Below are 288,358 nucleotides of genomic sequence, written 5' to 3' on the forward strand. Positions count from 1 at the left end.
ACAGTACAGTACAGTCTGTAAAATGCTTCAATTTTCCTTAGTTATTGTGCATTGCTGTAGTTCAATCAACAGGACCTAAATTAATACAGTGTTCGCGAGGAATTGTTTCAGTTTGTTACGTCACGTTTATTTATCAGTTTGCGTTGTTAGTCCAAATGCACTGTAATTAAACTGTGAGCTCTGGGAATTAAATACCTTACGTTGTACTGAATGTATTATCCTGTTTTGTTCATAACTCTGTAATAAGCCAAGTATGGAAAAAATTGTATAGAACATTTTTGTCTTATATTTCCCTCACAAATACACCCTTGAAATATTTACATGCATTTTTGAATCACCCTGTATATTATTTTCTTGTTTAGCTTTAGGTGGACTCTCATAGCGAGAAAATTAATTATGAAAAGGTTATATAGAAATGTGTATTCTATGTAATTAATTATTAATTTGCGTATTTTGATCCACCTGTTTTTATGACCATGTACTCTGATTAATTCTGTAAATAGTATTCCATTTCTTGATACTGTTAGGAATTTTGCTGATTTTAGAATAGCTAAACCATTTTCTATATTTTCTGTGAATTTAAATATATTGTCAACCGATTTTCTTTTGTGTAAGATGACAGAGTGGAATAAGGTTAGGGGTGTCTCCACTCAATTATTATGGTCTAAAAATTGTTTTATGGTTAATTAGCCCAATGCTAAATTTTCTTGATATTTTGAGCATATGCATTTCCGCTGTTTTTTTTTTCCTTTTTGGAACATTTTCTGAGTCTGTTTAGGTTACACGAACATCCTCAGACAATGTGGGACACGTGTAACGCCAGAAATGCATATCCCCCTATTTCCATATATTGTACTATAAATATTTTTCCTTATTTTGTTACCTGAAGATATGACATTTCTGTGTCTTTATATATGTCGATGTATAATTGGTTTGCTTTGCAAATACTATTTGTATTTTTACGCTGGGTCTTGCCTAGGGAAAACTATGCTATCGAACGATTACATCGATAGGTCGTGTGGAGAACCAAAGTGTTTAGGATCTTCGGTAGTGTTAACTCTGCCGCTTGGAGCGCAGGCAGAGCGGAGTCTGGCTGGAGTAGGGCGGTGGAGCAGGTGTGTTGTGTAACGCTCCCGCGAGTTGCCGCGCTTTCGGGGTTTGGCAACACCTAGTTGCGCTCGACTTGCTATGATAGTTTCTGACACGGTGTCGCGGACGGGAAGCATTAGCAGGCACACATCAAGAGCCCGTTTCGCCTGGTGACCGTGTCGAGAAGAAGGCACGCCAACATCCTGCTTCTGCAACAGCTACAGCCGACAATGAGTGATTGTCGCCACCTCCTCGATCGACGACTATAAACCTTCAATCAACCAACAAGGAAGACTGAAAGTACGTAAAGTTTTAGAACTGTATGGCAGACCTCAGCTTTTCAAACTGTTTCATCACATAAATACTGCAATTTAGCATGAACCTTTGTTGCTCATTGTCCCAATTGCATTACCAAGCAGGGTCCTTTCCTTTTCTGGAATGAACCCGAGTGCCGTTGAAATTCATACGCCAGCATTAAAGTAATATCATTCCATTTCACTGATTTAATTTCAAAGTTCAGTTAAAGTATTCATAACTGGCTACAGTATTTAGATTACACAAGCAGAAATTAAGAGTGCGAGTTTTGTTACCATATTTTAGCTTACCTGTGACTGCAGCTCAGCTTGGTACGTACTAAATTTTACTACTGTTAATTGTTCACAATCATTTAATTCAAATTCAAAGTTAAATCTCCTATTTCTAAATTGCATTGATTCAAGTAGCTTTAGAAATGATTGTTGAGGTAGCCCAAGACTAACCTTATTTTATAGGATTTCGTAGTGCTTCAGAAACAAAGTTTACTATTAATTTCAGTCACTAAATTAACTTTCAATTTTCCGGTTTTATAAATTCTTTTGCTAAATTAAGTCAGAGTGTAGCGAAATTTATTACTTCTGATAAACATTCAGTTTCCACACAGCACGTGTCAACCTTCATTCAGTTGCCACGCTTTTAGTGCTAATTATGTGTGCATCAATCTTTAATTTTCAGTTATTATAGTAGTTGTCCAGAGGACTTGCGACCGTAATTTTCCCCAAATCTCAAATATCTAATTAACGCCAATTAATTGTTAACGTAACGACCGTACATTTACTTTCTTTATTAATTTTACGCTTTTCTCAAAATTAATTTTCACCAATTTCATTTGCATTTTTCCTTTCATTTAGATGTAACCCTTTTCTCCCTCTTTACCGACAAATTAACTTCGGTGACGATTGATTTTCCCAAATTTCCATTATTTGTACGCAGTTTAATTTTTGGCTGTCATTAAGGTCGATAAGTGATGGGGAAGTTACAAAGTGCCAGCTGAACATATAATCACTTCCACCTACTTCAATACATCTCTCAATATAAAAAATGAAACAAGAGAACAGTGAAAGAACGTGCTTCGAAACAGTTCTGGAAATATAGTCCCGTTTCCTGACGAGTCTAAAGGAGATGAAGGCACTGTAGCTGGAGTACACGGGTGCAGGCTAGGCTAAAGGGTGCAATCTCTCCAAGGGAGCTGGTCACAGCATTTCAGGATAAAATATCCGCTATCAAAGTGCGCGCGGGAGAAAACTTTCGTAGGTGCTACAAGGGTCATAGTATCTCTGTCAGACCCTGCAGCGACATCAAAGATCGTTGCAGACGCCATGGGGCCCTTGTGAGACTAGAGAAAAGCAACAAGATAACCTGCAGCACGTACCTGCTCTCTGAGGAGTTAGTGGCAATGAACAAATTGGTAGATTGGCCAGGACAGACGTGTCGGCTTCATTTATTGTTCCTAAACCTGTCCTAACCACCACTAACGCGTTGGTAAAGCAACAACTGTGTAGCTGTAGCAGGATTCAGCAGTACAATATTAGACTTTTTCTTCTTTTTTTGAGTCAGCAAGCGTCTGACAGTTTTGATGCGGCCCACCACGAATTTCTCTCCTCTACCAACCTCTTCATGTCAGAGTAGCACTTACAACCTACGTCCTCAGTTACTTTCTGGCTGTATTCCAATCTCTCACTTCCTCTACAATTTTTGCCCTCAACAGATCCCTTTAGTGCCATGGAGGTCATTCCATTATGTCTTAAAGATATGCAATCATCCTGTCCCTCCTTTTTTGTCAGTGTTTTCCACATATTCCTTTCCTCTCCTCAATTATTTCCTTATCACTCCACATAATTTTCAACATTCTTCTGTAGCATCACATCTTAAATGCTTTGATTCTCTTCTGTATCGGTTTTCTCGCAGTCCATGTTTCACATCCATAAATGCTGTGCTCCAAACGTAAGTTTTCATTGGTTATTTTGCTATCTGGGTAGCAGAATTCCTTAACTTGATCTACTTCTTGACCATCAGTCGTGCTGTTAAGTTTTTCGCTGTTCTCATTTCTGCTACTTCTCGTTACTTTCGTCTTCCTTTGATTTACTCTCAATCCATTCTCTGTACTCGTTATGCTGTTCATTCTATTCAGCAGATCATGTAATTTTTTTTCACTTTTACTCAGGATAGCAATGTAATCAGCGAATCATATCATTGATGTCCTTTCACCTTGAATTTTAATTCCACTTCTGAACCTTGTTTTTATTTCCATCATTGCTTCTTCGATGTACAGACTGAATACTAGGAACGAAATGCTAAATCCCTGTCTTACACTCTTTTTAATCCGTACACTACTTTCTTTGTTGTCCACTCTTATTATTCCCCCATGGCTCTTATACATATTGTTTATTACCTGTCTCTCTCTATAGCTTACCCCTATTTTTCTCAGAATTTCGAACATATTGCACAATTCTACATTGTTAAACGCATTTTCCAGTCGACAAATGCTATGAACGTTCTTGATTTTTCCTTAATCTTGATTCCATTACCAACCGCAACGTCAGAACTGCGTCTCTGGACCCTTCACCTCTCCTATAGCCAAATCTACCTACATGTAAAGCGTCATCGAATTTTATTTCCCTTTCAAACAAATGGTTCAAATGGCTCTGAGCACTATGGGACTTAACTTCTAAGGTCGTCAGCCCCCTAGAACTTAGAACTACTTAAACCTAACTAACCTAAGGACATCACACACATCCATGCCCGAGGCAGGATTCGAACCCGCGACCGTAGCGGTCGCGCGGCTCCACACTGTAGCGCCTAGAAACGCTCGGCCACCCCGGCCGGCATTTACCTTTCTTCTGTATATATTTCTTGTCAGAATCTTGGATGCGTATGTTAAGCTGATTGTGCGACAATGTCGCAGTTGCCGGCTCTTGCAGTCTTCGGTATTGCGTGGATGATGTTTCTCCGAAAATCAGATGGTATGTCGCCAGACTCATATATTCTACTCACCAACGTGAATAGTCGTTTCGTTGGCACTTCCCTCAATGATTTTAGAAATTCTTATGGAATGTTATGTATCCCTTCTGCCTTATTTGATCTTAAGTCCTCCATAGCTCTCTTACATTCTGATTCTCTTCTAAATCGACTCTTTTCTTCTTCCATTACATCAGACCAATCTTACCTCACATAGAGGCTTTCAGTGTACTCTTTGCATCTACCCGCTCTTTCCTCTGTATTTAACAGTGGAATTCACGTTGCGCTTTCAATGTTACCACCCTTGCTTTTAATTTCACATAAGGCTGTTTTGACTTTCCTACGCGCTGAGTCAGTTCTTCCGACAATCATTTCTCTTTCGATTTCCTCACATTTTTCATGCGACCATTTTGTCTTAGCTTTCCTGTGCTTGCTATTTATTTCATTCCTCAGCGAGTTGTATTTCTGTACTTCTGTATTCCTGAATTTCCCCGAACATTTTTGTTCTTCCTTCTTTCATCGATCAAGTGAAGTGTTTCTGTTACCCACGGTTTCTTCTCAGTTACCTTCTTTGTACCTATGTTTCCCTGTCCAAATTCTGCGATTGCCTGTTTTAGAGATCTCCATTCCTCTTCAACTGTACTGCCTTCTGAGCTATTTCTCAAGTCATGTCTATAACCTTAGAGAACTTCAAGCGTATCTCGTCATTCCATAGTACTTCCATATCCCACTTCTTGGCGTATTGATTCTTCCTGACTAATTTCTTAAACTTCAGCCTACTCTTCATCACTACTAGAGTATGATCTGAAACTATATCTGCTCCTGGCTGTGCATTATAGTCCAGTACCTGATTTCGGAATCTCTGCCTGACCATGACGTAATCTCACTGAAATCTTCCCGTATCATCCGACCTTTTCCAAGTATACCCCCCCTCTTGTGATTCTTAGAATAAGACCCAACAACGAAAATATGGGAGGCTAATGAAGCCGAAGGCATGTTTCAAGAGAACTTCTGTAATCCTGAACTTGAACAATAGACGTATGAAACAAATGAAAAGACTCATGACTGACCATGGGAAACTTAAGTAACACCTACAAACGACGGGTGTAGAGAAAAAGGCCCATCTCTTAAGATTATATCGTGAGGAGTTTGAAATCGCACCACACTGGGTTTCCCAATGCGAAGCTCTGAAAGACAAAAGACATGAAGTTTTAGGGTCATTCAAGCCTGAAGATAAAGGAGCTTGTAAAGGGTCACCTGGTACTTTTTACAGATACCAGTTGGCTTTATTAGAATCACAGGGGACGAAATGATACAATAAACCTATCTTCTGTGCGGGCAACAGTGGGCTAAGACCACTATTCTATTTTATTCTTGCATTAATCAGGTTTTTCTTCTTCTTTTTTTTTATTGAGCAGGATTCCAACTGGTTTGAGGTGGCCCCCGTTCATCTCAGAGTAGTACTTAAGTTACTTGATGGATGTATTCCAGTCCCTCTCTTCTTCTACAGTTTTTGCCCTCTACAGCTCCCTGAAGCACCATGGAAATCAGTTCTTCATGTCTTAACAGATGTCCTATCGTTCTGTCCGTTCTCCTTATCAGTGTTTTCCACATGTTCATTTCCTCCCCGATTCTGTGCAGAACCTTCTCCTTTCTTACCTTATCAGTCTACCTGATTTTCAACATACACCTGTAGCACCACATCTTAAATGCTTCGTTTCTCTTCTGTTCTGATTTTCTCGCTTACCATGACTCACATCCATACAATGCTGTGCTCCAAACGCAAATTCTCAGAAGTTACTTCGTCAAATCAAGGCCTATGTTTGAAACTAGTAGACTTGTCTTGGCCAGAAATGCCAGGAAGGAGCAGAAGAAAGCTTACAGGAGAATATGGGCGTGGGACAATGAACGAGGAGAAGGACTGATTGTGTTCTGTAATAAATTCCAGCTAGTAAAAGTAAATATACTGTTCAAGAATCACAAGAGGAGGCGGTATACATGGAAAAGGCCGGATTTCAGTTACATCATGTCCAGGCAGATATTCCGAAATCAGATACTGAGTTTGAAGGGCACCCAGGAGCAGATATAGACTCAGATCACAATGTAATAGTAATGATTAGTATGCTTCAGGTCAAGAGATTAGTCAGGAAGAAACAATACGCAAACCAGTGGGATATGGAGGTAATAAGGATTGACCAGATATAAGGTCTCTAAGGTTATAGGTGCAGATATAAGGAATAGCTCAGTAGGCAGCACAATTGAAGAGGAAGGGACAACTCTGGAAAGAGCAATCACAGAAGTTGGAAAGAAAAACATGGCTACAAAGAAGGTAACTGCGAAGAAAAAATGGGTAACAGAAGAAACACTTCTGTTGATCGATGAAAGAAGAAGTACTTAATATTCAGGGAAATTGAGGACTACAGAACTACAAGTCACTGAGGTATGAAATAAGCAGAAAGCGCAGGGAAGCTAATACGAAATGGCTGAATGAAAAATGTGAAGGAACTGAAAAAGAAATGATGGTCGGAAAGACTGACTCAGCATATAGGAAACTCAAAACAACCTTCAGTTAAATTGAAAGCAAGAGTGATAGCATTAAGAGTGCAACGGGAATTCCACTATTAAATGAAGAGGAGAAAGCGGATAGGTGGATGAAATAGACTGAAGGCCTCTTTCTGGGGAATATTTGCCTGATGTGATAGAAGGAACAGGAGTCGATTTAGAAGAGATAGTGGATCCAGTATTAGAATCAGAATTTAAGAGAGCTTTGGAGGTCAAATAAGTCAGTAGGGATAGATAACATTCCATCAGAATTTTTAAAATCAACTGGCGACATACCATCTGACTTTCAAAAAAATATCATCCACACAATTCCGAAGACTACAAGAGCTAACAAGGGTGAGAACTATCCCACAATCAGCTTAACAGCTCAAGCATCCAAGTTGCTGAAAGAAATCATATACAGAATAATGGAAAAGAAAATTGAGGATGCATTAGATTGGGATCAGTTTGTCTTTAGGAAACGAGAAAACACCAGAGATAAGTTCTGACGTTGCGGTTGATAATGGAACCAAGACTAAAGAAAAATCACGACACATTCATAGGGTCTGTCTACCTGGAAAAAACATTGGTCAACGTAAGATGGTGCAAGATGTTTGAAATTCTGAGAAAAATAGGGTAAGCAATAGGGAGAGACGAGCAATGTACAATATGTACAAGATACAAGTGGGAATAATAAGAGTGGACGACCAAGAACGAAGATCTCGGATAACAAGCGTGTATGTACGGATGTAGTCTTTCGCCGCTACTGTTCAATCCGTACATCGAAGAAGCAATGATGGAAATAAAAGAAAGTCTCAGGGGTGGAATTAAAATTCAAGGTGAAAGAATATCAGTGTTACGATTCGCTGATGACAATTCAATTCTGAGTGAAAGTGAAAAAGAGGTACAGGATCTGCTGAATGAAATGTACAGTCTGAGGAGTACTGAATATGGATTGAGAGTAAATCGAAAGAACACGTAAGTAACGTGAAGTAGCAGAAATGAGAACAGCGAGAAACTTAACATCAGGACTGACGGTCACGAAGTAGATTATGTTAAGCAATTTCCTATCTAGGCAGCAATATAATCACCGACGAATGGAGAAAGAAGGACATCAAAAGCAGACTACCACTGGGAAAAAGGCATTCCTGGCCAAGAGAAATCTATTAGTATCAGACGTAGGCCTCAGTATGAGGAAGAAACTCCTGAGAATGTACGTTTGGAGCCATGCATTGCATGTTAGTGAAACATGGACTGTGAGAAAATCGGAACAGAAGAGAATCGAAGCATCTGAGATGTGATGCTACAAATAAGTGTTGAAAATTATGTGACTGATAAGGTAAGGAAGGAGGATTTTCTGCGCATAATCTGACACGAAAGAAATATGTGGAAAACACTTACAAACAGGAGGGGGAAGATAATAGGCCATCTGTTAAGACGCCAGGGAATGACTTCCACGGCTCTAGCGGAGGGCAAAAATTGTAGAGAAAGAGTAAATAATTGAGGTAGTAGGTTGCAAGTGCTACTGTGAGACGATGAGGTTGGCACAAGAGAAAAATTCGTGTTGGGCCGCATCAAGTCAGTCAGAAGACTGACGCCTGAAAAAAAAATGCAGGGGCTACAATATTAAGTAACCGTTGTTCTGTGACACCTTACTGTAGCATAGACAGAATTTCAACTTTCAGTTACTCTCTGTAGTAAGCAGGAATAATAAATGGCTTAATGTTAAATATGTAGTTATCTTGGACATGAAGTCTCTACTGAAAACCAGTTATAGTTCCTGTAAAAGCAATTAAGTGTGAATGTAAAATGTCCAAAATATTCCTCCTATCTGTATCAGTGCAATGCACTATTTTCTCTTGGATCAAACTGTGTACATCCATTTCCTGATCAATGGAGTCGCAAGAAGTAGGCAAAGAACGTCTGTCATCATAAAACAGTTCAGGTGTAAAACGTGTCTCATGGTCTGGCAGAAAGCATAAGCAATTAAGTTTCTCATCTTGTCTCGAGTTTCAGTCTTCAGTTTCAGAGCAAGTGTATGACCTTAAGCTTTTATGATTATCTCAGCATTATCAAAGGTTAAAATTGCTTTTGCTCATTTAAAAAGGCTACTCTCAATACGATTTTTGCCGACATAGCGGTACCGTTAAGAAATTCTAAACAAATTTATGACCTGAAATGAGGAATGCAAACAAGTTTGATGTCTTACATCAACATTTTGCCTGAAATAATTCACAGAAGTTGGATTTTGCATAAAGGTAATGCAGGACAGTGTGTCGTCTTTGTTCAAAAATGTTCAAATGTGTGTGAATTCTTAAGGGACCAAACTCCTGAGGTCTTCGGTTCCTAGACTTACACACTACCTAAACTAACGTAAACTAACTTATACGAAGAAGAACACACATACACCCATGCCCGAGGGAGGACTCGAACCTACGGCGGGAGGGACCGCGCTGTCAGTGACTTGGCGCCTCAATCCGCACGGCCACTCCGCTCGGCTTGTCATCTCCGTACATCTGTTGAATGGAATGTCACAGATATCTAGCTGCCTGAGTCAAAAATGGCAGGCAAAATGATGTTACCTAAAGAAACATGCATCACAGTATGTGGAATAGCATTCTGTGTATAACTGACTTCTGTGATAAAATATCTCTTACGTCTTGAAGACGTAGGAAATTTACTGTTTTGGCAGTGATGTTTTCAGTCCTGTCTATAATACCGTCAGCTAGCCGTGTTTCTAGCTGATTGTTGGCCAAATTAGGCAGTCTCACTTCAACAGACTCAACATCTCGCATCGGGCTGGATCAACTTGTTTTGCCAAAGTTGACTGTGTTGTCGTCTGTTATTATTTTGATTGTTCCCGATTGTGATGACTGACTCTGTAATTTCTGTTTTGCCATGAGTTCTGTTGGGTTAATCTATTAGTGTTGTATCCATTACAATATGAGTTTCGCCTGTAATTGTTCTGATTACTGTGGTAGTGTCTGTGCTCGTTTTCACGGCGTCTGTTCCGTCGATTTCCGTGCTCATGATCATCACTACGGAAATGGTCTCTGTCATAATAATTGTCCACCCATTGTGAATCATAGAAATGATGCCTGTTCTGTTGTCAATAATTGTGTCTGTGATAATGAGTTTTGCGGCAGCGTTGGTCATTTCTATGATCGTACAGTCGAAATGAATGAATCACCATGCGTATTGTCATATTTTCTAGTGATATGATTGTCGGACTCTAGTTCCAGTTATTGCAGCATACCTTGGAAAGCATCTAGGTCGTCCTTGCATCTTAACGCCAATATTACGTGACGCAAATGCGAAGGTAAATTTCGTTAAGTAAATTCGTATAAACCGAGACCGACTGCAGGGATTTATGAGATATTAGTTCCTACATAACACCTCCTCGAAATTACTGATTGTCAAGAAAATTTGCATTGATAAAAATTTTTCATCATTATTGTAATATGCTTTACTCCATCATAAGTAACTTGCGACCGACAGACAAACAACAACAAAGCGTGGTAAAAAAAACAGCTTCCCTCTGACACTCTCTGATTACAGACCGTATTCTCAAGCTGGCACTCTTTCCAGATATCCAAATAAGAATTCCAGTTTGTGGTCTAAATGCCAATTTGCTGGTAGAGAAAAAAAAAAATTGATCCAACCAGGCTTGGGAATGATTGTTGTTGACAAAGTTTCGGAAAATTTTGAATTTGCGAACAGTTAAAAAGTGCTTGTTAACGAAACTGTCTTTCCTACGAGAGTCTGAATGTTTTTTTTTTATTGCTCCTGAAGGGCGGCTCGATATCATGTGCTGGTGAAAGGTATTGTTCTTTTGGAAACCCACAAAGACGCCACCAAATTTCAGATAGTGTGGAAGCGTAAAGTCATTGGTGTCGTCGTTGTTATTTAGTTTGTGTTCGATGCGTGTCAACTGGTCTCCAATGTGTTTTATGTGATTTTTGTTCTGGTTTTGAGTGACTTTAATCCCACTTTCCTTCAAATCCGTAAGTGTCTGATTTTCTGTTGTGTCTGAAAATGGTGTGGGATGTGTGACATCAGAACCATTGTCTGTATTAATACACAAGCTTGCCATTTTAATCGCCATATCTTCGACATTGTTTGTTAAGGTACTATGTTGTTCTTTCAGTTCGTCAGAATCCTGTCTTAATGAGTTTACATGTTCACTAATTGTTTCAACAGTGATATTAAGATGGTCGTGACGTTCTACGAGTCGCGAGACTACTGCGCTAAGTATAGTATCTATTTTTGCGAATAGCTATTCTTTGTCGTTCTTTTGTGTAGCTTTTAAATTACTACGTTCAGTTTCAGTTCTGGGAGGCCTAGCATCTAACCCCTTAATAGTTGGCTGTAGGTCACTACTAATCTTTTGTTGAAATTACACAGAAAATTTTTGCTGCTTGTTTCTCAAGTTTCCTGACGTCTTAACTAATTTCTTCTTGTGATTTGGTGTTTGTTCTAGAGTTTTACTTGTATCTTTGAAGGTTTTATTCACGTTTCGGAGCAGCTATAACAAAGTTGGATTACTGATTTCCGAAGCCATGTTTACTGGATCTGCGGTGACTGAGCGCGAAGTCGGTTCGTGCACAGCTTGATAAAAGAAACAAGTAGAATCAGAATACACTGTCTCACTAACTGGCTGTTGCGAAATTTCACATAGCTGAGGTGACTTTTCGCATACCGATTCGTGCTTTGAAATTTCTTATTCGCTGTTGGGTATCTGTTCTGTTGTATTTCCTTGCAAAGAACGCAACTATGTTGGAAAGTTATTTTCTTTTTCTGAAATAGCAAGTAAATTATTTACATTTCAACTGCTTCATTAATAATTCAGTCATTAGTCTGTGGCATGGTTTACGATATACTAGCATTTCGAAATACTGTTTTGCTAGCTATAATGTTGAAATATAAAAACAATAAACAAAATTTCCATTTGCAGTTAAATAGCGGAATGTATAAATTCTTTTACCCAACAGAAATGTCTGCGAAAAATCTAGTAACATGGAAATATTTTGCACAGTTTGTACTATTGTCTGCCTATGCACCAAAGATCCTCAAAACCTTTTGCAAAAGGAGAAAAAAAAATCTTATAAAATCATACACAAAAATGACAGCGAAATTACAAAAGCTGAAAGAGAAAATACAACTTTTAGTTCGTGTACTAAAAGTTCGTGTAGGCATAGCTCTGATTTTCTTTCGAGAAACTCTGTTGCAATCTAACTACATAATCACAGAAAAACCAGAGGACTATCCTGGGCGCAAAGGATAGAAATATGTAAGCTTTCTATAAAAAAAAATCTCTGTATGGGAGAAAACAGAAAATAATGATTTCAAAAACTTTCTCGTCACGTAAAGTGTACTTTAGATACCATATTCAGTTGCTGAGCAAAACTGACGGTGTCGTGAAATATCTTCATAAAATACCAAATTTGAAATAAAGAAAATGAATGTAATTAAATGCCAAAGAAACTAATTGTGTGCTCAGTGAAAGCTATACTAAATTGTATAACTAAAACTCGGCACCGAAGCACATTATGAAAGTTACTTGATATGAAGTACAATGTCTGACCCGGTCGATGTGGCCGAGCGGTTCTAGGTGCTTCAGTCTGGATCCGTGCGACCGCTACGGTAGCAGGTTCGAATCCTGCCTCGGGCATGGATGTGTGTGATACCCTTAGGTTAGTTTTAAGTAGTTCTAAGTTCTAGGGGACTGATGACCTCAGATGTTAAATCCCATAGCGCTCAGAGTTATTTTGCATTGTCTGACTTAGGATATCCACAAATATAAAATACTGTTCTACTCCGCAGAGAATAACTGTCTGAAATTACCAGTACCGCTCGCTGTAAATTCGTGCACTTGGTAGCACGACAACTGACAATCCCGATTACACACTGTTTGCTGACGAATGCAAGATTAGGTCTGCCCTTAAATAAAAGTGACTTACCTCTTGCCCAGCATGCTATTTTTGTCTGATGTACTCGGAAGCAAATGCAAATCAGCAAATGCAACGGGTAAGGGAAAATAAACTAGTCACTACTAATGTCTTCCTTTTTGTTTGTCAGAAACAATCTATGACTTCGTGTTGCACAAAGTCCAATGCGCACATGACAAAATATTCAAAACTTTGCTATGAATTACGGAGGCGGTCTTTACTTTAAAGGCTTTCTTGAGAAATCAAACCCTGATTATTGACAAAGATTGCACAGCATAAGAAGACTAACAGTTAAAAAATTTAGAAACATTTCGATCAATTGCATTCTTTGAAACATGATGAAAAACGAAGGGGTCAAATTAACACTATCGATGAAGTGTTATTAGTTGTCTGAGGGGCAACGATTTCAATCAATTAATAGTTCCGACAAGCGCATTTCACTCTTGTGCATCACTTTGTTGCCTCTGACATTCCTCCAAAATTTTCTCCATTAGTATAAAGAACGAGGAAGTATAAAAAACGAGTTTTCATCTTCGTAATGAAGTATTCGAGATAGCTTCTCCCAGATTCATAAAAACAGATCTCATTTTCTGAAAAACTCAACTGCTCACTACTATGCCTCAAATCAGAATGCCCCAGAGTTGCACAACTGGCTGACAAACAAGTCAACCACAGATAAACTAAATACAGAGTCAAGGATCTTATTCACTATTTACTCAGTGCCCTCATTCATCTTTGTCCCAGTAGAGTGAAAGAGAGTTATTTAAAATAGCAGAAAACATATGAGAATCTTAAAGTATAAGTTTTACTTCAAAATATTGTCAATTTTAACAGCATTAATTGACAGTTACAACGCTTTTTGTGTCTTACACTCTACCTACGAGACTTCTCTTCGTGAAGGTTAAGTTTAGATGATATTATAAATGTAATTACTTTTAGCATTACGTTTGCAACAGTGTTTTTAGGGCTACGTACCTCAATCCGTAAAAACGAAACCCTTAGAGAACCACTTCGCTGTCCGTCTGTTTGCCCGATTTTTCAAAACCTTTTTTCTCAGGGGCTGGTAGGCGTATAAAGTTGAAATTTTTGTATCACATACTGAGTTGGATAGTGGCTTGGCGGCGTAATAAACGTAAGTTTCTATGTCAGTGAAAGGAAAAGATACGGTCATTTATGTCACATATTTTCATACTCGCAAACTCATTTATTAAAAACTTTTGAGTACTTCCCTTTTACGTAGAATCATGAAATTTGGGACGGTTTCACAGAACAAATAAATGAAAATAACTACAAACTGAAGAAAGTTTTTCTTTCTTCTTTTGTTACCCTAATTCGAACTTAATATTAACTCATTCGTAGAAGGTTTGAAATCCGTGAGACAGATATTTTGCCAGTATCAACATCGATAACAGGCAAAAATCCTCGAGATTCTCGATTCCCAGAATAGATGAACTGTCTGTACACATAATTTAGTTCGTACGGAGCCCTCAGTGCGTGAGTCATACTCGCTCCTGGTCAATTTTTAGTTATTATTATTATTGTTATTGTTATTATTATTATTACGGTTAATGGATAGGGACGTAATCCGGGACGTAAGATACCGAAAGGATATTGAAAATTTAGCACGGCGCTTTTGTTCTGTAGCTTAAGCAGCTTTGGTAGGCATTGTGAGGGTACTTCCCTGCTTGACAGACCTTCCTATATTCGATTGTTTGTGTAGACTTCTATACCAGTTTGGTACGGTGTAACAGTTACTCGTGCGGTTCTAGGCGCTTCAGTCCGGAACCGCGAGACTGCTACGGTCGCAGGTTCGAATCCTGCCTTGGGCATGGATGTGTGTGATGTCCTTAGGTTGGTTAGGTTTAAGTAGTTCTGAGTTCTAGGGGACGGTTGACCTCAGATGTTAAGTCCCATAGTGCTCAGAGCCATTTGAACCATTTAACAGTTACTGTTTACGACCTGTACTTAACTTGACATATAATTCTAGATGCCATCTTTGCTCCCTTCAGAGTTTGCGAAGTGTGATGGTTTATGCGCTGTAATACTACAGGAAAAAGACCTCGTGACAACTTGAGACAGTGCTACAAGCTACCCAAGAGTCGTAACATGACACGCACACGTCATCCTCATACATACACTCCTGGAAATTGAAATAAGAACACCGTGAATTCATTGTCCCAGGAAGGGGATATTTTATTGACACATTCCTGGGGTCAGATACATCACATGATCACACTGACAGAACCATAGGCACATAGACACAGGCAACAGAGCATGCACAATGTCGGCACTAGTACAGTGTATATCCACCTTTCGCAGCAATGCAGGCTGCTATTCTCCCATGGAGACGATCGTAGAGATGCTGGATGTAATCCTGTGGAACGGCTTGCCATGCCATTTCCACCTGGCGCCTCAGCTGGACCAGCGTTCGTGTTGGACGTGCAGACCGCGTGAGACGACGCTTCATCCAGTCCCAAACATGCTCAATGGGGGACAGATCCGGAGATCTTGCTGGCCAGGGTAGTTGACTCACACCTTCTAGAGCACGTTGGGTGGCACGGGATACATGCGGACGTGCATGGTCCTGTTGGAACAGCAAGTTCCCTTGCCGGTCTAGGAATGGTAGAACGATGGGTTCGATGACGGTTTGGATGTACTGTGCACTATTCAGTGTCCCCTCGACGATCACCAGTGGTGTACGGCCAGTGTAGGAGATCGCTCCCCACACCATGATGCCGGGTGTTGGCCCTGTGTGCCTCGGTCGTATGCAGTCCTGATTGTGGGGCTCACCTGCACGGCGCCAAACACGCATACGACCATCATTGGCACCAAGGCAGAAGCGACTCTCATCGCTGAAGACGACACGTCTCCATTCGTCCCTCCATTCACTCCTGTCGCGACACCACTGGAGGCGGGCTGCACGATGTTGGGGCGTGAGCGGAAGACGGCCTAACGGTGTGCGGGACCGTAGCCCAGCTTCATGGAGACCGTTGCGAATGGTCCTCGCCGATACCCCAGGAGCCACAGTGTCCCTAATTTGCTGGGAAGTGGCGGTGCGGTCCCCTACGGCACTGCGTAGGATCCTACGGTCTTGGCGTGCATCCGTGCGTCGCTGCGGTCCGGTCCCAGGTCGACGGGCACGTGCACCTTCCGCCGACCACTGGCGACGACATCGATGTACTGTGGAGACCTCACGCCCCACGTGTTGAGCAATTCGGCGGTACGTTCACCCGGCCTCCCGCATGCCCACTATATGCCCTCGCTCAAAGTCCGTCAACTGCACATACGGTTCACGTCCACGCTGTCGCGGCATGCTACCAGTGTTAAAGGCTGCGATGGAGCTCCGTATGCCACGGCAAACTGGCTGACACTGACGGCGGCGGTGCACAAATGCTGCGCAGCTAGCGCCATTCGACGGCCAACACCGCGGTTCCTGGTGTGTCCGCTGTGCCGTGGGTGTGATCATTGCTTGTACAGCCCTCTCGCAGTGTCCGGTGCGAGTATGGTGGGTCTGACACACCGGTGTCAATGTGTTCTTTTTTCCATTTCCAGGAGTGTATTAATCCACCTGATAACGGAGCTTTGAACATCCGAAACCCCTCATGAAAATAAATCGACTGTGGGTGGTACTACATTTTGTTTCATTTATAAACTGTATCTCAGTAATGGTGTGGCAAATGCTCGTAATCTTTCTGCAGGATGCTTACAAAGTACAACAGACTGCACTTTAAATATTTCTGAGGCATTACATGTTCTACCACCAACTGCGGGAACAGTGTCGCAAGACAGAATGCGAAGATCGTAGCCCATCTAAAGGAAGAAATTATTCTGTTAATGTGGGCGTCTTCTAATTAAGTATTATGCTGATCCGAAGTGCCCTGTTTCAACCTGATAAGGTGAATGGTAGGAGCATTACAATCAAGAACTGTTATCCTTAATCACACTGAGTCCTATCGAAACATTTTGCCAGGAATCTAAAACTGGATGCACGGGTAGCTTAGAGATCACTGTCCACGTGAAACAACTGCATCGTACTTTTTAAATCTTTAGTCCGACCAGTTGAATGTTGAATGTTGACCAGTTACTTAGAAAAACTAACATACACATTCAAAGAGCTGTATATTTTTAAATGTAATATTTCTATTTGATATTTACTTTGTACTTTTAATTACTTATTACTCATATGCAGTCTGCATGCCTGTCGGTGGTTGGTACACGTTAACAGGGCAAAAAATATCCGAGTGTTGAAAGAATAAGAAAAGGATGTCTCTAACAGCCAACAACGGGCTATAGGGCACGCAGCTTACCACATGTCGACGGGCTTAATTTATCCTGAATGCTGAGGTCTGAGTTCACCAACAGCCCGTATGAACTTGGATCCACATTATTAGAGTCATCGAACCAAGTGGACGCTACGCATAGGGGCTTAAAAATATACATCCCACATTAATTTGTCAACTATCTCAATTAAACAACCGAGATACTCTTGACCAATATCTGACTTCGTATTTAGTGTCGCGAGAAATCAGAACTATAGAGACTGCTAAAAACTGCTGCTTCTAAGGAACCTACAACTCTTTCAAAGAATAAATATCTGCCACTTTGACATAATTATTTTCACACACAATAAAGAACGTTATGTCTCAACGCAAAAGTTCAACCAAGCAAGCAAGCCAATAAGTTGATTTCAATAAAGGCAACTACCAGTTACCAGTCAAGAATACTGTCAATCAGAGGTGAGATATAATTCCCATTCTCATACAGATATCACTTATTAATTCCCTGGCTAACAATAATCAGTATCATTTCGATTCAGATTCCATTCAAGCAAAGTTTTCCTGGTGCGTACACGCAATAGATGATACCTTTCATTACAAGACTGTCTTACAACAATATCATTAAATATGGTCTGTCAACAGAGGTCGCAGTGGGGCGTCCTTCGATCACCGCAGCATTCCCGCCTCGCTGCCGTGTATCTCGCTGCCAGGGATCAGACAGATACTGTTGCTCCGGCGCTCGCACCAGTGGCAGCATAGCTCGAGCCATTACAATTATCTGGAACAGTTTTAATCCATTTAATACACAGAAAATCCCCAACGCCAGCAGTTCGTTGGCCTCTCAGCACTAGTGTCATTAAAAACCAGAGAACTAGATGCATTTTCAGATGTTAAAAATATGTCATGACGGTCGATGTAAGGAATAGGTCATAAGCAGCAGTTTTATAACTTTTAGCCCTCGTCGTACTTCCATAAATTATTTTTTAACGTGCAGATAAGAAAAAGTTCTGTCGTTTCACTACTGAATAAATAAAATAAATAAAACATTCAGTTGAAAAAGAAAGAATTCTTTTTATCTCAACGGTAAAGCATAACTGAAGTAATAAGTGATAAAAATGGTTGCGAACATGAACAATACTGTTTCGATGATGTCCAAGGTGCTCAGCCATCAAGGGACACTAATGGAACGCTGAGGAAAATCCTAGCAGAGATGGAAACATCGAGTAGTTACGAAGTTTGAAGAGCAATATAACGCCGCCTAATACCCCACAAGACTTAAATCATCAGCGACATCGGCAACGCAGATTTACGTGAATATTAAAACTGGCACGATATAATGGGGTCAACTCCGATTTATTTAGCAAATATTTTTGCCTTACTACTTCACGATTTATCATAAATGTTGCACGGAATCTAGTAATTTTGGATAAAATAATTTTGGATATTGGGCCACGTCATGGTAAACTACTAAAACAGTTAAATTTCCAACGTTTCGACTGACTTGCTGCAGTCGTCAGCAGGGTGGAACGCAACAAGTTGGTGTAAACGTCAGCAATTTAGTTATTTTAGTAGTTTACTATGACGATGCCCAATACCTAAATTACTTTATCCAAAATGACACCGGCCGTGGAAGCCTACGAACTCATATTTCATAATTGCTAACAAAAGCCGGACGTCTTTCCAATCGGTCATATCTACAGAGAAATTTCCACATAATTATTAAAATCTCGAGAAAGGCACCCTGGCTATGAACAAATATCTCAAAATGAGATGTTAGTTTCTTGATACCTTCACTGTAGAGCTTTGGTGACGGAGCCACAATTTCACCTGCGCTTGTGTCTTTTAAACACCGTCCAAGTGAGGTGCTCCACGGTGTTTTTTAAGTTTTGGAAACAGGTGAAAATTGGATGGGGCCAACTGGGAACTGTATGCTGGATGGTCGATGACAAAGAACCCAAGGCGTGGGATTGTAGTGGATGTCGCTGCGCTAGCATGTTTGGCATTGTAATACTGAGCGAGAGAGTGCTTCGTCTGTGGACGAACTCTTCGAATTCGGAACTTGATTACAGCACGCCGTTTCTCACGCACCGACATAGTTATGTTACACCCCGCCATGTTACACGCGACAATTAGCATCCCTCCTGTGACAGACAGCTCTAAATACGTAGTCATGAAGAATAAAAATGTAGAATGTTAATAATGTTTGCTTTATTTAAAAAGCATTAAGAGTTTTCACACAAAAAGTTCCAAGACATTACTTTTTAACACGCCCTAGTATTACTGCATGATTTCAGAACATAGACTGATCTGAAACCTCATTACATGGGCCCAACATGAGATTGAATTCGGCGGTGACGTTGTGGGCACATGATGCAGTAAGTAGATTGATCAGCCAGAACATTATGACCAACGATCTATCAATGTAAACCTGTGCAGGGGATACCAGAGTCATCTGACGAAAAATGACTGAGCGTGAGGCACACATATGGTTCACATTGTAACAGTGAGCGTGCTGTCTGCCTAGAATGGGGAAGGTGCACCATCTTTTGAGTCCGACCGGAGGCAGATGGTGATGGCTTGGGGGTTTGGCATGAATATTTCGGAAACTGCACGACTCGTCGGATGTTCGACGAGTGCTGTGGTGAGTCTTCAACAGGTGGCGAAAACAAGGTGAAACCACGTCCTGGCGTCGTGCGGTTGGCTGACCACCCTTCATTACAGATGTCGGACGTGGTCGAATGGACAGACTGGTTAAACAGGACAGGCGGCGAACTGTGACGGAATTAACATCAGACTTTAAAGCTGGGATGAGTACAAGTGCGTCTGAATACACAGTGCACCGAACACACTTAATGATAAGTCTCCGCAGCCAAAGACGCACGCAATTGCCAATGTTTGCACCACAACATCGGCAGCTACGACTGAATGGGCACGTGACCATCGGCACTGGGCGCTGGCACAGTGTCAGAGCGGAGGGGAGGTCGCGAATCCGTAGTCTTCTAGGGGAACACATCCTTAGCACCTGTACTGCGGAACGGAAACAAGTTGGCGGCGGCTCCATTATGTTCGGGAAACATTCACGTGGGCATCCACGTTTCCAATGGAGCTCGTACAAGGCATCATGTTGGCAAAGGAGTACAATACATTACTTCTTTTCCGACAGCAGTGGCATTTTGCAACAAGATAATATGCTATGTCACAAGGTCAGGAGTGTGATGGAGTGGTCTGAGGAACACAGTGGCGAGTCCTAATTGATGTGCTGGCCCCCAGAACTCGCCAGATCTGATCCAAGGGGAACATACCTGGGTTGTGGTTGAACGTGGCGTCAGAGTTCATTGCCCCCTCCCCGAAATTTTTAGATGACGTATGTACAGATGTGGTGCCAAAACCCTCCGGCGACCTACCAAGGCCTCATTGCTTCCATGCCACGATGCGTTGCCGCTGTTATCTGTGCCAAAGGTGGACATATCAGCTATTAAGTAGATGTCAGTATTCTGGGTGATCAGTGTAAAATACGAGGGCAGTTCAATAAGTAATGCAACACATTTTTTTTCTTGGCCAATGTTGGTTGAAAAAACCGGAAATTTCTTGTGGAATATTTTCAAACATTCCCGCTTCGTCTCGTATAGTTTCATTGACTTCCGACAGGTGGCAGCGCTGTACGGAGCTGTTAAAATGGCGTCTGTAACGGATGTGCGTTGCAAACAACGGGCAGTGATCGAGTTTCTTTTGGCGGAAAACCAGGGCATATCAGATATTCATAGGCGCTTGCAGAATGTCTACGGTGATCTGGCAGTGGACAAAAGCACGGTGAGTCGTTGGGCAAAGCGTGGGTCATCATCGCCGCAAGGTCAAGCAAGACTGTCTGATTTCGCGCGTGCGGGGCGGCCGTGCACAGCTGTGACTCCTGCAATGGCGGAGCGTGCGAACACACTCGTTCGAGATGATCGACGGATCACCATCAAACAACTCAGTGCTCAACTTGACATCTCTGTTGGTAGTGCTGTCACAATTGTTCACCAGTTGGGATATTCAAAGGTTTGTTCCCGCTGGGTCCCTCGTTGTCTAACCGAACACCATAAAGAGCAAAGGAGAACCATCTGTGCGGAATTGCTTGCTCGTCATGTGGCTGAGGGTGACAATTTCTTGTCAAAGATTGTTACACGCGATGAAACATGGGTTCATCACTTCGAACCTGAAACAAAACGGCAATCAATGGAGTGGCGCCACACCCACTCCCCTACCAAGAAAAAGTTTAAAGCCATACCCTCAGCCGGTAAAGTCATGGTTACAGTCTTCTGGGACGCTGAAGGGGTTATTCTGTTCGATGTCCTTCCCCATGGTCAAACGATCAACTCTGAAGTGTATTGTGCTACTCTTCAGAAATTGAAGAAACGACTTCAGCGTGTTCGTAGGCACAAAAATCTGAACGAACTTCTCCTTCTTCATGACAACGCAAGACCTCACACAAGTCTTCGCACCCGAGAGGAGCTCACAAAACTTCAGTGGACTGTTCTTCCTCATGCACCCTACAGCCCCGATCTCGCACCGTCGGATTTCCATATGTTTGGCCCAATGAAGGATGCAATCCGTGGGAGGCACTACGCGGATGATGAAGAAGTTATTGATGCAGTACGACGTTGGCTCCGACATCGACCAGTGGAATGGTACCGTGCAGGCATACAGGCCCTCATTTCAAGGTGGCGTAAGGCCGTAGCATTGAATGGAGATTACGTTGAAAAATAGTGTTGTGTAGCTAAAAGATTGGGGAATAACCTGGTGTATTTCAATGCTGAATAAAACAACCCCTGTTTCAGAAAAAAAATGTGTTGCATTACTTATTGAACTGCCCTCGTACATACAGCGTATCTCAATGTCGTTAGGACTGAGACTATGAAAAATATAAGTCATTAATTATGTTCATAGAACCACTGTATTTATTCAAAACAGTCTCCATCGGAATCAATCCACACCTGACATCGCATTAAAAGCGTTTTTCCGAACAGTCACCTTAGTCTTGTTTTCGACTTGCATTTAGTGCCGCAGTACAGTTTTCTTGAACATTCTTAACTGCATCGTAACGGCGTCCTTTCATTGTCAACTTTTAGTTGGGGACGAACCAGAAGTTACCTGGGGCCAAATACGGCGAATGCGGTGGGTGATCCAGGAGTGTGATCCGCCTAATGTCGAAAAACTCGCTCACGATCTTCACTCTGTGGGCTGGGGTGTGTCGTCGGGGACGACCAGGAATCTGCCTCTAGGTATTTGGGTTAAATTCGACAAATTCTCTCCCACAAACACAGTGCTTAGCACAAGACTTGATGCTGCATCTCTGCTCCGCCGACATTTTCCGACAAGTGTCAGAGACATACTGTTATATTAGTGACCAGGATACCTACTGATCTACACGACTGTTGTTGAAACTTCGAAGATCGTGACGCCACAACTCGCCACAAGATAGAATGCCAGTTTCCAATTTTACACAAGCAGTCTAACTGACCTGGCACACACTGTGTAGAAGCTGAGGAAGGATGTATGGGAAATGAATGGGGCGGCGAACGGGGAAATCGTCTGACGCATACGACTTTGACAAAAGACTGATTGTTATAGTCCAGTGCCCTGAAATTGGCTGTTCGCGCCCTACTGTCGTGAGCATCTATGGAATATGACTGAAATATGGTGAAGCCACAACTATGCAACAAGGTGTCTTGCCAGAAGAACCTGGATGTTGGAGGATTGACCGCTCTGTGAAGCAGGATAGGAGGCGATATGTGGTGGATCCAGCAGTGTCGTACACTGCCGGTGGAGGTGCAAGTGTTGCTTTCAATGCACACTGTTGAACATGGGGCACCATAGAAGAGCACCGCTACCTATTGCCACACTGAGCCAACAACATCGTCAATAACGGCTGAAGTGGGGACGGGATCAATGACATTTGACCTTGATTCAATGTAAATGTGTCACCTGATCGGACAAAACACGATTCTTGTTACACCAGGTCGATGGTCGTCTCGGAATACGCCGCCATTAAGGCGAACGGCCACTTGAAACATCCGCGCAAGTTGGGTATCGCTACTCTATTGGAGATACTCACCTGAGGTTCCGTGGGACCTCTGTGGTGTTTTAGGCTCTCAAATTACTTTAACATATGAATACATAAATGACGTTATATATTCGCTAAAGTCCTTAAATATTACACTTATCAGTATTTGCAGCAAAACGTTATATCGGTATTTAAATTTGTAAAATAAGATGTGTAGTTCCTTAACAATACTAGGCCATTTTCACTGTGCTAATGTAGTAACAAAATTACTGAAGTCTACAGTGTTAAAAGTAAATGTTGAATATTTCATGTCTCTCTTGTCGTTTGCCAGAGTTCAATTAATTTACCCGTCGGTCGAGAGACAGTAGAATACGTATCAGTTTAACGAGTCATGGTTGCAAAATACTGACACGAATTCCTTACAGAAGAATGGGGAAACTGGTAGAAGCCGACCTGTGAGAAGATCAGTTTGGATTCCGGAAAATGTGGGCACATGTGATGCAATGCTGACCCGACTCTACGACTTACGTCAGAAGATACATTAAGGAATGGGAAACCTACATTTATAGCATTTGAAGACCTAGAGAAAGCTTTTGACAATATTGACTGGAATACCCTCTTTTCTAATTCTGAAGGTTTCAGGGGTAAAACACAGAGAGCGAAAGGATATTTACAACATCTATAGAAACCAGCCCACAGTTGTACGAATCGAGGGGCATGAAACCGAAGCACTGGTTGAGAAGGAAGAGAAACAGGATTGTAGCTTATCCCCCATGTTATGCAATATATACATTGAACAAGCAGTGAACGAAACAAAAGAAAAATTGGGAGTAGGTACTAATATTCAGGAAGAAGAAATAAAAACTTTAAGGTCTGCCGATGATATTATAATTCTGTCAGAGACAGCAAATGAGTTGTAAGAGCAGTTGAATGAATTGACAGCGTCTTAAAAGACAGGTACAATATGAGCATCAATAAAAGCAATACAAGGATAAGGGAATCCAGTCAATTTAAATCAGGTGATGCTGAGGGAATCAGATTAAGAAACGAGACACTTAAAGTAGTAAATGAGTGTTGATATTTGGGCAGCAGACTAGCTGATGATGAGCGAAGCAGAGAGGATATAAATATAGGTTGGAAACTGCAAGAAAATCGATTCTGAATAAAAGAAATTTGTTAACTTATAATACAGACATAAGTTTTAGGAAGTCTTTCCTGAAAGTATTTGTACAAAGTGTAGGTATGTACGGATGTGAAACATGAACGATTAAGAATTTATACAAAAAAGGAACAGAAGCTTTTGAAATGTGGTGCTCCAGAAGAATACTGGGTATTAGATAGGTAGATCCCATAACTAATGAGGAGGTACTGAATAATACTGAGGAGAGGTGAAATTCTTGCCACAGCATGACTTGAAAAAGGTATCGGTTGATAAAACACGTTCTGAGACATCAAGGGATCACCAGTTTAGTATTGTAGGGAAGTGTGGGGGTTAAAAATAGTAGAGGAAGACCAAGAAATGAATACAGGAAGCTGATTCAGCAGGATATAAGTTGCAGTAGTTATTCGGAGGTGAGGCTTGCATGGATAGAGTAGCATGGAGAGCTGCATTAAACCATTCTTCCGACTAAAGACTTCAACAACAACAGCATTAAACGCCGTTAAAATTCACAATATTTCAGAGTAAAATTTATATAAACTTCAGTTTTACATTTTCTTAGTGCAGTAACAAAATTCCTTTCTTTTTTTTTTTGTCTTTATCAATTTTTTACACCACTGTGATACGTTGTATGGTTTAATCGTTTACACTATACATGTAGATTCCTTCAGAGCTGTGCACTCAGTGTCCATCTCCCATGCGTGGGACCTAGGTTAAATCCCCAGTCAGACAATAAATATTTAGCATTGCTTCCTCTATAGCCGCCCATAGATGCGGAAGTGTTGCCAGTGCAAGATTTTGTGTGCGAACTGACCTCTCAGTTACGCCTTGTAAATGATCGACGGGATTCTTGTCAAGGGATCTGGGTGGCCACATCATTCACTCTGATTCCCAGAATTTTCTTCAAACCGATCGTGAAAAATTGTTTACCAGTGATACGGCACATCATGAAGTCCATGATGGCTGCAAATGGTCTCCAAGTAGCCGAACATAACCATTACAATTAGACCACAGGACATGGCCCATTCCGAGTAAACACAGCCCACACTTTTACGGAGCCATCACCAACATGAACAGTGCCTTTTTGACTACTTGGGTCCATGCCTTCGTGGGGAATGTGTCACACTAGGACCCTACCAATAGCTCTTACATCTGAAATGGGGAAAATTGGTATTCATCTGACCAGGTCACGGTTTTCCAGTCGTCTAGATTCTCCAGGAGGACAGGAGCTGCAGGCGATGTCGTAGTGTTAGCAAAGGCACTCGCGTAGGCCGTCTGCTGCCATAGCAGCAACACTGTCCTAACGGATACGTTCGTCATACGTCCCACATTGATTTCTGCGGTTATTTGACGCAGTGTTGCTTGTCTTTTAGAAATGACCACGCAAACACCGCTGCTCTCGGTCGTTACGTGCAGGCAGTCAGCCACTGTGTTGTCTGTAGTGTGATGTAATACTTGAAATTTGGTATTTTCGGCATAATCTCGACACTTTGAATCTCGGAATATCGAATTCCCTAGCGATTTCCAAAATGGAATACACCACGCGTCTGGCTGTAACTACCATCCAGCGTTCAAAGTCTGGTAGCTCCCGTTGTGCGGCCATCATTTCAGAAACATTTTCACGTGAATCATCTGAGTACAAATGACAACTCCGCCAATGCACTATCCTTTTATGCCTTGTGTACACGATATTACCGTCATTTGTGTGTGTCACTAACTCATGATTTTTGCCAGTGTATGGCACAGGATGACACGACGGGTGGTGGCCACCTTGCAGTCCTGTAACTCTGATGGAGAGTTAATTTAGTTAATTCTTTATATACCTATGAATAAGTGGTGCTTTCGTATTTCCAATTTTTTCTCTTCAAAATCTTTCATTCTCATTAAGTAAATTAGTCAAGTCCTTAGCATAGTTTCATTAACATATTTAACTCTCCGCAATGGATCTACCCCAAGTTTGTTATTAGACCGCATGTCAGTACATAGTCTTGAATAATTTCCCTGGAATACCAGTTGTTCCTTTACAAGCTATTCTTACCTTTCTGCCTGACATTGGTATTTCTTCACATCTTTCAAACCGTTTTTTAAATTCTTAAATTTTTTTACAGTGATACATTCATCAGAATTCAATCCTACCGTCTTCTTCTGTGGCACAGCTTGTCCAAATTTTAATTCTATTTAGTATTTTTTCTCTCTCCACATTTGGTAACTCTAGTGTATTCCATTTTACCTTATTTAATCCTTCTCCATACTATGATAACATATCTGTCGGTTCTAGAATGGTGTGTGCCTCGTGGCCTGTAACCATTCTCCGTAGACCTAGGTCGGCTGCTTCGTGTACTCGGTCTGGAGTATCAAGGTCCGAACAAATTTCAAGTGTCAGAAAACGCTCTCGTAACTTTACGATGGTACATCAGTTTGCAAAAGAGGAAAGAGCTAGCTGCGATGATACATCAGTTTGCCAAAAACCAAAGAGTTGTTTACTGGAACTGCTTCATATTGGTAGAGTAAAGCTTGAAGCATTCTAAGGCCAGTTTTTACTACCAGCAAGTTGAACGTGTTGCTTCAAATCTTCGAGTCTCCACGCTGATTAAATGGTCTGCACGCCGATTAAGAGCCTATAGATTCTAATAAATCTGATTATACAGGGTATGGTTCATCAGGTTTCAAAGCACTGTTTATTTACAAGTTACAACGTAGAAAAACGGGTGATACAAGAAAAGACTGATACACTCACCAAATCTCTGGCACATTCTACAAATGTTCAATGTGTGGACCACTGGTCACCCGGCACACTTCCGAACGGTAATCCAGTTCTGTCCACACTTTCCATACTTTCATTAACATGTGTCTCTCAATGTCCGTCAGAGCAACAGTGACGCGTTGAGTGATACGTTGCTGGAGTTCTTGCAGCGTTGTTGTCATTGTGGGTGAATGTATTTGTCTTGTCATCTATCACCCGTCATTTTTTTTCATCGTTTACTTATCAATAAGAAGCATATTGAAACCTAGTTTAGGTTTACCCTGTGTATATGATATTCGAAAGTCAGTATGGCTCAAAATGCAGATATCTTTGGTTGAATTAATGATGGCGTACTTTGGATCAATCAGAACCTAAGTAGAACAGGTAGTAGGCAGCTGTTTCCGAAAATTATATTCTTTTCTTGCATACTAAATTTAGTGTTGTGAATTAATTTATAGCATTTGAAGACCTAGAGAAAGTTTTTGACAATGTTGCTGAAATACTCTCTTTTAAATTCTGAAGGTAGCAAGGGTAAAATACAGAGAGCAGTTGTGAATATGTAGCACTTTCGGCTGTGTAATGGAATGACGGCAACGAGAGTTTATGACGGTGCTGGAATTAGAACTCGGATTTCCGGCTTCATGTGCCTTAATGGCTTCGGTCATCCGAGCACGAATCACGGCTACACCCAAACTACTGTACGCAGTCGCCCATGTGCCACAACCTGCACTCATACGTTACTCGCATTCCTGTGTAGGAAGGTCATACTTATTGAGAGTCGAGAGCTCAGTACAGACGAATAAATACGAAATTGTAGTGCCCGTGATATTAAGAAGTCCTTCGCACGGCATAGTGACTTTCAGGAAGTACGGAGCAATGTTCCTTAGGGCATGCATGTCCGAACTTCTTAATAACGAAGGCACTACTATTTCGTAATTGATTTAACAGCTGCAAGAGTCTATGTGTATTTAGCATGTGGCGACTGGAACTGAAATTCGAAGAACGAACTAATCAATGTTTTTGTAACCAAAATAATTATTTCCTACCGCTTATTGCTCTATAAATGTTAATGGATGCGTCCTTCATTTTGCAGTTAATTATTATTGTGTTTATATTATTTTTCCCCGTAGCAATACTAAACGAACTTTTGCAACGAAATTCTAAATTACTGTTCATAGTTTGCTGCAGATTGCTAAATGCGTTGAATGCAGTCAGGATCTGATGGATTCGTTTACTGATCGCTGTATTGTACGCCTACTGTTTTGCTTGTACAATTATTCTGTTATTCACAGAGTCACTACTGATCAACTACATTCTTATTAAGTCAATTATATTTTCTAATAATACAGTTAATACAGTTAGCGGAACAAACACTGGTAGCAGTTACTTCTGTAAAATATCTGGGAGTATGCGTACGGAACGATTTGAAGAAGAATGATCATATAAAATTAATTGTTGGTAAGGCGGGTGCCAGGTTCAGATTCATTGGGAGAGTCCTTAGAAGATGTAGTCCATCCACAAAGGAGGCGGCTTACAAAACACTCGTTCGGCCTATACTTGAGTATTGCTCATCAGTGTGGGATCCGCACCAGGTCGGGTTGAAAGAGGAGATAGAGAAGATCCAAAGAAGAGCGGCGCGTTTCGTCACATGGTTATTTGGTAAGCGTGATAGCGTTACGAAGATGTTTAGCAAACTCAAGTGGCAGACTCTGCAAGAGAGGCACTCTGCATCGCGGTGTAGCTTGCTGTCCAGGTTTCGAGAGGGTGCCTTTCTGGATGAGGTATCGAATATATTGCTTCCCCTTACTTATACCTCCCGAGGATATCACGAATGTAAAATCAGAGAGATTCGAGCGCGCACGGAGGCTTTCCGGCAGTCGTTCTTCCCGCGAACCATACGCGACTGGAACAGGAAAGGGAGGTAATGACAGTGGCACGTAAAGTGCCCTCCGCCACACACCGTTGGGTGGCTTGCGGAATATAAATGTAGATGTAGATGTAGACTTTGAAAATGCTGAGCCGTGCGAAGTGGCCGCATGGTTTGAGCCGCCATATCACGGATTCCGCGGCCCCTCCCACCGGAGGTTCGAGTCCTCCCTCGGGCATGGGTGTGTGTGTGTTGTTCTCAGCATAAGTTAGTTTAAGTAGTGTGTAAGTCTAGAGACCGATGTCCTCAGCAATTTGCTGCCTTACGAATTCATATTTTTTTTTTTTTAGTTTGTTTTGGTAATCCTGCCTGTATTCAAGTAACAACATGGAGCCCACGTACGAACCATCGCTTATAAAATACATACCGTAAAGAATCTGGCGGAAAACAGATTGTGTACATAATCAGTAAACATAGTTCTTGAAATTTTATATCTAAGTAGAGCAGAGTTCAGTAAACTAATTACTGGCCGTTATCACCGGTATTACGACGCACATTGACGTTCACCCCACCTCTTTCTTTATAATGTCATTCTGTTGACTATATAAGGCCGAATGCATTTAACACCGGGCATCAGTCCAGTTTGTTTTTAACCGACTCGACGATTGCCACAGTCACCATGAAAGGTGAGTATCATTGATGATACTGTAAACTGCCCGCTGATGCAGTTAGGAACTGAAAAGATATTTTGGAACCAGAATTTTCAGTGTGCTAGTTGTTCAATAGTTGCTTATGAACGCAGAATGTCATACATAACTGAGCTACGTTCCTGTTATCCTTTATAAAGTAAGTTACGGTCTACGTGAACTGAAGAAGAAGGAATTACAATGTGAGGGGTAAATATATAGCGTCATGTCTTTGTCGCAGTCATTAGAGAGAGAGCACGAACCCAAATAGAGCAAAGACCTACTCTTCACAAATATTATCTGTGAGGTCTATCACCTTTCTTTCTGTTATATATAAGCTTATTTGTCCAGGATGTTCCTAGGCGTGTCTGGGAAATTGGTTGAAACCCACATTCTGGCTAACGAGCAGTTCATTTACACATTGATCGATCCAGTTTCGATAAATTCATTGTGAAAAATGTAGACAATTCTGGATCACTTTCCTGTATTTCGATAAATCACAATAACGTAATATAGAGCCAGATATGATTAGTCAGTGTGGCTAACAACCAGTTGTCAGATTTCAAATCTAATGCCACTTTCAAGATTTGCGACTCTCTGGTTCTGCTTACTAATTCCGTCATTTGGTTCTTCGTTCTTACAATATGAAGATAGATAGTCCTAGACAATTAAATCCACAAACGTATAAAGGAATCAATTTCATTCGAACCCAGAATATCCAAGAAAGAAGACAGCGATGTAGCACACAAGACAACTAAGATGATATATGACACATCCTCTCAATGAGTTCATGAAAATCGATGAAATGCAGTGGCCCGTAAATACCAGAAGCCGTTTACCAAATATTATGAATAAACTATCACACGCAGGAACATTAAGGTTACACAACTAAGAGTAATCTAATTTTCGAATCACTATTTAATTAGAAAATTTCATTGTTGCTTTATATTTCTCCGCCGTAAATATATTCAGTATCTTTCCTCATGTTGCCTTTTCTGTTCAATTATTCAAATGGCTCTGAGCACTATGGGACTTAACTTCTAAGGTCATCAGTCCCATAGAACACAGAAGTAATTAAACCTAACTAACCTAAGGACATCACACACAACCATGCCCAAGGCAGGATTCGAACCTGCGACCATAGCGATCGCGCGGTTCCAGACTGTAGCGCCTAGAGCCGCTCGGCCGGCGCCTTTTCTGCATGTGACTTCAAAAACAGATGGGGAAATCAGGAATCAATTAAAGAACAGAGGTGGCCCCATTATGTATCTTGCTCGAGGTATGTGACTCACCATGCGATTTGTTTTCCTGCAGTGTTGGCAGGCCTTCTGGTGGTGAGTCTGTTGGCAGCAGTGGCCACAGCGACTACGCCCACGTGTCCCGAGGATGACGGCGCCACGCCCGTCTATTTTCCTGACGACACGGACACCCACGGCTACTGGGAGTGCAGCAACGGCAAATACGGCAAAGCCGTCCACATGGTGTGCCCCGACGGACTCGTCTGGAACTCCAATATCAACGCCTGCGACTGGTCGGACTCCAGGAAATAGAAGATGCGCGTTGCCGCATCCAAAGACAATAGACCTGACCCATGCACCATCGCGCTCCAACAAGACTTTTTCTCTAAGATTAATTTTGTGATTGACGTTTCGTCCTAGATCTTCTGTTAATGTTAAATGTCCCTGTAAAATTATATGTTACATTAATTCAACTAAAATAAACTTACGTAAGTAAATAACTGTTGTTCCATGCTCCAAAATCTCATAACTGCTTTCTGTACTCGATAAAGTAATTAAGTCCTAATGCCAAATTGGATCAGAGAAACTCTCTTCAGGGTTTTACGAAATTCCTTAAAGACATATCACATTGATACATGTTCACTCACATTTTGACTCTTACATATATATCGAACACATCAGACTAAACAATCTTTTGATTATTTCGCTCCGCTGTCACCAGTCAATATTGCACCTCATTACACTTTTCTCTGGTCCAGAATCAGTCACAAAATTTCGTAATAGTGATCACTACAATGCTTAGTGAAGAGTTATTTTTTATGACACTGTTTACTCAAGAGATTATGGGCGTAAAAGGACAGATGTTAATGCAGATAATTCTTCAGAACCTCCAACAAACGTATGATTTTCAACTTAAAAAGGAAACAGACAAATAGAACATTACAAGTCCAAGACATATTTCCCTCGTCTCTGTAACGTTTCAGATATTCACTACCCACTTAGAAAAGTAACTGTATTAAAATCAAGCAACGGAAAAAGCTCGCTCCAGAAGTGGATATTGTAAAATGGAATATATAGTAGAATAAAATATTTTCAGACGTGAACAAAGATTCTGAATGTACCAACATCTATGAATTAATTTGCCTAAGATTTATAGAGTTTCTACAAATGTCCTTGAGAATCGAGACAGTGATTCCTCCAGTGTTAGTATATTGAAGATGACGATCGAGAATACGCAAGTGAAAGAGGAGTCATAAAGGAAGATTTCCTACATGACCAAGACTGTTCTCAACAGCTGTGCAGGAAACCTACAGAAACCTTCATCTGGGAACAAGAAATGGAATGTGTGTTAATGAAATATACTACAACCATGTTTTCTTTGATCATGACCTTGTGTTGTTTTCGTCTAGCGTTCAAATGTTTCAAAAACTAATCGAGAAAGAAACAGATCGGATTTGAACTATTGTGAGAACGTTACAGTGACATACAGCCAGCGCAGTGAAAGTATTCTTAGACAAATTATCAAAGAAGCCATTCAGACCATTAGCTTTTCCTTTTAGAAAGGATAGCTACTATGGTCGGATAACAAGTAAAAGGGTTTCTATCTCTGTACTCACTGCTCTGATGTCACCACCGGCAACTTTGTACCCCCAAAACTTCTTGTTTTCTACATTAACTTTCGGGCATTTCCACAGTGGAAGAAATTTTATTTGCGCGGCTGCATGCCCAAAATTTAATGGACTATTCATTATGCAGCGAGAAATTGAAAGAGCACTTCTTACTCTGGTCCTACGTAAAATCTCTAAGCGGGTCTATGGCTTCAGTCCAGTCACTCGTTGTTCAGTCTGATGTTGCAGTAGAAGACAGCAAAAGGAAACTCTAAGTTTTAAACTTCGCCTTTAAGAAATCGTTCGTGGGCGTAAATCGTGCAAACGAACAGTCGATTCAACGTCGCACAGATTCCCGTGTGGAAGTCATGGTGATAAACGTACCTGGCGTAGAGAGACAGCTGAAAAAATTGAACCATATAAGTTACCATGTCCGGATGGAATCCCAGTTTGGTTTTTACAAAGAGTGCTCTAGAGCATTGACCCCTTACGTATCTTGTATTTATAGCGAAGCTCTCGTCCAGCGCAAAGTCCGTAAAGACTGGGGAAATAAAAACGCAGGCGACTCCTTTACATAAGAAGGGTGAAAGGACGGACCCGAAAAATTACAGATCAATATCCTTAACGCCGGTTTGCTGCAGAGTTCTTGAAATGTTCTCAGTTCGAATACAATAAACTTTCCTTGACGTGGAAAAGCTTCTGTCGACGAAACAGCACGGTTTTAGACAGCGTCACTCGTGCAAAACTCAGCTAGCGCTTTTCTCACATGATACATTGCGAAATATAAATGGAGGGCAACAGGCAGATTCCGCTTCCCGGATTTCCGAAAAGCATTTGACACGGTGCCTCACTGCAGACTGTTAACGGGGGTATGTGCATACCGAATATGTCGCTAGATATGTGAGCGGCTCGAAGACTCATTGAGTAACAGTACGTGGTACTCGACGACGAGTGTTCATCAGAGACAAGGGTATCGACAGGGGTGCTCCAGTGAAGTGTGATAGGACCGCAGCTATTTTCTATATAGACAAATGAAATGGCGGGCAGGGTGTGCATAAATCTACTATTGTTTTTTGATGCTGTGGTGTACGGTATGGTGTTGTTTCTGAGTGTAGCAGGATGAAACATGACCTAGAGAAGACTTATAATTGGTGTGATGAATAGGAAAAATAAACCCGTGAAATTCGAATTCAGCATTAATAGTGTGCTGTTTGACACAATCACGGCCAGTGTAGATCTAGGCGTAACGCTGTAAAGGAACAAGAAATAGACCGAACATGTGATGGCTGTAGTAGGGAAGATGAATGGTCGACTTCTGTTAATCTGGAGAATTTTAGGAAAGTGTGGATCATCTGTAAAGGAGACTGCACATAGGACACAAGAAGACTTAGATCATTTCAGAGGCAGACTGCTACACTTGTTAACGATAGACTCAAACAACATGCAAGTATTACGGAGATGCTTCGGGAACTCAAAGTGGAATCCCCGGAGGGAAGGCGACGTTCTTTTCGAGAAACACTATTGAGAAAATTTATACAAAAAGCGTGTTAAGCTGACCATAGAATGATTTCCCACCAGTCAAAGCACAGTAAAAGTGTAGGCTAGAGCCGGTGGCGTACATACGTGTTTCGTGAAGGAATGTTGCCAGCGCTTACCGTGATTTATCGTGAGAGCAAAAGAAGGTGTGTCAGCTGTTAATGTTACGAAGCCAATGAGAGAGCAGCAGGAAGACGACGTGTTTCGACGTGACTCATTTGGAAGAAAGGCTGAAACATTGCTATAAACGAGAATTTAATTTCTCCTTGTCTGACTCGCAGCTATATAAACTGTGCAAGTACCTGCAAACCAATAACAACGTCACAACTCACGATATATTCGGAAAAGCTACACAATCGACCTGCGCGAGCACTCTCAATAAGTGGATCAATGTTTTTTAATCATGGGAGAAGTTAGATGGATCAGTCTTTATTAACGTATCGAACGTGAGAGCCATTTGACTAAACATTGATGCACCTACCTTCTCCCATGATTTAATTAAAGAACATTGACCCACTTAGCGTGCTTGCACGGAACAAACCACCACATTTGATACATTTCCGTGAGTCTTCAGTTAATCCGTAAGACATGCACCAATGGACGTTGTCGCTGTGGAGAACTAAATCAAAGAAACCTGTCCTCTTTACAGTACTCGCTGCCAAAAATTACAAAATATTTTTCTCGAAACACACTAACACACCAACAAACAGTAGACAAGACAGTGGTTTCAATTACGCCGCTAAAAACACATTGTCTCAGTTCTCGCCTCTCCCTGATTTTGACAAAGAATCGTGCCGTTGGTTGAGCGAATGAGTAGTTGATAAGTACCGCTATGACTGCGTCTGGCCCTGATGTAAACTTTAGCCTCAAGTACATTTCGTAAGGACGATGAAGATAAGAAAAATTAGGACTCTTATGGAGGCATATAGATAATCATTTTCCCCTCGCTCTGTATGCGAGTGTAACACGAAAGGAAATGACTAATTGTGTGGAACAGGGTGCTCACCGCCACGCAATGTACAATGGCTTGCGGAATATGTATGTAGATATATAAGGGATATATAGCCGTAGATATATATCTTAGAGCAGCACTTGAACCCAACTTCTTCAGGTATTTGTTGGACACATTCCAATCCTTGTCTTCCCCTTCTGATTTTCCTCTTTACAGCTCCCTCTAGTACGATGGAAGATACATTCTGATGTCTTGAAACATGTCCTACCATTCTGTTCCTTCTTATCAGAGTTCTCCATGTGTTCCTTCCATCGCCGATTCAGGGGAGAACCTCCTCATTTCTTATCATATCGATCCAATTAATTTTCAACATCCTTCTATAGCACCGTATACTTCGATTCCATACTTTTCTGCTTTTACTACAGTCTATGATGAAATTTACTGCTATGCCGTGCAACAAACGTACATCCTATGAAACTTTTTCTCTCAAATTATGGCCAATGTCTGATGCTATTAAACTTTTTCTGTCTGTGCTACCCTTCTCTCAATGTGCTCCTTGCTTCGTCCGCCACGTGTTCCTTTGCAACTACTTCATCTACTTTGTACAGTCCAATTTTGTTGTTATATTTTCCTCTGACATCACTGCCGCTACTCCTCATACTCTCGTCTTTCGTCAGTTTACCCGCATGCATACTCTGTACTTGTTGGCCCGTTGATTCCATTCAACAGGTCTTGTAATTCTTCTCTCTATTATTCCCAGTCACAATTTTCCTTCATTGTATTCTCCTTTACTTAATCTACACCTTAACTATAATATATTCATATCTTAAGCTAAAAGGAAACAAAATAAAAATTAATATTTAGTCCACTCCTGGAGCTTTCTTTTATTTCTGTCATTGCTTCTTCAATAGACAAATTGATCAGTAGGGGCGAAAGACTGTATTCCCCTCGTACACCCATTTTAATAAGAATACACCCTTCTTTGTTTCCCATTGTTATTGTTCCCTCTTAGTTTTTATACATATTGTATATTGCTGGTCTTTCCATATAGCTCACAGCTATTTCTCTGAGTATTTCAGACATTTTGCACCATTTTACGTTGATAAGCACTTTTCTAGGTCAATGAATGTCATGAACGCGTTTTCATTTTTCTTATATTTCCTACCATTATCAATTACGTTGAACGCCCTCCCTAGTTCGTTTACCTTCCCTAATGAGCAGCTGATCGTCATCTAACAGCATATCGATTTTCTTTCATTCTTCTGTTTATTATTATTGTCAGTAGCGTTGTTACATAAATTTTTGTATTGATTGTAGAATATTGAGACGCCCTGCTAAACCCGGAGGACAGGACAGGTAGTTCAAGTTGTGGAAAGGGGCCAAAATAAGCGGCTGTCAGTTACACTCGAACATACAAACTTTTATTTGATCAAACATCAGAAAAGCCAAGAAAATTAAAAAAAAACAGAGCTTTAGTCTTGGAATTTAATTAGCGGCTGAATGCGGCGTCGAATCTCATGCCTTAAGGGAAAGACCACTTTAACTTAAAAACGGCTCATAGCCAATAACTTAAAGCTGAACTAAAATCAGAAATTTAAAAGTCGATGCCTTATCTTGAAACAGTTCCTTAATTAGGCTGAAGGCCCAAAGAATCTCACACTTTAAGAGCGAAACAAATTCAAAATCGGCTGAAGGCCCAACACTTAAGACTCAACAACATTAATTTTAAAAATGCCAAAGACTTTACGTAAAACAGTTCTTAAATTATGGTGAAGGTCCAAACCATCTGAAGCCTTATGGGCAAAACAACCTTAATCTAAACATTACAAACAAGAAAGGCAGTACACCCAAGGGCACTCAGAAGTTTCGAGGGTCGGCCTGGAATTCAAACACTAACGCTCGCTTAGGTGAGACAGGCGTCAGCCCAGCCATTGTCGATCCGACTACAACCCAACCGCTGACAGTCAACGGACCCACCGACAAGATAACCTCCACTTCACCCGACCAACCCGCAACAGGGAGTTCAATGGAACAGCGTAGAAGGTATTGGCACCCAGAACCAATTATACAATGAGCTGTCAAACTACACACTGTGGTGGATAGCGACAACACAATGAGGAAAATACAGTGCCTGAATTTACGTCAACGGCCAGGGCAAGTAACCGGAACGTTAACAGCCACAAGGCAGAAGATTCCGCTGGTGCACTTCAATTCAAATAACCAAGTACAGTTAAACTTCACCGGAGGGTAGCTGAAATTTGCCAGCTTGAAAACACACGTCGTTGCTCACGGCAATATCCCAACATCCGACAACGAACTCCAAATGACACAATGTGAACAGTCGTGACTTGCTGGTAGATTAAGTCAAAAGTCAAAGTTCATGTCCTTGATCGGTGAGCCACGAACCTCGTAGCAATGGGAGCAGCACCACACACTCCGACACCACATAGAGGCCGCCAGTGGTCCCAGCCAAACCACGTGCTGAGGAGATTTCCTTGCTGCTCCACTCCAATCGACCAACTGCCCGCACACAGCCCAGCCAAAACCTATAAGCGCCAGGCCAAATATAGTCCAAAGTGCGAATATCCATACACACCGCTGCTGCCACCCGTGGAAAGAGAGGATAACAGCATAATCGCGATACCATGGGAGACTAAACAGAATAGCAACCAAGGTTTAACCCAACGCATGAGCCATCCACGGCTCAAATATTTTATACAGTTATCCGGATTGTGAAGATATTTTTCCGAAAATCTACTCTTGATGCATTTGAACTGACAAGCTCACAGTCAGTGAGTTCAATCAGTTCTGACCCATGGCTACGAGACATGTCTGTTTAAGACGAAAATCATTTAAACTGACAGCAAGTCAATGAAATATGAAGAGATGACTGCTTAAAATTACTAGGACAATAGTGACTGAATATGTATTATAGATGTTGCCGTAATTACGAGTGTAATGAAGAGTCTTGTACAGCAAGGAAGCAAGGGAGAGGATATTGTTGTGGGTAGCTGGTATCCTCTTTCCACAATACGAAATCACATGTGGATTGATATGGTTCTTTATTTACATGAACATTAACTTAACTGGAAGAGAGCTCATGTTCTGTGGTACAAGCTCATCAGTAAGAGAACTCTTGCAGACAATATCGGTAATATTGCTATTACAAAATTTAGTCTCACTGCCAGTGCTGCCACAGTCGCTGATCTGGTTGCTGTGTAGTGTCGTAGCCTGTGACCCGCTCTGCAAGTATAGAGACAGGCGCCAACCGGATGAGTGAGACGGTGAGGCTCTGCGGTCAGCGGCGGCGGCCTAAATACCTACTGCTGAGAGGGCTTTGGAGGCTTGTTGCTAGCGAGTGTGTCTCTCTGGCCTGTCTCGTGATACGGATGCTTGATCTTGCTCCCACTTACCGATCTTCGTGCTTCATCTTTACCGACCGGTGTACTGGCTACAGCTTTCGTCAGCACATGTAATGAAAACGAATTATAGGTGGGCATGGTATGCAGCCCGGCGTCTTGATGGTAGACAGAAGTTTCTTGCTGAATTCAAAGTTATGTGAGACGACGACCGAATGGAAGAACGGAATGTGACATCAACATCTGCAGGACCGACATGTATGTGTCTTCTCGAAGTCTTTACTTCCTGGGAAAGACTTTGTCAAGATGTGAATATCAAATGTAAGAAGATGTTGCGCGAAATGTCACCAGATGAGTAGAATGCTTTGATTCAACACCCACTTCGATGGACTACATTTGTTTCAAGTCTATGAAAGATCTCAATTCCTCCGGTGGAAAAGACGCACGATAAGTCCAGTGTGACATGGAGATAAAATATGAAATCTAATGAGACGTTCACTCTATAAAATTGCCATTTGATGGTTATTCTAACTGATTGAAACCCTTTGTATATAAGTGATACACTTTCAATTAGTACTGTAACGAGTAGCTTCATATACGAACAACCATTTCATCACAATGAAAGAAATAGTACAAAAAAAAACGTATCCTGTGATCGGTTCTCGTCAGAAAAGAAATGAAAGCATTCAACACGAGGAATGTCTATTTCTGACAGAGGACAATACTTCGTGCAAGAGAAAATGTATTTCTCTTGTTTTGCAGTTGATTTATTTGGCTGTATGTATTGTTATATTAAATTATCAGCCGCTTTCTTTGGCTCTCTTCTTGCTAATTTGTAAGTTTAAGGCTACTTTGTAACGCAATTTTTCAGAGACCAAACAACAAGCTTTGGTTTGCATTACTTAAAAAAATTAAAAAAAAATCTTGTACAGCGGTAAACAAAAACAAAATGGAACGCTGTACTCTTCTTAACAGCATTCGAACGTTCTTGTCAACACGGTTACAATTATACATCGCTTTCTTAAATTTTGTTGAAACACTACCCAAAAATATCCAATAAATGTGCTAAAAATGCAAGAGAAAATGGCTAGAATCGGCTTTTGTGGTAATCTCTGCTGCGTGGGACTCTCATGCAAGGCTTCGTCGTTATATGTAGCAAGGAAATAGACCTAAACTACCAAGATAAAATGTATGCACTCTTGGATATGGCCGGCCGTTGTGGCCGAGCGGTTCTAGGCACTTCAGTCCGGAACCGCGCTGCTGCTACGATCGAAGGTTCGAATCCTGCCTCGGGCATGGATGTATGTGCTGTCCTTAGGTTAGTTAGTTTATAGTAGTCCTAAGTTTAGGGGAGTGATGACCACAGATGTTAGGTCCCATAGTGCTCAGAGCCATTTGAGCCATTTGAACCTCTTGAATAATAAAAACTGATGCCAACAGCAGTACCGTAATTCAAAGGTTGTTCATTCAAATTTGCTACCAGTTTCGACGGGAAACAGCGTCATCTTCAGTAGACTGTATATGGAAACATATGTAGCATGAGAGTACTCACAATAAAAATCACAGTTTTTGACTACTACTGGGATAAATGACATCATAAAATTACGTCTAAATATACTATCGATACTCACACACTACTATGTTCAGCATCTAATTTATATTTCGTAACTGCTTTCTTTTAATACAATAATTACATGCTTCAATGGCGTAATGTAGCCGAGGAGAACCCACGTGTACAACGCAGTACACGAGCAAAGCAACCGAAGTCACGTATGTCCCAAATCTACCACTACCACCGTCATACCTTAGCAAAAGATCTTGCTGAAAACCCAAGGAAATTCCGGTCTTACGTAAAATCGGTAAGCCAGTCGAAGGCTTCCATCCATTCACTCAGTGATCAGTCTGGCCTGGCAACGGAAGACAGCAAAACGAAAGCTGAAATTTTAAATTTAGCATTTGAGAAATCTTTCACGCAAGAGGATCGTACAAACATACCGCCATTCGAGTCACGTATAGATTCCCGTATGGAGGGCATAGTGATAGACAATCCTGGGGTTGTGAAGCAGCTGAATGGGTTGAAAATAAATAAATCGCCAGGTCCTGATGGGATTCCAATTCGGTTTTACGGAGAGTACTCTACTGCATTGGCTCCTTACTTACAAGGGAACCTCCTCATCGCACCCCCATCAGATTTAGTTATAAGTTGGCACGGTGGATAGGCCTTGAAAAACTAAACACAGATCAATCGAGAAAACAGGAAGAAGTTGTGTGGAACTATGAAAAAATAAACAAAATATACAAACTGAGTAGTCCATGTGCAAGATATGCAACATCAAGGAAGCTGTGAGCTCAGGAGGGCCGTGGTCCCGTGGTTAGCGTGAGCAGCTGCGGAATGAGAGGTCCATGGTTCAAGACTTCCCTCGGGTGAAAATTTCACTTTCTCTATTTTTGCAAAGTTATGATCTGTCCGTTCGTTCATTGACGTCTCTGTTCACTGTAATAAGTTTAGTGTCTGTGTTTTGCGACCGCACCGCAAAACTGTGCGATTAGTAGACGAAAGGACGTGCCTCTCCAATGGGAACCGAAAACATTTGATCGCAAGGTCATAGGTCAACCGATTCCTCCACAGGAAAACACGTCTGATATATTCTGTACAACACTGGTGACGGCATGTGCGTCACATGACTGGAATATGTTGTCGACCCACCTAACTTGTACACTTGGCGAATGGGTAAAAAGATTCTTCTACCTTGCCCGATTTAGGTTTTCTTGTTGATGTGATAATCACTCCCAAAAAAGTGATGAAAACATAAGCGTTTGTCACATAAACCGAAAAAAAAGTTAAAACTTTTCACCCGGGGGAAGGTTTGAACCACGGATCTCTCGGTCCGCAGCTGCTCACGCTAACCAAAAGACCACGGCACTCCTGACCTTCCTCTTTCCTTTTGTTGCCTATCTTGCGCATGGACTACTCAGTTTGTATATTTTGCTTATTTTTTCATAGTTCCACATAACTTCTTCCTGTTTTCTCGATTGATCTGTGTTCAGTTTTACAAGGCCTATCCACTGTGCCAACTTATAACTAAATCTGAGGGGGGGTGCGATGGGGAGGTTCCCTTGTTAGCTTGCATTTATCATGAATCTCTTGCCCAACGTAAAGTCCCGCGCGACTGGAAAAAAGCGCAGGTGACGCCTGTATATAAAATGGGTAGAAGGACGGATCCTCAAAATTACAGGCCAATATCCTTAACATCGGTTTGTTGCAGGATTCTCGAACATATTCTCAGTTCGAATATAATGAATTTCCTTGAGACAGAGAGGTTGGTGCCCTTGCATCAGCACGACTTTAGAAAGCATCGCTCCTGCGAAACGCAACTCGCCCTTTTTTCTCATGGTATCTTGCGAACCATGGATGAAGGGTATCAGACGGATGCCATATTCCTTGACTTTGGAAAGCGTTTGACTCGGTCTCCCACTGCAGACTCCTAAGGTACGAGCATATGGGATTGGTTCCCAAGTATGTGAGTGGCTCGAAGACTTCTTATGTAATAGAACTCAGTACGTTGTCCTCGATGGTGAGTGTTCATCGGAGGTGAGGGTATCATCTGGGGTGCCCCAGGATTGTTTTCTAGCTACATAAATGATCTTTTGGATAGGGTTGATAGCAATGTGCGGCTGTTTGCTGATGATGCTGTGGTGTACGGGAAGGTGTCGTCGTTGAGTGACTGTAGGAGGATACAAGATGACTTGGACAGGATTTGTGATTGGTGTAAAGAATGGCAGCTAACTCTAAATATAGATAAATCTAAATTAATGCAGATGAATAGGAAAAAGAATCCTGTAATGTTTGAATACTCCATTAGTAGTGTAGCGCTTGACACAGTCACGTCGATTAAATATTTGGGCGTAACATTGCAGAGCGATATGAAGTGGGACAAGCACGTAATGACAGTTGTGGGGAAGGCGGATAGTCGTCTTCGGTTCATTGGTAGAATTTTGGGAAGATGTGGTTCATCTGTAAAGGAGACCGCTTATAAAACACTAATACGACCTATTCTTGAGTACTGCTCGAGCGTTTGGGATCCTTATCAGGTCGGATTGAGGGAGGACATAGAAGAAATTCAGAGGCGGGCTGCTAGATTTGTTACTGGTAGGTTTGATCATCATGCGAGTGTTACGAAAATGCTTCAGGAACTCGGGTGGGAGTCTCTAGAGGACAGGAGGCGTTCTTTACGTGAATCGCTACTGAGGAAATTTAGAGAACCAGCATTTGAGACTGACTGCAGTACAATTTTACTGCCACTAAAATGTAAACTTTCACGGCAGGAAATATCATGTCCATTATAATTATCCGGGCTGTTATGCCGTGGTCAGTTGATGGGAATCACCACAGAATTCATCAACCGACCATGGCATAACAGCCCGGATAATTATAATGGACATGAATTTTACTGCCGCCAACTTAGATTTCGCGGATAGACCACAAAGATAAGATAAGACAGATTAGGTCTCGTACAGAGGCATATAGGCAGTCATTTTTCCCTCGTTCTGTTTCGGAGTGGAACAGGGAGAGAAGATGCTAGTTGTGGTACGAGGTACCCTCCGCCATGCGCCGTATGGTGGATTGCGGAGTAGGTATGCAGATGTGGATGTAGATGTACTAGATGTAGCAATAATAAAGTGAAACAGTCTAACAATACATCTACATCTACATCTATACTCCGCGAGCCACCTTACGGTGTGTGGCGGAGGGTACTTATTGTACCACTATCTGATCCCCCCTTCCCTGTTCCATTCACGAATTGTGCGTGGGAAGAACGACTGCTTGTAAGTCTCCGTATTTGCTCTAATTTCTCGGATCTTTTCGTTGTGATCATTACGCGAGATATATGTGGGCGGTAGTAATATGTTGCCCATCTCTTCCCGGAATGTGCTCTCTCGTAATTTCGATAATAAACCTCTCCGTATTGCGTAACGCCTTTCTTGAAGTGTCCGCCACTGGAGCTTGTTCAGCATCTCCGTAACGCTCTCGCGCTGACTAAATGTCCCCATGACGAATCGCGCTGCTTTTCGCTGGATCATGTCTATCTCTTCTATTAATCCAACCTGGTAAGGGTCCCATACTGATGAGCAATACTCAAGAATCGGACGAACAAGCGTTTTGCAAGCTACTTCTTTCGTCGATGAGTCACATTTTCTTAGAATTCTTCCTATGAATCTCAACCTGGCGCCTGCTTTTCCCACTATTTGTTTTATGTGATCATTCCACTTCAGATCGCTCCGGATAGTAACTCCTAAGTATTTTACGGTCGTTACCGCTTCCAATGATTTACCACCTATGGCATAATCGTACTGGAATGGATTTCTGCCCCTATGTATGCTCATTATATTACATTTATCTACGTTTAGGGAAAGCTGCCAGCTGTCGCACCATGCATTAATCCTCTGCAGGTCCTCCTGGAGTACGTACGAGTCTTCTGATGTTGCTACTTTCTTGTAGACAACCGTGTCATCTGCAAATAGCCTCACGGAGCTACCGATGTTGTCAACTAAGTCATTTATGTATATTGTAAACAATAAAGGTCCTATCACGCTTCCCTGCGGTACTCCCGAAATTACCTCTACATCTGCAGATTTTGAACCGTTAAGAATGACATGTTGTGTTCTTTCTTCTAGGAAATCCTGAATCCAATCACAAACCTGGTCCGATATTCCGTAAGCTCGTATTTTTTTTTTTCACTAAACGTAAGTGCGGAACCGTATCAAATGCCTTCCTGAAGTCCAGGAATACGGCATCAATCTGCTCGCCAGTGTCTACGGCACTGTGAATTTCTTGGGCAAATAGGGCGAGCTGAGTTTCACATGATCTCTGTTTGCGGAATCCATGTTGGTTATGATGAAGGAGATTTGTATTATCTAAGAACGTCATAATACGAGAACACAAAACATGTTCCATTATTCTACAACAGATTGACGTAAGCGAAATAGGCCTATAATTATTCGCATCTGATTTATGACCCTTCTTGAAAATGGGAACGACCTGCGCTTTCTTCCAGTCGCTATGTACTTTACGTTCTTCCAGCGATCTACGATAAATTGCTGATAGAAAGGGGGCACGTTCTTTAGCATAATCACTGTAGAATCTTAAGGGTATCTCGTCTGGTCCGGATGCTTTTCCGCTACTAAGTGATAGCAGTTGTTTTTCAATTCCGATATCGTTTATTTCAATATTTTCCATTTTGGCGTCCGTGCGACGGCTGAAGTCAGGGACCGTGTTACGATTTTCCGCAGTGAAACAGTTTCGGAACACTGAATTCAGTATTTCTGCCTTTCTTCGGTCGTCCTCTGTTTCGGTGCCATCGTGGTCAACGAGTGACTGAATAGGGGATTTAGATCCGCTTACCGATTTTACATATGACCAAAACTTTTTAGGGTTCTTGTTTAGATTGTTTGCCAATGTTTTATGTTCGAATTCGTTGAATGCTTCTCTCATTGCTCTCTTTACGCTCTTTTTCGCTTCGTTCAGCTTTTCCTTATCAGCTATGATTCGACTACTCTTAAACCTATGATGAAGCTTTCTTTGTTTCCGTAGTACCTTTCGTACATGATTGTTATACCACGGTGGATCTTTCCCCTCGCTTTGGACCTTAGTCGGTACGAACTTATCTAAGGCGTACTGGACGATGTTTCTGAATTTTTTCCATTTTTGTTCCACATCCTCTTCCTCAGAAATGAACGTTTGATGGTGGTCACTCAGATATTCTGCGATTTGTGCCCTATCACTCTTGTTAAGCAAATATATTTTCCTTCCTTTCTTGGCATTTCTTATTACACTTGTAGTCATTGATGCAACCACTGACTTATGATCACTGATACCCTCTTCTACATTCACGGAGTCGAAAAGTTCCGGTCTATTTGTTGCTATGAGGTCTAAAACGTTAGCTTCACGAGTTGGTTCTCTAACTATCTGCTCGAAGTAATTCTCGGACAAGGCAGTCAGGATAATGTCACAAGAGTCTCTGTCCCTGGCTCCAGTTCTAATTGTGTGACTATCCCATTCTATACCTGGTAGATTGAAGTCTCCCCCTATTACAATAGTATGATCACGAAACTTCTTCACGACGTTCTGCAGGTTCTCTCTGAGGCGCTCAACTACTACGGTTGCTGATGCAGGTGGTCTATAGAAGCATCCGACTATCATATCTGACCCACCTTTGATACTTAACTTAACCCAGATTATTTCACATTCGCATTCGCTAATAACTTCACTGGATATTATTGAATTCTTTACTGCTATAAATACTCCTCCACCATTGGCGTTTATCCTATCCTTGCGGTATATATTCCATTCTGTGTCTAGGATTTCGTTACTGTTCACTTCCGGTTTTAACCAACTTTCCGTTCCTAATACTATATGCGCACTATTTCCTTCAATAAGAGATACTAATTCAGGAACCTTGCCCTGGATACTCCTGCAGTTTACCAATATTACGTTAACTTTTCCTGTTTTTGGTCTCTGAGGACGGACGTTCTTTATCAACGATGATAATGTCCTCTCTGGTAAGCCGTCAGGTATTTTATCGTTTCGCCCAAGGGGGGGTCCCTCTAACCTAAGAAAACCCCCGTGTGCACGCCACACGTACTCTGCTACCCTAGTAGCTGCTTCCGGTGTGTAGTGCACGCCTGACCTGTCTAGGGGGGCCCTACAGTTCTCCACCCAATAACGGAGGTCGATGAATTTCCAACCATTAACAATAAAAAACCAAATGACTATAGTAAACGAATGCAACAAAAACCTAATGAATAAAAACGTTCATTGGATAATGCGGACCAACTGACATAAAATTACATATACTGTAATGCCCTCAACTACATAAATAATGTCAATCACGGTCTAAAACTTACTATACAAACAGCGCTGAAGTTCATTGATATTATTGTGTAGCAACCCAGTCACATCCCTGGGCCCCATGTCTACACAATCACAGCAACTGTGTAACTCTTTTAAGCAAAAGGCAATAAACATGTGACATCTCCGAAGTAATATCGAAATAAATCATTATTGTTTATACTAATCCCGGGAAATCTAATGGACTTAAAACAATATTGCCAACATAAGTAACATCCACCATCAACATGTACCCACAGGGTTAAAAGTAACATACTTGACATATATCGACGAACGAATACTGAAGAACGTCTTGTTGGGCAAATCGGCTATTCATTTATAACAATAACTATAAAGTAACGTACAAGACAATCAGTAAAACCAATCGCCGCACATGTATTAACAGACATAGGACCATGAACTTAGAAACGCCCATATGGAAATCCAACGGAATGAAATTAAGAAACGCTTATATATTAACGTGCAAGACGAATGAATTCCCAAGAGTCCATGACAAAGGGAACCCAGGCAATAACTTCCACAAGCGTGACAAACGACGGGAACTTCCTTTCATGTCCTCACTAACATAGCTATCCCATACCCAATCGCACTGTAAGTGAAGTAATGTCAGACGAACTGCATAATTCACATATGAAAACACCGTCCTCCATAACTACGTTGTGATAGTGGAAAACCATTGTAAAACAAAATTGTGGACCCAAAAGGCGCTTCGTACGTAGAAACTCAATACTGAATCCACTCACAGGTACTGATGAACTAGACTCAAAACGATACATTCAAAACAATAACGAGAGTGGCATTTGAAATCGTGCATTACATTGCATGACATCGACCAGGACAAAGACAAAACCGAACACTATAAAGGCACACACAAAGTATTACACACCGCGAAATAATATACACATTCACAAATCTTAAAAACGGGAAATTGTCGTTAAATATCCAGACCAAATGGTCCAAACAGTCTTTCCAGTATCACACTCTGGAAAACTTTTAAGTAACACATCCAGTAATCACAAACCACAAAGGAATTCAGCAGTCACTTGGAAATTACCACAAACATTGTATACATGTTAAACACCAAAATAAACATTTTTAGAAAGCCTCTAAAAACCCAAAAAGTTTAGTAAACTCTAAAAATTAAATCCACATCCACACCTGGAACCGCAAGTTACAAGAAACATATGTACGCGTTCAAGGACACTGAACGATGAAACATTTGAATATCTGCAAAACAACGAGTGGCATACACGTACTCAAGCGATGCAATAGCACAAAAGAACACGTGAAAGGTAACGTGACACCTCACGGTAAGAGGAACTACTCACAACACGAAACTTGGTGACAGACAAACAGTACGACCACCAACCCAGAAACGTCCGAAAGTAATAGGTCAGCACCACAGGCCATGACTTCGTCTAGTACAACAAGCCGGGAGGTCATATGTGACACACACAACACCTACAACACAGAAACACCTTGCTGTCACAAGCAAAAAATGTTGAAATCACTGTTATTGGGAGAACTAAAGAATACGGTAGGAGTGACAGAAAATGACGTAAGCCTAAATAATACAAAGAAGTACTGTTTTAACGGTAATCCCCAGAACAACCGCTGTCACATCAGCATAACTCCTAAAACAAAGAATCCTACGTGATAGTTACTAATGCAGCACTACTGCACGAAAAATATACGCGGCCACCTCTCGAATGAGACAGTGAAATCAAGGGAAGTAACTGTTCATACTAGCAAGAAGTATATGCAACATAACAACGATCGTCACTAAGCAGTAGTAATCCCTGCAGCTTTGTTATCCATTATAAAGAAAGAATAGCAGTGGCATCAAAATCAGCCCCACACTATAGTAACTATAGTGGAACTGAGAACCTCCTATACAAACCACAGGTAAGAAGTCTTGGGCGTGAAACACTCTTCATGAACGTTAGATGAATAAAACCCGTAACTCACTGTAAAGCGATCCTGGTATATTATTGTCACCTAAATGCTGTCTGCGCTGAGGACACATAATCATGAAGAAAATATTGAAACCCTACAGCAGAAAATTAGTCACGGATAATACATAATTACGGCATATGTACTCAACAAGTGTGATCTACCAATAGCATACAAACCACAAAGATCAACGGATTCTTCCAATGACAACAACAAAACTTATTAAGTATGTAATGCCAGCAAGCGCAATGAACAAAGTCGAGTGCAGCGGAGTCAAAATCAGTTAGATTCTGTAACTACCTGGCGGTAAACCACATAGTCCAGCAACAACGACGAAAATATTATAAACAAATCACACAAACAGCGGCTCATATTTCAGCTGTAAATCTCTCAGTGGAGCACAACCCCTCTCTTGTGAAGTCTGCCAATGGAGTTTGTTGACCCTCTCCGTAACGCTCTGGTGCCGACGAAACAATACCGTGACGAAACGTGCCGTTCTTAGTTGGACCTTCTCTATCTCTTCTATCAGTCCTATCTGGTAGTGATCCCAGACAGATGAAAAATATTCAAGAATCGGCCGAACAAGTGCCTTGTAAGTCACTCGCTTCGTGAATGAGCAACATTTCGTTAAGAGTCTTCCTATGAATCTACATTTCCCACTATTTGGTTTATGTGGTCATTGCACTTACGGCCACTCTGGACAGTTACTCCTAGACGCTGTATTTTACGCAGAGACTGTTTCCAGCTGGTTTTCATCAATAGTTTAGCTATACAGTACTGGATTCCTTTTTCTATGTATGTGCAATATGTTACACTTATTTACTTTCGGGATCAGCTGCCAGAGCCAGCACTATTTATCAATTCTCTAGAGGTCATTCTGCAAATCTTTACTATTTTCTGGAGTTGCTACTTTGTTATAGACAACCGCATTATCTGCGGACAGCGTTAGAGGGCATCCGAAGCTTTGTACTAGATCATGTGTATATATTGTAAACAGTAACAGTTCTATTACACTTCCTTGGGGTACACAAGAAATTATCTTTTCATCTGTCGATTTTGTTCCTTTAAGAGCGACATGTTGAGTTCTGTCTGTAAGGAAGTCTTGAATCGAATCGCAAATCTGCTCCGATGCTCGATAAGCTCGTATTTTTTCACTGAACGGCAGGGCGGGACGGTGTCAAATGCCTTCGTGAAGTCAACGATCACGGCATCAACCTGAACGTCATTGTCTACGGCATTCTGGATTTCCTGGAGGGACAGAGCGAGCTGAGTTACGCACAAGCTCTGTCTGCGGAATCCATGTTGATATTTAAAGAGGAGATTTTTCTTCACCAAGACTGTCATAATTCCTGAGCATAAAATATGTTCCGTAATTCCACAACAGACCGACGCCATCTGTCCTACGGCCCTTCTTGAGAACGGAAATGAACTGCACTTTCTTCCAGATGCTGTGCAGCCTTTGTTGCTCAATCGATCTACAATAAATTACCACTAGATGTTGAACAAGTTCTTTCGCATAAACACTGTATAATCTTACATGTATGTCAACTGGTCCTGACGCGTTGCTACTGTTAAGCAATTGTAGTTGTTTTTCTATTCAGGGATGGGTTATCTCAATATCTGCCATTTTGACGTTCGTACGACGATTGAAAGGAGGAACCGTATTACGATCTTCCGTGGTGGAAGACTTAATTCAGTATTTCCGCCTTCTCTCTGTCATCCTCCGTTTCGGTACCAGAACGGTCACTGAGTGAATGAGTAAATGATTTTGACCCATTTACTAATTTTACATAAGACCAAAACATCTTAGGGTTTTTACTCAGCTCGATTGACAAAGTTTTACTTTCAAAGTCATTGAACGCTTCTCTCATTGCTCTCCTTACTCTCATTTTCGCTAAGTTCAGCTTTCGTTTGTCAGCCAGGTTTTTGCTTCTGTTGAACCTGAGGTAAATTTTTATTTAGATAGCAGTTTTCTAACACAGGTGTTATACCACGGTAGGTCTTTCGCATCTCTTAAGACCTTACTCGGAACGTATTTGTCTATGGCACATTGCACGATTTCTTTGAATTTTTTCCATTTGCTTTCCACATCTTCGTTCTTATCACCGAATACTTTATGCTGACTGCTCAGATACTCTGAAATTGAATTCGGTCAATCTTGCTAAGCCGAAATATCTTTCTACATTTCTTAACACCCTTTGTCAGAGCCGTTGTCATAGATACTATCACAGCCTTACGATCATTGATGCCTTCTCTGCGTTAACTGATTCGGTATTTTCAGGTCTGTTTGTTGCCAGGAGGTCGAAGACGTTACCCTCACAAATTGGTTCTCTAACTGCCTGCTCAAAGTAATTTTCGAACAAACATCAAGAGTAACGTCACAGGAATCCCTGTCTCTGGTATCGGTTGTGATATCATGACGTTCCCAATCTATACCGGGCAAGTTGAAGTCATCTGTTATTACAACGGCATGATCAGGAAAACTACTAACGATTTTCTGAAAGCTCTGCCTGAAGCGCTCTACCCATAGAGCTCCTTACCCAGGCGGTCTATAAAAGTATCCGACTACCTTTTTTGACGGATCTTTGGTACTTAACCTCACCCAGATTAATTCACAATCGGAATCAGTGATAACCTCGCTAGATTTTATCGAATTCTTTACTGCAATAAACATCCCGCCGCCATTAGCTACTAACCTATTCTTACGAAAAATATCAAATCTGAACTTAGGATTTCGCCGTCATTAACGTCCTGTTTCAACCTACTTTCTATTCCTAATACACACACCAAAAAAAGTTTTCCATTACCTCGATTCCGAAAGTTCTGGAACCTGTACAGAAAATTGGAATAGAGACCAACATAAACCTCATTTACGCCCTTTTTATTGCTCATGAAAACCACACATTGCATGTTGTACCACCCTACAGCCAGACCTTCAGAGGTGGTGGTCCAGATTGCTATACACACCGTACACCTAATACCCAGTGGCACGTCCTCTTGCATTGATGCATGCCTGTATTCGTCCTGGCATACTATCCACAAGTTCATCAACACACTGTTGGTCCTGATTGTCCCACTCCTCAATGGCGATTCGGCGTAGCTCCCTCGGAGTGGTTCGTGGGTCACGTCGTCCATAAACAGCTTTTCAATCTGTCCCACGCATGTTTGATAGGGTTCTTGTCTGGAGAACATGCTGACCACTCTTGTCGAGCGATGTCGTTATTCTGAAGGAACTCATTCACACGATGTGCACGATGGCAGCGCGAATTGTCGTCCATTAATGCCTCGTCAGTATGCTGCAGATATGGTTCCATTATCGGTCGGAGGATGGCATTCACGTATCGTACAGCCGTTGCGGCGTACATTGAAAAATCTGTACCTGCTCTTAAAATCAACAGTCACCTTAAATTTACGAATGGGACTGCGTGATCTTACCAGAGATGGGACCTTGTAAGAGGTATGCGCTACCTGCGATATGTAAGCTGTAAGAGAATCTGAGACCAAAGAGCAGTGTTGACTGCAGCAGGAACTGTGTAGCAGTAGCAGTAAGTTGTTGCTAGCGAGCAGTCTGGTGTATCATGTTGGCTGGGCCGGTCGCGGTGCAGCGATGCCGGAGCCTGAGTATTATTGTATAAGGTAAAAATCAGCCTCGCGCATATCTAGTAATGTTAAGTGAGCTCCCATGTAAATCTTTTAAAAATGTCCTAATAATAATCTTTGTCATATAAAGTAATTTCTAGCAAACATTCATTTCAATTTAAAGAATTTAATAATTTCTCCAATCCATGATCATTCCAATTGTTACAAAAGAAAAATCAGTTGCTTCCTATCATAAATAACAAATGTATAGGCCAGCATTGCACAGAGCTGTGCCGGAAAAAGCTATTGTAAGAGCAGATAGTTGCCGACTTTATCGAGGTCAGAATTTTTGCTTTTTATTCAGAATGATCTTACAGGGACATGCCGCAGCACTGCTGTCGTCCAAATTTTACCAGGTTACTGAATTTATTTTTTATTACGAGGTTTAGGAATTTTTCTGTTTCGAGGTTACCTTAAACGAGAAAAGAATTTTGTGGGTACATTAAATGTGATTCTAATTTAGTGTAACCTCTCTACAGAAATTCATTCACATTTAACGTCCACACAAAATTTGTTCGAAACAGAAAAATTCCTAAACCTCGTAATAATATATAAATTCAGTAACCTGGTAAAATTTGGACGACAGCAGTGCTGCGTCAAGGCCCTGTAAGATCATTCTGAATAAAAAGCAAAAATTCTCACCTCGATAAAGTCGGCAACTATCTGCTCTTACAATAGCTTTTTCCGGCACAGCTCTGTGCAGTGCTGGCCTATACATTTGTTATTTATGAAAGGAAGCAACTGATTTTTCTTTTGCAACAATTGGAATGATCATGGATTGGAGAAATTATTAAATTCTTTAAATTGAAATGAATGCTTGTTAGAAATTACTTTATATGACAAAGATTATTATTAGGACATTTTTAAAAGATTTACATGGGAGCTCACTTAACATTACTAGATATGCGCGAGGCTGAATTTTACCTTATACAATAATACTCAGGCTCCGGCATCGCTACACCGCGACCGCCCCAGCCAACATGATACACCAGACTGCTCGCTAGCAACAACTTACTGCTACTGCAACACAGTTCCTACTGCAGTCAACACTGCTCTTTGGTCTCAGATTCTCTTATAGCTTACATACCGCAGGCAGCGCATACCTCTTACATAACCCTCCACTGGGTGGGCAAAAATTTGGCAGCGATGGTGAGTCAATTGCACTTGCCATGAGCAACAAATTTTTCTAAAATCTACTTAATTAACTAAGTTGACAGTCACAGAGTATATACATATATATAAGTACAGAACATAAAATGAAATAGAGTGCACATGCACTGGGTACAAAACATATCAAGGAATCACAAAATGTATACGCAATTTTTCTTAATTAACTAAGTTTACAGTCACAGAGTATGTACATACATATATATAAGTGCAGAACATGAAATGAAATAGAGTGCACATGCACTGAGTACAGAACATATAAATCAATGACAAAATGTATATGCAATGAGTACAAAACATATTAACAAATGACATAAAGTGCCTACGCACTGTAGTATTTTTTTACCATTTTACAATAATACTCAGGCTCAGGCAACGCTGCACCGCGACCGGCCCAGCCAACATGATACACCAGACTGCTCGCTAGCAACAACTTACTGCTACTGCTACACAGTTCCTGCTGCAGTCAACACTGCTCTTTGGTCTCAGATTCTCTTATAGCTTACATATCGCAGGTAGCGCATACCTCTTACATAACCCTCCACTGGGTGGGCAAAAATTTGGCAGCGATGGTGAGTCAATTGCACTTGCCATGAGCAACAAATTTTTCTAAAATCTACTTAATTAACTAAGTTGACAGTCACAGAGTATATACATATATATAAGTACAGAACATAAAATGAAATAGAGTGCACATGCACTGGGTACAAAACATATCAAGGAATCACAAAATGTATACGCAATTTTTCTTAATTAACTAAGTTTACAGTCACAGAGTATGTACATACATATATATAAGTGCAGAACATGAAATGAAATAGAGTGCACATGCACTGAGTACAGAACATATAAATCAATGACAAAATGTATATGCAATGAGTACAAAACATATTAACAAATGACATAAAGTGCCTACGCACTGTAGTATTTTTTTACCATTTTACAATAATACTCAGGCTCAGGCATCGCTGCACCGCGACCGGCCCAGCCAACATGATACACCAGACTGCTCGCTAGCAACAACTTACTGCTACTGCTACACAGTTCCTGCTGCAGTCAACACTGCTCTTTGGTCTCAGATTCTCTTATAGCTTACATATCGCAGGTAGCGCATACCTCTTACATAACCCTCCACTGGGTGGGCAAAAATTTGGCAGCGATGGTGAGTCAATTGCACTTGCCATGAGCAACAAATTTTTCTAAAATCTACTTAATTAACTAAGTTGACAGTCACAGAGTATATACATATATATAAGTACAGAACATAAAATGAAATAGAGTGCACATGCACTGGGTACAAAACATATCAAGGAATCACAAAATGTATACGCAATTTTTCTTAATTAACTAAGTTTACAGTCACAGAGTATGTACATACATATATATAAGTGCAGAACATGAAATGAAATAGAGTGCACATGCACTGAGTACAGAACATATAAATCAATGACAAAATGTATATGCAATGAGTACAAAACATATTAACAAATGACATAAAGTGCCTACGCACTGTAGTATTTTTTTACCATTTTACAATAATACTCAGGCTCAGGCATCGCTGCACCGCGACCGGCCCAGCCAACATGATACACCAGACTGCTCGCTAGCAACAACTTACTGCTACTGCTACACAGTTCCTGCTGCAGTCAACACTGCTCTTTGGTCTCAGATTCTCTTATAGCTTACATATCTCAGGTAGCGCATACCTCTTACATAACCCTCCACTGGGTGGGCAAAAATTTGGCAGCGATGGTGAGTCAATTGCACTTGCCATGAGCAACAAATTTTTCTAAAATCTACTTAATTAACTAAGTTGACAGTCACAGAGTATATACATATATATAAGTACAGAACATAAAATGAAATAGAGTGCACATGCACTGGGTACAAAACATATCAAGGAATCACAAAATGTATACGCAATTTTTCTTAATTAACTAAGTTTACAGTCACAGAGTATGTACATACATATATATAAGTGCAGAACATGAAATGAAATAGAGTGCACATGCACTGAGTACAGAACATATAAATCAATGACAAAATGTATATGCAATGAGTACAAAACATATTAACAAATGACATAAAGTGCCTACGCACTGTAGTATTTTTTTACCATTTTACAATAATACTCAGGCTCAGGCATCGCTGCACCGCGACCGGCCCAGCCAACATGATACACCAGACTGCTCACTAGCAACAACTTACTGCTACTGCTACACAGTTCCTGCTGCAGTCAACACTGCTCTTTGGTCTCAGATTCTCTTATAGCTTACATATCGCAGGTAGCGCATACCTCTTAAATAACCCTCCACTGGGTGGGCAAAAATTTGGCAGCGATGGTGAGTCAATTGCACTTGCCATGAGCAACAAATTTTTCTAAAATCTACTTAATTAACTAAGTTGACAGTCACAGAGTATATACATATATATAAGTACAGAACATAAAATGAAATAGAGTGCACATGCACTGGGTACAAAACATATCAAGGAATCACAAAATGTATACGCAATTTTTCTTAATTAACTAAGTTTACAGTCACAGAGTATGTACATACATATATATAAGTGCAGAACATGAAATGAAATAGAGTGCACATGCACTGAGTACAGAACATATAAATCAATGACAAAATGTATATGCAAAGAGTACAAAACATATTAACAAATGACATAAAGTGCCTACGCACTGTAGTATTTTTTTACCATTTTACAATAATACTCAGGCTCAGGCATCGCTGCACCGCGACCGGCCCAGCCAACATGATACACCAGACTGCTCGCTAGCAACAACTTACTGCTACTGCTACACAGTTCCTGCTGCAGTCAACACTGCTCTTTGGTCTCAGATTCTCTTATAGCTTACATATCGCAGGTAGCGCATACCTCTTACATAACCCTCCACTGGGTGGGCAAAAATTTGGCAGCGATGGTGAGTCAATTGCACTTGCCATGAGCAACAAATTTTTCTAAAATCTACTTAATTAACTAAGTTGACAGTCACAGAGTATATACATATATATAAGTACAGAACATAAAATGAAATAGAGTGCACATGCACTGGGTACAAAACATATCAAGGAATCACAAAATGTATACGCAATTTTTCTTAATTAACTAAGTTTACAGTCACAGAGTATGTACATACATATATATAAGTGCAGAACATGAAATGAAATAGAGTGCACATGCACTGAGTACAGAACATATAAATCAATGACAAAATGTATATGCAATGAGTACAAAACATATTAACAAATGACATAAAGTGCCTACGCACTGTAGTATTTTTTTACCATTTTACAATAATACTCAGGCTCAGGCATCGCTGCACCGCGACCGGCCCAGCCAACATGATACACCAGACTGCTCGCTAGCAACAACTTACTGCTACTGCTACACTGTTCCTGCTGCAGTCAACACTGCTCTTTGGTCTCAGATTCTCTTATAGCTTACATATCGCAGGTAGCGCATACCTCTTAAATAACCCTCCACTGGGTGGGCAAAAATTTGGCAGCGATGGTGAGTCAATTGCACTTGCCATGAGCAACAAATTTTTCTAAAATCTACTTAATTAACTAAGTTGACAGTCACAGAGTATATACATATATATAAGTACAGAACATAAAATGAAATAGAGTGCACATGCACTGGGTACAAAACATATCAAGGAATCACAAAATGTATACGCAATTTTTCTTAATTAACTAAGTTTACAGTCACAGAGTATGTACATACATATATATAAGTGCAGAACATGAAATGAAATTGAGTGCACATGCACTGAGTACAGAACATATAAATCAATGACAAAATGTATATGCAAAGAGTACAGAACATATTAACAAATGACATAAAGTGCCTACGCACTGTAGTATTTTTTTACCATTTTACAATAATACTCTGGCTCAGGCATCGCTGCACCGCGACCGGCCCAGCCAACATGATACACCAGACTGCTCGCTAGCAACAACTTACTGCTACTGCTACACAGTTCCTGCTGCAGTCAACACTGCTCTTTGGTCTCAGATTCTCTTATAGCTTACATATCGCAGGTAGCGCATACCTCTTACATAACCCTCCACTGGGTGGGCAAAAATTTGGCAGCGATGGTGAGTCAATTGCACTTGCCATGAGCAACAAATTTTTCTAAAATCTACTTAATTAACTAAGTTGACAGTCACAGAGTATATACATATATATAAGTACAGAACATAAAATGAAATAGAGTGCACATGCACTGGGTACAAAACATATCAAGGAATCACAAAATGTATACGCAATTTTTCTTAATTAACTAAGTTTACAGTCACAGAGTATGTACATACATATATATAAGTGCAGAACATGAAATGAAATAGAGTGCACATGCACTGAGTACAGAACATATAAATCAATGACAAAATGTATATGCAATGAGTACAAAACATATTAACAAATGACATAAAGTGCCTACGCACTGTAGTATTTTTTTACCATTTTACAATAATACTCAGGCTCAGGCATCGCTGCACCGCGACCGGCCCAGCCAACATGATACACCAGACTGCTCGCTAGCAACAACTTACTGCTACTGCTACACAGTTCCTGCTGCAGTCAACACTGCTCTTTGGTCTCAGATTCTCTTATAGCTTACATATCGCAGGTAGCGCATACCTCTTAAATAACCCTCCACTGGGTGGGCAAAAATTTGGCAGCGATGGTGAGTCAATTGCACTTGCCATGAGCAACAAATTTTTCTAAAATCTACTTAATTAACTAAGTTGACAGTCACAGAGTATATACATATATATAAGTACAGAACATAAAATGAAATAGAGTGCACATGCACTGGGTACAAAACATATCAAGGAATCACAAAATGTATACGCAATTTTTCTTAATTAACTAAGTTTACAGTCACAGAGTATGTACATACATATATATAAGTGCAGAACATGAAATGAAATAGAGTGCACATGCACTGAGTACAGAACATATAAATCAATGACAAAATGTATATGCAATGAGTACAAAACATATTAACAAATGACATAAAGTGCCTACGCACTGTAGTATTTTTTTACCATTTTACAATAATACTCAGGCTCAGGCATCGCTGCACCGCGACCGGCCCAGCCAACGTGATACACCAGACTGCTCGCTAGCAACAACTTACTGCTACTGCTACACAGTTCCTGCTGCAGTCAACACTGCTCTTTGGTCTCAGATTCTCTTATAGCTTACATATCGCAGGTAGTGCATACCTCTTACATAACCCTCCACTGGGTGGGCAAAAATTTGGCAGCGATGGTGAGTCAATTGCACTTGCCATGAGCAACAAATTTTTCTAAAATCTACTTAATTAACTAAGTTGACAGTCACAGAGTATATACATATATATAAGTACAGAACATAAAATGAAATAGAGTGCACATGCACTGGGTACAAAACATATCAAGGAATCACAAAATGTATACGCAATTTTTCTTAATTAACTAAGTTTACAGTCACAGAGTATGTACATACATATATATAAGTGCAGAACATGAAATGAAATAGAGTGCACATGCACTGAGTACAGAACATATAAATCAATGACAAAATGTATATGCAATGAGTACAAAACATATTAACAAATGACATAAAGTGCCTACGCACTGTAGTATTTTTTTACCATTTTACAATAATACTCAGGCTCAGGCATCGCTGCACCGCGACCGGCCCAGCCAACATGATACACCAGACTGCTCGCTAGCAACAACTTACTGCTACTGCTACACAGTTCCTGCTGCAGTCAACACTGCTCTTTGGTCTCAGATTCTCTTATAGCTTACATATCGCAGGTAGCGCATACCTCTTACATAACCCTCCACTGGGTGGGCAAAAATTTGGCAGCGATGGTGAGTCAATTGCACTTGCCATGAGCAACAAATTTTTTTAAAATCTACTTAATTAACTAAGTTGACAGTCACAGAGTATATACATATATATAAGTACAGAACATAAAATGAAATAGAGTGCACATGCACTGGGTACAAAACATATCAAGGAATCACAAAATGTATACGCAATTTTTCTTAATTAACTAAGTTTACAGTCACAGAGTATGTACATACATATATATAAGTGCAGAACATGAAATGAAATAGAGTGCACATGCACTGAGTACAGAACATATAAATCAATGACAAAATGTATATGCAATGAGTACAAAACATATTAACAAATGACATAAAGTGCCTACGCACTGTAGTATTTTTTTACCATTTTACAATAATACTCAGGCTCAGGCATCGCTGCACCGCGACCGGCCCAGCCAACATGATACACCAGACTGCTCGCTAGCAACAACTTACTGCTACTGCTACACAGTTCCTGCTGCAGTCAACACTGCTCTTTGGTCTCAGATTCTCTTATAGCTTACATATCGCAGGTAGCGCATACCTCTTACATAACCCTCCACTGGGTGGGCAAAAATTTGGCAGCGATGGTGAGTCAATTGCACTTGCCATGAGCAACAAATTTTTCTAAAATCTACTTAATTAACTAAGTTGACAGTCACAGAGTATATACATATATATAAGTACAGAACATAAAATGAAATAGAGTGCACATGCACTGGGTACAAAACATATCAAGGAATCACAAAATGTATACGCAATTTTTCTTAATTAACTAAGTTTACAGTCACAGAGTATGTACATACATATATATAAGTGCAGAACATGAAATGAAATAGAGTGCACATGCACTGAGTACAGAACATATAAATCAATGACAAAATGTATATGCAATGAGTACAAAACATATTAACAAATGACATAAAGTGCCTACGCACTGTAGTATTTTTTTACCATTTTACAATAATACTCAGGCTCAGGCATCGCTGCACCGCGACCGGCCCAGCCAACATGATACACCAGACTGCTCGCTAGCAACAACTTACTGCTACTGCTACACAGTTCCTGCTGCAGTCAACACTGCTCTTTGGTCTCAGATTCTCTTATAGCTTACATATCGCAGGTAGCGCATACCTCTTACATAACCCTCCACTGGGTGGGCAAAAATTTGGCAGCGATGGTGAGTCAATTGCACTTGCCATGAGCAACAAATTTTTCTAAAATCTACTTAATTAACTAAGTTGACAGTCACAGAGTATATACATATATATAAGTACAGAACATAAAATGAAATTGAGTGCACATGCACTGGGTACAAAACATATCAAGGAATCACAAAATGTATACGCAATTTTTCTTAATTAACTAAGTTTACAGTCACAGAGTATGTACATACATATATATAAGTGCAGAACATGAAATGAAATAGAGTGCACATGCACTGAGTACAGAACATATAAATCAATGACAAAATGTATATGCAATGAGTACAAAACATATTAACAAATGACATAAAGTGCCTACGCACTGTAGTATTTTTTTACCATTTTACAATAATACTCAGGCTCAGGCATCGCTGCACCGCGACCGGCCCAGCCAACGTGATACACCAGACTGCTCGCTAGCAACAACTTACTGCTACTGCTACACAGTTCCTGCTGCAGTCAACACTGCTCTTTGGTCTCAGATTCTCTTATAGCTTACATATCGCAGGTAGTGCATACCTCTTACATAACCCTCCACTGGGTGGGCAAAAATTTGGCAGCGATGGTGAGTCAATTGCACTTGCCATGAGCAACAAATTTTTCTAAAATCTACTTAATTAACTAAGTTGACAGTCACAGAGTATATACATATATATAAGGACAGAACATAAAATGAAATAGAGTGCACATGCACTGGGTACAAAACATATCAAGGAATCACAAAATGTATACGCAATTTTTCTTAATTAACTAAGTTTACAGTCACAGAGTATGTACATACATATATATAAGTGCAGAACATGAAATGAAATAGAGTGCACATGCACTGAGTACAGAACATATAAATCAATGACAAAATGTATATGCAATGAGTACAAAACATATTAACAAATGACATAAAGTGCCTACGCACTGTAGTATTTTTTTACCATTTTACAATAATACTCAGGCTCAGGCATCGCTGCACCGCGACCGGCCCAGCCAACATGATACACCAGACTGCTCGCTAGCAACAACTTACTGCTACTGCTACACAGTTCCTGCTGCAGTCAACACTGCTCTTTGGTCTCAGATTCTCTTATAGCTTACATATCGCAGGTAGCGCATACCTCTTACATAACCCTCCACTGGGTGGGCAAAAATTTGGCAGCGATGGTGAGTCAATTGCACTTGCCATGAGCAACAAATTTTTCTAAAATCTACTTAATTAACTAAGTTGACAGTTACAGAGTATATACATATATATAAGTACAGAACATAAAATGAAATAGAGTGCACATGCACTGGGTACAAAACATATCAAGGAATCACAAAATGTATACGCAATTTTTCTTAATTAACTAAGTTTACAGTCACAGAGTATGTACATACATATATATAAGTGCAGAACATGAAATGAAATAGAGTGCACATGCACTGAGTACAGAACATATAAATCAATGACAAAATGTATATGCAATGAGTACAAAACATATTAACAAATGACATAAAGTGCCTACGCACTGTAGTATTTTTTTACCATTTTACAATAATACTCAGGCTCAGGCATCGCTGCACCGCGACCGGCCCAGCCAACATGATACACCAGACTGCTCGCTAGCAACAACTTACTGCTACTGCTACACAGTTCCTGCTGCAGTCAACACTGCTCTTTGGTCTCAGATTCTCTTATAGCTTACATATCGCAGGTAGCGCATACCTCTTACATAACCCTCCACTGGGTGGGCAAAAATTTGGCAGCAATGGTGAGTCAATTGCACTTGCCATGAGCAACAAATTTTTCTAAAATCTACTTAATTAACTAAGTTGACAGTCACAGAGTATATACATATATATAAGTACAGAACATAAAATGAAATAGAGTGCACATGCACTGGGTACAAAACATATCAAGGAATCACAAAATGTATACGCAATTTTTCTTAATTAACTAAGTTTACAGTCACAGAGTATGTACATACATATATATAAGTGCAGAACATGAAATGAAATAGAGTGCACATGCACTGAGTACAGAACATATAAATCAATGAAAAAATGTATATGCAATGAGTACAAAACATATTAACAAATGACATAAAGTGCCTACGCACTGTAGTATTTTTTTACCATTTTACAATAATACTCAGGCTCAGGCATCGCTGCACCGCGACCGGCCCAGCCAACATGATACACCAGACTGCTCGCTAGCAACAACTTACTGCTACTGCTACACAGTTCCTGCTGCAGTCAACACTGCTCTTTGGTCTCAGATTCTCTTATAGCTTACATATCGCAGGTAGCGCATACCTCTTACATAACCCTCCACTGGGTGGGCAAAAATTTGGCAGCGATGGTGAGTCAATTGCACTTGCCATGAGCAACAAATTTTTCTAAAATCTACTTAATTAACTAAGTTGACAGTCACAGAGTATATACATATATATAAGTACAGAACATAAAATGAAATAGAGTGCACATGCACTGGGTACAAAACATATCAAGGAATCACAAAATGTATACGCAATTTTTCTTAATTAACTAAGTTTACAGTCACAGAGTATGTACATACATATATATAAGTGCAGAACATGAAATGAAATAGAGTGCACATGCACTGAGTACAGAACATATAAATCAATGACAAAATGTATATGCAATGAGTACAAAACATATTAACAAATGACATAAAGTGCCTACGCACTGTAGTATTTTTTTACCATTTTACAATAATACTCAGGCTCAGGCATCGCTGCACCGCGACCGGCCCAGCCAACGTGATACACCAGACTGCTCGCTAGCAACAACTTACTGCTACTGCTACACAGTTCCTGCTGCAGTCAACACTGCTCTTTGGTCTCAGATTCTCTTATAGCTTACATATCGCAGGTAGCGCATACCTCTTACATAACCCTCCACTGGGTGGGCAAAAATTTGGCAGCGATGGTGAGTCAATTGCACTTGCCATGAGCAACAAATTTTTCTAAAATCTACTTAATTAACTAAGTTGACAGTCACAGAGTATATACATATATATAAGTACAGAACATAAAATGAAATAGAGTGCACATGCACTGGGTACAAAACATATCAAGGAATCACAAAATGTATACGCAATTTTTCTTAATTAACTAAGTTTACAGTCACAGAGTATGTACATACATATATATAAGTGCAGAACATGAAATGAAATAGAGTGCACATGCACTGAGTACAGAACATATAAATCAATGACAAAATGTATATGCAATGAGTACAAAACATATTAACAAATGACATAAAGTGCCTACGCACTGTAGTATTTTTTTACCATTTTACAATAATACTCAGGCTCAGGCATCGCTGCACCGCGACCGGCCCAGCCAACGTGATACACCAGACTGCTCGCTAGCAACAACTTACTGCTACTGCTACACAGTTCCTGCTGCAGTCAACACTGCTCTTTGGTCTCAGATTCTCTTATAGCTTACATATCGCAGGTAGCGCATACCTCTTACATAACCCTCCACTGGGTGGGCAAAAATTTGGCAGCGATGGTGAGTCAATTGCACTTGCCATGAGCAACAAATTTTTCTAAAATCTACTTAATTAACTAAGTTGACAGTCACAGAGTATATACATATATATAAGTACAGAACATAAAATGAAATAGAGTGCACATGCACTGGGTACAAAACATATCAAGGAATCACAAAATGTATACGCAATTTTTCTTAATTAACTAAGTTTACAGTCACAGAGTATGTACATACATATATATAAGTGCAGAACATGAAATGAAATAGAGTGCACATGCACTGAGTACAGAACATATAAATCAATGACAAAATGTATATGCAATGAGTACAAAACATATTAACAAATGACATAAAGTGCCTACGCACTGTAGTATTTTTTTACCATTTTACAATAATACTCAGGCTCAGGCATCGCTGCACCGCGACCGGCCCAGCCAACGTGATACACCAGACTGCTCGCTAGCAACAACTTACTGCTACTGCTACACAGTTCCTGCTGCAGTCAACACTGCTCTTTGGTCTCAGATTCTCTTATAGCTTACATATCGCAGATAGCGCATACCTCTTACATAACCCTCCACTGGGTGGGCAAAAATTTGGCAGCGATGGTGAGTCAATTGCACTTGCCATGAGCAACAAATTTTTCTAAAATCTACTTAATTAACTAAGTTGACAGTCACTGAGTATATACATATATATAAGTACAGAACATAAAATGAAATAGAGTGCACATGCACTGGGTACAAAACATATCAAGGAATCACAAAATGTATACGCAATTTTTCTTAATTAACTAAGTTTACAGTCACAGAGTATGTACATACATATATATAAGTGCAGAACATGAAATGAAATAGAGTGCACATGCACTGAGTACAGAACATATAAATCAATGACAAAATGTATATGCAATGAGTACAAAACATCTTAACAAATGACATAAAGTGCCTACGCACTGTAGTATTTTTTTACCATTTTACAATAATACTCAGGCTCAGGCATCGCTGCACCGCGACCGGCCCAGCCAACGTGATACACCAGACTGCTCGCTAGCAACAACTTACTGCTACTGCTACACAGTTCCTGCTGCAGTCAACACTGCTCTTTGGTCTCAGATTCTCTTATAGCTTACATATCGCAGGTAGCGCATACCTCTTACATAACCCTCCACTGGGTGGGCAAAAATTTGGCAGCGATGGTGAGTCAATTGCACTTGCCATGAGCAACAAATTTTTCTAAAATCTACTTAATTAACTAAGTTGACAGTCACAGAGTATATACATATATATAAGTACAGAACATAAAATGAAATAGAGTGCACATGCACTGGGTACAAAACATATCAAGGAATCACAAAATGTATACGCAATTTTTCTTAATTAACTAAGTTTACAGTCACAGAGTATGTACATACATATATATAAGTGCAGAACATGAAATGAAATAGAGTGCACATGCACTGAGTACAGAACATATAAATCAATGACAAAATGTATATGCAATGAGTACAAAACATATTAACAAATGACATAAAGTGCCTACGCACTGTAGTATTTTTTTACCATTTTACAATAATACTCAGGCTCAGGCATCGCTGCACCGCGACCGGCCCAGCCAACGTGATACACCAGACTGCTCGCTAGCAACAACTTACTGCTACTGCTACACAGTTCCTGCTGCAGTCAACACTGCTCTTTGGTCTCAGATTCTCTTATAGCTTACATATCGCAGGTAGCGCATACCTCTTACATAACCCTCCACTGGGTGGGCAAAAATTTGGCAGCGATGGTGAGTCAATTGCACTTGCCATGAGCAACAAATTTTTCTAAAATCTACTTAATTAACTAAGTTGACAGTCACAGAGTATATAAATATATATAAGTACAGAACATAAAATGAAATAGAGTGCACATGCACTGGGTACAAAACATATCAAGGAATCACAAAATGTATACGCAATTTTTCTTAATTAACTAAGTTTACAGTCACAGAGTATGTACATACATATATATAAGTGCAGAACATGAAATGAAATAGAGTGCACATGCACTGAGTACAGAACATATAAATCAATGACAAAATGTATATGCAATGAGTACAAAACATATTAACAAATGACATAAAGTGCCTACGCACTGTAGTATTTTTTTACCATTTTACAATAATACTCAGGCTCAGGCATCGCTGCACCGCGACCGGCCCAGCCAACGTGATACACCAGACTGCTCGCTAGCAACAACTTACTGCTACTGCTACACAGTTCCTGCTGCAGTCAACACTGCTCTTTGGTCTCAGATTCTCTTATAGCTTACATATCGCAGGTAGCGCATACCTCTTACATAACCCTCCACTGGGTGGGCAAAAATTTGGCAGCGATGGTGAGTCAATTGCACTTGCCATGAGCAACAAATTTTTCTAAAATCTACTTAATTAACTAAGTTGACAGTCACAGAGTATATACATATATATAAGTACAGAACATAAAATGAAATAGAGTGCACATGCACTGGGTACAAAACATATCAAGGAATCACAAAATGTATACGCAATTTTTCTTAATTAACTAAGTTTACAGTCACAGAGTATGTACATACATATATATAAGTGCAGAACATGAAATGAAATAGAGTGCACATGCACTGAGTACAGAACATATAAATCAATGACAAAATGTATATGCAATGAGTACAAAACATATTAACAAATGACATAAAGTGCCTACGCACTGTAGTATTTTTTTACCATTTTACAATAATACTCAGGCTCAGGCATCGCTGCACCGCGACCGGCCCAGCCAACATGATACACCAGACTGCTCGCTAGCAACAACTTACTGCTACTGCTACACAGTTCCTGCTGCAGTCAACACTGCTCTTTGGTCTCAGATTCTCTTATAGCTTACATATCGCAGGTAGCGCATACCTCTTACATAACCCTCCACTGGGTGGGCAAAAATTTGGCAGCGATGGTGAGTCAATTGCACTTGCCATGAGCAACAAATTTTTCTAAAATCTACTTAATTAACTAAGTTGACAGTCACAGAGTATATACATATATATAAGTACAGAACATAAAATGAAATAGAGTGCACATGCACTGGGTACAAAACATATCAAGGAATCACAAAATGTATACGCAATTTTTCTTAATTAACTAAGTTTACAGTCACAGAGTATGTACATACATATATATAAGTGCAGAACATGAAATGAAATAGAGTGCACATGCACTGAGTACAGAACATATAAATCAATGACAAAATGTATATGCAATGAGTACAAAACATATTAACAAATGACATAAAGTGCCTACGCACTGTAGTATTTTTTTACCATTTTACAATAATACTCAGGCTCAGGCATCGCTGCACCGCGACCGGCCCAGCCAACATGATACACCAGACTGCTCGCTAGCAACAACTTACTGCTACTGCTACACAGTTCCTGCTGCAGTCAACACTGCTCTTTGGTCTCAGATTCTCTTATAGCTTACATATCGCAGGTAGCGCATACCTCTTACATAACCCTCCACTGGGTGGGCAAAAATTTGGCAGCGATGGTGAGTCAATTGCACTTGCCATGAGCAACAAATTTTTCTAAAATCTACTTAATTAACTAAGTTGACAGTCACAGAGTATATACATATATATAAGTACAGAACATAAAATGAAATAGAGTGCACATGCACTGGGTACAAAACATATCAAGGAATCACAAAATGTATACGCAATTTTTCTTAATTAACTAAGTTTACAGTCACAGAGTATGTACATACATATATATAAGTGCAGAACATGAAATGAAATAGAGTGCACATGCACTGAGTACAGAACATATAAATCAATGACAAAATGTATATGCAATGAGTACAAAACATATTAACAAATGACATAAAGTGCCTACGCACTGTAGTATTTTTTTACCATTTTACAATAATACTCAGGCTCAGGCATCGCTGCACCGCGACCGGCCCAGCCAACATGATACACCAGACTGCTCGCTAGCAACAACTTACTGCTACTGCTACACAGTTCCTGCTGCAGTCAACACTGCTCTTTGGTCTCAGATTCTCTTATAGCTTACATATCGCAGGTAGCGCATACCTCTTACATAACCCTCCACTGGGTGGGCAAAAATTTGGCAGCGATGGTGAGTCAATTGCACTTGCCATGAGCAACAAATTTTTCTAAAATCTACTTAATTAACTAAGTTGACAGTCACAGAGTATATACATATATATAAGTACAGAACATAAAATGAAATAGAGTGCACATGCACTGGGTACAAAACATATCAAGGAATCACAAAATGTATACGCAATTTTTCTTAATTAACTAAGTTTACAGTCACAGAGTATGTACATACATATATATAAGTGCAGAACATGAAATGAAATAGAGTGCACATGCACTGAGTACAGAACATATAAATCAATGACAAAATGTATATGCAATGAGTACAAAACATATTAACAAATGACATAAAGTGCCTACGCACTGTAGTATTTTTTTACCATTTTACAATAATACTCAGGCTCAGGCATCGCTGCACCGCGACCGGCCCAGCCAACATGATACACCAGACTGCTCGCTAGCAACAACTTACTGCTACTGCTACACAGTTCCTGCTGCAGTCAACACTGCTCTTTGGTCTCAGATTCTCTTATAGCTTACATATCGCAGGTAGCGCATACCTCTTACATAACCCTCCACTGGGTGGGCAAAAATTTGGCAGCGATGGTGAGTCAATTGCACTTGCCATGAGCAACAAATTTTTCTAAAATCTACTTAATTAACTAAGTTGACAGTCACAGAGTATATACATATATATAAGTACAGAACATAAAATGAAATAGAGTGCACATGCACTGGGTACAAAACATATCAAGGAATCACAAAATGTATACGCAATTTTTCTTAATTAACTAAGTTTACAGTCACAGAGTATGTACATACATATATATAAGTGCAGAACATGAAATGAAATAGAGTGCACATGCACTGAGTACAGAACATATAAATCAATGACAAAATGTATATGCAATGAGTACAAAACATATTAACAAATGACATAAAGTGCCTACGCACTGTAGTATTTTTTTACCATTTTACAATAATACTCAGGCTCAGGCATCGCTGCACCGCGACCGGCCCAGCCAACATGATACACCAGACTGCTCGCTAGCAACAACTTACTGCTACTGCTACACAGTTCCTGCTGCAGTCAACACTGCTCTTTGGTCTCAGATTCTCTTATAGCTTACATATCGCAGGTAGCGCATACCTCTTACATAACCCTCCACTGGGTGGGCAAAAATTTGGCAGCGATGGTGAGTCAATTGCACTTGCCATGAGCAACAAATTTTTCTAAAATCTACTTAATTAACTAAGTTGACAGTCACAGAGTATATACATATATATAAGTACAGAACATAAAATGAAATAGAGTGCACATGCACTGGGTACAAAACATATCAAGGAATCACAAAATGTATACGCAATTTTTCTTAATTAACTAAGTTTACAGTCACAGAGTATGTACATACATATATATAAGTGCAGAACATGAAATGAAATAGAGTGCACATGCACTGAGTACAGAACATATAAATCAATGACAAAATGTATATGCAATGAGTACAAAACATATTAACAAATGACATAAAGTGCCTACGCACTGTAGTATTTTTTTACCATTTTACAATAATACTCAGGCTCAGGCATCGCTGCACCGCGACCGGCCCAGCCAACATGATACACCAGACTGCTCGCTAGCAACAACTTACTGCTACTGCTACACAGTTCCTGCTGCAGTCAACACTGCTCTTTGGTCTCAGATTCTCTTATAGCTTACATATCGCAGGTAGCGCATACCTCTTACATAACCCTCCACTGGGTGGGCAAAAATTTGGCAGCGATGGTGAGTCAATTGCACTTGCCATGAGCAACAAATTTTTCTAAAATCTACTTAATTAACTAAGTTGACAGTCACAGAGTATATACATATATATAAGTACAGAACATAAAATGAAATAGAGTGCACATGCACTGGGTACAAAACATATCAAGGAATCACAAAATGTATACGCAATTTTTCTTAATTAACTAAGTTTACAGTCACAGAGTATGTACATACATATATATAAGTGCAGAACATGAAATGAAATAGAGTGCACATGCACTGAGTACAGAACATATAAATCAATGACAAAATGTATATGCAATGAGTACAAAACATATTAACAAATGACATAAAGTGCCTACGCACTGTAGTATTTTTTTACCATTTTACAATAATACTCAGGCTCAGGCATCGCTGCACCGCGACCGGCCCAGCCAACATGATACACCAGACTGCTCGCTAGCAACAACTTACTGCTACTGCTACACAGTTCCTGCTGCAGTCAACACTGCTCTTTGGTCTCAGATTCTCTTATAGCTTACATATCGCAGGTAGCGCATACCTCTTACATAACCCTCCACTGGGTGGGCAAAAATTTGGCAGCGATGGTGAGTCAATTGCACTTGCCATGAGCAACAAATTTTTCTAAAATCTACTTAATTAACTAAGTTGACAGTCACAGAGTATATACATATATATAAGTACAGAACATAAAATGAAATAGAGTGCACATGCACTGGGTACAAAACATATCAAGGAATCACAAAATGTATACGCAATTTTTCTTAATTAACTAAGTTTACAGTCACAGAGTATGTACATACATATATATAAGTGCAGAACATGAAATGAAATAGAGTGCACATGCACTGAGTACAGAACATATAAATCAATGACAAAATGTATATGCAATGAGTACAAAACATATTAACAAATGACATAAAGTGCCTACGCACTGTAGTATTTTTTTACCATTTTACAATAATACTCAGGCTCAGGCATCGCTGCACCGCGACCGGCCCAGCCAACATGATACACCAGACTGCTCGCTAGCAACAACTTACTGCTACTGCTACACACTTCCTGCTGCAGTCAACACTGCTCTTTGGTCTCAGATTCTCTTATAGCTTACATATCGCAGGTAGCGCATACCTCTTACATAACCCTCCACTGGGTGGGCAAAAATTTGGCAGCGATGGTGAGTCAATTGCACTTGCCATGAGCAACAAATTTTTCTAAAATCTACTTAATTAACTAAGTTGACAGTCACAGAGTATATACATATATATAAGTACAGAACATAAAATGAAATAGAGTGCACATGCACTGGGTACAAAACATATCAAGGAATCACAAAATGTATACGCAATTTTTCTTAATTAACTAAGTTTACAGTCACAGAGTATGTACATACATATATATAAGTGCAGAACATGAAATGAAATAGAGTGCACATGCACTGAGTACAGAACATATAAATCAATGACAAAATGTATATGCAATGAGTACAAAACATATTAACAAATGACATAAAGTGCCTACGCACTGTAGTATTTTTTTACCATTTTACAATAATACTCAGGCTCAGGCATCGCTGCACCGCGACCGGCCCAGCCAACATGATACACCAGACTGCTCGCTAGCAACAACTTACTGCTACTGCTACACAGTTCCTGCTGCAGTCAACACTGCTCTTTGGTCTCAGATTCTCTTATAGCTTACATATCGCAGGTAGCGCATACCTCTTACATAACCCTCCACTGGGTGGGCAAAAATTTGGCAGCGATGGTGAGTCAATTGCACTTGCCATGAGCAACAAATTTTTCTAAAATCTACTTAATTAACTAAGTTGACAGTCACAGAGTATATACATATATATAAGTACAGAACATAAAATGAAATAGAGTGCACATGCACTGGGTACAAAACATATCAAGGAATCACAAAATGTATACGCAATTTTTCTTAATTAACTAAGTTTACAGTCACAGAGTATGTACATACATATATATAAGTGCAGAACATGAAATGAAATAGAGTGCACATGCACTGAGTACAGAACATATAAATCAATGACAAAATGTATATGCAATGAGTACAAAACATATTAACAAATGACATAAAGTGCCTACGCACTGTAGTATTTTTTTACCATTTTACAATAATACTCAGGCTCAGGCATCGCTGCACCGCGACCGGCCCAGCCAACATGATACACCAGACTGCTCGCTAGCAACAACTTACTGCTACTGCTACACAGTTCCTGCTGCAGTCAACACTGCTCTTTGGTCTCAGATTCTCTTATAGCTTACATATCGCAGGTAGCGCATACCTCTTACATAACCCTCCACTGGGTGGGCAAAAATTTGGCAGCGATGGTGAGTCAATTGCACTTGCCATGAGCAACAAATTTTTCTAAAATCTACTTAATTAACTAAGTTGACAGTCACAGAGTATATACATATATATAAGTACAGAACATAAAATGAAATAGAGTGCACATGCACTGGGTACAAAACATATCAAGGAATCACAAAATGTATACGCAATTTTTCTTAATTAACTAAGTTTACAGTCACAGAGTATGTACATACATATATATAAGTACAGAACATGAAATGAAATAGAGTGCACATGCACTGAGTACAGAACATATAAATCAATGACAAAATGTATATGCAATGAGTACAAAACATATTAACAAATGACATAAAGTGCCTACGCACTGAAGTATTTTTTTACCATTTTACAATAATACTCAGGCTCAGGCATCGCTGCACCGCGACCGGCCCAGCCAACATGATACACCAGACTGCTCGCTAGCAACAACTTACTGCTACTGCTACACAGTTCCTGCTGCAGTCAACACTGCTCTTTGGTCTCAGATTCTCTTATAGCTTACATATCGCAGGTAGCGCATACCTCTTACATAACCCTCCACTGGGTGGGCAAAAATTTGGCAGCGATGGTGAGTCAATTGCACTTGCCATGAGCAACAAATTTTTCTAAAATCTACTTAATTAACTAAGTTGACAGTCACAGAGTATATACATATATATAAGTACAGAACATAAAATGAAATAGAGTGCACATGCACTGGGTACAAAACATATCAAGGAATCACAAAATGTATACGCAATTTTTCTTAATTAACTAAGTTTACAGTCACAGAGTATGTACATACATATATATAAGTGCAGAACATGAAATGAAATAGAGTGCACATGCACTGAGTACAGAACATATAAATCAATGACAAAATGTATATGCAATGAGTACAAAACATATTAACAAATGACATAAAGTGCCTACGCACTGTAGTATTTTTTTACCATTTTACAATAATACTCAGGCTCAGGCATCGCTGCACCGCGACCGGCCCAGCCAACATGATACACCAGACTGCTCGCTAGCAACAACTTACTGCTACTGCTACACAGTTCCTGCTGCAGTCAACACTGCTCTTTGGTCTCAGATTCTCTTATAGCTTACATATCGCAGGTAGCGCATACCTCTTACATAACCCTCCACTGGGTGGGCAAAAATTTGGCAGCGATGGTGAGTCAATTGCACTTGCCATGAGCAACAAATTTTTCTAAAATCTACTTAATTAACTAAGTTGACAGTCACAGAGTATATACATATATATAAGTACAGAACATAAAATGAAATAGAGTGCACATGCACTGGGTACAAAACATATCAAGGAATCACAAAATGTATACGCAATTTTTCTTAATTAACTAAGTTTACAGTCACAGAGTATGTACATACATATATATAAGTGCAGAACATGAAATGAAATAGAGTGCACATGCACTGAGTACAGAACATATAAATCAATGACAAAATGTATATGCAATGAGTACAAAACATATTAACAAATGACATAAAGTGCCTACGCACTGTAGTATTTTTTTACCATTTTACAATAATACTCAGGCTCAGGCATCGCTGCACCGCGACCGGCCCAGCCAACATGATACACCAGACTGCTCGCTAGCAACAACTTACTGCTACTGCTACACAGTTCCTGCTGCAGTCAACACTGCTCTTTGGTCTCAGATTCTCTTATAGCTTACATATCGCAGGTAGCGCATACCTCTTACATAACCCTCCACTGGGTGGGCAAAAATTTGGCAGCGATGGTGAGTCAATTGCACTTGCCATGAGCAACAAATTTTTCTAAAATCTACTTAATTAACTAAGTTGACAGTCACAGAGTATATACATATATATAAGTACAGAACATAAAATGAAATAGAGTGCACATGCACTGGGTACAAAACATATCAAGGAATCACAAAATGTATACGCAATTTTTCTTAATTAACTAAGTTTACAGTCACAGAGTATGTACATACATATATATAAGTGCAGAACATGAAATGAAATAGAGTGCACATGCACTGAGTACAGAACATATAAATCAATGACAAAATGTATATGCAATGAGTACAAAACATATTAACAAATGACATAAAGTGCCTACGCACTGTAGTATTTTTTTACCATTTTACAATAATACTCAGGCTCAGGCATCGCTGCACCGCGACCGGCCCAGCCAACATGATACACCAGACTGCTCGCTAGCAACAACTTACTGCTACTGCTACGCAGTTCGTACGGCAGTCAACACTGCTCTTTGGTCTCAGATTCTATTATAGCTTACATATCGCAGGCAGTGCAAACAACGTCATATACTGGCTTCATTACATTATCACAGTTTAGCTTGCCAACAACTGGAGAATAGAGAAATACATCCATCCATCTCTGGCAAGATCCATTTGTGGCCTTTTCCATAACCTTTCAGGTTTGATGCAGCCCATAAGCCACTAAGCTGAAGACATTTGGGCATCCTACCTTATATTTTTATTATGTAATATTATGATGTGATTTATCCCCGTTTTAGTCACAAGTGGTGACTTTTGTTCACAGTACTGTACTTTGCCAAATCTAGTAGCCTGTTATGAATAAACGACTTTTTAATTACAATACAGCTGTTCGTTTCAGTTTTTATTATTCAAGTAGTTCAGTGTTTCCGGCTGCTGTCACCCTGTTCTCGATGGTTTACCAGAGAGGTATTTCCTCTCGGCCCTACTTTATACGACACAGATACAGGACCACCTATAACTGTTGTAAATTGAATCCTGTATTGACTTCTAGCGTGTCAAAAAGAGCTTAGGAAAATTATTTCAGATGTGACTACAGTCGTTTAAGACAACAGAGTTTGTGGAAGAAAGTAAACAATTGGAAGTCTGATACGACGGCGGATACTGCATGGCGGGTCCAGTAGGCACTGTTACACAGCAATAGTCGATTGCGGCCGCTTTGCCTTCCCATTGAGCACATTTCTCGCACATTTATGTGAAAAGTTTCAACGCCAACATAAACTAGTGTTATTTTTCAATATTCGTCTATTAAGGGATTCTGATATGCTGTCAAAACAGTACGTCGTTCCAATAAAAACAATCATTCTTACTACCACGTCGCGATCAATAGAAGAGTTAAGAGTATTAACCATACCAAGAAGTCATACGGACACTTCACCAATGTAGCGGCTGTTGTCAAAAGTAGTAGCATTGTAGACAAAATGTGTTCGTGTAATGTATCCAATGGTCCTGTGTACGGTGTATATGACGATGAAGTACTCTGGCAATGTAAGCGTAGGCTTCCTCGGCCGTTGTCTTCTTCAATAAAATTCTTCAGGGGATCAGACCGCATCGTCATAATTTTAAAATGCGCCAACGTTTAGGCCAGCGTTGCAGCTAGCCTTCATCAGGGCCTTACGTTAACTGCTAAATGAACACACTTGGTTCCTTAAATAGCTGCACGAGAAAACCATGTCGTTACTTGATTGGCTGTAAAAGGAGGAGGAGGAGGGGTGAAAGGTATGCTTTATTGGTGTTTCCTTTATTATCTGTCATTGGCTGAAATAGCTGTTTTCTATTGGTCTTTATATTAATCCACCCCATTGGAGGAGACGGACGAATAGCGAACAGGTGATGGCTGTGACGTCACACTGTTTCCATGCTGTCCAGAAGCCGGCTGCGGCGTGCCATTGCTTTGAGTGCTCGCGACCACTACTGCGGCTCTCCGCGTGTCTGCATGGGCCGCCACGGCTCTGCCGCCGCTCCGTAGCCCTGATATTGCAGGCAGCCAAGACCTCGGAAGCTTGTACCCGTCCTCTCTATTCATGTTGGCGGGTCTTTTGGCTATTTCTATCGCCTCTCTAATCTTTCTTTTGAAAGTGAGAGGCTGTTTCGCCAGGACGCGGGCTTCTTGAAAAAATATTGGTTTCCCGCACTCGTCTCGGTGTTCCGCCACTGCTGACTTAGTGTGTTGTTTCAGGCGGATATATCTTTCATGTTCCGAGAGCCTTGTGCTAATCGCACGTCCCGTCTCATCTATGTAGACTAATCCACACGCACAACCAATTTCATACACGCCAGCTGTGTGTAGTTTGTCAACTGCATCCTTGGTAGAACCGAGCCTGTCTGATATTTTGTTTCTGCTTCGGAAAATTGGTTTGATGTCGGCTTTTCGTAGAATTTTGCCAATACGTTCGGTGACCCCTCGTACATATGGTAACACAGCAATGCTCTGTGCCTCCTTCTCCTCTTCCCTATTAGTCTTCTCCCTTGTCGACATGGTGCTGTCTATCATTTGCTTCCCATAGCCATTAGTTCCGAAGATGGACCTGAGGCGTTCAAGTTCTGTCTTCAGATGTTCTTCGTCGCTTATCCTGTACGCTCTCTTCGTTAGCGTGTACAGGGCGGACTTCTTCTGCGTGGGGTGATGGTGGGAGGAGGCGTGAAGGTACCTGTCCGTATTGTTTGGTTTCCTGTACACTTTGTGGCCAAGTTTACCATCAGGTTTTCGATAAACTTCCACGTCGAGAAAAGGCAGCACCCCATTCTTCTCTGTCTCCATTGTAAACTGAATTTTCCTATGCTGTTGGTTAAGGTGCTTGTGGAAGTTCTGTAACTCCTCTTCTCCGTGGGGCCAGATGACGAAAGTATCATCGACATAGCGAAGCCAACAATTTGGACGTAATGGTGCGGACTGGAGGGCTGTTTCCTCAAATGCCTCCATGAAAATTTCTGCTGCGATAGGCGATAGGGGTGAGCCCATAGCTACACTGTCAGTTTGTTCATAAAATTGACCTCTCCACTTGAAATAGGTGGTCGTCAGACAGTGGCGCACAAGCTCACATATATCAGGTGCCACGCGTTCTTCTAGGATGTTCACAGTATCTGACACTGGGACATTCGTGAATAGGGATTTGACGTCGAAACTAACCATCAGATCTTGGTACGTAACACGCATTTCCTTTAGGAGAGACACGAAGTGAGTGGAATCCTTAACGTAGGGCTCGGTTTGATGCACTAGGTGTCGGAGCCTAGGTGCCAGTTCTTTCGCTAGGTAGTAGGTCGGCGAATTTATACTGTTTACTATGGGCTTTAAGGGGAAGTCGGTTTTGTGTACCTCCGGTACACCTTATATCCTTGGTGCCTGTGTCACTTGCGGGATGAATCTTCTGGCCTTGTCGAAGTTGATTCTAGAGTGCTTGAGCAGTGCCTGCGTCGTTTTGATTACCTTGGCCGTCGGATCTCCCTGAAGTTTCTTGTAGATAGGTTCTGCGAGAATATCTTCCATTCGTTTGTTGTAATCAGTTGTGTCCAAGACTACAGTGGCGTTACCCTTATCTGCCTGTACCACTACTAAGTGGGGGTTGTCCCTGAGTTCCTTGATGGCATGGTATTCCTCAGCGTTGATGTTTTGCTTCGGTGGCTTTGCTTTATTCAGAACTCTCCGCCTCGGCCTGTGGCAGATGTACCGAAGCTTCTACGGATTCTATGATATCTTCTTTTGGAACTCGCTTAGGTGCGACTGCGAAATTCATCCCCTTGGCCAGAATTGCTGTGGTTGCTTCGCTCAAGGTGTGGCTGGAGAGGTTGGCCACTGTCCGTCGCCTGTCCAGCGTCAATGTTTCGTCCGTGGCTTTCTGTTGTAGTTTGTCGTACTTTCTCATCTGGCGGTTAGTAATACTATTGCTGGTCCTTGATGCTTGCTGAAAGGTTAACCTGTCGACTTTATCCCAGTCTTCCATCTGAAGTTTTCCGGCCAGAAATAGGTGCAGATCACACAAATTCCTGTTGTGACCATCGAGACTTATGCGGATGTGGCGGATCCTTTCCCGTAGCAATGCTTTACTGGCTTTAACACAGATATTCCTCGCCTTTTTCGTTTTTATGTGAGACGTCAACCGCAAAGAATACGGCACAACACTCGTGTCTCTGCATCTCTTCAAAAAAGCAAGGTCATTCAGCAGTTTACATCTTTTTAAACGCAGTGCTTCTAACTTCTTGATGTTTCCGTGGATTTCCTGCCCATACAGGTTGGTTAAATGTAAGCGTAGGCTTCCGCGGCCGTTGTCTTCTTCAATAAAATTCTTCAGGGTATCAGACCGCATCGTCATAATTTTAAAATGCGCCAACGTTTCGGCCAGCGTTGCAGCTAGCCTTCATCAGGGCCTTACGTAAGGTGACGATGCGGTCTGATACTCTGGCAACTTTTGATCTCCTCGAAGCCTACCCATCGTAAATATTGTTCGCAGGAAAAACAGTTGCCTGCAAGCCTTCGTTTGGGCTCGAATCTCTCAAATCTTATCGTCACAGTCTTTTCGCGAGATATATGTATGAGGAAGTAGTATATCGGTTGACTCTTCTAGCACCATACGCTCTCGAACTTTAACAGTAAACCACACCGTTATACAGGATGTACCTCTCACAGCGCCTGCCATTGGGGTTGGTAGGGCATTTCTGTGATGCTTTCGTGCTTACTAAACGTACCTGTAACGAAATGCAGTGCTATTATTTGGATCTTCTCTACTGCGTCCATCGACCCTATCAGGTATGGATTCTACATTCTTTTTCATCAGTTTTCTGACTGGTTTGATGCGGCACGCCAAAAATTCCTCTCCTGTGCTAACCTCTTCATCTCAGAGTAGCACTTGAAACTTACGTCCTCAATTATTTGCTGGATGTATTCCAATCTCTGTCTTGCTCTACAGTTTTTGCCCTCCACAGCTCCCTGTAGTACCATGGAAGTCATTCCCTCGTATCTAAATAGATGTCCTATCATCCTGTCCCTTTTCCTTATCAGTGTTTACCAAATGTTCCTTTCCTCTCCGCTTCTGCGCAGAACCTCCTCATTCCTTACCTTATCAATGCACCTAATTTCCTACATTCGTTTGTAGCACCACATCTCAAATGCTTCGATTCTCTTTTGTTCCGTTTTTCCCACAGTCCATGTTTTACTACCATACAATACTGTACTCCGGATGTACATTCTCAGAAATTTCTTCCTCAAATTAAGGCCGACATTTGCTATTAATAGACTTGTCTTGGCTAGGAATGCCCTTTTTGTCATTGCTAGTCTGCTTTTGATGTCCTCCTTCCTCCGTCCGTCAATAGTTATTTTACTGCCTAGGTAGCAGAATTCCTTAAATTCATCTACTTCGTGACCATCAATCCTGATGTTACGTTTCTCGCTGTTCTCATTTCCACTACTTCTCATTACCTTCGTCTTTATTCGATTTACTTTCAGTCAGTGCTCTGTACTCATTGGACTATTCAGTCTATTCAGCAGATCATGTCATTCTTCTTCACTTTCACTCAGGACAACAATGTTATCAGTGAATCGTATCATTGATATCCTTTCACCTTGAATTTTAATTCCACTCCTAAACCTTTCTTTTATTTCCATCATTGCTTTCTCGATGTACAGATTGAACAGCAGGGGTAAAAGGCTACATCCTTGCCTTATAGCCTTTTTAATACGAGCACTTCGTTCTTGGTCATCCGCTCTTATTATTCCCACTTGGCTGTTGTACATGTTGTATATGACCCGTCTCTCTCTACAGCTTTCCGAATTCCATAATGACGAGAAACATGCAGTTATTGGTCGAAAATTGATTTTGGAAGCTACCTCCTTTTTTGACGGACTATATTTCCCGATGATCCTTCCAATGAATCTCAGTCTGGCATTTGCATCTCCTGCGACTAGTTTTATGTGGCCATTACACATTAAATCGCTCCGTACGCATACTCCTAAACGTTTTGTGGAAGTAACTGCTTCCAGCGAGTGTTCTACTGACGTGTAATTATACAATAGTGGTTCTTTTTGACTACGTATTCGCAATAAGTTTGTTCTGTTTGTCAGAAATTATTCTCACGAAAAACACACTTTGCCTGATATTCTCTACATCCTTACTTTCTTCACTAGGCGGCACGGCGGGACCGTTTCGAAAGCCTTACGAAGGTCAACGAAAAGGCATCTATGAGAGCGTTCTGAAAAGTACGATATCCGAACTTTTTATCTCAGAACCCTTAAAGCTTTTTACTAAAACAATCAATTAGCAGTCTAAATCCTTATTCTTCTTGTCTATATATTTATTTCTCAACATAATCATCTTGGTGACGAAGACATTTACCTCAACGAGATACCAGTTTGTTGATAAGGTCACTGTAGATGGTTTGACACTGACGACGGAGAGACAACTTCATCGCTGCTTGCACTGCTTCATCAGTATCAAACTGAAGTATTCGAAGGTTTTCTCCCAGTTCTGGGAACAGACAAATCCGATGAGTGTAAGTCGGGACTGTACTGAGGATGATCGATGGCAGTGAACCCAAAGCGCCGGATTGTTGCCGACGTCGCAGCGCTCGCCTGTGGTCTCACAGTGTCACACAAAAGGAAGGGATACTCCATGTGTGGACCAACTCTTCAGATTTGCATCTCGATTACAGGACTCTATTTCTCACTCAACGACATAGTTATGTTACAGAGAATCACCTTACACGCTACAGCTGGGAGCTCTCTAGCGGCAGAAGGCTGCTAATACGTATAAATTAAGAACAAAGACGTAGAATGTTAATAACGTTTGTTTTATTTAAAAGGATTTAAGACTTTTCACATACAAATTTGGAGACATTACTTTTCTTCACGCTTCCGTAGAATAGTGATCATGAATCCATCGATTCCATATTCACATGAAAGTGGAGGGATCCCAACAACAGTGAATAGCAGTACTGCAGAATGATAAACCAGGCTCAATAAACCTGAGTCCTGACGCTGTCGATTTCCAGCATGTGCTCACTGATACATTTCGTTCTTAAGCGCGGAATAACACTATCTTTCTCCAAGCAACCACCATCCAAACGCGATTTCTGAGTCATAAACACGCTTCGTAATCTTCCTTCGTATACAGACTGTGAACAGTGTCAGCACTACCTACTTTGCACAGTTGTACTGATATAGCAACCATATACACGTCCAGACATATAGTACACTTCATGCCATTTTTGAGATTCGTTACATTCCTCACTTTTGGTACTGTAATTATACTGACCAGTACAAGTGTTCTGTAAGCCGAATCAAAAACTAAGGGGCAGTTGCCACCGCCACAGTGACGTCAGACGGTACAAAGAATACGGAAAGCGTTCAGCGTTACTACTTTCCATCCCAATTTAAGCGGCGGACTCGTTATTTTCCCCGCTTTTTTTTTATTTTCTTGAGTATCGGTCTTCGGAAAAGTTTGATGAGTCTAGCCACGAATTCATCTCTTGTACCAGCCTCTTTATCTCAGAGTAGCAACTGCATCCCAAGTCATCAGTCAGTTGTGCATACATTCCACTCTCGGTCTCCTTCTCCATTTTCACCCTCTGTTGCTCACTCTTATATCATGGGAGTTACTGCGTGATGTATTAAACCACTTTCTGTCATCCGATTCCTTTTTCTTGTCAGTGTTTCCCACATGTTCCTTTCTTCGCTGATTCTACGGAGAAATTCATCATTCATTATTTTACCAGTACACCGAATTTTCAACTTCCTTTAGTATCACCACAAATTAACGCTTCGATTTTCTTCTTTTCCTGCTTTGTCACTCTCCATGATTCACCACCATACGGTACTGTGTTCTAAACATGCATTCTCAGAAATGCATTCGTCAGATTGACGCCGATGTTTGATACTGGCAAGCCACTATTCGCCAGCGGTGCCCTATTTGACTGTGCTAATCTGCTTTGCTTCATCCGTCACATGTTATTTTGCTTCCAAGGTAGAAAAATTCCGTAACTTTGTTTACAGCATGGTCTCCAAAATGATGTAATTGCATCGCTAATTTCTGCTACTCATTGTTACTATCTTCTTTTTTCTGTTTCCCCTCAATCTACAGGGTCATAAAGTTAAACATTCAAAACGCTGTAGAAATAACACCACTGGTCGGAATGACGTCAAATTGCAACGGAATATTATCGGAGAAGGGGGAACACGTATAGCAGAAAAACATAGTTCGAAAATTGATAGATACATGACGCTGTACGTTTCAGAATACGTAAATGAAAACACCTTTCATGCTGATGATCCATTGAAATTGGTATACACACGCCGTGTACACGGCTTTTTCTCCTTTTCGCGTCTGCGATGTTCTCCATGACTGTCTCACGCAAGCTCGTGCTCTGCTTATAAAGCTGTATTACAAGATTGGTGACTGTGCACACGTCGCTCCGCAGAAGTTCCGGATACTGAATGGTTTAAAAAAGGCGTTGATCCGATGACTGCCGTGGGTCTCGAGGAAATGATTCGGAAATTCGAAAAGGCGGATTCTTTTGGTGTGGAGCCTGGTAGAGGGAGGAAACGAATTGATTCGATGTCAGTGAAAGCAGTGGCCACAGCAACGCCGGAGGAGACGAGTGGTGCTGTGCACACGTGTAGTGCGGGAAGAATTGCCCGAACATTGAACATACCTGCGAGCATGGTGCGTAAAATCCTTCGAAAAATCCTTCTTTGCTATCCATTCAGAATTACCATGTGCACGAGTTGCTTCCTGTTGACCAGCCAGCAAGAGAGACGTTTGCATTAGAATTTACTGTCCGCATGGAAGTGGACAGTGATTGGCCGTGGGAGATTTTGTGGACAAACGAAGCCACTTCCACCTGACAGGATATGTCAATACACAAAATTGTCGAATATGGACAACGGAAAATCCTTACGCAAATCAACCAGTACCACTTCATCCTGAAAAGGCCACTGTGTGGTGTGGTTTTACGGCATCATTTATCATAGCGCCATATTTTTTCGAAGAGACAGGTGCTTCTAGTCGCGTAACCTGTTGTTGTTATTGTTGTTGTTGTGGTCTACAGTCCTGAGACTAGTTTGATGCAGCTCTCCATGCTACAATATCCTGTGCAAGCTTCTTCACCTCCCAGTACTTATTGCAACCTACATCCTTCTGAATCTGCTTAGTGTATCCATCTCTTGGTCTCCCTCTACGACTTTTACCCTCCACGCTGCCCTCCAACGCTAAATTTGTGATCCCTTGATGCCTCAGAACATGTCCTACCAACCGGTCCCTTCCTTTTGTCAAGTTGGGCCACAAACCCCTCTTCTCCCCAATTCTATTCAATACTTCATCATTAGTTATGTGATTTACCCACCTAATCTTCAGCATTCTTCTGCAGTACCACATTTCAAAAGCTTCTACTCTCTTCTTGTCCAAACTATTTATCGTCCATGTTTCACTTCCATACAAGGCTACACTCCATACAAATACTTTCAGAAACGAATTCCTGATACTTAAAACAATACTCGATGTTAACAAATTTCTCTTCTTCAGAAACGCTTTCCTGGCCATTGCCAGTCTACATTTTATATCCTCTCTACTTCGACCATCATCAGTTATTTTGCTCCCCAAATAGCAAAACTCCTTTACTACTTTAAGTGTCTCATTTCCTAATCTAATATCCTCAGCATCACCCGACTTAATTAGATTACATCCCATTACCCTCGTTTTGCTTTTGTTGAAGTTCATCTTATACCCTCCTTTCAAGACATTGTCCATTCCGTTCAACTGCTCTTCCAACTCCTTTGCTGTCTCTGACAGAATTACAATGTCATCGGCGAACCTTAAAGTTTTTATTTCTTCTCCATGGATTTTAATACCTACTCCGAGTTTTTCTTTTGTTTCCTTTACTGCTTGCTCAATGTACAGATTGAATAACATCGGCGAGAGGTTACAAACCTGTCTCACTCCCTTCCCAACCACTGCTTCCCTTTCATGCCCCTCGACTGTTATAACTGCCATCTGGTTTCTGTACAAATTGTAAATGACCTTTCGCTCCTTGTATTTTATCCCTGCCACCTTTAGAATTTGAAAGAGAGTATTCCAGTCAACATTGTCAAAAGCTTTCTCTAAGTCTACAAATCCTAGAAACGTAGGTTTGCCTTTCCTTAATCTATTTTCTAAGATAAGTCGTAGGGTCAGTTTTGCCTCACGTGTTCCAAAATTTGTACGGAATTCAAACTGATCTTCCCCTAGGTCGTCTTCTACCAGTTTTTCCATTCGTCTGTAAAGAATTCCTGTTAGTATTTTGCAGCAGTGGCTTATTAAACTGATAGTTCGGTACTTTTCACATCTGTCAACACCTGCTTTCTTTGGGATTGGAATTATTGTATTCTTCTTGAAGTCTGAGGGTATTTCGCCTGTCTCATACATCTTGTTCACCAGATGGTAGATTTTTGTCAGGACTGGCTGTCCCAAGGCCGTCAGTAGCTTTAATGGAATATTGTCTACTTCCGGGGCCTTGTTTCGACTCACGCCTTTCAGTGCTCTGTCAAACTCTTCACGCAGTATCGTATCTCCCATTTCATCTTCATCTACATCCTCTGCCATTTCCATAATATTGTCCTCAAGTACATCGTCCTTGTATAGACCTTCTATATACTCCTTCCATCTTTCTGCTTTCCCTTCTTTGCTTAGAACTGGGTTTCCATCTGAGCTCTTGATATTCATACAAGTGGTTCTCTTTTCTCCAAAGGTCTCTTTATTTTTCCTGTAGGCAGTATCTATCTTACCCCTAGTGAGATAAGCCTCTAATCCTTACATTTGTTCTCTAGCCATGCCTGCTTAGCCATTTTGCACTTCCTGTCGATCTGATGTCTGAGAAGTTTGTATTCCTTTTTGCCTGCTTCATTTACTGCGCTTTTATATTTTCTCCTTTCATCAATTAAATTCAATATTTCTTCTGTTACCCAAGGATTTCTACTTGCCCTCGTCTTTTTACCTACTTGATCCTCTGCTGCCTTCACTACTTCATCCCTCAGAGCTACCCATTCTTCTTCTACTGTATTTCTTTCCCCCATTCCTGTCAATTGTTCCCTTATGCTCTCCCTGAAACTCTGTACAACCTCGGGTTTAGTCAGTTTATCCAAATCCCATCTCCTTAAATTCCCACCTTTTTTGCAGTTTCTTCAGTTTTATTCTACAGTTCATAACCAATAGATTGTGGTCAGTGTCCACATCTACCCCTGGAAATGCCTTACAATTTAGAACCTGGTTCCTGAATCTCTCTCTTTCTATTATATAATCTATCTGATACCTTCTAGTATCTCCAGGATTCTTCCAGGTATACAACCTTCTTTCATGATTCTTGAACGAAGTGTTAGCTATGATTAAGTTATGCTCTGTGCAAAACCCTACCAGGCGGCTGCCTCTTTCATTTCTTAGCCCCAATCCATATTCACCTACTATGTTTCCTTCTCCCTCAATTTCTTCATCATCTGCAGAGCTAGTTGGCATATAAACTTGTACTACTGTAGTAGGCGTGGGCTTCGTGTCAATCTTGGCCACAATAATGCGTTCACTGTGCTGTCTGTAGTAGCTTAACCGCACTTCTATTTTTTTATTCAGTATTCAACCTGCTCCTGCATTACACCTGTACCGTCACTGGTAAGCGTTGTGAGTGTCTTTTGCGCAACCACGTCATTCCGTCTCTCCTGCACTCGCATTCGGGAGGACGACGGTTCAATCCCGCGTCCGGCCATCCTGATTTAGGTTTTCCGTGATTTCCCTAAATCATTCCAGGCAAATGCCGGGATGGTTCCTCTGAAAGAACACGGCCGACTTCCTTCCCAATCCTTCCCCAATCCGATGAGACCGATGACCACGCTGTCTGGTCTCCTTCCCCAAACCAACCAACCAACCGTCTCTCCGACAGCGTGGATGTGTGGATGGAATCACTTTTATGCAAGATGACGCACCTCCGCACATTGCAAATCCAGTTTAACAGCTGTTGAAGCGCCATTACAGAAATGCTAGAGTTATCAGCCGCCATTTCCCTGCAGCCTGGCCGTCCAGATCACCTGATCTTAATCCGTGTGACTTCTGACTGTGGGGCTACCTGAAACATGTTATGTTCAGTGTTCCGATCGCAAACTTAGCTGCACTGAATTCACGCATTGCGCAACACATTCTGAACGTGAACCCGAAAACACTTCCATAAGTTGTGGAACATGCTGTTTCTCGATTTCAACTTGTTGCACAAAACGGTGTACACCATATTGAACATTTTTGGCGCCAATCACACGGAACTTAATAATACAATTTGATTTTGATTGATGCTTTTTATGCTGTTTTTAGCCTCAGAGCAATTAAAAATCGATGTGCGTGATGCTTTTTAACAGGTTTCTGGCCTCGGGACAGTTAAAAACCGATTTTTCCCATCCGAAGGGCTGTGACCTTCCCATGGTTGATGGGCTCACTTAACAGTGTCGCGCCTGTACACCCATGCACATGGAGTAGTACAGTTTATTTAACGTCAAACCTATACCTTAGGCATTGTTGTATGATTCATTTGTCATTTATAGTCGATCACTATTAAATTATGATGCTAACAGCGCCATCTGTTGTTACATTTTGTAACTATTTTTTTTTTTTCTGCCATACGTTTTCACCCGCCTCCGATCATATTCCGTTGCAATTTGACATCATTCTGACCAGTTATTTCTACAGCGGTTTGAAAGTTCAACTTAAATGATAATCACCATGTATATTCTGTACTTATAAAACTGCTCACCCCATCCACCAGGTCCCGTCTGCTCTTTCACTCTAAATGACGTAATCAGAATCCTTCCACGATGAATTTTAATCCCAGTTATGAACCTTTCTTTTATTTCCCTCATTTCCTTTTCTAAGTACAGATTCGTAACACGGTAAGATGTTAGCTGCTTGGGACGGTGGATTGGGAAAGGGGGGGGGGATTACTTGTTGAAGAAGGATGTGGTGTGCAGCCGAGAAAGGTAATAGTGAGGTGAGGATACAATTACTTATTTATTATTTCTTTATTACTTTACTCAATTTGACTCCACCATGAAACTGATGAGACGTGTCTGAAAAGATGTTCGTGTTGAATGCAAACAAGCCTTTAATTAATCCATCCAATTCATACATACGTTAGAGTCCGTTGTCTGTTTCTCGTAATACCCTGGCGCTGTAGCAGCAGCCGTAGCAACCACCAGAGCTGCAGAGACGTTAGCTGCTTACACAGGGGAATGCTGACTTCGTGCTCGGTGCCCTAACACGGACAGCGCCTGTGGCCGAGCTGCGACCGCGGCCCGGCGGAAGTCACTGAGAGTCTTGTACTTTGCTGTAGGATGCGACGTGCCAGATGCGCGGCGATGGCGGCGCCCGGACTCGAAATCTGGACCGACACTGAAAAGCAGTAGCAAGCGCCTTGTGTAGATTTGCTGGTGGGCAGACAGGCAGAGTTTCGTGAGTCACCGCATAGCGGCGGCAGAATTACGGCGACGTCTCTAAGGCTGCGCCAGTAGACTCGTGCTGGCAACTGACACACAACAGGCGCCTTTTCGTGTGGTCCTGCTGCACCTGTGATGGCGTACTCAGCTACACCGAGCTTTAAAATCACCTTTTCGGCATTGACTTCCTGGAAGGGCAGCGTCTGTGTGTCACTGTGGAGAAGTGTAGAATACGGTCTGCAACGGCATAGTTACTTGTGTTTCGTTCTACAGAAAACAGTTCCACTCACCGTTCGGTGATTTCTTCTTTTACAGTCCTGTCCACACGCCTTTCCTGTTAGAAGAATACGTGATGTTCGTCGGCTGTAAAACGCTGTAGCGGAAACTAGCCACACTACACAATCTCTGTAGGTTGCAACAAAATATCGGTGTCAGGTTAGCTGAGCGATTAATTGAAAGGTAGTTTGCTAGTAAAAACTTCAGTATATTGTGACTTGTTTGATACGAAACACCACCAATCCCGTGTTAATCTTAAGTTACAGTTTCGTCATTCGTACCCAATCACACTCACTCATAATAGGCAGCTTATGGTAATCAAGCAAACCTGTTACCAAAAGCATTAACAAACGGATTGTCTGTGACAGAATGCTCTATCAGGTGTTACACAGTTTGACCAGTACGAATGTAAAGTTTGGCTCACGCCTTGTATAACAGGCCGCGTGGATTTTGGTTAATCGGAAGTCACGGTTTACATAAAATCGTTCGTCTTTTTCACCCGTTCGCGTTGCTGCACATAACTGTCAAGTTTGAACCATTATTCCGTAAGATTTTCACATCTATTCAGAGCTCCTTATGTCCACTTCCAGAAAATGATCACAGGTGAGATCCAAACTGCACTTGAGCTTCACAAAGCAATTCTCTTATCCCACAAAATACTCGCCAACATACCGTCTTCTGACTGTCTAAGCCGGCCGAAGTGGGCGTGCGGTTAAAGGCGCTGCAGTCTGGAACCGCAAGACCGCTACGGTCGCAGGTTCGAATCCTGCCTCGGGCATGGATGTTTGTGATGTCCTTAGGTTAGTTAGGTTTAACTAGTTCTAAGTTCTAGGGGACTAATGACCTCAGCAGTTGAGTCCCGTAGTGCTCAGAGCCATTTGAACCATTTGACTGTCTAATATATCTCGTAACCAAACCGGTATTAATATTAAACCGCGAAATCCCTCCTCTGTTACACTTCTGGCCATTAAAATCGCTACACCACGAAGATGATGTGCTACAGACGCGAAATTTAACCGACGGGAAGAAGATGCTGTGATATGCAAATGATTAGCTTTTCACAGCATTCACACAAGGTTGGCGCCGGTGGCGACACCTACAACGTGCTGACATGAGGAAAGTTTCCAAACAGCAGTTGACCGGCGTTGCCTGGTGAAACTTTGTTGTGATACCTTGTGTAAGGAGCAGAAATGCGTACCATCACGTTTCCGACTTGCGGTTTATCGTATCGCGACATTTCTGCTCGCGTTGGTCGAGATCCAATGACTGTTAGCAGAATATGGAATCGGTGGGTTCAGGAGGGTAATACGGAACGTCGTGCTGGACCCCAACGGCCTCGTATAACTAGCAGTTTAGATGACAGCATCTTATCCGCATGGCTGTAACGGATCGTGCAGCCGAGTCTCGATCCCTGAGTCAACAGACGGGGACGTTTCCATCTGCTACCCTGCTACCCTGGCCAGCACATTTCCCAGATCGCTCACCAATTGAAAACGTCTGGCCAAGTGTGGCCGAGCAACTGGCTCTTCACCATACGCCAGTCACTACTCATGATGAACTGTGATGTCGTGTTGAAGCTGCATGGGCAGCTGTACCTGTACACGCCTTCCAAGCTCTGTTTGACTCAATGCCCAGGCGTACCAATGCCGTTATTACGACCAGAGGTGATTGTTCTGGGTACTGATATCTCAGGGTCTATGCGCCCAAGTTGCGTGAAAATGTAATCACATGTCAGTTCTAGTATAGTATATTTGTCCAATGAATACCCGTTTATCATCTGCATTTCTTCTTGGTGTAGCAATTTTAATGGCCAGTAGTGTACATTTGGACCAGTCACAGATTAATAGTTGTTATGAACAATAAGTCAAAAGAATACATTTATAAAAGCCACAAATATCAAAGTAAGTCCTTCTTTAAATAACAAAATTATCGTAAAATGTATCTTCTTTCCTCAGTCCCATAAACTGGCTACTTACACTTTACCATTTCCCTTAAGTATGATTCATTCTCTCAGTACACACTTCTCACACTAACGTATATTCAGTTGATATACATAATAATATTCATTTATTTCAAACTTCGCACTCGCACCATCATTCGCACGCGATAATCGCAATAAATACGGCTTTGTTTTCCCAATATACAGTTGTAGCTACTTGATAATTTCATAGCCCATAAGATGCTGACACCTTTGGCTACAGCCGAAACTACTTGCGGCTACTTACTGGGTCGGATCACAGCGCATCTTTCATGCGCGACATGACTCACGTCTGTCTCTGTCTGTCTGCTACCGTTTCTTACTTGCAGGGGTGCGATGCAAGGCGCTAAGCGTCAGGCCGGTGTCAGGTGACAACGTGTCAAACTGTCCTAGAGGTCCAGGTCATCGGCACACAGAAGTGTGACAACGCAGAAACCACTCACTGCAAGCAGTTGTTTAGGTCAGCGGAACGTTTACTGCGGCTGCCGGCGTTCCACATGCGACACTTGGACTGGCTGTGGTTTAAACCATTACCGCATGTTCCTTTTCAGGACGTAATGCGCCTTCGCATTTTGCTGAAACACGGACACTGATCTGTTTACACTTATTTACAGTTTCTTACCTCCATTGATGGTGTAGCTTTGTATCTTTAGTATATTCACTTTCTGTCCCACTTCTAAGAGGTGTTTGTTCATGGTTCAGCTTCTCAAATTATTTCCTATCGGCATCTTGGCTGCAGTACTTGAAAGGGAACAGGTGTCAGAGTTTACCTGCCCTTCCTCGTACATTAGTCTACAAGTTTAGGCTATTAAGGACTAACAAGGACAATATACAGGGTGGCTCGCTTAAACGTTTCACCCCAAATATCTCTGGAACAAAAATAGATACTGACAGAAGACTATCACTGGCATTAATGTAAGACAGAGGCTCATGGAATAATTACTATGATACATTCTGAAACGGAAGCAAGTTTTAGTTTTTTAAATGGAAAGCCTGCGTTATTTCTTACACAGTCATTAAGGGGCTCCGGAACGCCCTATACTTGCAATGTTAAAATAACGCTTATAAATTACATCTTTCCTCACAAAGTATTTGAGGTAGGAAGTTGAACCTTTTACAGATTATTTATTGGAATATGGGTTACAACTGAACACAGGGATTTTACAAAATTTTAGTTCAGTTATTAAAGATGATTTTTTTTCAATTGTAATGAAAATTCACAACATTTTTTGCACTTTTTTATTTATATATTCAAAAATATACAGTTTTTTGGAAAAAGGCTGTGTTAAATTATGCAGAAGGTACTGTGTAACATTTACTGAAAGTTTGAAACAAATATGTTTGGAAGATCCTTAGAAAACATGTAATTAGTATGAGAAAATAAAAGTTTTGGGAATCGAGCGACAAAGATTGGATTAACTTTTTAGTGCATTCCAGGTCCATAGGATGGATTATCTTCATCCTCTGCAAACTCCTCCTCCAGCTTCCTCTTGTTCCTCCTCCTGTTTACTCTTGCTTGTATTACTAGACTCTTTACTGCCCTGTCTTCCTCCTCCTGTTTACTCTTGCTTGTATTTCTAGACTCTTTACAGCCCTGTCTGCAGCCCGAAGGCGTTCCTTGTCTAAAGCAAGCATCGCTCGTTGTTGTGTTCGTAGATTTTGCTACCATTTTCTTCAGTGGCAGTTACTGCAACACTGTTCCAAAAGGTGGTCATGCATGAACACTTATCACATTTCAGTTGTATTTCACTAGCAAGTCCTACGTGCTTTATTATGGAGAGCTCCAGACCAACTTCCCTATAATGAATACATCTTACACAGTTTGAAAAAATTCCTTTGAGAACCGACATATCAAATATTTCATTCACATCCGATTCGCCCACGAAACATTCATAGTTTTCACTCGTTGAACCAAGCTTCTTCTGTGAAGTATTTTCTTTTCCACTTTGACTGCTATGGGCAGGTGTACTTGAGATGTTACGTTCACTGCAGATTCAGAAAACGCAAAAAAGTAAAAATTGAACTTTTCATGATTTTGAGCCTTTCCGGAGCCCCTTAACATGAAAAATCACAAAAAGAATGGCATTGATCACGTCGAAATACGTAAATTACATCCCGAGAAATTGCAAAGCGAGTTTGACACTCGAAATAAACGAAACGTGGGTCTACTGCACACCGCGAGATGCAAGAATGAACTCCACGTTGGTCAAAATCGCGATGTCACTGACGAACTTAATCTTACTTTCTATGTTGTTAGGAGGGCCGAAAGTATTAATAGGGCTTCCTGCCACAAACATTGGTAGGACGGGTTCGCGCTTGCATCTCGGGATGTGCAGTAGCGGCACGTTTCCCTTATTTCAAGCGTCAATTTCGCTTTGTAATTTCTCAGGATATACTGGATATATTGTGATGCAATCAACTCCATTCTTTTTGTGATTTTTCGTGTTACTGATTGCGTAATAAATAATATGGGGCCCATTTAAAACGTAAGTTTGTGCTGAAACTGCTTGTGTTTTAGAACGTCTCTTACAATATACTTTCATGAGCCCGGCTTTACATTCTTCCCTTATATCCTCACTCAAAGGTCGTTTTCCAAAATCTATTTTTGTTCCAGAGATTTTTGCGCTGAAACATTTAAGTCGCTCATCCTATATATAGTCTGAACTAAACAATAACTTACCCTATAGGGAACCAAACTGACCTGCTTGAACAGGATGGTTCATGCGTTTCCCTATCGTTTGACGATGCTGGTCTACGAGAACTCTGCAATTCGTGCACTGTAGTTGTGCTACACTTTCTTATATCTTAGCAATTCGGAGAACTTTACTTACAGCAGTAGAAAGTCCATGATAACGTTGCTTTTGTCATGGCTTTAAGACATTGTGACTGCAGGATCTATCCAAACTCCTATAACCTATTACTCTTCTTTGTTTGCTCTCGCTATGAGAGATTTATGCAGTGTCCCTGCTTCAAGTGCTCACCGATACCAGTGAGCCGCCTGCAGGCACTATACTAGCCCTACCTGTTCGTTACAAAAGCCTATAACTCTCCACAATTATTCCGCAACTCCAGGAGGAATATTAGTCCAACCTGGATCATACATCAAAAAGTTCCTGTAATTCTTTTAACGCTACAAACGTTCCAACAACTGATAAACTTTCCCATTATTTCACTTCTTTGCGTGATCGCCTATAGTTGGTGGATATACCACTACCAAAAGTATAGCTTCTCGAGGGATCTATGCGCTTTAAATGATAACATTACGTCTAATGGCCATCTCGCATTCGTATGATACATCAGCCTTTTTGGCTGTTTTGAGACCATGCCACATGAAGACTGTAAAACCTAACCAAGCATACTATTGCAGCTCTTCATTGTTCTTCTGATTTATCAGTATCTTATACTGGCGTATACCTATCTTACGTAGTACATGTGTACTACTGTCATTGGACGTCACAGTTTTCAGATTATATATCTCGTAATGATCCTGACTTAGTCGTGATCTTAAATCCTACATGATGCCTACTGTCGAATAGTAATCTCCAAGTAGCTCCTATCATCCCTTCTCATCCTAAAACATTTGCTTTATACATTCCCTATTTATGATAAAAACCTTATCCCGTTCTGGCTTATCACTAAGAGCTTACCGTAGCAAGCCAGAGCCAGGCAAACTCTCGACACTGGATGGCGTAGTGCCCAACAGACTAATGGACTTTACTTAGTATGGTGTGTCAAGGTAAAATGTATTGAGAGGATAGTATTGGGCTTCAGTCACTTACCAACACTAAAGTGGTATGTTATTCCGATATTATAGAGAAATGCAGGGAAAGTTCAAACCAAAGAGTGTAGTGAATCCCAAGAGTGAAAATTTGAAAATTAAAATTTCGGTTGCTAATTGCGTACCTCATTATCCAAGATTATTCATCATCACTCACTATCCAGTTTGCTTCCTCCTTCGCAAAGGTGCTGTTACAGAACCATAGCACTGGCTGCTGTCTTCCGGTTTCCATCTTCGTCTCATACCAGCAGCATTCAAGATGATAATTGGAAGTGGCTTGTGATGTTGGCTGGATGTTAGTGTGGTTCTCTGCTGAGGAAGCATGTGATGTGCGGAAGAAGAAGGTCCTAGTGAGGATACAAAAACTTCCTTATTACTTCATTATTAATTTGTTCAACATGTCTCCGCCATGCAACTGGTCAGAAGTAACTGTGGAAATAAACATGGATAAGCGCTAAAAGGACCTTTAATTAAGTCATCCACCACATACTGATCTCAGAGCATCTCCGTTTTCTCATAATTTCCTAACGTTGTAGCGGCAGGTGTATCAAAGGCCAAGTGGTGCAAGGGTGTGACCTGCTTATACAGGGAAATGATATCTTGGTGCGTTGACTCGACGGCGATGGCGCTGATAGCACAAGTGGCTTATCTCTTTCAGCGGTGCGGGGCAAGGCAGACACGTGTTGTTATTTTGTTGTAGGTCATACGTCCTACTATTTGTCTCGGAATTTCCAACATCTTGCAGTATTTTATATTGTCGAACGACTTTTTTTAGGTTTATAAATGGTGTGTAGATGTCTTTTATCCTTAAGCTTGCATTATCAAGCGCAACGTCAGAACTGAGCCTCTGGTTCCTTTATCTTTCCGAAAACAAACTGATCATCATCTAACAATTCCTCGGTTTTCTTTTCCATTCTTCCGTGTATAACTCTTGTCAGCAACTTGGATGCCTAATCCGCTAAGCAGGTTGTATAACAGTTACTTCCCTTTGCCATCTTCTAGATTGTGTGGATGATGTTTCCCTAAAGCCTGACAGTATGTGCCCACACACCAATTCCAACAGCCTCCAGTGATTAAAGAAACTTTTAAGGAATGGTATTAACCCCTTTTGCCTTATATGATGCCATTTGTTCCAAATTGAAATGAACTACGACTCTAATGCTGCATCCCCTTCCATATCTACTCTTGTATCTCCCTCAAGCACGTCATCAGACAAGTCGCACTCCTCGCAGAGGCCTTCAGTGTACTCTCTCTACCTATCCACACTCTCTCCTGCCCTTAACAGAGGAAATCCCGTTGTACTCTTAATGTTGATGCCCGTCCTTTCATCGAAGGTTGTTTTGCTCTTTCTACATATGAATCAGTCCTTCGCACGTCCATTTGTTTTTCGATTTCTTCACATTTTTCTCGTACCATTTCCCTTTCCTTCCCTGCGCTTCCATCTTATTGCAAACTAGATGACTTATACTTCTGTATTCCTCAATTTCCCTGAACATTACTTCCTTCTTAAGTCGATAGACTGAAATATGTTTTGGATACCCAAAGTTTCTTCGCAGTTATCTTCCTTCCGTCTATGATTGTCAGTCCAGCTTGTGATCTCCCTGTATATATACTTCCACTCCTTTCCAACTGAACCGTCTATGGTGATATTCATCATCGCAATGGTAATGGTCTTTGAGAACGTCAAATGAGTCTCTTGCATCCTGAGTACATCATAACCCACTTACTACAAAAAGGTTCCCTCGGCCCCACACTCTTAGATTTCACCCTGCTCTTCATTGTTACTAAATTGTGGTCCGAGTCTATGCCTGCTCCTCGGTAGGCCTTACCTGATTTCAGAATCTCTGCCTCGCCATGAAGTTAACAGCTGGAATCTTCCCGTATACCCAGCCCTTTTCCAAGTATATCTACTCCTCTGTGACTTTTGAGCAGTGTATTAGTTATTAGTAGCTTAAATTTATTCCAAAACTCAGTCTTTCTCCTGTATCGTTACTCTTACTAAGCCATTATTCTTCTGCAACCATTTCTTTTACAACTTCCAATTGCCAATGATTTTAAACTTGCATCTTCTTTTACGTAATGAAATAATCGTTCAACGTCCGCATACATTTTCTCTGTTTCTTGATCTCTTATTGTATCATCATTACCATTTAATGCTTGTCCCCTTCCTCGAAGTTCTACTCACACATTTGCCAGAGTCAAGTGGCCTGGAAGAGAGAAATACTTTTGGAATGATTATCACTGTAGCAATGTCTTAGGAGATAGATGTGTGTATGTTCGTAAAATCTGAATAGAGAGAAGATTATTTTCTCTGCATGTAATAAGTGTAGCAATAATATTATTAAAATTCTGTTTTTTGTAATACCTAGTGTGAAAAACCACAAAGACCAATATATCTTCTCCTCTGATGTCTCAAGTGCGTAGATGTTCCGTTTGACGTCATGGGCGTCCTGCGCGGTCTTCGTGTGCTGATACTGATCTCGATTATCACGTGTTGGAAACTTGAGCACATCCTGTAAACAAGATATCAAGCGAAGCAGATATTCTCTTAGAAAAGACGCCTAGATTACAGTCTTGCAAAATCAGAGGAAAAAATCACAGCTCAAGTACTAGAGATAAAAAGCAGTAGACTGAGACTAAAATAGCTTTCCTTCATGTTTCACTCATTACCGATTACATCACTAGTTCTAAGAGCAAAAGAACTAAGTAAATAGATTAAATACATAGGAAACAAAGTTATCTGAGTTTAAGATAATTTTCCTACATGTTCCAGTCATTACCGAAACATCCCAAGTACCAACTCTAAAAGTGTCTTAATAATCCCATAGTGTGTGGGTGAAATCATCGCGTAAAGTGATTACATTAACAAATGTTACGCGTAATTAGATTAAATTATTTGTAAACAACCTGTAGGTAAGAAATACAAGACAGTAGTTACCAAGAAAGTACGACGCTAGTCTCGTCAATCGACTAGAGCGTGTAGCACTAGGCAGACAAGAGTATTGGATCCTAATTCTGTATAATTCTTACAAGGGATCTGAAAAAAGAATTGATCCAACTTCAGTTACGTTATATGGGGTACGCCTGTGACGACATGATTGTAAGCATCACTGTGGATTACGCAAGGGTCGTTTGTTTACCGAGGCTTGCTCTATTCGTTCACAGAACTGAGAATGGTGCAGTATAGGGCAGCCCAAGTTGAATCCGTACTTCTCGACTTCGAGAAGTCACACTACCACCTCGAACAGTAAATACAAAATCACACAATAAAACTGACGTAAAAAGTGTTATCAGCATTTAGCGGTACCGCAATCTAAAAGAAAAACATATGAGCAGAAAACTGTCCGAAATATCTCTAAATATTAGGAAACCATGGTCAAGTGAAATCCATATTGCAGAGGAATTTGACGAGGCACAACACATCTTACCTCTGCAAGACCAAATTAAATTATCGTGGCGTTAGAACACTTCGGAGAGGACTGCGACTTTTAGCTTACACGTTATCTGATGCGCTTAAGTTTATACTTCCAGATTAAAAATCCTCTTACATGCCTCGAACAGACCTTGTATAAAATTGAGTGTGGTGCTTGATGCGCAGTTCTAGTGCAGTTTTCATTCTGTTACCCTGTGATTCACGCGGAACGTCATTTTAGATATTGTACGGTCCAGACACATTAATGTACCACCTTCTGTGTTCGACGTCAACGTGCAATAACGGAGGATGGCGAATATGGGAGAGGGGACGGGGGGGGGGGGGCGGACACGCAACGCAGTGCAGTTCTTTGTCGTAAGGGGGAAGCGGAGCGATTTATGACATCCAGAAGGGGATGAACATTGGCTTTCAGACCAACAGTGGAATCATTTCCTAGACGGCTAAGTTTGTAAACTGTGCACGTGCCGTGGTTAAGAATTACCGTGCGTGGAAAAACAGCGCTATCAAATACCGATGCTGAGACAATTGTGGTACATCATGCGCCATAGATGACAGGGGTGACGTATTACTGCGGATATGTGTATGAGCGAACAGACGTGCAGCTGTTGAGCAACTGACCGTCCAGATGAACCAAGGGGATACTGCCAGTTGTAATGCTCTCATGTGTTTTCTGCTATTGTAAATAATTCACCTTTGTTGTACTGGAACAAAGATGAATCAGTGCACTGCGTGAGCAGTGAATAAGAACCTTAACTCTGTGTTTAGTTTTGTCTGTGACTGAGTTGTTAATAAGTCATTTGTGCAGCGCAGGGGCGTTCTTATTTGAGGCATACTAGGGAGCAGAAGAAAGGATCTGTTATTTGTGGGAGAAACTATCTGGACTATTTTATTATGGAGATGAAAATTCTTTTATGATATTTTCTTGTTCTTATTATCGATAGAGAAGATTTTGAAGGGATCTTGAAGGTATGCTTGTAGTTTCCTTGTAATGAAAGAATTTTGTAATTGTTAGAGCCTTCTTATGTTGCTCAGTCTTTTTGCCAATAATCAGAGTTTGATGTTTCAAAAACGATTTTCTTTGAAGCAAAACCCACCTACAGGATTCATAGAAAAGTTTTAAATATTCTGTCGTGTGTACATTGCACCTTACGCCGCACGCAGTAACAGATTGTTTCTGACAAGTAGAAAAATTTAGAGTAGATTATTTATTTCTAGCTGCTGTATCACGTGATTCGTATTTGCTTTCGACAAATTCAGCACTCCAGACACAAGAATAGCATGCTGAGGAAAAGGCGAGTCACTTTTATTTCAGGGCAGATCTCACCTACCACTCTTGAGCATTCACAGTGTAGTCGGGATTATCAGGTGTCGTGCCATCAAATCGGTTAATTTTCTGTGAAAAGGGTTGCCAATTTCAAACAGTTACTTTCTACCGAATAGAGCAGTAATTTATTTTTTTGGATATTCCAAGTCTAATACTGCACTTCATATCAGGCACTTCGGTACTGAGTTGTAGTTACATAGTTTTCATTGAGCACGAAATTATTTTCTTTTGGCATTTAGTTAGATTCACTTCCTTTTGTATTTCATGAAGTTTAAAGCTTTATTTCACTATGCCGTTCACATACGTAACACAGGCCCAACCAACAACCTGTTTTGCTCAGCAGTTGAATACGATACCTAAACTATACGTTATATGAGAGAAAGTTTCTGACGTCAATGTATTTAGCTTTCTCACGTACAGACAATTTTCTAGAGACAGCTTATGCAGTTTCTCCTCAACGATTGTTCAGAGAAGGTTGCTGAGTGTCGACCTCCGCAGCGGGAGCCTAGTTCACGCATCCATGGGTACAATCGATCGAATTTGCACTTCAGGGCCGCAGCTGGACGTCCATTGGCTGGCGACATGGGGCCTTTTCAGACGAATCACGTTTTATGCTCCAACGGAAAGACGACCGTTGGTATGTACGGAATGAAACCTCTGAAAGAAAACACCTTGCAACAATCGTCGGAGGAGGCCGACCCTACATGCAATTGGTTTTTCCTCGGCACGATGGTATCTACCTGCAGAACAAAGCAACATGTCAACAGCTCTTAGTATATGTCCTTGGTTCGAAGAGCATCAGGATGAGTTTTCCTTGCTCCTCCGGGCAACAAACTCTCCGGTCACATACGAAATCGAGAAACTGTGGGACCAGCTGAATCTGGCTGTACACGCCATGGATACTCAACCGAGAAACATAGCGACACTGGTCACAGAATTGGAGTCGGCATGTTCCACATCTCCGACAGAACCTTCCAGAATCTGTCTCTCCCCTGCACGTCCTGCTGCAGGCTTTGGACCGGTAGTGGGAGGAGGGAGGCGGAGATTAGTGTTTAACGTCCCATCGACAACGAGGTCATTAGAGACGGAGAACAAGCTCGGGTTAGGGAAGGATGGGGAAGGAAATCGGCCGTGCCCTTTCAAAGGAACCATCCCGGCATTTGCCTGAAGTGATCTAGGGAAATCACGGAAAACCTAAATCAGGATGGCAGGACGCGGGATTGAACCGTCGTCCTCCCGAATGCGAGTCCAGTGTGCTAACCACTGCGCCACCTCGCTCGGTGGACCGGTAGTCACAATAATGTAACTGGATAGTGTGTAATGTCAATTGTCGGACATATGGCCTGTTATTGAAAAATGATCATGATAATTACGTAGTATAATACACAGAGGTCAGTCGTTGCTGTTGTGGTCTTGAGTCCAGAGATTGGTTTCATGCAGCTCGCCATGCTACTCTGTCCTGTGAAAGCTTCTTCATTTCTGAGTAACTACTGCAACCAATATCCTTCTGAATCCGTTTAGTGTATTCATGCCTTGGTCTCCCTCTAAGATTTTTACACTCTTCACTTCCTCCAATATTAAACTGATGATCCCTTGATGCCTCAGAACGTGTCCTACCAACCGATCCTTTCTTCTTGTCAAGTAGTGCCACAAATTCCTCTTCTCCCCTATTCTATTCAGTACCTCCTCCTTAGTTACGTGATCTATCCATCTAATCTTCAGCATTCTTCGAAGCATTACATTTCGAAAACTTCTAGTCTTTTCTTGTCTAAACTAGTTATCGTCCATGTTTCACTTCCATACATGGCTACACTACATACAAATACTTTCAGAAAAGACTTGCTGAGATAAAAATCTATACTCGATGTTAACAAATTTCTCTTCTTCATAAACGCTTTCCTGGCCATTGCCAGTCTACATTTTATATCGTCTCTACTTCGACCATCATCAGTTATTTTGATCCCCAAATATCAAAACTCTTGTACTACTTTAAGTGTCTCATTTCCTAATCTAATTGCCTCAGCATCATCCGACTTAATTCGACAACATTCCATTACCCTCGTTTTGCTTTTGTTAATGTTCATCCTATATCCTCTTTTCAAGACACTGTTCATTTCGTTCAACTGCTTTTCCAGGTTATTTGCTGTCTCTGGCAGAATTGCAAAGTTTTTATTTCTTCTCCATGGATTTTAATACCCACTCCGACATTTTCTTTTGTTTCCTTCACTGCTTGCTCAATATACAGATTGAATAACACTGGAGAGAGGCTACAACCCTGTCTCACTCCCTTCAGAACCACTGCTTCCCTTTCGTGCCCCTCGACTCTTACAACTGCCATCTGATTTCTGTACAAATTGTAAATATCCTTTCGCTCCCTGTATTTGACCCCAGCCAAATTCAGAATTTTAAAGAGAATATTCCAATCAACATTTTCAAAAGCGTGGGGTTGTTAGTACCCCCAGCGGACGCCTCCCCAGGTGGCGGATAGGGGAATGCCTCCTAGGTATAGGTGGTACTGGGGAAATCAAATACCCAGGGCGGACCAAAAACTAACGAAATATAGCGTCTGAACTCCTAGAGGAGCGGCTACAAACAGCGTCTGTTCTCCATGTTAGGAGCGGCTGAACACACATTCTGAAACTTACAATCCCAGTTTTAACCTCTGAATGGCCCAAAAAGCCATCTCCCCCCTGAATTTCAAACAACTATGAATGATGTCAATTTCTCTAGATAGAACTACTCCAGGAGGTAACCAATCCTCCGACGCTAACAGCAGCGCAATCAGGCCTAAGGATTCTGGAGAGCCTGAAGCACTATGTCGTTCAAGAAATTCAAAATCCTCTAAACTGAAGAAAAACAACGTACATTTCTTTGGAACCCTAAATATTAATTCGCTCTTGAAGCCGGGAAAACTGAAGCAGCTCACCAAAGTCTTGAAGGTATCTAAAATCCAAATATGTGCGCTGCAGGAAACCAGATTTACAGATGAAGATTTAATGGATTATGAAGGATACAGGATATTTAAAGGAAAGAAAGGCTGGAACCCATGTGGAAGAGGCCTTCCCCACCTTGGAACAGGCTTTATCGTGAAATCTAACTGGGTAAACTCAATTACCGACTTCCAGTCACCTAATGAACGCTTGTCTTTTCTCACATTCCGCGCCCTAAATAACACCTATACACTTATTAATTGCCACGCACCCATCAACAATGACAATAAGAAAAACCCTCAGAAAGTAGATACATATTGGGAATCTCTAGACCACGAACTTTCTAAAATCCCAACATCAAATGTGAAAATACTGTTTGGGGACTTCAATGCACAAATAGCCCAAGAAAAAAAATACAAAAAAACAGTAGGAAACTACCCGGCTCACAAAAGGACAAACAGAAATGGAGAAAGATTAATAAAACTATGCAAGGGTCATAACTTAAAATTAGTGTCTACAAATTTCAAAAAACCTCCTAAGAAACAGAAAACATGGAAATCACCAAACACAAGTATTGGAGAGTTCCAGATAGATCACATAGCCATCACACACTATAATCAAAAAGAAATTATGAATGTGAGAGTTCGGAAAGGGGAAAACATTGTAACTGACCACTACTTATCGACAATCAAATTAAATTTCATACCACAAAGAAAGAAACAAATACAAAACAGGAAAACTCAAAAAATAGACGCAAACATCTTGAAAGAGAAAAGAGAAGAATTCTGTCAAAACATAGTTATGTTCGGATAAATGGGAAGATATAAAAGAAGGAATGATAAGATCTGCTCAAGAAGTCGCAAAAATGAAAAAGAGAAAGAAACACGAATGGTGGGATGAGATATGTGAGGAAGCAGTAGAACAAAGGATGAAGGCATGGAAGAAATGGCACTCAACCAAAAGTGATAAGGACTACCTGGAGTTCAAACAGCAAAGATCTTCTACAGCAAAACTCATTAGATCAGTAAAAAGACTATTTGAAAAGAACCAACTTACACAAATGGATAAAGATTTTAAGAGAAACAATAACAGATCCTTTTACAGCACATTCAGACAGAAACTACAAAAATACGTAGCACCAAATCTGTGTTTTAAAGATACCAGTGGAAAACTGGCAATGAATAATGAATAAAATTGTGAAATATTAGCAAAATATTTTGAACAACTCTTCAGCTGTCAGGAACCTATTGAAAAATTACCAGCCAACACCCCAAACACAGTAAACAATAATTCTGAACCCCCATGCCTCATAGAAATCAGAGAAATCATTAAAAACCTTAAGAACAATAAAGCACCAGGGGAAGACATCATAATTGCAGAAATGTGGAAAAGTGTGGATAATACAACTCAAGAAAAACTACTGGGAATAATCAATGAGATTTGGAGAACGGAACGTATACCGGAAGAATGGAAAACTTCATTAATCCACCCCATCTTCAAGAAAGGGGATAAAACCGATGCAAATATCTACAGAGGGATATCTTTACTTCCGGTAACGTATAAAATTCTATCTAAGGCCCTATAAAACAGATTGGAGAAACAACTTGATCAAGAAATTGGTGATTACCAAGCAGGCTTCAGGAAGGGGAGATCTTGTGTGGAGCAAATTTTAAACTTGAAGTTAATTATTAATATAGACGATTAAGAGGAAAAGACATCTTTATCACGTTTGTTGACTTCAAGAAGGCGTACGACTCCGTTGACAGAACAACCTTGGTTAACATCCTTAGTGAGTTTGGAGCAGACAAGAAAACAGTCGCAATCGTCAAAGAAACACTTACGGATACCTATGCAAAAGTAAAGTTCCGTGGTGAGGTATCCAGACCATTCAAAATCAGAACAGGATTAAGACAAGGAGATGGGTTGTCACCAACCCTATTCAACTGTGTGTTAGAAAAAGTTATTAGAGAGTGGAGGAAGAAAACGACTGAAGAAGGAATACAAAAAATCAGATTAGGAAGAATAAAGGATGGATTAGAAGTAGATTGCCTCGCTTTTGCTGATGACTTAGCGATTCTGCCAGGAAGTTTGGAAAAAGCAGTCAAACAGATCAATATTCTGAATGAAACAGCAGAAAAAGCAGGACTGAAAATCTCCTTTGAAAAGAGTACCTAACCAATGTAAAAGAGGCACCGAACAATATGATTACAAAGTATGGCCAGATGAAGAAGGTTTCTAATTTCAAATATTTAGGGGAAATCATCCAGCCCAATGCTTCAGATAAAGAAGGAAATAAAACAAGAACAAGAAAAATGGAAATGGCATTCCAGCTAACAAAGAATGTGTACAACAAGAAGTCAGTATCAATTAACGCAAAAATAAGGCACTACAACACTGTGATTAAGCCAGAGTGTCTGTATGCATCTGAATGTTTAGCAATGAACACTAACAAGGAAATGGAAGCTATAGCAAAAAAGGAGCGAAAAATCATTAGAAGAGTACTTGGGCCGAGGTTTGAGAATGGGACTTGGAAGCTTAGAAGTAATAGAGAAGTGTATGACAAAATTGAGAAAGTGGGAGATACTATGCGGAAGAGAAGAGTAAGCTTTTACGCCCATTTGAAAAGAATGAATGATGAAAGGCTGACAAAGAAAATATTCATGTTTTTTGACAAGAACCCCAGAACCCAAATTACCTGGTTCAAAGAAGTCAAAGCAGACTTAGAGGAGATGGGTATAGGAGAAGATGATATAACCAACAGAGACTTAATGAGAGACAAAATTCAACATTTTGAAGGATTTGAAGTGAAGAAGAGAGGAACTGGAGGAACAGTGTGGACAGAAGACTGAAGGGAGCAGCACAGAGAGAGGATGAAGACATATTGGCAGAAGAGAAAAGAGGAGGAGCGCAATAGGAGAAATGTACATTGAAAAATAGTTGTTTAACGCGGTCCCTAGACGGCCAAAATCGGAAAAAAAAATTGTCAAAAGCTTTCTGTAAGTCTACAAATGCTAGAAACGTAGGTTTGTCTTTCCTTAATCTATCTTCTAAGATAACTCGTAGGGCCAGTATTGCCTCACGTGTTCCAGCACTTCTACTATGGAATACGAACTGATCTTACCCAAGGTCGAATTCTGCCAGTTTTTCCATTCGTCTGTAAAGAATTCCTGTAAGTAGTTTGCAGCTGTGACTTATTAAAATGATAGTTCGATAATTTTCACATCTGTCAACTCGAGCTTTCTTTGGCATTGGAATTATTATATTCGTCTTGAAGGCTGAGGGTATACCGCTTGTCTCATGCATCATGCTCACCAGATGGGAGAGCTTTGTCAGAGCTCGCTCTCCCAAGGCTATCAGTAGTTCTAATGGAATGTTGTCTGCTCCTGGGGCTTTGTTTCGACTTAGGCCTTTCAGTGCTCTGTCAAACTTTTCACGCAGTAGCATATCTCCCATTTCATCCTCATCTACGTTCTCTTCCATTTTAATGACATTGCAGTCAACTACATTGCCCTTGTATAGACCCTACGTATACTCCTTCCACCTTTTTGACTTCCCTTCTTTGCTTAGAACTGGTTTTCCATCTGAGCTCTTAATATTCATACAAGTGGTTCTATTCTCTCAAAAGGTCTCTTTAATTTTTCTATAGGCAGTATCTATCTTATCCCTAGTGAGATAAGCCTCTACATCTCTACATTTGTCCTGTAGCCATCCCTCCATAGCCAATTTGCACTTCCTGTCGATCTCATTTTTGAGACGTTTGATTCCCTTTTGCCTGCTTCATTTAGTACATTTTTTATATTTTCTCCTTTCATCAATTAAATTCAATATCTCTACTGTTACCGAAGGATGTCTACTAGCCCTCGTCTTTTTACCTACTTGATCTTCTGCTGCCTACACTATTTCATCTTTCAAAGCCACCCATTATTCTCCTACTGCATTTCTTTCACCCGTTCTTGTCAATTGTTCCCTAATGCCCTGTCTGAAGCACTCTACAACCTCTGGTTATTTCAGTTTATCCAGGTCCCATCTCCATAAATTCTCTCCTTTTTGCAGTTTCTTCCGTTTTAACGTACAGTTCATAACCAATAGATTGTGGTCAGTGTCAACATCTGCCCCTGGAAATGTCTTACAATTTAAAACCTGGTTCCTATATCTCTGTCTTACAATTATATAATCTATTTGAAACTTTCGTGCCTAGGCCTCTTCCACGTATACAACCTTCGTTCATGATTCTTAAACCAAGTGTTAACTATGGTTAAGTTATGCTCTGTGCAAAATTCTACCAGGCGGCTTTCTCTTTCATTCCTTACCCCCATTCCATATTCAACTACTTCTTTTCCTTTTCCTATTATCGAATTTTTATGTATATGTAAAAGACAACACACGTCCAGAGATACGCAACTGCCGGCCTCTGTGGCCGAGAGCCGGCCGAAGTGGCCGTGCGGTTAAAGGCGCTGCAGTCTGGAACCGCAAGACCGCTACGGTTGCAGGTTCGAATCCTGCCTCGGGCATGGATGTTTGTGATGTCCTTAGGTTAGTTAGGTTTAACTAGTTCTAAGTTCTAGGGGACTACTGCCTCAACAGTTGAGTCCCATAGTGCTCAGAGCCATTTGAACCATTTGTGGCCGAGAAGTTCTAGGCGCTTCAGTCAGGAACCGCGCTGCTGCTACGGTTGCAGGTTCGAATCCTGTCTCGGCCATGAGTGTGTGTGATGTCCTTAGGTTAGTTAGGTGTAAGTCGTTCTAAGTCTAAGAGTCTGATGACCTCAGATGTTAAGTCCCATAGTGCTTAGAGCCATTTGAACCATTTGGTACCCAACTTTTTTACTTGAAAGAACGTAGATGGGGAAATAGCACAATGACCCTTAGCGGCAAACCTCGTCATTATCAACAGTGAGTGACACAGACGTGGAGTTGTACATACCGCTACAGTACTATCGTGAAGGCGCGTATCAGAAGTTGCGCGTTGAATGAAACAGTCGAGTATAATAATGAGGAAACGTTTAATGCTGCGGCCTCGTTGTTAGCATCGCTGCCATGAACGAACCCGCTTGATTGTAAGACCAAATTGTTTTGCGTTCCACGCGAAAGACAATCGAATGACGAAACAAAACGTGGCGGAATGGGAATCATGTAACGTACCTACGACGAAGATGGCATGTAAAGTAAAATTGCGCTTTAGCTGCCTTAATTTAATATCATCTTCATTACTACAAACCAGTACCACACTTGATAATAGCTTGTTTATAAATGTGTTTTCACGAAAGCTTGTAGCTTTGGTGAGACATTTTGACTGCGGGAGATGACTGTTAGGGAAGGGTGTGTTGACAGTAGTGGACAACATGTCAAAAACTGCTCTCCCGTTTCCACCACTCCGAAAACATCATCCGTCATTTCAATCAGACTCGGCTGCTTCACATGGTGCGATTTGTGTTTTCGGCTCGTCCATCCCGAGGCCATGAATCGCACTTAGAACGTTCATTTAATGAATTTTGCTAATGCTGTTACGCTTTGAAAAGATCCGTTTTATGTAACGTAGTATTGAAAATATGGATTTACGCAATTTTGATATAAAAACAAGGACTAAACTTTGAAATATGGAAAAACATGTAAAATGAAAGTTATATTTTCAGACTCCAAATGTCATGATTTACGCAGAAAACGACAAAAAGAATGAAAACTACAGAAACGAAAATATGTATTTACATATTAAACTTGGACTTGCCGAGAATGCGTAAGTTCAATAGGCAAATACCGATTAATCCTGAGTTCTGCACTTCTTCAGTGTCTTGTCTCTTCCGATGCACATATTGGTCAAATGACTTTTCGGATGGTACTAAACTCTTCGTTATAACCTCCCCTGCTTCGCTCTGCCTCCCGCCATACTGCACTTCTACAAAGTCCACCTTTCCTCCACCCTCCTTTCTTCTTTCTTCCATTCTTGTCCCACGTCTTCTTTGATATATACTTTTGTTTGCCTTTTGATCTCGTGTTTTGCTCCATGCTGTGTTATAATGATGACTCCTTCTAACCCAGTTTTATCAGTATCAACTATGGTTTCTCATTTACCCTGTACTGTATTCATTGTCTACGCTCTTTTATCGTAACTACGGCTTCTGCGTCTACTAGGTTACTGCGTTTTATTCCTGTTTCGTTTACTAGTAGCCAGAAACTTGATCGACTCTTAATATTGTTATTATTTCTTGAGTAATTATGTTAACATTGTTTTGGTACTCATTTTTTGTCTTGTTCTTCCTTCTTTACTGCTATCTTCTTCTAGTTTAAGACCATCTTCTTCTATTCCCCATCCTTAATTCTCTCGATTACATACATTCTCGTCCTCTAGCACATGTGTGTCTATTGGGGCCTCTTCGCTGTTCATGCCGGTATTTCCGCGTCATGACGACTGACGACTGTTTCAAACGACAGTTTCAACATTTCTCTCTTCCCTCCTTCCACGTTCTGTGGAAATATCTTCCTCTTCTTTCAGAACATATTCTATAAGATGGCTTAGACTCAGGTTATTGTGAACGTGAACCGCCTTGTTTATTTTACTGATCTAGGTTATCTAGAGATGCAATTTCTACCACATCTTCATGATAAGTATGCTGTGGAAAATCCTATCCTGAAAGGTGACAACAGCCGTGTTTAATCATGCGTTCATGGTTTGACGAACACTGAAGCAACCCCGTCACAACCGGCCTAGTAAATCACCCGACCTTAATGACTGAGGCTGTTTTGAATAACAGATGAAATTTGGCAATGAATATCCCTGCAAGTTACTAGCTCTACGGAATATAATCAGAAATGAGCTGCCTCTGGCATAAATGAAGAACCTTGTGGACTCTCTTCCTCGTTAAATTGAATCCATTACAAATACTAGAGGCAGGATTGCATGTCATGAGTGTGATGACTTCTGGATATGAGTAAGGCTTATTATCAGTAATTAAATTAACTCTCTAGCGGGTGCGACGTTTTTCATAACACAAGCGGGCGCGCGGTGTACGTTATGCACATGTAAGGATAGCTGTTCTATCTTAGCAAGGTAAACATGTATGAACAAAATCATAATTTAATCTTAGTTTAAATAAACAACTATAAAATGAACTTATGATATATGAGCTAAATCACTGTCTAATCAAACAGTAATAAAATAAACTTTCATCGTATCACTGTTGCCGTGTACAAATTGTCCCGCACAATAATGACTACTCAGAGCATTAAACAGCGCAGTTGCATCGCATCCCCCTCTCCCCCTCCCCCCCAAACACTTTTTCGATTACTAATTATCTAGTAGCAAACTGCCTGATTAGGGGGTTGTGCTGTAGCTCGGAGTCTGAATCATTTTCTTGCAAGGATCGAAAACTTTTTCTGACTTGTCTCGCTATTTATTTTATGTTACGACTGCACACTTGGAAGTATAGCAATAATGCAGGAACAGAAGCGGGCTTGCAATTTAAAACAACAATGGAACAGTACAAAACAATGATATATGTGGATGAGGCACTTCATACATGCGCGCCCCTGCACGAGGTTTAAAACGGGTGTGGGAAAGTAGCGGCCCATCGGCCACGTGTGGCCCGCTGAAGGTTCTTGCGCAGCCCCTCCAAATTACTTGGTATTACTTTATACCTAATTGGAAATGCAAAGAAAAGTAATGCGTGCTCTGCTTCCACAAAATAGCCCCGAGCCAAAACTACTGCCTACCCCTGAATTAGAAGCATACAAAATACTGTTCACACAGCGAAAGAAATTCCGTGCACTTATATAAACAACAGATTATAGAGACGCCTCGGTAATGAATCAATAGACGCGTTGTATCTGAGTGAGAAGGGATAACGAAATAACAAGTGATACAAACGAAATGTAATAAACTGAGCTCTGCAAAATGCATTTCGAGCAGTGTCTTCACCGTCAGAAAATGTATGCTTATTTTGCGGGAGATTAGTGATCATGTCTCGAGTCCATTCTACCCTGTGGTTGGTACGTAGTTCATTGTAGGTATCCGAATGGAATGGAAATTGGTTTGCAATGAACACAGATACAAACCAAGAAACACGTGGGACAGCAGGTATGCGGAACATAATCAGTGTGTTAATCAGCTGGGTAGTTACAGGCTGTTTAGAATTACTTTAGGGCCGGCCGGAGTGGCCGATAGGTTCTGGGCGCCACAGTCTGGAACCGCGCGACCGCTACGGTCGCAGGTTCGAATCCTGCCTCGATCATGAATGTCTGTGATGTCCTTAGGTTAGTTACGTTTAAGCAGTTCTAAGTTCTAGGGGACTCATGACCGCAGCAGTTAAGTCCCATAGTGCTCAGAGCCATTTGAACCAATTACTATAGGATTGACACTTCGGCAGGATCCAGTGAAGGCGTGTAGAAGAGGAGCCACGCCCCGCACAGTACACAGGAGTGATGTTACCTTTCATTCAGCTCGCTCTAACTCGCAAACCTATTATGTGTCTCTAGGAAGACCTGCACTACGTTTTCACTTCAGTTTTACTTGCGGCAGTATATTTTTGAGACGACGTACGGAATGTTTACGAACATAATTTTTCTGACGACGTTGTGGAGCTTACGAAATGCGGGAACCTCCTTTGTTATTGAATTTAATTGAACTTATCATGGAAATAAAAACTAAAGGATAGATTATATTTCCGTCTGCTCCAAATCGGAATTCAGTCGCAGATTATGTGAGTTATATGTGTCACAAGATGCTAGCCCGCTCGTCAAAACCTCAACGGTCCCTCGTTTGGTTTCATTGAGACAAACAGAGCGCTATGTTTGTAATTAACCTACTGTTACGTTTCCTGATCTAACTTATTTGTAAAATAACGGCAAAACTGTGACGTGAGTACCGTATCAGTTTGGGAGAATAAAATGGAACATTGATAAAAAAAGACACTAATTCAGTGCTTCAGTGCTACAACAATTATAATGCAAACAGTGACAGACGGTTTTGATCAGTTGTTTGAAGACAGAGATTTGAGATGAACTTCATTTGGACTCAGTTGCCGATAACTGCTTTTTTATTAATACTAGGGCTATTTTTTTTTCAACTTCCCGTCTCCGCGAAAGTAAAAACACATTGAAATTCCGGTGAAGCGAAGTGTTTCTGTTCTGCCCGTCTATCGTGGAACGTCGCACTTTTCAGTTCAGAGTGCACAGTGAGCAAGTAAAGAGAGGTTTCCCTCTGTTTCATGCAGCCTTCATAACTGTCACGCGTTTCTGCTTCATAACAATTCTCGGCGGCAGATGCAGGTGCAACGTAGACGCTCCTGCGTTTGATTACCCACCACGCAGCCCAGACAAGCCTTCCTTTGACTTTCATGTCTTCGCCCACGTGAAACACTGGCTATGAGGAGTGCATTTTCGTGAAGAGACCAGTAAAGGAAATTGGCAGATATCACAGGCGGGTGCCTTCTACGACGAGGCTGTCGTTAGTATTGCCAGACGTCCCGTATTCGAATTTGCCGAGATGTCCCGCATTTCCGGCACAATTTTAAATGTCCCAGAGGGACAGGCTCTTTCCCTTATTTCAGCCTTGTTCGATTATTATTGCGAAATCTTTCGTGCTACAGCTGGCAAGTACCTATTCTCTACGCATGCACCGCATGGCAATTTACCGAGTTCCATCCTCTCGCTCGGAGCTTCGCATGTCTGTTTGCCCCTCTCTGTTTGTTCTACATTCTTCTATTTGTTTGTAATCCTCCTCACTTTTTTTCTACAATTTAGTATTTAACATTGCCGTTCGTTTGTTAACTCGTTTAAATGCTATGCCGACACGTCTTATGCAGTTTATAATTCCAATCTCGATTGTCATTCTAGTTTAAAACTTCGTTCATTCTTTTGCGAGAACTGTTGAGTGTTGATTGTGTTATTCTTGTGAAATGTTTCTAAAACTACACGCCAAATGAGTGACTTAAGTAATAGTAATAACGATAACTCATCTAGAAGTGGTGGAATCCTTCTAAGAAGGCCAAAAGGCTTACAAAGTATAAGAACTGGGAAAATAACTATTCCTGGTTAAGATAAGTAAAAGGAAACTCGTACAAGCCGTCCTATCGCCTGCACAATAAAGATCTCTCAAGTTTTCATGGAAGAGTTGGTTATGTAAAAAAACATGTATCTACTACATCTCACGTGACATGATAGCAACAGAGCATCAAGCACCTTATCCTAATATTTCTCGAAGCCTGAACCATCTGCCTCGGAGACCGACAAGATTACTGCTGGAGAACTTGTAGCTGCTTATTAATCGGTAAATCATTGCCTTAGTTGCAGTAGTATGAACTCTTCACACAAATTACTACAATGTATCTCCAGTGATTCATAAATCGCTCACGTTTTAGCTGAGGAAGAACAAAAGCGGAAGCTACTGTATTGACCAAATAATTAGTTAAAAATAGTTTAAAGAATATTCATGAAAAACTCTATACTTTTCTATAGCGACAGATACAATTAAGAAAAAATGAAAACTGTTTCCAATTTGTTTACGATTCTTTGATTATGATGCTGAGTTTTTTTAACCGTCTACTGGAATTTGTAGAATGTAACGATGAACGTGGATATGAAGTTTCGAAGTTATTATTACACACCCAGGAGACGAATGAATTGCCTCTAAATAAAGTTCGACATTCACCCCTGACAACACTAATGTAAACTTCGACAGAAACCTTTATATTTACAAACTTCTTTTAGCTGAAAATGATAAAATTGTCAACGCTGGTTGCCCCGTCCATATTCTCCACAATACTGCAAAAAACAGTACCGATAAACATGAGGTGGATGTAGAAAGTTTGATACTGAAAATACATAGTCATTTCAGTATATCTGCGGAAGATAGAGAGGACTTGAAGCTCCAATTTGAAGCGAATTAGACGCATTGGGAAGAAATAATAAAACATGTTGCCACGAGATTTTTATCTCTGGTCCTGCTGTCGAAACAGTGATAAAAATATTGCGTGCACTAAAATCTCACTTTCTTGGATTCCGCAATGAATGTCGTCGTTTATTAGGAAGATAACCACCTGTGAAGAAGAAGAGAGAAAAAATTGCATAAGTGTCGTTTCTGCATAACGTAATGTCTGGGGTACAAACAACAGTCAAGGAGAGTGAATCAGATTCTCTGTCAGTTGTTGCATGCTGAAATGTACGGGATTCATGAAAAGAGTGGGCAAGGAATAAGACAGCTCCTCGGAAATAAGACAAGGTAAATAATTGGTGCATTAAACACCAAAGCAAAAGAATTTATTCAGTATGACTTTCTACAGTGCTACACCAATTGTGTAGGATATTTATTACGGCGTCATGGTTTCTCAGAAACACCATTCTCTCCAAGACGTTGTTTCCAAATTTAGAATCATCTATAAATTACGACCATTTTCAAAACGCTGCGGAACTTGTATGGATCGATCAACTGAACGTGGACTCCTTACACGAAGAATTTCAAATAATTAAGAGAATGCTGGTCATGGCAGTCTTTTGATGGCAAAGATAAGGGCATGATTGAGGAATGGAAGAAAATCATGGAAGAGTTTTCCGAGAACGAAATCACTAATATTTTTCAGGTCTCATCATCTTTAGTATCTCTTGTTCCAACTGCCTCGTAGAAAGGGTTTTCTTCCAAAGATGGCATTAAATTAGATTGATGTACGAAATAAATTTGCACCGAATTTGGCAAAATCTGAATTAATGATCATTTTCAACTATGATTATAACTGCATTGATTTCTTTAAATACACTCCTGGAAATGGAAAAAAGAACACATTGACACCGGTGTGTCAGACCCACCATACTTGCTCCGGACACTGCGAGAGGGCTGTACAAGCAATGATCATACGCACGGCACAGTGGACACACCAGGAACCGCGGTGTTGGCCGTCGAATGGCGCTAGCTGCGCAGCATTTGTGCACCGCCGCCGTCAGTGTCAGCCAGTTTGCCGTGGCATACGGAGCTCCATCGCAGTCTTTAACACTGGTAGCATGCCGCGACAGCGTGGACGTGAACCGTATGTGCAGTTGACGGACTTTGAGCGAGGGCGTATAGTGGGCATGCGGGAGGCCGGGTGGACGTACCGCCGAATTGCTCAACACATGGGGCATGAGGTCTCCACAGTACATCGATGTTGTCGCCAGTGGTCGGCGGAAGGTGCACGTGCCCGTCGACCTGGGACCGGACCGCAGCGACGCACGGATGCACGCCAAGACCGTAGGATCCTACGCAGTGCCGAAGGGGACCGCACCGCCACCTTCCAGCAAATTAGGGACACTGTTGCTCCTGGGGTATCGGCGAGGACCATTCGCAACCGTCTCCATGAAGCTGGGCTACGGTCCCGCACACCGTTAGGCCGTCTTCCGGTCACGCCCCAACATCGAGCAGCCCGCCTCCAGTGGTGTCGCGACAGGCGTGAATGGAGGGACGAATGGAGACGTGTCGTCTTCAGAGATGAGAGTCGCTTCTGCCTTGGTGCCAATGATGGTCGTATGCGTGTTTGGCGCCGTGCAGGTGAGCGCCACAATCAGGACTGCATACGACCGAGGCACACAGGGCCAACACCCGGCATCATGGTGTGGGGAGCGATCTCTTACACTGGCCGTACACCACTGGTGATCGTCGAGGGGACACTGAATAGTGCACGGTACAACCAAACCGTCATCGAACCCATCGTTCTACCATTCCTAGACCGGCAAGGGAACTTGCTGTTCCAACAGGACAATGCACGTCCGCATGTATCCCGTGCCACCCAACGTGCTCTAGAAGGTGTAAGTCAACTACCCTGGCCAGCAAGATCTCCGGATCTGTCCCCCATTGAGCATGTTTGGGACTGGATGAAGCGTCGTCTCACGCGGTCTGCACGTCCAGCACGAACGCTGGTCCAACTGAGGCGCCAGGTGGAAATGGCATGGCAAGCCGTTCCACAGGACTACATCCAGCATCTCTACGATCGTCTCCATGGGAGAATAGCAGCCTGCATTGCTGCGAAAGGTGGATATACACTGTACTAGTGCCGACATTGTGCATGCTCTGTTGCCTGTGTCTATGTGCCTGTGGTTCTGTCAGTGTGATCATGTGATGTATCTGACCCCAGGAATGTGTCAATAAAGTTTCCCCTTCCTGGGACAATGAATTCACGGTGTTCTTATTTCAATTTCCAGGAGTGTATGTAGGATAAAAAAAAGGCATTATATGTAAATTGAGGATGCATGGGAGAAGAAAGAAAAGGAACCACTAATGTCAACTACTTCAGGAGTTTGCGGGATATTAGAGGCAACGAGAGAAGAATGTGTGCCGGACGGGATTCAAACCTGGGATCTCCTGCTTACGAGGCAGGTGCATTAACCTAATGCTCCACGCGCGCACTTTTCATCGCAAGTGCGTGGACTATTTTGGCACGCCTCTCGGCCGGCCCATACTCCTCCCGTCGCCATCTATCCGCATTCGTATATAAACAAAAGCATGGTGAAACTTACACATTCTTCATTAAAATATAATAAACAAAAAATAATTTTGTTTTTCATTTTTCCCGAGTAAAAATATGAAATCCCATTTTTCTGGCCAACTGACTGTCCCTTACAAGGTAGTAATGGTCTGGCAACACTAGCTGATACCGATACGACAAACGTCTAAGTCTGAGCGACGACTATGAAGAGAAGGAGCTAGAAGGTTTAGCTACATGTTGCAAATGAAACATTTTTACTGTTACTGTGGTTACCATTTCGCGACTAATCAGAGGTTGGTAAAAATAGGCGTCACACTCAAAAGTTCCATATATATAATTTTCTTATGCAGCTACTTACACTGCACTCAACATTCTACTGGATCAGGTTGTGAATCTGTCTTGTGATGCCAGTGTGAAAAACTCCGCTGACCTTACTCTCATTGCTGTCAAAAATTCCCAAAGTACCACTGTCACTGTTGTTATTTAATGATGCGTCATTTCCTGTATCGACAATTTGTAAAATAGCTTCATTGTGCCATGCTTCTCATTACGCGCTGTGTGTGATTCACGCCTTTCGTACAATGTCGAAAGGTGACTTCTCTAATAGTTTTGTTTCTAAGTGCCTTGACTTCAAGCAGCGCAATTTATATTTTATCATTGCTGGCAACGTAACTGCCATATCAACTGGCTTGAAGTGGCAGAGGTAACGTCACAGCCAATGCCTGGATGCCCGTATGTTTTTCTCCAGTTCGTCGATCTTTTATATGGTGAACTCTAGTTTATGGGCAGATATAAACTCTACAAGCTCCACCTTTTTAAAATTATCATTTATTTCCACGTTTCAATTCTGAAGCCAATCATCTCATCCTTTCGGTCTGCTGCAAAACGTGAAACTACTCAAAACTGGTACTAATAGCATAGGCACATAGGGAACACACGCGACACAGATCTGTAAGTCCACGGTATTGGTGATAAGTTGAAAAAAACCGTCCCGAAACACATGTGCCACAAAACGCCACTGTTTCCTGTGCATGTACCCCGACATCAGTATGGGATATGATCACCATGCACACGTACAAAGGCCACACAACGGGTTGGCATACTGTGGACCAGGTGGTCGAGCAGCTGCTGGAGTATAGCCTGTCATTCTTGCACCAGTGCCTGTCGGAGCACCTGAAGTGTCGCAGGGGCTTGAAGACGTGCAGCGATACGTCGACCGAGAACATCTCAGACGTGCTCGATGGGTTTTAGGTCCGGAGAACAGGCAGGCCACTCCATTTGCCTGATATCTTTTGTTTCAAGGTACTCCTCCACGATGACAGCTCGGTGGGGCCGTGCGTTTTCATCCATCAGGAGGAAAGTGGGAGCCACTGCACCCCTGAAAAGGCGCTTTCTTTTTTTTTTTCTACTGACTGGTTTGATGCGGCCCGCCACGAATTCATTTCCTGTGCTAACCTCTCTTCATCTCAGAGTAGCACTTGCAACCTACGTCCTCAATTATTTGCTTGACGTATTCCAATCTCTATCTTCCTCTACAGTTTTTGCCCTCTACAGCACCCTCTAGTACCATGGAAGTCATTCCCTCATGTCTTAGCAGATGTCCTATCATCCTGTCCCTTCTCCTTATCAGTGTTTTCCACATATTCTTTCCTCTCCGATTCTGCGTATAACCTCCTCATTCCTTACCTTATCAGTCCACCTAATTTTCAACATTCGCCTATAGCACCACATCTCAAATGCTTCGATTCTCTTCTGTTCCAGTTTTCCCACAGTCCATGTTTCACTACCATACAATGCTGTACTCCAGACATACATCCTCAGAAATTTTTTCCTCAAATTAAGGCCGGTATTTGATATTAGTAGACTTCTCTTGGACAGAAATGCCTTTTTTGCCATAGCGAGTCTGCTTTTGATGTCCTCCTTGCTCTGTCCGTCATTGGTTATTTTACTGCCTAGGTAGCAGAATTCCTTAACTTCATTGACTTTATGACCATCAATCCTGATGTTAAGTTTCTCGCTGTTCTCATTTCTACTACCTCTCATTACCTTCGTCTTTCTCCGATTTACTCTCAAACCATACTGTGTACTCATTAGACTGTTCATTCCGTTCAGCAGATCATTTAATTCTTCCTCACTTTCACTCAGGATAGCAATGTCATCAGCGAATCGTATCATTGATATCCTTTCACCTTGTATTTTAATTCCACTCCTGATCCTTTCTTTTATTTCCATCACTGCTTCCTCGATGTACAGATTGAAGAGTAGGGGCCAAAGGCTACAGCCTTGTCTTACACCTTTCTTAATAAGAGTACTTCGTTCTTGATCGTCCACTCTTATTATTCCCTCTTGGTTGTTGTACGAGTACATATTGTATATGACCCGTCTCTCCCTATAGCTTACCCCTACTTTTTTCAGAATCTAGAACAGCTTGCACCATTTTATATTGTCGAACGCTTTTTCCAGGTCGACAAATCCTATGAAAGTGTCTTGATTTTTCTTTAGCCTTGCTTCCAATATTAGCCGTAACGTCAGAATTGCCTCTCTCGTCCCTTTACTTTTCCTAAAGCCAAACTGATCGTCACCTAGCGCATTCTCAATTTTCTTTTCCATTCTTCTGTATATTATTCTTGTAAGCAGCTTCGATGCATGAGCTGTTAAGCTGATTGTGCGACAGTTCTCGCACTTGTCAGCTCTTGCCGTCTTCGGAATTGTGTGGATGATGCTTTTCCGACAGTCAGATAGTATATCGCCAGACTCATATATTCTACACACCAACGTGAATAGTCGTTTTGTTGTCACTTCCCCCAATGATTTTAGAAATTCTGATGGAATGTTATCTATCCCTTCTGCCTTATTTGACCGTAAGTCCTCCAAAACTCTTTTAAGTTCCGATTCTAATACTGGATCGCCTATCTCTTCTAAATCGACTCCTGTTTCTTCTTCTATCACATCAGACAAATCTTCACCCTCATAGAGGCTTTCAATATATTCTTTCCACCTATCTGCTCTCTCCTCTGCATTTAACAGTGGAATTCCCGTTGCACTCTTAATGTTACCACCGTTGCTTTTAATGTCACCAAAGGTTGTTTTGACTTTCCTGTATGCTGAGCCTGTCCTTCCAACAATCATATCTTTTTCGATGTCTTCACATTTTTCCTGCAGCCATTTCGTCATAGCTTCCCTGCACTTCCTATTTATTTCATTCCTCAGCGACTTGTATTTCTGTATTGCTGATTTTCCCGGAACATGTTTGTACTTCCTCCTTTCATCAATCAACTGAAGTATTTCTTCTGTCACCCATGGTTTCTTCGCAGCTACCTTCTTTGTACCTATGTTTTCCTTCCCAACTTCTGTGATGGCCCTTTTTAGAGATGTCCATTCCTCTTCAACGGTACTGCCTACTGCGCTATTCCTTATTGCTGTATCTATAGCGTTACAGAACTTCAAATGTATCTCGTCATTCCTTAGTACTTCCGTATCCCACTTCTTTGCGTATTGATTCTTCCTGACTAATGTCTTGAACTTCAGCCTACTCTTCATCACTACTATGTTGTGATCTGAGTCTATATCTGCTCCTGGGTACGCCTTACAGTCCAGTATCTGATTTCGGAATCTCTGTCTGACCATGATGTAATCTGATTGAAATCTTCCCGTATCTCCCGGCCTTTTCCAAGTATACCTCCTCCTCTTGTGATTCTTGAACAGGGTATTCGCTATTACTACCTGAAACTTGTTACAGAACTCAATTAGTCTTTCTCCTCTTTCATTCCTTGTCCCAAGCCCATATTCTCCTGTAACCTTTTCTTCTACTCCTTCCCCTGCAACTGCATTCAAGTCGCCCATGACTATTAGATTTTCGTCTCCCTTTACATACTGCATTACCCTTTCAATGTTCTCATACACTTTCTCTATCTGTTCATCTTCAGCTTGCGACGTCGGCATGTATACCTGAACTATCGTTGTTGGTGTTGGTTCGCTATCGATTCTGATTAGAACAACCCGGTCACTGAACTGTTCACAGTAACACACCCTCTGCCCTGACTTCCTATTCATAACGAATCCTACACCTGTTATACCATTTTCTGCTGCTGTTGATATTACCCGATACTCATCTGACCAGAAATCCTAGTCTTCCTACCACTTCACTTCACTGACCCCTACTACATCTAGATTGAGCCTTTGCATTTCCCTTTTCAGATTTTCTAGTTTCCCTACCACGTCCAAGCTTCTGACATTCCACGCCCCGACTCGTAGAACGTTATCCTTTCGTTGATTATTCAATATTTTTCTCATGGTAACCTCCCCCTTGGCAGTCCCCTCCCGGAGATCCGAATGGGGGACTATTCCGGAATCTTTTGCCAATGGAGAGATTGGTTGGTTGGTTGCTTTGGGGAAGGAGACCAGACAGCGTGGCCATCGGTCTCATCGGATTAGGGAAGGATGGGGAGGGAAGTCGGCTGTGCCCTTTCAGAGGAACCATCCCGGCATTTGCCTGGAGGGATTTAGGGAAATCACGGAAAACGTAAATCAGGATGGCCGGACGCGGGATTGAACCGTCGTCCTCCCGAATGCGAGTCCAGTGTCTAACCACTGCGCCACCTTGCTCGGTGGAATGGAGAGATCATCATGACACTTCTTCAAATACAGGCCACATGTCCTGTGGATACACGTTACGTGTCTTTAGTGCGGTGGTTTCCATTGCCTTCTGCATCCTCATGTTGTTGATCATTGCTGATTCTTCCGCCTTTAGGGGCAATTTCCCACCCCTAGGACAAGAGAGTGCCCTGAACCTCTATCCGCTCCTCCGCCCTCTTTGACAAGGCCGTTGGCAGAATAAGGCTGACTTCTTATGCCGGAAGTCTTCGGCCGCCAATGCTGATTATTTATCAAAATTTAGGCAGTGGCGGGGATCGAACCCGGGACCGAAGACCTTTTTTTTTTCTTTTATTATGAATCAAAGACGCTACCCCTAGACCACAGGCGGACATGCTTGTGCAAAATGACGTTCCGATACACCTGACCTGTTGCAGCTCCTCTGTCAAAGACATGCAGGGATGTACGTGCACCAATCATGATCCCACCCCACAACATAAAGCCACGACCTCCATACAGGTCCCTTTCAAGGACATTAAGGGGTTGGTATCTGTTTCCTGGTTCAGGCCAGATAAAAACCCGGCGATAATCACTGTTCAGACTATACCTGGACTCGTCCGTGAACATAACCTGGGACCACTGTTCCAATGACCATGTACTGTGTTCTTGACACCAGCCTTTATGGGCTCTCCTGTGACCAGGGGTCAGTGGAATGCAGCTTGGAGGGCTCCGGGCGAATAAACCATGTCTGTTCAGTCGTCTGTAGACTGTGTGTCTGGAGACAAGTATTCCAGTGGTTGCGGTAACATCCTGAGCAAGACTACCTGCAGTACTCCGTGGCTGTCTGCGGACACTGACGGTGAGATATAGGTCTTCATGTGGTGTTGCACACTGTGGACGTCCTGTACTGTAGCGCCTGGACACGTTTCCTGTATGCTGGAATCTTGAGACCACACTTTGTTGCACACGGAGCGTCTATGCTACGACCTGCTGTGTTTGACCAGCCTACAGTCGCCCTAGGATTCTACCCCACATAACACGTCTGAAAACGCCTGCGGACTTACTCGCTGCACCGTACTCTGACACGCACCATCACACCTCTGCGTATGTGTATTGCTGCCACCGCCACCGTGCGACGTCCGCAGTTCAAACCACGAGGTAATTTAAAACCACAAACCGCCCACCAGAGCGTTGCTTCACCATGTATCAGCATTATCCTTAATTTATAATCATGAGTGTACATCACTACTCTGCCATTCGCAACTCAGTGCTTGGCAAAGGGTTCGTCGAACCACCTTCAGACTATTTCTGTATCATTCCACTCTCGAATGACAACTGGGAAAAATGAACACCAATAATAATTTTAAAAAAAACTTAAGGCATAATTTAAAATCAATTCGTTCCCCTTTAGAAAGTTCTGGCCTCTATAAGATTGTCTGCGATACCTGCTCTTCTTACTACACAGGACAAACAGCACGTGCCTTTACAACCAGATATAAAGGACACCTTTTAAGAAAAAATGTCACTAGCCCCCAAAATTCGTCTTTTGCCGACCATCTTCTGATTACAGGTCACGCGCCTAAAGCTATTCGCGATACCAACATTTTGCACACCGAGAAGAAAGGACGTAAATTAGATTCTGGAAGAAGAAGAGGTTTTTAAACATCTTTGTCGAAATCATAGTCTCATCCTCAATGAACAGCTGCAGTTGCGCCAAAAAACTTTCTTCAACGGTATAAAGCGGTTACTCGACTTCTAATTTCGGGTCACCTTGTGCAGTTTACTGAAATTTTTTTTTCCATTTAAGTTCACTCAAAATGTTTGGTTTATTAAAATGTTTATTGGCTGTATTTCATGTTATATCACTTTCTACAAGCTGTGTCATTCAGCCCTTCCTGTATTTCCTGTAATGACGTTTTTACGCCTCAAACTGTACTTCTAAGCTCTGGTGCAGACAAAATGTTACTTTATCTGTCGCTGTTAAACAAAATATTGCTTTTTACATTATGCACTGAACAATATTCATTATAATTTTCGTCTGTCTCCACGTGAATGTTAAGTAGTCAAGTTGTACCTGCGGCTACTAGATGGCATTCACGATGCAATGCCATGTTCACCCGCCCGCACTTGTTAACGCGGGCGCCTGAGTCCCTTGAAACATGTAACTGTACAGGTACGAGCAACCCACAGTGGCTCGCTTTCACACATTCCTTTCTATATATGTGACTAAAGACCTTCTGGCCTGTTAATTATCTTATATATGTGACATGTAAATATTGCCTCTGTCTTTTATTGTTAGTCAGTAATTACACTCTTTTTATTAAAAAAATGTCTTTTTCTATAAATTTGTAACTATGTTTTAATTCTGATGAAGGCACTCATAGAAGTGTTGATACCTGGTCAATAAGACTAAAAATAATAGTGACCGAGGGCTAATTTGTTTCAGTTTTAATTTAGAAACGGTCACTGAACTAAGCAGCCACGTTTAAAACCTTGACTCCCTAAGTAGTTTAGTATCACACAGCACTCAACAAATAATTGTAATAACAGGTAGTGTATTAGCCACAAACTGTAAGAAATCAAAACAAAACTTTAGCATGCAACGGACGACTGTAGGATAGGGCAAACGGGAAGCGTTTTAGTGGTGACGGTGAAGATTTGTCAGCTGCGGAGGTTTCCTGTAGCTGTGCGTCTCGTGGGGTTGGCTGAGGGTATTCTGTGCCGTCCTTGTAATCTTCATACCACTACTTCTTTCGTAGCATTCACTCCTAAAATAAAGACCCCAGTACCGATCAATAGTTGTCAACCGTTACTGGCGTTGTCAAATATCTTATCACATACGGTACGGTTTGACGTGTTTTTCAAACACCGATCGGAGAAATTTTGATTGACAGCATATACGACAAGACAACGGACACTGTTTGTGTTAATGTTCCGCTACACATGTTTAGCGAGTTTTATTACAATTTAGCTCATTGTATTGTGAGTTTCCACAAGTATGGAAACTACGAACAAGGTTAAAAACCTAACTGCACTGGCAGTTACCAATATGTCAAAGTTATTGACCTTTCCCATCCACATACGCCAAAGTAACCTTTGCCACTGTCAAGCAACACAGCTAGATGAAACTTGGACCACACATAGAGAGAACTGCTGCAATTTACTATAGAAGGTAACAAAAAAAAAGAAAAAAAACGTGCAATAAAACCAACAAAAATGACACTTTTATTCAAAGACAATACACCAAAGTCACGGCAATTTATCTTCGTCCCCTGTACATAGCAAAAAGGGGGACATGGTTCTTAATAATGTGTGTGATCACCACGGACAGCAATTCACTCTTGAGAGATACCCCCATGCTGGCCACAGGGTTGATAAGGAATTCATGTGACAGGGCATTCCATTCCTCCAGGAGCGCGGTTGATGATTGGTGGACGATCGTGGTGAACATGGTCTCTGCAGTAAGTCTACACAACGCATCCCACTTTGGCTCGATGGGATACAACCCGGGGAAACAAGCAGGCCAGACCATTCGTCGAACATTCTCACGTTTCAAGACCTCCTCCACAAGCGCTGTTCGAAGCGGGCGCCTGTTGTCTTCCATGAAAATGAAGTCAAACGCGTATGCTTCCCTGAAAAGACGAACTTAGGAAAGGAAGATCATTGAGTAAATCATCCTAAAAAATTTGGAGATCAGTACGCTCATATTACATTATGCCGTTCTGCACTATAACATTTGGAACACCAAAACGATCATATCCGACAACGTTCCTAGGTGAATTAGGTCTTCCCTCTTCCCGCCGTATGAGGATACGTCCAGATTCACTACTCAGAAACTGCTCTCATCTGAGAAGAACTCGCGACCCTACTCCTCGTTGGTCCAGTTCCTTTGTTTTTGGTACCACTGCAAACGGTGCCAGCGATGTAAGGGTGTCAGTGGAAGACAACGTCCTCCACCGTACAGCGTACTGAGTACTCGCAACGTAGTTCAACGTACTTCTTACTCGTTGGACAAAGACAGCACCTCCATGCAGTGGCCGTGCCACTGTGAAGCGTGAGACTGCGTGCCTGGAGTCCTGTGAAATCTGATTGTAATTGCTTCCAGTGTTTGACGTGGGTCCGTTCTTGGTTGTTGCACAGTGTGGGCGTCTTCTGCAGCTCATGTTGACCGTGATCGACCAGAACCTCTCTTTCTGGTGGCAATGCCTTGGCTTTCACTGCTCCTCATGCACTTGAAAGAAGGTTGTGAGCAATACCATATTCCTGGACTACACTCGTTACCCTTCTTACTTCTCCCAGTTTTCCGACGATTCTTCCACGTCTGAGTCATAAAAGTGATGTGTACAGGTAATTTTGTAATGAAGAACACCAACACAGTGCATCGTTACTGCTCGCTAATTGACACACACGCACTGTCTTTTCCCGTTCCTTCAACTCCCTTCTGTTGCAGGGCAGTCCCATTTTGTACTATAGTCACATCTTTTGACGACCAGCTTTCAGTGCACTACTGGTAGTCCTCTGGCAATACACTCCCACACTTACATTCATTTCCGCCGAGTAGCTAACATGTTACGGTATAAGTTTGCAGAGCAGATTTTACGCAGGAAGAGTACAAAGAGAAAATCTATTCCAACACACAAGCAGAAGAGCAATAAAATAATGTACTTCGAAGACATCCGGTTCTTCCGCGAAATGTGTATGTAAATATTCCCACCCTGTGTTATTTTAAAATATGTCATTAGAAGGCCAAGTACAAGTGAACTAATTTTCGCGTACTTGCATATTATTTTTCAAATTGAAGGCGAAGTAATCCATTCGGCGGCAGCCACAGAAACTGCCAGCAGTGTGAGCCCCATAATCTCAGGGGGTGAAAATGACACACATAATACTGGTGCAGTGAGACGACGTAATTCTGCTAATACGGCAACACCGGTTCACATTTAGATGCGTCAAATGTAGACATGTACGCTGTAGTTGACGACTTATTGGCTGAATTTGTAAGTGAATTAAGACACAAGAGGGCATTCACTGCAAATTCAGCCAATGTAGCAAACAAAATATGGCCACTTGCTATTATCGAACATAGACTAGAAGCCCAAAACGAAGAACTTCGTAGAGAGAGTCACAGACTTCCGAAAGAACTGGCTTTTGCTAATCCCGCAGATACACGGGATAGAATTAGGCTCCTGAAGGCAGGAATAAAAGACCTTAAATAAAAGATCCGAATACTTATAACTAGAATTATCAAGCAAGCCCCACTATCCTCTGTGGCAGTGATTCTTCAAATCACCAGATAATCAAGATGCAAAGGCTGTGTCTTAACAAATACTATCTACTACAGACACGCTAAGATCAAAATTAATGCCATCAAATCTACGGTAAAAACAGTGATTCTGGAAGCGGAGAAAAAGGAGGATAAAAGAAAAATCATTGATAAAATTTGCACAGCTAAACGATATCAATTACGAGGTACCACGAAAACTTTGACCACTTCTGGCTGTCTATCAGTTACATACTAAACTAAGAGATAAGGATACCCTAGAAGAAGTTTACGAGATAAACTTGAGTGAACATATTTCGAAGGAAGAATTTAACGAAGAAGTATAAAAAATTTACGACAGCACCAAAGGGGAAGCGTACAGTTAATAACATACTTGAGGTCTCCTTTCCCCCTCTCCCTCCCCCAATTCCCCCCCCCCCCCCCCCCCCCAGAGTTCGTCTACTAGTACTCCAAAGAGACAGGGTCTACATTCAGTTTGAAGTGCTGCCCATTGAAGAATATGTAGCTCAACTGCTGGGGCTTGGAACATCAACCTAAACGTTGCAACAAGGAGTAAGTGTGTGCCGAATGTGCAAAGCAGGGACACAAAGAGACAGACTGTCGAGAAGTCATGACTGCATCCCATGTAAATAGCGGAACAGAGCCTGCGATCAGTGTTCAGAATACCATGTCAGCCGGCCGTTGTGGCCGAGCGGTTCTAGGCGCTTCAGTCTGGAGCCGCGCGACCGCTACGGTCGCAGATTCGAATCCTGCCTCGGGCATGGATGTGTGTGTTGTCCTTAGATTAGTTAGCTTTAAGTAGTTTTAAGTTCTAAGGGACTGATGACCTCAGATGTTAAGTCCCATAGTGCTCAGAGCCATTTGAACTAACCAATATCACGTCAACAACGTTTACTGATTTGGGGCACACCTACAAGGAGGACACATTACCATCTTATCACAACAGCAGGCCTAAACACAAATCACCATGCAACAGAACAAGAGTTTGGCGGAGTGTGGTTGCCTGGAAACAGAAAACAGGGCTACTACAATGCACTGTCCCAGATATCGATATAGTGCCATCAATACCATTATGTGCAATAGTGCAGAAGAAATACCTACGTATTATAGACTACGCTGGTGACGCATGTATACAAGCTGCCACTGATTGCTACTTAGATAGGCGGGATAGTAATGACATGTCTCAGTGACCGTCCTTCCAGAAAGCGATTCTACAAAAAGACTTCTGAAAGACATTCATACACACTGACAGGGTGACTACGAATAGCACCAGTCACCAGAACAACAAGTAACACAAGAAGATTCAACAAAAATACACAACAACCAAGACAAGCACACAAAACAACACAATTCATCAACAACCAAACTCCAAAATGACACTCCAAAGTGCTAATTATGCATAAAACCAGAACACTTTGTTCGTAGGGGAAGGACCCATGCCTAAAACTGAAAAGAATCTGAGACAAAAACAACAGAAACAGACAAATAGGAATGTGACGTCACAAAGACACAAACTACAAAAGACGGACAACACGTGGAAATCATACACGTATCAATATAAACCAAGAACTCATGCACAGCTTAACCATCAACAAGCAACGAAGATAAACAAAACTACTAAAAATACACCAATATCGAACACAGACAGAAAACACGACCAATTACAAGACACAAATAACAGAGAACAAATAACAAAGGTAAATATGACTACCACAGAAGCACTAACGACAAACACAAATGAGCAAACCAGCACAAGATATGTACAATAAACAGGAACTTGATAAAGGAACATAAATTGACTACAGGGACCTTGAGGAGACTGTACGCTTAAGCAGGTTCGAAAATAGAGATGTATTTCAAATAGAAAACCTCCCAACTGACAAACGACTCCTGGGGTTGGTAAGCACACAGTGATAGAGGAAGGGGGGAGCTGGAGAGGGTTTGGACCTAAACATGGTCTACAAGGAATTGGTGAGAGCCCACGGACGCGTTTACTACCAATTTAAAGAAACTGGGCTCAAGAACTATGCATACACAACATACTCCTCGTCGTGAAGATCGTAAAACTGAGTTGTATGAGGAGTAGAATGGTTATTACTGAACTAAACTAGCAGATGGACGAAGTACATTCGAGTCCGCAGCTCGTGGTCGTGCGGTAGCGTTCTCGCTTCCCGCGTCCGGGATCACGGATTCGATTCCCGGCGGGGTCAGGGATTTTCTCTGCCTCGTGATGACTGGGTGTTGTGTGCTGGCGTTAGGTTAGTTAGGTTTAAGTAGTTCTAAGTTCTAGGGGACTGAAGACCGTAGACGTTAAGTTCCATAGTGCTCAGAGCCATTTGAACCATTTGAAGTACATTCGGATGTCCTTCGTTTACAAGAACCCTACATGCGCGACGGTAAAATACATGGTCTCCCACCACAATTACAGTGGTAAAGGATGCCAAAGCAGCAATCGTGGTAACAAACACACAAATTACGTTGATAAAAATCGTTGATAAAAATAGCATGGCTGTTTACTGAACACCTTTTAACAGTAAAAATTACGTTGGGAAAGGAATCGCTGTTCTCATATGACATTGAAACTTTTCCAAACTTAGTTAGGGAAACAGCTGGGTTCTCCAGTGGCAAAAGACTATTCTTGATCTAGGACATTAAAGCGCGCTCAGCACTACGGCATGCAAACAGGAAAAATGCCGAAGGACAAGTAATGACGGACTTCATTAAGCAGTGCAGCCTTTTTGTGCTCAAATAGGCAGAATAAGTCCCGACGTATCATGACAATGTCTAAGATATCATTAACATAGACATTTCATTAGCAAACGGAACATCTGTAGCACATGTAACTGACTGACAAGTACGTGACAGAGCAACACACAGCGATCACAGTACAATAATTCTCCACAATGCTACATACATAAAGACAAATACGCCCACTTAACAACAGTCGCGCTTGCTGCTGAACAGGGCAAACTGGTAGACATTAAAAGATACTATATAAGAATTCTTTATGCACACCACCCAACTAAGTATTCGTTGCGAAGCACACACATTAACTGAACTACGACAGAGAGCTCAAATCGCTGCAGTCCACAGATGAATGAGATATGTAAACAAAGTATACCATGGTAAACATTATTAACAACACTAAGGAATGATACTACCAACGAGCAAAAAGAATACAAAAAGGAAGTCGGGCTGCAACAATACCTTGAAGTCAAATGACGATACAAAGGCGAATTGCAAAAAAATAAGGCAGTACCATTGGGACAATTTCGTCAGAACCAACTTACAGAATAACATTTGGGAAGAGACATTGAAATACAAACTGAGAGAATAAAAACACCAACGCTATTATCAGCATTAAAGCGACAAAACTGTACAATGACTCAGGGCTAGAGATTCTCGGAAGAATACCTACTAAACGAGATACTATCACACGATGAATCTCCACACGACATACACCACTACATAAGCCTACGCAGACAAATGGACATTAAGTGGATGAGTGGAGGAATCACTAGTTCTTGCTCCTGAGGAGATCGCGCTAGCTATAAGGAGACTTCCAGATGGAAAAGCTCTGGGCCCAAGTGAAGTCAACTCAAAAATCATTAGAACTGCTGTTCCACAGATTGTCCCCTACCTGACGGACTTACTTAATAACTCTTTGCAGCAAAGACAATACCCGCTTGTTGGAAGACGGCCAATGCAGTTCACATAAAAAAATCAGAGGACAGAGACTCAACAGCCCAAAATCGTATAGACCGATCTGTCTGCTGAATGTAGCCTACTTGGCCAGGTCGAGGAGACAGAGTAAGGTCACACAAACAGATGCTGGCCCCTCAGTCCACATCAGTATGGGTTCCGGCTGCACGAGTCTTTAGACGATGTAGTAAATAGGGTTTTACCCATAACTCATAGCCACAGGACAAATGTGTAGTGGCAATATTAATTGATATGTCTGACGCTTTTGACAATCTTTGGTGGCCTATTTTATTCGCAGACAAATCCAAATCCCAGAGACAGAGACAGAGACAGAGGTGTAGAATGGCTAGCAGGCAATCGAAGAGTTCTGAAGTAAATCACCAAAGGCTGGCAACAGGGGTCCACATGCGGACCCATATTTTGTAATATTGCTTTTGAGCCGATATAGACAACCAAGACAGAGATAATATAGTAAAGGGGCGTAGTAGTGTACGCTGATGATATGCTCTTATGGTATAGGGAAACCCAAGGAGACATTTACAATAAAAGACTATGCAGCTTGACTTAGACGTCAATGAATTGTGTAATAACAGCAAACTTATATATCCAGTTAACGAAAAGATGTACTTACTACTGAAACGCGAACTTAACAGTAACCCCAGCATCAAGCTAAATAACACAACCTTGCAAAGCAGAAGACTGATAAGACATCTAGATGTACACATCGACGACAAACTGGAGTTCATTAAACGTCTCAGGCTTACAAGCGGCAAAGCAATGATAATAACGCATAATTCATAAAGACTAAATATTACAAAATATAGACTACTCATAAAGACAAAACGTACTTATAACATCGTACTATTCGATTCTACAGTATGGTTTGCAGCGAGCACCTGGGGGTATCGACTGAAGCTTGCACCACATAAAATTATTGTGAGAAATGGCCAAAGAAGTGTTTTGCTCAGGATGTCGGAGGCCTTCAGTACAACATGGGCGGGGGCACTATGCTTGTGGATGGGAGTGTGCTCCATCGACATCACCGTCCGTCAGAGGGCAGCAGCTTACTCTTTCAAGAAAGGTAGATGCGACAAGGTATTCGAAATTATAGGAGAGGACGTCACGGAAAGGCGCCAACTGAACCGTTAGCGAAATAATACCTGGCGCTGAGAACGGGATTCGACAGTAAAGGTGCATCGCCTCTACACTTTTTTCCCAAAGAACAAGGCACGAATGAGGCTAAAACACATATATCCCGCCCTTGGCATGGTCCATTTCCTCACGGATTCCTCCATCGGCTGCGGAAAACTAGGAACTCCTGAACAGACTCACGCGTATGCGACCCCGAACTGAATATAACAGCACAGGCAAAGACTACGACAGCTGGACGACTGGCATCATCGTGAAAGACATAACCGATGATGTGTCACGTACGTTACACGAATTATACAAACAAAAGCAAGCACATACAGGAATAAGAACAAACACACAAACACGAGGGCAGACACAAACACAGAAACAGATTCAGATACTGAAACAGATGCAGTGAGACTAATATACAAACCTACTTGTAAGACAAGTCTAAATTAAGGAACAAAGAAATGGATCAGCTGTATTTTCAATATATATGTAGAAAAGTCTTGAGTAATAAATGTAATTTAAATGATACAGTAGTTTGCTAAATTTAGATAAAATACTACCTGTAATGAAAACGATGTAATTATGTAATGTAATAGTAATACAACACATGAAACTTTCTGGCATATTAAAACTTTGTGCCGGACCGAGACTCGAACTCAGGACCTTTGCCTTTCGCGGGCAGGTGCTCTACAAGGTGAGCTACCCAAGCACGACTCACGCCCCGTCCTCACAGCTTTACTTCTGCCAGTATCTCGTCTCCTACCTTCATTCTGAATACAACACATGTCTGCACACATAAATTATCAAATAAATATTAAAGATGTATTTTGTACCCTACCTCTAATGTGACGGGCTCGTCATATGCCGAGCGCTCACACCCGAGATAGTTAGGTCGTGGCAACTCTAATACAGATCTATGTAGTTATTTTATTTCTTTTTCTTAAATGCAAGATTATTGTTACATTAGAATTTTTTTCCGAATTAATAATATGTCATAAAATGACAGTACGTCATATCCTCTTTCCATCGTCCTAAATTTGTATCTTCTATTTATAAATCGTGAATTTTAAGGTTTTTATTTCTTAATTACTTTGAAGTCTATAAGTGTTTAAAGCTGCAATATTATTAACGTCTATTACAAATAAGAAATAGCAAATAAACTTCACATTCTGTATATGTACAGTTTCATATTTTGAAAATGTGACCTGTGTTAATAACTATGTGACATGTCATTTGTAAATGGTAGCAGCAAATAAATAAATTCGTGTCCACTTGCACGAAAGAGAGGTAATCAGCAGATTCCGAGTGTAATATTTCAACAGCATATTTCTCCCTGTTTCAAACATTCCGCGGACCAGCGTCTCGCCTTCGTTTTCTTCTTTATACATAGTTCTGAGCCACTCCCACTAGTGTCAAAATACTTTGCAAGAGGAACAGCACCTGCTTCAAAGGTGAGGTTAAACTGACAGCCTTTGATGCTATGTGTACAGGTGTATAAAACAAGGACAGAAAAGAGCGAATTTGAGGAATAAGTCTGATCGTGTATGGGAGACTCATTTTGAAGAGACTACAGTGTGGCACTCCCTCCTCACTCATCCCCTCCTACATTCCTACCAACTCCTTGGTCTGACCTACAGGTGGCATAACCCGCCCCTCCCCTCCCCTCCCCTCCGCTCCCGTCCACCGTTCATCATCTCTCTAGACGCTTACGATCTGATGCATCTTACTTGTCTCAACTAGAAACAGTTACTCTAATAACAAAACTGATTATTATGTGTTACGCTGCTGCAAGAGATTTTATACTATTGGCTTTGTCTTGTTATTAATATTTAATTTTATATTAGGGCTTCTACCTAGCAGCCTACTCTTCTCGTAAAATTTTAGTTCCACTGATTGTAATTAATTGGATATGTTGCTCGGAGGCACTAGTTGTGACAGCTAGACTGGTATCAGTGTTAGTCCACTTGTAAGAGATGCTCCAAATCGCCCTAGTCTCTTACCAGCGTTTGAGATTCAGTAATTTCCACACGCCTTACCAAAGGCGTCATCTCAAAATAACAATGCCTAAAATTAAGCATCTTGAATAAATACCTGAATTTTATCTTGTATGACTCTACTATGATTCTTAAAGACATAAATGGGCTATGATTGCAAATAAAACTTGTGATCATCGATTATCTTAAACCACAACAGAACAGTTGTTTGCAGAAGAAATTAAGAAAATTGGACCCCCACTTAACATAAACGAGATGAGAGTGTAAAGAAGCTTCGCTTCATAAAATTACCATATATGAAGAAACCCAACTTTATTCATCCAGTGAAAGTTATTTTACAACGTAGCGATACTCAACGACCAGAAACCTTCGACGTTGACTGGCTCTATATGAGGAAATAAACGAACTTATATGTTCACCATCTGTTTATGCAAACCTCTAACTTTCTTATACTGCCTTCTCTTTGTAAACATGTTTCGGTTTCTTTGTATCATCGTCAATGACGTCACATTTAATGAGTTCTGAAAATACAACATGGTATACGACAAATTCACAAGTTAAAACTTAACCCTAAAAATAAGTTATTTTTCTTTGAACTTTAAGGTTAGAGTTTGATTGATTAGGCTTCAAGATCCTTTAATTAATTAGCCGCACGGGATTCATACGACACTATATATATGTAGAATCAGAGAGTCGACAAAATCACTTTCTCCTACTCTGTGAAATTTCGTTGCGCGAATTAGTGTCTAAAAATATGCATTTTTTTCACACGAACGCTAACCACGCAGTTGTAACCAACGGATCAGCTGAACACAACACATACTTTCGGTAAACAAAAAGTGTATTTGACCTTGTCGTTGCTATATCTGTCATCATAAATATACGAACGCTTATCGCAGAAGAATTAGAAAACATACTTACTTACTTATCCTTGCCACACAACCCGCAACCGGTCCTTGGCCTCACTCAGTCCCTCCTTCCACACTTTCCTGTAATCTGCAACTTCAACTAAAAAAGTGGTTCAAATGGCTCTGAGCACTATGGGAATTAACATCTATGCTCATCAGTCCCCTAGAACTTAGAACTACTTAATCCTAAATAACCTAAGGACAGCACACAACACCCAGTCATCACGAAGCAGAGAAAATCCCTGACCCCGCCGGGTATCGAACCCGGGAACGCGGGCGCGGGAAGCGAGAACGCTACCGCACGACCACGAGCTGTGGACTGCAACTTCATCTCCAAGGCCCAGTATCTGCATGTCTCCCATGGTATTATCCTTCGATCTCGTTCTCGGCCGTCCCAGTGGTCTCTTTCCTTCAGCTTCTCCATTCATTACAGCCTTTATTACCGTGTCTCCTCTTTCCTCCTCGCATGACCGTACCATCTTGGTCTTATAATTTTCGCAGTCGCTACGACGTCAGGCAGTGTATATAATTGTCGGAGTTCTCTGTTTTTCCTTATTTTCCTCATTTTCTTTCACTGGTCAATATACACTCCTGGAAATGGAAAAAAGAACACATTGACACCGGTGTGTCAGACCCACCATACTTGCTCCGGACACTGCGAGAGGGCTGTACAAGCAATGATCACACGCACGGCACAGCGGACACACCAGGAACCGCGGTGTTGGCCGTCGAATGGGGCTAGCTGCGCAGCATTTGTGCACCGCCGCCGTCAGTGTCAGCCAGTTTGCCGTGGCATACGGAGCTCCATCGCAGTCTTTAACACTGGTAGCATGCCGCGACAGCGTGGACGTGAACCGTATGTGCAGTTGACGGACTTTGAGCGAGGGCGTATAGTGGGCATGCGGGAGGCCGGATGGACGTACCGCCGAATTGCTCAACACGTGGGGGGTGAGGTCTACACAGTACATCGATGTTGTCGCCAGTGGTCGGCGGAAGGTGCACGTGCCCGTCGACCTGGGGCCGGACCGCAGCGACGCACGGATGCACGCCAAGACCGTAGGATCCTACGCAGTGCCGTAGGGGACCGCACCGCCACTTCGCAGCAAATTAGGGACACTGTTGCTCCTGGGGTATCGGCGAGGACCATTCGCAACCGTCTCCATGAAGCTGGGCTACGGTCCCGCACACCGTTAGGCCGTCTTCCGCTCACGCCCCAACATCGTGCAGCCCACCTCCAGTGGTGTCGCGACAGGCGTGAATGGAGGGACGAATGGAGACGTGTCGTCTTCAGCGATGAGAGTCGCTTCTGCCTTGGTGCCAATGATGGTCGTATGCGTGTTTGGCGCCGTGCAGGTGAGCGCCACAATCAGGACTGCATACGACCGAGGCACACAGGGCCAACACCCGGTATCATGGTGTGGGGAGCGATCTCCTACACTGGCCGTACACCACTGGTGATCGTCGAGGGGACAATGAATAGTGCACGGTACATCCAAACCGTCATCGAACCCATCGTTCTACCATTCCTAGACCGGCAAGGGAACTTGCTGTTCCAACAGGACAATGCACGTCCGCATGTATCCCGTGCCACCCAACGTGCTCTAGAAGGTGTAAGTCAACTACCCTGGCCAGCAAGATCTCCGGATCTGTCCCCCATTGAGCATGTTTGGGACTGGATGAAGCGTCGTCTCACGCGGTCTGCACGTCCAGCACGAACGCTGGTCCAACTGAGGCGCCAGGTGGAAATGGCATAGCAAGCCGTTCCATAGGACTACATCCAGCATCTCTACGATCGTCTCCATGGGAGAATAGCAGCCTGCATTGCTGCGAAAGGTGGATATACACTGTACTAGTGCCGACATTGTGCATGCTCTGTTGCCTGTGTCTATGTGCCTGTGGTTCTGTCAGTGTGATCATGTGATGTATCTGACCTCAGGAATGTGTCAATAAAGTTTCCCCTTCCTGGGACAATGAATTCACGGTGTTCTTATTTCAATTTCCAGGAGTGTATTTTTCTCAGTACTTTATTTTCAAAAGTGATGAGTTTTTTCTCTGTTTTATTCGTCATGGTCCATGTATCACTTGCATAGCACACTATTGGCTTGGTGATGGTCGAAATATTCTTATTTTTGCCTGCCCAGATAGTAATTTCGATCTTATGATGTTCTGCATAGCTCCCAGACATTTTCCCCCACTTTGATTTCTTGTTATTACCTCTTGATCTATAAGGTTTTGTTGATTAATGTTGACATCGAGGTACGTGAAAGAGTCCGTCTTGTGTACAGTTAGATTTCCGATTTTTAGATGGTATGGTACTAAATGAGCTTTTCTTCCTACTACCATTCCAATTCAACCATGAAGCACTTCCTGTTCCAATCCAATCACAGACATATCCTACCCCATTAGAGTCTGAGCCACCTGTAAAGCAGCCAAGGTAGATGTAGACCACCCTGTGGCACAACATGGAAATGAACACAATGTACTTCATTCCAATGGCAACTTCTCACCTTGGTGATCTGGGTCTTCCTCTCCATCACCAGCCTATGTGAACTGCACAGATGAGAGTTATCCTTACAAGACGTTCTTCACACTAAACGTTTTCTCAGTCTCAACCTATAGTAACTTACCAGCCACACAGCCTTTGCACAACAATTTCCGCCCTCTCTGTTGTGTCAAGTCCTCCTTACTCACAGTGTGCTATCCTCTGGCATTGCATCCACCCATGTTTCCTCTCCCGCTGGCCAGTGTGGCCGAGCGGTTCTAGGCGCTTCAGTCTGGAACAGCGCGACCGCTACGGTCGCAGGTTCGAATCCAGCCTCGGGCATGGATGTTGTGTGATGTCCTTAGGTTAGTTAGGTTTAAGTAGTTCTAAGTTGTAGGGGACTGATGACTTCAGATGTTAAGTCCCATAGTGCTCAGAGCCAATTGAACCATTTTTTTCCTCTTCCCTCCTCCTCTCAATTTCCGTTCCCTGTTTTCACCTGTCGCTTACTACTTACCCCACAGCCTTCTGACCATGTGCTTCGTGGCATCCTTGTCATGCCTCCAACTAGTCTCTGTACTGTCCACCATACACTGCTCTTCTCTCCCCCATCTGTAGCCTGCAATCCCTTCCTTTTCCCCACTCTCTCCAGATTGCTGCTTTTGTTCACTGTGACAGTTGCATTCTTGTGTGAGCTGCCAAAGATGACTGTCATGTATGCTTAATGTGTGCTTGCGTGTGTCAATGAATGCATGTGTGTTTCCTTTTCTAAAGAAAGTTTTGGCCAAAAGCCAAACGTGTAGTGATTTTTATTCTACCTGTCTGCAGTTCAATGTGTCATCTTCCTGGTGACCAGCAATTTATCACTTTCCTTACTTCGTGGATTTTCCAACCAGGAGTTTCCATTATTTGATTTTGTCTAATGACTTTTCTTTTGTCCCACAAACTTCTGATGTTTTTCTTCGTTACCATTCTGTAAAGGATTAGTCTTCTCATTGTACGTTATCTCTCTTCTTTCCTGAGTTTATTCATCCATCATCTTTCACACTACATATGCCATGACTAAAGAGCCACACTGCGTCAAAGATCTCGCCCTCGCACAAAACACAGTTATGTGCCCACTTGGATGGGTGCAGCATCTGATAATTATAGTTATTCCCACTGATTACATTTCTTACCCTATCCTCGCATATTTTCGTGTTTACCTGAATGGGGTTAGAATTGTCTTCGTAACATTAACTGATACAAAATCTCGAGCATGCCATAAGTTCTAACAAAGAACAATAAACGTGATAACTCTGGGGTCTGCAAAATACGATGCCATGACTATGAGAAAACTATATCCACCAGACGGACCGATACATTTACTACAAGTTTCCGGAAAACGTCCCCTTTTTGTGTTTTTTGTTTTTTACGCTGTTTATTTTTATATATTTGGCATAGAAAACTTACCCATGGAGTCATTATTACAGTTGTTGATATTGCGATTGAAGTCCTATAAAAAACCTTATGCAAAAGAACATTCGTAATACTGGTTACACTGAAGAACAATTTGGATTGTAATGTGAAGTTGTAAAAAGTAAACAGATGTTTTAAGAGGACTGGAGAATTATATTACCAAACTTCAGTGAATGGAAGAAAGTTTTAAAAATCAACTCAATCGTAATTCTTAATACATTTCGCTTAAGTTATAGCTGTTTCCAAAGAACCACAGTGAAATCCAAACGAACAAACTCGCGTAGGACGCTTGTGGTCTACCAAGCCGACAGACCACAAATTATTCGTCTTGACTGCCAAACCACTGCTGCACGTTGTAACAGTTATCGTTCACAGGATTTGCACAAGGTGTTTCTTACTAACGTAAAAAAAAAAGCATCGCAGATGAGGCTGAGACGAGTAATTTGATGTAAGATAGATTGGGTCGCAAATGTCGGGGAATACATGAAGAACCTCGCCGCAAGTACAGCAAGTGCCACACATAGTTCGGCTAGAGTACTGTGTATTCGTTCCTGCCTTATCCGATGTGATGCGATAGTGCTCACGGTAGTGGTAATACAAGGGTACTATCAATAGGTTTAGATTCACAGATACAGAGTAGCCTAGCTAAACGATGTGTAGCACCGTCCCATACGAGCGAGAGTACGATCAACAAGCCCAAACGCTGCACGTGCAGTGAAGTACTTAATCTGGTGACATCACATCTTCAACATGTGTCACCCACTATTGGGGACATTTGCTACCAAATGTGTCTTTTATATGAAATTACTCGCCTTAATGTCATGTACGAAGCTTCCAGGCTTTTTAAACATTGATAAGAATCACCATGTATAGCGTGATAAGTAACTGTAACTACCATCTCTACTCCCTTCAGTGTTTACAATGTGTGATGGTGTATGTGATGTGGTCCTTGACCACCTGAGACAGTGCTGGAAGCTTACCCAAAAGCCGTAACTCAACAAATACGTGTCGTACTGATCCAAGTAAATCCACCTAATAATGGAGGTCCAAAACTGCGGAACGCGTCGTGGAAATTATGAACTGTGACTGCTAACGGTAATCTTTTTCTTCACAAAAGAAATTTCAGGAATAGTGTTGCTAATGCTTGCAAACTTTCTGCTGCATATACGATGTAAGACAGATAGGACATGGAGTATATCTGGAGCATTAAATATTCCGTAACCACTTGCAAGGGAAAAAAAAAGACAAGCTGCAAACATGGTGGCCCATGTGAAGGATGCAATTATTCTGTTCATGTGGGTGTCTTCTAACGAAGTATTACAACTTTGTGCTGATCGGATACGTTCCTTTTTCAACCTATTACTGTCAATGGCAGGAGATATAAAGTCAAGAACAGTTATCCTTATTACACTGAGAACTATCCAAACTCATTACAAAATGGAGGACTATGCAGACTACAGGAATCTACCCACAGAAACTGCGTGTACGAGTAGGTAATTGGCTACATGAAATAGTTGCGAAGTGTTCGAAGAGATTTCGGGATTGCAGCCGGTCATCGTAAACTCACTCCACCATATTTCGACTGGACATCTGCCATCGTAGAGTGAAGTTTACGACGACCGGCTGCAATCACGAAATCACATCGAACATTTAATTCGACAGGAAAATTTTAAATTTCACAATTGCGACGTGTTATTTTAATGTGTGATTTCATTAGAACGTTGGAAATTCGTGGTAACGACTATGGGACCAAACTGCTGAGAACTGCTTACGCACTACTTAACCTAAAACTAACTAACGCTAAGAACAACGCACACGCCCATGCCCAAGGAAGGATTCGAACCGCAGATGGGACGATCCGTGCGATCTGTGACAAAACGCCTTAGACCGCACGGCCAACCCGCGCGGCCAACGTTGTTGAATGTTGACTGCTCATATGGAATGAATTACTGATGGTAAACAGTGGCTTCCCATTTTTATACGTAGTATTTCCTGTTGATATTATTTATTTTGTACTTTTAATTACTTATTATTTCATACAGAATCTGGCTGCCTATCTGTGGTAGATACCAATTAACAGGGAAAATAATAATCAAACTCAAAAAAACTACCGCCTGCACGGAACCTCCAGTTCATTCTAGGAGAAGACACTTTGTCACTCTGAAATAAATATTTTCACACATAATGAAGAACGCATCTTCTCAATCTTCAATCAAGCAAGCTTCCTAATAAATTATTATTCTTATTCTCATACAGATATCGCTCTGTAATTTCCTGCCAATCGGCAGTCAGCATTACTTCAACTGAAATTACTATCGAGCGAACCTGGTCTGGCGCGTACATGCAATTTAAGACACGTGTCATGATAAGAGAACACAAGACTGGCTTGTAACAAAATTATTTAATAAGTTCAGTCAACAGCGGGCCCAGTCGGGCGTACTTCGATCATTGCAGCATTACTGCCTCGCTGTCAAACAGCTCGCTGCTAAGAATTAGTTAGTGTGGCAACGTAGCTCGAGCAATTACAATTTTCTGAAACAGTTTTAATCCATTTAATGCAAAGAACGTTCCCCGCGCCGGTGGTTCGCCGACCTCTTAGCACCTGTGTTATTAAGATCTTGGGAACTAGACTGCGTACTCCAGTATTAAAAGTACGACTTGACGATCGATATTAGCGATCCGTCACGAACAGCAGTGTTAGAACTTTTAGCGTTCATGGTTCTTCGACAGATTTTGTTCTATCATACAGATAAGAAAAAGTTCTAATTTTTGTAGGTGGAGTATATAAACGAAATAAAGTATCCAATCACAAAAGAGAGAATTTCATACCGACATAATACAGTGTAATTGAGTAGAAACTGAGCTAAGTGTTGCGAACATAAACAATTTTGCTTCGATAAAATTCTAAGCACTCAGCCATCAAGGGACATCAGTGGCATCCTTAGGAAGATTACAGGAAGAATGGAATCATTGAGAAAGAAGAAGTTTAGAGACGAATATGACGTATCCTGATACCTTAAAAATATTTATCATGAGTGACAACGGCCATACGAATTTATAAGCACACTAAACGTTGCCATGGCATAATGGAGTCGACTTCGAAAGATTTCTTTAACACACATTTCTACCTCCGTACTTCACGATTATTCATAAATGTTGTACAGAATCTGATAGTTGTTGACATAAACCGCCGACGTCTTTCCCATCAGACAGAGAAATTAATTCAGTTTCTTACATCAACTTCAAATGTTTTCGATCAAATTCAGAGTTAACTATTGAAACCAGTGTATGAGGATGTGCTGAAAGTAGTGCTTTCGACTTTTATGCGAAAACTCTTAGTGCTTTTTAAATAAAACAATATTTGCTGACTTCATACATCATTATTCTTGATTTATACCTAAGCATTTATTTCTCGACATGGGCACCCTGGCTACGGACATATTTCTCCCCCGAGAGACTAGTTTATTATACCGTCACTGTAGAATGAATTTGTCATCGGAGCCACACCTCTGCAGCGATTCATCACTGTGAAAATGAAGTCCCCAAAGGTGTTCTTTATGTTATAGAAACAGATAAAAATCGGGTGAGGCCAACTCGTATCTGTATAGAGAATGATCAATGACAGTGACGCCAAGGCATCTGATTGCTGCAGATGCCGTAGTGCTCGTGTGTGGTTTGATGCTGTTCTGCTGAAGGAGAGGGCGCTGCATGTGTGGACGAACTCTTCGAATTTGAAACTCGATTACAGCACGCTGTTTCTCACGCGCCGACATAGTTACGTTACACACCGCCATGTTACAGCTGTGTCTGGCGACACAGGGCTGCAAATACACTCCTGGAAATTGAAATAAGAACACCGTGAATTCATTGTCCCAGGAAGGGGTAACTTTATTGACACATTCCTGGGGTCAGAAACATCACATGATCACACTGACAGAACCACAGGCACATAGACACAGGCAACAGAGCATGCACAATGTCGGCACTAGTACAGTGTATATCCACCTTTCGCAGCAATGCAGGCTGCTATTCTCCCATGGAGACGATCGTAGAGATGTTGGATGTAGTCCTGTGGAACGGCTTGCCATGCCATTTCCACCTGGCGCCTCAGTTGGACCAGCGTTCGTGCTGGACGTGCAGACAGTGTGAGACGACGCTTCATCCAGTCCCAAACATGCTCAATGGGGGACAGATCCGGAGATCTTGCTGGCCAGGGTAGTTGACTTACACCTTCTAGAGCACGTTGGGTGGCACGGGATACATGCGGACGTGCATTGTCCTGTTGGAACAGCAAGTTCCCTTGCCGGTCTAGGAATGGTAGAACGATGGGTTCGATGACGGTTTGGATGTACCGTGCACTATTCAGTGTCCCCTCGACGATCACCAGTGGTGTACGGCCAGTGTAGGAGATCGCTCCCCACACCACGATGCCGGGTGTTGGCCCTGTGTGCCTCGGTCGTATGCAGTCCTGATTGTGGCGCTCACCTGCACGGCGCCAAACACGCATACGACCATCATTGGCACCAAGGCAGAAGCGACTCTCATCGCTGAAGACGACACGTCTCCATTCGTCCCTCCATTCACGCCTGTCGCGACACCACTGGAGGCGGGCTGCACGATGTTGGGGCGTGAGCGGAAGACGGCCTAACGGTGTACGGGACCGTAGCCCAGCTTCATGGAGACGGTTGCGAATGGTCCTCGCCGATACCCCAGGGGCAACAGTGTCCCTAATTTGCTGCGAAGTGGCGGTGCGGTCCCCTACGGCACTGCGTAGGATCCTACGGTCTTGGCGTGCATCCGTGCGTCGCTGCGGTCCGGTCCCAGGTCGACGGGCACGTGCACCTTCCGCCGACCACTGGCAACAACATCGATGTACTGTGGAGACCTCAGTCCCCACGTGTTGAGTAATTCGGCGGTACGTCCACCCGGCCTCCCGCATGCCCACTATACGCCCTCGCTCAAAGTCCGTCAACTGCACATACGGTTCACGTCCACGCTGTCGCGGCATGCTACCAGTGTTAAAGACTGCGCTGGAGCTCCGTATGCCACGGCAAACTGGCTGACACTGACGGCGGCGGTGCACAAATGCTGCGCAGCTAGCGCCATTCGACGGCCAACACCGCGGTTTCTGGTGTGTCCGCTGTGCCGTGCGTGTGATCATTGCTTGTACAGCCCTCTCGCAGTGTCCGGAGCAAGTATGGTGGGTCTGACACACCGGTGTCAATGTGTTCTTTTTTCCATTTCCAGGAGTGTATGTACACATGAAGAATAGAGACGTCGCCTGTTAACGATGTTTACTTTATTTAAAAAGCTTTAAGAGTTTTCACCTAAAAAATTCCGAGGCATTGCTTTTCAGTACGCCCTCGTAATACTGCGTAGTTTCAGAATATATAATAAAGATCCGAAACATTATTGCAACTGCCCAACTCGAGATTCAATACGTCCTGATGACGCTGCAGGCACATGACGCGCTATGTAAAGTATACACAATGTGTCCCAGTTCTGTCAGAACGGTGACTATGAAAATTATAAGCCAATAATAATATTCACAGTATCGTTTTACTTATTCAAAATAGTCTCCCCCTCAATCAATACACAGCTGCAGTCGTTTTAAAACTGTTTTGGAAAGTGACTGCTGTCCTGTTTACGACTTTCATTTAGTGCTGCAGTGAAAGTTTCTTGGCTGTTCTTAATTTCGTCGTAATGGAGTTCATTCGTTGGCAGCTTTAGTTTGGGGATCAAGCAGAAGTCGGACGGGCAAAATCCGACGAATACTGTCGGGGATCCAGGAGTGTGATGTGTCTGCCGGCCAAAAATTCGAGCACAATCTTCACTCTGTGGGCTGGGGTGTTGCCGTGGAGGGAGACCTGGAGCCTGCCTCTCTGTACTTGTGTCAAATGAGACGAATTCTTTCCCACAAACAGAAAAGTGAACAAAACACTTGATATTATCTTGCTGCTCCACCACCATTTTCCGACGAGCGTCAGAGACACACTGTTACATTCACAGCGACGCTAGAGCTTTGACCTTCTCCACAGCTGTTCTTGAAACTTCAAACACTGTAATACCACTCACCACGAGATAGCATTCCAGTTTGGTACTTAACAGAAGCAGTCCTAATCTAACTGGGACACGTTGAGTATAAGCGGAGCCGAGACATATGGGGAATAATTCTAGCGATGATACAGGCCGGGAAGGGGAACATCGACTGACGCATGCGTCTCTGATAAAAGTTTATTACACGCTGATACCTAGGAACTTGGCCGGCTGCTCGTGTGCTGCTGTGGTGAACATCTACGAAATGTGGTTGATGGATGCTGAAATCACGAGTACGCCACAAGGTGTTGGACACTCAAGTCACGTCAGAGAACTGATTGTTGGAGGCTTGCACGCTGTGTAAGGCCGCACGAGAGGTAATCTGTAGCAGATCTGCAACAGAGTACAATGATGATGCATGAAAACGTTCCATGTTCTGTGCACGTTATTGAAAACTGGGCTCCATAGACCATCCCTCGTCGGACCAAGGACATCGTAAAAATGGCTGATGTGGGTACGGGATCTAAGAGATTCGATAGTTAACCAGTGCGTATGTGTCAGCTGATGGGATCAAGCACTTTTCGTATTACACCAGGTCTCCAGATAAGCCATTATCCAGTCCAAAGGCTGCTTGACACATCCATGGCTCCACGCACACAGGCCTGTTGTGTCGTCACTATCATGGGAACATTCGCCTAAGGTTTCCTGGAAGCTCTGTGATGTTTTAGGCTCTCAAATTATATTACACTAACCAAACATGAATGACGTGATACATTCACGAAAGTCTATAATACGCCCGGAGCTCAGTCCGAAACAGAACTCATCACCAGGAGCAATTTTATTGCAGTCAGTGAGATTCCAGGTCCTGATGACCAGGCCAGTCGTGTGTGGAAAAGCCCAAGACAGCTCTGAGACACCAACATGACTGTCACTCGTCACTCGTTCCGACAACGAAGAATGATGGCTTGGGGTGCCGTTTCATTTCATATCAGGACCTCTTTGGTTTTCTGCTGCAGTCTTATGGCACAGCAGTTATGTTCTTCATGACAAGCCATCCTGGGTTATATTTCAGCACACTGTGGGAATGTCTATTGCTTGTCTTCGTGCTTGTCGCCCGAGGAAGGATTCGAACCTGCCACCGTAGCAGCCGCATGGTTCCTGACTGAAGCGCCCAGAACCGCTCGGCCACAGTGGCCGGCTAATAACTCTATCAAGCAACGCTAAGCCGAATAAGTGAGCGCATGAGGGCCATTGGTAGACCAACACGTTACTGACTTCATCAATTTGTGAAGCTGTCTCTCTTCAATAAATCATCTAGTTATTCTGAGATTGTAATGATATGTTTGTCTGTACATGTAAATCGCATCTACCGCTCTCCGTCCCATTCCGGTAATTTTTTCGTGGTGTGTGTTTTCTTTCTGTTTTTCTTATAGTGTAATTTAGCTTACCCATATTTGCAACTATGCATTAGATGTTGTATTTCAGATTACATTAATAAAATAAAGTGTGTAATTCCTTAACAAATTCTAATCCGTTGTCACACTGCTAATTTTGTAACAAAATTAATAAAATCCTAAATTTTAAGTGATGTAAATATTTGCGTTTCGTTTGTCTCTTGTCATTTTTCAGACCTAAAAAAAATTACTCAGTAGTCGAGAGACAATAGAATATATTACTTTGAAAACAAACTGATGTAGTATAGAAATGTAAACTTCCAGCTACGACTTCCGGTTTAACACGATAATTATTATAATTATCCGTAACATTAGCTGTTAGTTTATGAGTTGTCTCATACGTTGTAAGGAAAGGAGAAAGAGATCAAATATATTCTTGAATTGCAGTTATAAAAAGAATAAACTTCGTTCTTTACATTTTAAGAAATGTTCATTTAGGATTTGGAAATAAGTAAACACAGAATGCTCTGGTAGACATACCTGCTAAAAAATAATATATGTGATAGCACAAGTTAATGTGTGAATTGCACTGTCGGGAATTCCGAATAAGGTCTTACTCCTTATCTAAATTGTGCGTTGGACGCAAATTGTTAACATATATATAATACGTCATGTAGCATTATTTGATGTAAACTGAACCGCTTTATTTCAATTACTTTGTGGTCACTCTGCAATCATACTTTTCCATTCCAGGATAGGTACACATCTGTACTTCACTTATTGTTTAGGATGTCAAGTGTCTTACTTTTGCAAACACAACTGAATTCACGCAAGTTATCTTACCAAGATATTTATGGAGATGGGTTTATAGTTCCACAATACTTTAAAATGAACTCGTATTCACTGGCAGCTGAGCAGTCGTACTGGTAGTAGATTAGGGAAAAGTGTTGTCAAGACGTGAACACTACACGGAGAAAACATGTCCGGATGTCAGATAAAGACCAGATGTTACTCGTATTTCGACATAATCAGCTCTTACTTGACAGCTAATGGCGCAGTATAAAATTTACAAAGTGATCTTGTTGGGTGTCAACACAGCATTTGGACGGTCGTTCCTTGTTAAAATCAATGTTTATTAGACATAGAAAGAACGATACTGGAGCTCAGATAGGCATGTTGTCTTTGCTGTTAAATAACGTGGGGAGAACGTTACATTCGACCCGAATTGTTGTTAGCAATGACAGCGGGGAAAAATATTTGGAGATTTTTCGTGTGGTTCATGTTATGCTGCGTTTATACCGTTTGAAAATCGTTCTGGCGTTCCTGTGGGCTGCAGTATTCTTTACCGTAAGACAGAGATTTTCGATCACATACAGGCGTTATTTTCCTGCCACGACATCAACTACTTCCATATTGCTAGGCACCACTTTTCACGTCATATATATCGGGAAAATGATATTTCCACAATAAGCACAGTGTCTCCATGTCATTTCCTTGACCAAATAATATCGAACAACGGTTATCTCACTCACTTCATTCGCTTTTCCAGTTTATGGTATACAGCGAACAGCCAGTGCTTATATTTAAATCTTCTCACAGTTCAAAACGAGGGTGCGTACGTGGACTTTCGCCATACGCCAACGCTCTTACCAAATGAGCTGTCCGAGCATCACCCACAGCAAGACCAAGAACTTCCATTGACATTATCACACTTCTGCTTTTCCAGTCACCAGAGATGCTATTCTAAACACCGTGCTGAGAATAAGGTTTTCCTGCGTTGGGCTGATGATCCTTCTCGGTATGAAGTAGGAAAGAAAACTTACTCGACGTAGTAACTCTCTCTGTCGAACTGAAACAGTGAGGCAACTCATTATGACTAACGGTGTAGCCAGAAAGTTACCCATTGACATCCATTCGATACAGGTTTTCTCTACATTGCATGTATTACAGTCTTCAGATATTCGCATCCTTTTTGATATTATGGTGTATCAATCTCGTATTGTTCTTAAATTTCAGCAATGAACTGCCTTAGTCCATTTATCTCGCCATATGACCCATAAACCTGCAATTAACCTTAATTACACTTGTAATTACGTATTCCATTCCAGTTTCATGATGCATTAGTTTGTCTGTCTTTCTCTTTACCCCTTCAGTAATTCACAACCGTCAGCTCGCCAAAGTAAATGCAGTAGGTTAGGAAAGCTATCTATGGAGCAATCGTATCAGAAGAAGGTACAAGTTGTTGGCACATCTTTTATCATATTCAAGAATATTGAACTGGCGCTGAAAGGAACTGCAGAGCAGAAAAGTGATGCAGCCATTACAGAATATGTTGAACGTATTAGCTATTTAAATATTAAACTATTGAAACGAGGTAGTAAAAGATGAACAGTATTCGATGGTTCAGAAAATTAATACCCAGGGTGTAAACGATAGCTGTGTACAACGTACCACATTAATGTAGGGGAAGTCGAAACAAAAAACTTAATGTAGAGCACTTGCGGAATGTCGAGTAGGGAAATAACAATAAATTGGTCTATAGAACCACCTAATCTATAGCGCATACTCGCCGCGCAAGATTTTGAATATCATCTCGATTTCTTACGTTACGGGCCTCGTCGGTAATTTCCACCAACATTACTAACTTAAACTTACCTTCAGGATAATGGATGAGAAAAGACTTCTGTATATGTTATGTAAACAATTATGACGATAACCCTTACAAGCATAACAGTTTCGCAGTAAGAATGCCACCCATATAAAACGATTTAACTGTTAATAAACTAAATGCTGTTGAAATTTAAAATATTCTGAGGTACAATTTATACGAACTTCAGCACTCCATTTTGTAAGTGCGATAATAAGGGGTCTTCTTGCATTTAAGAACGATTTTAGGTAAAATCTCACGCGGCGTGCATGCCGTGTAGCTTAGATGCATTGTCAGTTTGAGTGTGTTTTCTGGCTTGATAGTCTACAAGCGATTTCACCTATACCACTGTGGTATGCTGCATCTTTTACACTATACGTATAGATGGCTTCGTGGTTGTAGAGTCAATGCGTCAATTTCTCATGGGCAGAACCTAGGTTCAGCTCCCAGTCAGACAGGGATTTTTCCTTGGCGGACTGGAATAGCGTCCGACGAGTCTTGTGATGAGCACTTACTTGAACGAAGAGTTCCAAATCTAAGATCTACAAAGCCGACGACGGCCAGGATACCGTTGTACTGAATTATATCGTTCCATACGGCACCTGAAAGCCACCATATGGCACAAGATTACACGGCTGCCGGTCAGCACTTTGTGGTACTCTACGTCTGCTGTAGTTTTTTCGTATGACTACGAAAGAATGGTTCTTTCGCGCTTCACACTTTTCACTTTAAAATTTTTCATTATCATCTACTAGTTGAATCATTCGTTACCATCCTTCATTCTCCACAAAGGACACCCTCTCAAGTTTTCATTAGACTGTATGTCAGCACATAGTCTTGAATAATTTCTGTGGATTACATGTTGTTTATTTTTCCAACAAGTCTAGCTTTACTGTCTGACAATGAGATTCCTTGATATCTGGCAAACTCTTTTCAACTTTTTTCAATCATCTGCAGTGATACCTTAACCAGAATTCTCTTCCTTTGTGGAAAAGCATTGTGTCCAGAATTCTATTTAGTAATTTTTTTTCTACACACTTGATAGGTCTAGTCAGTGTATTCTACATTACCTTATTTATTTCTTCTTCCTCAAAAAAATGGTTCAAATGGCTCTGAGCACTATGGGACTTAACATCTATGGTCATCAGTCCCCTAGAACATAGAACTACTTAAACCTAACTAACCTAAGGACAGCACACAACACCCAGCCATCACGAGGCAGAGAAAATCCCTGACCCCGCCGGGAATCGAACCCGGGACCCCGAGCGTGAGAAGCGAGAACGCTACCGCACGACCACGAGATGAGGGCTTTCTTCTTCCTCCTACACTATCATATCTGTCGTGTCTACTGTAGTATGGTATGTGCCAATTGGCCTAAAACCATTGTCTGGATCCCTAGATCGGATGCTTCTTTTACTCGGCTTTCAGAACCAAGGTCTGAAGAAATTGTACATGTCAGACAAGCCCCTCGTAACCCTTACGATGGTACAACAGCTTACCAGAAACCAAAGAGTGTTTCGTAAACTGTACCGTATAGGCAGAGCTACGCTCGTAAGATTCTAACACTATTTTGTAGTGCCCTAAATTTCAATGCCTTCACTCAAAAACCTCCAGTTTGCATGCCGATTAAGTGGCTGTAGATTCGAATAAATGTGACAGTATAGGGTAATGATTAGTTGGGTTTGAAAGCACTGTTTATTTAAAAAATACGACGCAAAAGGACAAGTGATACATAAAAAGATTGATACATTCACCAAGTTTATGGTACATTCTACAAATGTTCAATGCATGCGCCCTTGTCACATGGCACACATCAAAATTTCCGTCCATACGTTCACTAGCGTGTTTTCGTCAATGTCTGCCCCAGGACCACTGATGCGTTGCTGCAGTTCTTGCAGCGTTGTTGGAATTGGGGGTTTATGAACTTGGTGAGAGTATCCCTCTTGTCAACTACCACCCGACTTTCTGTACTTAATATACTTGTCACTAAACAGTGATTTGAAACCAGATTTAGGCTAACCTCGAATACGCGGTATTCGAAAACAACCATGGCCCAAAATGCAATGTCTTTTGTTGAATTAGTGATGGCATATTTTGGACAGATCAGGAGCTAAACAGAACATGTAGTAGGCAGCTGTTTTCGAAAATTTGCTTCTTTATTTGCATACCAAATTTAGTCTTGTGAATTAATTTAACAGGAAATGTATTCGGAATTGCGAATATGAACCAGCTTCGGCTGCATGTTGCAATGCCTACAGTGAAAATTTTTTCCGGTCAGTGACTCGAACCCGGACTTCCTGCTGCTCGCGAGTGGTCACCGTAATTGCTTCGGTTATCCGAGCACGAATGACCGCCAGAGGTACAGTTCCATATGTCGTCATCCATGTGCCACAACCTGCACTCGTATGTTAAGTTTATTCCTGTCCATGAAGGACATATTTATTAAGAGCCGAGGTCATGGTGTTGGTGAATAAATACGAAGTGTCACTTCTTATGTTATTAAGAAGTACGATGCAATGTCCCCTCGGACATGCATGAAGATTTTTAAGAAGTATGTGGGGGTGTTCCTTCAGACGTGCATGTCTGAGGGAACGTTGTATCATCGTAATACTAATTGTTAACGTACGCGTTCTCTATTTTGCAGCTACTAATCAGTCCATCAATGTTAAGCAAACTTTAGTATCAAAATTATTGACCATAGTGTTCTGCACATTGCTAAGTGTGTCGAATGCAGTCAGAATTTGGTAGCTATTGCTGTATTATACTCTGTTTTGTTTGTAAAATTATTCTTTTACTCACACAGTAACAATTAATGGACTATACTCCTGTTAGGCAAATTACTTTTCTAATAATTCAATTAATTAAATAATTTTAAAAATGCTGCGTGTACTCAAGTAACAACTGGGGCCCACGTCTGAACCGCTGCTTGCAAAATACATGTGCTTGACAGACCGTTAACGGTCCGGCTGAAAACAGACTGTGTGCATAATCAGTACAAACAGTTATGGAAATTTTATATCTATATAGATCAGAGTTCAGAAAGGTAATTACCGACTGTTATCACGGATATTACGACGCAGAGTGACGTTCGCCCCACTTTCTTTATAACGCCATTTAGTTTGTCTATATAAGGCTGACTCGGCTTAACACAAGGCATCAATCCAGTTTCTTTTCAACTGACTCGACGAGCACATCTGTCATAATGAAGAGCGAGTATCGTATAAAATACTATTACACTACTGGCCATTAAAACTGCTACACCAAGAAGAAATACAGATGCTAAACGGGTATTCATTGGACAAATATATTATACTAGAACTGACATGTGCTTACATTTTCACGCAATTTAGGTGCATAGATCCTGAGAAATCAGTACCCAGAAGAACCACCTCTGGCCGTAATAACTGTTGTGTCTAGACAAGACAGCCTAGACACAATAAGAGGAAGCCGAAAGGCACGCGCTAAGCTAAAGCAGGATGGCGTGAGGTCTGAAACAGGATACGTAATGAATGCTATAAAGAAAAGTACGTAGCTTCTGGAATACTTAACTTTAATCCATACTTGTGGTACATCGCTCTTGACGATACAAGTGAGGCTCTGTAGATACATGCAATGTTACTAATGGCGCCTTGCTAGGTCGTAGCCATTGACTTAGCTGAAGGCTATTCTAACTATCTGCTCTGCAAATGAGCGAGGCTTCGACAGTGTGCATCGCTAGCTACGTCGTCCGTACAACTGGGGCGAGTGCTAGTCAGTCTCTCGAGACCTGCCTTGTCGTGGCGCTCGGTCTGCGATCACACAGTGGCGACACGCGGGTCCGACATGTACTAATGGATTGCGGCCGATTTAAAACTACCACCTAGCAAGTGTGGTGTCTGGCGGTGACACCACAACAACGGCCTTGATACGTCTGGGCATTGAGTCAAACAGAGCTTGGATGGAGAGTACAGGTTCAGCTGCCCATGCAGCTTCAACACGATACCACAGTTCATCAAGAGTAGTGACTGGCGTATTGTGACAAGCCAGTTGCTCGGCCACCATTGACCAGACGTTTTCAATTGGTGAGAGATCTGTAGAATGTGCTGTCCAGGGCAGCAATGGGACATTTTCTGTATCCAGAAAGGCCCGTACAGGAGCTGCAACATGCGGTCGTGCATTATCCTGCTGAAATGTAAGGTTTCGCAGGGATCGAATGAAGGGTAGAGCCACGGGTCGTAACACATCTGAAATGTAACGTCCACTGCTCAAAGTGTCGTCAATACGAACAAGAGGTTACCCACCAATGGCACCCCATACCATCACGCCGGGTGATACGTCAGTACGGCGATGACGAATTCACGCTTCCAATGTGCGTTCACCGCGATGTCGCCAAACACGGATGCGACCATCATGATGCTGTAAACAAACCTGGATTCATCCGAAAAAAATGACGTTTGGCCATTCGTGCACCCAGGTTCGTCGGTGAGTACACCATCGCAGGGGCTCCCGTCTGTGATGCAGCATCAAGGGTAACCGCAGCCATGGTCTCCGAGCTGATAGTCCATGCTGCTGCAAACGTCGTCGAACTGTTCGTGCAGATGGTTGTTGTCTTGCAAAAGTCCCCTTCTGTTGACTCAGGGATCGAGACGTGTCTGCGCGATCCGTTACAGCCATGCGGATAAGACGCCCGTCATCTCGACTGCTAGTGGTACGAGGCCGTTGGGGTCCCGCACGGCGTTCCGTATTATCCTCCTGAACCCACTGATTCCATATTCTGCGAAGAGTCATTGAATCTCGACCAACGCGGGCAGCAATGTCCCGATACGATAAACCGCAAACGCGAATGGCTACAATCCGACCTTTATCAAAGTCGGAAACGTGATGGTACGCATTTCTCCTCCTTACACGAGGCATTACAACAACGTTTCACCAGGCAACGCCGGTCAACTGCTGTTTGTGTATGAGAAATCGGTTGAAAGCTTTCCTCATGTCAGCACGTTGTAGGTGTCGCCACCGGCGCCAACCTTGTGTGAATGCTCTGAAAAGCTAATCATTTGCATATCACAGCATCTTCTTCCTGTCGGCTAAATTTCACGTCTGTAGCACGTCATCTTCGTGGTGTAATAACGTTAATGGCCGGTAGTGTAAATGGACTCTGCGACGGTTAGAAACTAAAAGGTGTTTGAGAAACAGAAGTTGGTTGATTGGTTTGTGAGACTTAAGGGACCAGACTGCTACGGTCATCGGTCCCAGAAACAGAAGTCCTTTTTTTTTAGTTTGCTAGTAGTTCAATAGTTACTTAATAACGCAAAACGCCACAAACAACTATTATACAGTATAAACTCCCGAAGATTACGCTCTACCTGAGCTGAAGAAGAAGTAAGTGAAATGTGATGCGTAAGTGTTTAGCATCATGTCTTAGTCGCAGTCATTAGAGATGGAGTACAAGCTCAAATAGGAGAAAGACCTACTATTCACGAATATTATAACTATTATGATTCTTTCTGTCACAAAAAAATACACACACACACACACACACACCCATATTTCCCACGTCTGTCTACGAACATCCCGGATTTATATACGTAAGTCACAAGAATGTATTATCAGTTAGTGTGGCTCACAATTAGCCAGCAAACTTCAGATTTAATGCCAATCCGGAGTTTGCAATTCATTGGATTTGCCCACTAATTCAGCTATTTTGTCCATACAATGTGAAGATAGCTAGTCCTTGGCAATCAGATCCTCAAAAATCTAAAGGGGTCACTTTGTTTCGAACAAACAATCTCCAGAAAGGAAGACAGCAAAGTAATAAACAGGACCACTACGACGATATATCACACATTGGTACAATTTCATGAAAATCGATGTAATGGAGAGGCCTGTAAACAGCACAAGCCTTTTATCAAGCATACCCTAGAGCACAATTGTTTCACAATTAAGAGTAGCTGAATTTTCTAATTACTAGTTAAACAGGAAATTTCATCGTTGCTTTATCTTACTTCTCCACCATAAATATATTCAATATCTTTCCTCGTGTTGCCTTTTCTGTACTGAATGTGACTTCAAAAAGAGATGGGGAAATCAGGAACAGATATGGCCACATTATATATCTTGCTCGAGACATGTGACTCAACATGCGATTTGTTTTCCTGCAGTGTTGGCAGGCCTTCTGGTGGTGAATGTGTTGGCAGCAGTGGCCACGGCGACCACGCCCACGTGTCCCGAGGATGACGGCGCCACGCCCGTCTTCTTTCCTGACGACACGGACACCCACGGCTACTGGGATTGCAGCAACGGCAAAGCCGTCCACATGGTATGCCCCGACGGACTCGTCTGGAACTCCAATATCAACGTCTGCGACTGGCCAGACTCCAGAAAATAGAAGATGCGCGCTTGCTGCATCCAAAGAAAAGATCTCTTACCCACTCATCTTCGCCCTCCAACTCAACTTTGTCGTCAGAATCACACTCTCTCGCTGATATTTTCTGCTAGATCTTTTGTTAATGTTCAGCGTTCTTGTTCCATCTGATGTTCCATTAATCCATCAAAAAAAACCTGCAGCAATAAATAACTGTTATTCTGCACTCCAACGTCTCATAATTTCTTTCTATGCTCGATGAATTAAATTAATCATGATGTGTGCAACTGATCAAACTTTAATGTTTTCTGTAATCTACCAGAAATTTTCATAATAGTGGTCAATCAACTGGTGAGTGAAAAATCATTTTTCATGACATGTTTACTCCAGAGACTGTTGGTGAATCAGGACAGATGTTAATGTTTCTCAGGTGATGTCCTGAGAAGGAGACAATACTATGACACAGCGTGCAAATTTTTAATTGTTCAAACGTAAAAATAAAAACGCACAAATGAAACATTACAGGTCCGAGAAACATCTGCTTCGTCTCTGTAATGTTTCAGATATTCACCATCCCCTTCGAAAAGTAACTGTTTTAAATTCAAACAACATCAAAATCAAACAACGGAAAGAGCTCGCTGTACAAATAGATATAGTACAATTGAAGATTTGCAGACGCGAACAGCCTGTATGAAATAATTTTTCTAAGATTTGTAGAACTTCACAACGACTTGGAATCAATTCCTACAAATGCTGTTCTATAAGCTCTTAAGAAACGAGGCGATGATTCCTTCAGTGTTAGTATACTGACCAGGACAACTGAAAGAGGAGTCGTAAAGGAAGATCTCCTACATGACCAAGACTGTCCTCAACAGCTGTATAGGATACCTGCAGAAACTTTCAACTGGACACAGAAAAAGAGGTGCATGACATTGGAATATACTACTACCACCTTTGCTTTGACCATGATCTCGTATTGTCTCCGTCTAGCGCAGAAACGTTTCAAGAACTAATCGAGAAAGACACAGATCTTGTTTGAAAGGTTGCCTTGAAAACTATTGTCAACATGCTACAATGACGTACATTCATCACATTGAAAGAAATGTTACACAAATTATCAATGAAGTCGTCCAAACCATTAGATTTCCTTTTCGGAACGATAAAGCCTTCGGCCTGTTGACAAGGAATGGTGTTTTTATCCGTGTACTCAGTGTTCTGACTGGTTTGCTGCAGCCGGCGGCGAACAAACTTCTTATTCTGGTCCTACGTAAAATCACTAAGCGGTTCTAAGGGCTCAGACGAGTCACTCGTTGACCAGTCTGGTGCTCCTGTTGAAGACAGCAAAAGGAAAGATTAAGTTTCAAATTTCGCGTTTAAGAAATTGTTCGCGCAGGAGAAACGTACAAACAATCCATCGGTTCAACATTTCAACTCCCGTATGGAGGGAATAGTATTAAACATGGCAAGTAAACAAGTTACGAGGTCCAGATGGAATCCCAGTTTGTTTTCACAAAGAGTGCTCTACAGCAGTGGCCTTTCACTTTTTTTTTTTTTTTTTTTTTTTTGTCATCAGTCTACTGACTGGTTTGATGCGGCCCGCCACGAATTACTTTCCTGTGCTAGCCTCTTCATCTCAGAGTAGCACTTGCAACCTACGTCCTCAATTATTTGCTTGACGTATTCCAATCTCTGTCTTCCTCTACAGTTTTTGCCCTCTACAGCTCCCTCTAGTACCATGGAAGGCATTCCCCCATGTTTTAGCGGATGTCCTATCATCCAGTCCCTTCTCCTTATCAATGTTTTCCACATATTCCTTTCCCCTCCGATTCTGCGTAGAACCTCCTCATTCCTTACCTTATCAGTCCACCTAATTTTCAACATTCGTCTATAGCACCACATCTCAAATGCTTCGATTCTCTTCTGTTCCGCTTTTCCCACAGTCCATGTTTCACTACCATACAATGCTGTACTCCAGACGTACATCCTCAGAAATTTCTTCCTCAAATTAAGGCCGGTATTTGATATTAGTTGAATTCTCTTGGCCAGAAATGACTTTTTTGCCATAGCGAGTCTGCTTTTGATGTCCTCCTTGCTCCGTCCGTCATTGGTTATTTTACTGCCTAGGTAGCAGAATTCCTTAACTTCACTGACTTCGTGACCATCAATCCTGATGTTAAGTTTCTCGCTGTTCTCATTTCTACTACTTCTCATTACCTTCGTATTTCTCCGATTAACTGGCTCTGAGCACTATGGGACTTAACGGCTGTGGTCATCAGTCCTCTAGAACATAGAACTACTAAAACCTAACGAACCTAAGGACATCACACCCATCCATGCCCGAGGCAGGATTCGAACCTGCGACCGTAGCAGTCGCGCGGTTCCGGACTGCGCGCCTAGAACCGCGAGACCACCGCGGCCGGCTCCGATTTACTCTCAAACCATACTGTGTACTCATTAGACTATTCATTCCGTTCAGCAGATCATTTTATTATTCTTCACTTTCACTCAGGATAGCAATGTCATCAGCGAATCGTATCATTGATAACCTTTCACCTTGTATTTTAATTCCACTCCTGAACCTTTCTTTTATTTCCATCATTGCTTCCTCGATGTACAGATTGAAGAGTAGGGGCGAAAGGCTACAGCCTTGTTTTACACCCTTCTTAATACGAGCACTTCGTTCTTGATTGTCCACTCTTATTATTCCCTCTTGGTTGTTGTACATATTGTATACGACCCGTCTCTCCCTATAGCTTACCCCTACTTTTTTCATAATCTCCAAGAGCTTGCACCATTTTATATTGTCTAACGCTTTTTCCAGGTCAACAAATCCTATGAAAGTGTCTTGATTTTTCTTTAGCCTTGCTTCCATTATTAGCCGTAACGTTAGAATTGCCTCTCTCGTCCCTTTACTTTTCCTAAAGCCAAACTGATCGTCACCTAGCGCATTCTCAATTTGCTTTTCCATTCTTCTGTATATTATTCTTGTAAGCAGCTTCGATGCTTGAGCTGTTAAGCTGATTGTGCGATAATTCTCGCACTTGTCAGCTCTTGCCGTCTTCGGAATTGTGTGGATGATGATTTTCCGAAAGTCAGATGGTATGTCGCCAGACTCATATATTCTACACACCAACGTGAATAGTCGTTTTGTTGCCACTTCCCCCAATGATTTTAGAAATTCTGATGGAATGTTATTTATCCCTTCTGCCTTATTTGACCGTAATTCCTCCAAAGCTCTTTTAAATTCCGATTCTAATACTGGATCCCCTATCTCTTCTAAATCGACTCCGGTTCCTTCTTCTATCACATCAGACAAATCTTCACCCTCATAGAGGCTTTCAATGTATTCTTTCCACCTATCTGCTCTCTCCTCTGCATTTAAGGGTGGAATCCCGTTGCACTCTTAATGTTACCACCGTTGCTTTTAATGTCACCAAAGGTTGTTTTGACTTTCCTGTATGCTGTGTCTGTCCTTCCGACAATCATGTCTTTTTCGATGTCTTTACATTTTTTCTGCAGCCATTTCGTCTTAGCTTCCCTGCACTTCCTATTTATTTCATTCCTCAGCGACTTGTATTTGTGTATTCCTGTTTTTCCCGGAACATGTTTGTACTTCCTCCTTTTATCAATCAAATATTTCTTCTGTTACCCATGGTTTCTTCAAAAATGGTTCAAATGGCTCTGAACACTATGGGACGCAACTGCTGTGGTCATAAGTCCCCTATAACTTAGAACTACTTAAACCTAACTAATCTAAGGACATCACACACATCCATGCCTGAGGCAGAATTCGAACCTGCGACCGTAGCGGTCGTGCGGTTCCAGACTGTAGCGCCTTTAACCGCTCGGCCACTCCGGCCGGCTATTGTTTCTTCGCAGCTAACTTCTTTGTACCTATGTTTTCCTTCCCAACTTCTGTGATGGCCCTTTTTAGAGATGTCCATTCCTTTTCAACTGTACTGCCTACTGCGCTATTCCTTATTGCTGTATCTATAGCGTTAGAGAACTTCAAACGTATCTCGTCATTCCTTAGTACTTCCGTATCCCACTTCTTTGCGTATTGATTCTTCCTGACTAATGTCTTGAACTTCAGCCTACTCTTCATCACTACTATATTGTGATCTGAGTCTATATCTGCTCCTGGGTACGCCTTACAATCCAGTATCTGACTTCTGAATCTCTGTCGGACCATGATGTAATCTAATTGAAATCTTCCCGTATCTCCCGGCCTTTTCCAAGTATACCTCCTCCTCTTGTGATTCTTGAACACGGTATTCGCTATTACTAGCTGAAACTTGTTACAGAACTCAATTAGTCTTTCTCCTCTTTCATTCCTTGTCCCAAGCCCATATTCTCCTGTAACCTTTTCTTCTACTCCTTCCCCTACAACTGCATTCCAGTCGCCCATGACTATTTGATTTTCGTCCCCCTTTACATACTGCATTACCCTTTCAATATTCTCATACACTTCCACTATCTGTTCATCTTAAGCTTGCGACGTCGGCATGTATACCTGAACTATCGTTGTCGGTGTTGGTCTGCTGTCGATTCTGATTAGAACAACCCGGTCACTGAAATGTTCACAGCAACACACCCTCTGCCCTACCTCCCTATTCATAACGAATCCTACACCTGTTATACCATTTTCTGCTGCTGTTGATATTACCCGATTCTAATCAGACCAGAAATCCTTGTCTTCCTTCCACTTCACTTCACTGACCCCTACTATATCTAGATTGAGCCTTTGCGTTTCCCTTTTCAGATTTTCTAGTTCCCCTACCACGTTCAAGCTTCTGACATTCCACGCCCCGACTCGTAGAACGTTATCCTTTCGAAGATTATTCAATCTTTTTCTCATGGTAACCTCCCCCTTGGCAGTCCCCTCCCGGAGATCCGAATGGGGGACTATTCCGGAATCTTTTGCCAATGGAGAGATCATCATGACACTTCTTCAATTACAGGCCACATGTCCTGTGGATACACGTTACGTGTCTTCAATGCAGTGGCTTCCATTGCCTTCTGCATCCTCATGTCGTTGATCATTGCTGATTCTTCCGCCTTTAGGGGCAATTTCCCACCCCTAGGACAAGAGAGTGCCCTGAACCTCTATCCGCTCCTCCGCACTCTTTGACAAGGCCGTTGGCAGAATGAGGCTGACTTCTTATACCGGAAGTCTTCGGCCGCCAATGCTGATTATTAATCAAAATTTAGGCAGTGGCGGAGATCGAACCCGGGACCGATGACGTTTTGATTATGAATCAAAAACGCTACGCCTAGACCATGGGTATCCACCCACTGACTTTTCATTTACAGCGAATCTCTCGTTCAGAGCAAAGTCCCTAGCAGTTGGAAAAAAAACGCAGGTGACTGCTGTATATCAGAGGAGTAGAAGAACGGACCATAAAAATTACCACTAATATCCAGAATGAGATTTTCACTCTGCAGCGGAGTGTGCGCTGATATGAAACTTCCTGGCAGATTAAAACTGCGTGCCCGACCGAGACTCGAACTCGGGACCTTTGCCTTTCGCGGGCAAGTGCTCTACCATCTGAACTACCGAAGCACGACTCACGCCCGGTACTCACAGCTTTACTTCTGCCAGTACCTCGTCTCCTACCTTCCAAACTTTACAGGTTCTGCAAGGTTAGCAGGAGAGCTTCTGTAAAGTTTGGAAGGTAGGAGACGAGGTACTGGCAGAAGTAAAGCTGTGAGTACCGGGCGTGAGTCGTGCTTCGGTAGTTCAGATGGTAGAGCACTTGCCCGCGAAAGGCAAAGGTCCCGAGTTCGAGTCTCGGTCGGGCACACAGTTTTAATCTGCCAGGAAGTTTCACCACTAATATCCTTAGCACCGGTTTGCTGCAGACTTCTTGAACATGTCGTTGGTTCGAAGATAATAAATCTTCCTTGAGATGGAAAAGCTTCTGTCCACGAATCAACACGGTTTTAGAAAGCGTCATCTCTTTTCTCATACGATATACTGCGAACTATGGGTGGAGAATAACAGGCAGACATAATATCCGCGGATTTCCGATAAGCATTTGACACGGTGCCTCACTGCAGACTGTTAACGGAGGTATGTGCATACCGAATATATCTCTTAGCGAAGATATGAGCGTAAGGAATATGGTCCTAGATATGTAACTATCTCGAAGACTTCTTAAGAAACAGAACCCAGTACATCGTCCTCGAGGGCGAGTGTTCATCAGGGACAAGGGTACCGTCTGGAGTGCCCCAGAGAAGTGTTATACAACCGCTGTTGTCTTCTTTATAGATAAATGATTTGGCAGACAGGGTGAGAAGTAATTTGCTGCTGTATGTTGATAATGCTCCGGTGTTATTGAGTGACTGTAGGAAGATACGTCTTGGAGAACATTTCTAGTTGATGTGGTGAATGGCAGCTAGCTCTAAATGTAGAAAACTCTTACTTACTGACGATGAGTAGGAAAAACAAATATTCGAATACACCTTTAGTAACGTGCTGTTTGGCACAGTCATTCTGTTGAATATCTGGGCGTAATATTGCAAAGCGACATGAAACGGAACAGAAACGCAAGGGCTACAGTAAGGAAGGTGAATGGTCGATTTCGGTTAATCTAGAGAATTTTAGAAAAGTTTGGTTCATCTGTAACGGAGACTGCATAAAGGACACAACTGCGACCAATTTTTGAGTACTGATCGAGTGTTTGTGTTACGCAGCAGGGCGTATTAGAGGAAGACATCAGCCCATTTCAGACGCAGGCTCTTAGATTTGATAACGATAGGCTCAAACAACATGCAACTATTACGGAGATGCTTCGGGAACTAAAATTGGAATTCCTGTAGGGGAAACGACGTTCTTTTCGTGGAACAATATTGAGAAAAATTATAGAGCGGACATTCGCAGCTGACTGTAAAACGATTCTGCTATCGTCAATGTACATTTCGTAAGGACCATGACGATAAGAAAAACTAGGGCTCCTATGGAAGCACACAGACGGTCGTTGCGCCCTCCCCCCTCCCCCCTTGCCCCCTCCCACAATTCTATTTGCGAGTGGAACGGGAACGGAAATGATTAGTAGTTGTACAGAGTACTCCCCGCCAAGCACCGTAAAGTGGCTTGCGGAATATATACACATATATATATATATATATATATATATATATATATATATATATATATGTAGATGTAGCTGTATAAATATAGATCTATATCTCAGAGCAGCACTTGAACCCAACTTCTTTAGTTATTTGTTAGATACATTCCAATCCTTATCTTCCATTTCCGTTTTTGCTCTCTATAGCTTCCTCTTGTACAATGGAAGCTATTCCCTGATGTCTTAACACATGTCCTCTCATCTTATTCCTTCTTTTCAGTACTCTCAATAACTTCCGTTCCTCGTCGATTCTACGGAGAACTTAGCTTATCGATTCAATTAATTTGCAAGATCTATAGCTTTGATCTCAAACGCTTCGATTCATTTGTTAGACTACTATGGACTTCGCTACAAAACAATGCTGCAAATGCGTGTTCTATGATTCTATGATACTTTTTCCTCAAATTAAGGCCAACATTTGATGCTATTGTGCGGCTGGTCCCGGCGAAGGTTCGAGTCCTCCCTTGGGCATGGATGTGTGTGTTTGTCCTTAGGATAATTTAGGTTAAATAGTGTGTAAGCTTAGGGACTGATGACCTTAGCAGTTAAGTCCCATAAGATTTCACAACATCTGATGCTATTAAACTTCTTTAGACCATAAATGCTCTCCTTGTTCGTGTTACTCTTCTCTCAATGTCTTCCTTGCTTCGTCCGCCATGTGTTGGTTTGCTTCTACTTCATGTACTTTGTCCTCTCCAATCTTCATCTTAAATTTATCACTGGCATCACTTCCCCTACTCTTCATTATTCTCGTCTTTAGTCGGTTTACCCTCATGCATACTTTTATTAGTTGAACTGCTGATTCCATTTATGAGGTCCTGTAACTCTTTTTCGAATTATTCACAATTACCATTTTCATTCCATTTATTCTCCTTTATGTACTCTACAATTTAACTATAACATATTCATATATTAAGTCAAAAACAAAGAAATTGAAGTCAATTTTAATTCCACTGCTGACCCTTCTTTTATTTGCGTCACGGCTTATTCGATAGACAGATTGATCAGTAGGGGCGAAAGACTATATTCCCCTCTTACACCATTTTAGCGGGAGCACATCGTCCATTGCTTTCCATTGTCATTGTTCCCTCTTGGTTTTTGTACAAATGGTACATTGACCGTCATTCCGGATAGCTCACGGCTATATTTCTGTGAATTTCGAACTTATTGCACCATTTTATATTGCTGAACGCCTTTTCAAGGTAAATGAATCCCACGAATGGGTCTTGATCTTTCTTACGTCTTCCTACCATTATCATTCAAGTTGGAATTCTCTCCCTAGTTCCATTATCTTCCCTAATGCCAAACTGATCGTCATCTAACAGCATATCGATTTTCTTTCATTCTTCTGTTTATTATTATTGTCAGCAACTTTGTTACCTGAGTTTTGATATTGCTTGTACGTTTTTTTCACAGTTATCTAGACTGTGAAGATGATATTTTTCCGAAAATCTGCTCCTGATGGGTTTGAATCGATAAGGTCACATTCAGTGAGTTCTATCAGTTTTGCCTCGTGGCAACGAGATATGCTTGTTCAAGGCGAATATCATTTAAATTTACAGCGAATCATCTAAACATGAAGAGATACCTGTTTAAAATTACTAGGACTATAGTAACGGTATATGTATTAGAGAAATTGATATTGGGTATAATATAAATGATTTAGAGGTGGGCGCGATATGCATCCAGGCATCATGATGATAGAATTAATTTTGTTGCTGAATTCAAAGTTATGTGAGACAACGACCGAATGGAGGAAGAGAATATGACATCGCAATCAGCAGGTCCGACGTATAAGTACAATCTGGAAATTTGTACTTCATGGAGAACCACGGGGAAAGAATTTATCAGGACGTGGATATCAAATGCAAGATGATGTTGCGTGAAACAGCACCACATAAATAGAATTCATTTCTTCGATACCGCTTCCGATCGACTGTGTTCGGCCGACCTGAGTGGCCGAGCGCTTCTAGGCGCTACAGTCTGGAACCGCGCGACCGCTACGGTCGCAGGTTCGAATCCTGCCTCGGGCATGAATGTGTGTGATGTTCTTAGGTTAGTTACGTTTAAGTAGTTCTAAGTTCTAGGGGACTGATGACCTCAGAAGTTAAGTGCCATAGTGCTGACTGTGTTCGTTATAGGTTCTTGAAATGATCTCAATTTCTCCGCTGGAAGAGATGCACTGTAAATACAGCGTGATACGGAGACTGAACATGACATCTAATGAGACGTTTACTCTGTAAAACTTTCATTTGATGGTTATTGTAACTGATCGAAACACCTGGTGAATATGTGACACACAGCCAGTTAGTACTGTTTCGAGTAGCTTCATCTACGAACACTCGTTATATCACGTTTGAAGAAACAGAGCTAAAGTGAATTCACATGTGTTCTGCAATCGGTTCACGTCAAAAAAGAAATCAGAGCATTCAACACAAGTAAAATTTTTTTCACGTTACTTTGTGAATCAGGACAAATAATTTTCATGTTTGGTAGCTGATTGATTTGGGTGTATGTATTGTTATTATAACCTGTCTACCCCTCTCTCCGGCTCTCTTCTTGGTGATTTGTAAGTTTGGTGTAAATTTGTAAAGTGATTTTGCGGGAACCAAATTACAAATTTTGGGTTATAGTGTTTTTGAAAAGAAGTAAGAATAGACCTATGCTAGTAGGATGACATACTGTTGAATTATGAAACCTGAAACCAACAGTTGTATTATAATTCAATCGTCGTTTATTCATTTTTGCTAACAGTTTCTATATGGAACAGCGCCATCTTCAGGCCCCCGTATATGGAAATATACGTAGAATGAAAATAAGGTACACTGAAAATACTAACAAGAGAAATCACAGTTCGGGCCAAAAAGTGGGATAAATCACATCATAAAATTACAAAAAAATATACTATCCGATCCTACGAAACAAAGTTCATCATCTAATAAACATTGTTTAAATATTTTTAATACAATGATTACATACACCAACGAGAATATAGCCAAGGGTAACTCACAGTTCCAAATAATTACAACAAAGAATTACAGTACCAATGAATACAGGATATACCAATAATAAAACGTAACTATCTAATAACACGAAACTAAAAGGCTGATGTAAATAAATGCCGTAAGAACGTAATAAACAAACGTTCACTGGGTAATGCTTATCCACAGAAATAATATCACGTATATTCCTACAACGTCCAATACATAAACAATGTAAATCGCGGTCTAAAACCTAGTACACAAATAACGTTGATGTCACAAAAACTCTAAACAGATGCTGCTCGGATATTACTGTGCAGTTATATCCGAAAAGTCCACGACCACACTAGCAAAGCAGCTAAGTAACTTCTGTAAATAAAAGGCTATAAGTAGGCAATATCTCCAAAGTAACAACAAAACAGGTCACCAATGTTTCTACAAGTTGTGGACTTAAAAATTGTTGCCAACAATATTAACTAACACTGTCAATTTGTATCCACAAGATGATGAGTAGCACACATGATGCATATCGACGAACAATCACCGGAGAAACATATCGTTCGGCAAATCCTCTATTTATATGTAACAATAGCTTAGAAAGTAACCTAATAGAATTCAGTCATTAAAAGTAATAGCCACGTATGTGTAAACACGCACTAAGAGGACCACGAACTTAGAAACGTCCATATGAAAATCCAGTGGAATGAAACCAAGGGAGACGTACTTATTAACATGTGCGACGAATACAATGAACTCCGAAGAGCCCATAGGCAGGGAAACCCAGGCAATAACTTACACAAATGTGACAAACGCCAAGCACATCCTTTCATTCGCTCGCTAGTCTAGATAAAGGTCGTGCTGTCCGTCCCATAGCATACCACACTCTAACTGTAAAAGAAGTAATATTAGACGAAGTTAATAACTTACATTTTTAAACATAGCCCACCCAAACTACACTGTGATAGTCGAAAACATTTTTAAAACCAAATTTTGCGACGAAAAGGCACTTCGTAGAGAGAAATTCAACACTGAACCCGCTCCCAGTTACCAATGAACTAGACTCAAAATCATATACCTGCAACAAAAAAAGCGGCATTTGAAGTCATTCATTGCACTGCATAACACCAAGCGTAACGAAGTCACTTACCAGCAGGTCAAAAGCACACACAAACTAATGAAAATGGCGAAATAGTGTACGAGACAAACGGCACTCTCACACACATTAAAAACAGGAAGTAGTCGTCAATTATCCAGACCAAATGGTGCAAACGACCTGTCCAACACCATACACTGGGAAACTTATAAGTAACACACCCTGTAACTCTAAACTACAAATGACCTCAATAGTTACTTGGAAATAACTAAAAATTATGTACACACCAAAATAAATATTTTTACACAAGCATCAGAGAAACTCATAAAAAAACTTTAGAACTTGGTACCACTAAAATCGCATATGGTGGTGGTTTGGGGTCTGCGGAATGTACGATACAGGGCGTATAGCTCGGAGCTGTAATTGAAAAAACCGAATTGCAAAAGTTATCTGTGTCACTATGGTGCCAACTACCGCTCAAATTGCTGCTGCAGATCCAGTATGATGCACTAGAACCATGCACCGAATACGATGGTCTTCCTTCTCAGTAATGCTACGTGGCCGTCCGGAGCCCGGTCTCTTGCGACCGTACGTTCTGTGACCACCGCTAAAGGCAGTCATCTACGGCGGCTACATTCGTGCCAAGCGTTTCTGCAGTTTCACAGGAGGACCATTCAGCTTTCCGTAGTCCTATTACATGACGTTGTTAAAATTCAGTGAGGTGTTGATAATTGCTTCTTTGTCACCTGAACGACATTCTTGTCTAACATCACGTACCTCGTCCAATCTCAGACTTACTAGCCCTCACGACCGTTACAGCGTGTATATAAAGTAAACGTGATTTACTTTCTCTGTGTGGTCTTATTACTAGCACCACTCTTATTCGACAGTCGAGAAATCTCACTAAACAGCAGATGTAGAAATAGGCTACCAACGTTCGTTTATGTCGCAGAGCTCCTTCTTGCTGTTGCTATATTTATTCCGTCAGTGTATTTCAAAATCCTGCACGATATCCACAGTTCCCCCTTCGTCTATGAAGTGTAGTATTGTTGAACTGTTCTCCATGCTAACCACACCATGTTTGGCCTTCTTTAAGTGTTCTTTAAACGTGGAGGTGACCATGAGAAACAGATGGAAAAACCAACGAAAGGATAACGTTCCACGAGCCGGAGTCTGGAATGTCAGAAGCTTGAACGTGGTATGGAATTTAGAAAATCTGAAAAAGGAAATGCAAAGGCTCAATCTAGATAAAGTAGCGGTCAGTAAAGTGAAATGGAAAGAATACAAGGATTTCTGGTCAGATGAGTATAGGGTAATATCAGCAGCAGCAGAAAATGGTATAACTGGAGCAGGAGTCGTCATGAATAGGAAGGTTAGGGCAGAGAGTGTGTTACTGTGAACACTTCTGTGATAGGGTTATTCTTAACAGAATCGACAGCAAACCAACACCGACAATGATAGATCAGGTATACATGCCGACGTCGAAAGCTGAAGATGAAGAGGCAGAGAAAGTTTACGAGGATATTGAAATGTAATACAGTACGTAAAGGGAGATGAAAATCCCAGCGGATTGTAACGGAGTTTTGGGGAAGGAGTAGGAGAAAAGGTAACAGGAGAACATGGGCTTGAGACAAGGAATGAGAGAGGTGGAAGACTAATTGATTTCTGTAATAAATTTCAGCTAGTAATAGCGAATACTCTGTTCAACAATCACAAGAGCAATAGGTATACTTTGAGAAGGCAGGTTGATACGGAAATATTTCAGTTAGATTACATCATGGTCAGGCGGAGACTCGAAATGAGATACTGGATTATAAGGCGTACCCAGGCGTAGATATACACTCAGAGTACAATGTAGTAGTGGTGAAGAGCAGGCTGAAGTCTAAGAGATTAGTCAGGAAGAATCAATACGCAAAGAAGTGGGATGCGGGAGTGCTAAGCAATGACGAGATATGATTCTAATTCTCTACGGCTATAGTTACAACAACAAGGAGTAGCTCAGAAGGCAGTACAGTTGAAAATGGATGTGTCTAAAACTGGCAGTCACAGAAGCTGGAAATACAAAAAAATGGGTACAAAGAAGGGAACTACGGCGAAAGCATGAGTAGAGAAGAAATGCTTCAGCTGATCGACGAAAGAAGAAAGTACAAAACTCTTAAGGGAAATTGAGGAATACAGAAATACGAGTCGCTGAGGAATGAAATAAATAGGAAATGTAAGGAAGCAAAGACCAAATGACTGAATGACTGCATGAAAAATGTGAAGAAATCGAAAAAGAAATGAATATCGGAAGGACAGACTCGAAATATAAGACAGTGAAAACAACCTTTTTTTTTTTAAGTGAAACGGGAATTCCACTGTTAAATGCAGAGGAGAGCGCGGATAGGTGGAAAGAGTATATTGAAGGCCTCTATAAGAGGGAAGATTTGTCTGATGTGATAGAAGAAGGACCAAGAGTCGATTTAGAAGAGATAGTTGATCCAGTATAAGAATTAGAATTTAAGAGACCTTTGGAGGACTTATGATCAAATAAATCAAAATGGATGGATAACATTCCATCAGAATTTCTAAAATCATTGCGGAAGTGGCAACAAAACGATTATTCATGTTGGTGTGTAGAATGTATGAGTCTTGCGACATACCATCTGACTTTCGGAAAAAAATCATCCACGCAACTCCAATCAAAATGGATGGATAACATTCCATCAGAATTTCTAAAATCATTGCGGAAGTGGCAACAAAACGATTATTGATGTTGGTGTGTAGAATGTATGAGTCTTGCGACATACCATCTGACTTTCGGAAAAAAATCATCCACGCAACTCCGAAGATGGTAGAGCTGACAAGTTCGATAATTACCGCACAATCAGCTTAACAACTTATTCATCCAATCTGTTGACAAGAATAATATACAGAAGAATGGAAAAGAAAGTTGAGGACGTGCCAGTTGGGGATCAGTTTGGATTCAGAAAAGATAAGGGCACCAGAGAGGCAATTCTGATGTTGCGGTTGATAATGGAAGCAAGACTGAAGAAAAATCAAGACACTTTCATAGGATTTGTCGACATGGAAAAAGCGTTCGACAATGTAAAATGCTACAATATGTACTAAATTCTGAGAAAAATAAGGGTAAGCTATAGATTGAGACGGGAAATATACAATATGTACAAGAGCCAAGAGGAAGCAATAAGAATCGACGACTGAGAATGAAGCGCTAGTTTTAGAAAGGGTGTAAGACAGGAATGTAGTCTCCCCCCCCCCCCCCCCCCTTGTGTTTAATCTGTACACCAAAGAAGCAACGAAGGACATAAAAGAAAGGTTCAGGAATGGAATTAAAATTGAAGGTGAAAGGACATCAGCGATACGATTCACTGATGACATTGCTAGCCTGAGAGAAAGTGAAGAAGAATTACATGATCTCCTGAAAGAGATGCACAGTCTAGTAAGTACAGAATATGGACTGAAAGTAAATAAAAGGAAGAAGAAAGTAATGAGAAGTAAAGGAAATGAGAATAGCGAGTAACTTAACATAAAAAAAATTGCCACGAAGTAGAAGAAGTTAACGAAATCTGCTACATAGGCAGTAAAATAACCAATGACAGTCGGAGCAGGCAGGACATGAAAAGCAAATTAGCACCGGCAAAAAGAGCATTCCTGGCCAAGACAAGTCCACTAGCATCAAACATAGGCCTTAATTTGCGGAATAACTTTCTGGGAATGTGCTTTTGTTGCAATCATTATATGGTAGTGAAACATGGGCTGTGGGAAAACCAGAATAGAAGAGAATCGAAGCATTTGAGATGTGTTGCTACAGACAAATGTTGAAATTTGGTGGACTGATAAGCTAAGGAAGAGGAGATTCTGGCCAGAATCGGAGAGGAACATGTGGGAAACACTGACAAGGAGAAGAGACAGGATGATAGGATATCAGTGAAGACATCAGTTAATGACTAGCACGGTACTAGAGGGAGCTGTAGCTTGCAAAAACTGTAGAGGAAGACAGAGACTGGAATACATCCAACAAATAATTGAGGAAGTAGCTTGCAAGTGCTACTCTGAGGTGGAGAGGTTGGCACAGGAGAAGAATTCGCGGTAGGCCATATCAAACCAATCAGAAGACTGATGAATCAAAAAGAAAGAAAGAAAAGGTGGAGTGTTTAATGAAATGAACAACTGTGTGTTCGCCGGGTGCTCTAGAAAGTCCTCGTTGTCTCACCAACGTATATAGATACCATCCCAGACACTGTGTTTTATGTTTATGTTTCCGACCTTGACATGAAGTCAGATGTTCAATAGTACAGACCAGTATCCTGGAAAGTGTGTACCTACCTGCAAAATCAACATTCACCTTCATTTTAAGGAAGCCTGCGTGACCTTATTAAAGAATGTACCTCTGTACTCCATGCCTCATACTACTTCCTCTCTGAGAGAAGGTAATGTCACGTAGTGAATTACAGTTATATCTGAGAACCTTTCTGTGGATTCCGTCTACAACATAACGGTGCATGCCACTGTTTGAAGCTGTATCCTTCACTTTTTTTTTTTTTTTTTTTTTTTTTTTTTGTCTGAACTTCTACCGCATCAAGGAGTAGCTTGTGTAATCTACTGACGAGGCCACGAAACGCAGCCGTTTTGTGCCTACGAAATGCACGGAGTTAGCGTGGCAGTGAAATCAGAAGCCGTAGACTTTCTAAATATGGCGAAACTGTGTTCGCTATTCTTATTAATCAAAGTAATGTCCTAGAAACTGGTTCTGTCATCTAACTGTTGTTCGCATGTGAACACAATCGTTGAACACGTGCATGATTCTCTCACGTCCACTGCCTACACAGTAATACAATAAAATATCGTCATCCACAAATCAATAGTAGTACTTAATTATATAATTCAATTCTGGATGCTGTGCAAGTACCAATCTTTCCAAATGGTTAAGGAGAATGTTTGCCGAAGTACCGGACAAGCACCATCCCATCGCAAGCGCATCCCGTTGATGGTAAAACTGATCGTTAAAACAAAATTAAATTTACGCTAGAACTAAATTCAGTAACTGTAAGAACTCATCTATTTCTGCCAGGGATAGCTTTTTGAACTTTAAAAGGTTACTTTTCATAATGTTAATTGTTTCTGGCACCGGTTCAGAGGTATACAGATTAGTTACATTTAACGAATCCATTCACAGCCTACCGAAATCGTTATATCTTCCACCCTGTCTGCTAGATCATGCGTGTTTTTCACCGAAACGTTAACTACATAAACAAAATTATTCACCGGTATTCCATTAAACCGTAGTTTATGCGCGCTGAGTTTTAATGTATAAATTACGACTTTCGTCTGATATTACTTCACGTAGAGAGCGTTTGCTTATAGGACGGATGTTATCACCTTTGTCCAGCTTTGCGAGGACATGAAAGAATGTGCTCAGTCTGTCGCATTTGTGTGAGTTATTGTCTGGATTTCCCTTCTTATAGACTCTTCAGAGTTCAGTGTTTTGCTCTTCTATGTTAACACGTATGTATATCTTAATTTGATCCCACTGGATTTTCATATGACCGTTTATAAGTTCATGGTTCTCTATGTGTATGTTTACTCATGTGTGTCTATTGGTTTTACTGGTTGTCTTCTATTAGGTTATTTTCCAAGCTGTTGTTACATGTTAATAGAGGATTTGCCGCACGATGCGTTCTTCGGTACTTTTTGGTCGATATCTACCGTAAATGTTACTTTTAACCCTTTGGGTACATATTGACGGTGAACGTTATTAACGTGCAACATTGTGCTATGCCCATTACATTTCCTGGAATTAAAAGAAACATTGGTGATTTCTTTCGTTGTTACTTTGGAGATATTGCATATTTACGTTCTTTTACTTCTACACGTTCCACAGTTGCTACGCTAGTGTGGTTGTGGATATTAGGGATATGACTGGGTTGTTTTATAGCAATAATGATACGTAGAAGAAGGTAATTAGATGAATGACGAACACTAACTTCACATAACGAAAGTTTATTCAGCACTTGTACACAAGAGCTCGGAGCGAACTGCCTCCGACAGCTCGGAGCGAACTGCCTCCGACCAGAACACATACAATATATATACGGCTACAGAACATTCCAGTACAATGATTCTTGACATTTGTGGATTCTTCTATAATGTACTCGAACATAATATAGGAATTAAAGTTTTACAGTCCAGGTGAGTTTTGAAGTCACGACCCTCCAGGCAGTAGTTTAGTATCATAACCACTACACCACGGTGCTACTAAGCTTCTTCTGCGACCGTTGCCTAACGCTTGAGCTTCGAATTTATCCTGGGTTCCAGGATCCTTATAGGGCTTCATTCGAAGGACGTGGGCCGTATATCTGATCTTTCGTCGTCTTGCGTTGGAGTCGAAATCTTCATAAGTAACATCAGACAAATGTCTTACAACCTTATAAGGTCCAAAGTTGCACCTGAGGAGCTTCTCAGAGAGACCAACCTTCCGAACAGGAGTGAAGATGCAGACGAGGTCACCAAGCTGGTAGACAACAGGGCGGTGGCTCGTGTCATAACTTCGGCGATCGTTTTCTCGAGCATGCAGCGTGCAGAGTCGAGCTAACTGCCGAGCTTCCTCAGGTCTGGTTAACACCTGGACGATGTAGTCGTCGTCCACGTCATCAGGATGTAACGGAAACACAGTGTCCATCATCGTAGTATCCTCACGCCCATGCACCACGAAAAATTGAGTAAATCCTGTGGTGTCTTTTGCTCCTCTTCTGCTATGATATCTGCACCTGTCGTTTTGCTTCTTTATACTATTTTTGTACAAACAAGAGTATATACAGTCTCAAGTTCGGTCTTTGTTGCTGTAGCGGGCGTTGTGATAAATCTGGGAATGTTCATTATTTCGTCCCTTCCCAAGTTCCAATTTTCGGCCCGGAGACAAAGTTTACAAATGTTATTAAAAATTGATTTTATTTTTTGTTATAATGATAATTTTAAATTTTTCGTACAGAAAAACGCAAGCGGACAGAAATGTATTCGTTGTACGAAACGCTTAGATTTTAATCGCGGAACAAGCCCTTCTTCTACACAGACATACAAATTCATCTCTGACAGATGTTCAGAATGCTGAAAATAACTTGAAAACATTGTTGATTCCTGGCCCTCATATGAGTAATAATAGCGAAAGTGTTTGGCATAGTTAGATGGAAAAAATACATTTAAAATAATAGTACATTGGAGAATTTTTATGGGGGAAGATATTATGAACACTGTTTTTGTATTTCAGTTTCTGTAGTGTTAACGTTTATGTCAAATATTTTCTTTATTAAATTAGCACAATTTAACTGTAACTTGACGTTAAGTTGAAAATAAATAGAGAAACACATATATAATTTGTGGCCTTTCCTGTAACCTTTCAGGACAGATAAAGTCCCAAACCTACTAAAGTGGTGACATTTGGGTCTCCCACCTCATATTTTTATGATGTAATTTTATGGTGTGCGTTTGTTGACGAACTACATTTCATGTGTATTCTTCCACAGAATCTCAGTCTTGCGTCTGCCTCTCGTGCGATAAATTTTATGTCGCCGTTACACATTAAATCGTTCCGTACACATACTCCTTAATATTTTATGGAAGTAATTGCTCCCAGTGATAGTTCTGCGGATTTGTCATTACGGGTCTCTCCGTCTACCTATTGGCAATAGGTCACTGTTTTTTATAAATTCTTCTAAACGATAACGCACTTGGCCTGTTATTCAATACGTCCGTACTTTCTTGCCTAAGCGGCAGGGTGGGAATATTTTTAACCCGTTACGGAAGTCAACGAACATGGCATCTAAGAGGGCGTACTGAAAAGTAAGACTTCTGAGCTTTTCAAGTGAAAAGTCGTGAAGCTATTTTAGCAAAGCTAGTATTATTAGTAGTCTAAATCTTTATTATTCTTGTCTGCAGACTTTTTTCTCAATATAGTCACCCTGGTGACGAACGCCTTTCTCCCAACGAGATACTTATCGGTTGATATGGTCACTGTAGAAAGTTCAACGCAGCGATATCTTAACCTTTGCTTTCACCACTTCATCTCTACCAAACTGAAATCCCTCGAAGGCGTTCTTTAAATTTTGGAAACAGATGAAAACTGGATAATCCAGCTTTTTTTTTTATGCGCTTAGCCACGTATTCCTATCCTTTGCCATCCTCTTCATTTCAGAGTAGCACTTGCAACCTTCGTCCTCGGTTATCTGCTGGACATATTCGAATCCCTGTCTTCCTCTACAGTTTTTATCCATTACACCTCCATCAAGTACTATGGAAGTCATTCCCAGACGTCTTAACAGATGTCCTACCATCCTGTCCCTTCTTCTTGTCTGCGTATTCCACATATTCCTCCCCTCTCCGATTCTGTTCAGAGCCTCCTCAAACCTTACCTTATCCGTCCAACTAATTTTCAATATTCGTCTGTAGCACCATATGCCAAGGGCTTCGATTCTCTTCTGTTTTGGTTTTTCCACAGTCCGCGTTTCACTACCATACAATGCTGTGCTCCAAACGTACATTCTCAGAAATTTCTTCCTCAAATTAAGGCCTATGTTTGATACAAGTAGACTTCCTTTGGCCAGGAGTGCCCTTTTTGTCAGTGCTGATTTTGATGTCCTTGCTCCGCACGTCTTTGGTTATTTTGCCGCCTAGGTAGTAGAATTCCTTAACTTTATCTACCTCGTGACCATCAATCCTAATGTTAAGTTTCTCGCTGTCCTCATTTCTGCTATTTCTCATTACTTCCAACTTTCTTCGATTTATTCTCAATCCATAATCTGTTCTCATCCGACTATTTATTCGATTCTGTAGATAACATAATTCTTCTTCACTTTCTCTCAGGATAACAATGTCATCAGCGAATCATATCACTGATATCCTTTCACCTTCATTTTTAATTCCACTGATGAAACTTTATTTTATTTCCGTCATTGCTTTTTCGACCTACAGAATGAACAGTAGGGGGAGGGAGAGAACTACATCCCTGTCTTAAATCCTCTTTCATCCAAACACTTCCTTCTTAGACGTCCACTCTTACTATTCACTCTTGGCTCCAGTACATATTGTCTATTACTCGTGTCTCCTTATAGCTTTCCCCTGTTTTTCTCAGAATTTCGAAGATATTCCACCATTTTACCTTATAGAACGCTTTCTCCACGTCGACAAAGCCTGTGAAAAAGTCTTGATTTTTCTTTAGTCTTGCTCTCATTACCAGCCACAACGTCAGAATTGCATCTCTGGTTCCCTCACCTTTCCTAAAGCCAAACTGATCCAATTTTCTTTTCCACTCTTCTGTAAATTATTCATGTCAGCATCTCGGATGCATCAACTGTTAAGCTGATTGTTCGATATTTCTCACACTTGTCACCTCTTGCAATATTCGGAATTTTGTGGATGACGTTTCTCCGAAAGTCAGACTGTATGTCGCCACACTCATCCATTCTACACACCAACGTAAATGGCTATTTTGTTGCCACTTCCCCAAATGATTTTAGAAAATCTTATGGAATATGATCTATCCCTTCCGCCTTATTTGAATTTAAGTTTTGCAAAATTCTCTTAAATTCTGATTCTAATACTGGTTCCCTTATCTCTTCTAAATCGGCTCCTGTTTCTTCTTCTGTCACAGCAGACAAATCTTGCCCCTCACAAAGGCCTTCATTCCACTCTTTCCACTTATCCGTTCCTTCCTCTGCATTTAACAGTGGAATTCCCGTTACACTCTTAATGTTATCGTCCTTGCTTTTAATTTCACCAAAGGTTATTTTGACTTTCCTGTATGCTGAATCAGTCTTTCCGGCACTCATGTTTTTTTCGATTTCTTCACATTTTTTTCAAGCAGCCAGTTCGTCTTAGCTTCCCTGTGCTTCCTATTTATTTCATTCCTCAGCGACTTGTATTTCTGCATCCCTTAATTTCCCTAAACATTTTTGTACTTCCTTCTTTTATCGATCAACTGATTTCTTCTGTTACCCATGGCTTCTTCGCAGTTACCTTCTTTGTACCTTTGTTATCCTCCCCAACTTCTGTGATGGGCCTTTTTAGAGATGTCCATTCCTCTTCAACTGTACTGCCTACTGCGCTATTCCTTATTGCGGTATCTATAGCCTTACGGAAATTCAAGCGTATCTCGTCATTCCTGAGTACTTCCGTATCCCACTTCTTTGCCTCTTGACTCTTCCCGACTAATCTCTTGAACTTCAGATTACTTTTCATCACTACTGCGTTGTGATCTGAGTCTATATGTGCCCCTGGATACGCCTTACAATCCAGTATCTAATTTCGGAATTCTGACCATGATGAAATTTGACTGAAATCTTCCCGTATCACCCGGCCTTTTCCAAGTACACCTCTTCCTCTTGTGATTCTTGAAAAGAGTATTCGCTGTTACTGGCTGAAATTTGGTACAGAACGCGGTTATTGTTTCTCCTCTCCCATCCCTAGCAACAAGCCCATATATTTCTGTAACCTTTTCTTCTACTCGTTCCTCTACAACTGCGTTCCAGTGCGCCATAACTATTAGATTTTCATCTCCCCTGACATACTATATCACCCTTTCAATACCCTGATATAGTTTCTCAATCTCTTTATCCTCAGTTTTGCGACATTGTCAACTACACTGAGCTGTCGTTGTCGGTGTCGGTTTGCTTTAGATTCTGATAAGAACAACGCTATCACTCAAATGTTTACAGTAATACTCTGTCCTACCTTCTTGTTCATAATGAGTACTACTCCCGTTACACCATTTTCTGCTACTGTTGATATTACCCTATAATCACCTGTCCAGAAAACCTTGTATTCTTCCCATTTCACTTCACTGACCCCTAATATATATAAATTGAGCCTTTGCAATCCATGCCTCGACTCGTAGAAAGTTAGCCTCTCGTTGGCTATGCCATCGTTCTCTCATGGTCACCTCCCATTTGGCAGTCCCCTCCCGGAGATCCGAATGGGTGACATCAACGGAATCGTTTGCCAATGAAGAGATCATGATGACAATTTTTCAATTACAGGCCAGATGTCCTGTGGATACATGTTATGTGTCTTTAATGCAGTGATTTCCACTGCCTTCTGCAGGCTCTCGATGTTGATCATTGCTGATTCTTCCGCAGTTTCCCACTCAAAGGGACAAGAGCGTTCACTGAACCTCTGTCCGCTCCTCCGGTCTCTTTGTCAAGGCCGCAGTGTGGCGAAACTTCTTATGCAGGAAGTCTACGGCCGCCAGTGTTGATTATTAATCAAAGTTTAGGCGGTGGCGGGTTCCGCATCCGGGACCGATTACATTTTCGTTATTAATCAAGGACGATACCCCTAGACCACGGAACTATGGATGTTGACAGATGACAGTGAACTCAAGGCGTCGTATTTTTGCAGATGTCGTAGAGCTCATGTGTAGTCTTGTGTTATCATGCTGAAGGAGAGGGTGCTCCATATGTGGAAGAACTCTTCGAATTCGAAACTCTATTACAACTTGCAGATTTTTGCACATCGACATAATTACATCACACATCGCCATGTTACACGCTGCAATTCGGACCTGTCTAGTGGCAGGGGGCTGCAAATATGTAGACATGAAGAATAAAGATGTAGAATATTAATAACGTTGGTTTTATTTATAAGGATATTCATACAAAAACTTCGGAAACGTCCCCGTAAAATGTCGTTCATGAATCCATCGATTGCAGATTCACGTAAAAGCGGAGGGATCACAACAAACGTCAACACCAGTGCTGGAGAGTGATAAACCAGGCTCAATAATCCAAAATCCTACCACTGTCAGATTCTAACAAGTGCTGATATATATTTTACAACTCCTTCTTAAGCGCCGAAAAACACTACCTTCTCCAAAGTAACCAATATTCAAACGCAATTGCCCGCATCTCGTGGTCGTGCGGTAGCGTTCTCGCTTCCCACGCCCGGGTTCCCGGGTTCGATTCCCGGCGGGGTCAGGGATTTTCTCTGCCTCGTGATGGCTGGGTGTTGTGTGCTGTCCTTAGGTTAGTTAGGTTTAAGTAGTTCTAAGTTCTAGGGGACTTATGACCACAGCAGTTGAGTCCCATAGTGCTCAGAGCCATTTGAACCATTTCAAACGCAATTTCTGAGTCACAAACCAGCTTCGTTATCTTCCTTTGTATGCAGGTTATGAATAGTGTCAACACTACTTACTTGGCACAGTTGTACTGAAACACCAACCATATACACATCCAGATATGTAGAACACTTTATGCTATTTTGACATTTGTTGAATTCCCCCTTATGATACTGCAATTATACTGACGAAGAAGGTGTATGTGTCTGCATATAAGTATGCAAATACGGAGATACTTGATTTCTCAGAATACAGAGGCAAGGACAAATAGATCAGCAAGCTGTTGCGCAGTTCCCTTCCAACGTACGTGGGCTTCTATGCGATCAGTGCAGTCACCAACATCATAGTGATCACGTACACTGTTGGCTTGATATCAATAGCAGCCGTTTATTATTATTGTTACATGTCACCCTTACCCATTTGCATCCCTTTCCTTCGTAAAGTAATATCATCGGGACTACATGACATCAGAGAAGTGAACCAGAAGGCTATGTGTTTCATGCTAATATTGATCGTTCACTATGATTTTCGTGTACTATCCCCTTCCGACTAGTATCCCCTTCTCACACAGGAGATAGGGGTATCTCACCTAAACATTCTATCTTGAAACCTACAACTCGCAAACCTACTTTAATTCTTACACGATGTTACGGTTAGGCAATATGAAAAGTGGGTGAACACCTATACGTACGAGTATATGGTAAAATCTCAGATGTCTAGATGCATTAAAGTTGGACGATAGTACTCCAGTTTCCGACAGTGCTTACCATCGTCAGTAGGAAGTAACTACTCCCCGCCATAATTAGTCCGACGTTTTCATTTTACAGGTGACGTAAAATGATCTCTTGAACATTCCAAAGGATAGTGTAAAGTACGTGTCTTTTTGAAGCCGTACCAAAGACTAAGGGGCAGTTCCCAACGCCACTGTGACTTTAAGGGTACGAAGAATTGGTGAATCAATCCGCATTACTACTTTCCACCCGAATTTAAGAATCGGGCCTCGTCATTTTACTCTTTTTACTTTTTATTTTCTTGAATCATCCGTCTACTAACGAGTTCGGTTCTTGCAGCCACGAATTCCTCTCTTGTGCCACCCTCTTCGTCTCAGTGCTGATTTCATCCGAATATGTTGGATACGTTCACTTTCAGTCCTCTCCTACAGTTTTCACTCTCTGCAGGTCCCTTTCGCACCATGTCTGTTATTGTTTGATGTCTTAAATCGCGTCTTATCATCCAGTTCCTTTTTCTTTTCAGTGTTTTCCTTGTGTTCCTTCCTTCACTGATTCTGCGGAGAAACTCGTCACTCATTATTTTATCAGTACACCGAATTTCCAATTTCCTTTAGTATCATCACAAATCAACTCTTCGATTTCCTTCTTATCCGATTTTCCCATTGTCCAAGCATCACTACCATACCATTTTGTGCTGTAAAAGTGCATTCTCAGCAATTTTTTCCTCAGCTTGAGAATGATGTTTGATACTAGCAGACTACTCTCACCAACAGTGCTCTCTTTGCCTGCGCTAATCTGCATTTCTTCATTCGTCACTTGTTATTTTGTTTCCAAGGCAGCGTGGTCCCATAAATGATATGGTTTCATCGCTAACCACACTTCTGCAAGTCCTCGTTACTATCGTCTTTCTTCGGATTTCCCTCAATACATATTCTGCTCAAGCCATTCAGCATTTTCCGTCAACACTTTCACTGAAATAACAATGTCATCAGCAAATCTGCTCATTTATATCCTTCCGCCTTCAATGTTAATCCTCATTCTTAACCTTTCTTTAATTTCCCTAATTTCTTCTTCGATGTATAGATTCGTAACACAATATGTTGGCTGGGGGGGGGTGGGGGGGGTTCTGTTGAAGAGTGATGTGTGTAGTCAAAAACGATCCTAGTGAGGACACAACAATTTCTTTATTACTTCTTTATTAGTTTACTTAGCAGGACCCCATCACCTAAGGGGTCAGATGTGACTGCAAATATATACGAGGTTGAATGTAAACAAGACTAATTAATCCATTCAACTCATACAGATGTTAGAGTGCGTTTCCGTCTTCTCGTAATATCCTGGCGTTGTAGCAGCAGATGTAGCAACCACCAGAGGCCTACAGAGACGAGAGCTGCTTACACAGGGGAATGCTGACTCGGTGCGCTGACTCGATGGCGACAACGCGAACAGCGCCGGTAGCCCAGTTGCGGTGTAGGGCAACGCAATAGCATCTTGAACTTGTTGTAGTACGCGGCGTTCCAGCGACGCGGTGATGGCACAGCCCAGAGTCGAAATCTGGATAGACACTGAAAAGCAGTGACAAGGGGCTTGTGTAATTATGGATGCCCAGGCTGGCCAGACGGGCAAATGTCATTGGCTCGCGCCCTCACGGCGGCAAATTTACGGCGATAACTCCATGGTTGCGTCAGTAGACACGTACTGACAACTGACACACGACATGTTCCATTTGGTGTGGCCCTGCTGCGCCTCTCAGGACGTACTCAATCGGGTGGAGGTTTAAATTCAGCTACTCGGCGCTAACATCGTGGAAGAGCTGCGTCTATGTGTCCCTGTACAGAAGTCTGGAACAGGGTTGGTGATCGGCACGCATCCGTTGTCAGGTGACAGTGTGTGAACATGCAGAAGCTTCCCAGACTATCGGCACAGAAAAGTGTGCCAATACAGAAGCTGGCTCACTGCAAGCAGTGTTCAGATCGTTTATCGTGGCTGGTGTTCAAAACACGACACCTCCACAGACTGTGGCTTAAGCCAATGCAGCACCTTCCATCTAAGGAAGTAATCCACCCTCGCATTTAAGCGAAATAGACACTGATTTATTTTCAATTGAGGCGTTGTGTGGGGAAGGGAGTAAGTCATGAAAAGCAATTTTGACAGCAGAAGCAAAAAACGGTTTTCACATTACAAAACAAGAACTTGTAACTACACAATGGTTACATAATCTCCAAATTAGCTTCAAAAATATGTTTACAGAAATATGTCGTTTTTGTGTAAGAAATTTAATTTAAAAAATAAATGCTTGATATTTAGTGTCCGGGTAGTCCAGCATCGGCAGCTGACGACTGTAAAACATTGTGGACTGTATGAGCGTGGGCGTGAATAACACCTACTCCATGCCCACGGTGGTAGTGCAGTTTTACGGGAGAGCATCCGTGAAGCAGCTGTATCATCACTCAAAATTTGATAGCTTCCTCAGCCTTCCTGAGATGTAACTCTTTTTCAGAAACTAGACGCAATTTTTCTGGGCCTACTGCACATTTTGTTTCATTTTCAGGTCACATGTAGAACAAGTGAAAGTTCGAGGGAGATGAAAGGAAAGTTTGGGAAACGATGTCCGAAAAAATCTTCGTCAAAATCTCTGATTGATGTCTGCTTCGGGGTAAGCTTTCATAAAGTCGCGATGCATTCTCTTGAAATTACGATCAGGGCTCAAATAATGTTTTTAAGATTTTCCTCTGTAGGAAATGACCTAATGTGAATCTTTACGAGCTTCCTGTCATGTTCATCATTTCAATAGAATCGCGGTATCTTACCCCTTTGATCTCAAAAACAATGCTCTACTTTCTTTCTTTTTCAATCAAAGAGTGTCCACCTTTTGAACGTAAACAGCACGTGACGTGCGTTACATGACAGTACGTGACATACTCTGCTATAAACAGAATCGTCGATACCCCACAGCCTTCTTTGTTTTATCTGCACTTTGCTAACTAAACCAGAAAAGAAATTTACCTCGACTTACACAATTTTGTTTCCGAAACTCTGAGTCTAGTTTCCTTACGTCATTCTCTTCATAACTACGTCACTTACATTCGAATTTACAATCAGCCTGCACAGAGGAATTATACGACAGGCGTTACTAGTGAATGTAATCAAGTAAATGTCATTGCAGGCGGAAAATATAACTTACCAGTTTCTATGGAACATGTTTCAGAGACTTTTGTCTTACTAACAACTCCAAGCAACGTTCCTATCGCACCAATAACACAGCAATGAATGGTTGCCCGCAGAGTAAATGTTTGCGGACTTACTCCCCTATCCATACCAGCTCACTTTATGTTACTGCAGCTGCGATATTGCGTCATGTGTAAGAACATAACCGCTCAAAACTTTGAAATTCCGCTACTTCTACGCCACTGGCGAAGTGTATTTCGACGTTTTCGATAAAAATTTCTGAGTAATTATTTGTTTTGACGTACCCCTTTTCCCACTACAGTGCCTAAATTATTTACATTTTACTTTCCTATCTCCATTCACGATGTCACTTTGCACTATGTTCGCCTTTCGTCCGACTTCTCAGAGGTCTTTACTCATGGTTCACTCACTCAAATTGCTTCTTATTGGCCAGCAGCTTTTTGACTCCAGTACATGGAAGGTAACAGGTGTCAGGCTGTCTACCAGCACTGTTATCTGTTTTACGTAGTCTTCTTCGTATAGTCTTCTTCAAGAGTACGCTGTTAATGACTTACAAGGAGTACATGTATACTGTGGGCTAAGCTCTAAATTATCCTACAGAGAGGAAATCTGACCTATGTGAGCAGAATAGTGCTTTACAAAACGCAATAATTCTCTATAATAATGTCGCAACTCCAGGAGCTACATCAGTCCAACTTGCGTCCATTTAATTCATTACCTCTACATACATTCGATCATGTGACAGACTTTCCCTCTAATTTACTTCTTTTGCTTGGTCGCGAGTTGCTGGTGTTTCTACCGCTATCAACAGTATTGCTTCCAGAGGGGCTTAGAACGCTTTAAATAATGGTACGTCTAATGGTATTCTCGAACCAGTATGGTATGTCAGCGTTTTTGTTGTTTTGAGACCGTGCCGCATAATGTGAAGACGGTAGAACCTACCATGGCAGCTCTTTATTCTTGTTCTAATTTATCGGTATTATACCACGGTTGAAACTTACCTTTTGTAGCACCTGTGTACTGTTTTCACTGTACGTCACAATTCCCGGATTATAACTCCTAACAATCCTTAATCATGACCTTAAATCCCACACGATGCCTATTTTCGGAAACTACTATCAAAGATACCCCTATCGTCCTTTGTCATCTAAAAACGTTTACTCTATACATTTGCAGTTCACAATAAAATTCTTATCCTATAATAGCTTAACCATAAGAAAGTACAGCAGTTTTCGCCACTCCTACTTTCGGCACAGGCTGAAGTAATGCCCTTTCTTTATGGCAAATTCAAGAGACTACTGCACGTGACTCAGTAGTGGTGCGCCCAGCTACATTGTACTGTGTGCCTAATGCAGGACTTAACATCTCAGCTCTCGGCCCGTTACCACTATGGTGGTGTCTTGTTCCAACATCGTTGAAAAAGTAGGAAACGTAAAACCACAGTCTGTTGGAAATCCCGTTAACGACAAAGTTCCAGCTGCTCATTACATATCTTATTGTCCCAGACGATCCTCCAGCACTCTTCATCCAATTCGCTTCCTCCTTCGGAAATGTGCTGTTACAGAACCACGGCTTCTCCTTCATCATCCGCAGTATTCCTGAAAACTGTAAAAGGTATGAGATGTTTATTGGAAGTTTGCGTGGATTTCGCTGACGAAGCATGTGATGTGCAACCGAAGGAGGTCGTAGTGAAGGTACAAAAAAATCTCTTTATTACTTCCTTATTAATTTATTCAACTTGGCTTCACCATTTAACTGGTCAGAAGCAAGGCGGCAGACATACACAAGGATGAATATTAACAAATCTTTAATTCATTCGTCCAACATATAGTGGAAAAGTAGTGCATTTCCGCCTGCTCGTACTATACAGGCGTTTTAGCGGCAGGAGTAGCAATGGCCAGAGATGCAGGGACGTGATTTGCTTAGTCAGGCAAATACTGACTCGGTGCATTGATTCGACGGAGATGATGGCGCTCATAGCACAAACGGCTCAGCTCCGTCAGTTGTGCGCAGTAAGGCTGCATGTCACACATATTTCGATTTTTCTCAGAATTTTCAAATTTTGCAGGACTTTACATTGTCAAACGATTTTTTTTTTATTCATAAGTGCATAACACTGCATTATAAATTGCAAAATTGTAATTGCCTCTTCATTCCCTGTGCCGAAAACTGATCATCTAACAGATCCTTAATTTTCTTTTCCATTTTTCCATGTATTATTCTTGTCAGCAACTTGGATGCTTAAGCCGCAGAACTGGTTGTGCGACAGTTCTCGATCTTATCTGCCCTTACCAACTTCGGGATTGTGTGTATGATATTTGTCCTGGATTCTAATGGTATGTCTCCAGACACATAGATTCTGCACACCAAATATAATAGTTCCCAATGGTTTCACAAACTTCTAAGAAATGTTATTAGCCCATTTTACCTTATCTGATCGAAATTCATTCAAAACTCAAATAAACTCTGACTTTAATACTCCACCCCCTGTCATATCGACCCTATTTCTTCCACAAATACGTCATGAGGCACGTCTTCATCCTCGTAGAGATGTTTCCACCTACACGCACTCTATTCTGCGCAGAGCAGTGGAAATCCTGCTGTACTCTTAATGCTAATACACTTGCTGTAATTGAAGGTTGTTTTTAGCGTAGCAACAATATTATTAGAATCCTGGATTTTGTAGTACTCTAGTGCATATCTTTTCCTCTGATGTCCCAAAGTCCAGTGCGTAAATACTCTCTTTGACGTCACGGGCGTTCTGCGTCTTCTTCGTGTACTGATACTGATCTCGAGTGTCACCTGTTGGAAACTTGAGTACATCCTAGAAACAAGATATCGGGCGAAGAAGACGTTCTTTGAAACCGATGACTAGATTACAGCCTTGCAAAATCAGGGAAATAAATCACGGCTCAAATATTAGAGATAAAAAAGCAATAATCTGCGGAGAAAATAATTTTCCTGAGTGTTTCACTCATTACCGATTTCATCAGTAGAACTAACAGCACCTTAATATTTAGTGCATAAAGTGATGATACTAAGGAATGTAATAACTAATTAGGTTAAATACTTAGCAAACAGTGTTGCCTGTGATGAAAATAAATTTCCTACATATTTCACTCATTACCGAAATATCGCAAATACTAACACTAGAAGTGTCTTAATAATACCAGCGCTCGTGGTTGAAATTATCGGGTAATACAGTAGCAAATGTAATGCATCATAGAATAAATTAATTGTAAATAGTTTTTAGATAAGATGTGTACGAAGCTATTTTTCAAGAAAATACAATGTATCTTACCCAATTCGTTTCTTCAGTCGCATAGAACGCGTAGCACTAGGCAGTGGACTCTGAAGAGGACGTATTGTAGGTTGTGTCCTAATTCTGTATAATTCTGACATGAGACCTGAAAAAAGAATTGGCGCAACTTGAAGAAGAGAACTGTGTTAAGTAGGCTACGCCTGTGACGATTATAACGATCAATGTGGATTTTTCAAGTATCGTTTATTTACTGAAGCTTGCTCTTTTCGGTCACAGAGCTGAGACTCCTGCAGTATAGGCCACTCCAGATTGATGCCATATTTTTCGACTTCCAGAAAGCTATCGACACACTTTCACACTGCCACCTCGGAAAGTAAGTACAAAATGACGGAATGTAATACTCGCAGAAAGTGTTTTCATCATTTAGCGGTACCGTAAGCTAAAAGGTAAACAAACGAGCAGGAAATTTTCCTAAATTTCTTTGAGTATTAGGAAACTCTGTTCACTTCAAATTCATGTTGCAGTGAAGTCTGCCGAGGCAAAACACCTGTTAGCTCTGCGAGACGAAATTAGATGACTGTGGCATTAGAATACGATGCAGAGGACTTGCAATCTTCAGCTTGCACGTCATCTGATGCTCCTAAGTTTAAACTTCCATATCAAACATCCTCATAAATGCGTCGAACAGTTCTGCTACTCTGTTATTCCCATGGAATGTCAAATCAGGTACTATACGTCATATTAGGCGATCCAGTCAGATTAACGTGGCTCCTGTACATGCTCGAAGTTGGCGAGCAAAGACCATTCACACACGGTAGGAGGTGGGTATATAAATCATGTCGAGGATGGGTGAAGGGGTGGGGGTGGGGGGGGGGGGAGGCACAAAGCATTGCAGTCATCAGATCAGAGACAGACCGCCGCCAACCCTGCTTTGCAAAAGGGCAAGTTTCCGACTTCTTGTGATGAGGCATGGTCGTCCAACACCTTGCGCCTATCTGAGGTTTCAGTGCCCTTCATCCACTTTCCACAGATGCCCCCGACAGCTGATTGCTATGCGGAAGATCTGGGTTCCAATCTAAGTACTGCCATGGATTTTTCCTTGGTGGAAGCACTGAAGCAATGAGCAATCAGTCTCTTTATGGCAGTTGGGAAGCTACTTAAATGAGGAATACCGGCTGCAAGATCTAGAAATTCGACAACGGCTGTGAGATCGGCATGCTAAGGCCACGCCATTCCATGCTGCATCCAAAAAACATTGGCAGAGGATGACACGGCGATCAGTAGGTCCTGATTGACCTGCCGGAGCCAGACAACACAGCTTTGTTTGTTTTCCCAGCTTATGTACTGATGTGACCTGCGCAACTTTCCAGTCCTTAGGTAAGCATCTTTCGTCGAGAGAGCGGTTGTATATTACTCAGAACAGAGCTACTTCATCATCATATCCTGAAATGAGTGATTTAAGTTGCTTCACCGCTCCAAGACTATCTACTTCAAAATGACTTGCGTTTGCAGCTGTTCTTGATTGGGATTCTGGAGTATTTACAGCAATTTAATTAATGAAGAATTTCAGGGCACTGCGTTTAGTAATTTCGCTTTGGTTGCACAGCCGCCGGTAACGTTATCATTACTGTAAAGCAGTTTAGCCGTTGTCACTGATATGCTTTACATACGGCCAGAAGCCCTTTGGATTTTCTGTCGTATTTCGAGATTTCGAGAGTTTCCTTATGGAAAGGATGAAAATCATCTGACACTGCAGTCCGCACGAAGATTCGAGCATCTATAAACCACCGCAAATGTTAGAGCTTTTGCTTCCTTTTGACTGTGGCATTATATCTGCGTTGCTTCCGCAGTAGTATTGACAACCGTTTTGTGATCCGTGGAGATCTGTAGCACCTCGTATTAATTTACTTTGAATAAAATTCTCGGTAAGTCTTTTTCTAACCGATTTAAGGCCTACATTCAGACTTGGTCTGTTATGTTGCTCTGTTGGTCGTTAAAGCTCATTTACACAAGATGCAAACACTGTGATGCTGTTCGCCAAACCAGATTTGTGCAGCTATGTACTATAGTTGGGAAGAGGTGAGAGGCCACAAAGGTGTAGAAGTTGTGGTGCAGCGGTGTGGAGGGGCTGGAGGTAGGGGGTAGGGGGTAGGACGGTATGTGGTTGCTAGGAAAACATAGCGGGAAGGTAAAACACTTTTATCCAAAATCTGTAGTTCTGTGGGGCCGCAAACACGCCCACTCAGGCTTTAGGCCCCAATGACAGAAATGTCTGGCTGCGACGTCCACGCCCACTCATGCAGACACTTGGTTTGATCGCTCAGCAACGCTTCTTCAGTGTAGCGGCATGATGCACGTGCCAGCAGTGTGTACGACAGCCAGTACGGTAATGACGTATTGATTGTTTCCTCAAACTGACCCTCAAAAGACGTCCTCTTTGTCTGCAGGGATAAATTTTGGTCATTAGAAATCGTCTTGCATGACTGCTCTTTGAATTCTGCCTTCCCTACTGTCCTGATAAATTCTAATATGAGCTGTAATATTGATTGACTAATTTTTTCAATACGAAGGATGTATCAGAGCATTATATCGGTTAGTAAAGATTTTGTTTATATTATTTCAATGAATTTCTTAAATTTTACTAATTCCAATCAAATACAGAATTTCATATCCGTCCCCACCCCCAAAAAAGAGAAAAAAAAACAGTCATAAGGAGATAAAATACGCAACGTATTTCGCTGCTAGGAGAAAAAATTCCAGCACTATGGATAAAAATTTAATAAAAAGAAACTGTTCATAGCTTACGGATCTGTTAGTTCCTTCACCACGAAGGAATCATTTAGGGAAGGAGCGGTAGGCCATTAAGACCCCGAGGGGACAGGACCCATTTGTTGCGAGGAATGAGGAGACAAAGATAAAGAGAGAGAGATAAAAAGGTACGAGGACAAAGATAGTAAATTGGTACCAACAACTCCGAAATTATACTGTTTACGTTTACATGAGTATATAGAAAATATTGTGATTTCCCCTCAAAGTGGGTACTGCTAGCCATCGGATGTCCTTGTGATTTTGTTCAAAGTATGTAAAACGAAATTATTTGAAATTATTTAGAGAAAAATGTAAAACCAGAAAGATACGGAATGGCCGGCCAGTACTCATCTTTAGATGCCATCTCAGAACTGGCTATACAGTCACCTAACAGTAAATAACACATATTCCAGTTTAAGAACTGCTACTACCACTCTACTGTCTTCGACTTCCTATTACGTATCTACACTGAAGAGCCAAAAAAACCGACACCTGCCTAATATCGTGTAGGGCCCCCGCGAGCCCGCAGAAGTGCCGCAACACGACGTGCCATGCAGTCGACTAATGTCTGAAGTTTTGCCGGAGGCAGTTGACACCATGAATCCTGCACGGCTGTCCATAAATCCGTAAGCGTACGAGGAAGTGGAGATGTCTTCTGAACAGCACGTTGCAAGGCATCCCACATATGCTCAATAATGTTCACGTCTGGGGAGTTTGGTGGCCATCGGAAGTATTTTAACTCAGAATAGTGTTCCTGGAGCCGCTCTGTAGCAATTCTGGACGTGTGGAAGTGCCCAATTTCGTCGGCATGCACAATGGACGTGAATGGATGCATGAGAGTCTTATCTAGACGCATCAGGGGTCCCATATCACTCCAACTGAACATGCCCCACACTATTACGGAGCCTCCACCAGCTTCAACAGTCGCCTGCTGACATGCTGGGTCCGTAGATTCATGAGTTTGTCTCCATACCAATATACGTCCATCCGCTCGATACAAAGTGAAACGGGACTCGTCCGACAAGGCAACATGTTTCAACAGTCCAATGTTGGTGTTGACGGGCCTAGGAGAGGTTCAAATGGTTCAAATGGCTCTGAGCACTATGGGACTTAACTTCTGTGGTCATCAGTCCCTAGAACTTAGAACTTCTTAAACCTAACTAACGTAAGGACATCACACACATCCATGCCCGAAGCAGGATTCGAACCTGCGATCGTAGCGGTCACACGGTTCGAGACTGAAGCGCCTTTAACCGCACGACCACTCCGGCCGGCGCCCAGGGGAGGCGTAAGGCTTTTGTGTCGTGCAGTCATCAAGGGAACACGAATGGGCATTCGGCTTCGAAAGGCCATATCTATGATGTTTCATTGAATGGTTCGCACGCAGACACTTTTTGAAGACCCAGAACTGAAATCTGCAATAATTTGCGGAAGGGTTTCACTTCCGCCGCGTTGAAGGATTCTCTTCAGTCGTCATTGGTCCTCTTCTTGCACGATCTTTTTCCGATCGCAGCGATGTCGGAGATTTGTTGTTTTACCGGATTCCTGACATTCACGGTACATTCGTGAAATGGTCGTTCGGGAAAACCCTCACTTTACCGCTACCTCGGAGATGCTGTGTCCCATCGCTCGTGCGCCGACTGTAACACCACGTTCAAATTCGTATAAATCTTAATAACCTGCCGTTGTATCAGCAGTAAACGAGCTAACAATTGCAGCAGACACTTGTCTTATATAGGCGTTGCTCACCACAGGGCCGTATTCTGCCTGTTTACACATCTCTGCATTTGAATACCCATGCCTATACCAATTTCCTTGGCGTTTCAGTGTATCTATACAAATTTAAGGCGCTTGCTTGCACCCATCTGCATACGCAGGCTAATCTAAAGCACTGCTTTAAGGATGATGATCGTTTTTTAGCTTTGAGATATGGTGACTCACGAAGAAGGTTTTTGTAGATACTTTACAAATATTTCATACAAATTGTCTGCATAATCAAGAATTAAAGTTGTCGAAGGGAAATCATTGCCAGCTAGTGACCTCTTGTCGCAACCCGAGATAGCAATAGTACCTTCGAGAAGGCAGCAAGTATTATGAACTTTGCATGTGGTGTCGTGCTTCAGTGGTAGAACGTGTGGCTGAAAACTGAAAGTTTGTACCATCGTATCCCAGCTTCGTAATTTTTTCGCTCTGCCTTGAGATCCGCATTTAGAAATACGGCGTCAATTTCGCTCAGATCAGCAGTCACAATTCGCGCTCCTAATTCACTACAGACTCTTCGATCACTGGGAGCGAGTTATTCACTTCGAAGTATCTTAGTAAATATGAAGAATAACGCAACGATATTCACCTTACCATCAGAGTGTGGAGCGAGGCTTACAGTTTTAAATATTCAAATACTTTTAACGACAGGTTCCCTGCAATCGTTTGAGAACTGCCTAGCGAAACAACATGCGAGTCCAAATTATGTGGTGCTTTATTTTAATGCTCCAATAAAACGTTTCCCGAAAAATTTCTTCAATGTCTTCAGCAACTTTGCTTCGATTACGTACAGTACGTTCTTCCAGCAGTGCAGCAGATGACTCAGTTTTCAGCTTTCAGTCTTCTTTGAATCAAACCAAGATGTGGAAACGATTATTTGTGTCTGCCACAAAAAAAGCTCGAAAAAGAATTGCAGCAGTGACTCTCAACAATACATCATCAAAAATGCCTCACAGCGCGTACTAAGCTTCACAAGAGAAATGCTGTAGCATTTAACATGTAGATCACACGGCATTTTTCTTATTTTTTTCTTTTATTTGTGCCACCTCATCCAGCCTTCGATACATATTGAATCACACACACACACACACACACACACACACACACACACACACACACATACACACACGCAAACACACACACACACAAACCATGATATGTCACTCCAAATGCCATTCAATAAGGAAGTGATAAGATTTATGCTTCCATAAACTTTCCTGCTGTGCGGTGCTTACGTCGCGTAAATTGTATCAAAGTGATGGTAATCAATAATTAATATCGTTCTCCGAAATTGTTTCGTAACTGTACGCCGTGGCCCGCAAACAAAATTCGCTAGCCCACACTAGGCGTCTGGCCGTAGATAGTTAACGCTACCCGTGCGAAGACTGGCCGGAACGTTATACACTCCCGGAAATTGAAATAAGAACACCGTGAATTCATTGTCCCAGGAAGGGGAAACTTTATTGACACATTCCTGGGGTCAGATACATCACATGATCACACTGACAGAACCACAGGCACATAGACACAGGCAACAGAGCATGCACAATGTCGGCACTAGTACAGTGTATATCCACCTTTCGCAGCAATGCAGGCTGCTATTCTCCCATGGAGACGATCGTAGAGATGCTGGATGTAGTCCTGTGGAACGGCTTGCCATGCCATTTCCACCTGGCGCCTCAGTTGGACCAGCGTTCGTGCTGGACGTGCAGACCGCTTGAGTCGACGCTTCATCCAGTCCCAAACATGCTCAATGGGGGACAGATCCGAAGATCTTGCTGGCCAGGGTAGTTGACTTACACCTTCTAGAGCACGTTGGGTGGCACGGGATACATGCGGACGTGCATTGTCCTGTTGGAACAGCAAGTTCCCTTGCCGGTCTAGGAATGGTAGAACGATGGGTTCGATGACGGTTTGAATGTACCGTGCACTATTCAGTGTCCCCTCGACGATCACCAGTGGTGTACGGCCAGTGTAGGAGATCGCTCCCCACACCATGATGCCGGGTGTTGGCCCTGTGTGCCTCGGTCGTATGCAGTCCTGATTGTGGCGCTCACCTGCACGGCGCCAAACACGCATACGACCATCATTGGCACCAAGGCAGAAGCGACTCTCATCGCTGAAGACGACACGTCTCCATTCGTCCCTCCATTCACGCCTGTCGCGACACCACTGGAGGCGGGCTGCACGATGTTGGGGCGTGAGCGGAAGACGGCCTAACGTTGCGCGGGACCGTAGCCCAGCTTCATGGAGACGGTTGCGAATGGTCCTCGCCGATACCCCAGGAGCAACAGTGTCCCTAATTTGCTGGGAAGTGGCGGTGCGGTCACCTACGGCACTGCGTAGGATCCTACGGTCTTGGCGTGCATCCGTGCGTCGCTGCGGTCCGGTCCCAGGTCGACGGGCACGTGCACCTTCCGCCGACCACTGGCGACAACATCGATGTACTGTGGAGACCTCACGCCCCACGTGTTGAGCAATTCGGCGGTACGTCCACCCGGCCTCCCGCATGCCCACTATACGCCCTCGCTCAAAATCCGTCAACTGCACATACGGTTCACGTCCACGCTGTCGCGGCATGCTACCAGTGTTAAAGACTGCGATGGAGCTCCGTATGCCACGGCAAACTGGCTGACACTGACGGCGGCGGTGCACAAATGCTGCGCAGCTAGCGCCATTCGACGGCCAACACCGCGGTTCCTCGTGTGTCCGCTGTGCCGTGCGTGTGATCATTGCTTGTACAGCCCTCTCGCAGTGTCCGGAGCAAGTATGGTGGGTCTGACACACCGGTGTCAATGTGTTCTTTTTTCCATTTCCAGGAGTGTATAATAAGTTTCAAGTTGATAAAACCTCTTTACATGCCTGAGATGAAATTTGAAAATGGGTTTTACTAGCCTGATTAACAAATTCTCACAGATTTTAAGCACAAGAGTAGAAGACACCATGAAAATTTATTTGAGTCACGTGGCGTCATTTGATTTAAACTTCCAATTTTGAATACCGTTTGTTTTGGTTCTCAGTGAAAACACCGTTCACTATCATAAAGAAAAAAGGTCAACAGTTATAAAAGGTCTACCGAACCGGCTCAGCTTCTTGCAGGTAGCAGTAAGTATCTACATCCGGACTATTTACGCCATGTGATCAAAAGTATGCGGACACCCCGAAAAACGTACGATTCTCATATTAGGTACACTGTGCTGCCACCTGCTGCCAGGTACTCCATATCAGCGATCTCAGTAGTCATTAGACATCGTGAGAGAGCAGAAGGGGGTGTTCCCCGGAACTCACTGACTTCGAACGTGGTCAGGTGACTGGGTGTCACTTGTGTCATACGTATGTACGTGAGATTTCCACACTCCTAAACATCCCTAGGTCAACTGTTCCCGATGTGATAGTGAAGTGTAAACGTGAAGGGACACGTACAGCACAAAAGCGTGTAGGCCGACATCGTCAGTTAACTGACAGAGACCGCCGACAGTTGAAGAGAGGCGTAATGTGTAATAGGAAGACATGTTTCCAGAGCACCACACATGACTTCCAATCTGCATCAGGATCCACTGCAAGTACTATGACAGTTAGGCAGGAGGTGAGAAAACTTGGATTTCATGGTCGAGCGGCTGCTCATAAGCCACACATAACGCCGGTAAATGCCAAACGACGCCTCATTTGGTGTAATGGGCGTAAACATTGGACGACTGAACAGTGGAAAAACGTTGTGTGGAGTGACGAATCATGGTACACAATATGGCGTTCCGATGGCAGGGTATGGGTGTGGCGAATGCCCGATGAACGTCATCTGCCACCGTGCGTAGTGCCAACAGTAAAATTCGGAGGCAGTGGTGTTATGGTGTGGTCGCGTTTTTCATGGAGGGGACTTGCACCCTTTGTTGTTTCGCATGGCGCTATCACAGCTCAGCCTACATTGATGTTTTAAGCGCCTTCTTGCTTCCCATTGTTGAAGAGCAATTCTGGGATGGCGATTGCATCTTTCAACACGATCGAGCACCTGTTCATAATGAACGGCCTGTGGCTGAGTGTTTACACGACAATAACATCCCTGTAATGGACAGGCCTGCACAGAGTCCTAACCTGAATCCTACAGAACACTCTGGGATGTTTTGGAACGTCGACTTCGTGTCAGGCCTCACCGACCGACATCGATACCTCCCCTCAGTGCAGCACTCCGTGAAGAATGGGCTGCCATTCCGCAAGAAACCTTCCAGCACGTGATTGAACGTACGCCTGGGAGAGTGGAAGCTGTAATCGAGGCTAAGGGTGGGCCAACAACAGACTGAATTCCAGCATTACCAATGGGGTGCACCGCGAACTTGTAAGTCATTTTCAGCCAGGTGTCCAGATACTTTTGATCTCATAGTGTATCTGGTACAACGTATTTTGTTTGCAGGCCACTTCTTTTTTAGATAACAGCGCTAAGTAACTGAGTAACATCACTTTCATATAAGTTGTATGGAGGCACGAATGTTTTGTGTTCCATGTTGAACTGGCATTTGGAGTGACATCTCATGACTATGATGGAAAACATTTACAGCCAATGTAAATACGAATCATGGGTGTATATGTTTGTAAGTCATTCAATATGAATCGGAGGTAGGCCGAGGCAGCGCAGATAAAAATAAATAAAAAATAAAAGCAAAACACGCACGATCTACATATGTAGCGTGTGTTACAGCATTACTCTCGTTAATCTTTGTACACACTGTGATGTGCAGTTGAACTCACTGCCATAGTTGTTCGTCGTGGACTCTTCACGGCAAACTTCTTTGCCGCAGCAAATCTGAAGCCTAATCCGCGAAAGAGGAGATACAACGTAACGCGGAATCCTAAATTCACTTCAGGCGAATCTCCTCCTCGCTGAAAGGCGAGTGCTAGCTCAAAAGAAAGAGCGGATAAAAGTGGTTCACTGGGATTCGATTCGCAACCTTTCGGTTTCCAGTCACACACACCACTGCTAGACCACCATGCCGTGTATGCATCTAATTACTTTTGCTGATTTCTCGAGTCACTGCTCTTCTCTTGCCGTTATGGCGGCTGTCTGCTAGCTAACAACGGCTTCGGAACCCTTTTCACACTGGTGATAAACTATAATTCATCAAAACTGATACTACTTCTGTGAAACATTTATAAATTACATACAAGAATCTTCCTCATGAACCAGTTTAACTATTAATCAAAACGAGATCGAAATCTCTTCTGCTGAGGTTAGTGTGCATATACGTACGGAAGCGAGCAGGTAACTTCAATATGTATGTAGAAAATAGATCCACTCTACAGCGGTAGTAAAGCCTCTCTTCTTTTCTTAGTAAAAATAAATCTGTTGTCTGCTTCATTCACAGTCTCTGCTCACACACCAAATACAAGCATCTTGTGATGGGACCTGCCCACCATTCTCGCCTCCTGACCCCTAGAAAGACTGCACTCTGCTGGCGTCTTTTGCGCTGATATCCTATCTAAACATTCATTCCTAGGGATTAAATCTTTCATCTTCTGCCTTGTACCTTCTCTTCGTCAATGTGAATTTTAAATCTCGGTGTCTTCTTAAAATTTGGTGAATCGTGGTAGCAGTTGTGCCTTGATATGCTTTTCGCCCTGCACGTCTCTGAATTCTAGAATACTGCTTCCACGCAGTTAATATTTTAATTTCTTCTCCACAGTACACCATCCAACTGTTACCAGAAACGAAAACGGCTTGTGTCCATAATACACCAGTCTTCCCACGCCTAATAATCCGTCGTGTCTCACAGTTCGTCTATACAGTTCAGCATCACCACTTCAACGTTCATCAGTTGGTTCCATTCCAATAAAATTTTACAAATATTAAACTTTATGTATCTGACCAAATCAATCTCTAGAATCCCAGATGCACATAAATTGTCATAAAACACGACTTACAAGTATTGCAAAAGATATGTCGCACTACGGCGAGATTACAAACATCGCATATTACTAGAAACGCTGTGATAATCAACATTGCAGAAAATCGATATTACATGTGCCACAAGAAATTCTTGTTAGAATTCCGGACGGTTATATGAATCTGTTAGAAGCAGATTTGCACATTTGAAACAATTAACAATATGAATGAAGTCGCACTTATACGTACAGTCATAGGTTCTTGAGCTCGTATCACCACGTGAGACTAGCGGGCCACGCCACTTGCGGTGTACTGATCGCTCTAATGTTTATAAACAGTTTGTGGTGCAATCCTCCTTCAAATGTTCATGCCATGCCACCTTCAGTACGTCGCCCGCTCCACACTCTATAAGCAGTCCGTGGTGTAGTCAGTGATTGAAATGTCCACGCCGGCGCTCGGTGGCTCGTGGCCAGGAAGCTGTGCCCCTTTGTTTGTATACATCTCAATGGCTGCGTTTAGCACTGTCTCAGGAGACGAAATACTCCTTCCGTTTCCAATAGGGTCGTCTGGCGTTCTCAAACATCACTAGCGTGCTGCATCGGGTCGACTGTGATAACTGCAGTGCGTGCTCTAATCTGTCTGGAGCCGTTGCCCCTTTCCCTATTTTTTTTTTATTTGCGTGTCAAGTTCCGTAGGACCAAATTGAGGAGCAAATCTCCAAGGTAATGGAACATGTCAGCACATGAACTTACAACATAAAAGTAATAACAGATAAAAATAAATGTTCATGAACCCAAAAGAAAATCAGTCCATAAGTTTAAGCAAACGCTATCAGCGATACAATGAGAATCAGCTTAATTTTTCAAGGAACTCATCGACAGAATAGAAGGAGTGACCCATGAGGAAACTCTTCAGTTTCGATTTGAAAGTGCGTGGGTTACTGCTAAGATTTTTGAATTCGAGTGGCAGCTTATTGAAAATGGATGCAGCAGTACACTGCACACATTTTTGCACAAGAGTTAATGAAGTCCGATCCAAATGGAGGTTTGATTTCTGCCGAGTATTAACCGAGTGAAAGCTGCTTATTTTTGGAAATAAACTAATATTGGTAACAAGAAACGACAATAAGGAATATACATATTGAGAGGCCAGTTTCAAAATAACCAGACTCGTGAACAGAGGTCGACAAGAGGTTCGTGAACTCACACCACTTATCGCCCGAACCGCCAGTTTCTGAGCCAAAAATATCCTAGAATGGGTAGACTTACCCCAAAACATAATACCATACGACATAAGTGAATGGCCGGCCGGAGTGGCCGAGCGGTTAAAGGCGCTACAGTCTGGAATCGCACAACCGCTACGGTCGCAGGTTCGAATCCTGCCTCGGGCATGGATGAGAGTGATGTCCTTAGGTTAGTTAGGTTTAAGTAGTTCTAAGTTCTAGGGGACTTATGACCACAGCAGTTGAGTCCCATAGTGCTCAGAGCCACATAAGTGAATGAAAATAAGCAAAGTAGACTAATTTACGTGTCGAAGAATCACTCACTTTCGATATCGTTCGAATAGTGAAAATGGCAGTATTAAGTCTTTGAACAAGATCCTGAACGTGGGCTTTCCACGACATCTTACTATCTATCTGAACACCAAGGAATTTGAACTGTTCAGTTTCACTAATCATATGCCCGTTCTGTGAGATTAAAACGTCAGGTTTTGTTGAATTGTGTGTTAGAAACTGTAAAAACCGAGTCTTACTGTGATTTAACGTTAGTTTATTTGCTACAAGCCATGAACTGAGGTCATGTACTGCAGTACTTGAAGCCGAGTCAGTGTTGCACACAACATCCTTTACTACCAAGCTAGTGTCATCATCAAACAGAAATATTTTAGAGCTACCCATAATACCAGAGGGCATATCATTTATATAAATGAGGAACAGGAGTGGCCCCAACACTGATCCCTGGGGCACCCCCCACTTGACAGTGCCCCACTCAGATCCCACATCACAGCCGTTATCAACATTGTGAATAATGACCTTTTGCTGCCTGTTGCTAAAGTAAGATGAACCAATTGTGAGCTACTCCCCTTATTCCGTAATGGTCCAACTTCTGGAGCAATATTGTGAGATCAACACAGTCAAATGCCTTTGTTAAATCAAAAAATACGCCAAGCGTTCGAAACTTTTTGTTTAGCCCATCCAGTACCTCACAGAGGAAAGAGAATATAGCATTTTCAGTTGTCAAACGACTCCTAAAGCCGAACTGTACATTTGATAGCAAATCGTGTGATATAAAATGATCAATTAACCTTATATACACAGCCTTTTCGATAACTTTTTGTTTAGCCCATCCAGTACCTCACAGAGGAAAGAGAATATAGCATTTTCAGTTGTCAAACGACTCCTAAAGCCGAACTGTACATTTGATAGCAAATCGTGTGATATAAAATGATCAATTAACCTTATATACACAGCCTTTTCGATAACTTTTGCGAACACTGATGGCATAGAAATAGGTCTAAAATTATCTACATTATCCCTTTCTCCCTTTTTATAAAGCGGCTTTACTACTGAGTACTTTAATCGCTCAGGAAACTGACCATTCCTAAAGGAAAAATTACAAATATGGCTAAATACAGGGCTAACATGTGCAGCACAGTACTTTAATATTCTACTAGACACTCCATCATAACCATGAGAGTCATTAGTCTTCAGTGATTTAATTATTCACTCAATTTCACTTGTCTGTATCACAGAGGAGTATTTCAGACGTCAATCTCGGAAAGGCATTTTCTAATAAATTTATACGATTTCCTGTAGAAACTAAATTTTTATTTAATTCAGCAGCAATGCTCAGAAAATGGTTGTTGAATACTGTACATATATCTGATTTATCAGGAACAGAAATATTATTACTGCGAACTGACTTTATATCATCAACTTTGTGCTGCTGACCAGACACTTCCTTCACAACTGACCATATGGTTTTAATTTTATCTTGTGAATTAACTATTCTATTTGCATACCACATACTTTTTACCTTGCTAACAACATTTTTAAGCACCTTACAATACTGTTTGTAATGGGCTACTGTAGCTTGATTGTGACTACTTGTAACATTTTTATATAATTCCCGCTTTGTTCTACATGATATCCTTATCCCACTAGTCAGCCAACTCAGCTGTCCATTACTGCTAGTACCCCGTTTAGAATGTTCTAATGGAAAGCTACTCTCAAAGTGCATGAGAAATGTGTTATGGAAAGCATTGTATTTATCATCTATATTATCGGCACTATAAACATCTTGCCAATCTTGTTCCTTGACAAGTTTTGAAAAACTCTCTATTGCTGTTGGATTAACTTTCCTACGCAGTTTGTAATTAAATACGACATTGGTTTGAGTACAAAACCTTTTGGTGTTAAAATTTGTGCATCATGGTCTGAAAGGCCATTCACCCTTTTATTAACAGAATGCCCATCTAGTAATGAAGAATGAATAAAAATATTGTCTATGACTGTGCTACTGTTCCCCTGCACCCTAGTTGGAAAAAACACAGTTTGCATCAGATCATATGAATTTAGGAGATCTACCAACATCCTCTTTCTTGCACAAGCATGTACAAATTTAATATTGAAGTCACCACATATAACCACTTTCTGGTACTTCCCACAAAGTGAATCAAGAACCCTCTCTAGCTTAAGCAAAAATGCTCTGAAGTCGGAGTTAGGGGACCTATAAACAACAGCAATAAGAAGTTTAGTTTCACTAAATTCAACTAATGCTGGACAACTTTCAAATATCTGTTCAGTGCAGTGTCGTGATACGTCTATGGACTCAAATGAAATACTGTTTTTTACGTACAGAGCCACTCCCCCACCCCGCAAGGAACTCTTTGAGAAACAGCCAGCTAATCTGTAGCCTGGTAAAGGAAGCCTCTGAATTATCAAATTATTTAAGTGGTGCTCTGATATACCAGTAATTACAGAGTTAACATCCATTAGCAGTTCACTAACTTTATCTCTAATACCACTTATATTTTGATAAAATATGCTAATTCCTTCTCTACTAGGAAAAATTACATCCTCTGGAGGTGAGCCCTTAGTTAGAGGCACTTCCTTTAAGCATTTATACATATCAGCTGACTTCAGTCTAAAAAAGGTGCAGCTCTAACACCAACTACTACAGAAATTTTTCCATGAGTGATACCACTACCACCACCACCACCACCCACTACACTGTCACCTATAAGCTTAGCCAGCCTCCCCTTCCCATACCTATTGAGGTGCAGGCCATGCCTAGTGAAAGCCCATCTACTGATAGGCCCAACTGGCACCACTGAGATGTGATCCATGCCCTCCGCCATCAGTGCCCTCCCCAGCCCCACATTAATTCGCCCAACAGTCGCATTAAGGCGAGGCCGATCATGACGCTGAAAAGGTTGCACGAAATGCACATTAGTGCCGCCAGTTTGAGTAGCTATCTTAACCAAGTCACCACTGACAACATATTCCCCGTCCATATCGAGACTGTTCCCTGCTCCACCCACTGTCACTACCTGATCCTCTTTCGTAAAATTCTTACATAACTCCCCTATGCTTTCAGTCACCTGAGCCAACCCTGCACTAGGCTTCACAATGCTGGTGACCTGGTACTCAGTCCTCAATACTTCCTGCAGCTGCTGGCCCACACCTCTACCGTGGGAACTACCTAGCAACAGAACCTTCTTTCTGCTAGATTTTGCAACTAACCTAGTAAACATTGTTACCTTAAGTCATTACGTTAGCCATGCAAAATGTTAGAAAAACAATAAAATAAGAACACAATATTGTGAAAGGTTTTTTCTTGACATAGATCCTCAATAAATCGTATATTGAACTGCATATAGGCGCACATAATTGAGATTTTTCACTTGCTGTTTCTTCTCGTCTATCGGGTGGCTTCTTCACTAGTCGTTTTAATATACGTATCCGTACTTTGTCTTTGCAGTGCGTACTTTCTGCTGCTCCTACACTCCACACTTCTTCCACATTAATTAACTAGAGAATCTTGGTGCTTGCTACTGGTACTCCAGTCTTCATAGCACCTAAGTTCAGTTCGCTGTGCACTACACTTCTTCAGTGTCTTGTCTCTCCCCGATGCAAATTTTCGTTGATTGCTTTTCGGCTGGTACTAATCTTCTCGTTATAGCCTCTCCTGTTTCACTCAGCCTTCCAGCATACTGCACTTCTACAAAGTCATCCTTTCCTTCATCGTCCTTCGTCTTCTTTACTCTCTTCTTGTCGAGAGTCTTCTTTGATATATACTTGTTGTTGTCTTTTGATCCCGCCTTTTGCTCCAGGCTCTGTTTCAGTGATGCCTCCATCTCATCCACTTTGATCAGTATCAGCTGTTTGTCGTTTACTCTGCCCTGTATTCAGTTTCTCTGCTTACGTATCGTAAATTACGGCTTCCTGATCCACTATGCCTCTATATCTTGTTGTCGTTTTTTTTTCTAGTGGAGTATAACTAGTTTCTGTGTTAATGCAATCTACTGCTAGCACCGTTATTTTTTCTTTCGCCAAACTGTGTATTTGTATTAACATAGTTTTGATACACATTTTTCGTGTGATCCTACTTCTTTTCTCCCTCATCCTTCATTCTATAAATTATACATATTCGCCTCGTTCTCCACCACATTTGTTTCTATTTGGGATGTTCATGCCCGTATTTCCGCATCATGACAATCGACGGCAGTATCAACATTGCTGTCTTCTCTCCTTCCAAGTTCTGTGGTAATATTTTCCTCTTCTTTTAAAATGGCTTCCTCTTCTCTTGTCCTAGAATTCCTCCTCTTCTCTCATCTCTCCTTCTATAACGCCCATATACTTCGTTGTTTCGCGAGAGACTGCAAATACAATCCATTTCTAGTTCCTGCCACCATTTACCTGTTCACTTGCTATTCTACTGCCATTCTTCTTATTTCTTCGTTATTTCCGTCTTGCTCCTTATCACCCTTTGTTGTGATGTTGCTTTCGGGTTTTTCATTCTTACAAGGGAACCATCAGACCTGTTAAAAACGGATTTTGTTAAGTATCATGTATGCTATAGAGCGATGTGTCCGGAGTACCTGGCCCCTAGGCTTTTTATGCGACGGCCAGTAGGTAAAAAACCAATATTGAAATTTTGAGCGTGCCTCCTATACCCATAATGTTAGTCGTGTTTCGACGGAGCGAGCGTAGTGCAGCAGCTAAAATTCACGCCTAACATGCTGGCGGTATGGGTTCAAATGCTGCCTGTGAATTTTCTTTTTTAACTTCATCATACAGAAAATCATTGTATGTCATGTAAAATTAATCAAAAACAGCCATTTCTCCGTATTAATTGCATTAATAAGTCAGTCATTACACCACACTTCTTGAAGCGTGTATTAAGTTTATCGTACGTAATTCAAATTTCAATTATTTGAATAGTTTCAGAGATATGATGGATGAAGTATTGCCGTTGCCTAAGGTTTGCATATACAGAAGAAAACAGTCATCCCTATTTTTGACGTCGATTGCGTAATCAGTACCAATCAAACCGGCTGCCAGTACCAGTCGATGTACTCGTATATCTCCAGATCAGTCATTCAGGAAACTCGGTCGGATTGTTCAAGTAAGAGTTTACGAAATGAATAAAAAATTGATAAACGTAGTTGTGATCTGCACGGAATCAGCGAAGAAACTGAAAGTGCTGTACAAAGAGATTTTGTAATCTCACATTCTTCCGCACGTGCGTCAAGAAAGATTTGTTTACGTTACTGATTCGTGGTGAGGGCAGCAGACCGATTAAGTATCTAACGATTAAATTTTTGTAGGTGGAAATCACACATGCATCGTAAGAATTTATGCTACCCAGATGTACTCTGCTTTGTCTACCTTGTGATGTTTATTTTCAATGGCAGGTTAAAATTCTTACGGAAAAAGTCATGACTTGCTAAGGATTAAGACGGAAATCGCTTCGAAGGAAGGGCCCATGAAAATATATTCCTTCATCCCAATTCCGGAGGTAAAATAGTCCCCCATTCGGATCTCCGGGCGGGGACTACTCAAGAGGACGTCGTTATCAGGAGAAAGAAAACTGGCGTTCTACGGATCGGAGCGTGGAATGTCAGATCCCTTAATCGGGCAGGTAGGTTAGAAAATTTAAAAAGGGAAATGGATAGGTTAAAGTTAGATATAGTGGGAATTAGTGAAGTTCGGTGGCAGGAGGAACAAGTCTTTTGGTCAGGTGATTACAGGGTTATAAATACAAAATCAAATAGGGGTAATGCAGGAGTAGGTTTAATAATGAATAAAAAAATAGGAGTACGGGTAAGCTACTACAAACAGCAGAGTGAACGCATTATTGTGGCCAAGATAGACACAAAGCCCATGCCTACTACAGTAGTACAAGTTTATATGCCAATTAGCTCTGCAGATGATGCAGAAATTGATGACATGTATGACGAGATAAAAGAAGTTATTTAGGTAGTGAGGGGAGACGAAAATTTAATAGTCATGGGTGACTGGAATTCGTCAGTAGGAAAAGGGAGAGAAGGAAACATAGTAGGTGAATATGGATTGGGGGGAAGAAATGAAAGATGATGCCGCCTTGTAGAATTTTGCACAGAGCATAACTTAATCATCGTTCTAGAATCATAAAAGAAGGTTGTATACCTAGAAGAATCCTGGAGATACTAAAAGGTATCAGATAGATTATATAATGGTAAGACAGAGATTTAGGAACCAGGTTATACATTGTAAGACATTTCCAGGGGCAGATGTGAAGTCTGACCACAATCTATTGGTTATGAACTGCAGATTGAAACTGAAGAAACTACAAAAAGGTGGGAATTTAAGGAGATGGGACCTGGATAAACTGAAAGAACCAGAGGTTGTACACAGCTTCAGGGAGAGCATAAGGGAACAACTGACAGGAATGGGGGAAAGAAATACAGTAGAAGGAGAATGGGTAGCTCTGAGGGATGAAGTAGTGAAGGCAGCAGACGATCAAGTAGGTAAAAACAAGACTGCTAATAGAAATCCTTGGGTAATAAAAGAAATATTGAATTTAATTCATCAAAGGAGAAAATATAAGAATGCAGTAAATGAAGCATGCAAAATGGAATACAAACGTCTCGAAAATGAGATCGACAGGAAGTGCAAAACGGCTAAGCAGGGATGGCTAGAGGACTAATGTAAGGATGTAGAGGCTTGTCTCACTAGGGGTAAGATAGATACTGCCTACAGGAAAATTAAAGAGACCTTTGGAGAGAAGAGAACCACTTGTATGAATATCAAGAGCTCAGATGGCAACCCAGTTCTAAGCAAAGAAGGGAAGGCAGAAAGGTGGAAGGAGTATATAGAGGGTTTATACAAGGGCGATGTACTTGAGGACAATATTATGGAAATGGAAGAGGATGTAGATGAAGACGAAATGGGAGATAAGATACTGCGTGAAGAGTTTGACAGAGCACTGAAAGACCTGAGTCGAAACAAGGCCCCCAGAGTAGACAACATTCCATTAGAACTACTGATGGCCTTGGGAGAGCCAGTCAAGACAAAACTCTACCATCTGGTGAGCAAGATGTATGAAAAAGGCGAAATACCCTCAGACTTCAAGAAGAATATAATCCCAATCCCAAAGAAAGCAGGTGTTGACAGATGCGAAAATTACCGAACTACCAGTTTAATAAGTCACAGCTGCAAAATACAAACACGAATTCTTTACAGACGAATGGAAAAACTGGTAGAAGTGGACCTTGGGGAAGATCAGTTTGGATTCCGTAGTAATGTTGGAACACGTGAGGCAACACTAACCTTACGACTTATCTTAGAAGAAACATTAAGAAATGGCAAACCTACGTTTCTAGCATTTGTAGACTTAGAGAAAGCTTTTAACAATGTTAACTGGAGTACTCTCTTCCAAATTCTGAAGGTGACAGGAGTAAAATACAGGGAGCGAAAGGCTATTTACAATTTGTACAGAAACCAGATGGCAGTTATAACAGTCGAGGGACATGAAAGGGAAGCAGTGGTTGGGAAGGGTGTAAGACAGGGTTGTAGCCTGTCCCCGCTGTTATTCGATCTGTATATTGAGCAAGCAGTAAAGGAAACAAAAGAAAAATTCGGAGTAGGTATTAAAATCCATGGAGAATAAATAAAAACTTTGAGGTTCGCCGATGACATTGTAATTCTGTCAGTGACAGCAAAGGACTTGGAAGAGCAGTTGAACGGAATGAACAGTGTCTTGAAAGGAGGATATAAGATGAATATCAACAAAAGCAAAACAAGGATAATGGAATGTAGTCAAACTAAATCGAGTGATGCTGAGGGAATTAGCTTAGGAAATGAGATACTTAAAGTAGTAAAGGAGTTTTGCTATTTAGGGAGTAAAATAACTGATGATAGTCGAATTAGAGAGGATATAAAATGTAGACTGCCAATGGCAAGGAAATCGTTTCTGAAGAAGAGAAATTTGTTAACATCCAGTATAGATTTAAGTGTCAGGAAGTCGTTTCTGAAAGTACTTGTATGGAGTGTAGCCATGTATGGAAGTGAAACATGGACGATAAATAGTTTGGACAAGAAGAGAATAGAAGCTTTCGAAATGTGGTGCTACAGAAGAATGCTGAAGATAAGGTGGGTAGATCACATAACTAATGAGGAGGTATTTAATAGGATTGGGGAGAAGAGAAGTTTGTGGCACAACTTGACTAGAAGAAGGGATCGGTTGGTAGGACATGTTTTGAGGCATCAAGGGATCACAAATTTAGCATTGGAGGGCAGCGTGGAGGGTAAATATCGTAGAGGGAGACCAAGAGATGAATACACTAAGCAGATTAAGAAGGATGTAGGTTGCAGTAGGTACTGGGAGATGAAGAAGCTTGCACAGGATAGAGTAGCATGGAGAGCTGCATCAAACCAGTCTCAGGAGTGAAGACCACAACAACAATCCCACATCAGTTTAGCGCATCTGTTTTCACAGGTATGATCATATAAGCGTTGTTGACATTGAAGCTGATCGAAGAAAGAGTAATATTGTTAAATGTAAACTAACTGTGTTTGCCAGTATCGCTTTCGAAAACCCCGTGTTGCTACAAGGGAGTAGCTTTCGTTGAATGTGTGTGGTGTTCAAAGAATTTATTTCAGTTGCTTCTACGACAAATACCACCCGGAATTCTGTTGTAGCATAGCAAGCGACGCAAGCAAAAGCAGGTAAGATGATTCTGAAATCCATACTGTAACAAACGGTGTACGTATTTCGAAAAAGTATGTTGTAATAATTGATTTGTTAACGAAATATCTCGAAAATGACTGTTTTTGAATAATATTACATGCATATTATTCTTACTGTACCAATAAGAAGAATTGCTAGCGATCTTGGCTAACTTGATTCTTTAAGAATAATATAACTTTCACATCGCCCCCAAACTGACTCAGTGTCACTCATATACAGAATTTTGTACAGAAAATACTATTTAATGATTTTCTGTATGATGAGAACAAACCCGTACCGCCAGCGTGTACAGAAGGTCAGCATAAAACTTCAACATTAGTTTTCTCGAAAACTAGGTGGCGTCGCCTGAAAAGCCACTGATGAACTACTCAGGATAGCTCTGCGCTTCTTTTGTGAGTGATGTCACTGTGTCTGCCATTCTAGCTATCTTCCCCGCGATTTACTCTGTGTTCCTTCCTGTTTTGGATGTCACTCGCTCTCACGTAAGCATTATTTCTTCGCTGTTGAGTTAGCATGCATCTTCAGGTGATGCGTTACGACACTCATGCTTGCGTAAGTATTATCCCTTTTGTTTTCTGCCCTATGTCCTGTTATAGCGGGCCTCTTAGAACTTCGTGAATAACCACCACAACTTGCAGCTTTTATTCTCATATTGGCTTCCCGCTGATTATTAACGGTTGTAGCCTCTTCCTAGCATACTATTCTGTTGAAAATTTCTTCTCCTACCCACATCTTCTTCCAATCTTTTGCGACTCCACTATTGGTAGGACCTTCTATTATCACCCTCCACTTTGTCCGTTATTTCCAAAGTATCGTGAAGTAGTGTACGTGCCATTCGTATACTGCTCTGGTGGTCGATTGTATTTAAGTTCGGCTTCTGCCACTTCCATTTTTCTTATTAAACTTCCTCCATCTTCCCATGGCCCTTATTCGCTCTATCTTTGTACTGCTCTCGTAAATTTCATCCAGTTCTGACGGCGCGAAACCATCAAGTACCGTGTCCATGTGACGTAAGTTGTTGGGTGTCCTCTGACAGTAAGCTGTAACACTGCCTCTCGTACACCCTGAGTTCTACAGAAATTTGCTCAATGTATTGTCTTGGACTTCCATCGACCGAATCTTCGGATTATACTTTTAAATAAACTGTTCATATATTTCGTACCGCTGATCATATATCCAGTATTTACGTCATCTCTTAATTAAGCCACAATACGTATCTGTTTTATTTGAGTCACTCCACTGTGCTGGCATATTCTTTCGTAATTCTTGCTCAAAATTAATTTCATGGATAACCCTCCTCTGATCGATTGTAAGTCACCATATTTTCAGTAATTACAGCAGCATTAGAAATTTCGAGCAATACCCCACACATGACAGCAGCCTTTTAACTCGTCTGTAGTTGTTGGCCCATACTGATTATCTCTTGTTCCGTTGTTATAGTGTTTCATTGCTGATAACATTTCCCGTCTCATATGTACTTCCATTCCAAAGATGATTGAATTCTCGTAACTCGGCTTTGTTAGCTATGATACCACACGGTCCCCAAAAAAAGTTTATCACAAATTTGCCTGACTCCTTGCCTACATAACACTGGAATATTATTGAAGCACGCTTGAATACCACCTCGTGTACGCTTCAATGGTGCTCTTTCAGTAATACAGATGTGAAGGAATTCTTAGTGGACTGCTGTCAATGTAAACATCTCGAGCGTACTTCTGTTTCGTCAAAATAGATCATAATTAAACAAATGCTAAATTATACGTAGCTATCACTTCTGGCTCGGAAAACAACGTATTTCACACACATACAGACTTCCACAAAGCTGGTACTGATATAACGTTACCACAAATATTTATATAGGTAAGTTACGTCTCGGTTTTGAAGAAATACCTATGCATCAATGTGGCTAGAATGAATCATTTGTGTGAAAAGAACAATGTTTCGTTTAGGTATTACATTATACGAACGTTACTTCCATTGCCTATCACTAAAAAAAGCAGAGGTATTTGATAGTGAAGAAAATCTCCATCAAATCACGAGTAGTGTGTTGCGGAGGTTCAGAGTTTTTTTTCGCTTTTTAAACGAATCATGGCTTCGAGAACACAGACGAACCATAAGTCATTTAACATGAAGTGTGTGGAAGGTGTATTTCAGGCCAGAAACGTTTCTGTGATTCTTTTTTTGCTTTAGGGGTGGAGGTGGTTTCCTTACCATGGCTCGGGCTCGCTCAGGTCATTGTCAATTTGAACCGGCGTCTTTTCTTCGTGATGAGTAAGAAACCGGCACTCCCGTGTTGAAAGACGGTAACAGCTGTTGTTGCATTCTTATATATCTGGTATGACGAACACGGAGGCACGCTGTCACAACACAACCCCCCCCCCCCCTTCCCCAATCACCTGATCTTAGTGTCTGAGGCTGTTTGGAATACAGAGTGAAATTTAGCAATGACTATCCCCGCACCGCAAGTTGGTAGCTCTTTGGCATCTAATCAGAAATTAGTAGCCTAAGATAACGCATAAAGGAAAAAAAATGTGGACTCTCTTCCTCGCCGAATTAAGCCCATAATATAAAGTGGAGACGATGTTACATAGCGATACGACATAAGAAATGTTTTTTAATATGTATTTCCTGCCGAAGTTATCGAATTTTTGACCTGCGGTAAACTTCTTTGTTATCGAATTTATTTGAACAGATTATGAAAACAACAATATTTTCGCACACTCTATATTAGATCTCCATCGGAGATAATCTAATTTAAATGTCACGCAAGATGCTGGGTCTGCTTCCCAAAACCTCAACGGTCCTCTGTTTGGTTCAAACGGCTCTGAGCACTGTGGGACTTAACTTCTGAGGTCATAAGTCCCCTAGAACTTAGAACTACTTAAACCTAATCAACCTAAGGACATCACACACATCCATGTCCGAGGCAGGATTCGAACCTGCGACTGTAGCGGTCGCGCGGCTCCAGACTGTAGCGCCTACAACCGCTCGGCCACTCCGGCTGGCTCCCCAGTTTGGTTTCACTCATAGAAACAGGGCAATGTGTTTTAATTAATATGCTATTACGCTTTTCTGATGAAACTTGCTACTTATTTGTAACATTTATAACAGAAAAATTGCGCCTTTTAAGCGAGGCGAAAAAGCGTATCTTATCAGTTTGTAAGAGAGAGGAACAGTGATATCAAACGACACCACCTCACTGTTGCAAAAGTTATACTGAAAAAAAGTGATTAGTGCTTTGACGACTGAGATCATGAAATGAAATTCATTTGAACGCAATTGCCGATATTAGCTTTCCTGTAAATAAGAGAATTAATTGTTTGACCTCCGATAGGTCAGGAAATTAAAACCACAGTGAGGGCCCGGTGAGGCTTTACACAGACGTGTTGCGCAGTGTCTCTATTATTCCCCTCTATAGCATCATGTCGCATTTCTCAGGGATGAGGAAACAGTAAGCACGTTAAGATACTTAGAGAATAGTGTCTATTCCCAAGATTTCGCCACAATTCATGCAGCCCACATAATGTAGCTGCCACGCTTTTCCTTCTTCAAACATTGGGCCGTACACTGCAGATGTGACGAAGGCGCTGCTGCAGCGTTTTGGATGGGAAATGTTTGCTCATCCATCACATAGCCCAGACCTGGCTACGTCTGATTTTCATTTCTTCGCCCACTGAATAGTTGGCTATAAGGACAGCATTTTGGCACAGACAACCAACTACAGACCAGCGTAGGGAACTGGCAGAAGTCACAGGCGGCTGCCTTCTGTGGCGAGGGTACTGGAAATATGGTACCACGCTACAACAAATGAAATCGAACAGCGGAAATGTTAAGAAGTATCTGTGGGGTACAACTAAACGTTCCTAATATTTTTTTTCACTGCCATTTCCATTTCTCGAGCGATCGGCGGTTGAAAAATAGTGGCCTTCGATTCAAAACTTGTTGTTGTTGTTGTGATCTTCACTCCTGAGACTGGTTTCATGCAGCTCTCCATGCTACTCTATCCTGTGCAAGCTTCTTCATCTCCCAGTACCTACTGCAACCTACATCCTTCTGAGTCTGCTTAGTGTATTCATCTCTTGGTCTCCCTCTACGATTTTTTCCCTCCACGTTGCCCTCCAATACTAAATTAGTCATCCCTTGATGCCTCAGAACATGTCCTACCAACCGATTCCTTCTTCTAGTCAAGTTGTGCCACAAACTTCTCTTCTCCCCAATCCTATTCAATACTTCCTCATTAGTTATGTGATCTACCCATGTAATCTTCAGCATTCTTCTGTAGCACCACATTTCGGAAGCTTCTATTCTCTTCTTGTCCAAACTATTTATCGTCCATGTTTCACTTCCATACATGGCTACACTCCATACAAATACTTTCAGAAATGACTTCCTGACACTTAAATCTATACTCGATGTCAACAAATTTCTCTTCCTCAGAAACGATTTCCTTGCCATAGCCAGTCTACATTTTATATCCTCTCTACTTCGACCATAATCAGTTATTTTGCTCGCCAAATAGCAAAACTCCTTTACTACTTTAATTGTCTCATTATCTAATCTAATTCCCTCAGCATCACCCGACTTAATTCGACTACATTCCATTATCCTTGTTTTGCTTTTGTTGATGTTCATCTTATATCCTCCTTTCAAGACACTGTTCATTCCGTTCAACTGCTCTTCCAAGTCCTTTGTGTCTCTGACAGAATTACAATGTCATCGGCGAACCTCAAAGTTTTTATTTATTCTCCATGGATTTTAATACCTACTCCGAATTTTTCTTTTGTTTCCTTTACTGCTTGCTCAATATATAGATTGAATAAAATCGGGGAGAGGCTACAACCCTGTTTCACTCCTTTCCCAACCACTGCTTCCCTTTCATGCCCCTCGACTCTTATAACTGCCATCTGGTTTCTGTACAAATTGTAAATAGCCTTTCGCTCCCTGTATTTTACCCCTGTCACCTTCAGAATTTGAAAGAGAGTATTCCAGTTAACATTGTCAAAAGCTTTCTCTAAGTCTACAAATGCTAGAAACGTAGGTTTGCCATTTCTTAATGTTTCTTCTAAGATATGTCGTAATGTTAGTATTGCCTCACGTGTTCCAGCATTTCTACGGAATCCAAACTGATGTTTCCCGAGGTCGGCTTCTAATAGTTTTTCCATTCGTCTGTAAAGAATTTGCGTTAGTATTTTGCAGCTGTGGCTTATTAAACTGATTGTTCGGTAATTTTCACATCTGTCAACACCTGCTTTCCTTGGGATTGGAATTATTATATTCTTCTTGAAGTATGAGGGTATTTCGCCTTTTTCATACATCTTGCTCACCAGATGGTAGAGTTTTGTCTTGACTGGCTCTCCCAAGGTCGTCAGTAGTTCCAATGGAATGTTGTCTACTCTGGGGGCCTTGTTTCGACTCAGGTCTTTCAGCGCTCTGTTAAACTCTTTCATGGGGGGGATTCAAAACTTACGAATATTTAATTTTCTTACGCAGGTACTTAAACCGCAGACAACAGACATTCAACTGAATCCACTTGTGCGTCTTTCTTGTGATGAAATTTGAAAAAATCTATTGACATCACACTTATCGTTATCCCAAAAGCGTCGAGTGACACTGACACTGTGACTGTCAATGTTTAATGGAGCATCAATTCCTGCAGCAAAATTTTCGGAACAACTTCATTCCGCCATGTTTTCCCAGGATACGTTGCGTGCGACTAATGCCTTTCCTCCCGTCTCCAAAGGTGACCTCCCAAACAGCTTACTTGCTGAGTGCTTCGACTGCATGCGTAGCAATTTACTTTTTTTTTGTTATTGCTGTTGACGAAATATTCAGTGAGTGGATGCCACATGTTTATGGCAACTTGTCAGTTTCGTACACAGGAAAATGTGGTTTATGGAGAGCCATTAGGTCCATGTTTCTCATTTTTAAATTACCATTCACTTTGACGTTTTTACACTGAAGTGGATCATCTCCTCTTTCGCTTTGCCATTGTAGGCGTCTTGTCAACAATAACGAAATGGTTTGGATGATAATCAGTCACAAATTTTGACAGTATAGTCACATAACTTCCATAACATTTCCCTTGATTGACAGCAATTTCTTGGCACGAGAATGACGTCGAAGTTTCCAATGAGTAATCGGGACAGATCGACAAAATTTTCTCTACACAAGGGCTAGTTGAAATCCTTGGGTAACAGAAGAAGTATTGAATTTAATTGATGAAAGGAGAAAGTATAAAAACGCAGTATATGAAGCAGGCAAAAGGGAATACAAACGTCTCAAAAATGAGATTGACAGGAAGTGCAAAATGGCTAAGCAGGGATGGCTAGAGTACAAATGTAAGGATGTAGAGGCTTATCCCACAAGGGGTAAGATAGATACTGCCTACAGGAAAATTAAAGAGACCTTTGGAGAAAAGAGAACCACTTGTATGAATATCAAGAGCTCAGATGTAAACCTAATTCTAAGCAAAGAAGGGAACGCAGAAAGGTGGAAGGAATATATAGAGGGTCTATACAAGGCCGATGTACTTGAGGACAATATCATGGAAATGGAGGAGGATGTAGATGAAGACGAAATGGGAGATAAGATACTGCGTGAAGAGTTTGACAGAGCACTGAGAGACCTGAGTCGAAACAAGGCCCCGGGAGTAGACAACATTCCATTGGAACTACTGACAGCCTTGGGAGAGCCAGTCCTGACAAAACACTACCATCTGGTGCGCAAGATGCACGAGACAGGCGAAATACCCTCAAACTTCAAGAAGAATATAATAATTCCAATCCCAAAGATAGCAGGTGTTTACGGATGTGAAAAGTACATAAGTATCAGTTTAATAAGTCAAAGCTGCAAAATACAAACGCGTATTCTTTACAGACGAATGGAAAAACTAGTAGAAGCCGATCTCGGTGAAGATCAGTTTGGATTCCGCAGAAGTGTTGGAACACGTGAGGCAATACTGACCCTGCAATTTATCTTAGAAAACGGATTAAGGAAAGGCAAACCTACATTTCTAGCAGTTGTAGACTTAGAGAAAGCTTTTGACAATGTTAACTGGAATACTCTCTTTCAAATTCTAAAGGTGGCAGGGGTAAAATACAGGGAGCGAAAGGCTATTTACAATTTGTACAGAAACCAGATGGTAATTATAAGAGTCCAGGGGCATGAAAGGGAAGCAGCGGTTGGGAATGGAGTGAGACAGGGTTGTAGCCTCTCCCCGATTTTATTCAATCTGTATATCGAGCAAGCAGTAAAGGAAGCAAAAGAAAAATTCGGAGTAGGTATTAAAATCCATGGAGAATGAATAAAAACGTTGAGGTTCACCGATGACATTGTAATTCTGTCAGAGACAGCAAAGGACTTGGAAGAGCAGTTGAACGGAATGGACAGTGTCTTGAAACGAGGATATAAGATGAACATCAACAAAAGCAAAACGAGGATAATGGAATGTAGTCGAATTAAGTTGGGTGATGCTGAGGGAATTAGATTAGGAAATGAGACACTTAAAGTAGTAAAGGAGTTTTCCTATTTGGTGAGCAAAATAACTGATGATGGTCGAAGTAGAGAGGATATAAAATGTAGACTGGCAATGGCAAGGAAATCGTTTCTGAGGAAGAGAAATTTGTTAACATCGAGTATAGATTTAAGTGTCAGGAAGTCGTTTCTGAAAGTGTTTGTATGGAGTGTAGCCATGTATGGAAGTGAAACATGGACGATAAATAGTTTGGACAAGAAGAGAATAGAATCTTTCGAAATGTGGAGCTATAGAAGAATGCTGAAGATTAGATGGGTAGATCACATAACCTCCTTTCAACAATCAATTGAATAGAATTGGGGAGAAGAGGAGTCTGTGGCACAACGTGACAAGAAGAAGGAACCGGTTGGTAGGACATGTTCTGAGGCATCAAGGGATCACAAATTTAGCATTGGGGGGCAACGTGGAGGGTAAAAATCGTAGAGGGAGACCAAGAGATGAATACACTAAGCGGATTCAGAAGGATGTAGGTTGCAGTAAGTACTGGGAGATGAAGAAGCTTGCACAGGATAGAGTGGCATGGAGAGCTGCTTCAAACCAGACTCAGGACAGACAACAACAACAACAACAAGGGATATATCATTTGGCAATCCCCTTTCTATCCCTCCTTCCCCCCTCCCCCCTCCCCCTCGCACATTATCTGTCATTTCTCGTACTCCTGGTAAGATCTTTTAAAACACATCGAAAACTAGTGGCCGTGAAATTATGATATACATAAATCGGCTCTGTGAATAACATTTGTCATACTTGTTTCTGACATCTACATCCACACGATTAATCTGCTGTTTACACTTGAGTGCCCGGCGTAGTGTTTTTTTATCGAACCACTTTCAGACTCTCTACGTTCGCACTCTGGATTAGAACGTGGGAAAAACGAACACATAAATCTTCCAGTGCGAGCTCTGATGTCTCATACTTCACTACGATGATTATTTTCCTTTATGCATTTTAGCATCACACTACACTGAATAAATAATTATAATAACCCCTCACCAGTAAGAAACGAAAACAAAACATTGCCGCGCAACGAACGATCCTGCAGGATAGCAAACCAACTGAAATTGCAGCGTACAGCAAGCGGGAAATGTAGTGGCATCTCTGGTTGGTTGCTGCTGCTATACGTCTTGTAGGATTGTCTGAATGCGTTCCGCGCCTTCCTCATCGACTTCGCTCCACTACTTCTTACGTAGCTGACAGTCTACTTTTGAACAGATCATAGTAGCGTGACGCCCTCTTCTTCTGCCCTTCCACACAACCCTACCACCAACCACTACCAACTACCTACTCCTTCTAACGAACAGGTGCTCCCCTCCCTCCCCCATTCCCATGTCTAAATGCAAGTAATAGCAGTTACATGAACAGTGAACTTGTTCGTTACATCACAAGTTGCCGCAAGTGGTTTTAAATTAATGGATTTGTCTTGTTAATAATAAGTAATCTCATATTGTGGCTTTTACCTGTCAACGTACTTCTCGTGAAGTTACAGTTCGATACCTGTAACGAAGTGGTTGTGTACATCTTTTTTGGAATATTATCAGTGCTACTTTACTTGAAGAGATGCTGAACATCGAACTTAGTCGCTCTTCAGTGTTTCAGATACAGTAATATTTCTGTGGCTTGGCAATGGACCATTTCAAAATAATAATGCCTGACACTAAACCTGATGAATAAATATTTTTTATGAATCCACTATGGTATCCAAACTGTAACCCAGTTATGGCTATAAATAAAACTGCTAATCACCTTCCTTCGATTTCTTACATTCCAACAGAAGGTATGTTTGTAAAATAAATGGGGATAATTGTTTTCAAAAAATGGTGCAAATGGCTCTGAGCACTATGGGACTTAACATCTGAGGTCATCAGTCCCCTAGAACTTAGAACTACTTAAACCTAGCTAACCTAAGAACATCACACACATCCATGTCCGAGGCAGGATTCAAACCTGCGACCGTAGCTGTAGCGCGCTTCCAGACTGAAGCACCTAGAACCGTTCGGCCAACCCGGCCGGCTTAACTTTAAAGCTTGGTTGATTGTGCAAAAAAAGACTTTCATCAAATGGCCACGTACATACTCATCTGCAACAATATAATATCCTTGTGAAGTTAGAGAGTCAACAAAATCACTTTTTCCTTCTCAAAGTAGTTCCGTTGCGTGAAGATTTATACCGACAATGTATTGTGGGGAACCCCAAAATACTGTAAATACACATTTTTCCTATAAAGGATAACCACTCAGCTGTACCCGTAGCTCAGCCACACACAATGCAACAAATTTCATTAAGTAAACAAAAATATATATGCCCTCGTCATAGCTGTAGTTGTTAACAGACACATGCGAAATATGTTAACTTTAAGAACTGGGTCAGTCGAACCAGCATATGATGAGATATTCCTAATCATTATATCAAGCACACGAAACAGAAGACGCCAGTGAGAAATGAGACAGTAAAAGTTATTATTCCTATTCTCGTTTCTTTATTTCCTACCGTTTATGGACGAAGATCTCTCGATAGTTTTCCATACTGTGTTTGCTCCCAAACTTTGAGAGAAACTTGACTGCATAAACGAATAAGACCATTAAGCAGAGAGCATGCCACATAAAAAAATTAAGAGATATACAAAAATATGATTAAACTAAGGACGTATCCCGGATGAATGTGGTTGTAACTGTGTTCATAATTTTCTTGTGTGACATCATTCTCCTGACTGGTTTGTTGCAGCCCGCCACGAATTCCTCTCCTGTGCCAACCTCTTCATCTCAGAGTAGCACTTGCAACCTATGACCTCAGTTATTTGCTGGATGTATTCCAATCTCTGTCTTTCTCTAGAGTTTTTGGGCTTTACAGCGCCCACCTTGGAAGTAATTCCCCATGTCTTAACATGTGTCCTATTATAGCGTCCCTTCTCCTTGTCAATGTTTTCCACATATTCCGTCCCTCTCCGATTCTGCGCAGAATCTCCTCATTCCTTTCCTTATCAATCCACCTAATTTTCAACATCATCTGTAGCACAATAATTCAAATGCTTCGATTTACTTCTCTTCTGGTTTTCTCACAATGCTATGCTCCAGACGCACATTCTGAAAAATTTATTCCTCAAATTAGCGGCCTATGTTTGATACTAGTAGAATTATCCAGGACAGGAATGCCCTTTTTGCAAGAGGTAGTCCGCTTTTGATGACCTCCCTGCTCTCACCGTCATCGGTTATTTTACTGCCTTAACTTCATCTACTTCGTGGCCAAAACCTTTATGTTAAGATTCTCGCTGCTGTCATTTCTGCTACTTCTCATTATTTCGTCTTTCTTCAGTTTGCTCTCAGTCCGTATCCTGTACTCGTTACACTGTTCACCTAATTCAGGAGATCACGTAATCCTTCTTCTCTTTCACTCAGGATAGCAATGTCATCAGAAAATCGTATCATTGATGTATTTCACCTTGAATTTTAATCCACTCCTGAACCTTTCTTTTATGTCCATCATTCCTTCATCGTTGTACAGTCCGAACACTAGGTACGGCAGAATACATAACTGTCTTACGACGTTTTTAATCGGAATGCTTCGTTCTTGATCGTCCACTCTTGCTATTATCTCTTTGGCTCTTGTGCACCTTACCCCTATTTTTCTCAAAATTTCGGACATCTTGCACCGTTTTACACTGTCGGACGCTTTTTCCAGGTCGACAGATCCAATAAACGTATCATGATTTTTCTTTAGTCCTGCTTCCATAATTAACCTCAACGTCAGCATTATCTTTCTGGTGTCTTTACCTTTCCTAAGACCGAACTGATCGTCATCTGACACATCCTCAATTTTCTTTCCCATTCTCATTTATATTATTCTTGTCTGCAACTTGGATGCATCAGCTGTTAAGCTGATTGAGCGATAATTCTTGCACTTGTCAGCTCTTGCAGTCTTCGGAATTGTGTGGATGACGTTTTCCCGAAAGTCAGATGGAGTGTCGCCAGACTCATAAATTCTTCACACTAACGTGAATAGTTGTTTTGTTGCCACTTGCCCCAATGACTTTAGAATTTCTGATGGAGTGTTATCTATCCCTTCCGCTTCTCCAAAGCTCTCTTAAATTCTGATTCTAATACTGGATCCCCTACCTCTTCAAAATCGACTCCTATTTCCTGTTCTATCACACCAGACAAATCTTCTCCCTGGTAGATGTCTTCAATGTGCTCATTCCACCTATCCGCTCTCCTCTCTGCTTTTAACAGTGGAGTTACGGTTGCACTCTTAATGTTGCCACCATTGCTTTTGATTTCACAGGATGTTATTTTGAATTTCCGATATGCTAAGTCAGTCCTTCTGACAATCATTACTTTTTGAATTTGTTCACATTTTTCATGCAGCCATCTCGTCCTAGCTTTCTGCACTTCCTGTTTATGTCATCCCTCAACAACATGTATATCTGTATTCCTGAACTCCCCGGAAAATCTTTGTACTTCCTCCTTTCAACAATCAACTGAAGTGTTTCTTCTGTTACTCATGGTTTCTTCACAGTTATCTTCTTTGTACATATGTTTTTCTTTCCAACTTCTGTGATTACCCAATTTAGAGATGTCTACATCTAGATCATACTCCGCAAGCCACCTAATAGTGTGTGGCTGAGGGTACTTTCGGTACCACTATCAGATCCCTCCAGCCCCGTTCGACTCGCGAATAGTGCGTGGGAAAAACGATTGTCGGTAAGCCTCTGTACTGGCCCTAAATTCTCGAATTTTCTCCTCATGATCAATACGCGAGATGTATGTAGGGGGAAGTAATATGTTGTCTGACTCCTCCTGAAAAGTTCTCTCGCAATATTTCAGTAATAAATCTCTCCGTGATGCACAACGTATCTCTTGTAACGTCTGCCAGTGGAGTTTGTTTAGCCACCCCGTAACGCTCTCTCGCCATCCAAATGATCCCGTGACGAAACGCACCGCTCTTCGTTGGGTCTTCTCTATCTCCTCTATCAGTACTACCTGATAGGGATCCCAGATAAATGAAAACTACTCAAGAATGGGGCGAACAAGCGCCTTATATGCCACCTCCTTCGTGGATGAGTTACATATGCTTAAGATTCTTCCGATGAATCTGAGTCTTGGGTCTGCTTTTCCCACTATCTGTTGTACATGGTCATTCCTCATAAGGTCGCTCTTGATAGTTACGACTAGATATTTTGTGGCAGACGCTGTCTCCAGCTATTTGTCATCTGTAGTGTAGGTGTACAGTAGTGGATTTCTTTTCCTACGTATGCGCAATATGTTACATTTATTTACGTTCAGGGTCAACTGCCAGAGTTTGCACCATTCATCAGTTCTCTGCAGGTCGTTCTGCAAATTCTTTTTATCTTCTGGCGTTGCTACTTTGGTATAAACAACTGCATCATCTGCGAATGGCCTTAAAGAGCATCCGATGCTTTCTACTACATCATTTATGTGTATATTGTGAACTGCAACGGTCCCATCACACTTCCCTGTGGTACTCCGGATATTACCTTTATATCTGTCGTATTAGTTCAATTAAGAGCGACGTGGTGAGTTCTATCAGCAAGAAAGTCTTGAATCCAATCGCAGGTCTGCTCCGATACTCCATAAGCTCGTATTTTTTTCATTAAAAGGTAATGTGGGAAGGTGTCAAACGCCTTACTGAATTCAAGGAACACGGCATCAACTTGAGCGCCGTTGTCCACTGCGCTGTGGACGTCATGGAGGAACAGATCGAGCAGAGTTTCGTCGGATCTCAGTTTGTGGAATCCATGTTGTTTTTTATAGAGGAGCTGTTCATTTTCCAAAAACGTCATAATTCTTGAGCATTAAACATGTTTCATAACTCTACAACCGATTGACGTCAACGATATAGTTCTATAACTGTGTGGATCTGTCTTACGGCCTTTCTTAAAAACCGGAATGACCTGCGCTTTTTTCCAGTCGTTAGGTACCTTTCGTTGCTCTCTTTACAGAACCTTATAGATATCTCATCTGGTCCTGAAGCCTTTCCACTACTAAGCGATTATAGCTGCTTTTCAGGTCGGCGATCGACTATCTCAATATCTGCCATTTTGAGGTTCGTACGACGATTGAAAGGAGGGGCAGTGTTATGATCTTCCGCGATGAAACAACTTCAGGAGACCAAATTCAGTATTTCGTCCTTTCTGTTATCTTCCTTTTCGGTGCCGGTGTGGTCGATGAGACAATGAATAGATGATTTTGACCCACTTACTGATTTTACATACGACCAAAATCTCTTAGGGTTTTTACTCAGGTCGGTTGACAAAGTCTCACTTTCAGAATCACTGAACGCTTTTCTAATTGCTCTCCTCACGCAAATTTTCGCTTCGTTTAGCTTTTGTTTGTCAGCTGGGTTTTTACTTTATTTGAATCTGAGATGAAGTGCTCTTTGTTTACGTAGCGCTTTTCTAACACGGCTATTGGTTCAAATGGCTCTGAGCACTATGGGACTTAACATCTATGGTCATCAGTCCCCTAGAACTTAGAACTACTTAAACCTAACTAACCTAAGGACAGCACACAACACCCAGCCATCACGAGGCAGAGGAAATCCCTGACCTCGCCGGGAATCGAACCCGGGAACCCGGGCGTGGGAAGCGAGAACACTACCGCACGACCATGAGTTGCGGGCAACACGCCTATTAAACCTTGGTAGATCTTCCCTATCCCTTGAAAACTTAGTCGGAACATACTTGTCTAGAGTACACTGAACGATGCATTTGAATTTTTTCCATTTGTTCTCCACATCTTCGTCCTCATCACCGACTATTTGATACAGACTGCTGAGAAATTCATAAATTTGTTCCTGTCACCCTTTCTGAGCAAATATATCTTCCTACCTTGCTTAACAGTCCTTGCAGGATTGTCGTTGTAGACGCTGTCATATCCTTATGATCACTGATACTTTCCTCTACGTTAACTGATTCGATAAGTACAGGTCTGTTTGTTGCCAGGAGGTCGAAGACGTTACCCTCATTAGTTGTTTCTCTAACTATCTGCTCAAGATAATTTTCGGACAAGACATCCAGAACAATGCCACATGATTCCCAATATGTGGCACCAGTTTTGATGGCATAACACTCTCAATCTATACCTTACAAGTTAAAGTCACCCCTTATTACAACGGCATGATCAGGAAAGTTACTAATGATATTCTGCAAGCTCTGTCTAAAGCGCTCTGCAACTACAGATCCTGACCCAGGTGGTCTATAAAAGTATCCAATCCCCAGTTTTGACCGTTCTTTGATACTTAATTTGACCAAGGTTAATTCACATTCGGAATCCGTGATAACCTCGCTAGATTTTATGGAATTTTTTACTGCAATGAACACGCCGCTACCATTGGCGACTAATGTATTCGTACGATAAACATTAAAGTGTGAACTCAGGATTTCGTTGTCATTGACGTCTGGCTTCAACCACCTTTTTGTTCCCAATAATATCTGTGCATTATAACCTTCAATATGCGATACTAAATCTGGGACCTTTCCTTGGATGCTCCTGCAGTTTACTAAGTTTACTAAAATCATATTAATCTTTTCTATCTCTGATCTGCAAGGACCAAGATTCTCTGAGGTCGCTGTTGCTGATTTAACAGGCAAATCGTGTTTGCTCCCAAGGGAGGTGTCCTCTACCCTAAAAAAGCTCCATGCACACGCCACACGTACTCCACTACCCTAGTAGCCGCTTCCTGCATGTAGAGCACGCCTAACCTATTAAGGGGAACCCTACAATTGTGCACCAGATATTGGAGGTCGAGAAATTCGCCTCCGATACCGTAGCAGAGCGTCTGGACCTCTGGTTTAGAACTTCAACTCTGCTCCAAACCAGAGGACCTCAGTCAACACTGGGTACAATGCTACAGATAGGTAGCTTAGCCTACACCCCGCGTGCGTTGCGAGTTGCCTTCATCAAATCAGTCAGCAGCCGAAAGGAGCCGAGGATGGCCTCAGAACCCAAGCGGCCGGCATCATTTGTGCCGACATGTGCCACTCACTACATGCAGCCGATTGCACCCAGTGCCCTCGATAGTCGCCGGCAGGGACTTCTCCACATCACGGATGAGAACTCGCGGCATATATGCCCAATGCACACTGGAATTCTTTCTCGCCTAGCCTGCTATCTCCCTCAGGGGCTCCATCACCCGCCCAACACTGGAGCTCCTAATGTCTAGCGTACACATCCTCTGCACTTGTCCGGACTGGGCAGGAAAATCTACCGCTGACCCTACCGCGTTAGCTCAGTCATCATCAACACTGGGAAGCACCTCGTACGTGTTGCTAAGACGTAGGGAAGCAGCCGCACGGCCTGCTCCCTCTTTCGCCTTCCACCCAGTGACAGCGAACCTACCACTGTCTGCCACCCATTCTGGCGTGAGGACGGACCAGTCAGATGTTGGGTATCGGAAGCCGCAGTGACGTCCGGGTCACCAGGGGATTCCAGGGCCATCAAAGATGTCGCAGGTCTTGTCACTGGCGCCCCGACGTCACCGCAACTTCGAGCTTTAGCTAGAAGCTTGTCGACGGTAGCCAACGTAGCTTCCAGCTGTTTACGGACGGCAGCCAACTCTCCTTGTGTCCGCTCACAACAATCACAGTACCTAGCCACATCGTACTGTTTATAAAATAGATATGAGGTCTCAAATGGCGCTACTGGGTTTGAAAATATACCAAAGAAGAATAAAATAACACTGAAAGTTGGTGTGCAGATTTCTCACTGAATTCTGAGATCGCAAGCTATTAAACAGAAATAAATTTCTCTACACCGAAAATGTGATCTAGGGAGCCCTCCTACAAGACGTACGCAAAAACAAAAACTACGATTCATTTCCTATCCACTAGTCTACACAGTAAAATACACATCTACAGTTCACTTTTTTGCAGAAGCATGTGAACAAAAAACAAAGACTAAATTAATTTACAGTTTATCACACAAGTGCTGGTGCTGCCGCTCTGCTGTCCATTGCTCTTCAACTGTACTGCCTGCTGAGCTATTCATTGTTGCTGTATCTATAACCAAAGAGAACTTCAAGCGTATACCTCGTCATTACTTAGTACGTCCGTATCCCATTACATAACAGTAGATAATATAAAAACATAGTATCCCATAAGTTGCTACAAAATAATAACAAATGTGGTAACTCTGTGATCTATGATTCCAATACTTGGGAAAATCTATATCTGTCAGAAGTGTTGGCACATTTACTTCAGATTTTAGGAACAACCCGGTTTTTTAACTTTTTTACATTCTTCATTTTTGTGTATTTGGCATTGCAGACTTACTCATGGAGAAATTATTGCAGCTGTTGGTATTGTGATCAAGGAGACTTTTAAAAACCTTGACACACACGCGCTTACATCAAATGTTTTCATTTAAAACTAGATATGCTAATCACTGAACGACAGTTGGTGCACATATTCAAAAGAACTTGCGTAATACCGGTAACATCGACGAACAAGTTGAGTTGTTATGTAAGTTTCGAAAAAGTCAACGATTAGATGTTGCAGAAGGATTACGGAATTATACGAGGGTTGAAACATTAATAGTGGCAACTATTTATTTACAGCTCGTACAAAACAGATACGTCTTTCAAAGTTTTACTGATCTTTAAAGTAGTCACTCTGAGTATAACCCGTTGCCAGCGACGTGGAAGTCGTAGGATACTCTTAGCAGTGCCAGTTGTGCTGACAGTTTGAGTGGCGCAGTCTGTTGTCCGACGAATTTGTAGCAGTTCTGAAGCGAATTCTGTGAAGTGCTTCCTTCAGTTTAGAAATCGAATTTAACTCACTAGGGCTTAAGTCAGGGGAGTGCAGTAGGTGGTACAGAACTTAGCAGCCCCATCAATCAAACATATCAGTAATAGCTTGCACTGTACGTGCTTGAGCATTGTCCTGCAAAATGATGTTCAGGTCCTGCAGAAGGTGTCATCACTTTTGTCTCTATGCTGCACTTTCTTGGAACACAAGCTACGACCAGCTTAGAGACAGAAGTGATGACACTTTCTGCAAGACCTGCTAAGTGCTATACCACCTACTGCACTCCCGTAATTTAAGCCCTCGTGAGTTCAGCTCGATTTCTAAACTGAAGAAAACACTTCGCGGCATTCTCTTCAACACTGATACAAATTTGTCGGGCAATAGACCGCGTCGCTCGAACTGTCAACACAACTGGCATTGCTAAGAGTATCCTACGACTTCCACATCGCTGGCAAAGGGTTATACACAGTGCTGCTGACTACTTTGGCCAGTAAAACTTTGAAACATGTATCTATTTTGTACGAGCTGTAAACAAATAGTTTTCACTATTAAATTTCCAACCCTCATATTACCAAACGGGAGGAAACAGAATAAGTCTCTGTATGTCTACCTCTTTAAAGAGTGTTGCGGGACCCTGCTGTTCGATACAAGACGTAAAATTAAACACCTTCTAGCCGTCTAGTTTCCAGAAATTTGTGTTTTGATTGTCTTCTTATACAAATTTGTAATTTTAGATACAATTACAGAATGTGATTACAATTAAAACCAGTTTTTACCAGGTGGTCCACGCAAGCCGTCCCCTGTAGTTTCATGTTTCCTTCACACGTTAATGCAAGAAGGGTTGCCTCTACACCTCCACCGAGTTTTGCCGCCATTTGCATGGGTTTTCATCCTCATTCCGCTCTGATTCGGTAGCGTGGCCGTCTGTTTGTAGTTCGAGTCAGGTATGAGGCTTAATCGGAAAGTAAAGTCCGATCGGTCGCGAAAAGCAAATCACTGTGAAAATCAAAAATGTTTTATTTGCAACAGTTAGCTACAACTTCCAGCTACTTATCTACATAGTTGCCGATCCGACATAGACGTTTGTCGTAGCTTTGTACCAACTTTCCAATACCCTCGCCGTAGAAGGCAACCAACCGCCAGCGCTTTTCGCCAATTCTCTACGCTGGCCTACAGCTCGTTATCTGTTCCAAAATGTTGTCTTCATAACTAGCGGTTACTGTGAACAGATATGAAACTGAGGGGGAGCTAATTACGGCTGTATTGTGCGTAATGAAACACTTTCAATTGAAAACTCTTCCGGGGCATCTTCATTGCTCCTGCTGAATGCGGCTGAGAAATGTCTTGAAGAAGAAAACGCATGACAGGTATGTGATGTGGGATACACAGCTTAAGGCGAAATTTCTTACCAGGCCGTCTTACTTGGTGGGAGACCTGTTTTCTAGGCGTCTTTATGTGCTCACTGTGTGCTCAGAACTGGAAAGAGTGACGTGATGCGATCGAGCGGCCTACCTGAGACACTGCCCAACACATCTGTGCAAAGCTTCATCGGATTTTCATGTTTCCATTTCGCGATCGATCGGGCCTTACTTTCCGAATACGCCTGGTAACAACTGCAGTAGCGAAGACTACACGACGTAATATTGATCTACGTGGAGACGCACAGCAGTGCAGCTGAGGCTCAAAGGCTGTATTCACAGCGTTTTCAAACCCGACGTCTACACTCTACACATGTTTTTAGACGTACAGAGATGCGTTTAAGAACCAATGGAGCTTTCCAGGTGCAACGTGTTGTGCAGAGACCAAACCGCGACGCACATGATGTAGCCGGTAGGTTACTGAGAATTTTGAGCCCATCCCACGCATGGTAAGCATAGTTTAAATGAAAATAATGAGAACGTACAGTGTAGTATAAAAGCAAGTGTTATTGTGTTTTTGGATTTAGATTACAGTATGATTTGTACCTATAATAATAATAACAGTGACGATACTAATATTATAATAGTCATTATTATTAATTCTTTCAAATTTGTTAGATCTCGCCCAGTAATATCTACTTCTCGTCGTAATTAGGACAAAGAAGAGCTGCAGCAGACCTGGGGATATCGAGGTCGTCGGTACAAAGGATTCTGGAGGAACGGAAATTATGTCCCTTTAAGCTGCGCCTACACTAACAACTATATGGAATCGATTTTCAAAATCGGGTTTCGTTCTGCAGATGTCTCGTAGATAAAGTAGCCGTAAATCCACATTTCATCACGCAGGTTTTAGGGGAAATGAGTGCTACTTCATTAGTGACACCACTGTCAAGAAACAGAATCTACATTACTGTGCTAATGCAAGTCCTCACTGGTTACGACCACATTAAATACAAGTGCAGTGGGGTTTTAACGTATGGTGCGGCATTCTAGGAGACCACATCACTGGATCAGTATATTTGGCTCTAGGACTAACTGTTCGGCAATAATTCCAATTTATTCAGAATGAGCTGACTCTTGGGCATCTCCTAAAAGTTAGCTGTGAGGAACTGATTTCAACACGATGATGCACCACCCTCTTATTGTAGACGGTTTGGGGAATATCTCAACAAAGTGTACGCTGAACAGTAGATAGGTCGTGGTGGTTGCACTCGATTTCCAGCGAGATCGGCTGATTTAACGCCCTTCTGTTGTTTCTTATGCGGTCATATCAAAGCCAGAATTTATGAAATGGAACCGTAAAATCCAAATGTGTTAAAAGAACGAATACAGCATGCTTGTGATTTACTATCTGCAGAAATCTCTAGAGGTGCCCATGACAATACCGAGAGACGCTTACATCAACGCATCCAACAAGGTGGACATACGAAACTTCCTGGCAGATTAAAACTGTGTGCCCGACCGAGACTCGAACTCGGGACCTTTGCCTTTCGCGGGCAAGTGCTCTACCAACTGAGCTACCGAAGCACGACTCACGTCCGGTACTCACAGCTTTACTTCTGCCAGTATCTCCTCTCCTAGAGCACTTGCCCGCGAAAGGCAAAGGTCCCGAGTTCGAGTCTCGGTCGGGCACACAGTTTTAATCTGCCAGGAAGTTTCATATCAGCGCACACTCCGCTGCAGAGTGAATATCTCATTCTGGAAGGTGGACATATATTTGAAAATTTCTTTTAATAATAATGCAATTATAAAGACCTGTCAGTCTATAACATAGGTTTAAAACAACATCACTTGTGATACTCATTATAATCATTGTTATTTAGTGAAGTCAACACTGCCAATTGTGAAGCACCAATTTGTGCATTATGTGTTATTAATCAAATAGCTGTCATATTTTGATATGCCTTGAAGCAGATAATCAATATGCATTGGCCCTTGTGCGTATTGTTTTGGTCAGGGACAATCATTCTTCTACATAGACAGCTGGTCAGTTGGTCAGATACCGTCGTCACACACGTGTACGCTGCACCTCCATGTACTTCACAATGATCATCAACATCTGACGCTGTGCACGTCTCTTTTATAACATACCAAGCCTGGTAACAACTCTAAACACGAGTAACACTAATGCATTCTGGTGATCATTGCACCTGTCACAGAGACTGCAACTCTAATCATTTACAAACCCACCGATGAAGATACCATGACATCTGACCATGTCTTCTGGGTGCTACACTTCTTTTGACAGATTGTGTAAATCATTAGATAAGAGGAATTTTACGCCAACAGCTACATTCTAAAAGATGGAAGCACATTCAATAGCAACAACGAAACAGATAAAGTGGTTGGAGATATACACTCCTGGAAATTGAAATAAGAACACCGTGAATTCATTGTCCCAGGAAGGGGAAACTTTATTGACACATTCCTGGGGTCAGATACACCACATGATCACACTGACAGAACCACAGGCACATAGACACAGGCAACAGAGCATGCACAATGTTGGCACTAGTACAGTGTATATCCACCTTTCGCAGCAATGCAGGCTGCTATTCTCCCATGGAGACGATCGTAGAGATGCTGGATGTAGTCCTGTGGAACGGCTTGCCATGCCATTTCCACCTGGCGCCTCAGTTGGACCAGCGTTCGTGCTGGACGTGCAGACCGCGTGAGACGACGCTTCATCCAGTCCCAAACATGCTCAATGGGGGACAGATCCGGAGATCTTGCTGGCCAGGGTAGTTGACTTACACCTTCTAGAGCACGTTGGGTGGCACGGGATACATGCGGACGTGCATTGTCCTGTTGGAACAGCAAGTTCCCTTGCCGGTCTAGGAATGGTAGAACGATGGGTTCGATGACGGTTTGGATGTACCGTGCACTATTCAGTGTCCCCTCGACGATCACCAGTGGTGTACGGCCAGTGTAGGAGATCTCTCCCCACACCATGATGCCGGGTGTTGGCCCTGTGTGCCTCGGTCGTATGCAGTCCTGATTGTGGCGCTCACCTGCACGGCGCCAAACACGCATACGACCATCATTGGCACCAAGGCAGAAGCGACTCTCATCGCTGAAGACGACACGTCTCCATTCGTCCCTCCATTCACGCCTGTCGCGACACCACTGGAGGCGGGCTGCACGATGTTGGGGCGTGAGCGGAAGACGGCCTAACGGTATGCGGGACCGTAGCCCAGCTTCGTGGAGACGGTTGCGAATGGTCCTCGCCGATACCCCAGGAGCAACAGTGTCCCTAATTTGCTGGGAAGTGGCGGTGCGGTCCCCTACGGCACTGCGTAGGATCCTACGGTCTTGGCGTGCATCCGTGCGTCGCTGCGGTCCGGTCCCAGGTCGACGGGCACGTGCACCTTCCGCCGACCACTGGCGACAACATCGATGTACTGTGGAGACCTCACGCCCCACGTGTTGAGCAATTCGGCGGTACGTCCACCCGGCCTCCCGCATGCCCACTATACGCCCTCGCTCAAAGTCCGTCAACTGCACATACGGTTCACGTCCACGCTGTCGCGGCATGCTACCAGTGTTAAAGACTGCGATGGAGCTCCGTATGCCACGGCAAACTGGCTGACACTGACGGCGGCGGTGCACAAATGCCGCGCAGCTAGCGCCATTCGACGGCCAACACCGCGGTTCCTGGTGAGTCCGCTGTGCCGTGCGTGTGATCATTGCTTGTACAGCCCTCTCGCAGTGTCCGGAGCAAGTATGGTGGGTCTGACCTACCGGTGTCAATGTGTTCTTTTTTCCATTTCCAGGAGTGTATTTGTTGTCTATGTTTGTTCCCGGCCTTTTCCCCTTGACTTGATATTCTTCTTCTTCTTCTTCTTTTTGCGTTTCGGCCTCTGTAGGACCACGAGTAGCCCCTCTGTGGACTGCATTTTCCTCTTCTTCTCCGAGAATCTATTCATTCTTTTATTCTGTCTCGCTCTTTTTCCGAGATCTTCAGTGTCCTTTTCTCCTGTCGGCTCTACTGGTGATACTGTAATCTTTTCCTATAGTCTTCTCTGTTGTTGATTTACGGCGTATTGGTCGGTGTATATTTGTTCCTCCAATTTCCCTTTAATTCAATCTTGATCCCCAGTTCCAACCAGTCCTTCCGTAGATCAACAACCCCCTTGGTTTCTGTCTTTCTCCTTGTCCTCCTGTTGTTTCCCACACTCTCTTCCTCATTCTGTCCATGCGCATCCTAATTACATGTCCCGCAAACCTTGCCTTTTTGAGTCTGATTTCCCCGCATATTGTCCTCATGTTCCGGTAGAGTTATTTCCTAGATCTTCGCATCCATCTCTCTCTACCTCTTTTGGGGGACCTTGTATTTTTCTCAGTATTTTTCTCTCTTCTTTCTCTAGTTGTTCTGCCCCATTTCTTCCTAGTGTCATTGTCTCAGCAGCATATAATATTGCATTCCTCACCGTTGCCTTGGGTAGCTTATCATTGCCTCTTTGGATATGTTCATTTTACTGCACATATCTCTCGTCTTCTTTATCCTCTCTGTTATTCCCTCCTGGCTCCTGTTCCTTCCTGTTATAAATTCTCCCAGGTATTTAAATTTGGCCACCACTTGTGCAATTCCTTCCGGTGTTTCCCAGTCTGCAGTTGTATTTAATGTCTGTCTTGTTATAGGCGATCCTCTGTCACACCATTCTGGCTACCTTACTTAAGTTGTCGAGCTGTGTCTTTGCAACTTCTTTCGTTTCACGTACTATTGCTGTGTCGCCTGCAAAGACCAGGCAGTACACTTGAGCCCTGTTGTCCTTTCTGTCTCCCACATGGGCCTTTTGTATTCCCATTTCCTCGTTAATTGCTCTCCACAGCCTGATCGTGTAGTGCTGATCCAGTGCTATGTTGAACAAAAATGGTGACAATCCATGTCCCTGTTTAACACCAGCCTTGGTCTCAAATTCTTCTGACAGTGCTCCTCTAAACCTCATCCTTGCTTTTGTGTCTGTCAGAATTTCTTTTATGAGTTCTTCTGTAGTTTAGTCCTCTGTTCTTCAGGATCCTAACAAGAGACTGTCTGTCGATGGAGTCATATGCCTTTGTGAAGTCCACGGAGGTTATTACGGTGTTTTCGTTTTTTAAGGTCCTGTTATGTCAGTTGCGCTTCAGGATAAGTATCTGTTCTATACATCCTCTTCCCTTCCTGAATCCCGCTTGGTAGTCGCCAACTGTATTTTCTACCTATTCTTCTACTCTCTCGACCAAGGGTTTTGACAGCACCTTGTATCCGACCTCTAGTAGGGGTATGTTTACATCTCTCTTGTTCCCCTTCTTACGTATTGGTACTACAATTGCATTCTTCCATCTATCTGGCAACTTCTTTGTTCTCCAAATCTGGTTGATTATGTTGATCATGCTGTATATTGCTTTGTTGCCTCCCTATTTTATCATCTCAGCTGCTACACCATCTTCTCCAGTTGCCTTATTACTCTTTAGATCGCTTATGGCATGTGCGACTTCATCGCTATTTGGAGGGCGTGGCTCTCTCTCTTCTGTGTCAATCCCTAATTCCAGCTGGTCTCCAGGTGGTTTACAGTTCAGCAAGTCGTGAAAGTACTCTGCAAAAACCCTACACTTCTCCTTCGCACTAACGGCCAGCTCGCCTTTCTTATCTCTTATAAACAGTTCTCTACCCTTGTATACAATCAGACTCTTTCTGAATTTCCCCGAAAATGTGTTTTCTGTAGTTTCTCCTGCAGTTTTTCTCAATCTCGTCCATTTCCTGCTTCATCTTCTGTTTTCTGGTCCATCTTATTGTTCGGGCAACTTCCACTCTTGCTCCTACGAAAACTCCCCATTCTTTGGGTCCTTCTTGCTGCTCCAGTCCCTCCAGGCATTCCAGCGAATCTCTACCGCTTCCTCGCATTCCTTTTTCCACGAACAGTGCTTCCTTTTATTTTCTTCCTTTCCCCATAGTTCAGCCTGTTTCACCGTATTTCGCTTCATGTCGTCCCATTCACTGAGTGATTCAATTCCTTCCTCATATCTGGATCAATTGTGTCTCAATTTGTCTCCGTCTTTCTTCATGAATCCAGTTGTTCTATTTCATGATCTCCTTAGTGTTTGCCAGCTGATTGCTATGTGGTCAATTTGGAATTCCCCAAGGTGGGTGCATGGGTTTGCCCATATCTTTTTCTTCCTCGGTTTGTCCCTGAAGTGTGTTGTCATCAATCTCATTTTGTGTTCTCGACACAGTTCAGTTAGTCTTTCTCCATTTTTGTTTTTCTAATGGTGTGCGGGGTACTCTCCCACTACTCCTTTATGTTGCTTCTCTCTTCCAGTCTGTGCATTATAAACTCCTACGAGTATCTTCACATCTGTACAAGGTATGTTTTTCAGTGTATCATCTAGCTCCTCCCAGAGACTCTTTCTTGTCTTTTCTGTTCTTGTCAGTTGTAGGTGCATGTTCATTTACTGTTGTATAGTTTTTGTTCCCTGCTTAAAATGTCAGTGTTGATATCCTCTCTGACCTGCTCTTCATTTAAGTTATGCCATCCTCTTACCTCTTGTCTACTATGAATCCCGTACCAAAGCAACTAATTGCATGTCTTTCCTTTCCCACTCTAACTACTGGTTTCCCATTCAGCATTATGAAGCTTCTGACTCCACTGTATCTTCGTCAGTGTATCTTGTTTTTTGCATCGCTAGTATTCCAATGCTTCTCTCTTTCAACTCGTCTTTTACCGGTTTAAGTTTACCAGTCTTAATCATTGTCTGTACATTTATGGTTCCAATTCTGAAAGTCTTTTTAGTTGTAATCTTCTTTCAGGTTCCTGGGAGCTCCGACTCTTCCTTTATTCCTATCTTTAGGCAGGTCCCCCAGAATCTGAATGCCTGATCGCATCGTCCTTGGTCAACGGGGGATTGTCCCCCTGTGGTAATGTCGATTCAGTAGTGCGATCCAATCCATGAGCAATTTTTTCGGGGGGTGGGAGGGGAGGGGGCGGGGCGCTCGTGTCCTTCCAGTTGAAGTTGTTAGCCCCAGAAGATGAGATCAGGCCGCCCCTGACGTGGGGACACAGACGCCCTTGGTAGCCGCCCCTAACATGGAGTACAGCCACTATCTGATATGTTTCAGTGGCTCTTCCGCCCTCTCTGCCGTTTGGAAGTGACGTTCTTCTTCCGCGTTCGAGACCGTTGGCCAGGCTTCACCTGTAACGCTAGGTAGAGGCCCTAACCGGATCCGGAGACAGATGAACCCTGGTTTTCTTACGAGGTTGTTACTCCTCCCCCTCCTCCTTCCCTATCTCTTGCGAGGGGGAGGGGCGGGCTTGGGACCGTCAAAACATATAACAGACCTCTGATAAAATTAGTGAACGTAACTCCATCGTGCAGTTATGAAGTGGACAGCTGCCGCTGGTAGATGAATTCTGAAAATAATATTTCAATAAACGTTCTCTTTATAAAGGAGGGGATTTAAAATGTCGATATGATCGAGAAACGAAAAGAGGAAGGTGGAAGTGTTTGCTTTACTGTTTGAGAGAGAAAAAAACATGTTTTGAGGAAAAGTACGAGACCGGTAAAAGTATATGCTCCAAGTTTTTCTTGAAAACAGAGTGTAAGCGAAATGTGTACAGAGCGTCAGCACGTTGTTCAACAGATGAAAAACAGCAACAGCAACAGCAATTTGAGAATAATTTGGTTTTGTGGACTGGCAAAGCTAGGAAAGGGAGCTTCAGACGTATACACATTTCAGTGCAAGGTATTTGCATTGATAACCTGTCCTTTTCTGGTACAATGACAAGAATTAACACTCTACAATATTTTTCGAGGTAATGTAGAGTTGTGTACAGTTGACAGCAGTGGTTTCCAGGATTAACAAGTCTCCAAAACAAACAGCGGTAGAGGGCGTGGCTGAAAGTGGAAAGGGTGTGGGATCACAGTTCGGATGGCTCACTTCTCTTCTCTCTGCCTTTTAACATAGCATTCTCTCAATGATGTGACGATATGCATTTCAGATATAACGACGATTTCACACTGCCAACTTCTGTGTACCTCATATTAGCAATACCAATTCACACTTTTAATTAATCTAATAATAGTTTACCATCTGCGAAATTCTCTATTTAAAAGTAAGGTGGGCGACGGGAAATTCTCAAAAATAATTATGTTAATACGGGTTTCTCTTTCAGTATCACATTTCAAAACTCTCTCCTGAATACGAGTACATAAGTCTTCTGTTTCTTCAGCCCTCTACATATAATTAGAGATCACTTGCTTGCATCCGTCTGCCTACACGGATTAATGTCTTGAACTGCTGTAGGGATTTGGATCCGGTTTTGATTAATAAATACACTAATTCACAAGGATGTTTTTTGTATATAATTTATAAATATTTCATATAAATTGTCTGAATTATGATGAATTAAAGTTATGTTCAGCAAACGCTGCCATTATCACGTTGCAAACGGCCACCATAAATCGAGAGAGAAGCAGTGCCATCGATAAGGCAGGAAGCGGGATGTAATTCGCATCTGGTATGGTGATCTAGCGCCAGAGGGTGTGGCTGGAAGTAGAAAGGGTGTGGGATCACCGTTCGGGTGGCTCACTTCTCTTCTCTCTGCCTTTTAACATAGCATTCTCTCAATGATGTGACAATATGCATTTCAGATATAACGACGATTTCGCACTGCTAACTTCTGCATCCCTCATATTAGCAATAGCAATTCACACTTAATTCATTGCAAATTCTTCAAACAACAGGCTGTGAGTCACTCAACTCTGAAGTATCGTAAGAAATATGACCCATAAAGTAAACGCCTCACCATCAGGCTGTGATGTGAGACACATAACCTGGAATATTAAAATATTTTTAACCAAGTAGTTTGCCTGCAGTCGTTTGAGAAATACTGCATAGTGAAGGAACGTATGAATCGAAATTATGTGGTGTTTTCCGGAAGAACTACTTCAGCAACTTCAACATCTTTTCTTTTTACATATGGTACATACTTTTTGCAGCGAAGCAGATGACTCAACATTCAGCTTTTTGCCTTCCATGGATCAAACCTATATGTTATAATTCATTGCGTGGTACGGCGAAGAATGTCCACATCAAGAATTTGCAGCAATGAGACTCAACAACGCACCATAGTGCATGCTAAGCTTCACAAGAGGAGTGTTGTAGAACTCAATAAACATGCACGTCATGCGTGTCATTTCTTATTTCTTGTTTCATTTGTGCCACCTCAGCCAGTCTCCGCTACATTTTGAGTCACTCACACACTCATACGCTTATGATTCGCTTATAGTATTTACATTGGTTCTGAATATATTACTTAATCATGTGTTCCCATCATTGCCATGAGATGGCTCTCTAAACGCCAGTTACATCACGTAAGTTATACGAAAGTGATGTTATTCCGTTAGTTAACATAGTTCTCCGAAATTTATTCTCAACTCCACAAAGTGCACCACATAGAAAATGTATTACCCCACATACGGAGTTCGATAGGATCCGATGCATATCGCTTTATACACAACGTACGTTTCAGATCTGTTACATTATTGGTTGTACCTCACACCAAAGAAACGTAACCTGCATTTTTTTGTTGCAGTTTACCCACATTTAGCGTGCATGTTTACCTTCATTTCATTATTCGTTTCATCTTACGAGGAAGCGTAATATTTTATTCTTTCTTTTTGAATTAGGCACAGATTCCCTGTGGACTGGGTATTAGATTACTTCTTCCTTCATCCTTGTCGTATAATCAATCTAATGGTAGTTATAAATATTTGTGGAAACTATTTGTTTCCTGCCTTATAAGTAATATGTATCGTATAACTACATAAGCATTCCTTAAAACACTGTACAGTGTATGATGGAAGCTGCTTCACAGCATTATGATCCACTTTTTCATTTCTGTTCAAGACTTGAAGAATGGTAGGTTAAAGGCTAATTCACTTGTTTCGATCCTTACTTCCATCACCAAGCTGACCTCATACTGTAAGTCAAAACGTACACTTCCGATATATCATCCCATTGCTGGGGTTCACATCTTGAAGGTGTACTTTTTCCTCTTTAAAATGTGACGTCAAGTTGGTGATGTTTCCTTGTAAGATGTAAAATCGAGGCAAGTGGATCATTATCACTCAGCAACATTTCTCAAAGCAAAGTTACTATTTCTTCCAAAATATTCCAATTGAAGGTTCCGGAGTTCACTTTTCTACAGAGCAGAGACCCTGCCTCGCAAAGCGTATGTTGCACGTAGCACCTTCGCGTTGGGTCGTCATCATCCACTATAGTTATTTCAACCTTTAGTCCTACAGTCATACTCGTTCACGCTGCCTTTGTACGTTCTAGAATTCATCTGCGCAAATTGGTCTTCTCGGTCTATGTTCGTCTCTTGAATTCCAGCAGACAACTTCCTTATTGCATCTACGATTGATTTGTCTAGCCATAGGTCCTACTTATACTTACCAATTTCCTTTCCGTTATAGACCTAACAGCGTCTTCTTCTCTAGACTGTTACGGGAGATATTTGTTCGTTGTTAAACTGTGTCCCTAACGATTCCCAACATGCATACTATATATCTATCGCTACGTTACCCATTAGAACCAAAAAATTCTTACGGTATTGAAAAACACGTCCCACAAGACTGTTGTATGTAATGTAAGATAGTGTAAAGGTTAAAGGCTGAATTCTACTACTTTGGAGTAATCGGAAAATGATCATAAAGGGATACTATCAGTTCAGGCTTTATTTTTTCCGTTCTCGAAATTAAATCATCTTTTTATCAGGTTCAATAAATTTCCTCTCTGAAAATTAATGTAGTATTTGTCAGTAAAACGGAAATATCTTTGCTGCTTCATTTTCTCGCTAACAGTTTTCGGAAAATCCCATCGTAGCTGAAATACCACTACAGACTGTTTACACACCTTACGTAAAAATAGGTCGAGACAGTCCCCAAAACAATAATTAAATTCGTTTTGATAAAGAGAGATGTACAGCAAGAACAGTATTCAAGTGGAAAACGTACTTGAAACCTTGGTGCAGTAATTTACTGCATCAGTCAAAATAAGTGCAGTTATCAGAGCTGGAATCAATCCTTTACGCCACGGAAGTTCGCAGGCTGGTGACATGACGTCGCTTTTCCACAACAATGATAAGCCTTACCGTATTACACAGGCCCACGTGGCATGTATCTACTGTGATTCCTGTTGTTGCTAATCACTGTCAGTTTATGTCCGTCCCGATAGCTGGGCAGGCCGGTACGGTAGGTCAGCGAGTTCGGTCAGAGGGCTGTTTGCTCGCTGTAATAAACTGAGCCAAAGAATCAACTATCAACTTGGACGGATGTCTCGTGACGTCCGCCCAGACCAAACGCAACGAACTACTATATCGAAAAAAAAAAAAAAAATAGTGGTCAGCGTAACGGATTGCCGTCCTATGGGCCCGGGTTCGATTCCCGGATGGGTCGGGGATTTTCTACGCTCAGGGAATGGTTGTTGTGTTGTCTTCATCACCATTTCATCCCCATCCGGTGCGCAGGTCGCCCAATGTGGCGTCGAATGTAATAAGACCTGCACCAAGGCGGCCGGACCTTCACCGTAAGGGGCCTCCCGGCCAGTGACACCAACGCTCGTTTCCATTTTACTGTAAGTTTACGACAAGGACATCAAGTTACATTTGGTTCACAATAAATTACAAATAAAATATATGTTGCGAATATTTTACATTGATGGTATCCTTGTGCTCCTTTTTTTACAGAATTGAATTATATTATCTGTTCAACATTTCTAGCAATATATGGTGACAATTATTGGATTATATGAAATAAAATCGTCATAACTTCTGAACAGTTTGCGTTAGGACGTTCAAACTGCACGGTTGGCCGTGGGGCATGATAAGAATTAGTATACAAATGTATGGTTTGGTTTAGCGACGAAGACCACTTTTATTTGGATGCGTTCGTCAATAAGCAAAATTGGCGCGTTAGGGAGCTGAGAATCCGCGTTTCGCGATCGAGAAGTCTCTTCAACCTCAACGGGTGACTGTGTGGTGTGCAGTGTCCATAATCGGTGTGATAGTCCTTGATGGCACGGTGACTACCGAACTGTACGTGAAGGTTGAAGGTTTTGGAAGATGATTTCACGCGCATTATCCAAAGTGCCGCTCATGCAAGACCCAGCGCTACACCATCGAAACAGGAGAGTTTTGATGTCCTGGAGGATCACTTTGGTGACCGCATACTACGTAGCTCTGGGGTACCCAGAGGCCACTGGCACGGGCCTCGATGACAATCATATTCCCCGGATCTGAACGCATGCGATTTTCTTATGGGGCTATACTAAACACAAGGTGTACAGCAATAACCCCAAAACCACTGCTGAGCTCAAAATAACCATTCAGGAAGTCATCGATAATATCGATGTTCCCTTCACTTCAGAGGGTCATGCAGAATTTCTCTATTCGTGGGCACCATATGATCGCCAATGACGGCAGGTATTTCGAACAGGCCGTAGTCTAAATCTGTATATATGTAGTGCTGTTTACATGTTGAACAAAGTGTGTGCACGCCGTGGTTTGTAACAAATTTTCGTTTTTTTCGTATAGTTCAATAATATTCACCCTATATTATTCTTCGAGTCTATGAGACAATCTTTCTTTTTTGCTCTTCTCGTGACGGGATATGAAACCCTAATTTTCTTTCGATTCTTAGAGAGAAAAGAGTTCCTCCTTCCCTGTCACGCAAGTAATCACTATGGCTACAGGCATCACGTTGAGATTACAGTTTCGGACAGTCGATTCTAATGTGAATATGGCGTTATTGTTATCCTTGAGGGTGAACAAATACACCAAGAGCTATAAATCACCGGCAGGTCTTTATATTCGTTTGTTAAACACATAACTTCGATCCTAGGCACGGTGATGCCCCATTACGATATTGTTCACAAGCAATTGAAGCAGAGTAGGAAATATGTGACAGCAATCGATGGAACAAAATGTATCCACCAGATCAGATCTTTGTGGTCTTTCTGCTATACATTATAGCTAAAAGGTCTATCTGACCGTATATGGTAATGGATGACTGTAATAGTGAATTGGTAATGTATGCTGTCACTTAATGTCACATAAGATTCGTCTTAGAAAAAAACAAGTGTGTCAGAGATGGAGAAAAGCAGCAAAAGTAAGGATATTACACCGTTAAACAGTTAGATAACACACGTTGTCATCTAAGAAGCGCGAAGAAAAACTTGTGAAAAAGGAAAACAGAAGCATCGAGAGACTAGTGTGGCAGTCAAGAATACGAATGATAATTATTATCAAATGCACGAAATGCTGTGAAAGTTGCGAGTAGCATTCATACAGATATGCTGAAAAAACGAGGAACTTACATATCACACACACACACACACACACACACACACACACACACACACACACAAACAAACACTTTATAACATTCTGCTATATAAGATATGATAATAAAGATTAAGAGGGGTAGGTAACGTCTGGTTCTGATCACACAAAAAGCAGACTAACAGAAACCTGCAATAAGGCTGAATCTTTAGTAAAATACTTATCCCTGCCAAAATACTTTTATATACGAACCCCTCAGGATTGATAATAAGGACTGTTGCTGTTAATGATGTACACTAATTTTTTTCTAACTTTATGAGTTAGTTGGAAAAAATATCTTTACTGATAACATCGAAGTTATAACCACTACTGAACAAGACAATTCACTAGACCGAAAGCTCACGATGTTCTCAAGAAAGTTTGCAGTTGATCTGCACGCAATAAAGCGTTATTGAATATAAAGACAACACCTTTTTAGTCCAGTATGATAGCACACGATCGTTGAAAGTATCCGTAACTCTAGTAAGTAATAAAAGAGTAGATTTCAGTGCCTGTTGCATTATAAATTTTTAATCCCATCCCCAGCTTCAGACACCAGGGCCACCATGACACTATTGAATAAGAACTTGAAAATGGTCTTGGAGGCTTGTGGTGTAATTTGCATGCATGTCGATATCCGCTTGTGGGGACACTGAGCCTTTCCCTTAAAAAGGCTAAGTGGAGCCTAAATGGCTCCGTGATCTCCACCAGAAAACCAGAGAGGGCGTCATATTCCCAGACGGAGGATCTATGGCCGCAGTAGGCGACGCGGACTCAGCTGACTCTGCCAGAATGGCGGAAGATTGCAAAGGTGGGCATAGTGACTACTCTCTTAATATCAGTGGGGCTGACGGGGGTGAGGAAACCTCAAATGGGACCGGACAGGAAGTTGTCAAGGCGCCTTATTCCACGGGAGAAACTAGGACGGCAGAGGTCGCAGAGGTGGCAGTGGATGTGCACGCTGCCACAATTGGGAGCTTCTTACTGGGAAAATGTTGCGACCGAATCCGTCGCCCAGAGGGGCACAGAGAGTGTAGCGTCAGTGTCAAACAGGTTGCAGATGCAACACAGTAACGTATCAGCTACTCTCAACTTAACCACACGCAAATTCCGACCCTTGCGGCCCACCATAGCATCCTCGGCAGAATCCCCTGCCGCTGGCCGAAGGACCAGGTCCAAACAGCAGCCCGCCAGAAAAATACAAGAAGCCACAATGGAAAACAGGTCAATGAGAACAGTCGGCCAGAATGCACAAGTTTACCGGTGTCGCACAACTGTTAATAACATATCTTTTGACAAAGCTGCAAAATGAACTCTTGTGCTCAATTAAATAATCCTGAAGGGATGTTATAATAACAGTGTCAAATGATTTACCTGCTTGTGGCGGCTACGAAGCAGCTACTAACCACTATATTTCAGTTAAAATGTTTGAAACTTTACGTATATTCTATTGATTCAGGAGAGAAAACTATTTCTTTTGGTTGTACCTATGTAAAAGGACAGTCTTGGAAAACTCAATGTCTAGAACACACTGATGTTATACCAGTCTTTGTTCTCCGATAATAATTATTCTATCTGAGAAATATGCCACACTAGATTGTGGTTTCCTCTTTGCCCTGTAATCGACACGATATGAGTGTAAGTGGTACTAGATGTATCATTTTGCCAATAATAATTCGAATGTTGCATTTTAAAGCTGTTTTATTCTGTAAAACGACAAACTCTCAGTTATCCTGTTTTAATTAAACCAGGAAATTAATTACTGACGTTTAAATTAAGCTGGAAGCGGATATTTTGGTGACGCAAGGATCGAGCGCCATAAGCGCACTATCGTTATTATTTTATTACTAAACAGTCAATCCCGCATCTTAAATCAAAATCCTATTCACTTTTTACAAAATAACTTGTTTTGCATCAGTATTAACTATTTAAATGCTCATTCGTCACCAAGCGCGCCGTTAACCAACAAAGATCTTTTACATAAAAGCAAATTTTCATTCAGTCTATTGAAGTCGATAATTCCAATTACAAGTGAGAAGAATTCTACTTCCCTTATTTACTGCCTTTCTAGTGGATCCATTTGTCTGCGCCCATGATACGATATAGTCTGGATAATTAATCAGTTTATACGAAACCAGCTATAAAACTATTAGAAAACTGAATAGCGCATCGTCATTGGATGAGCAGATACAGACTTCTTCATCTGGGTATTTAACATTATCTCTGAGTTCCAAGATGGGTGAAATGGGTTAGTAGTCAGATGCTCGTTGCCGTTTCCAGTATACAATCTTCAGTCTACCGCGACACAAACTGACCACGGAAATCAGATACGAGGGACCGATGCGGTAGCCCTCGATATCCAAAGCGACTGACAATGCGCGGAGACGTGCTGGCGACGTAGTAGAAGAGAGTTTAGCAATATGGCTCATCTGTTATTGAACTGCGCATTGTTCTTGACAGAAAAATAAACAAAACAATAAAATGTACACATATATGTAACTGAAAACAATTATGTAGTAACGAAAAGAGATGGAGCTCTTAAATGGCGAAAAATGAAACACTACTCAGTGGCGTATGCGCTATGCCGATGTGAGCATATGGCAGGACTGTTTTCCCGCTCCCTGCCTTACTCCTCCCGCAATGCTCGTGTGGGACGCCGCGCGAGAAACTGTGCCACAACCACAAAGGGTGCGACCTGCCGTCGTAGTTGGCGCGGCCCCATTTGAACCTGTGAAGTTACAAAAATGCGCGCTGCGATGCGCCGCACCCCACGCGTTATACTAGTCTCAATTTGCGCCTAGAGGCCAGGAACGGGAACGCAGTCGTGGCATATGCTAACTTTGGCATGGCGCATATGGGCAGTGGAAGTATTACCCATCGGAAAAATACAGCCATACAGTATACTGAATTTTATTGTGACTGAGTAATGTTTCGTTTTTCGCCATTTAAGAGCTCCATCTCTTTTCGTTACTACGTAATAGTTTTCAGTTACATATATCTGTACATTTTATTGTTTTGTTTACTCTTCTGTCAAGAACAATGCCCAGTTCACTAACAGATGAGCCATTAGCCACTGGGACCTTATCTTCTGCTTCTACAATGTTTTCAGGACGCAGAAAGAGACGATCCATCGTGACGGTAGTGAATAAGGAAGTACGGAATATTATAAAATAATGTGATCCAGAAGCAAGGCAGGAACTAACACTGGAACTAGTGCTAGTTCTGCAAGTTCGCAGAACAGCTTCTGTGCAGTTTGGAAGGTAGCACACGAGGTACTGGCAAAATTGAAGCTGTGAGGTGATGAGTCGTGTTTGGGTTGCTCAGGTGGTAGAGCACTTGGCTGCGAAAGACAAAGGTCCCGAGTTCGAGTCTCGGTCCGGCACACAGTTTTAATCTGTCAGGAAGTTTCATATCAGCGCACACTCCGCTGCACAGTGGAAATCTCATTCAATCTAGCTCCCTGGTTTTAATAGTCGAGGCAAAGCTGGTTCGAGTAGTGAACTTCGTGCCCACAGAACGATTTCACCTGTTTGTTAAGCAGAGGAGATACAAAATTAGCGACGGACGACTTTCTTATCCATGTAACGACATTATTTCTTTCATACTGTTAATTTGTTGCCACATTGGTCTCGTTATTTATGCAATGCTTCCAGGGACAGCTGCGTGTTGTAACGTTCCGCGTTTTTAGGCAAGCTCATCGACCATCCAATACTGATGCAAGGTAAGATGAATGTGTTGTATGGCTAAACGCTAGAGTCCCAGGATGCGGGACGCGCCGTGTCATTTCCGCCTTCCGGCTAGGTAACTGGTGCAACCGAGTCCAGGCACAAAGACTAGGAGTGTCGCCAAAAATAGGGAAGATCCCAGTACGTGAAATTTTGACGGCTGCCACTCGTATAGCCTTTGTGCAAGAAACAATGCACTAAGATATGGCGGAGTGTCAGACATTGTTCAAGATGACTGTTACAGCTCTCTGAACTTCGACAATAAATCATACTTACATATTAATGTAAATCTGAATGCATCGGCTATCTCAGATAAATGAGGCACATTCAATGACCCAACAGTATTTAAATAACTTTTAAACTACAGAACTTAATATTTCACAGTGAATAAACATTTACAAAATGAACCTCTGTCTGAACTAACAACTTTTTTTGTTGTATATGATTTCAAAAAACCGTATCTCAAATGATAGCATTGCACCGTATGTATCATCTCTGTAAACCGTGTATCTGTATCTATTGTACATTTATCTGTTCAGTTTATTGTTTTGGTTATTCTTTTGTCAAAAACAATGCGCAGTTCAATAACTGGTGAGCTACTAGGTACTGGGATTATATCATCTGCCTCCAAAATGTTTTCAGATCGTAAAAAGGAACAGACGATTCACTGTGAGGGTAGCGAAAAAGGAAGTACAGAATATTATAATTTCATGTGATCCAGAAGCAAGACAGGAAAGTAAAACAAGGTTATCTACTTTCTGCATGTTATGCTAACGTATCTCTACGATCTGTTGCAAAAAGTGGAAAAGGCGCAATTCCCACTGGTATGTCCTCTCTGTGTTCCTGGTGAAAAGCATCCAAGATATGTAATACGTAGGTTTCACTACCATTACTTGGATATAGCTGAAAGAGGCATATTCGGAAAGTAAGGTCCGATTAGTTGTGAAATGGAAACCACTGCGAAAATCCGATGGGACTTTGCGCAGATGTGTTGGGCAGAGTCTTTAGTGTGCCTGTCGATCGTCGATCGTCGATGGCCTCATATCGCTCTTTTCAGTTCAGAGCGCAAAGTGATCTGATCTGGTGAGAGATTTCGCCTGAAGCTATGCAACCCACATGAGATAGATGTTATGCATTTCTTTCTTCACGACAATTTTCAGCCACATTCAGCAGGGGCAACGAAGTCGCTCCTACAGCGCTATCGATGTGAAGTGTTTGATCACCCACGACACAGCCCTTAATTGGCTCGCTCTGTTGTTCATCTCTGCTCACATGAACCGCTGGATATGAAGACAACATTTTGGCACAAACAACAAAGGCAGACCAGCGTAGGGAATTGAGGGCAAGCACAGGCGGCTGCTTTCTGTGACGAGGGTACTGGAAAGTTTGTAAAACGCCACGACAAATGACTAATTTGGGGTGGTGACTATTTAGAGAGGTAGCTGGTATGTGTGGCGTACTGTTTCGAATAAAAAAAATTTTATTTTCACTGTGGTTTTCATTTCGTGACCTATCGCACCTTACTTTCCGAACAGCCCTCATAATAAGAGACATGTGGTCATCACATTTTCACTGCAAGCTAGAAACAGTCGAGAAGCCCTCTCGAATGGCATTGGTTTAATTGGCTCTTCGAGTAGATAAAAAGCATTTCAGTGATAGTATACACACTATCATCATTAATAAACTAATTATACAACAGCCTATACAAATGAAGAAGTGGTCGGTATTATTCCGAAAGCATGAGTATCCTGAAACATTGTGGTGATGTGATATATTTAATTTTGTTGAAATGTTTTGCTGACAGAGACAAATCTACTATCATGACAATGTTTTTCGAACGATGTGAACTCTTCCACTCACAAGGCACACCTCACCACATTCCCGTCGCAATCATTATTCTCAGCTGCTGACAATACACTGACCATTGTGGTGTGGGATGGGTTAATTGTTTACTTCTCTCAATAACAACTATTTTATTCGCAAATCATACATTGTCAATTTGGCAAGCCATAACTGAATAACCAACGCCGGAAGCAAACACTTGCCATTATATTAATACTGCTCAGGCGAAAAACCGGAATGAAATAATTTGGTAAATTTCTATTCCAGTCGTTCACTGTTAAAAATACGATGGATTATGGGGATTCAACCAAAATTCAACATAGTGGGCAGTTTATTTTTGTTGAATTGATAACTTTTTCTCATTCAAAGAAGGATCACCGTTTATGAGTAACGGTCACATTTCTCTTGTTGGTAGGTTTAATTGTACTTCGTTTCCCAAAACACAGTATAGTTTGCCCAAACTCATCTTGCAGCAGCTATTACAACAGATTTCTGAAATAGTGTGTGTCATTAAACAAGTAATTGGCGACCAGAGACGTGAACAGCTTACGAAAAACCAAATTGTGTTGGTTTGCAGTAACATAAGAGAGAAAAATTTCTTGTGTACTTTCATACTAGAAAAGGCTTATTTGGCTCGCCATCTATAACTCTTAAAAAACTGCAGTCATTGGAGTGAAAAAATAAAATAGAAAATATAACTTCTGATAAATCGCCATAGATGAGGAAGTTCCATGTATTTGCAAATTGGCGTAATAAGCTCCTCCTTGTGTCCTATCACTGGCTAAGATCTCGTTTCAATGTCTCGAGCAGCATAGGAGATACGAGGGATGTTGTGAATATTTCATTCTCGTGGGCGTGAGATCGGGAGTGAACGCACTACCTAGGATCCATTTACTCGATATCGGAGACAGATAGAGACCTCTTCCCTAGTCTAAAGGAAAATTCAGTACGTTAGCTGAATTTCATACGCAGCAATATATGGTGCAATATGCACCAAACGCAAAATCATAGTGTGCCGTATTTTTCGTTGCAAACTTTTCGAAGTTTTCGTAGTGTTTTACTAAAATGTGTATATCAGAATAGTGACACGATGGGCAGTTCGCTACGGAGCTGACGTATAACGCTACCAGCAATGCAAAATCAAACATTTTTCTGGAATAGTTTCTGTAAAATCGTTTGAGAAAGACTACAGGGCGCGCATGCTTCTATTGTGTCAGCGCTGAGTCTCGCCCACCGGCGTGTGCAAAGTATGTGTATGTGTCTCAATATGGGCTGGACCAGCGTGGTATGGGCATAACATGCGAGTCGCCCTGTAGTGTCACAGTGTAACGAACAGAATGACATCAGTGAGCCGTGCTACGGCTCGTGTTGCTGCCGTTTGTAGGTTTCCGCCCTCTGTTGCAGGCCAGACAGTATTGTTTAGTTGGCATGGTTGCGGTTGTTTGTCTTCTTCTCGTGTTGACTGGAGCCATTCGGTTTCGCAACCGTTGCCTGTCCGCTAGTGGCAGCAGTGGCGGTTATCGACATGTAGTAACTGTTGCCCTGTCTTTGGGGCGACTTTGTTTTTTTTCCGGGTGTGAGTGGGTCAGTTCGGTTGGGGACTCAGGAGGAGCCAGGTCCACACAGTGCGAAACACGCCGGGACCGCTGGCGGCACGCATGGACTTCCGGATGGAAGGGCTGCGGTCACGAGGGTGCACGACCTCGTTGTAAACTGGATCCAGTAAGCCTTAAGATGAGTGCATTTCAATGCAAGTAGAGAAACCTCCAGCTTTGAGATATCTCGCTCCAGTGACATGGGTTTGTGTTGCTGCTCGTAGTGTCGCCGATGCGAAGAGCAGCGAGTGGAGTGCTTTCTAATGTGGTGGTAGTTCTTCCTTTCTCGTTCCTGGCACTCTAAACACAATGTTCTGGGGATGTAGTGCAGACCACTGGTTCCGGCTTTGGCGTATTGTTCCATCTTTGCATTTGGTTTATCGGACGTCAGGTAACTTCAGCAAGATTATCATTAGTCATTCGTTAGACTGCCACTAGTCTGAGTTACCATCTTGAGAAGTGAATGCAACTCTTGGCTGCCTATTTCATCCCTCGCGAAAGTGTTTGTTGCCAACCCTTCCCAGAGGTCGATTCCTGGAGCACTGTCTGTGGCCCTTGTGTTACAAAGTTTACCATCATCTTATTTCACTCGTTTGGTGATCAGTTGCTTGTTTTTTTAACTAACTTTTGCTATTGTATTTGCTGTTTTACAGCAGATTTCTAAAATTTTTATATTATTACCGTTCCTGGTGTGTAAGATCTTTAACTGTAACTGTGGTCATTTACCTTAACATTCTAGTTTGGTATTTGTATTTTAGCAGTAAGCCCTAAAACCTTATTTACTGCCATTCCTGGCGTCTGATGCCTTCTGCTGTGTTTGTGGCGACTTGTCTTTAATATTTCAATATCAGTAATTTGTAAGTTGCACCGAGTTTTAAACAATTCTTCATTTATTGCCATTCTTGACGTGTAAGGCCTTCTGCCCAGACCACAGTGGCTTGTTTTTTAAAACTTTATCTGTTGTATCTGTATTTAATGGTGATTTGCTAAATTTTAGCTCACCGAAAACAATACTATTTACACAAATTTTTATTCCTTCATTAATAACGCGTGGTATTTTATTTGTTGTTGAGTCTGGAATTACTAGTTTAAAATAAATTGTGTGTAACTGTAAAAGGCAACCAATAGTAACTATTACGGCCCCGTCCACAATTGTAACCCAATCCTGCCTTCCTTTGACTATCAGGTCACAATCAGAATGTTAGGCCCTTAGAGTCCTGTCATCATTGTGTAATATCTAGTCTTTTTCACTTGCATAATATTCGTTTTATACACCTAGTTCGTGGGTAAAGTATAATTTCTGAGGTACAAAAACACAAAACTTGCTCGTAGGCTACAAAGCCCAGAAACAGCTCCCAAATCAATAAGTAAAATTGTTAATCAGGATCGATGTGAAAATTTGGGATTTTAACTGCATTAACTGATCAGATTTACCAAATATTAATGCATATCAGAAGCACCTATAGAATTACCTCGTAGATAGCTCTTTCCACGACCATGGAATAAGTTCAATACTCTATTTACATTCATCACGAAAGAATAAACTCATAACAATATTTTCGATCAGACAATAAATTATCCAATAAATTGTCTCAGGATATTAAAGAGATTAATATAACAAACTAACATAATACTTAAATGTAGCTGCTAAGGTTTAAGTTCAACAGAGCAGGGGATTAATTGTGTTGTGGTAGAAAATGTAACAATTCTAAATAATAATTATTATAATAATAATAAAAAATCGCATCATTTACCAGTGCTCTTGTCAAGTACTTTTCTCGGAAAATCTTACTCTACAGTTCTACTATGGATGATGCTATTATCTTACCCACTTCCATAGATAAATTTCTAACTGATGACAAATTGTTGCTTACTTGGCTTTTCAGACAAGGAAGTCGGAAGTTCAAATAGACGAAATGAAACCAAACATCATCAGTAATGTTCCTGCCAGCTGATAGTTTGTGCGGTGAGTGTAGTGTACGCAGTGATAGACGTTGAGAAATGAATAAACAGTTTAGGGTCATCCTTACATTATGAGCCAATTGTCTGCATGATTGATAATCGAAAGAGGGCGCGCTGATGTTAATAGACTCACTAGAGGATGAAGGAGGCTCTATTCCACATATGGCCATTCTGATTTAAGTTCCTGAGGTTTCCTTATGTTATTTCAGGGAAACAGCAAGATCGTTTCTACTACAAAGCCAAAGCCGACTGGCTGTTCCATCCTTGCTGGAGTAAAGTTGTAAGTAAACAAATGGCTTCTTCTTGTTCTTCTTCTTCTTCTTTACGCCCTCTGTAGAACGACGTATAGTCCCTCCACAGATTCTATTTCCTTCTTCTCCTCTCAGAACCTCTTCGTTTTTGAACTTCTTAGCCCTGCTCTTTCTCCAAGATCTTCATTACTCTAACTTTTGTCTACTCCATTGCTGACTGTCCGTATCCCTCTATGTCGCTGATCTCTGGAATATTGGTCGGTGTGTACTTACTTCTAGTTTTCCTTCACTTCCACCTTGAGCTTTATTTCCAGCCAAACTTTCCTCAGTTCAGCATCCCACTTAGTTTCTGTGTGTCCTCTTAATATCTTTGTTGTTTGCCATTATCTTTTTGAGTTTCTATACATAATCATCCCGATCACATGTCCCACCCTTTCCAATTCGGTTTCTCCTGATACGTACTCATGCTCTGTACAGTTCTTTACCCTAGGCCTACGAATCCACCTCTCGTCACCTCTTTTTGGGCCCACTGGTTTTCACTATTCCGTCTCTATCTGGCCTGCATCATATGTTCCTAGTTTTATCTTTTCAACCCCATACTGTATTGCATTCCTTGTCGTTGCCTTATAGTGTATGAGTTTTGCATCTCTAAAAATAATTTTTCAACATTGCGAGAAACTCACGCCTGAACAAAATCGCAGATGCTCGCCAGGTCTGCAGGTCACGCTTTTCTATTTGACCACAAACTGCACGTGTCCAGTGTTGTCAATACGTTGTAAGTGTCAGGCGTCCTTATAACAATGTTCTGTCTAGTTGTGAGTGCGAGATGTCGGGCTAAGTGAATTCCAACGTGGGCAAATTGCTGGTGCTCGTATGGTATGTGTTTCCGTAAACAAGGTACCCCAAGTATTTGGTGTTTCAAGAGGCACCATATAGAAGATGTACACCGCATACAAGGAAACGGGAGTATCAGCCGCTAAGTCACAACTCGAACGAAAGTATGTACTGAATGATCGTGACGGGTGGTCATCGAGGATGATTGTGAGAAAAAATAAGGGAACGACAGCTACACTACTTACTGGAACTGCAAGGTGAGCTATAATTCCAAAAGTACTCATCAGTGAGGGAAATGCTCGTAACAGGAAAGCGTTGTGCCGAAGCCACAAAATCTGGACAATGGAGTAATGGAAGAGACTCATTAGTCGTCGAGTCTTGTTTCACACTGTTTCCAACTTCTGGTTGAGTTTGTGTCCCAAGAGTGAAACATACCTGTGATTCGATGCTGATTTGGGTAGTCATATCATGGTATTCTATGGGCCCCATTAGCTCTCTGCGATGTCACATTACTGACAAAGATTATGTGACTGTTTCGCCTGATGATATCCATCTCGTGATACAGTGATTGTTTCCCAGTGGTGACGCTGTGTTCCAAGATGTGAGGACCCCTGTTAACGCAGCTGGCATCATCCAGGACCAGGTTCGTGACTACGAGGATGAACGATCCATCTCTGTGGCCACTACAGACATCAGATCTCGATAATACTGAGCCTTTTCAAACTACTTTGGAGACAAGAGTGCATGAAACCTGTTCACTTCTTTCATCGTTACTTAAACTTCCTACTACTTTGCGGGAAGATCGGTATAAGATATCCTTGAAAACCATACTGTATCTGTATCTGTTCATTCCAAAACGACTGGAAGATGTTCTGAATGCCAATCGTTTTCCTGCACTGTATTATGCATGATAACGTGTTTTCGGTGTTTGCACGTTTTTGTCCAACACCCACATGTTTCTGATCCTACAGAAGACGTCCCTCACCTTTCCTGCTCCAGTCTATTGTCCCCTCGTTGCCTCTTTTTCTGTCTTGTTCATATTCTCCCTGGTATTTACATTTTGTTTAGATTAGTCATTGTGAGCCATAAGGGGCGATCTCTGACAACTGAAGATGACAATACTGATTACCGAACCCGGTTGTCAAGAATGAAGGCTATTATTAGCAATTTTGGCAAAGACGTTTTTCTTTATCTATTTACATCCGCCGCATCTTGCATGGTGTTATTTGGTATTTTACAAAACCCGTAGCATTCTTTGTTTTCTTTTTCTCACGAATCTGTCTCATCCTTTAAGCTATTTAGCTGAAGTTGTTGAGTTGTTCCTTTGCCTCATCTTTTTTCTTACTTGCTTTCCCTTTGTCGCCCGCACAGCCTAGACAGTCAACATAGGCCCTTTTGTCACTTTTAACCACCCACGTGTGTTCTGTGGTATGCCCATTTCATCTTTTAGTGCACTACGTTGTTCGATCACTTCGCCCAGCGTCACGCTGAACAAAATTGGTGTCGGTACACATTCCGTTTGACATCGATCCCGATCTCCGCCCGTAGTGCTCCTCTGAATTTTACCCTTGCATGTGTCTCTGTCAGAACTACCAGCTCTCGTGTACTGCCATCTTTATTATTCAGGATTCTTTCAAGTGTCTGCCAACGCAGTAATATGACATCGTGAAGTATGCAGGCTATTCCGATTCATTTCGGACAGCAGGGAATCTTGATTTTTTTGTGGGCGTTCGGTTTTCTGCCATCTAAAGTATCCGATAAGGTAATATTTTTTGCAAACTCGGAGCTGTGGTAGACAAGCGCTTTCTGGCTTTCTTAATGGTCTGTAATTTAATAAAATAGCACGATTCTGAGACTTGTGGCCCAGAATCTATTAGAAATAAATTGTTCAGACGGAGTTGGTATACATGTGGTATTTTTAGAACATAAATTTTATGTAGTTATCTTGTTTCACATTTTCCTGAGAAACGCCGTTTTAAATGGAATAAAAATTATACGTTATTGTACAGCATTTGATTTAAAACAATATTAGTAATTATTTTTGTAGTATCCTCAGTAATGAAAACACCGGCAACACTCAATGACTGCGCTACGCACTGTGAATCATGACTAGACCGTTGTCGATCGCCTGCTGTGTATGCTTCACGCCAGCCCATCGAAACCTAGGGTTACAGGAACACGAGGGTGTTTTTCTCGCGCGTTTGTGAGAGAATTCACGCCATTATAGACCGCTGTTTAGTGGGTCTGGCCACACGACGATTTTTGTCGACGCTGCGCGCCCGCGGACTTCTGCTACACCTGTGGGAGACGTGTTGCCGTTTCCTGATCTGTCTGGGGAAAGTAGCGTTCGCGGAAGAAGGCCTGTGTAAGATGACTACTAATCTGTTCCACATGTAGCCGCACAGTGCAGCGATCGGGGACTTAACTAAATTCTCTTCGTCTGTGTTTCTTGTGTTTTTTTCATTAGTTACTAATTACTGTACTTCATATAGTGTAATGCGTTTAGTGAAAAATTAATACTCTCCAAACATGTCTGCGCAATGTGTCGCTGCTGATTTGACAATCCCAAGCGGAAGAATAAGTATTACGTTGTGTTACCTATGATATAGCAGGGTACAGGGACTGGGTACTCGGAAGCTTGCTGTTCAGTTTGCAGACAGGCCACCTACGCGTTATTTTCATCGTAGCCATCTTGTTGTATCACAAAAAATTTCAAAATGGAGCATGTGGACAACGAAGAAACAAATGTGAAAGTACTAAAACACCAATGTTCGTACAATATATGCGACGGGGAGGAGCAAAACAGGCAGAAAAACAGAGAATGATTGCGAGCAGTTACAACGGCTGTTTAGGGAGAAAGGTGTGGTGGAATGGATGACAAGCTAACATCAGATCTTAGTGAGCTGTGACAGTAAATATTTCATTAATAACTATAAACAAGATACATTGATATGTACTTATGAATAAAATGACTACGAATCAGTTTGTAGACTAAAAAAACTAGTCTTCATTCGAGGAAGTTAGCGTGAGATCTCACAAAGATACATTTCCTTGAGGGGAACGGAAGTAATCAGCAAAATTACCTCTGATACTTTTCTCCTCTGAATTTTACCCTTGCATGTGTCTCTGCCAGAACTATCAGCTTTCGTGTACTGCGATCCAGATATTTATTATTCAGGTTCAGGATCATTTCAAGTGTCTATCAACGCAGTAATATGACTTCGTGAAGTTCACAAAGTTTTGTTCCATGTGCAGAAGAACTTTTCATTATTCATTTCGATGTATCATCCAAAATTGTAGCAGTCATGTTGTTTCACAAAATTGTGAAACGTATAAATGCTTCTGTAAGAGCATCCGCCGCATACACGATGACATCGATTGGACAAAGAAAATTCACCATTTATTAGATAAAATTCCAATTTCAAATTATACGTAATGCCGTTCTTGTGATAACTTGTAGTTAAAGACTTTTTATTTATTAGGTGTATTGCGGCGCACGGTCTCATTAAGCTCTCACTTAATGCAGAAGTAACACCAGCTACAGGCACATACGACGGGCTTGTCGGTCCACAAGGATCTTTCGGATGTGATGCCACATCTGGCAGATTCAAAGTTTGATTGTGATTTTTTTTTTTTTTTTTTTTTTTTTTTACCTGATTACTGATGGAAGTCTGCTGTCTTCTGGTACTGTTCGCTGATATTCTTCCTCCACTCTTCTGTAGTTGATGGTTTCTTAAATTCCTCTTTTAGCATCTACAATATGAAAGTGGATCTAATAATGCCAGCAATTGTACATCGGCCGAATGGAAACTCAAAATGTGGAGAACGCGTTGAATTTCCAGTCCTTAGGTACCTGTAAAATTTGATTTAACCCTTTAAAAGTGATAATGATAGAAGGTGAAGAAATGAATTTAAATTTGCGCCACGGCTGAGACTTGAAGCCGGATCTTCTGCTTACTAGGCATTTGTGTTAGCCTTTACATCACCGCAAGCAGGAGACACGGCTTCAAGTCCAGAGCTTGGCCCAAATTTTAATTCATTTCTTTAACTTCTTTCATTATCGTAGATGAAGTTGAGACTCACGTACCTCAAGGAAAATTTAATTAATGGTTGATGAAAGCCCGCGAATTTTCCCATGCATGCCCTTCCCTTGCTAAATCCCGCTAGACAAACTCCAGCTCTACTTTCTATCAATTCTTTTGCTCTTTCATCAGGAGTTTCGACAGAACTTTGCTGCCGACCGCGAGCTGCAATACTAGTGTGTAGCTGTTTGCATCCCCCTTGTCATACATTTTACATATTGGGACTATGGACGCATTCTTCCACATCTCTTTGTCTCCTAAATCTGGCAGAAAGTCGTGATGTCTACCATCTAGTCGTGTATATAATAATCGAATTTCTTGTTATTTATCTTTAATGCTAAAATATGTCCAGTATTCTAGTGAAAGTAATTTACAGATGAACGAGAGAGAGAGACAAACACACACACACACACACACACACACACACACACACACACACACACACACACAAACTCATAGCCAGAGAGAGAGAGAGAGAGAGAGGTAGTTATTGACGTAACTACACTACAAGTGTGTCAATGAATGAATTCATAGGTAAAGAGTCCAACATTAACAAATACACAGCTATTAATTGTTTATTTTTAGCATATCACAAACAATTTAATATATGTGATAAACACAAACAAGACCTGTCCTTATCGCTTGGCAGTAGCTGGGAAATATAAATTCTAACCATCTCGGACGGTTCTTTACTGATAGACAATATCCCGTATCGCATCCGGAGAATGGGCTGCGTGACGACTTACCAGTGACCGACTCAGAGCGCGGAACGAAATGCGGCGTACTTCGCAGCCATTTCTTACAGATATACGTTAAAGACGATACAGTCTCCACGGACATAAGCGTCTCTACGCCGTTCCTAAGAGATGGCCAGCGTGAGTGTGTCTGCGTAAGCGGTGATTTAGTGGTGATAGCTAAAATGGTAATATCGTTCCGACGCTGTTCTGCTAAAATGATAATATCATTCTAACGCTGTTCCGATACTTTATTTTCCAAAGTAGGGAAAATGCTTATCGGCGGTTCTGGCGACGCCAGTCACCACTGCCTCAGGATAATATCTGCAGATGTTTTGAGAGTTTGATTCTATTTAAATTCTGTTCGTAAGCCATTGTACAGATATAATGACACTGTGTATTTAAACTATGTAATTTTCTTAAAAATGAAATAAAATCTAAGGCACTGGTCCTGAACTACAGCAAATTAAAATGTAATGCAACTTGCTGGAATTTCTAACAACTGTTTAAATTAATAGTAACTTGGCTCTAAAGGAAAGCTAAAGGATATGAAATCGCCTTATTTTAACGAGGTTTTCGTATACCTTCGAATACATCAGTAATTCCCGAACGTGCGACCGTTGTATAACACAAGGGCATGGAGGTGTTGCTCATGCCACACTGGATTTATCGTCGGCAGATTAAAGTCTCCCAACGACTGCCTTGATGAAGGGTTACCATCCTTTTCCTAAATCGTTTAAGACTCATGTTGAGTTAGTTTCTTTCAAAGGTAAGTGAAGGATTATATTTCCCATCCTTGTCTCCGTTTCCAATGACATCGTGGGTACTAGGACGTTAAACTCTACCCATCTCTCCCTTCTTTGCTGTTTAGGATTTATAGACACATACAGTTATTTCTAACATCTATTTGGATATAATTAAGTAATAAGTGGGAAGTTTAGTGTGCACACCAATAATAATATCGAGTTCAGTGTTCACATGTAACTCGATGCACAGATGAATGAAACATCAAACAACCAGTTTCAAATAGAACGTTGTATTAGGAAATGGGCAAATGAATTAGTAAATTTGTAAATAGAACAAGTGATGAAAATATAGCTTGCGAAACAAAGAAACAAAAACTACATAACAACATTGCTTATCGATTACGTCATAACTACACCTCATTGTCAACAGGATGAACACTGGGGTGCTGCTAATATCAGTGTAAAAATGAGTGTTTCACCCATCTAAACATCAGACACACATATCTACAAGCAGAACTACTGAAATGACTTAAACACACATTTATTCAGCGACACACGAATCTTAACTTCAAGAGAGCGTTATACAACATTTCTAGCCTGTGACAGTCCTGATCAGAGGCTGAGCCCATTTTCAAATGAATACGGTCTTCTAGCCGTCATAGACACTGTAGAAGAGCAACGGATTCTCTTTGGATTGGTGAACTGCGATAACCAGAGCTGTAGCGACAACTGCCACTGGAATTGGAACTGGAAATGGCTTTGGCTGTAAACTTCGCTGAAATTCTGGAGCACATTATCGAAAAAGCACACTCTCGAAACCACTCTGCAGGAATTCTGCCTCTTAAGTAACGGAGCGTGACTTCCGGACTAGTGCGCAGTCGTACTAACAAGTAAACCCATCCAAGGGACATACTTCGATATCGATCGGCTTCGAGTATGTTGTAGTGTAGAGCAAAATAAAAGATACATGTTTTTTATACGTGCCCATACAGCCGTCAAGGGGAGTGAAACACCTACTTGAACATTCAAAGTGCATTCAGCATTTTTTTATCTCGGTCTATTCTGTACTTTCCCTTTACTGGACGGATTTACAATAATGTTACAACAATAACGTACATACAGTTTCAAATATGCCATAATTAAATCTGAAAAGTTATAACTTGAAAGCAAAAACATACATTAAATGTAAAAAGAAAACTGAAATACGACACAAGATGTTTCGGATGATATACGTAGAACAATACATGTACAATATGAATTTATCATATATTTATATAGGAATGACTTATTAAACAATCGAACATGACAATTGCCATTGAAATGGGCACGTATCGTGTTGTTTTGCAGCTATATAGAGATATTTGTCGCTTATTTCCAAGAAATGTGTCTTTGGAATACGGCTTCAACATATATTACTGAATTTCGTATTAATATGCTATACGTTTAGCTATTAGTCAAATGTTGAAGTGAAAAATAAAATACTGCGGGGAGACTGTTTCAAAAAATGTGACTTTTCGACATATCTGGGTGCAATGTTGTGATGTACGTTAAAAACCATAGAAATTTTGTTTGAAGTTGCCGCTTCCGCAGCATTCGTTAAGAAATATTCAGCTCAGTTTTTTTTTTTTTTTTTTTCAAGGGGCTGTTTTACCACTTTCCGTATGGACACGTATAAAAATGTGTTTCTTATTTTGACACTGCCACATATTCAAAGGCGATCAATATCGAAGTTTTCCCATGTGTGCATTTATTTCTAAGCTCCGTACTATCTGTTCCGGTCTCGCTTCGCCTGGACGAGTAGGCCGTCCCGTTCATCCTATGTTGCTGGAGGGAAGTCTATCGTGCCGGCGTTACGACTCGCAGTTACAACACTTAGTTTGAACACCTACTTTTGACCTTTCAGTCTTAGTCATTTGAAGAACAAAACCAGTTTTTAAAGTTAATTGGTCCATATGGTATTTACGTCAACTTGGACAGTAGTTAAAAAATCTTGTCGTGCTCTTGGAGGAGGATTATGACGAGCCAGTCATCGACTGAGAGTAACAAAGGTGAGCTCGACGACGAACGTACTGGGAAGCCTGTTGAATCCAATGGACAAACTTTCCTTCAAAAACTGAACATATAGTAATGATGAAATGTGTGTATAATTTATCGCCCTCACGTTCCAAAGTCAAACTGGTTGAGTTTATTCATCTACGTGTCTTGGTAACGCTAAGCATATAAAATGATAAAGAAGAAACGTTATATGCGTTACTACATATGGAAACCCACTAAATGTATGTAGTGATTCCCAGTGTTGACACAGGAAGTGTTACTGCATGATCATGCATGATTCGTTTTGATACAGAACGACAACACATCGTTTTTGCTTCATAGCTGCTTATTAGCGATTGGTTTGGCTTCCAACAGGGCATAGGTTCTTAGAATGAGTTTTAACTCTGCAGCAGTGTGTGCGCTGTCCTGAAATTTCCTGTAACACTAAAACTGTGCGTCATAATGAGATCTGAACCTGGGACCTTCGCCTTTAGTTGGCAACCGCCCTGCCGTATGAGATACGATTTTTTCCCATCAATCCTCCTCCTCATCCCCGCCTTACGTTGGCCACGTAATCACCTTCACCGGTCCAAGCTTGCATCTTTGAATAAAAATTTTCATTACGCAATTTGTGCAGAACAAATGGTATCCCAGCAGCTAAACCTACCGAAATTTAATTCTTCTTTGAAGTTCCTAATAGAAAACCAATAAAGCTACTTCTCTTGGGAATTAATTTATAACAATATTAGGATGGAAGAATAAGGGATACTAAATTTATAGGTTACCATCAAGCGACGTTATTTATGAAGTCTTTTCCTGTTCGGAACAAATGACCTCTTGATATAAAAGACAGAAATTATCTCTTCGATTTTCGTATTAAGACAGAACTAAAATTGAGATACCCTTGCAACACCTTGTAACCTCCCCGCAAAAAATTAGAAAGTCAGAGATTATGAAAATGATGTGCCAAATGTTGTCTTCGCACAAAACTGAATAATAAAAATGAGCCAAGCGTAACCTCCTTGCAAAATTAAAGAATAATAATGGCCCAAATGTAAACTCCCCACAAAATTAAGGAATGAAGATTGATCGTAAAACCACACAATACTGTTAATTAAATAATGAAGCATGAAGTGAATGTAACATCTGAACAGAAATAACTAAACCTGATAAATCTTATAAGGGCAGCTGCGCTGACCTTCGGCCCTGTGAAATAATTAAACCTGACAAATTCTTACCTCAGTAAAACTGCATCTATATCTGCTCTTATTTTTCGGCACAGCTCCGGCAATGCTGGCCTACATTTAATTTTGATTCTTGGAGGGAATGCATATGAAATATTCTTTAAATTGAAATGAATCTTTTTCTTTAAAAAGTGGAAAAATTCTTTAAGTTGAAATGATTACTTTTCTTTAAAAGATTTACTTTATAAAAAAATTATTATTAGGGCATTTCTTGAACAGATTAATTACAATTAACACACGTTATTAGCTGAGCGCAATGCTGCTTCATTACCTTCAATAATAATACACATCGTCCACCACAATCCTGACCAGATTCGGAATAACAGCAGGCCGTCGACGCATGGCGACGCCTGCTCAGTACAACCGTCCGCTCGGTACAACTACTGCCGACTGACTACTACTGACAGAGTACAACTCGCAACTGAACTCTCGCGCGGTCAAGCGCAGCCTAGCAACGATAAATAACTCTCTGGTCAGAGATTCTGTCATGCCTCGCCATCGCTGGTAATGAATACATATGAAACGTACGCGTTTCATAACCCTCCACTGGGGGGGGGGGGGGGGGGGGCAAAAATTTGGCAGCGATGGTGAGTCATTTGAACTTGCCATGAGCAACAATTTTTTTCTTAACTAATTAACTTTACAATTACAGAATATATACAGATGTATATATAGTTGTAGAACATGAAGTAAATATAGTGCACATGCACTGAGTATAGAACATTTCAGGTAATTATAAAATGTATATACAATGAGTACAGAACATATCAGCAAATCACAAAAAAAATGTATATGCAATAAGTAGAAATCATAAATGACAAAAGTGCACATGTACTGTAGTTCAGAACATATTTACAAATCACAAAAATGTATAGGCCATAAATACAAATCATGATAAAAAAATATTTTTTTTTATATGTCACAAGAATTAGGATAGGAAAGGGAAGGATTGCGTCATGGTTGTAGCACTTTTGGTTGCAAGCAGCTGCACTGAAAGTCCATATCTTTCTACAGAAGCACAACACCAAGTGAGGCAATCTAAAGTTCTTTTCCCAGAAGTATTAATCAGCGTACCCAAGACACTGAAATGTCGAAGTAATATTCCATGTTATCATTTTGGTAGTACATTAGGTACACCAAACAGTGGGACCATAACAGCATCTTCATCGCTCATAGTGGTGGACAGCATGTCGTGTCAACACCACGTTCTTGTCTGTTACAACAACGTAGAATTAGTGCAAAAACCAAATATAGTGCTCCATGATCATGAGGATATACAGGACAAACGGATATTGCAGTAATTCCAGGTAATTAGGTTAGAAGGTGAAGGACATTAAGTCACATACTAGTCTTCTTTGAGAATTACACTAGTAATGGGTGGCACTCATTGCCCAGTCATTGAACATTTCTGTACCATGTACGTAGTATTGCAGAATAATGTGCATGAGTAACTTTACAGAGAACATTGGCACTCATTGTCTAATTACAAACCATCAGAAGTCATTTACAGAGAACATTGGCACTCATTGCCTAATCACAAACCATCAGAAGTCATTTATAGAGAACATTGGCACTCACTGATTAATTACAAACCATCAGAAGTCATTTACAGAGAACATTGGCACTCATTGCCTAATCACAAACCATCAGAAGTCATTTACAGAGAACATTGGCACTCATTCCCTAATCACAAACCATCAGAAGTCATTTACAGAGAACATTGGCACTCATTGCCTAATTACAGACCATCAGAAGTCATTTACAGAGAACGTTGGCACTCACTGACTAATTACAAACCATCAGAACTCATTTACAGAGAACATTGGCACTCATTGTCTAATTACAAACCATCAGAAGTCATCATTGAAAATGAGTTAATTAATGGCGTAATTAATCTAATTATAGTAAACATTGTCCTCATAGTTCATCTTATTACACTAATCAGTGGCATTCATTAGCCAGTTTCAAAGCATTTTTTTGTGCTAGCAATGCACTGCGTTGGGATCGACAATTAATAATAATATTTGCTTTTGAGTTATTGCTGCAAATGAAGATGTGTAACGTCATTCGTCTTGAGTCAGCTGTACCAAGATTATGAAACAAGTAGAGTATATGTAATCACATTCCTAAATGACATGGATTTAATGAACAACTGCTTATAGTACATTAATTTCATGAATAATTTCTCCTGCAAAATACACAAAAATGGATTATTAGACTGAAAGAAGAAACGCATTTTATGCTGAAAAGTAGTGAACTTCGAATTAACAGGTAGTGAAATGTGTATAAAATGTGTTCCCTAGCTTTCCTTTCCAAAACCTTCAGTCATCATATTATGCAATACAACACATAGTGTCAAAACTAACTGCAACAAATACTTAAATAACTACGGAGCATAAATACATAAACTTCAACATCATCCTCGTCTGTAAAGAAAAAACTTCATTATCCATTACTTCATTATCATAACTCCATTATTATCATCACCTGTAAAGAAAAACTTCATTATTCATAGCTGCATATTCTGCATCATTACTCATCACCATTCATTATCGTCTGCAAAAAAATCACTTCATTATTCATTACACAACTATTCCTTTTGTCCAGCATATTTCATCACTAAAACTAAGATGTGTAGTTCTGTCTGACAGCCTGCATCAATCGCTTCGTATTCTGAAAGAAAAAATTTGTTAAGACTGCTATTCTACGATGTGTATAGTATATTCTTGTGAATGCTTGTTAATCCTGATCCATTTACTCTTCCTCATAAGGTTTTTGTATCTTCTTCCGTTTATTTCGTAGGTGAAATTCCCATTTCTGTTTAATTTATTTCCTTTACACGTTATTTCTTTTTGAAAATGATGAACAAAGATTAATGTCTTGCATTTAATTCATATACCCATTAAATAAAAACTGGTTTATAGTAACATAATTGTGCATACAGCATAGCATGACAGAAAACATAATATGTCAAAAAACATAGACAGTGTTCAGATGCAAAAATGTACACAGAATATCATAATGCAGCAGCAAAAAATGTAAAAATAGTCACGATGTTGAGATATCATAGGGCAAAAATGTCAAAGTCAACTGGTGTGTGCTATATCTTAACTATGTCATAATGCATACAAACAAACAGGAAAACAATCATACATACATAAAAAATGGAAAACGTGCACGGTCTGATGTGTAACGACAAGAAAAGAGCGACCTGCTAACGTTACCTTGACGCGCACTTGCCAAGAAAAATACGATAATCATCAGTAAGTATTCATGTGAATATAATTGCATAAGTGGTCATAAAAATTAGGAAATGGCACTACAGCATGTTAAATCATAAAGTATCTTCGTTCAATAAAAGGTTTAATATTCGATATGTGGTGGTTTCCTTTGGATTTTCTGGTTCTCAAAGTTTCGACGTGTACAACACTGGGGTGAGGAATGCTGCGAATCCGATATGGACCTGCGTATAGAAGTTCAAATTTACTGCACCTACCTTTTATTTTGTTGGATAAATAGTGTGTACGTACTAATATCTTCTGAACAACGTGAAAGCCATGGCGTATACAAACCTGTTTTTGTTGTCTTCTCCGGCGCTCTGCGGCACGTTTGATGTTGTTCAGCGCAATGTTAATTATTTCATGGTGTCGTAGTCGACGAGATGTAGGAATGGTTACTAATTCTTTAATTTTGTTAGGTGGTTCGGCATTTTTCAGTATAATAAACGGAGATAGCATAGTGGATTCATTTGGTATGGAATTAATTACATCCTGGAATGAGTGTATGCGTGTGTCCCAATCAATATGTTTTTTATGGCAGTATATTCTACACAGTTTACCAATTTCTTTCATTAATCGTTCACAAGGGTTCGATGAAGCATGGTACTTGGATATATAGATCGGAGAAATGTTTCTAGCTCGTAACATACGTGTCCATATAGCAGATCGAAACTGTGGTCCATTGTCGGAAATTACTTTCGACACATGCCCTACATGAGATAGAAAATGTTTTACAAATGCTTTCGAAACAGTTTTAGCAGTAGCTTTGCGTAACGGGGTGAAGGTGAGTTCAACAGCGACAAAGATGTAGCAAAAACCTCTATTAGTTCTGGGAATCGGACGAAAAATGTCTACAGCGGCCATATGTCTCAATTTAACAGGTACAATGGGATATAATGGAGGAATATGTGAAGTCGTGTCTGACTTAGCTTTCTCGCAGATTTTACATGACGCTAAAACTCGTCGTATACGTTTCTCCATGTTCGTAAAATAACAGTTCTGTCTCAGTATAATAAAACATTTTCTAGCTCCGTAATGTGCGTAACTTAAATGAGTATACCAGATTAATTTGTTAACAAGTTCGTCAGGAATGCATAATAACCAATTGTTGCTGTCAGGATGAGAGCGGCGAAACAGAATGTCATTGCGTACAGTGTAATGGTTTCTAATCGTAACATTATTCCTATCTTGCCAGAGGTGTTTAATCTCTTTCCACACGTTGTCTTTACTATGCTCTTGTGCTATGTCCTGTAATGACGACGAAATAAAATTTTCAAATGCAGCTTGTTGAATGTACATGACGCTGAAATTTGCTTTGCAAAAGTTGGTTGCGATGTCTTGCTGATTGTTGTTAAGAGAAAGAGATAGTGCGTCTGCTACAATATTTTGTGTACCGGGAATGTGAACTATTGTAAAATTAAATTCCTGCAAATAGAGTTTCCATCTACTTAATCTATCGTGTGTAAATTTAGCCGAAAGTAAAAATTGTATCGCTCTGTGGTCTGTGTAAACGGTAGTATGTCTTCCATAAAGAAAAAGCCGAAATCCCGTAAAAGCCCAAACAACACATAATGTTTCTAGTTCTGTAACAGAATAATTTCGTTCAGCAGGTGACAGAATGCGACTTGCAAATACGATGTTTTTTATTACTGTAGAGCCATCTTCTTCAATTTCCTGAAAAATATGTACGCCTAAAGCGGTGTTAGAACTGTCGGTGGCAATGGAAAAATTTCTAGTAAGATCTGGGTGCGATAAAAGTGGTGCATTCAACAAGGCTTCTTTCAGGTTCACAAATTCAGAATGTGCTTGCTTATCCCAGGACCAAATAGTGTTTTTCCCTGTCAATTGGCATAATCTAGGGGTGTCTAAAGCAGAGTAATGAATAAATTTACGAAAAAAGTTAATTAAACCCAAAAAGCTGCATAGTTGTTTCTTCGTCGTAGGAACAGTAATGTCACGTAAAGCTTGAAGTTTTTCCGGATCAGGCGCAATGCCTTCTGCTGAAATTACGTGTCCAAGAAATTTTATAGAAGTTTTATTAAAGTGCGATTTACTGAGATTAACTGTGAGTCCTTGTGCACGAAAAGTTTGCAACAGTTCTTCAAGAATCATATTGTGTTCAGACCAGTTAACTTCTGCAATAAGAATGTCGTCTACATACGTTGTGATTCTGTCTTTAAGTTCTGTCGGAAGTATTGTATTCAAACCGCGAATAAAAGCTGCTGAAGAAATTGTTAAGCCGAACGGTAATTTACAAAATTGATAACAGAGAAATGCTGTGTACTTTCTGCAGTTCGGATGGAGTTGAATTTGCTAAAAATCCCGATTTCAGATCTAATGTAGAATGAATAGCAGTACCGTGAAATTTCTGTAGTAGTTCCTCTAGTGTCTGTGGTCGATCTGTTTCATTAATAATAATGTCATTGATGTGACGTGAATCAAGCACGAGGCGAAGTGAGCCATCCTTTTTCTTAACAATATGGAGCGGGTTTATGTACGGACTAACTGCCGGTTCAATAATTCCTTGGTCAAGCATATCTTGCAGTTCTTTCTTAACTTGTTCTCTATGGATATATGGAATGCGATAGTGCTTGGCTTTAAATGTGTCGTGCTGTTTGACTTGAAATTCATACATAAAACCGGACATAGTACCAGGAATGTTGTCGAAAACTGGAGCTTGCTGTAAAAGAATTTTGTGTAGTTGCGTGCGTTCGTCGTCTGTATTTGCACTGCTCTGTTTAACTTTATCAGAAATCATCTGCATAATGTCATAATCAGCATCGTCTGGAATATTATAGTTATGTACGTACGTATCCGTGAACGGTGTGGAATTACAGTCTATGTTACGTGATGCGGAAATGACCTCAGTACAATTAATTGTTTGTTCTTCTGCAGATAATGAGTGCTGAAATTCTAAAGCCAATTGTACATTTTCATCCTTTAACATTAAATAGGAATTTTGAAAATCAGTAACTGCATCATGCTGTACCAGAAAGTTCGTACCTAGAATAACGTCTGTTGTCAATAAAGGAACAATCCAAAAATTTGAGTGAAATGTATGACCTGCAATACAAAACGATAAATGTGTCTGTAATTTAACATCTACTCCTTTACTCGATACTGCTCCTTTCACTTACGTTTTGCCTAATGGTAATGTAGGATAGGTATTCTCTTTGTTACACTCGTTGAAAGTTTCTTCATTTATTACTGACATAGGAGATCCGGAATCGATTACTGCTGAAAATTTCGATGAACCAATTTTAATTTCGATGACAGGGTGTGAAATGGTTTTTTGAACAACTGGTCTTTCCTGCAAAAGAGTGTCTCTGATGTAGTCAAAAGTAATAACATTTTCGTGAACAACATTCTGCGTGTCAAAGGTAGTGCTTGTGTTACTGGAAGATGCGACTTGTACATTATCTAGTCAAATTCTATCTGACGTGTTATTATTTTCTGGAGGATGCTGTGGCATTTCGACTATTTGAACTGTTCTGTTATTTCTTCCAGACTTATTACGCTCTGGATGATACCTACTGTCTGGTTCATTCATGAGAATATGTTGTTGCTGATCATTTTGCTGCTGGTAAGACCGACTGTTATTAAACGTATTTTGATAATTGTGCTCATTGTTTTTATGTCTGTCGTGATAGTCATTTCTATACGGCGCATTGCGATAGGAATTGAAGTACTGTGTTTTCTGCACGTAGTTATTTCCTTGCTGGCGTGCGTTACTATTTGTTGTAGCTGGGACTATACGCGCACGCGGCGAAACATTAAAGTTTGGTTGACCTTGTAGACTGCATTGTTGGTTAGGAATGCTAACCGGCTGGCTTTCATGCTGTTGCGGTGAGAAACGTCTATTGTTACCAAAATGGGGTTCCTGTTACTGATAATTTTGACGATACTGATAATTAAAATTTTGCCTCTTATTAAAGTTCTGGTGGTTGTCGTTCCTAAGGCGTCTATTACCTTTGCTATTGAAATTGCGTGGCTGATCGTAATTACTGTACGTTTGTTGACCTTGGTTATTATATGAAAAATTTTTGTTTACAAGGGAATAATCCGATTGCTGTACTTCTAAAAGTTGTAACAGATCTCTGAATGCCGAAATATTTTCCTTGTGTTGACCCGTTAAAAGTGACACTCTTAATGACCATGGTAATTTAGAAATGCATAATTGTATAAGTGCAGATTCACTGTATGGTTCACTTAAGTACTAATTTTGTTGGACCATGTGTTCAAAAAACTGCGTGACAGTGGAAAAATTTGAGTTCTCATAATTTGGTAAACTAATTAGTTGACCCTTAATTCCGCGCTGTGTCTTCTTCGACCAATGCGCTGACAGAAAAGCATTCTGAAATTCTTCTACCGAGTAACATTGTCTCGCGATCGGTCTCATACGAGTCGCCGGTTCGCCTTCCAAAAAACTGCAAATAAATTCAAGTTTATATGTTACAGGCCAAGTTGGTGGAAAAGCAAAGCTGAATTGTTGTATCCAATCCAGAGGGTGAATCTGTGTTCTGTCATTTTTAAATACTTTAAATTTTCTCACTGATACAAAATGTTTGTAATCAAAATTATCGTCTCTGTATGACGGAACTGGTTCACGATTGTATGACAATCTGTTTGACTGTGACTGTTCGGAATCTAACTCACGTACTCTTTGTAGATTACCTAAATTATACTGGCTGTGTGAGCATGAGAAATGTTCGGAATTCGCCGTATGCTGTGACGTGTTATTAACTGAAATATTTTTTATCTCTGTTACTTCTTGCTGTAAACTTGACAATTTTCTACGTAATGTGTTATTAGACGAATCTATCTCACTGATCGTCTGCTGTAAATTTTGGAATTCAGGTGTTTGGTTAAACAAAACCGGTGAAGTATCGTCTGATTTGCTGTCATTATTACTTTCGATAACATCGATACGACTGGCCAAATCATCATATTTTTCAGTCAGTATTTTTACCTGATCATCGTTTTTAGTATCAGAAGCATTAATCTGTTTTTGTATTTTACGCGTGATTTCGCTCAATTTTTTAATGTCAGCTTTGATGACATCGGAATCCTGTGTTAGTTCTAATTGTTCGAGTCTGTCGGTCACTGTTTGAATATCTACTGTGTGTGTATCTGTTTTTAATTTAAGATCAGAAATTTCATCACGTAATTCTGTGTTCAACTGTTTGATGGTATTAATTTCGTCGGACACTGTAGCAATATTGTTGTCTACGTATGTTTTTGCTTTCGCTAACAATTTACGTTTGTCTTCTTGCCTCTGTGCTGTGATTGTTTCCATAACTTGTCGTTTTACTTTATTCTGTTCCTGTATAAATTTACGGAAACGCGTATCACTGTTTTGTAGGTGAAGATTAAAACGTTCGTCAATTTGAGTATTCTGTTGGTCGAATTTCGCGTCTATCTTTGCATCCATTGTGCGCGAAAGTTCTAATGTCGTTAATTTAAACTCGTCGCGTAATTGTGTTGCCTTCTCAGAGCATTGTTTACCGACTGCAATAATTTCGTCTCTAAGTGATTCTGTTGTAGCTGTTTGCATATCCCTTAATTCTTGAGCAACAAATCTAATTTCTTCACTACGTTTCCTAGCACAAGCCTCAATTTCATCACATAATTGTTCCTTAGTATCATGACACTGCGCGGCAACGGTTCTACTCTGTTCACTAAGCTGTATGGAATTGTTGTCTAATTTTTCATTTAACTGTCTGGAATTGTTGTCTAATTTTTCATTAAGGTTGTCTTGATTTTCATTAAGTTGTTTGATCTATTCACTAAGTTGTTTGTGATCGTTGTCTTGTCTTTCATTCTGTTGTTTAGAATTTTCATTAAGTTGTTTCAAGCTTTCCCTAACTTGTTTGTTACCTTCACTCTGTTGTTTGGAATTGTTATCTATTTGTTTGACATTTTCCTTACATTGTTTGTTATCTTCACTAATTTGTAGTAATAATGCCATAATTTGATCCAGACCAATATTACCTACTCTATTCACTGTGCTGTTTGATGGTGTGTCTGCAATTGTCACGTTTTGTGTATCCATTTGGACATTCTGCGATTCTTGAACATGTTTGCTAATCGGATGTACACTGTTGGTCACTAAATAGGAATTAAATAAATCCGACGCATTCTGATTACTCTGTTCATTTTCATTATAGAAACTTGTCTGTTCATTACGTAAATTTTGCAATCCGGTTGTGTTGAGCTGGGCAGCGCTCATTACAACAGAACGCCCCGCGTCATCAATTGTCTTTAAATTAACAGACGACGCAATTGATTTTATCTGTTCATCAATGAGATCAAAATCAACATTAGTGGTCGTACACACTCATTGTCCGCAATAGGGAATTGTCATCACTATACTGCATGTCGCAAGTACTATCAGTCAAGTTGTTTAACTCGGTTATTTCACTCACTATACCTCGCGATGTACTATCAACAGTTTTTTGCGGCATTTTTACACAAATCACAATTATTCAATAATGAAACAAAGACAATACAAAATGCAACAAACACAAATACAACAAAGAACAACAAATTGCCGATGATCTGGCGAAGAAAGAATGACAAATTAGAAAATGCGTTGCGCCAAATGCTAATTATACTATGTAAATAAGAGCAGATATCTGACTACTTATCAGAAGATTCACAAAGAAATACGATCCTGGTCCGGATGTCGCCAAGCCTAACCTCCCCGCAAAAAATTATAAAGTCAGAGATTATGAAAATGATGTGCCAAATGTTGTCTTCGCACAAAACTGAATAATAAAAATGAGCCAAGCGTAACCTCCTTGCAAAATTAAAGAATAATAATGGCCCAAATGTAAACTCCCCACAAAATTAAGGAATGAAGATTGATCGTAAAACCACACAATACTGTTAATTAAATAATGAACCATGAAGTGAATGTAACATCTGAACAGAAATAATTAAACCTGATAAATCTTATAAGGGCAGCTGCGCTGACCTTCGGCCCTGTGAAATAATTAAACCTGACAAATTCTTACCTCAGTAAAACTGCATCTATATCTGCTCTTATTTTTCGGCACAGCTCCGGCAATGCTGGCCTACATTTAATTTTGATTCTTGGAGGGAATGCATATGAAATATTCTTTAAATTGAAATGAATCTTTTTCTTTAAAAAGTGGAAAAATTCTTTAAGTTGAAATGATTACTTTTCTTTAAAAGATTTACTTTATAAAAAAATTATTATTAGGGCATTTCTTGAACAGATTAATTACAATTAACACACGTTATTAGCTGAGCGCAATGCTGCTTCATTACCTTCAATAATAATACACATCGTCCACCACAATCCTGACCAGATTCGAAATAACAGCAGGCCGTCGACGCATGGCGACGCCTGCTCAGTACAACCGTCCGCTCGGTACAACTACTGCCGACTGACTACTACTGACAGAGTACAACTCGCAACTGAACTCTCGCGCGGTCAAGCGCAGACTAGCAACGATAAATAACTCTCTGGTCAGAGATTCTGTCATGCCTCGCCACCGCTAGTAATGAATACATATGAAACGTACGCGTTTCAACCTTTACATGTAACCGTTGAAGGAGTTATTCTGTAGAACTTGAATTTGTTACACATGGGACCTGTAGTGTCTCATTTGTTAACACAGTATGAAGACAAGTCGCTGAAAAGTAAATATTAAGGTGTCGCGTCAGAATTTGTTCAGCTACGCTTGAAGGTTATATCCAGGCAATTTTGCATCCTCTGCTCATACTTGGAATGCTGACATTTTAGAAAGCTGAAAATCGGGATTACTTGGCGAATTGCTCTTTAAATCAAACCTCAATCATTTTGTTTAATAAAAACTTGTGCCTAATTCTAGCATATGACTTCTCAAAGCCCAGAAAAAAATGACAGATAATCTACTGCGTCATACGAACTTAGTATGCACAATCTCCTGCTCCCCTGACAAGAGACTGGAATACTTTGACCTATATGTCGTACGCGTCTAGGAGGGTTCTGTCTATTGTTCAGCTGCCTTGTTAAAATTTTGTAATCTATCTTATGTAAAGTGATTAGTTTTATGTCTTGGAGTGTTCTTCCGCACATAGTTTCGGGATTTGTAGGACTCCCCTTGATATATCAGGGGAGCATTACACAAAGGAAGCAGTTACTAGGGCAGCAGAGTACTTGTAGAGTGCACATGAGTGTTTTTTAGCCTAGGCGGTAGTTTGAGGTTCTCTGATGAACACTCTCCAGTCGACACGCAGCAAGGGAACTCAGATGGCGTTCAGAATAAAGACACTTCTACCATCAAAATTTTATCAGTAAACTGTCGAAGTATTTGTAATAAAGTTCTCGAATGTACTGTCCTCCAGAAAAGTCCTCACGGTTATATTATTCTTGGGACCAAGAGCTGGCTCAGCCAGAGGTGGGAAGCTCTGAGATATTTAGCGAGCCACGGAACTTATATCGGAAAGACAGAATAGGGGCCGCAGCAGGGGGAGTGCTCATTACAGCTGACACAAATATTTTCTCCATTGAGGTCGAAGCTGAGAGTGACAGTGAGGTTGTCTGGTCGCGCGTAACAGATGTAGGTGAAACCAAGTCAATTGTGGGATGTTTTTAGCGGCAACCCACTGTAAGAGTTCTAAGTCACTCAAAGAAAGTCTACCGTCAGTAGCGGGTAAATACTCAAATCATGAGATATTAGTTGGAGGCGATTTTCAGCTATCGAGTATAGACTTGGATGTCTACGGATTCACTGGGTTGGATACAGACAGACGGTCAACCGAAATACTTTTGAATACGTTTTCTGAAAACTGTCTTGGGCAGCCAACTCGGCGGCCTACAAGCAATGTAAATATCTTAGACCTTGTAGCTATAAATAGGCCGGATCTTATCGACAATATCAGTAAGAAACGGGGATTAGCGATCATATAGCCTTATAGCAACTATTATTACGAAAGTTAATAAATCAGGAAAGAAGACTAGCAGAGTGTTTCTGCAAGATAGAGCAGATAAGCAGTTGCTAGCATATCATTTAGTGTATCGACGTAACTTAATTCCAGTAGGATGGATATACAGGAATCATGGGAAAAGTTTAAGCAGATTGTAAATCGTGATCTGGAGAATTATGTGCCTAGTAAGTGGATAAGGATGGAAACGATCCACCATGATTTAATAACGAAATTCTGCGGATGCTTAGAAATCAGAGACTGCACTGTCTATTCAAAAGAGATCGGACAAACGGCGACAAGTGAAGTTTAGTAGAGATTCGTGCGTCTGTGAAAAGATCTATGCGCGAAGCATGCAACAATTACAACGTCACACCATTGCAAAATATCTGGCAGATAAACCGAGAAAATTCTGGTCCTATCAAAAATCGCTAAGTGGGTCCAAGGTTTCCATTCAGTCTCTTGTTGACCAGCCTGGTGTGACAGTTGAAGACTGCAGAACGACAGACAAAGATTTAAATTTCACGTTCAAGAAATCGTTCACGAGGGAGAATCGTGCAAACATACCATTTTTTGACCATCGGACAGACTCTGCTAAGGACGACGAAGTAATAAGTATCCGTGGTGTAGAGAAGCAAGTGAAAATTTGAAATACAATAAATCACCAGTGCCGGATGGTGTTCCAGTTCGGTTTAACAGCCGGCTGCGGTGGTCTAGCGGTTCTAGGCGCTCAGTCCGGAACCGGGTGACTGCTACGGTCGCAGGTTCTAATCCTGCCTCGGGCATGGATGTGTGTGATGTCCTTAGGTTAGTTAGGTTTAAGTAGTTCTAAGTTCTAGGGGACTGATGACCACAGATGTTAAATCCCATAGTGCTCAGAGCCATTTGAACCATTTTTTTCGGTTTAACAAAGAGTACTCTACGGCACTGGCCTCTTACCTAGCCTCGGACCCGCCAAATTACACACCAGTATCTCTAACATCGGTTTACTGCAGAATCCTTGAACATATTCTCAGTTCGAATATATTAAGCTTTCTTGAGATTGAGAAGCTTACGTACAAGAAATAGCATGGTTTTAGAAAGCATCGCTTGTGCGAAACCCAGCTTGCCCTTTTCTCACACGATATACTGCGAACTATGGATGAAGGGCAATAGGCAGATTCCACATGTCTAGATTTCTTTGAAGCATTTGTCACGGTTCCCCGTAGCAGGATATTAATGAAGGCATGAGCATATGAAATACACTACGTAATCAAAAGTATCCAGACACCTGGCTGAAACTGACTTACAAGTTCGTGGCGCCCTCCATCGGTGATTCTGGGATTGAGTTTGGTAGGGTCTTCTCGTCCTAAAGAAGAATTTAAGCCTTTTGACTCAAAAGTTAAATTCAAAAATTTATTAAGAGACAGTTGGTATCTCGTCAAGCCATTCAGTCCAGCCACTAATTAAGAAACTAATGATTATGATACCTTTGCACGGCCAAAATACCGCGGCTCTTTAAAAAGAGCCCACCCTTATCCTTGATGACAGCTTACACTCTCGCAGGCATACGATCAATCAGGTGCTGGAAGCAGCCAATTCTTCACTGAGTGCTGCACTGAGGAGAGGTATCGATTCAGTCGGTGAGGCCTGGCACGAAGTCGGATTTAGAAAACATCCCAAAGGCATTCCATAAAAGTCAGTTCAGGACTCTGTGCAGGCCAGCCCATTACAGGTACGTTATTGTCGTGTAAACACTCCGCCACAGGCCGTGCATTATGCACAGGTGCTCGATCGTGTTGAAAAATGCAATCTCCATCCCTGAATTTCTCTTCAACAGTGGGAGGCAAGAAGGTGCTTAAAACATCAATGTAGGCCTCTGCTGTGATAGAGCCACGCAAAGCGACAAGGGGTGCAAGCCCCCTCCACGAAAAACACGACCACACTCTAACACCACCGCCTCCGAATTTTACTGTTGGCACTACACACGCTGGCAGATGACGTTCACCGGGCATTCGCCACACCCACAACCTGCCATCGGATCGCCACGTTTTGTACCATGATTCGTCACTCCACACAACTTTTTTCCACTGTTCAGTCGTCCAATGTTTAAACTCCTTACAACAAGCGAGGTGTCGTTTGTCATTTACCGGCGTGATGTGTGGCTTATGAGCAGCCGCTCGATCATGAAATCCAAGTTTCCTCAGCTCTCGCCAAACTGCCATAGTACTTGCAGTGGATCCTAATGCACTTTGGAATTCTTGTGTGATGGTCTGGGTAGATGTCTGCCTAATACACATTCTACATCTACATCAACATCTACATTTATACTCCGCAAGCCACCCAACGGTGTGTGGCGGAGGGCACTTTACGTGCCACTGTCATTACCTCCCTTTCCTGTTCCAGTCGCGTATGGTTCGCGGGAAGAACGACTGTCTGACAGCCTCCGTGCGCGCTCTAATCTCTCTAATTTTACATTCGTGATCTCCTCGGGAGGTATAAGTAGGGGGAAGCAATATATTCGATACCTCATCCAGAAACGCACCCTCTTGAAACCTGGCGAGCAAGCTACACCGCGATGCAGAGCGCCTCTCTTGCAGAGTCTGCCACTTGAGTTTATTAAACATCTCCGTAACGCTATCACGGTTACCAAATAACCCTGTGACGAAACGCGCCGCTCTTCTTTGGATCTTCTCTATCTCCTCCGTCAGACCGATCTGGTACGGATCCCACACTGATGAGCAATACTCAAGTATAGGTCGAACGAGTGTTTTGTAAGCCACCTCCTTTTTTGATGGACTACATTTTCTAAGCACTCTCCCAATGAATCTCAGCCTGGTACCCGCCTTACCAACAATTAATTTTATATGAACATTCCACTTCAAATCGTTCCGCACGCATACTCCCAGATATTTTACAGAAGTAACTGCTACCAGTGTTTGTTCCGCTATCATATAATCATACAATAAAGGATCCTTCTTTCTATGTATTCGCAATACATTACATTTGTCTATGTTAAGGGACAGTTGCCACTCCCTGCACCAAGTGCCTATCCGCTGCAGATCTTCCTGCATTTCACTATAATTTTCTAATGCTGCAACTTCTCTGTATACTACAGCATCATCCGCGAAAAGCCGCGTGGAACTTCCGACACTATCTACTAGGTCATTTATATATATTGTGAAAAGCAATGGTCCCATAACACTCCCCTGTGGCACGTCAGAGGTTACTTTAACGTCTGTAGACGTCTCTCCATTGATAACAACATGCTGTGTTCTGTTTGCTAAAAACTCTTCAATCCAGCCACACAGCTGGTCTGATATTCTGTAGGCTCTTGCTTTGTTTATCAGGCGACAGTGCGGAACTGTATCGAACGCCTTCCGGAAGTCAAGAAAAATAGCATCTACCTGGGAGCCTGTATCTAATATTTTCTGGGTCTCATGAACAAATAAAGCGAGTTGGGTCTCACACGATCGCTGTTTCCGGAATCCATGTTGATTCCTACATAGTAGATTCTGGGTTTCCAAAAACGACATGATACTCGAGCAAAAAACATGTTCTAAAATTCTACAACAGATCGACGTCAGAGATATAGGTCTATAGTTTTGCGCATCTGCTCGACGACCCTTCTTGAAGACTGGGACTATCTGTGCTCCTTTCCAATCATTTGGAACCCTCTGTTCCTCTAGAGACTTGCGGTACACGGCTGTTAGAAGGGGGGCAAGTTCTTTCGCATACTCTGTGTAGAATCGAATTGGTATCCCGTCAGGTCCAGTGGACTTTCCTCTATTGAGTGATTCCAGTTGCTTTTCTATTCCTTGGACACTTATTTCGATGTCAGCCATTTTTTCGTTGGTGCGAGGATTTAGAGAAGGAACTGCAGTGCGGTCTTCCTCTGTGAAACAGCTTTGGAAAAAGGTGTTTAGTATTTCAGCTTTACGCGTGTCATCCTCTGTTTCAATGCCATCATCATCCCGTAGTGTCTGGATATGCTGTTTCGAGCCACTTACTGATTTAACGTAAGACCAGAACTTCCTAGAATTTTCTGTCAAGTCGGTACATAGAATTTTACTTTCGAATTCACTGAACGCTTCACGTACAGCCCTCCTTACGATAACTTTGACATCGTTTAGCTTCTGTTTGTCTGAGAGGTTTTGGCTGCGTTTAAACTTGGAGTGAAGCTCTCTTTGCTTTCGCAGTAGTTTCCTAACTTTGTTGTTGAACCACGGTGGGTTTTTCCCGTCCCTCACAGTTTTACTCGGCACGTACCTGTCTAAAACGCATTTTACGATTGCCTTGAACTTTTTCCATAAACACTCAACATTGTCAGTGTCGGAACAGATATTTTCGTTTTGATCTGCTAGGTAGTCTGAAATCTACCTTCTATTACTCTTGCTAAACAGATAAACCTTCCTCCCTTTTTTTATATTCCTATTAACTTCCATATTCAGGGATGCTGCAACGGCCTTATGATCACTGATTCCCTGTTCTGTACATACAGAGTCGAAAAGTTCGGGTCTGTTTGTTATTAGTAGGTCCAAGATGTTATCTCCACGAGTTGGTTCTCTGTTTAATTGCTCGAGGTAATTTTCGGATAGTGCACTCAGTATAATGTCACTCGATGCTCTGTCCCTACCACCCGTCCTAAACATCTGAGTGTCCCAGTCTATATCTGGTAAATTGAAATCTCCACCTAAGACTATAACACGCTGAGAAAATTTATGTGAAATGTATTCCAAATTTTCTCTCAGTTGTTCTGCCACTAATGCTGCTGAGTCGGGAGGTCGGTAAAAGGAGCCAATTATTAACCTAGTTCGGTTGTTGAGTGTAACCTCCACCCATAATAATTCACAGGAACTATCCACTTCTACTTCACTACAGGATAAACTACTACTAACAGCGACGAACACTCCACCACCGGTTGCATGCAATCTATCCTTTCTAAACACCGTCTGTACCTTTGTAAAAATTTCGGCAGAATTTATCTCTGGCATAAGCCAGCTTTCTGTACCTATAACGATTTCAGCTTCGGTGCTTTCTATCAGCGCTTGAAGTTCTGGTACTTTACCAACGCAGCTTCGACAGTTGACAATTACAATACCGATTGCTGCTTGGTCCCCGCATGTCCTGACTTTGCCCCGCACCCGTTGAGGCCGTTGCCCTTTCTGTACTTGCCCAAGGCCATCTAACCTAAACAACCGCACAGCCCACGCCACACAACCCCTGCTACCCGTGTAGCCGCTTGTTGCGTGTAGTGGACTCCTGACCTATCCAGCGGAACCCGAAACCCCACCACCCTATGGCGCAAGTCGAGGAATCTGCAGCCCACACGGTCGCAGAACCGTCTCAGCCTCTGATTCAGACCCTCCACTCGGCTCTGTACCAAAGGTCCGCAGTCAGTCCTGTCGACGATGCAACCCTCTTCAACTGTCGGCGGTCTCTATCAGTCAACAGATGAGGTCGACCTGTACGATTTTGTGCTGTACATGTTCCTTCACGTTTCCACTTCACTATCATATCGGAAGAAGTGGACCTAGGGATGTTTAGGAGTGTGGAAATCTCACGTACAGACGTATGACACCAGTGGCACCCAATCACCTGACCACGTTCGAAGTCCATGAGTTCCACGGAGCTCCCCATTCTGATCTCTCACAATGTCTAATCACTACTGAGGTCGTTGCTATGGAGCACCTGGCAGCAGGTGGCAGCAAAATGCACCTGATATGAAAAACGTATGTTTCTGAGGGTGTCCGAATTCTTTTGATCACATAGTGTAAGTTCACAGATGTCTGGGTGGCTCGAAGACTTCTTAAGTAACAGAATCCAATATGTTGTCATCGATGGCGAGTGTTCACCACAGACAAGAATATCGTCAGCAGTGGCCCAGGAAAGGGTGATAGGACCGCTGTTGTTCTTTGTTTACATTAATGATTTGGCGGCCTATGTTGGCAGTAATCTGCTTTGTCTGCTGATGATACTGTGGTGTACGGGAAGGTTTTAAAGTCGAGGGACTGTAGGAAGACACAAGACGAATTAGACAAAATTTCTAGTTGGTGTGATGAATGGCAACTAGCTCTGAATGTGGAAAAATGTAAGTTAATGCGGATGAGTAGGAAGAACAAACCTGCAATGTTCGGATATAGTATTACTGGCGTCCTGCTTGACACAATCACGCGTTTAACTATCTGTGCTTAACGTTGCAGAGTGATATGAAATGGAACGAGTAAGCCAGGACTGTAGTCAGGAAGGCGAATATTCGACTTCGGCTTATTGGAAGAATCTTAGGAAAGAGTGTTTCACATGTAAAAGAGACCGCATATGGGACGCTGTCCTATTCTTGAGTACTGCTCGAGTGTTTGGGACCCGCACCTGGTCGGATTGAAGGAATACATTAAAGCAATTCACAGGAGGGCTGCTAGAGTTGATACCAGTAGGTCCGAACAACGCGTAAGTGTTACGGAGATGTTTCGGGAACTCAAATGGGAGTCGGTGGAGAGAAGGCGGCGTTCTTTTCGAGAAACGCTATTCAGCAAATTTAGAGAACCGGCATTTGAAGCTGACTGCCGAACTATTCTACTGCGCCAAGATACATTGCGCGTAGGGACCACGAAGAGAAGATACGAGAAATTAGGGCTCATACGGAGGCACAAAGATAGTCGTTCCTCCGTCGCTCTGTTTGCAAGTGGAACAAGAAAGGAAATGGCTAGTGGTGGTCCAGCGTACCATCCGCCACGCACCGTATGGTGTCTTGCGGAATATCTGAGTAGGTGTAGATTTAGACCTAGTACGCACGTAAATTTGTATGGAAAGCAAACGTCGGTAAGTTGCTCATTATTACAACCCTTCAATAAATGGTAATATTCAAGAGCAGATATTCTACAACGGCAGTCTTATTGTTCTCTGAAGTGTGGTAGTTGTTCGAATTTCTCTGAGGTTGAAATTTCGTAATAGATCTTCGTAATTTTCAGGACTTAATTCATCATGAGCGACAGAATTTCCCGCTTTTGATTAGCTGTTGTTAATGGTTCCGCATACAAGGTCGTGAAATATGAGTTCACATGATGCTTGATGGGTTCCTGAGAATCGTAATGTGCTGCCTGTTCGTCCGATAATTGACTGATCAATTATTAGGATCTTTTGTCTTATTACGTGAAAAATTCACGTACGTTCGAAACTGACGTCATAGCGTGCTCGTATTTTCCTTTTTTGTGGGTGCTGTATTATTAAAGGGGTAATTTAAGCTTTAACTTGCCTTATTCTGACACGTTGTTCCTGTAGAGTATCTGATCTACCTTACAGGTCTGTAAGACACGTGAAATAGTATTCTGTGGTACATCTGTGGCGTGACGCTCTCTCCTTTACATAGATTGTAATATTTTAATCTGTGGCTTTCCATGCTCCAGCCACCAATGCAGAAGGTTTCAGTACCGCACTTGCTTGTGTGGAGATACGTTCCACTTACCTAAAATGATCTGCTTTAGAGCTGGGTAGTGGAGGAGGAAAATATTTAGTTATACCACCTGGTTGCTCCGTCGGTTCCAAGTGTGTTTTGCACACTGTGATTGAAAAAAACACACGACACTAGTGCAATATTCTACAATATTTATTACATAACAAACTGATTTCCGGCTCTTACGACACGGTGTTCTCTCTTTCATAAAATATTCACTTGCCACCTCCCACGTCCTCGAAAGACTGTTTCAGTGACAGGTTTATTTCAAATGTGGAATGCGTTATGTTCATAAAACTGTCAGGTTACGTTTCTGCAATTGTCACATCTGTCCTTTAAGGTTTGGAAATATAGATTTTGTCTAATTTGCATCCGGAATAGTGACGAAACGAAGATAGTCACCCATGTCTAGCCCGTTAATCCAAATTTTTAATCCAAGGCAGTAATTACAACTAGTGGTTCTGTCCTCTCTGTCAACTAAACAATTTCAGTCAGTCCCCTGCCGCAGGAAGACAATGAGATCAGAACTTGCATAAAGGTGGACTATATGGTCCCCAAGGAATTGACTCCGACGCGCCCCACATTATTTGTACCTGAGTGCGCACAGGTATTAACTGGAAACAAATGTTGTATCCGCCGCCATACCTCTACCAATTTCCAGTACCGCTTTCATTGTGCATGCTGTCCCTTCCTTAACTAAGAGTGTTGTACCGCAGCAGTGTTCGCTTATTACCTCGTAGAAAAGTAGTTCACGCAGTCTGCTTGTGATGACTGGTTGTAATAATATGATCAATCTCTGCTGCGAGGAGATAATCCTGTAAAACCTGTGACGTGCGATTATATGCTGCTTACACTACGTGTCGTAATTTTATCGTCTTGCACACCATCTGTATGTTTCATTTCCAGCTATCATCCACCCACCGGAGAGGTACGTCCGGGTTCTTAATGTCGTTTGTTTCCGTACGTTCCTCATCGGTGTTCTGTGGAGTCATAATCCAGTCGTCCCCGTCTGCATTCTGTGTACCGCCCTCACCCCTCTCCGCGAAGCCTACGTTCCCAGATCCTTTCTTCTTTCTAGTTCTTTCCTGTTTTTCCAGCATTTCGAGGACATTCTCTACAATTTGTTTCCTCGTCAGTCTTTTTGACATTTTTGTTCCTTGTTAGGCTTTTCACTTTGGTTTGCTTCCGCTGTTCCACTCTGTGTTCATTGCGTCTCACTAAATTTTTCGCTATCGGTGCCTTTACGATGTGTGTCCGTATTTCCTCCAGTGGTGTAACCGACTGGTGGGAATTTGCGCTGTACTCGCTGTCATCTTGGTGTGACGGTGTTACCTTATGTACAACGCGCTATTGTGTGCTATCGTAAGTGGTTTGAAATGAGTTTGTTGTGGCGAATTATGCTGTATGGATTCCTACTCAAATTCATACTGGGTGTTTCCTGTTCTGCAATCGTGAGTGATTATCTGGATGTCGCATTTCGACTCCCGTCTTTAAGCTGTCATGTTGCGTGTTTTCTGCTACATTCCTTGCCACAACCACTGTCCGTTCGTCGGTAAGTAGCTATTGGCGTTCATCAATCACATGAGCCTTTGTTGTGACAGTTTGATGATGGTTGTATCCATTTGCTAACAAGTTTTGAAGCCTGCTATTAGCTTGTTTGTTAAGGGGACAATTTGTATTAAGGCGGTCTGCAAAACTGCAAGTTCTTAGCTGTAAAAGTTGGTAGAAGCCGATCTCGGAGACGATCAGTTCCGCTTCCGAAGAAATGGGGGGCACGCGAGACAATACTGACCCTACTACTTCTCTTCGAAGATGCGTCAAGGGAAATCCAACCTACATTTATACCTTTCAGGCATAGAAAAAGCTTTTGACAATATTGACTGGGATTATTTTCAAATTCTGAAGGTATCAGGCGTAAAATACGGCGATCAAAAATGCTCAAATGTGTGTGAAATCTTATGGAACATAACTGCTAAGGTCATCACTCCCTAAGCTTACACACTACTTAACCTAAATCATCCTAAGGACAAACATACACAGCCATGCCCGAGGGAGGACTCGAACCTCCGCCGGGACCAGCCGAATACAGAGATCGAGCCGACAGCGGTGGCCACGCGGTTCTAGGCGCTGCAGTCCGGAACCGCGCGACTGCTACGGTCGCAGGCCTCGGGCGTGGATGCGTGGATATGTGTGCTGTCCTTTGGTTAGTTAGGTTTAAGTAGTTCTAAGTTCTAGGGGACTGATGACCTCAGTTGCTAAGTCCCATAGCGCTCAGAGCCATTTGAACCATTTGAACAGAGACAGAAAGGCTAATTACAACTTGTACAGAGACCATACGGCAAACCATTCTTAGTTGATGGGTGCAGACAAAACATCGCTTTCAGAGTACGCTACGGAAGCCAATTCATAATTGTTGGCCACTGATGAGGTCGCGTATACGATTCGAGTTCACCAACTCAGCGTCATTTAAGGCCTGAAGGTAGTGTACTATTTGCAGTATAATGAAATGACATCAAAACTATATCTGCAGGTGTTCCACTGATCACATCGACAATGGATTTAAACAAGCAAGTAATACAGAAGAAAACTCAACCGCAGCTTCTCATATAAATCTTTAAACATTCAATTAACTTTAAACTTCTGAAAATTACTGCGGCTAGAAGCCAAAGAATTCTTATAGTGACAAAATTTACTAGTGACCGAAATAAAACTAAAACACACTAATAAAGCTAATAACTAGTTAAAAACTTATACAGCATTTTATTAAATGAATTACTTTCCAAGCTACTTAAACAATTAAGTTTTACACATCAATAACGCTGCACTTTGTCTCAAGAATTGCTATAATAACAGACTTAGGCATCACGCCCAAAACCAGCGGGCGTACCTACTGGCATCAGGTGACGAAATAATTACACAATAATTAAACTACCTGGAACAGTTTAGATCTCCAGCTACATCTACATGGCTAATCTGCAGATCCCATTTAAGTGTCTAACGGAGGTTTCCATGAACAACCTACACAATAATTCCCTGTTGTTCCATTCTCGAACAACGAGCGGAAAAATAGAAAACCTATATCTTACCGTGCGGGCTCTGATTTCCCTTATTTTATTATGATGATCGTGTCTCCCTAAGTAGGTCTGCGTCCACAAAATATTTTCGCATTCCGAGGAGAAAATTAGTGATTGAAATGACGTGGAAGATCCCTTCGCAACGAGAAACGCCTTTATTTTGATGATATCCATTCCCAATCCTGTATCTTGTTCGTGACAGCCTGCCTCTATTTCTCAACGATACAAAATGTGCTGCCCTTCTTTGAACGTCCCCTATACCCTCCGTCAATCTTATCTGATAAGCAGCCCACACTGCGCAGCAGTACTCCAAAAGAGGACGGAAAAGCGTTGTGGAGGCAATCTCTTTAGTAGATCTGTTTCATGTTCTAAGTGTTTTGCCTACAAAACGCAGTCTTCGGTTCGCCTTCTCCACAACATTTCCTAAGAGTTCTTTCCAATTTATGTTGTTCGTAATTGTAATTCCTAGGTATTTAGTTGAATTTACGGCTTTTAAATTTCTATTGATTTATCGTGTTACCGAAGCTTAATGGATTCCTTGCAGCGCTCTTCTGGATGACCTCCCACTTTTCATTATTTAGGGTCAGTAGCCAATTTTCGTGCCATGCGGATTAAATGCTCATTAATCGGTAAATGTTTATCTGGAAAGTGCCTTACAAACAGAAACTGGGCGACATTAGCCAATGTGGAAATCTGCAATCTACTATAAGGTTCGTGTGTCACAAAATTTTTCTGAGTCGCCACCGAATTTCAATAAAATTGGAAAAATTTAATATAAGAACTGAATTAATCACTGAAATGGTAATCGTGACTAACGTGTTAATATCGTGACTAACGTGTTAATATTAATAATATATGGAATGAGCATATGCGAACGATTTAAGTACAAACGTTAAATCAAATAATTTAGGGCATGCAGGATCTTTATCCTCAACCAAAAGAATGAGATAATCAGACAAATGTATACAAATACAAGACCTGCCTTTTCCACTTTAAATACGCCGGGTGGGATGTATTAAAAATATTCTCACAAAAGGGGACGGGTTTGTCTGAAAAACAGTTATCACAATTTAACGTGGTTTATTAAAATAAAACATCATATTAAAAATTCACAAACTAATTCTAAACTATGCAGTGTGGTTGCCCCTCATTTAATTAATTAACTGACTTACTACTATATTGAGCGCTGAGGTACATTGCTGTGATATTTGTAAAGGAAAGCTTAACGCGCATGGGAAATGATCAAACAAACATACACGGTTCAAACATACAAGAACAGATATAAAAGAATTTTACCTATACCAATAAGTTAAAGGCTCAGAGATTCATCCCTATCGCTGTGATTCAATTTTTGTGAGTAGGAATACTATGGAACACTTTCCGACAAAGAAATTTATCTGCATCACCTTGTACATGAAACTGAGCTATGCTGGCATGAAGCACCAACAAATGCCGTGAATATTCATGAGCAAAGCAAAATTATTAAGACTTGTGAAAACTTCAAGAACACAGATGTAAACCGTATAGACACAAGTACCAACAATATATCACGAGGAATTAAGAATAAACCGTATTTTAAGATGGTACTGAAATTACACACGGTAAAATCCTCACCACGTGGTATGAAGAAAGCTACACAGTCTTAAAATTGAAACGAAATGAAAAGAAGAAGAAATCAAACGTGTACTTAAGTTGGCATGGCTACACACCATCATACTTTAACACACTCACCAGCGCCAAGTCGCTTTAAAGAGTACAGTCTTCATACACAAAAAGTCTAGTCACAAATGACGAGAGCACGCTCTCCCTGCAACTAACTTCCCCCAGGTAGCCGTCAGAGACCAGAGGGGTCCTTTCCGCGACCAACTTAACTACCGTCAAATGACTACCGAAAGGGTACAAATTTCTTTGCCTTGAATGAGAAAACCACGTTGGATACACTGTTGCTACCACAGCAGAGAGCCATATGCTGCACCGTTACCATATACAAGGCATATTCAGCACACACATTCACTCATTCATTCATACAGATGATGAAAAGAGAAAGGAACTTTGGAAGCACAAAATGTAGGTAATGTACATAGGGTTAGATGCTTACTGGAAAAACTGATACTTTAATGAAATTTTGTACCACTACATAGGGACAAACATGAAGTACAAATCTAAATTACAAATAATTGAGCATGACACCACGAAATACAAGTTAAACGGTATGAAACGAAAGTAACGGAGATGTTTCAAGATATTTTATCTAAATCGTTTTGCAGTTAGTGTTGTTCTTCTGATGACTTTACTACACGATAAACGACAGCGTCATCTGCAAACAACGTAAGACAGCTGCTCAGATTGTGTCCTAAATCGTTTGTATATATAAGGCACAACAAAGGGCCTACAACACTACCACGGGGAAAATCATAAATGATTTCTGTTTAGCTCGATAACTTTCCACCAGTTACTACGAACTCTGTCCTCTACGACGGGAAATCACGAACTGATATGCTATTCCCCTAGGCACGCATATCTGATTACAAGCCATTTGTGAGGTACGGTGTCAAAAGTCTTCTGGAAATCTAGAAATACGGAATCAATCTGAAATCCTTTGTCAGTATCGCTCAAGACTTCGTGTCAATAAAGAGCTAGTTTTGTTTCACAGGAACGATTTCTCTAAGTCCGTGTTGACCACGTGTCAATGGCCCGTTCTCTTCGAGGTAATTCATAATGTTCGAACACAATATATGTCCCAAAATTCTGTTGCATATCGACGTTAGTGATATCTCCTTGTAATTTAATGGATCACTCATATTTCCTTCATTGACTACTGGTGTGGGCTGTGCGACTTACCAGTCTTTGATTGTGAATCTTTCATCGAGCGAGCTGTTGCATATGATTGTCAAGTATGGAGCTGTTCCATCAGCATATTGCCGGCCGGAGTGGCCGTGCGGTTCTAGTCTGGAAACGAGCGACCGCTACGGTCGCAGGTTCGAATCCTGCCTCGGGCATGGATGTGTTTGATGTCCTTAGGTTAGTTAGGTTTAAGTAGTTCTAAGTTCTAGGCGACTGATGACCTCAGAAGTTAAGTCGCATAGTGCTCAGAGCCATTTGAACCATTTTGAACCATCAGCATATTCTGAAAGCAAACTATTTGGTATACACTCTGGACCGGAAGACTTGCTTTTACCTTGATTCGAATTCTGAAATATTTGCTTCCTCTTCTTTGATGAAGGAATTTCGGAAAGCTGTGCTTAATAACTCTGCTTTAGTAGTGATGTCAAATATATAGTATTTGCGTTGCTATCGGGCAGAGAAGGTATTGATTATGTCTTACCGTTAGCATACTCTACATACGACCAGAATCTCCTTGGATTTTCTGCCAGGTTTCGAGACAAAGTTTCGTTGAGGAAACTATTATCAACACCTTGGATTGAAATACACGCTAAATCTCGAGATTGTGGAAAAGATCGCCAATCTTGGAGATTTTGTGTTTGTGTGAATTATTTAAATTTGACATCCTTTTTCCGTTGTTTCTGCAACAGTATTCTGATCTGTTTTGTCTGCCGCGGAGATTGAGCTCCATCGTTTGTGAATTTATTTGGTACAAACCTCTAAATTGCTGTCGATACTATATCTTCGAATTCAAGAGACATCAGGTCTACACTTGCACTGTTCATTTGGATGGAGTGGCATTGTCTCTCAGAAAAGCGTGAAGTACATTATTATCTGCTTTTTTTGAGTAGATACTTTTTCGTTTACTTTTTATGGTTGAGCTAATTGCTCGAAATAAAGTTCAGAGAATGGGGTTAACACAATTTCCAATTATGTTTTATGCGTACCTCCGGACGTGAACATATATTTTCGGCAACAGACGGTAAATTGTAATCACCACCATGTATATAATTGTATGGGTCTGGTACGTGTTTTAAATTAGACTCGAGATTTCTTTGAGCTTTTCAACAATTGTATCGCTTGAGTTGGGAGTGTGGTCAAAGGATCCAATTATTATTTTGTTCCTGTTGCCATGAATGACCTGTACACGTACTAACTCAAAGAAACTAACTACTCTACAAGGTAAACTACTTCTAACAGCAACAACAGGCCACCGCCAAATGTGTTTAGCGTATGCTTTCTGAACACCGTTAAGTCCTTCGCAAAAAGTTGAACTGACGTTATCTCCGGCTTCTTCCAGATTTCAGTGCCTAAAGCGATTTAAACGTCAGTGCTTTCTATTGTATTAGCGCTTGGAGCCAGGGTACTTTCCCAACGGAGCTGCGAAAATTTACAGTTGATATATCGAAGCCCTGTTTCCCCGAGCGCCTCACACCTAAAAAAACCGCCCAGCCCACGCCACACAGCCAACCCTACCGTGTAGACACCTCCTGCTTGTCATGGAGACCCGATCTATTTAGCGGAGCTAGATACCGCACCAACGTATGGAACAAGTCGAGAGATCTGCAGCCTACACGGTCGCAAACCGTTGAACCTCTGGTTTCGCTGCTGCACTCGGCTCTGTGCCAGAGATACACAATCGGCTCTGTATCAGAGATCCGCAATCGGTCCTGTCGACTATGCTGCAAATGGCGAGCTCTGCACTCATCTCGCAAGCAGTCATTACACTTCTGATAGCCGCTTGAATCCAGAGACAGTCTCTTCCCATCAAAAGCGATACACGTCATTGGTACTGACAGGAACCACCACTAGCAATTGGCTGCAACCTGCGCTCTTCATGGCATCCGGAAGGACCCATTCGATGTCTGGAATGACTCCACCCGGTACGCAGACGTAGTGCGCTTTTTCTTCCCCTCTTTGTCAGCCGTATCCTTAAGGGGTCCTATAACGTGCCTAACATTGGAGCTCCCAGCTACGAATATTCCCACCCCCTGTCACTTCCCGGAGGTTTCCTCTAAAATAGGACAAAGCGACAGCATGTGGCTGAGGAACATTGTCAGCAACAGACAGAACCTAGAACGCGTTTGCCAAACTAACGACGGAGGCCTTACGTTCGACTCCCCAGGAAGTCTTTCGCAGCCTGCCATTACCCGAGGCGACCTCCCACTTGACCACGGGTGAGGAGACAACCGCAGTGACCAGTACTGATAATGGATCGTGCTGGACGTCTGTTGGAATCCCGCGGCCGCGATGTGTCGCCAACTCAGCTCGCATCCGCACACAGCAGTCATATTTCTTATTCATATTAAAGATCGCGGAAAACTATACTACACAGCCAAACAGACGACTATCGACACGCGCTTCAGACCCTGCTGTAAGCACTGACGAAAACGAATGATCTGTCTCTAATAAAATAGATTAATAGAGAGAGATTCAAAAACTAAATTACCAAAGCACAAGAGGTGAGACCAAATAATTCGCTCCTGATTAGGAACACATAATCTGTTACTTTCCGATACAAATGTTAACTCGAGAACTATGTCTATCAAACATAAAATTAACACGCAAGAATTCAAAAACTAAACTACCAAAGTACACATAAACTTTCTCTATTTAACACGTTATAACACGGAAATTAATTACCGTAATAGAACCAAACTTGGTAGCATTAATGTCCAGAGTATGGGGTGCTTCATGTCCATACGTCAAAGCGCAACCATCCAGTTCCAACTATGGCCACCAGGTGCCTTGATCAGTCATCGTGATCCATAGTCTCCCACACCTGACCAGACGCAGCGCACTTGTTGACGTGCTAACATGGGCTTGGACAAAGGGAGCAGGGCATTAATGGTGAAGCTCTATTATCGAACAACAGTAATCCTGCAGCTGCACTTCGAGAATGTCGCCGGCTGAAAGGGTTACGGAAGCGTCCTCTTTCCCCACCTGCTGTGCGGAGCATGGTGAACAAGTTACAATCAACTGGAGGACTGGGCGTCGCTCCGGCAAGAGGCCGACGACCGGTTGCACCACAAGTGGCTGATGAAATCGCTGTTGCTATGGCAGACAACGCTGCGCGCAGTTCCCGATCGTCAGGCAGGCCGCGTGCTGTGTCATGACAGTTGAACATCCCGTAGTCACTGTACGGAAAGTGATTCGAACCATTCTCAAATGGTATCCGTACAAGACCCATATCGTACAGCAGCTTGCACCTCAGGACGCACAACGATGTGTTGACTTCGCTCTCCACTTTCTCGCAAGGATTGAAGGTTGGACAGACTAAGCTCATTTTTCTCTGACGGTCGAGGTGAACACAGAATTGCCGAGAGTGGAGATCTTCACCTCCTACCACTGTGCAAGAAGTTCCTCTGTGTGGTGAACGTGTCTCCGTATGGTGTGGCTTCACCGCTACGTTCATCATTGGCCAATTCTTTTTTGAAGAGTTTGCCGCTAATGGACCAAAGACGTGCACTGTGACTGGCCAGCGTTACTACGATATGCCCCGCCAGCACGTCATACCCACTCTACAGGAGAGAGACGCATTGAACTCAATAGTTTTCGTGCAAGATGGGACCCCACCGCACGTCGTTCGTAAAGTTCATCAGCTTCTCTGAAACACATTTGCAAACGATAGAATTGTCAGACGATCGTTTCCAAATGCTTGGCCACCGCGATAACTTCCTGTGACTTTTGGTTGTAGGACTACCTGAAGGACAGGGTTTACCAGGGGAACATTCACACATTTGCTGATCTGAAGCGCAGCATATCGAGAGAGGCAGCCAGCATACCTAATCAGGTCTGTGCAAAATGCAATCCTGCGCTTTCAGACTCTTCTGGACACTGATGGGCTCCATATTGAGCCCATTTTGTAGCAGTAGTGGTACTGGTATGTAATCGTATGATGCACCGTAGCAGCACATCGAAAGGGTTTCAGCTGAATTGATTCTGCAACATTTCTCTTCCCCATGACCTTGGCATTAACGCTACCAAGTTTGGTACTCTACGCTAGTTATTTTCAGTGTTCTAACGTGTTAAATAGGAAAAGTTTAATTATAACCACACGGTATAAAATTCGCGTCTGTTTGGGAATTCGCAAAATTTCACAAAATTGGTTACTTCCCTGTTGCTGCTCTGTCTTGACTGGCGGCTGTTGCCCCTTTCAGATTTCCAGAAACGAAGAAACTCAAATTACATGGACTCTAGCAACCATTGTGTTTATTCAGGATGTGACTTAAAATAACTATTAAGATGTGTCAACGGCTCCGGCCAGGATCTTACACAGTTAGGTAATTATTTTATCACTCTGACAATCTTAATCACCAAACTTCCCCGCATTCAGAACACTTTAATTACATCACAAGCATCAGGGCAAATTTTATCACAGCCCGGATAAGTATACTCAACTCGTCTGCGGACTCTCTTCCTTTCTTTTCTTTTTTTTTTTTTCTTTTTTCTTGTACCTCGCGATGGCAGACAACGAAAGTGCGATAAGGGTGGTAGGTTTCCGCATAAGAATAATAACTTCTTAAGGAAATTTATCAGAGCTTAAACAAAAGAAGCCTGCGCAAAAAGCGGACAAATGAAGCCGGACCCAAAGGATGTTCGCAATCGCACTGCCGTTATCACAACAGCCACGGCTCTTCCCGAGGCGTGCAGTAGAAGTTTCTGTCCACCTCAGGCCAGCGAACGCTCACTCTGCGAAGTGCTTCAAAATATGATAGCAGTATAGGTGTGCTCCATTCATTCGCCACTCAGGTCCGTAGCAACTGCACAACTAACCACTAGGAGCGCACCAGAGCTCAAGCCGCTTCAGCGAACGCCATTCAGTCATGTTTTTTCTTTTCTTTTCTGCTGGTCGGTCGGCTCCCCTCCGTCATACCCTCTGATGACAACCAAAGAGTTGGCCACTATCGATATATGTCGCAAAGAGGACAAACGCGGAAATGTAAGCCGAACTGCCGCGCCAAAGCTGAACAATAAATTTGTGGCCCAACTTGATTAAAGGAAGGGATCGCTTGATAGAACACATTCTGGGGTACCAAGGGATCGCCAATTTAGTGTTGGATGTAGGTGTGGGGGGTAAAAATCGTAGGGGAAGGGCAAGAGATGAATATAGCAAGCATATTCAGAAGGCTATAGGTATTCAGAGAGATGAGGCTTGCGCAGGATAGAGCATCCAACTAGCCTTCGGACTGAAGACCACAACAGCTTCGGTATGTCGTTGCTCACTCCAACGTCTACGTAAAATTATTATTTTGTGTCTGTTTTCAGCCCTGAATCTGTATGACGTCACTGCATCGAGAATGTGTCCTTTTTATCCTGTCGATCTCGCTTTACATGGGTAAATTAAACATTCTCCCGTTGCGTAGTCTTAAACCAACACTGGTGACGATGATGTCACCAATTTCACCAACTGACGAGATATAGAGTATAGACTTATCCAAATAATCTAACGAAGTGTAATATCTTAACCAAATAAGATCAGTGTAACAGCACTTGTCACCACTCGTCGTGGATCACCTCAGATCACCGCGAGGCTACTTGGCAAATTTTGCGAAGGTCCAAATGAAAATCTGAGCGTGTCTGCCATACCTTAGGATTAATCCTCTCATGATCTTTCTTTCCAATTTCTTGATTTACTTTCTAGACCAAGTAGTCACGTACTCAGCACAAAAAACAGACGACCGAGATAGTACCGTATAACGCCCTTCCATAAAACGAGATTATTTATAGGTTTAGTTATAAAGTCTCTGCGTCAAACACGTGGCAGTGCACACAATTTATGAGGTAGAGGGTGGCAGTTCTGACGTTACACTTGATAGTGGAGGCAGGACTTAAGAAAAATCATGACACTTCAATACGATTTGTCGGTCTAGAAATAACGTTCTACAACGTAAAATGACACAAGGCATTTGAAATTCTCGTAAAAGTAGTTTAAATCTAGAGTGAAATGCGGATGATAAACAACAATTATAATTCAAGAAACAAAAGGGAACAATACATATGGAAGACCATGTAAGAAATGTTCATTTTAAAAAGAGCGTATGCAATCCCTTTTCTTCAACTATTCAAATTGTACCTAGAAGTAGCAACCACTAATCAGAAGTGTGACTGAAACGCAAAATGAAAGAATATCAGTGATAATACAGCGAATCTGTTAATGATATATCTACCTGGAGTGACAGGCAGGTCGAATAACAGGACTTATTGAGTGGAATGAGCAATCAAATAGTCATAGACTATCGATTCACAGCAAATCAAACAAAGATCGAAGTATCGAATGGGGCTGCCGGTAAAAATAACATCAAAATTGCAGTCAACAAGGAGGATGAAATAAAAGTCTCTACTGCCGTGGATCGAAATTAATGAATGTCGGATGAAACATGGAAAATATGAGAAGAAGACTATCAAAGGAAAAGAGGGAATTAATCGTTATGAAAGTGTACGAGTATCAAACATCAGCATTAATTTGAGAAAAAAATTACTATGGTTTTACGTCTGGATGCAATATTCTATGGAAGTAATACATGCAGTATGGAGAAAAATTAATTCATATGGAACCCAGCTAGTATCTAGAATTCTAACCACGTCACCGTTACTGTCTTTTGCGTATGTCTTCAGTTATGAATTGTTGGTAATTTTAGACGACAGACCGAATCGCCCGCTCTGCAGGAGAGCGTACATTATTTTGAAAATTTCTCTCAGATTAGGACAATGTGATGGACCGCTTTGAGACCAAGAACCTTGCCGTCCTGTGTCAGTGTGTTTAGCCGCTTCGCGGCTTGACCTTTGGCAGTATCTCTTTCCTCATTCCCAAATGCTCCGTTATATTTCTCACTTGCACACAACATCCTTCTTTCCAAGAGTAGTAGTCCAGTAAGCAAAGAGCTTCTCTGAAGGTTGGCAATGAGGACTGGTAGCCTGGAAGCGAAACACTACAAGCCCGAAGGAAAGAAGACACACATAAAAGGTTATTCCTGGTCAAACTAAGTCTACTACAATCAAACACCAGGCTTAATTTGAGGAAGAAATTTCTGAGAATGTACGTTTCGACCACAGCGTTGTTTGCAAGTGGAGTCATGGGTTATCAGAGAAACGGAGAAGAAGAGAAGCATTTGAGGTGTGCTACTACAGAATGATGTTGAGCATTCGGTTGACTGAGAAGACAAGAAATGAAGAGGCTGTCAGCATAATCGGCCAGGAGAGGACCACGAGGAAAATACTGACGGGTGGAGGTACAGGATGATAGATTATGTGTTAAGACGTCGAGAAATACCTTCATTGGTACTTCAGGGAGCTGTCGAAAGTAACAAGTGTAGGGGAAGACGCATATTGGAATACACACTAAGACAAAAATAAAGTCGGCCGTTGTGGCCGAGCGGTTCTAGGAGCTTCAATCTGGAACCACGCGAATGCTACGGTCGCAGGTTCGAATCCTGCCTCGGGAATGGATGTGTGTGATGTCCTTAGGTTAGTTAGGTTTAAGTAGTTCTACGTTCTAGGGGACTGATGACCTCAGATGTTATGTCCCATAGTGCTCAGAGTCATTTGAACCATTTGAACAAAAATGAATAAATAAATAAATAAAGACACACCACGAAGGAATACTCTGGCTCCTATGCAAGCATAGGGCTTTTTATAGAATGACAGTGTTCTTGGATGTCCTCCTGCAGTAGCAGTATATCGTGCCATATTCTGCCCAATGGACGTGTTGTTAGATCGTCAGAATCTCGAGATAGTTGGGAGGCACTGCCCACAGTGCGTCAACGTTATCAACTGTCGAGACATCCGGTGAGCTTGCTGGCCAAGAGAGGATCTGCCCTGTATGAAGACAAGTAGCAGAAACTTTACCCGTGTGCGGGCGGGCATTATCTTGCTTAAATGAAAGCGGTCCACACTATCATTCGTGGTTGTCCTGCCATATGGCGGGTGACAGTGGGATTGGTAGGCCACCGCTATCTGTGGCGCTGGTTAACAGGGCTCAATGCGAAACGGGACTCATGATTGATTCCAAATTTTCTCTCGAAATCGAATACTTGAGCTGATACTTTAAAATTGTACTTTTTTCTTCTTAAAATGTGGCGTCACGTTGATGATGTTTACTTGTCGGTAGACTGTCGAAAACGATTCTAGTAGACAGTACGATTTCGCATTTGAAGACGGTTATTGTTTCTTTCTAAAGTGTTCTGAGATAAAAGATTGAAACACTCATATTTCATATTTTTACTTTTTTTGTATTTCGGAATTTTTACACATTACCACTAGTATTACGT

The sequence above is a fragment of the Schistocerca serialis genome, chromosome 4 (assembly GCF_023864345.2).
Source record: "Schistocerca serialis cubense isolate TAMUIC-IGC-003099 chromosome 4, iqSchSeri2.2, whole genome shotgun sequence".
Lineage (NCBI taxonomy): Eukaryota > Metazoa > Arthropoda > Insecta > Orthoptera > Acrididae > Schistocerca > Schistocerca serialis.